General features: G+C 43.7%; 3 protein-coding genes across 5 annotated transcripts in view; 1 reads left to right on the top strand and 2 right to left on the bottom strand.

Moving 5' to 3' along the window:
* NID2 (nidogen 2) overlaps positions 1–65,938 on the top strand; it is a 119,906-nt gene extending 53,968 nt beyond the window's left edge. The window contains 17 exon segments of the mRNA XM_073609210.1: positions 223–260; positions 262–424; positions 2,817–3,044; positions 11,984–12,130; positions 13,151–13,279; positions 17,588–17,728; positions 28,642–28,767; positions 29,787–30,020; positions 33,867–34,100; positions 35,232–35,453; positions 38,485–38,654; positions 49,309–49,438; positions 52,971–53,142; positions 54,097–54,254; positions 56,250–56,373; positions 61,871–61,983; positions 65,318–65,938. Coding sequence (XP_073465311.1) covers positions 223–260; positions 262–424; positions 2,817–3,044; positions 11,984–12,130; positions 13,151–13,279; positions 17,588–17,728; positions 28,642–28,767; positions 29,787–30,020; positions 33,867–34,100; positions 35,232–35,453; positions 38,485–38,654; positions 49,309–49,438; positions 52,971–53,142; positions 54,097–54,254; positions 56,250–56,373; positions 61,871–61,983; positions 65,318–65,328 — 2,540 coding nt within the window. The 3' untranslated portion in view covers positions 65,329–65,938.
* A 1,646-nt stretch (positions 65,939–67,584) lies between these two features.
* RTRAF (RNA transcription, translation and transport factor) lies at positions 67,585–101,942 on the bottom strand. The gene is made up of 8 exons (XM_073610400.1): positions 101,782–101,942; positions 90,833–90,957; positions 84,177–84,276; positions 82,493–82,567; positions 79,846–79,934; positions 77,619–77,687; positions 69,786–69,834; positions 67,585–67,862 (listed from the first exon to the last, which is right to left on the bottom strand). The coding sequence occupies exons 1-8, from the start codon at positions 101,840–101,842 to the stop codon at positions 67,708–67,710; spliced, it is 723 nt and encodes a 240-aa protein (XP_073466501.1). The 5' UTR covers positions 101,843–101,942; the 3' UTR covers positions 67,585–67,707.
* A 31,126-nt stretch (positions 101,943–133,068) lies between these two features.
* On the bottom strand, positions 133,069–273,176 carry GNG2 (G protein subunit gamma 2). Of its 3 annotated transcripts, none has more exons than XM_073609906.1 (4): positions 272,971–273,176; positions 188,250–188,317; positions 163,313–163,429; positions 133,069–137,028 (listed from the first exon to the last, which is right to left on the bottom strand). In XM_073609906.1, exons 3-4 carry the CDS (start codon positions 163,397–163,399, stop codon positions 136,900–136,902), a joined length of 216 nt encoding a protein of 71 aa, XP_073466007.1. In that variant the 5' UTR covers positions 163,400–163,429; positions 188,250–188,317; positions 272,971–273,176; the 3' UTR covers positions 133,069–136,899. The 3 variants fall into 3 exon arrangements, with proteins under 3 accessions (XP_073466007.1, XP_073466005.1, XP_073466008.1); XM_073609904.1 differs by lacking the exon at positions 272,971–273,176 and adding an exon at positions 272,670–272,933; XM_073609907.1 differs by lacking the exon at positions 272,971–273,176 and adding an exon at positions 221,707–221,844.
* Positions 273,177–288,358: the final 15,182 nt, after the last annotated feature.

Below are 288,358 nucleotides of genomic sequence, written 5' to 3'. Positions count from 1 at the left end.
AAGCTTATAAAATGCTTGTGATGAAAGCACAGTGGTGAGAATGGCCCCGTAACATCACCAAGAAGTTGCATGACCATAGGTGAGGTGGAGTGATGGGTCACAGTTCTAGCAAGATACAGTATGTGGTTCTATCGTTCTGCAGCTCTCTCAGTGTGACTGCCCTACCAATAAATCCTTTAGTGTTTTGAACACTGATATGTTCTCTTTTCATCCATTGTTCAGGGGCAAAGTTTGTTCACAACATGGAAGCGGTGTTTTCCCCCGGGAGAAGAAGTCATTCATGTCACACAAACGGCAGAAGGCTTTGATTCAGATAACTATATCCATGTACGGACTACCATTAGGGGGAAGATTCCATACATCCCAGAGACCTCGACAGTGCAAATTGCTCCATACTATGAGATCTACCAGTATTCTGGATCAGGTAAGTGACGTGGGTCAGGTTTAAGGCTGTTTTGAATTGCAATTGATTTCTAGCTAATATATAAGCAATACTAAGCAAAAGTGTTTAACTTTGTAAGTGTCTCACTTATTTTTATTTTTTTTAATCCGTTAACTTGAAGTAGAATAGGAAAGATGTTTTTTTTTTTTTTTTTTTTTTTATTATTATACAGGATTTAAAAGTGCCAGCAGTTTGTGCAGCTCTTTACAAAATGTAGGGAGATAGTACAGATATAATATGATTCAATAGAAGAGAGATCGGAGGGCCCTGCTTTTTAGAGATTACAATCTAAAAGTTGAACATTTGTGAGATTTTACTGCACTCTGTGATCCAGTTGGAGAAGGTTTCCATCACTTCTGTCCCCATTGACAATGTTATCCTCCATAAGCTAGCCTTCTCCTTTAAGATACCTAAACTCTAGCAATAACTGAAACATGTTAGATTGGAAATACTGTGCAATATCTTAGAGTCTGGCTTACCTTTGCAGAACCCCCACTAATTTAACCCGCTCATAGATTGTAAAATGAAAGGGGTTGTAAACCCTCATTTAAAAAAAACATTCCTCTTCTGGGGTCGCCTCGCTTGCGCTCTAGGCCCCTCCTCTTCATCAGATGCCCCAGGGAAAGCCACTTTCTCTGGGGGCACCCGTGTGGTCTCGCTTCGAGTCCCGCTGCTGCGTCCATTGACACAGACAGCAGGACTTGGCCCCGCCCCCTGCTCCCATGTCACTGGATTTGATTGACAGCAGCGGGAGCCAAAGGCTCCTGCTGCTATCAATCTGTCCAATGAGGAGAGAGACAGAAACGGGAGCTGCACATCGCTGGATTTGATTGGGCTCAGGTAAGAAAAGGGGGGGGGGGGGTCTGGGGGGAGCTGCAGAACAGAAGGTTTTTCACCTTAATGCATTCTATGCCTAAACCTTGGGGCTGTACCTTCCACTTTAATAGGGAGTTGTGACCTTGTCACTGCAAAGGTCCCCCGACTGCACATTATCCCCTTACCTACGCTCCAATGCCCAACTAATTCCTCTTCTTTTACAGAAGCTAAAATTGGCTGTGTTGGTGGCCCTGGGAACAGTGATGTCACAGTGCTCAGGCCCATCGGCTGCTGGGTCTGGGCACTCTCACTGGGAGTGGGGTATCTCAACCTATTACAGAATGCTTTGCAATTGCATACATCCCCTGTGTTCACCTGTCACCTACTTCAACTACAACAGCTACCCGATAACGCTGTTTGAAAGTCTAAACCAATTCCTTGACATTGTGTTGCTGTAGGGCACCCCAGGAGCTTCCCATAAGATGGGTGCCTTGGTGTGCAAATTTTGACTTCAGACAAAGTCAACATCTCATAAGGCATTTTGCAGCCCATTGAGAGGCATACCTTGTTGCAAACACTTAGATGTAATTGATACTCTGGTACTCAACTCACAGGTAATTCTACAGGTGTTCTGGATACTACAGCTTACCAATTCTTAGATGTGATGGTTGCATTCGTTTTCTTTTTTAGGCTTTCCTTCTTCTATTTTCATCTGGTGATCTGGCCAGTAAGTCTGTTGTTTTTCAAAAGAGAAAGCTCTCTTCCAGATGTTTAAGATTGAGACAAACCATTTAACACTGACGAGGGTGCTTACAATGATCAGCTTTTATTTATTCATGTAAATCTTTTCTCCAAAAGGAAAAAAAAACAAACGGTTTTCTGTAACTGATTATAAAGTGTGAGCTGAAGTTTGGCTTCAATATGTTAGTGTGTTTAAATCTGCTAATACATATACCACTCCCTCCCCCAAAACTGACAATGCTGCTATCCAAAGGTGCCCCCTGTGCTCCTTCATCCTAAGTGGAATTTAACTTCCACAGCTACACATACCACCTATAAGCTGTTGGGAGTGAAGAAAATACTTTCAGGGTAAAGGAAGTGATTTGGAGCTTTCACAGGGCTGAGGAAGTGGTGACAATCACATGCTGTCCCATACTTATAAATACCAGGTATTTTTTATCCTCTTTTGCTTACTGAACGCAAAGATGATTGGTAAGTATATATAGTATGTTGTAAATTCACTTTAGGATGAAAATCATTACCCCTCTGTGGTTCTTGTCAACGGTTTTACTTTGTTCTGGTTCAGATTTGCTCGGATATCAAACAGCCGCCTAAAAAAAAAGTATTGGCCAGACACTGAGTGGTTTTAAAATGTTTCATATTTAGGAAAGTTAGAGCCATAGGAATGCCAATATTTTTTTTTTTATTTCCTATTTTTTCCTTTTTTTTTTCGCAAAATCCGTTATGTTATGTATCTAGTCTGGATAAAAAATATAAGCTAAAAGAATGTCATCTTTATATGTATAATTCAAGCTATCTTTACTTCTTCTGTCCTCAGTGGTGACCTCCACGGCATACAGGGAGTACACAGTCACCTCTCAGAGCGGTGACATCCAGAGATTCTCTTACCGGTTAAAGCAGAACATTACTTACCAGGAGTGTGGCCACGCACAGAAGTACCCGCCCACTGCGCAGAAGCTGTCCGTCGATCGGGTGTTTGCTATGTATAATAAAGATGAGAAAGTGCTTAGATTTGCCATTACCAGCCATATTGGATCTTTACATGGTAAGTGAGAATGATGTATGTATTTTGTTTAAAGTGGAAGTAAACCCCCCTATCGTTTTTAGCCAGGGAAGCTGCCATCTTGGCCTCTGTTTAATCTACAACTGCCATGATGCTGCACATGTGATCAGTTATGACACCAGCCATTGGATGGTTTGACAGTTTGGTTGAGAGCACAACCAATGGGAGTGTTCCATTTACAGCACGTGCCAGAAAGGTAACTTTTATGTATGGGTTTAATTTCCGCTTTAAGCTACCTTTTAAAGGCCACTGGTCTCTAGTGAATGAATAGGTTGCATTGTCAGTGATGCCATCAGTCTCTAGTGAATGGATAGTCTTCATTGTCAGTGATGTCACTGGTCTTTAGTGAATTGATAGGCTGCATGCTCAGTGATGTCACCGGTCTCCTGTGAATTGATAGGCTGAATGCTCAGTGATGTCACTGGTCTCCTGTAAATTGATAGGCTGCATGCTCAGTGATGTCACTGGTCTCCTGTAAATTGATAGGCTGCATGCTCAGTGATGTCACCGGTCTACTGTGAATTGATAGGCTGCATGCTCAGTGATGTCACCGGTCTCCTGTAAATTGATAGGCTGCATGCTCAGTGATGTCACCGGTCTCCTGTGAATTGATAGGCTGCATGCTCAGTGATGTCACCGGTCTCCTGTGAATGGATAGGCTGCATTCTCAGTAATGTCACCGGTCTCCTGTGAATGGATAGGCTGCATTCTCAGTAATGTGTCACCGGTCTCTAGTGAATGGATAGGCTGCATTCTCAGTGATGTCACCAGTGTTTAGTAAATGGATAGCCTGCCCGCTCAGTGATGTTGGGGTGACCATGTACAGGGGATCATGTGAAGAGTTTTTTTTCTTTTTACCCATAGTGGAAAACCTCTTTAACACTCCGCAGGTTTTGTTTCAGTCCAGGGCATCGTCTTCACAGTAATCGCTTTAAGCGGATGTTCGATGTCCTTTGCCTTGGTGCCATCATTCAGGGATTATTTTCCTCTTTGGCTTCCTTGAGTCTCAGCAGGCCTTTCCCCGGCTTTATTAGTGTTCGTGTGCTGGCAGCGGGCGGAGGAGGTTCTCCTGTTCTGCCTCTTTTCATGTAACAAAGCCCCTTTTCTGCTCAGTAAGGGCATGAGTAATTTGGGTCAGGAAGTCAAGCAACCTAATCTTCTCCATAAAGTCTCTTGGAAGAGGGGTGCCTCCATTCATTAGGCCAACACAAAGAGGAGCTGATAGGCGCGCCTTTTACAATGTCAGAGGAACAAAGCGTGTAGGAAGTGTCGGGGCAAATTACATGCTTGTGAAAATCAAACAGAGCCTTTTGGTTAGGGGCTGCAGGCAATGAAATGTCTTGAGTGACAAAGGCCGGAGTAAATGAAAGCCTTGCTTGGGAGGGGGGGTGGGGGGTGGCCATAAACTCTTCATTAGGATAAGGGCTGGAGAAGGCCAGAGGCCACCAGGCCCCATGGAAAGATGCAATGAGTCTCTCCATGGGGTATGGGCACTTTGTAAAGTTATAAAGCTGAACTCCCGGCTGATATAAAACACAAATTATTGCAGCTCTGTGCTCATTAATCTATCATTAAATGTATTTGTTACTGCAAACAGTGTAAAGCTGGTTATACACATATGGATTTGGATTTTCCGTTCAGCTCGCAGGCTGTCAGTCATCAGAATACCCGAACAGTGCTTGAATCTGATTGGATGCAGGGGCTGTTTGGCCATCAAATTTTCACCCATCCTTCAACACAAATCTTGGAAAATCAAGTCTTTTCGATATTGGTGTTGCCAACAAGGTCACTTATGGAGCCAAAAATACAGAATCTTCAACAATTTGATGCATATCAGCTTAAAGTGATACTAAAGTCTCATTTTTTTTTTCTTTAAAAATAACATACGTTATACTTACCTGCTTTGTGTAGTGGTTTTGCACAAAGCAGTTCAGATCCTCATCTTCTCGGGTCCCTCACCGGCGTTTCTGGCCCCTGACGAGTGCCCCCACAACAAGCAGTCCCTGTTCTGTGTGTGCATTCAGACACAAAGCTGCGGTTTGGCTCCGCCCCCTCTCTCCTCATTGGCTCACTGACAGCAGCGGGAGCCATTGGGACCGCGCTGCCATCTCAGCCAATGAGGAGGGAGAGTGATCACATTTCCTCGGTTCTCAGCTGCAAAAGAACTGGGGAAGGAGAAGCAGCAGCACACTGAGCTTCCCAGTGAAAGGCTGTGCAGCTGGGGCATTTCAGGACAAGTCTGATCATTGGAGGAGAGCAGGCTGAGTTCCCAGCATAGCTAGGGAACTGACCGTAGAATGTTCTCCTGATTAGTGTGGTCAGTTTTTAATAGGAAAGCAGAGGGACTGGCAGGAACACCAGGGATTTCACACAAAGGAAGCAATACAAAGAGAACAGGAGACTTTCTCATACAAGTACATGGTACAGCAGGCACATATTGAGAATATGAAATTTTGGGGTAACAAACGCTTTACAGTACGAATAAGCATTATACAAATAGGCTCAACTAATCAGTGTCTTCCTTTCCTGTCCTTAAAGTAGAACTATAGGCAAAACTTTTTTTTCATTTTGGATAGATTAAGGGAGGGTTATAACCCCTGTCAGTTTTTTCAACACCTGTGCCCTATTGGAGAGATTTACCTTCACTTCCTGTCCCATAGCCAAAACAGGAAGTGAGGGAATCCTGGGTTGTCACCAGAACTAGTGTCCCCATTGGGAAATTTCCCCTCTATTCCGGCTCTGACAACCCCAAATTTTGGATTTTCTTTTACTTTCAATGATAATGATAAACAGGACAAATAGGGTGAATCTCCCTAACTGGGACAGAGACAAGGACAGAGACATCAATAAAATCTGACAGGGGTTCTAATCTTATCGTACTCTATCTAAAACTAAAAAAGGTTTTGCCTTTAGTTGTACTGAAAGGGCTGGTTCACGCCACAAAAACTCCAGATCCATTCCGGATCTGTTTCTGCATGCGCGTTTTTAATTCAAATCTTTTACTTTATTTCAGTGAACAACATTCCATTAATATCACATTCAATTCAACAAAATAATTGCAAAACAACCACCCTGTCCTGATCAGGGGGACTATTATTAGACTTTCCCCTTAGTTGTTTTGACTCTTCCCCCTAAACATGTTATTCATCAACCCCCCCCCCCCAAAAAAAAAGGCAGTATCTCTGCTACTGATATTAATATTACCAATATCTCTCCCACCATCTCCATTCCCCTCCATTCCCCTCCATTCCCCCCAGTTACATGCATCCCGTCCTGAGATCTGGACGGTTACTTGGTGCATTTTCCTCACCCCTCCTGGGTCCTCAACAGTGAGAGTCTCTCCCTCTTCTGAGTTGATAAAGCGATTCCAGGAGACCAGATCTCCCAATATTTCTGTGGTTTCTGCCTCCCTGTCCACACCAGATTCTCTAATCTATTTAGCTCTTCCATCTTCCTGAGCCACCTACCTACCGAGGGTGGTTGTGTCTTTTTCCATCTAAGCGGAATACATGCTCTTGCTGCATTCAGAAGATGGCACAGGATAGAATTTTTATTTTTATATTTTTATATATCTTGACTGGTATTTTAGGGTCGTGTAACCGAAAAAAGATTGGGTCCTCCGAGACCTCAAAATCGCAACACTTTTGAGTGATCCTTTGGATCTCTCTCCGGTAGCTCCTAATTTTGTCACCCGACCAAAAAATGTGTAGTAATGTCCCGCTTTCCTTTTGACAACACCTGCATCTATTTTTATCCATTTTTTCTTCTTTTTTTCACTGTACTTGAGTCCGATGCATTTTTTATGCGTTCCAGTGCATTCCGTTGTGTTTTTGATGTGTTTTACTGCGGTCCAGTGCAGGAAAAATGCAGCATGTTCTACTGTTCTACTGCCCACCTAACGGCCGAAAACCCCCTCAAAAACGGCGGTAAAGCGCCGCTAAAAATGGCGGTGCTTTACCGCCGACGCCCCAGTGTGAAAGGGGCCTAAAGGCCTCTTTCACGTGGGTGCTGGGGCCCATAGTCTGTGAATGAGGCTTGAGTCCCCAGGTGCTATGTGCAGGCAGCCAATCCATGTCTATGGGGATGCAGCGGTTGCACAGACACAGCCACTAGTCCCAGTTTGACAGCTGTGTGGGTGAGCGGCCCCAAATGCAGACATTGTCCGCTCACCTGCACCCTCAAGGACATAAAATTTCCAAAGGCTGCCTGCATGCAGTTGGGGGAGGATGCAGATGTGAAAACTAACGGCTTATGCATGCAGTACAGGTGTCATCCCATCAAAGCATTTTAATATTTGTTTAACTCCTCCCAAGAGCCAGCCCATTGCTTGTATAAGGATTGAGGGCTCTTGAGAGAAGTACTGAGGGTGCTATGGAGGGCATCCTGCTGGCCCCTCCCGCCAGCCATCATTTTCCTGCATTGTGTAGAGAAGCGCAGAGACCCAGTTATTATATACATTTCTGGGCCTAAGATAAAGCATGTAATGAAAACGGAAAGGTTTTCTTTAACCACTTGCAGACCAGCCGTCGTAATTATACTGCGGCAGGTTGGCTCTATTGCGCGAATTGCCGTAGTTGTGCGTCTGTCTGTGCAATAGATACAGTAGGCGCACACACGGCGCCAGAGCTGGTGCGCGTTACCGGCAGCCGCGATGTCTGCCAGCCACCCGTGATCGCTCCACAGAAAGAATGGGGATCTATCGATGTAAACAAACAGATCCCCGTTCTGACAGGGGAGTAGAGAGATTGTCTGTTCCTACTGACTAGGAACAGTGATCTCTCTCTCCTCCTCCAGGCAGTCCCCTCCCCCCACAGTTAGAAACGCCTCCCAGGGAACACATTCAACCCCTTGTTCGCCCCCTAGTGTTAACACCTTCTCTGCCAGTGTCATTTATACAGTAATCAGTGCAATTTTATAGCACTGATCGCTGTAGAAATATCACTGGTCCCAAAAAAGTGTCAAAAGTGTCCGATCTGTCCGCCACAATGTTGCAGTCCTGTTAAAAATCGCTGATCACTGCCATTACTAGTAAAAAAAAAAAAAATGCCATAAATCTATCCCCTATTTTGTAGACACTATAACTTTTACACAAACCAATCAATATATGCTTATTGCGATTTTTTTTTTTTTTTTTTTTTTTTTTTTTTTTTTTTTTTATATATACCAAATATATGTAGAAGAATATATATTGGAATAAACTGATGAAGAAATTCGTTTTTTTTATAAATATTTTTTGGGGGGAATATTTATTCTAGCAAAAAGTAAAATTATCAAATATTTGTCAAAATAATTGTCAAATTGCTTAAATACCACCAAAAGAAAGCTCTATTTGTGGGGGGAAAAAGGACATCAATTTTGTTTGTGTACAGCCCTGCACGACCGCGCAATTGTCAGCGACGCAGTGCCGTATCGCAAAAAAATGGCCTGGTCATTAAGGGGGTAAAACTTTCCGGTCCTTAAGTGGTTAACAATGTCATTAGTATGTTGATGAAGGGGAAGGAGCTAGAGAAGGCAAAATATAAGCAGATTAAACTCCAGCTTTAATTACAGTAAATGAATAACAAAGAACGTCCATTTTCTTAGTGCCACCATCACCACCTCCCCCACTTCATACTCCAATACTTCCCTTAAATAAATAAGGTATAGGCAAAACCAACAAGACATTGAGCACCGCCCCGTAACCAGAAAACTTTCTTATTTTGTAAAGTCGCTCTCACATAAATTATCCACTTACAAGTTTCCACTCAGCTGGATCCCGGCCACAGCTGTATATATGAGTAGGAACAGAACTGAGCGTCTCCTGCTCCTTTTAAAGTTACACAAAACATTATCTTTATTCTTCAAAATGATTCCAACATTCGCTGATCAAAATGGTTTTAAAGCCTTAAAGTGAAGGCAGAAGATTTGTTTTTATCTTAATGCATATTATGCATTAAGATAAAAAGCCTTCTGGGTGCAGCAGCCCCCCTTCATACTTACCTGAGCCAGCCAGCGATGCCCACAAATGCCTTGGTCGTCCGGGACTCTTCCTCCTGATTGGCTGAGACACAGCAGGAGTGCCATTGGCTCCTGCTGCTGTCAATCAAAGTCAGTGAGCCAATAAGGAGATAGAGGGCGGGGCTCTGTGTCTGAACGGATATACGGCGTTGCAGCTCGGCTCGGGTGCCCCCATATCAAGCTGCTTGCTGTGGGGGGGCACTCAACAGGAGGGAGGGGTCAGGAGCACCAAAGCGGGTCCCAAGAAGAGAAAGCTCTAGGCTGCTTTGTGCAAAACCAACTGCACAGAGCAGGTAAGTATAACATATTTGTTAGTTTTAACAAAAAAAAAGACTTTAGTATCCCTTTAATGTTTTTACCTTAATGCATTCTCTGCATTAAAGTAAAGAACCTTTTGTGCCCCTTTCACATGGGGAGGGCTCCATTGGAGGAGTCCTGCTCAAAAGGGAATATGCAGTGGCGGCCTGTCCATTAGGGGCACCTGGGTGCTGCCCCCTCTCTCCAGGCCACCCCCTATATGCTTAATGGGTAGATTTATGCATAGCCGGAAGCTTGACCAGCCATAATCTGCTTTCATTAGAGAGACATGCAGAGACCCAGTAATGACATTGCTGGTTCTAAAATAAGGTATGTGATGAAAACAGAGGATTCATTGGCGGAGGAGTGAAGTAAGAACCAGGGAAGGCAAATTATACAGTTCGGTCCATATATAGTTGGACACAGGCACACATTTAATTCTTTTGGCTCTGTACGCCACCAGAATAAAATTAAAACAAAACAATCCAAATGAATTTGAAGTGCAGACTTTCAGCTTTAATCAAGGGGTTGAACATAAATATCATGTACAAATTTTAGGAACTGCAACCATTTTTATACACAGTTCTCCCATTTTCAGGGGCTCAAATGTAATTGGACAAATGAATATAATCAGAAATAAAATGTTCATTTTTAATGTTTTGTTGAGAATCCTTTACTGGCAATAACTGTCTGAAGTCTGGAGCCCATGGACATTACCAAAACCTGGGTTTCCTCCTTTCTGATGCTTTGCCAGGCTCTAACTACAGCCGTCTTCAGTTGTTCTTTGTGGGTCTTTCTGCCTTTAGTTTTGCCTTCAGCAAGTGAAATGCATGCCCAATTGGGTTGAGATCAGGTGATTGACTCGGCCATTGCAGAATATTCCACTTCTTTTCCTTCAAAAGCTCCTGGGTTGCTTTTGCATCGTGTTTGGGATCATTGTCCATCTGTACTGTGAAGCGTCGTCCAATCATTTTTGCTGCATTTGGCTGAATCTGGGCTGACACTATATCTCTAAACACTGCAGAATTCATCCGGCTGCTTCTGTCTTCTGTCGCATTGTCAATAAACACCAATGAACCAGTGCCACTGGAAGCCATGCATGCCCATGCCATAAAACTGCAAGCTCCACCATGTTTTACAGATGACGTTGTGTGCTTTGGATCATGAGCTGTTTCCAAGCCTTCTCCACACTTTTTTTTTTTTCTTCCCTTCATTCTGGTACAGATTAATCTTTTTTTAATCCATCCAAAGAATGCTTTTCCAGAACTGGTCTGGCTTTTTTAGATGTTTTTTTGGCAAAGTCTAATCTGGCTTTTCTATTCTTCAGACTTGTGAATGGTTTGCACCTTGTGGTGAACCCTCTGTATTTGCTCTCGTGAAGTCTTGATTGTAGACTTTGATAATGAAACGTCCACCTCCTGGAGAGTGTCCTTCACTTGTCTGGATGTTGTGAAATTAGCAGAAGGGGCCCAAAGGGTGGCACTCAAGAGCTGAAATTCCTTGTAGTACGTCACTACGTTCTTGTTTGTGGCAGTACAATTATGTACAGTTAGTATGCAAGACAAGATCCCTGCACACGCCCTTTTGACAAAAATCAGACGCTCGGTTGGCCAACAATCGTACCCTGTGTACGAGGCTTTAGAATCAACTCGTCTTTTTACCTGCTTAATTGCTGAAGAAATAACGAAGGAGTAGCCCACACCTGGCCATGAACAGCTTTTGATGCAATTGTCCAATTACTTTCGGCCCCTTGAAGAAAGGGGGGTGGATGTTCTTAAGAGCTGTAGTTCCTCAACCCTTCCTCCGATTTGAATGTACATACCCTCAAATTAAACCTGAGTGTGCACTTTCAGTCCATATCCATTATATAACTATAGCTTGAATATGTTTTGGTAAATACCTGAATAAAACTAAAACTGTGCCTGTGTCCTATATAATATATATATATATATATATATATATATATATATATATATATATATATATATATATATACACACACACCTAACTGTACTTCAGCCTCAACCCTTTTAAAAATGCCCAATACATATGTGCTACGTCAAAAGGGTTTGCTTTAATGCCCACACTCCACACATTTGCGCTGCTGGGCAGCAGATGTTTGTGGTGAGAGCAAGCTTATTCTGTGCTCCCAGCACAAAGACCGAGCGGTCTTTACCATCAGTAGTTGGCAGGACCAGCTCCTGATCCTGTGACCAATGTGACTGCCCATCACAGTGGTCACATGATTGCTGATCCTTTCTATTGAGGGTCCAGACTAAAGATCAGTAGCTGGTGGGTCCAGCTTCCAATTATGTGACCGTGGTCACATGACTGCCGATCCTTTCTGCCCCCTGGGTTTTCAGAATTATTTAAAGGAACGACTCTGTGGGCAGGAAAGGGTTCATAAAATGAAAAGAATTTTGGTACACGTTGATCAATCTTTTGGTTGGTTTTGTGGTCCCTTTACCAGTAAAACACAAACAAAGGTTATAACCCCTCCCCACTCTGAAAAAGAACAAAATTGGTTGTGGCTGGGGTTCCACTTTAATTATTTTGAAATTTGGTGAACTGCTTACTGAATATATATAAAGTTGGTGCTGATTAAAATGTTTCTTTTTACCCACCAGATTCCTCCCAGGAACCGGCACCAGTTAACCCCTGCTTTGACGGCACCCATCAGTGTGACACCAGAGCTCAGTGCCAGCCAGCGACCGGATTGAATTATAGTTGTGTCTGCGCATCCGGGTACCGGGGAGACGGCCGAGACTGCAATGGTAGGTTCAATAAGTGGAGTGATTTCCCCTGTTCATAAACTTTAGCTGGTTTTCAGTGATATATGGTTGGCTTTATGCCTTTTTATTTTTTTTCTAAAGTCCAACTCCAGTCAAAGTTCAGTTGACTTAAAGGGCTTTTTGAAAGTTTTAATGGTTAAGAACTTAAGAGCATTAACTACAGTTCGATCCCTTTGTGATTCTATTAACATTGACTGCTCAAGCCCTGAAGAGGGAGGAGGCTCCCCCGTGAAGCGTGTTGGCAGTATCTGATTCTCTTAACCATTACATTTTTCAAAAAGTCTTTTAAGTGAGATGAACTTTTGGACCAGGCACTCCTCAGTACACATCCCAGAATTTAATAATCGCTATCAGAGAGGCAGCATAGGACCAGAACAGGGTCCACTCACACTGTAGTTTTTTTTTTTTATCGAGGATCTGTTTCTTTGAAGAGAAACACCCCTTACAATATATCCATCAGAACCAATTTTCACTTCTCTGGGTCCAGAGCTATCATACACACATCAGGCAGTTCCAAAGTCAAGGTTTTATTGTTGTCTGTGGCCCTGTTTAGGAAGTTGTCTCCTCGCTTCCTGATCCAGTGACACCCTGTGTGTCTGAGTCAAACAAGGTGACAGACAGGAATCATAAACTTGACTTGTTATGTCTTTTTTCCTTTCTATTCAAAAATGAAAGCAACTCTGTAAGGGATAAAAAAAATACAGAGGGGAAGAGCTTTTATCTGCACCTCCCCACCGGGCCTGTGTCTCCTTCCTACCTTCTATTCCAGCTCTGCAGCCACCATGAGTTTCTACCACATTTAACACTTCTGGAAGTGTTGGATGCCCGTGTCTCCAGCAGCATGCTATGGTTCTGTCCTCCATTCCCTACATCACTGCTGAGTGGTGTAGGGGTCAGAGAATGCAACTACGGCATGCAGTAGGGGACACAGGAACCGGACAATGGCAAAGAGACACTCCCCCCTTTTGCTCTGATGTGTACAATGCTTGTATTTCTCTCCAGACATCGACGAATGTGAGGAACAGCTTGAAAACTGTGGGCAGAACACCCGCTGTATCAACCTGCCTGGAAGCTTCAGGTGTGAGTGCGTGCCTGGCTACGTGTTCTCGGCAGATGGCCAAAACTGTATATGTAAGTAGCATGTTCCTGTTACATTGCAATGTAACACTTGTAATGCATTGTGTGTGATTGCTTGTTGGATACTCTGGTTAAAGTAGACCCTGAAAGTTTCAACATCTGCTGATACCAGTATCGGAGGTCCGACTGGTGGCCGTGTGGTTGGGCACCTGTACTCAGAGGGTTGGCTTATCCTTTCCACTCCTCTTTTTAGGAATGTTTTTTGATGTCCCAGGTATAAAGGACTGTGTCCCCCAATGAACACACGGAAAACACAATTTTTGTACTCCATGTAAAATCCTGTTCTCCAGGGATTCATTGGAGGATACAGATCCCTCCTATTTGTGTTGGGTCCAGTTGTCCGTGAAGTTGATTTCCTAGATGATGTTTCCCTCCGGTCACTGTCATAGGTTTTAATGCTTGCTACTCCTGACCATGTTCAGCACATATGCAGGGGTAAAGCTACTAGATGAGGCTGTGCCTTTTAGTTTTGTCTAGTGTCTAACCTCCAGCAGTGGTCTTCAAACTGGGGCCCGCGGGCCAAATGTGGCCCTTTTCTTGAATTTATTTGGCCCTTGGGGCACTGTTCTTCCCACTGATACGAGTCATTATTCTTCCCACTGACACCATTGTTGATGCACAGTTGCTGCCACTGACACCGTTGATGAGGCACCAAACCTTTCACTGACTCCAGCAGTGGGGCACCATTCCTCCCATTAACACCAATGATAGGGCACTATTTTTTACACTGATATAAATGACTGGGTACTATTCCTCCCACTGACTCCAATGATGAGGCACTATTCCTCCCACTGACTCCAATGATGGGGCACTATTCCTCCCACTGACTCCAATGATGGGGCGCTATTCCACCCACTGACTCCAATGATGGGGCGCTATTCCTCCCACTGACTCCAATGATGGGGCACTATTCCTCCCACTAATACCATTGATGGGGAACTATTCCTCTGCCTAATGGCACAGGGGTTATGTCATTTTTTTAATCCCCATGACCACCAAGCTTGAGACATAGTCTATTCCCACTAAAGCTGGGGCATTTTCTACTCCCACTGGCCACAGCACGGCCCCCATGAATTCTGAAGGACAGTAAACTGGCCCTTTGTTTTAATAAGTTTGGCGACCCTGTTCTGGCGGCAACAGCTCTACCTAGATCTTGACAAATGCATTCTCCAATGAACAACTGGAGAAAAGGACTTTTCCGTTGACTACAAAAATCTTTTTATTTGTACTCGCCGTAAAACCCTTTTTTTCAAGTCCACTGTGAGGCTCAGAAAGTCATATACTGTTGGGTTATACTGCTGCCTACAGAAGGGTTGTACAAAGAAAATGATAGTATCTGACTTCCTTTGTCCTTTAATAGATGAGAAATATGAAAGGATTTTTGTACTCGCCGTAAAATCCTTTTCTTGGAATCCACTAAGGGACACATGAAGTCATATACTGTTGGGTTATACTGCTGCCTAAAGGACTGGACACTAGCAAAAAAATGACAGTATCTGACTTCCTGTGTCCCTCAATAGACTAAAGAAAAAAAGGATATTTTGTACTCATTGTAAAATCCATTTCTTGGAGTCCACTGAGGGACACAGGAAGTCAAATGTGGTCTTTTTTTTTGTGCTAGTGCCTAATCCTCTTGTAGCAGGCAGTATAACCATACAGTATATGACTTTTTGTGTCCCTCAATGTACAAGAAGAAAATCCTTATGAATAGGGTATAAAGACTGCTCCATATTAATTGAACTCTCTGTATTGGCCTTGGTGACCTGTTAGATTCCAGGAAACATTTTTGTAGAGAAGGGTGGGAGGAGAAGGGCAGTATTTGGCTACGTTGCTGTATTTCGCAGTTACACAAGTTATTCATGTGCGGTATATTGTACACACCGGCTGCTTTTCCTCCTCTTACATGCTGTTTTTCAACCTTACATATTTTTTCTCATTGCTCCATTCTCTGCTTTCTGCGTGGACAGTTTAATCCCGTCTTGTATCGCTGTGTAAACGGCCATTGTCTGCGTGTCTGGTGCTGTATAAATACTGCAGTGTGTCTAAAGACACTTTATAAAGACGGTGCTGTGTTCATGTATTCATAATCACTCCTCTCCTCATTTCATCTCAGGGGAAATAATTATTTGATCCCCTGCAGATTTTGTAAGTTTGCCCACTTACAAAGAAATGAAGGGTCTATCATTTTTTATCATGGGTGTATTTTAAATGATAGAATATCAACCAAAAATCCAGAATAAACACATGGTACAAATGTTATAAATTGAGTTGCAATTCAGTGAGTAAAATAAGTATTTGATCCCCAAGGAAAGATGGCTTAGCACTTGGTGGAGAAACCCTTGTTGGCAAGCACAGAGGTAAGATGTTTCTTGTAGTTGGTGACCAGGTGTGCACACATCTCAGGAGGGATTTTGGTCCACTCTTTACAGATCTTCTCTAAATCTTTAAGGTTTCTTGGCTGTCGCTTGGAAACGCAAAGTTTTAGCTCTCTCCATGAATTTTCTATAGATTTAAGGTGACTGTCTAGGCCACTCCATGACCTTAATGTACTTCTTCTTAAGTCACTCCTTTATTGCCTTGGCGGTATGTTTTCGATCATTGTCATGCTGGAAGACCCATCCATGTCCCATCTTCAGTGTTCTAGCAGAGGGAAGAAGGTTCTCATCCAAGATTTTACAATACATGGCCCTGTCCATTGGCTCCTCAATGCGACAAAGTCGGCCTGTACCTTTTTAGGAGCGAAACCGACCCAAAGCATAATGCTTCACACCTCCTTGTTTGACTGTAGGGATGGTGTTTTTGGGGTCACAGTCAGCATTTTTCTTCCTCCAAACACGGCGAGTCGAGTTAATGCCAAAGAGCTAAATTTTTGTCTGATTTGACCACAGCACTTTCTCGCAATTCTTCTCTGAATCATTTAGATGTTCATTGGCAAACTTCAGTTGGGCCTGTACATGTGCCTTCTTGAGGAGCGGGACCCTGCGGGCGCTTCAGAATTTCAATCCATGGCGGCGTATTGTGTTACCAATAATTAGTTTGGTGACTGTGGTCGAAATTGCCTTGAGATCATTCACAAGTGGCTCCACTGTAGTTCTGGGCTGATCCCTCACTTTTCTCATGATCATCCTTACCCCATGAGGTGAAATCTTTCATGGAGCTCCAGACCGTGGGTGATTGATGGTTATTTTGTATTTCTTCCATTTGTGAATAATCACTCCAAGGGCTGTCTCCTTTTCACCAAACTTCTTGCTGATGGTCGTGTAGCCCAATCCAGCCTTATGCAGGTCTAAAAGTCTTGTCCCTGCCAGCTCTTTGGTCTTGCCCACGATGGTGAGGTTTGAATGGAAGAAAGCGATTCTGTGGACCGGTGTCTTTTATACACATAGCGAGTTGTCTTAGGAGCACCTTAAATTGCCAGGACTAATCTGTGTACCACATGACCACACACACTGTAGCCAGTCTGTTGGAGCCAGAATTATTGTTGGTTGGTCAGGGATCAAATACTTATTGTACTCACTGAACTGCAACTCAATTTATAACATTTGTGTTATTTTTCTGGATTTTTGGTTGATATTCTGTCTTTATCATTTAAAATACACCTATGATAACAATTATAGACCTTCATTTCTTTGTAAGTGGGCAAACCTCCAAAATCTGCAGGGGATCAAATATTTTGTTTCCCCACTGTATATTATAAATTCAATTTTTCCAATGTTTCCATGCTTTGTGTTTGTAGAGAAATTGCTTTGAAAACACCGCCCCTTGCATTTCTAGCTGTGGCCATCTTGAGTAAGGGCAGATGAGTCGTGTTACATTTACTTCCTGAAGTCCACCTGCCCTTAGCTCAAGCATGCAGGCAAGAGAGTGTGTTTAGCTGAGAAAACCCCTCTTCCCGTCCTCCCAGATGAAAGAAAAAAGAAACACCCATGAAGACTCCTAGGATTTTTGACTTTTTTTTTTTTAATGCTAGCGCTAGTATAATTCGTTTCCACTTAGTAGATGACAAATACACAGTTTGGGGCAATGCTAGTCTGGTGGAACAGGCAAGTTGGAGTACAAAAATGTGATCGGTTTTGTGTACTAACATAATTTTCATTCCATTCTATTGTATTTGTGATGTATAATCCCCTGTTCTACCACATAGCCCAGAGGCTTAATTTCCACCAATGGGAACATAGACCAAAATAAAAACCTGGCAGAGGTACTAATCCTCCACCATAAAAAAAAAAGCTTTGGTTTTTACCATTTTAAGTGTAACACTGCTGATGTTTCATGTCCTCACTTGTTTTTTCTTTCCTCCAGTGGGCAGCTCATTTGGGAACCCTTGTGAGGACGACACACACAGCTGTGATCTGACAACATCTCAATGTGTCCCACGTGGAGATGGAGTCTTTACATGTGAATGTTTCCCCGGATACACCAGAAGTGGACAGAGCTGTATTGGTAAGAGCTCATTACTTTTATAGCTTTCTTGCTGAAATTTGTCTTCTGTTTAGGAAATCGTCCTACAATTAATGATGTTATGATTCAGCTGCAAATACTTTAGAGCTTGTCTCCTCTATTAAAACGAGGGCAGACTACAGTAAAAATATCCATACTGATGAAATAAGCCTGCTAACCATGACTTGAAGTGCTTATAAACCCTTACAAATACCCAGTGACATGACTGGCCTCTGGTGATGCACAGAAATAAAACAAATCCTCCTACATAAGTTGTACCTGGTTATCGGCAGTCTTTTCTTCTCTACATGCGTGCAAAGTGCAGAATTTACACAGGATCTCTCAGCTCTGAAAAGCAGGGGGTGGAGAGCTGAAGTTACATCAGTGAGAGCTGATTGGAGGGAAGGGGCACCCCCCCCCCCTTCACACAGCACCAATGAACTGAGCTGAGGCTGTCAATCACAAACTGTGCCCTCCTCTGTCACCTTTTTTTCTCTTGGTGTCAGGAAAACTTGTCAGAAGTGATTCATGCTTTTGGGAACTAAGCAGCAGAGAGAAATTACACTTACTGCTCTGGACTGAGACAAGTACATGCTATAGAAGAATATGCTTTGTTCATATTTCATGTATGAGCTTTACAACCACTTTTAAAGTGAATCCTTGGCCAGATTATGGACTTTCAATTATACCCATATTCATAATAAACAGTAAATGAGATTTAAAACAAGCCCTCACTGACTTCTGTAGTCACATGCACTGTGGAGCAATTTGTTCTTTATTCATAGCAATTCATTCACAACAGAAGCACACATATTCTTAGCAGCTCAGCTGACCTTGCCCCCCCCCAGCATCGACCAAGCAAGTTTGTTCACCACCCTCCCTTCCCAACTCTAATTTAGCAGATCAGCTCACTCTGCTTCCCCTCCCAGCATTGACTCTGCAACCTTGCATACCCTACTGTCCTTTCCCAGCATTGACTGGTCATCTTAGATGACTCTGATCCCCCTTCTAGCTTTCCAGCTTTAAAATCTATAATGGAGACAAATAACAGAATCTCTGGTAGGGGTGAGCATGGTGCACTTAGCTGCTAAAATAATGACTTTAGTTCTTCTGCTCTGAACTTTGAGGATAAATTGCACCACAGTGCCTACAACTACATAGGTCAGTAAGGGCTTGTTTTAAAGCTCAATTGCTCTGCAGTAAGTAAGAATATTCATAGCTTGGCCACTTGTTCATTTTAAGTTTGAAACTTTATGATATAATTCTGATACCGGGCAAAACTTTCCCACTCCCAAGCAAGCACATCAGATGCAGATATCATTAAAAGGGGATTTTTCAAATTATTTAACTCCTAGCGCAGCTTTTTACAGGACTTTAGAATTTTGGTGTAATCGCACTATATGCTGCTGCTTATTTGTATTTTTTGTTAGCGCGGTTCTCTCCATCTATACATCAGATGCAGCCCTTTGCGTGCCTCTGTGTTTGAGGCACTTTCTCTCCTGCCGATATAAGACATTATTTCTTCCACTGACACCAATGAGGGGGCATTATTCCTTCCACTGACACCAACCATGAGACCTCATTGCTCCCACTGACACCAATGATGGGGTATTATTCCTCCCACTGACCCCGACAAGCACTATTCCTTCCACTATTATGAATGATGGGGCACTATTCCTCCCACTGACACCAATAATGGGGCACTATTCCTCCTGACCACAGGCATTGTGTAATTTTCTACCCCCAATGGCCACCCAGCTTGGGACATTGTTTACTCCCACCAATGCCAGGGCATTTTCTACTCCTACTGGCCACAGTCTGGCCCTCCTAAAGTCTGAAGGGCAATAAACTGGCCCTTTGTTTAGAAAGTTTGGAGACCTTTTATCTAGACTGTTAAAATGCACACTCACTCGCTACATGTCAGGTTAGGCTCATACCTGGACTAATAAAACTATGTCAAAGTGCTTGTTAATGCTTGTGGTCACTTGTTAGTCATTGGCCCATCACACATTTTACTGTGTTTGTCTTTGGTATTTCTTTTTATTACAGTTTGGGAATTTTGGTCTTTACTGCTAAAAGGAGTTAAAATACCAGAAGACTCCTACAAAGAAAGTTACTGATAACTGTTTAAGTTATACGGGATATCTAAACATTTCCTCTTCTATCTAAAATTTTGACTTTGAAAACAATATACACTATATTGCCGAAAGTATTGTGACGCCTGCCTTTACACGCACATGAACTTTAATGGCATCCAGGCTTAGTCCCTAGGGTTCAATATTGAGTTGGCCCACCATTTGCAGCTATGACAGCTTCATCTCTTCTGGGAAGGCTGTCCACAAGGTTTAGGAGTGTGTCTATGGGAATGTTTGACCATTCTTCCAGAAGCGCATTTGTGAGCTCAGGCTCTGATGTTGGACGAAAAGGCCTGGCTCGCAGTCTCCGCTCTAATTCATCCCAAAGGTGTTCTATCGGGTTGAGGTCAGGACTCTGTGCAGGCCAGTCAAGTTCCTCCACCTCAAACTCGCTCATCCATGTCTTTATGGACCTTGCTTTGTGCACTGGTCCAAATCATTTGGTGGAGGGGGGATCATGGTGTGGGGTTGTTTTTCATTGGTTGGGTTTGGCCCTTTTAGATGCAGTGAAAGGAACTCTTAAGGCGTCAGCATACCAAGACATTTTGGACAATTTCATGCTCCCAACTTTGACTGCGCACCAGTGCACAAAGCAAGGTCCATAAAGACATGGATGAGCGAGTTTGGGGTGGAGGAACTTGACTGTCCTGACCTCAACCCGATAGAACTTTGGGATGAATTAGAGCAGAGACTGCGAGCCAGACCTTCTCATCCACATCAATGCCTGACCTCACAAATGCATTTCTGGAAGAATGGTCAAACATTCCCATAGAGACACTCCTAAACCTTGTGGACAGCCTATCCAGAAGAGTTGAAGCTGTTATAGCTGCAAAGGGTGGGCCAACTCAATATTAAACCCTACGGACGAAGATTGGGATGCCATTAAAGTTCATGTGCATGTAAAGGCAGGCGTCCCAATACTTTTGGTAATATAGTGTATCTTTGGCTTTTCTGATGAATCCAAATATTTTTAAGAAAATGCGTTTTCTGGTCGGAATGATGGCAAATCCTTTTAATTTGACATTTTCTTATTTACACATTTCCATCTTTGGTTTCATAGAAAGAAGTAGGGTGTGATAACCCAAGTTTGCTTATAGCGGATCCTATCTTGGCAGGAATAATGCTCACTATTTTGTCATCTTCTAATTATTAAACCGCTGATGTTTGCATGTGGTTGACGGCCTTGAATGTGGTTCTTTGTCCCAGTTTGCAGTGAACTGAATGAAAAGTACAGACTGTGATAATTGGAACCTCAAAAGTGGACAATGCAAACAAGTTCATTGCAGAGCAGAAAAAAAAAAAACGATTTTCACATTCAGGAACCATCATAGGGACAAGATAGGAGAGGGACTAGGCCAAATCCTTCTTTAACAATGTATGTCTCCACACTTTTATATAATAGTGAAGCATTCTCCACTCAGGGATTTTTGTTTATTACATATCTTTGTCAGAGCACAAGGATCAGGGTTTTATGCCCCCCCAGAAGCTGTCCTATCCCCTGCTCCTCTCAGTGGAGCCTAAGGTGTGTCAGCTTACAGACATAGATTCCGGCAGAAGAAAGGTCCGCCTCTCTTGGACCCTTGGAGCCTGACACTGGGGTGACTTTTCTGCACTTAAAGGGAGAGAATACGACTGAATAACTACACACACTTATCCCTGATGAATAAGGCTGCTGTGGTTTAGTAGCTTAAAGTGTTACTAAACCCTCAACAGTAAAATCAGTCTGTATATGCACTAAAGCATGCTTGTTATACTGACTCTGGAACCCGAGGGGTTAATCCTCTGAATTGTGTAAAAAGGCTGTTTAATCCTGTCTTCTCCTTCTTCCACAGTCCCCTTATAATTTCCTGATAACACAGAGCCTATGGAGTCAGACTGCACATGCTCAGTTTGGTGTTAATTGCTAGAGCTTTTTTTTTGCATGTGATCAGCACAGGGCCAATCAGCAATTTCCAGGGTCAGGGTTCATGCATCCTGATAGGGCAGTCAGAAAACTCCTCCTACAAGTCTTAACCAGTGCTTGGCTGGACACTGCGAGAAATCACAAGACTGCTATATACTGCTGATAAGAAAAGGTTTTTAGCAGTTGATATTTACTAAAATAATTGCATTTCTGTGTACTGTGGGAGACCCGATATATTGAATGCAGGGTGCTGGGTTTAGTAACCCTTTAAGGACATAGAAGTACATATTTACAAATTTCCCATTTCTGACTAATTCTTGTTAAATTTCTGTCAACAGACATTTGTTTTTTAATTCGTGGCCAGACGCATTTCTTTTTTTCTCCCCCTCCTATCCCAGTAAAAGCCAAACACAACTATTCACAGCAAAATTTCAGAATTTATTTTTTTGTTTAGATAAAAGAAATATGGAACCCACATATAAATGTATTTAGCCCTCATGCACACAGGCTGTTAAAAAAACGTTATGAAAACGCCAGTATCTTTGCAGTGATTTTTTTAAACTTTTTTCAGCGTTTTTCAGCGTTTTTGCAATAGCGTTTTTAGCGTTTTTGAGCGTTTTTCCGCGTTAGCGTTTTTTAGCGTTTTTTTTTTTTTCAAATTTTTTTTTTTTTTTTCAATGGATCAAAAACGCTAAAAAACGTTGGTGAATGACGTTTTTGAGCGTTTTTCAGCGTTAGAGCGTTTTTACAGCTGAAAAACGTCTCTCAGAACCCACTGGTCCTGGTTTTTTTTTTTTACAGCTTAAAAACGCCTATGCCACTTGCAGCTCAAAAACGCCTAGATGGGCATGAAGCCATAGACTAACATAGACAGGCCTTTTTAAGCTGCAAAAAAAGCTCAAAAAAGCAGCTGTAAAAACGTCCGTGTGCATGAGGACTTAATGTTTATCATGTGCAGCCAACAAGTGGTGCTGTTTTCTACTTCTGCTGAATACTTTGGCTGTGAATCGCCATGTTAATTAATATTCTGATATTTAGGTCTATTTATAACCCACACAGCTGAATAATTCAGAGGAACAAACCCCCCCCCCCCCCCCCTTTACTCTTCTAGCTATTATTATTACAGGTACTATTGATAGGTGCTATTGACATGAAATTTTCACCACATGTCAGTAACAACCCATGCAATACATACAAAGAAACCAAAACAAATAAGTTCAGAAATAAAGTTATGTGTATTAAAATGAAGTGACACAGGGAAAAAGTAATGAAAACATGAAGAAAGGGAGGTGTAAAAAGGCATGGAAAGCCAAGACACCAGCTGAAATCTGAGTAATTAGAAGGCAGTCCTGTCCCTTGTCAGTGCAAATTAATATCAGCTGGTTCAGTCTCAACTTATGGCCTATAAAATGGTGTCTCATTACCAAGGTGTCACACAAGAAACCTCTCATAGTGGGTAAAAGCAAAGAGCTCCCTAAAAATCTTTGCAACCTTATTGTTGCAAAACATTCTGATGGCATTGGTTACAGAGGGATTTCTAAACTTCTGAATGTTCCAGTGAGAACTGTTGGGGTCATAATCCAGTAGTGGAAAGAACATAATTTCACCACAAACCGGCCATGACCAGGTGCTCCTCGCAAGATTTCTGACAGAGGAGTGAAGAGAATTATTAGAAGAGTTGTCCAAGAGCCAAGGACCACTTGGGAAAGCTTCAGAAAGACCTGGAACCAGCAGGTACAATTGTTTCAAACAAAACAATAATTAATGCACTCAACCGCCATGGCCTGTATGCATGCTCACCATGCAAGACTCCATTGCTGAAGAAAAAGCATGTTGAAGCTCATTGATAGTTTGCTACACAACTTTTAGACAAGCTGGGAGAATATAGTCTGGTCAGATGAGACCACAATTGAACTCTTTTGATGCCATAATACACACCATGTTTGGAGGTCAAATGGCACATCACCCCAAAAACAGCCCCATACGAACAGTGAAGTTTGGAGGTGGGAACATCATGGTGTGTGGCTGTTTTTAAGCATACGGCACTGGCACACTTCATATCATTGAAGGAAGGACGAATGGAAAAATGTACCAGTACATTTTTGATAAAAATCTGCCGCAATCTACCAGGATGTTGAAGATGAAACGAGGGTGGACATTTCAGCAAGACAATCATCCCAAATACAAAGCCAAAGAAACTCTCGATTGATTACAAAGAAAGAAAATGAAGCTGCTAGAATGGCCCAGCCAATGACCTGACTTGACTCCAATAGAAAATCTATGGAGAGAACTAAAGATCAGAGTTCATATAAGAGGCCCGTGGAACCATCAAGATTTGAAGACTGTGTGGAAGAATGGGCCAAAATCACACCTGAGCAATGCATGGGAGTAGTTTCTCCATACAGGGGGTGTCTTGAAGCGGTCATTACCAACAAAGGATTTTGTACCAAGTATTAAATACATTTTAGTTGGCGTATTCTATACTTTTCCCCTGTGTCATTTCATTTAATACACATAACTTCATTTCTGAACTTCTTTGTTTTGGTGTTCCAAGTATGTATGGATTACATGGGTTGTTATTGACATGTGGTGACAATTTCATGTCAATAGCACCTTTTAGAAATATGTTGACGTGTTTAATACTTATTTTACCTGCTGTATATTACATTGTCAATATACACAGTGTATACACATTGTACATTCACATCAGGTCCCTGCCCTCAAGGAGCTTACAATCAAAATGCGCACAACCATATTTAAAGACATGCTGGTAGGTTAATCAGCTCCTGTCTAAATTGGCCCTATTATGTGTATGTATGACTGTGAGTTAGGGACCTTAGATTGTAAGCTCCTTGAGGGCAGGGACTAATGTGAATGTACAATGTATATGTAAAGCACTGCGTAAATTGACGGCGCTATATAAGTACCTGAAATAATAATAATATATGCCAATTACATAGACTTCTTGATAATGTCTGTGTGATTAAAATATATAGACTCTCTGCACTCTCTAAATATGTCAAACTCCAACAATGCAATTGATAGCTAGAGAGCAAATTGACCAGTGATTTGGTAATGTTTTTTTTTTTTTGTTTTTTTTTGTTTTTTTTAATATTCGTGTGAGGTGAGTTAATGACAGGTTCACTTTAATTATAGTAGAATGAGCGACAAATAGATGGAGACGCTTTAAAGGTGTCTTAAGAGGCATCAAAGTGTGAAAATCAAAGAGACCCTCCACATAATTTGCTTTGTTTTCCCACTTCCTGTGTTAAGAAGGTTGCCGGGTCATATACAGGTTCCTTTCAACTGGAAAATAAGTGCCCCGGGACCCGGGAAAAGCACAAATTGCTGTCAGCAGACAGACACAGGACATGTCACTGTCTGCAGCCCAGCTGACTTGTCTTTGGCGTTAATGCATAGAAGCTGCAGAAAGATGTCTGTGTTCCTCCTGCAATCAATCAGATTTCTTCTGCCATTTTCCAGAGCAGCCTCCTGAAATCCAGTTCACAGTTGCATCTACTATAATCAGTATCCTCCATCATGCTGCTTTGTTAATGGTCAGGAATTGTTTCTCTAATTAATAATTAGATGCATTTATTGTTGAACCTTCTTCTTTAGAACTCTTTGTAAAATGTCCTTCCTTTAATCTCTGGTACTTAGAGAATAATTGAGGGTTGTAAACCCCTTTAAAAACTATTTGAATGTTTATGTGCTGTATATTAATTTATAGTTACTCATTTAAAATGTATAATTACGTTGTTAAAAATATTTCCCAGTCGCACTAAAAATTTGCTATAGACACAAAGGACATGGCCAGCCCAAGCATATCTTCTAATAGCCATCCCGGGACCGACTCTGTGCACCAGGAGCCTCACCCTGGAACTACCTATGGCTGTCCATTTGACATATTCTGGAGCCTAGGAGTCCTTTCCGTTCCATACACAAACCAATCAAACAACATACTGCCCAATTGGGCAGAATCAAAGTTTTGCTTTAGGCCCTATTCACCCCTGAGTGTTTTGTAGCTCTGAAACTTTATCAACAAACAAAATCCCATGAAATCAAATTGTGTCTATTCACATATGAGCATTAAGGTGCCTGCATCTTGATGTCTGGCGCTACAGGAGCTACTTTTAGATTTGGGTGTTTTTGGCCCCGTAGACTTGGGAATGCCTGGAAACACTCAAGTTAGTTTTTAGAGCAGTTTTTTAAGGTATTCTTTAACCTGTAAGAACTGCTTTTCTCCCCCAGTGCTTTCCATTAGCTAAAACCAAAAATGGCCGAAACTTGAATACGTGTGTAAAACGTTTGAAACACGCTTTTAAAATACTTGCACATGTACTCAAAAATGCTGAAATAAAAATGCCTGAAAATTGCTCTGCTCAAGTGTGAATGTAGCAGAAATGACAGGAAGACATACTTGTCTTTTACATGTAATTACTCAAAAAGGGGGAACTGGATGGGACTTTAGTGGTACCAAATTGACTAATGAAAGAAAATGTTGTAAGATCTACACTTTATTGACAAAGATTAAAAATTACCAAAGTCTGACTTCGTTATAGAGGGTGGCTATGTTTATTCTCCATGGACCCGCTGTACTGTCTACAGGGCCGGACTGGGAATGAAAACCAGACCTGGAACTAATTTCATACCAGCCCCATATCATTATACCAGACCAACAGCATAACGTCATTTTCTTGTTCATAAAAGGGAAAACCATGCATTTTAAAACACATTTAAAGAGTGTATTATATATGCAGACGTGGTACAGGAGATGTCAGAGGCTGTGTGGTCATGGTATAGGAGGTGGTCATGGGCTGTGCGGATATGGTACAGGAAGTGGTCATAGGCTGTGCAGACACGCTACATGAGAAGATGTCAGAGGCTTCCGACATGGTACAGGAGAGCAATAACAGGAGGTGGTCAGAGGCTGCGTAGGTGTCTGGTCATAGCAAAACGCTATGTGTGGCAGAAAACTAACACTGCACATTACTCTGAACACACCATCCCCACCGTGAAACATGGTGGTGGCAACATCATGTTGTGGGAATGTTTTTCTTCAGCAGGGACAGGGAAGATGGTCAGAGTTGATGGGAAGATGGATGGAGCCAAATACAGGGCAATCTTAGAAGAAAACCTGTTATGCCGCGTACACACAAAAGGATTTTCCGACAACAAATGTTCGATGGTAGCTAGTTGTCAGAAATTCCGACCGTGTGTAGGCTCCATCGGACATTTTCTGTAGGAATTTCCGACAAACAAAATTTGAGACCTGGATCTCAAATTTTCTGACAACAAAACCCGTTGTCGGAAAGTCCGATCGTGTGTACACAATTCCAACGCACAAAATTCCACGCATGCTCAGAATCAAGCAGAAGAGCTGCACTGGCTATTGAACTTCATTTTTCTCGGCTCGTCGTACGTCTTGTACCTCACCGCGTTCTTGACGTTCAGAATTTCCGACAACATTTGTGTGACCGTGTGTATGCAAGACAAGTTTGAGCCAACATCTGTCGGAAATGAATCCAGGATTTTGTTGTCGGAAAATCCTATCGTGTGTACAGGGCATTAAAGTCTGCAAAGGCCTTGAGACTGGGGTGGAGGTTCACCTTTTCAGCAGGACAACGACCCTAAAAATACAGACAGAGCTACAATGGGATGGTTTAGTTTAAAGCATATTCATGTGTTAGAATGGCCCAGTCAAAGTCCAGACCTAAATCCAATTAAGAATCTGTGGCACAGCTTGAAAATTGCTGTTCACAGGCGCTCTCCATCCAATCTAACAGAGCTTGAGCTATTTTGCAAGGAAGAATGGGCAAAAATGTTACTCTCTAGATGTGCAAAGCTGGCAGCGAAAGGTGGTTCTACAAAGTATTAATACAAAGGCATGCCACCCTTTAAGATATTTATTTGTAAAGCATTTTGAAAACCATTTATCATTTTCCTTCCACTTCACAATTACGTGCCACTTTGTGTTGGTCTATCTCATAGAATCCCAATAAAATCCATTTATGTTTTTAGTTGTAACATGAAAAAATGTGGAAAATTTCGAGGGGTGTGAATACTTTTTCAAGGCACTGTATGGATAAATGATTGTGGAATGAATCATTTTGGTTTCCATTATTTCTTATGGGAAAATTTGCTTTGATATACGAGTGCTTTGGATTACAAGCATGTTTCTGGAACGAACTCTGCAATCCAAGGTTTTACTGTAATGGCCATGTTGCATATACTGATCTGAAGCTTGGTTCATTTGGTGGAACAAAATGGCTCCCAGTACGTTCCTCTGACCTCCACATGCAAAGGAATATCACCAGCACACCAATGATATCTCAAACGGGCCCCAAAGATTTAATGCGTGGTCACATGGTACATACAAAGGCAACGTTTCAAAGCCACACAGGGCCCTTTCTTTAGGCAAGTGGTTCTGAAATGTTGCCTTTGTATGTACCATGTGACCACATAATAAAGCTTTGGACCCATTTGAGGAATCCTTGGTGTGCTGGTGACATTTCTTCTCATTGAGTATCCACAGTTCCAAGCCTGGGGGTCACTGCGGCAGGCATCAATACTGAACAGCCATCTTTAGGAACATGTGTGCGTTGGGAATATTGTGATCCGACCTCCACATAACCCATGCCTCTGCACGGTTCTCTGTATGAGAATTGCCCAGGCCTTCCTTGAAGCATCTTCAGTGGACACCTGGATAATGTCATCAATGGAATAATCTCAACAACGGCCAGTCGCTGACATTTTCCACGACCCATTTAGTTAAACACTGCGAGGTTTATGGCTGGATTTCACATACACGGTTGAGGTCATGTAACTGGCAGCTGTGTGATGCACAATTGTAATTCCATGACTTCTCTCTCCCACAGACATTGATGAATGTGCGGAGCGCATATGTGACCCAGATGCTACGTGCACCAACGTCCCAGGATCCTACTCCTGTCAGTGTAACCCCGGCTTCATCGTCGTTGGCTTCCAGTGCACGCAGGCCCCAGGTAACGGAAAGTGCTCACATGCAGCCCCCATGAGCATACCATTATCTGGAAATGTAACATCACTCACACAGCATATGCTTCAAATTAAAAAGCGGGTATAATTCAAGCTTTTCAGCCAGCCATGTATGTATGCTCAGATATGATATTTTCTGACAAACTAACCCCATGTTATTCCATCTGTTGTTCTGCGTTGGGCTTTGAACACAAAGCGTTGGCCACAAGCCACAAATAATAAGCTGCCGGTTATTAAGTTTGCGTAAATCCAGCCACTAAAAGCTTTAGCATGTTATTGTCATTTCAAAGTCGTTTTTAAGATTTTTTTATTTTTTTCAATCTGCAGATTTAATTAAATTGGATATTTTTCTCCCCTGTTTGCTGGGGATAGTCTGTGAGAGGTCTGTCTCCTGCAAACATCCCTGGCCACCCAGCAGTTTAGCATAAATATTGCACCAGCCCAATGTATGGCACGTGGGGGGGGGTCTGGCTTTTCAAATGCACAGGCGCCGACCCAACAGCCACACTGGACTGGTGGCCATCCAATGCTACCGCGCATGTGCCAATGGCTGAAGCAGCAGCATAGTGGCACCTGCTCAGTGCAGTTGTTAGATTGATGCCTGCGCTGTTGAAAAGGCCGCCCACTGCTTTCCAAATACTAAGGTGGTGCCCTGCACAGTGGCTGCATTTTGTGCTGGAAAGACAAGAGAAGCGTCAACAGCTCCTGCGCAGTGCATCTGTTCAGTTAACGCCTGCGCAGTTGAAAAGCCGGCCCACTGACTATTCTTCTTATTTGAAGTATGTTTGGCTCTATATCTTGAATGTCTGCCTTTGTTAAAAACCGATTGTTGTGATTTTCTGGGTGTGGCTAAAATAGTGTGGATGTATCTGCAATGTACTAAGGGATCACAAGACGGCGCCTGCTGGAGTATTCTAGAGGAACTGTATATCCAACAATGTTTAGTGCTATGTCTTGTTCTTTTCTTCTCTAATGTGCGTTGTGCGGTCATATCTTTATTGCGCAGACGAACCACGGCCCAGCACACCCTGCTTGGAGAAGAGACACGCCGCTCAGCCCAGAGGTCCTCGTCCCCCGCTCATCGGAGCTTTTATACCGGAATGTGATGAAGAGGGTAACTACGTCCCGCTGCAGTGCCATGGCAGTACAGGCCACTGCTGGTGTGTGGACAGGAATGGCAATGAGATTGAAGGAACAAGGAGGCCACCTGGCAGCGGAAGGCCACAGTGTGGCATTCCAGGTATGCACAAAACCTCTGCCCTGTTCTTACAGTATGGTGGCCAGAGGGCACATATACAGTATGTCTAGGTCAGTGCTTCTCAGCCGCCTTTTTCTGATCACGGCAGCCTTTCAGAATATGCAAATTTTGGGGCATCCCCTTTCAGATCAGAGTACTTGGTCCCCCCCCCCCCCACCTCTTCACATCATAGTCCTTAGACCCCCCCACAGCCCCACCCCACTCCTCTTCTCACACAACTTCCACTGGCACCAATGATGGGGCACTATTCCTCCCACTTACACCAACGATGGGGCTCTATTCCTCCCACTGACACCAACGATGGGGCTCTATTCCTCCCCCTGATACCAACGATGGGGCTCTATTCCTCCCCCTGATACCAACGATGGGGCTCTATTCCTCCCCCTGATACCAACGATGGGGCTCTATTCCTCCCCCTGATACCAACGATGGGGCTCTATTCCTCCCCCTGATACCAACGATGGGGCTCTATTCCTCCCCCTGATACCAACGATGGGGCTCTATTCCTCCCCCTGATACCAACGATGGGGCTCTATTCCTCCCCCTGATACCAACGATGGGGCTCTATTCCTCCCCCTGATACCAACGATGGGGCTCTATTCCTCCCCCTGATACCAACGATGGGGCTCTATTCCTCCCCCTGATACCAACGATGGGGCTCTATTCCTCCCCCTGATACCAACGATGGGGCTCTATTCCTCCCCCTGATACCAACGATGGGGCTCTATTCCTCCCCCTGATACCAACGATGGGGCTCTATTCCTCCCCCTGATACCAACGATGGGGCTCTATTCCTCCCCCTGATACCAACGATGGGGCTCTATTCCTCCCCCTGATACCAACGATGGGGCTCTATTCCTCCCCCTGATACCAACGATGGGGCTCTATTCCTCCCCCTGATACCAACGATGGGGCTCTATTCCTCCCCCTGATACCAACGATGGGGCTCTATTCCTCCCCCTGATACCAACGATGGGGCTCTATTCCTCCCCCTGATACCAACGATGGGGCTCTATTCCTCCCCCTGATACCAACGATGGGGCTCTATTCCTCCCACTGACACCAACGATGGGGCTCTATTCCTCCCACTGACACCAACGATGGGGCTCTATTCCTCCCCCTGACACCAACGATGGGGCTCTATTCCTCCCCCTGACACCAACGATGGGGCTCTATTCCTCCCCCTGACACCAACGATGGGGCTCTATTCCTCCCCCTGACACCAACGATGGGGCTCTATTCCTCCCCCTGATACCAACGATGGGGCTCTATTCCTCCCCCTGATACCAACGATGGGGCTCTATTCCTCCCCCTGATACCAACGATGGGGCTCTATTCCTCCCCCTGATACCAACGATGGGGCTCTATTCCTCCCCCTGATACCAACGATGGGGCTCTATTCCTCCCCCTGATACCAACGATGGGGCTCTATTCCTCCCCCTGATACCAACGATGGGGCTCTATTCCTCCCCCTGATACCAACGATGGGGCTCTATTCCTCCCCCTGATACCAACGATGGGGCTCTATTCCTCCCCCTGATACCAACGATGGGGCTCTATTCCTCCCCCTGATACCAACGATGGGGCTCTATTCCTCCCCCTGATACCAACGATGGGGCTCTATTCCTCCCCCTGATACCAACGATGGGGCTCTATTCCTCCCCCTGATACCAACGATGGGGCTCTATTCCTCCCCCTGATACCAACGATGGGGCTCTATTCCTCCCCCTGATACCAACGATGGGGCTCTATTCCTCCCCCTGATACCAACGATGGGGCTCTATTCCTCCCCCTGATACCAACGATGGGGCTCTATTCCTCCCCCTGATACCAACGATGGGGCTCTATTCCTCCCCCTGATACCAACGATGGGGCTCTATTCCTCCCCCTGATACCAACGATGGGGCTCTATTCCTCCCCCTGATACCAACGATGGGGCTCTATTCCTCCCCCTGATACCAACGATGGGGCTCTATTCCTCCCCCTGATACCAACGATGGGGCTCTATTCCTCCCCCTGATACCAACGATGGGGCTCTATTCCTCCCCCTGATACCAACGATGGGGCTCTATTCCTCCCCCTGATACCAACGATGGGGCTCTATTCCTCCCCCTGACACCAACGATGGGGCTCTATTCCTCCCCCTGACACCAACGATGGGGCTCTATTCCTCCCCCTGACACCAACGATGGGGCTCTATTCCTCCCCCTGACACCAACGATGGGGCTCTATTCCTCCCCCTGACACCAACGATGGGGCTCTATTCCTCCCCCTGACACCAACGATGGGGCTCTATTCCTCCCCCTGACACCAACGATGGGGCTCTATTCCTCCCCCTGACACCAACGATGGGGCTCTATTCCTCCCCCTGACACCAACGATGGGGCTCTATTCCTCCCCCTGACACCAACGATGGGGCTCTATTCCTCCCCCTGACACCAACGATGGGGCTCTATTCCTCCCCCTGACACCAACGATGGGGCTCTATTCCTCCCCCTGACACCAACGATGGGGCTCTATTCCTCCCCCTGACACCAACGATGGGGCTCTATTCCTCCCCCTGACACCAACGATGGGGCTCTATTCCTCCCCCTGACACCAACGATGGGGCTCTATTCCTCCCCCTGACACCAACGATGGGGCTCTATTCCTCCCCCTGACACCAACGATGGGGCTCTATTCCTCCCCCTGACACCAACGATGGGGCTCTATTCCTCCCCCTGACACCAACGATGGGGCTCTATTCCTCCCCCTGACACCAACGATGGGGCTCTATTCCTCCCCCTGACACCAACGATGGGGCTCTATTCCTCCCCCTGACACCAACGATGGGGCTCTATTCCTCCCCCTGACACCAACGATGGGGCTCTATTCCTCCCCCTGACACCAACGATGGGGCTCTATTCCTCCCCCTGACACCAACGATGGGGCTCTATTCCTCCCCCTGACACCAACGATGGGGCTCTATTCCTCCCCCTGACACCAACGATGGGGCTCTATTCCTCCCCCTGACACCAACGATGGGGCTCTATTCCTCCCCCTGACACCAACGATGGGGCTCTATTCCTCCCCCTGACACCAACGATGGGGCTCTATTCCTCCCCCTGACACCAACGATGGGGCTCTATTCCTCCCCCTGACACCAACGATGGGGCTCTATTCCTCCCCCTGACACCAACGATGGGGCTCTATTCCTCCCCCTGACACCAACGATGGGGCTCTATTCCTCCCCCTGACACCAACGATGGGGCTCTATTCCTCCCCCTGACACCAACGATGGGGCTCTATTCCTCCCCCTGACACCAACGATGGGGCTCTATTCCTCCCCCTGACACCAACGATGGGGCTCTATTCCTCCCCCTGACACCAACGATGGGGCTCTATTCCTCCCCCTGACACCAACGATGGGGCTCTATTCCTCCCCCTGACACCAACGATGGGGCTCTATTCCTCCCCCTGACACCAACGATGGGGCTCTATTCCTCCCCCTGACACCAACGATGGGGCTCTATTCCTCCCCCTGACACCAACGATGGGGTGTTATCAGCGCCAGAACATTTTCTATTCCCCCTCCAAGTCTGAAGGACAGTAAACTGGCCCTTTGTTTAGAAAGTTTGGAGACCCCTGGTATACTGAACTGAGCGCTCCACTCTGCAAATATGTCACGCTGCAAGTTGGGATGATGAGATATCTGCAATGTACTAAGGGATCACAAGACAGCGCCTGCTGGAGTATTCTAAAGGAACCGTATATACAACAATGTTTAGTGCTATGTCATGTTCTTTTCTTCTCTAACCTGCGTTGTGCGTTCATTTCTTTATTGCGCAGATGAACCACGGCCCAGCACACCCTGCTTGGAGAAGAGACACGCCGCTCAGCCCAGAGGTCCTCGTCCCCCGCTCATCGGAGCTTTTATACCGGAATGTGATGAAGAGGGTAACTACGTCCCGCTGCAGTGCCATGGCAGTACAGGCCACTGCTGGTGTGTGGACAGGAATGGCAATGAGATTGAAGGAACAAGGAGGCCACCTGGCAGCGGAAGGCCACAGTGTGGCATTCCAGGTATGCACCAATCAAAACCTCTGCCCTGTTCTTACAGTATGGCGGCCAGAGGGCACATATACAGTATGTCTAGGTCAGTGCTTCTCAGCCGCCTTTTTCTGATCATGGCAGCCTTTCAGAATATGCAAAATTTTGAGGCATCCCCTTTCACATCAGAGTACTTGGTCCCCCCCCCCCACCTCTTCACATCATAGTCCTTAGACCCCCCCACAGCCCCACCCCACTCCTCTTCTCACACAACTCCCACTGACACCAATGATGGGGCTCTATTCTTCCCTCTGATACCAACGATGGGGCTCTATTCCTCCCTCTGATACCAACGATGGGGCTCTATTCCTCCCTCTGATACCAACGATGGGGCTCTATTCCTCCCTCTGATACCAACGATGGGGCTCTATTCCTCCCTCTGATACCAACGATGGGGCTCTATTCCTCCCTCTGATACCAACGATGGGGCTCTATTCCTCCCTCTGATACCAACGATGGGGCTCTATTCCTCCCTCTGATACCAACGATGGGGCTCTACTACTCCCTCTGATACCAACGATGGGGCTCTATTCCTCCCAATGACACCAACGATGGGGCTCTATTCCTCCCAATGACACCAACGATGGGGCTCTATTCCTCCCAATGACACCAACGATGGGGCTCTATTCCTCCCAATGACACCAACGATGGGGCTCTATTCCTCCCAATGACACCAACGATGGGGTTTTGTTATCAGCGCCAGAACATTTTCTACTCCCACTGACTTCCCCTCCAAGTTTGAGGGACAGTAAACTGGCCCTTTGTTTTGAAAGTTTGGAGACCCCTGGTATAGTGAACTGAGCGCTCCACTCTGCAAATATGTCACGCTGCAAGTTGGGATGATTTATATTGTCACACAAAGGATACTTTTGTAGCTTTCACTGTAGCCTGGTCTGAAGTTGGCTGATTTGCTGTAACGTAATTTCCAAGCTGTGCTGTGTATGTATATATATGTGTGTGTGTGTGTGTGTGTGTGTGTGTGTTTGTTTGTGTGTGTGGGGGTGTTTAGCCAGCACAGTGCGTGGGATGTTTTTTACATGTCCACTTTGTCTATATTATTATAATGGAGGATACCTTCTTGTCTCTCTTTTATTTGCTGAGCAGAACCCACCCAGAGGCCGCAGACTATGTGTGAAAGGTGGAAGCAGAGCCTTGTCGATCACTATGGCGGAAGCCCCTCTGCCGAGCATTATATACCTCAGTGCGATGCCTATGGAGAATTCAGCCCTCTGCAGTGTCACGGCAATAGCGGTTATTGCTGGTGTGTGGATAAAGACGGGAGAGAGATTGAGGGGTCCAGGACTCAGCCAGGGATGACACCGGCATGTAAGTACCGAACACGGTAATCGCCTAAATATGTGATCAGAGGCCCCACCCAGCCTGACGTCTGTTTTACAGCAGAGTCCAGAAACAAAGGGGCCTATTTAGTCTGTCCTGGTGTATGTTCTCTGCATAGTGGAGACAAGGAGAGTGATGTCACATGACCAGTTTCAAAGTCATGTGACAGGTGTTCCTTCTCCCTCATGACACTTTTTTTTGTCCTTTATTAGAATGATCATGCTTAGTTATTTAGTTCAGAGATCAGAAGCAAGCAAAACACCAAATGCATAAATAAGAACACAAAGCATTAAAGGGCTTGCTCATCCAAGGTGCTGTAGGAATGCATTGGATGGCTATTTCAGAGCAGTCCTACCACAAGACAAGGCAGAATGCTAACCAGCTCACATCATCGCATTGCAGTGGTCTGTGCTGAAAAAAAAAAAGAATTTCATGTGCTACTTTTTTTTTCAGTGCAGTTCGACACAATCCATCGCCTGCCTTGCTGCAGGTAAAATGAATACAATATCACAGTGTGACATTTCAATAAAGTTTAATAAAAAAAAGCAAACCGATGTGCCGCGATCAGCGCATCAGTACTGCATTCATCCTACCACACACCATTGGTTGCATTCTAATGCAGCCGTAAGTTAGAGTTGCCACCTCATCCCTTTAAACCCGAACACATATGAATTACACAGGGTCTGAGACTAATTTAATGCAGGTAAGTGAATTTAATGACCTCCTTAATCAGCCACCGAACCTGTGTAATTAATATGTGTTAATTTTTAAAGGGATGAGGTGGCAACCCTACGTAGGTGTGTACCAGACTTAAAGTGGGTATAAACCCTGACATATACCTAGTGAAGTGACTGGCCTTAGGTGACATACAGGGATGAAACAAATCCTCCTACATAAGTTGTACCTGTCTATCTGCAGTCTTCTCTACATCCATTCAAAGTGCTGAATTTACAGCTTGTCTGTGTGTTCCGAAAAGAAGTGGGCTGAAGTTACACTCTGCAGAGCTCAGAGAGGAGAGCTGATTGGAGGATAGGGGCACACCCCCCTCACACAGCACACATGAACAGAGCTTAAACTGTCAATCAACTGGAGCTCCCTCCCCTGTCACCATTTTTGTCTTGGTGTCAGGGAAACTTGTCAGAAGTGATTCATGCTGATAGCAGAGAAATGAAGCAGCAGACAAAAATGACACTTGGTGTTCTGGATTGAGTCAAGTACACACTATAGAGGGATATGCTTTGTTCATATTTCTTTCAATAAATTTTTATTTTTCAAATCAAAATGTAGGCAGAACATAACAGCATGACAAAAAGCAGGATATACAACATCATAAACATGTGTCAAACAAAACAGTGTCAGCAACAAGGCCCCATTTGGTGTTTCAGGGCACAACTGTGGGCTGAGTAATAGAAGATTAAGAGCTTACCCCTGGCTAGTAGGAGAAAGGGATGTAGGGATGTGGACTATGGGATCAGTCGGTCGGGAGGGTCCTACTTGTCCCGGGCACCCCTAATGGGATCATCCTGTGCCCTGGCCAGGCCCCCAACCGCCCCCCCGCCCTTAAGAATTTTAGCAAGGGTATCCGTGGAGACAAAGGTGACTCCAGTGCGCCTCTAGACCGGTATCACAGACTCAACCAAGCCTTCAGTGTTGCCGAATTGACTACATAACAATGTATTGTATTATACTTAAATCATACCATCTATCCTGGGTGAAAGAGAAGGAGGGAAGAGAGAAGGAAAGGAAAAGGAGCAGGTGCCTAACTAGAGCTTGAGGATGCAGGGTGATCGGGGTGAACCCCAGCCATCAGGGAGATACCACGGTGAGCTGCCCAGGGTTCCTACACTGTTTCAAATTTTTGAGTGGTGTCCGACAAGATACTAGCCAGCTTTTCTTGAGCCATAATCCATGAGATCTTGCGTTGTACCGCTATAATGGAAATCCTGGGCTGTTTCCATGCCTTACAATGGTGAGTTTTGCCCCGAGGAGCATAAAGTGGATCAGCTTTTGATTGGGTTTGGAGATATGAGGAATATGGGCATTAAGAAGGGCGACAGATGCAGACCTGGGGACCGAGCATTTAGTGACCTTGGAGATGAGGTTAAAGATCCTCTTGCATCATCGAGCCCAGGAGTTGGCAGCCCCTATAGCAACTGGGATCTGCTGATGGGTACATGGCCGCAAGCCTGGTGGGAGTAATGTACCACCTCATGAGTACTTTTAAGTTTGCTTCCATCAGGGAAGTGTTTAGGATACCCCGGAATGATTTGGAGCATGCCGCTTGCCAGGTCTCCAGGTCCCATTCGTGTTGGAGGTCAGCCTCCCATGCTGTCATGTAGGTAGATTTATCGGTCGGGCGAGTGACGAGTAGATGACAGAGATTCCTCCCCTTTGCCCCATGGCCTGCCCGCACCAGAGCTCATAATCTGCGAATTTAGGTGGGAGAGGCTTCTCTGTCCAGATATTGCGTAAAAAGTGTGAGATCTGTCCAAATGTGAATTTTTCAGAGCCAGGGAGATCCAAATTGGTTAAACAGGCTTTGTTCATATTTCATGTCTGAGTTTTACAACCAACTCTGGGCAAAAGAAAACAAACACTCATTTAAATATATTCCCCAATAGCCACAAATAATCTGAATCCGCTTTATATGCACCGTGTGCCCTTGAAAACTCAGATATTACCTTGTAAAATTAGCAGTGACAATATCAGCAGAGCTTTAGGAGGGGCCCAATAGGTCACGCCCACTACAGGCTGCCTGCAGAGGGAAGAGACCAGGCCAGTCCCCCTGCACAAGGAGAGAGAGAGCCGCAGTGAGCGGCCTTTATTACAGGAAGCTCCTGTACAGAGGGATTACTGCACAGATCTGGAAGAAACACACAAAGTACACCAAAATTCCAGGAAGAATACACATGATTCCTGTCTATAGACCACATTTGATTGTGCTGGAGTTCAGCTTTAAGATGCCAGCTGTTGGGGTTTCAGCACCGTTTTTCTGATCATCTGCTTTCATATGTTGCAGGCTTACCAAGTGTAGCTCCTCCGACTGTGCGACCAACGCCACGCCCTGACGTGACTCCTCCCACATCTGGCACGTACCTCCTGTATGCACAGGGCCAGCAGATCGGATACCTACCACTGGATGGCGTGAAGTTTCGCAAGGACAAAGCAAGGACGCTCCTGGCACTACATGTAAAGTATCTTTCGTATCCCAGAGATTTCACATTTCAAGTCCCCTCCGTGCTGTATACAGGATTACACGTAATGGGCGGCTCAATCATCATCACCATGTTTTAATCAAAGTGGTGGAATTTAGGCGAATGTAATGTGATGTGATGTGACTTTGGCTTTACCTCAAATTTATTGTTTTGGAATAAAAACTAAATTCACGCTGTCACACGTACTGATGGAGCATATACACCGATCAGCCTTAGCATTATACCACCCACCTAATATTGAGTAGATCCCTCTTTTGCTGCCAAAACAGCCCTGACCCAACAAGGTATGGACACCACTAGATTTCTGAAGGTATGCTGTGCACCAAGCTGTCAGTAGCAGATCCTCCAAGCCTCCACCAGCTTGCCTTCTTTCCCAGGTGAGGGACGCACACGCACCTGACCACCGACATGTAAAAGCAAATGTGATTAATCAGACCAGGCCATCTTCTTCCATGGCTCCGTGTTGCAGTTCTGATGCTGTCATGCCCATTGTAGGTGCTTTTGGGCCTTGTCCACCCATGACCCTGTTTGCTGGTTTCCTGGTTTTCCGTCCTTGGACCACTTTTGGTTGGTCCTGACAACTGCAGTCTGGAAAAACCCCACAAAACCTGCAGGTTTTGGAGATGCTCTGACCCAGTCTTCTAGCCATTACAGTTTGGCCCTTGTTAAACTTGGTTGCCATCAACTTCAGGAACAACATGTTCACTTGCTGCCTAATATAACCCACACGCTTTCAGATGCCATTGGCATGAGATAATCAATGTTAATTACTTTACCTGTCAGTGGTCATAATGTTGTGGCTGATCGGTGTATGTCCCTGCTAATGAGATTCAGCCTTTTTGTCCTGGCGTCCATTGTCACTGGGAAGAAATGTGATGAGAAAATCCAAAAATATATGTTGTCACCAGAACAGGAATAGAGGGGAAAAACTTTCTCAGGGGACATCACTTCTAAGAACAATGGTCTAAGAGGGGATAGTTACATAGTAGGTGAGGTTGAAAAAAGACACAAGTCCATCAAGTCCAACCTATGTGTGTGATTATATGTCAGTATTGTATATCCCTGTATGTTGCAGTCGTTCAGGTGCTTATCTAATAGTTTTTTGAAACTATCGATGCTCCCTGCTGAAACCACCGCCTGTGGTTCCCGGAAGGGAATTCCACATCCTTGCTGCTCTTACAGTAAAGAACCCTCTACGCAGTTTAAAGGGGTTGTAAAGGTAATTTTATTTTTTTTTTTTAAAATAACAAACATGTTATACTTGCCTTCACTGTGCAGCTCGTTCTGCACAGAGTGGCCCCGAACCTGGTCTTCTGGGGTCTGTTTCAGCTCCTCCCCGCAAGAACTAACCACCTTAATGCGAGCTCCCTCGCATGGTGGTTAGTTCTTGCGGGCGCGCTCCCGTGATACAGCCGGCGGCTATAGCCGCTCACTGTATCACTCGACCCCGCGTCATTGGATGTGATTGACAGCAGCGCGAGCCAATGGCTGCGCTGCTTTCAATCCATCCACTGTAGCCAATCAGCGGCCAGGCTGAGCGGTAAAATGGATGTCGGGAGCGAGCGGCTGACTTTCGAGGTGTCAGGTAAGTAAAACGGGGGGCTGGGGGCGACGGTATTGTCAGAAGTTTTTTCACCTTAATGCATAGAATGCATTAAGGTGAAAAAATTTTTACCTTTACAACCCCTTTAAGGTTAAATCTCATTTCTTCTAATTTTAATGAGTGGCCACGAGTCCTTTTAAACTTCCTTCTGCGGAAAAGTTTTATCCCTATTGTGGGGTCACCAGTATGGTATTTGTAAATTAAAATCCTATCCCCTTTCAAGAGTCTCTTCTCCAGAGAGAATAAGGTCAGTGCTCGCAACCTTTTTTCATAACTAATTCCCTCCATACCCTTTATTAGCTTTGTTGCCCTTCTTTGTACTCGCTCCATCTCCAGCACATCCTTCCTGAGGACTGGTGCCCAGAACAGGACAGCATACTCTAGGTGCGGCCGGACCAGAGTCTTGTAGAGCGGGAGAATTATCACTTTATCCCTGGAGTTAATCCCTTTTTAATGCATGCCAATATTCTGTTTGCTTTGTTAGCAGCAGCTTGACATTGCATGCCATTGCTGAGCCTGTCATCTACTAGGCCCCCAGGTCCTTTTCCATCCTAGATTCCCCCAGAGGTTCTCCCCCCAGTGAGTAGATTGCATTCATATTTTTGCCACCCAAATGCATTATTTAAAATTTTTCCACATTAAACCTCATTTGCCATGTAGTTGCCCACCCCATTAACTTGTTCAGATCTTTTTGCAAGGTTTCCACATGCTGCGGAGAAGTTATTGCCCTGCTTAGCTTAGTATTGTCCGCAAATACAGAGATTGAACTGTTTATCCCATCCTCCAGGTCGTTTATGAACAAATTAAATAGCACTGGTCCCAGCACAGAACCCTGGGGGACCCCATTTTCCACCCCTGACCATTACGAGTACTCCCCATTTATCACTACCCTCTGAACTTGCCCTTGTAGCCAGTTTTCAACCCATGTACTCACCCTATGGTCCAAGCCAACGGGCCTTACTTTGTATAGTAAACGTTTATGGGGACCTGTGTCAAATGCTTTTGCAAAATCCAGATACACCACATCTACAGGCCTTCCTTTATCTAGATGGCAGCTCACCTCCTCTTATAAGGTTAATAGATTGGTTTGGCAAGAATGATTCTTCATGAATCCATGCTGATTACTGCTAATGATACCGTTTTCTTTACTAAAATCTTGTATATAGTCCCCTATCCCCTCCAGGAGCTTGCATGCTATTGATGTTAGGCCAACTGGTCTGTATTTCCCAGGGATGTATTTTGGCCCTTTTTTAAATATTGGTGCTACATTGGCTTTTCTCCAATTACCTGGTACAATTCTTGTTAGTAGACTGTCAGTAAAAATTAGGAACAATGTTCTGGCAATTACTTGACTAAGTTCCCTAAGGACCCTCAGGTGCAAGCCATCTGGTCCCGGTGACTTATTAATGTTAAGTTTTCCAAGTCTATTTCTAATTCTGTCCTCTGTTAGCCATGAGGGTGCTTCCTGTGATGTGTCGTGAGGATAAACACTGCAGTTTTGGTTACTGAAGCCCCCTGATTCCTTCATGAAGACCGAGGAGAAGAATAAATTCAATACCTTCCCCGTCTCCCCATCCTTTGTAACCAGATTTCCTTCCTCATTCTTTATGGGGCCAATATGGTCTTTTTTACTGTTTACATACTTAAAGAATTTCTTGGGATTTTTTTGCTCTCCTCCGCTATGTGTCTTTCATGTTCTATCTTAGCCGCCCTAATTGCACCCTTACATTTCTTGTTGCATTCTTTGTAAAGTCTGAATGCTGATGATGATTCCTCAGTCTTGTATTTTTTGAAGGCCTTCTCCTTTGCCTTTATATGCATTTTTACATTGGAGTTAAGCCATCCAGGATTTTTGTTTGCTTTTTTAAATATATTTCCCAATGGGATGCACTGGCTCATGCCCTTATTTAATATGCTCTTAAAGTAAAGCCATCTCTCCTCCGTGTTCTTTGTTCCTAAGATTCTATCCCAATTTATATCTTCTAGCAAGGTTCATAGTTTAGGGAAGTTGGCTCTTTTGGAATTCAGTGTCTTTGTATTCCCCTTATGTTCCTATTTGTGTGATTTATACTGAAGCTAATTGACCTGTGATCCCGGTTTCCTAAAATGCCCCGTATTGCCACATCCGTGATCAGGTCTGTATTGTTGGTAATCAGTAGGTTTAGTAACGCTTTGTTTCTAGTTGGTGCGTCTACCATCTGACCCATGAAATTGTCCTGCAAGACATTTAGGAACTGGCGAGCCTTAGACGAATGCGCGATTCCCTCTGCCCAGTCTATGTCTGGATAATTAAAATCCACCATTATCATGACACTTCCCATTCTTGCTGCTAATCCAAATTGTGATAGGAGGCCCCCCTCCCCGGTTAGGGGGCCTATAGCACCAGTATTATTTTCTCCTTAATGTCATCCCTTTGCATCTCTACCCATAAGGATTCCAACTCCTCCCTAGCTCCCTTTGTGATGTCCTCTCTCACATTCACTTGTACATTATTCTTGATATACAGGCATACCACTCCCCCTTTTTTACCCTCTCTATCCCTGCGATAAAGGGAATACTCTTGAATGGGTTCCAGTGAATCATGAGAGCTGTTGAACCATGTCTCTGAAATTCCCACACGTAGTGGTCGCATACTGACCTCTTATTGGATGTTCCGAGATTGCAACTAGGACTTGTTACTATACTTACCTTGGGTTTGTGTGCTTTGGTCAACCTACCACTAATGCCCCCAATACTACCCACTGGAATATTTTCCGAGCTGACTATTTCTACCTCTGGACCAACCCAAGACCCCTCCCCCCCCCATCACCTAGTTTAAAAGCCCCTCTAACTTTTTGGCCATCTTCACTCCCAGCAGATCTGCACCCTCCTCATTTAGGTGCAGTCCGTCCCTTCTATAGAACTGGTGACCGACTGAGAAGTCAGTCCAGTTCTCCAGGAACCCAAACCCCTCCTTACTACACCAGCTCCTCCGATCCACACACACTACTTGGCCAACACTCAGATACTCACAATATACCAGTACTCCCCAACACTCACAATACTCAGGTACTACCTGACACTAATACTCAATACAGCCCACGTGCACTCGCAGCACTCGTGTACTTCCAATACACAGGTACACACTCACACTACACAGGTACTTTGACCCCTGTTATAGCCTCCTGTTTTAAACTCTGGTTTTTAACTCACCACTTAGTCCAGTTCCACTTGGTCTAAGTTCTAGCAAGCAAAAAGGTGGCAAGGTCAAAGAGCAGCAGGCTCAAAATGAGTTCTGCAGAAAGTTATATAGGCCTCAAGCACCTGTTAACCACTCCCCTTAATTAGTAGGCTGAAGGAAGGAAAGAAAAAAAAAAAAAAAGGCTGTTTAAAAAGTGACAGGGTGTTAAAAAAGCTGCAAGGAAACCCCCCCCTCCCAAAAAAAAATATTAAAAATGCAACACAGCACTCACCAGCAGTCAAAAGCAAAACTTGTTCACACTCTCCACTCAAAGTTCACACTGTTCAGCTTCCAACCAGCAAGTCTGGCAGCTACCTACTTTGGAAAGATTTCCTCTATTTGTTGTCTCCAGGACAGGAAGTGAAGGGATTATATCCCTATGGGACACAGACATATTGTAAATTTGGAGCCCCCTGACAGGGGTTTTAACCACTCTGCTCTATCCAAAATAAAAATGGCATTAAATATACAGTGCGTTGAAAAAGTATTCATACCCCTTGACATTTTCCACATTTTGTCATGTTACAACCAAAAACGTAAATGTATTTTATTGGGATTTTATGTGATAGACCAACACAAAGTGGCACATAATTGTGAAGTGGAAGGAAAATGATAAAAGGTTTTCAATTTTTTTTTGCAAATAAGTATATGAAAAGTGTAGCGTATTTGTATTTAGCCCCCCTGAGTCAATACTTTTGTAGAACCACTGCACTTACAGCTGCAAGTCTTTCTGGGGATGTCTCTACCAACTTTTGCACATCTAGAGTGAAATTTTTGCCCATTCTTCTTTGCAAAATAGCTCAAGCTCTGTCAGATTGGATGGAGAGTGTCTGTGAACAACAATTTTCAAGTCTTCCCACAGATTCTCAATTTGATTTAAATCTGGACTGTGACTGGGCCATTCTAACACATGAATATGTTTTTGATCTAAACCATTCCATTGTAGCTCTGGCTGTATGTTTAGGGTCGTTGTCCTGCTGGAAGTTGAACCTCTACCTCAAGTCTTTTGCAGACTCTAGCAGGTTTTCTTCTAAGATTGCCCTGTATTTGACTCCATCCATGTTCCCATCAACTCTGACCGGCTTCCCTGTCCCTGCTGAAGAAAATTATCCCCACAACACGATGCTGCCACCACCATGTTTCACGGTGGGGATGGTGTGTTCAGGGTGATGTGCAGTGTTAATTTTCTGCCACACATAGTGTTTTGCTTATAGGCCAAAAAGTTCAATTTTGGTCTCATCTGACCAGAGCACCTTCCTCCACATTTTTGCTGTGTCCCCCACATGGCTTCTCAATAATGGCTTTCTTCTTGCCACTCTTCCATAAAGGCCAGATTTGTGGAGAGCACGACTAATAGTTGTCCTGTGGACAGATTCTCCCACCTGAGCTGTGGATCTCTGCAGCTCCTCCAGAGTTACCATGGGCCACTTGGCTGCTTCTCTGGTTAATGCTCTCCTTGCCCAGCCTGTCAGTTTAGGTGGACACCCATCTCTTGATAAGTTTGCAGTTGTACCATACTCTTTCCATTTTCGGATGATGGATTGAACAGTGCTCTGTGAGTTGTTCAAAGCTTGGGATGGTTTTTTTTTAACCTAACCCTGCTTTAAACTTCTCCACAACTTTATCCCTGCCCTGTCTGGTGTGTTCCTTGGCCTTCATGATGCGGTTTGTTCACTAAGGTTCTCTAACATACCTCTGAGGGCTTCAAAGAACAGCTGTATTTATACTGAGATTAAATTACACACAGGTGGACTCTATTTACTAATTAGGTGACTTCTGAAGTCAATTGGTTCCACTAGATTTTAGTTAGCGGTATCAGAGTAAAGGGGGCTGAATACAAATGCACGTCACACTTTTCACATATTTATTTGTAAAACATTTTGAAAACCATTTATAATTTTCCTTCCACTTCACAATTATCTACCACTTTGTGTTGGTCTATCAAATAAACTCCCAGTAAAATACATTTACATATTTGGTTGTAACATGAAAAATTTGGAAAATTTCAAGGGGTGTAAATATTTTTTCAAGGCACTGTACTTTAAAAAGTTTTATATTGCCATTTGAAGTCTTGAAAACCATCTTGTAGCTGTCCATAAAAGCCCAGCGCGGGACAGCGTTCGCTGTCGCACTGGTAAATCTTTTCCGCAGCCCAGCAATATTGCTTTCACCAGAGCAGGAAATGGGATCTGCGTCTCCGAAATAATTACAATGAACGTTACTGCCGTGTTAGCGGTCACAGAACACATTGATTCCCACAAGAAAGCAGATCTGACACATGTGTAGGTTGTAATGTGCTCCAGCCAAGTCTGCTGGAGGAGGCGGAGGTCTATGGTGTGCAGCTGTGCTGTGTGAGATTTGTTCCAGATCCCCTTCGGCCCTCCCAGAGAATCCTCGCCATTGTTAGTCAGCGAAAGCCTTGGGGAAGTACCTACAGCCCCTGTTCTGGGTTTTCTTTCCACTTCCATATGCTATGAGCCATGCTTTCCTGATTAGAATCGCTTGTAGAATGTTGGGGAAGGATGTTTTCAAATACTAATTAAAGTAGGAACTTGGCCAAAATGAATCAGGAAAAGCACGACACCAGTGACCAGACTGTTCTCATACCGGTCATACATTTTTGTTAAAGAATCAGTGCACTTTAATACAAAATACCTTTAGCCTTTAATCTGACCCACTCCATCGATGTGTAGTTACCCCAATCCGATGGCTTTGCTGTCCTGGGAATGACTGCGTGTTACAGCTCTTTAGACTTCTATGGGACTGTGTCCTGAGGTCGGACATGATCAGAGAAGGTCCCATAGAAGTCTATGGGTTGTAACACGCAGGCACAACCAGCACGATCTATAGCAGAACTGTGGCCAGCTGATGAAGCTCAATATCTATCTGTGATGGGTGGGTTAGGTCAGGGTAAGGGTGCAAAAGAAAAAGGATCAGTCCACTTTGTTTTACAATGCATGTACCCTTTAGGACCTCTAGACATGTGCAATTCGTTTAGTTCCGAGTTCGTTTTTTAACGAATTTTGACAAATTCGTTAATTCCGAAATATCCAAATTTTTCAATTTCCGAAATTACGAATTTACGAAATTCGAAAATCTGAAAAAAAGAAAGAAAATCAGTAAAATTTGAAATAATAACTAACTATTAAATTATAGGTATTGTAATTTCCTTTCAAATTTGGCTGTTAACGTAACAAGTATGAATTTATCCGAAGTTACGAATTATCTGAAATAACGAATGCTGTATCTAAACAAATGGAACATAACAATCTAATAATAATAAATAATAATAATAAAAACCTTTTTATTATTATTAATTTGTTCCATTCCATTTGTTAAGATGCGGCATTTGTTATTTCGGATAATTCGTAACTTCAGATAAATTTGTATGTGTTACGTTCACAAACAGCCAAATTTGAAAGGAAATTCCAATACCTATAATTTAATAGTTATGATTTTGAATTTTACTGATTGATTTTCTTGGATTCCCGAATTTCCGAAAAAAGCAAAAAAAAATGAATGAAACGAAAACTAACACATTTTTTGTCAGTGCACATGTCTAAAGACCTCATTTACATGATCCGTGTTTAGGGCTTCTCAGTCGCACCCACCTGCCTCCCAGATTGGGGTGATTGGCTGTGTCCGTACAGCTGCTGCATCCCCATAGACTTGAATGAGCTACCTGCACACAATACCTGGATGTTCAAACTGCATAAACACATAGCCCACTCAGGGACTACAGGCCTCGGTGTGAATGAGGCTTATAGATAAACTCTAGGCAAACCGTTAATTACACATAAGGCTTACACAGCTCTGACAAACAGCATAGTCATATTTGGCATGGCAGGGGATCAGGTTTTCTTCTGCTGCAGTTAGGGAACACCTATAGGTCTTGCCCCTCCTCCAGCCTGTGACTGGACAGTAAAAGAGAAGCAGAAGACTGATCAAGTTCATCTCTGTACCGTTCTGCTCTCACCCCTCCTTGTTGGCACATGAACACCGGAGCACAGCTGATTGGCTCCCTGATTGGGCTTCTTCTCCAGCCTGAGCCCTGCTATACAGGGACTTGAGGCTGATACTGAGTCACTTTCAGGTACACTAAAAAATAAAATGTAATGTCTTATTATTAAAGACATAGCTGTAATAATTTGCGTACTTTATATCTGCATGGAGTTCAGCTTTAGGCTAGGATATAGACAATCTGAGACACTGTATTGTCAAAAGTATTGGTACACCTGCCTTTACACGCACATGAACTTTAATGACATCTCAGTCTTAGTCTGTAGGGTTCAATATTGAGTTGGCCCACCCTGTACAGCTATAACAGCTTCAACTCTTCTGGGAAGGCTGTCCACAAGGTTTAGGAGCGTGTCTATGGGAATGTTTGACCAATCTTCCAGAAGCGCATTTGTGAGGTCAGGCGCTGATGTTGTACGAGAAGGCCTGGCTCGCAGTCTCCGCTCTAATTCACCCCAAAGGTGTTCTATCGGGTTGAGGTCAGGACTCTGTGCAGGCCAGTCAAGTTCCTTCACTCCAAACTCGCTCATCCATGTCTTTATGAACCTTGCTTTGTACACCGGTGTGCAGTCATGTTGGAACAGGAAGGGGCCAACCCCAAACTGTTCCTACAAAGTAGGGAGCATGAAATTGCTCAATATGTCTTGGTATGCTGACGCCTGAGCCAAGCCCAACCCATGAAAAACAGCCCCACACCATAATCCCCCCTCCACCAAATGATTTGGACCAGTGCACAAAGCAAAGTCCATAAAGGCATGTATGAGTGAGTTTGGGGTGGAGGAACTTGACTGGTCTGTAGAGTCCTGACCTCAACCCGATAGAACACCTTTGGGGTGAATTAGAGCGGAGACTGCAAGCCAGGCCTTCTCGTCCAACATCAGTGCCTGACCTCTCAAATGCTCTTCTGGAAGAATGGTCAAACTTTCCCATAGACACACTCCTAAACCTTGTGGAGAGCCTTCCCAGAAGAGTTGAAGCTGTTATAGCTGCAAAGGGTGGGCCAACTCAATATTGAACCCTACGGACTAAGACTGGGATGCCACTAAATTTCATGTGCATGTAAAGGCAGGCGTCCCAGTACTTTTGACAATATAGTGTATATGATCTCCTCGTCTTTTAAGTCTGGGTCAGGAATTTCGTTCAGTTGAAAAATGATTGGTACGGTTTTTTGGGGAGAATGTTAAAGGGACATCCATATAGGATGTCTATATCTCCCACCACTGCTATATTTGTGCAGTCTTCAGTACTGCCACTTGCACCAGTGACAATGGCTATATAGTCATAATGCGTAGCCCGGGTGGGGCTTGTCCGATTAGCCAAAACATATTTCCTTTAGCTCTTCTTAGAGTAAGGAAAGGTTTGTTGCCGTCTTTGTCCCATTTGGGAGATTTCCTTAATTTCTTGACCCCTGGATGCAACAGAGAGGAAATCTCTCCAAAGTGAGGGAAATCCAAACTCTGACAATGTTCACCAGAACGGGCATCACTATGGAAGGGTTTACTCTCATCCATTGTTTTATTGACAATCCTAAAATTTTTTTCTCCCAGTGACAATGGTCTCAGGGACAAATAGAGGCTTTAGGTACACTTTAAAGGAGGTTCTGATCTGACTTTGATGCATGCTTGTTCTGGGCAGTGATTCACACAGGGATCTGGCAGGAGTGAGGATGGGCAAAGTATAGGAAGCACTTGCTGGGGGGAGGGAAGGGATTTTTTTTCCTGGTAGGTACCTTTTTAAATATCAATTTTTCAATGGCAGAGGCTTGATGGCCCCATGTGTGTCTTGCAGGGATCCATAGTAGTGGGCATTGATTATGACTGCCAAGAGAAGAAAGTGTACTGGACCGACGTCTCTGGACGTACAATCAGTCGAGCCGGCCTGGAGCCCGGGGCGGAACCAGAAGTCATTATTAGCACAGGTAACTTTTTTTTTTTGTTTTACGTGTTTTTTTCCGATCAGCTCCACAAACTATGGCCCATAGCCGAACAATGCTACAAATATTGTAGGTAAATACAGCTGATTGTTTTAAGATAACCCATAGACATGTAATAAATTGTAAGATCTTATTGTGTCTGTACTATGTAATGGAATGAGAACATAATATTATTATTATACAGGATTTATATAGCGCCAACAGTTTACTCAGCGCTTTACAATATAAGAGGGTGACAATACAGTTATAATACAATAAAATACAAGAGGATTAAGAGGGCCCTGCTCAGAAGAGCTTACAATCTAATAGGGTGGGGCAGGTGGTACAAAAGGTTGTAACTGTGGGGAATGAGCTGGTGGAAGTGGTAGGAGATTAGTTGGAGACGTGATAGGCTTTCCTGAAGAGGTGAGTTTTCAGGGATTGCCTGAAGGTAGCAAGAGTAGGGGATAGCCGGACAGGTGGAGGTAGCGAGTTCCAGAGGATGGGAGAGGCTCTAGAGAAATCCTGGAGACAAGCATTAGAGCAGGAGACAAGAGAGCTTGAGAGTAGGAGGTCTTGAGAAGAGTGAAGAGGACGATTTGGGTGATATTTGGAGACAAGATTGGCTACCCCTTTATGACCAGAGATCAAATTGATGTCTAGATGCCCAGACCAAATTTACAGTGTCTGTATGCTTTGTTTAATGTGACAATAATCGTATAACAAATTCTCCCTAAATATTCTTTTTAAGGACATCTAAGTCAGATTAGGGCCTTAGGGCTCTTTCATACTGGCGGTAATGCTTGCTGCCCTCTGAAAAGCAGTCGGCAGTGGATTACTTATCAGAGGGTGGTATAGCAGTGGCTGGCAGGCATTCAGGAGGCTCTACTGCTGCCCTCTGTCTGTTTTTTTTAAATTGTTGAACAGGCTTAAAGTGGTTGTAAAAGCTAAAGGCTTTTTACCTTGGGGAATTCTCTGCATTAAGGTAAAAAAAAACCTTCTATGATCATCTCCTTCCCAGCCCCCCTAAATACTTGAGCCCAATGTCAATCCATCACTGTGCCCCAAATGAGGGAGGGGAGGGGGCCGAGCCACACTGTGTGTGTGTGTGTCAATAGCCCGGCTCATGATCGAGCCTACACGAGTGCCCTCATAGCAGGCAGCTTGCTATGGGGGTACTTTGAAGGGAGGAGCTAAGATGACAGGCGGGGGACCCCAGAAAAGGAGGGCCAGGACCACTCTGTGTAAAACCATTACACAGAGCAGGTAAGTATACAATGTTTATTATTTTAATAAAAAAAAAACAAAAAAAACTTTACAATCACTTTAAACTTGTATTTGATACAATTGTTTTATTAATACTGACTCAGCTTTTTTTTATTGTAAGCTGTGAATTTACAGTGGGGACAGAAAGTATTCAGACCCCCTTAAATTTTTCACTCTTTGTTATATTGCAGCCATTTGCTAAAATCATTTAAGTTCATTTTTTTCTCATTAATGTACACACAGCATCCCATATTCACAGAAAAAAACAGAATTGTTGACATTTTTGCAGATTTATTAAAAAAGAAAAACTGAAATATCGCATGGTCCTAAGTATTCAGACCCTTTGCTGTGACACTCATATATTTAATTCAGGTGCTGTCCATTTCTTCTGATAATCCTTGAGATGGTTCTACACCTTCATTTAAGTCCAGCTGTGTTTGATTATACTGATCGGACTTGATTAGGAAAGCCACACACCTGTCTATATAAGACCTTACAGCTCACAGTGCATGTCAGAGCAAATGAGAATCATGAGGTCAAATGAACTGCCTGAAGAGCTCAGAGACAGAATTGTGGCAAGGCACAGATCTGGCCAAGGTTACAAAAAATTTCTGCTGCACTTAAGGTTCCTAAGAGCACAGTGGCCTCCATAATCCTTCAATGGAAGACGTTTGGGACGACCAGAACCCTTCCTAGAGCTGGCCGTCCGGCCAAACTGAGCTATCGGGGGAGAAGAGCCTTGGTGAGAGAGGTAAAGAAGAACCCAAAGATCACTGTGGCTGAGCTCCAGAGATGCAGTCGGGAGATGGGACAAAGTTGTAGAAAGTCAACCATCACTGTAGCCCTCCACCAGTAGGGGCTTTAATGGCAGAGTGGCCTGACGGAAGCCTCTCCTCAGTGCAAGACACATGAAAGCCTGCATGGAGTTTGCTAAAAAAACACCTGAAGGACTCCAAGATGGTGAGAAATAAGATTCTCTGGTCTGATGAGACCAAGATAGAACTTTTTGACCTTAATTCTAAGCGGTATGTGTGGAGAAAACCAGGCACTGCTCATCACCTGTCCAATACAGTCCCAACAGTGAAGCCTGGTGGTGGCAGCATCATGCTGTGGGGGTGTTTTTCAGCTGCAGGGACAGAACGATTGGTTGCAATCGAGGGAAAGATGAATGTGGCCAAGTACAGGGATATCCTGGATGAAAACCTTCTCCAGAGTGCTCAGGACCTCAGACTGGGCCGAAGGTTTACCTTCCAACAAGACAATGACCCTAAGCACACAGCTAAAATAACAAAGGAGTGGCTTCACAACAACTCCGTGACTGTTCTTGAATGGTCCAGCCAGAGCCCTGACTTAAACCCAATTGTGCATCTCTGGAGAGACCTAAAAATGGCTGTCCACCAACGTTTACCATCCAACCTGACAGAACTGGAGAGGATCTGCAAGGAGGAATGGCAGAGGATCCCCAAATCCAGGTGTGAAAAACTTGTTGCATCTTTCCCAAAAAGACTCATGGCTGTATTAGATCAAAAGGGTGCTTCTACTAAATACTGATCAAAGGGTCTGAATACTTAGGACCATGTGATATTTCAGTTTTTCTTTTTTAATAAATCTGCAAAAATGTCAACAATTCTGTGTTTTTCTGTCAATATGGGGTGCTATGTGTACATTAATGAGGAAAAAAAATGAACTTAAATGATTTTAGCAAATGGCTGCAATGTAACAAAGAGTGAAAAATGTAAGGGGGTCTGAATACTTTCCGTCCCCACTGTATATTTAAATTCTTTTGATTTTTGTAATTGCGTCTATTGTGGTATTAGAGGCACACTGCCACCTTCAGGCAGCAGACACATCTGCAGGCTAATGGTTTATTTTGTGAATAAACCACTAACTAGTCTGTATGTGATCAATAAAATTGACTGTAAAGGCGATCAGATGATCTGGAATGACATGGATTGGCTCCTGATCATTGGGAGAGACCTGGAGCTAACATTTGAGAACTTGGAACTCTTACACAGCTGTGCGTTTCTTGTTCAAAGTTGGGAAAATTATTATTCCTACAGCACAGGGCACCGTTCCTGTGAATGTTTATAGCCAGATTAAAGGCACTTCTGCTTAAAAAGCTCGGCAGAATTGACATATTCTTGTACACAGATTTGCAGAGTTACCATGTCATAGGTTCAGTATATCTAATTTTTAGTGTGTGTGATTTATGAGACATACACGCGGTGTTACATTTCCACAATTTAAGCTTTTTGTTATGTTTTTATCTTAGATCTGATGAGTCCGGAAGGCCTGGCCATCGATTATCTGCGGAAAACTATGTTCTGGACTGACAGCGGCACTGATAAAATTGAGAGCGCGCGGCTGGATGGAACATTCAGGAAAACCCTGTTTGACACAAACCTGGTGAATCCTCGTGCCATCACTGTGGACGCTGTACGAGGGTAAGTAGCACTGGCCATTCAATGAAGGTACACTGTCCATTGTGTAGAGTTCATTTATTCAAGCCATAAAGACTTTTAATTTGTCAAAGTTAATGGTACCTTTGCCACATGACTGTTAGATAACAAGGTGATTGGCCATGTGTAGCAACTGGATTTTTGCTAAAACGTGATTGTTGGATAAGCAAATTCGCAAGTTTCAGCTTCTTTGGATTAGTAATGTATGGTATAACATGAACTATGGTCACCTTCCCTAACACCCCCTAAAATGCCCCGTTCTCCACTTACCTGAATTTCAGGGTGTTTCTTACTGCGGAAATCTCTGGATTTGAAGACTGCAAGTCCCTTCTGTCACTATGGCAGGGGAAATCCCAGATCACACCGGCGGCACATGATGTCACTACATTTGTAGAGCATTGTTTACCTCCTTCAGCCCCAGAAGGTCCACACCTCCCCTACAGACCTGGGGCTGGAGATAAGCAATTGCAGGAACCTGTGCTGTGTGGCTGCAGTGCAGGCCTGAATGCAAACAATGAATAAATGTATTGTTTTATTTGGGTGAATTATTTTTTTGCAAAAGGTGGACTGTGCCTTTTTAATTCTCCATTGTTTTATTTTTATATATATATATATATATTCCAAAGACATGCTGGTAGGTTAATTGGATCCTGTCTAAATTGGCCCTAGTATGTATATGTAGGAATGTGAGTTAGGGACCTTAGATTGTAAGCACCTTGAGGGTAGGGACTGATGTGAATGCACAATATAATATATCTAGCGCTGCGTAAATTGACGGCGCTATACAAGTACCTGAAATAATAATATATATATTATCATATAAATTCTTTCAAACGCTTTTTTTTTTTTTCAATAACTCTTTATTATTTGTGGACAGAGGAAGAGGTGGATTGAAATATAACACAGATACTTATTGCTCTCTCTGTCTCACCCCCACAGGAACCTGTACTGGACAGACTGGAACAGGGAAGCTCCAAAGATCGAAACCTCTTACGTAGACGGCTCAAACAGGAGGATTCTGGTCAATGATAATCTTGGCTTACCCAATGGACTGACATTTGATCCTTTCTCCAAACAAATATGTTGGGCAGATGCAGGTACTTTTATTTATATACTGTTCTCGTCTTCTACACTATTTTTTTAACTTAACCATTTACTTGGCTGCTGATTTAGGTTTAGACTGAATCTGTTGTAGCCATTCTGAATGAAGAGGGATAACCCTGCAAATGCAAGTAAGCAGAATCCAGCAGACTTGCAAACCCTTTTTTCAAGGCTTGATTACCTAGATATAAACTTGAAGGATAAAACTGATCCGGCAACACATTTCAGATCTACACCTGACCCCATGGGGCTGATTTACTAAAACCGCAGAGTGCAAAATCTGGTGCAGCTCTGCATGGTAGCCAATCAGCTTCTAACATGTTCAATTAAGCTTTGACCAAAAATAAAAACAGATTATTTTTTCTCTTTCTATGCAGAGCTCGACCAGATATTTCACGCTCCAGTTTTAGTAAATCAACCCCCATGAGTCATAGCTTGTTGTGACCCAGATTGTATGCTACTGTTACCATGTATGGGCAGCCTGATTATACTCAAGTTGAGCGATAAACTTGGGTACAACCAGCCTGTCTGATTTTTCCTGCGATCATTGCTAGCAGCTATAGCCGCTAGCAATAATCCCTGTGTTCTCCCGAATGGGACGGCTCCCCCTGCCCAGAGAACACAATATGTAAGACAAAAACAATTCCATAGCTCAACTCACCAACCAGTCTGCTGACCAACCAAATTAACCAGTCTAACCGTCTGTTAAAAGCAGGGGTTTAGTTAGCACACATTTGCAAACGCATGTGAAAGCTGCAAGGCCTCGTCACGGCCTTGGAAGCACATACATGGAATGGATAGATGTGGGGCAGGTAAGCCTGGAGGCAGCCCAAGCCCCCTTAAAGGAACAGGAGGACACTGGACACCCAGCAAGAGCACAGTGGCAGCAAAGGTGCAGTGTGTCCCCGGACCATATATACGAACAGTAACAAAAAAACTGGCCACTGCCCCCACCTATAACTGGCCTTCACAGCAAGGAGCACATGGAGGGACATATACATAGTTCAACTCACCAACTAGTCTGCTGACCTGCCCCACATCTATCCATTCCATGCATGTGCTTCCACTGTGGAGACACTTATAAATTTGTAGTGTTAGGACTGCAAGCCACACAGGGTGCCATGACGAGGCCTTGCAGCTTTCACATGCGTTTGCTAACTAAACCCCTGCTTTTAATAGACAGTTAGACAGCTTAATTTGGTTGGTCAGCAGACTGGTTGGTGAGTTGAGCTATTGAATTGTTTTTGTCTTACATGTATATGCCCCTCCATGTGCTCCTTGCTGTGGGGGCAGTGGCCAGTTTTTTGTTTTTGTTTTGTCAGAGTACACAATAGCTTCATGGGAGGGATTCCCCATCAACGCTGACTGTGTTGATTGGGGGAATAAAGTAATTTTCTTTAGTTTGCAGGAAAGAAAATCTCTTCATCTATGACTGGCTTTAGGCTCCTTTTGGATGGGGGCAGACTCCACATAGATAAGCAGGGGATCTGTTCGCTGATCAGAGCAGGTGGATGACAGGCCTGTGTCTGCTCAATTTCTGCAGAGCAGAATCAAACAGAGCCGGCGTTACTCTATGGGCAGTCAGGTGTAAACAGACTTAATTGTCCGTTTTACATTCGACTGCCCTCCAATCTCCCTACAGATACCCTTACAATTTTTTTTATTCTTTATTGACGGATTGGACGTAGGTGGTGTAAAGGGACACAAGTTCGTTTACACCTGCCAGTCTATAGGGATGAATGGAGGATCCAATCAGGTCCGCCTGAAAAACTGACAGGCAGACCTGACTGGACCCTTCATGTGAAAGGGAGCTTAAACAGACTCCTTTTTTCATAACTGTAGCAGTATTTTTTTTTTTTTTACAAGTGGGTACACAAGTAGTGTGATCAATGGATGCTAAATGCACTCAGCCATTACTCAGGTTTACCATTAAGGAATACCTAGTATGCTGCGTTTTGTTCATGGTGATTTATTTTTTATTTTTTCCCCAGGAACTAAGAAACTAGAATGTATTCTTTCCAATGGAAGTGGACGGCGAGTGATACAGAGTAACCTCAATTATCCCTTCAGTGTTGTGGGCTTCGCCAATCACTTCTACCACACGGACTGGAGGAGGTAAGAAAGGACCATTACTTCCAATTGATTTAGGGCTCGTTCACACCAGAACACAGTGCGGGAAACCAACAGTTTGTGTGCATTTTCCACACTGCATTCAAAATGCACTGGGTGTCATAAAATAAACAACGCCCCAATTGCAGCTTGCAAATGCAGTGTGTTTGCTTGTAGCAGATTGCATGATACTGCACTACCATGTAATCTGATGCAGTGTGCTTTTAGTGCATACACTACTTTTGCTGCAAACTAGTGTTATTTTAGATGAATGGGTTGAAAATTGCACCACACGGAGTTGCAGTGTGTCAGGTGTTACCCGGCCCTTAGAGTAAAGGATTTATTTGTGTCCAATTCCTTTAAAATTTTTAGTCTGTCCAGTACAGGGCCTTCTGGCTGACATTGCCTGAACCCCAACATTTAATGGCTCAGTGTCAGAACCTTTGTGGTAAGTCAGGCAGATGTCTAGGCCCTGTGTTTTAACATAATTCCTAGGCATTTAAAAAGAAAAAAAAAAAAAAATCTATAATGGTGCTTTAGATTAAAAGAAAGTATACCAATCTACCTGACAGGTTCACATTAAAGTGGAAATTCAGCCAAAACCTACTCTCTGCCACATTCTAAACCTAATCTATCTGGTCCTGTAAATAGAAATCACTATACTTGCCAGTTCTGCAGCTGCTCCGGTCTGGTCCCACGCTGAGCTGTCAGCAGCGGCTTTCAGTGTGTGCAGAAAAGAGCCGACAACGGAAGTCCCTTAGTAAGTCTTTGGGTGATGTCACTTCACAGCCGTTGTCGGTTCTCTCCTTCACACAGCATCTACTGCTGGAGACCGGATCGGCTTCAGAAAAGGTAAGTACAGCGATCTTCTCTTTATAGGTCTATATTAGTTTTAGAATGTGGCTAAGAGTAGATTTAGCATTAGATTCCACTTTAAGGGGTCAGTTCACCCATAACTAGTATTTAAATGTTTGGGCAGATGATGGAGGGATAATTCAATTATTATCTCAGGGGTAAGGGTTTGTGCACTTATGTGACATCACCTCTCTGCCTCTCCACCTTTTCCAATCAGAGAATGCTTTGCATTCATTCAGAAATAACAAAACATTCTATGAATGGCACTCGTGCCGCGCAGCCAATCGTGTTATAAGGCAGCTGCTCAGCACGGGACCTGGAAGCAAGTCACAGGAATAGTCATGTCTACTTCCAGGGGCATCGGCCAGGTATGATACAGTGGGGCAAAAAAGTATTTAGTCAGCCACCAATTGTGCAAGTTCTCCCACTTAAAAAGATGAGAGAGGCCTGTAATTGTCATCATAGGTATACCTCAACTATGAGAGACAAAATGTGGAAACAAATCCAGACAATCACATTGTCTGTCTGATTTTTGAAAGAATTTATTTGCAAATTATGGTGGAAAATAAGTATTTAGTCACCTACAAACAAGCAAGATTTCTGGCTCTCACAGACCTGTATCTTCTTCTTTAAGAAGCTCCTCTGTCCTCCACTCATTACCTGTATTAATGGCACCTGTTTGAACTTGTTATCAGTATAAAAGACACCTGTCCACAACCTCAAACAGTCGCACTCCAAACTCCACTACGGTGAAGACCAAAGATCTGTTGAAGGACACCAGAAACAAAATTGTAGACCTGCACCAGGCTGGGAAGACTGAATCTGCAATAGGCAAGCAGCTTGGTGTGAAGAAATCAACTGTGGGAGCAATAATTAGAAAATGGAAGACATACAAGACCACTGATAATCTCCCTCGATCTGGGGCTCCACGCAAGATCTCACCCCGTGGGGTCAAAATGATCACAAGAACGCTGAGCAAAAATCCCAGAACCACACAGGGGGACCTAGTGAATGACCTGCATAGAGCTGGGACCAACGTAACAAAGGTTACCATCAGTAACACACTACTCTGCCAGGGACTCAGATCCTACAGTGCCAGACGTGTCCCCCTGCTTAAGCCAGTACATGTCCGGGCCCGTCTGAGGTTTGCTAGAGAGCATTTGGATGATCCAGAAGAGGATTTGGAGAATGTCATATGGTCAGATGAAACCAAAGTAGAACTGTTTGGTAGAAACACAACTCGTCGTGTTTGGAGGAGAGAGAATGCTGAGTTGCAACCAAAGAACACCATACCTACTGTGAAGCATGGGGGTGGCAACATCATGCTTTGGGGCTGTTTCTCTGCAAAGGGAACAGGATGACTGATCCATGTACATGAAAGAATGAATGGGGCCATGTATCGTGAGATTTTGAGTGCAAACCTCCTCACATCAGCAAGGGCATTGAAGATGAAACGTGGCTGGGTCTTTCAGCATGACAATGATCCCAAACACACTGCCCGGGCAACGAAGGAGTGGCTTCATAAGAAGCATTTCAAGGTCCTGGAGTGGCCTAGCCAGTCTCCAGATCTCAACCCCATAGAAAACCTTTGTAGGGAGTTGAAAGTCCATGTTGCCCAGCCACAGCCCCAAACCATCACTGCTCTAGAGGAGATCTGCATGGAGGAATGGGCCAACATACCAGCAACAGTGTGCGACAACTAGAGGTCGACCGATATATCGGCTGATATTTGGCTTTTTTTACTTAATCGCATCAGCCGATTGTGCTGATAAAAAAAGCCGATTATAACTTCAGTGGGACTTGCAAATGACTTCTGTAATAGAAGTCAATTGCAAGTTGTCTGAAGGTTTCTTTTCTCCTCCTCTGGGCAGCCTGCCAAGTCTGATAAGAAGATACATTTGTATCTCTTTGGGTTCTTTTATCAATAGACTGAACTCCGTGTGTAGAAGTTCTCAGTTTAACCATTTAAAGACTAAATCTTTTTTGACATTTGTTGCTTACAAGTAAAAATTCAGTATTTTCTGCTTGAAAATCACTTGGAACCCCCAAACATTATATATATTTTTTTTAGCGGAGACCCTAGGGAATAAAATAGCGGTTGTTGCAATATTTTATGTCACACGGTATTTGCGCAGCGGTCTTTCAAACGCAATTTTTTAAAATAAAATACACTAATTAAAAAAAAAATAAATAAATAAGCAGTAAAGTTAGCCCATTTTTTTTCGTCCAAAAGTTTTGGTTACCTGTTTTTGTGTATTTAATATTTAAGATATAGTTTTTTTTTTTTAATCTAAATTATACATACAAGTGAACTGATTGGAGGTTTGTTTTGTTCAATAAATGTTTAAATGTAAAAAATTTTCTGTATCACTTATTACTTAAGGTTGCTTTCACACTGGAGCGGGCAGGCGTTGACGGTAAAACGCTGTTAGTTTTAGCGGCGCTTTACCGTCATTTTAGCGGCGCTATTCGGCTGCTAGCGGGGCGCTTATAACCCAGCTAGCGGCCAAGGAAGGGGTTAAATGCGCCCCTGAAGTGCTGCTGCTGAAACGCTTTGCAGCCGCTTCGGCAGCGGTGTGCATTCATTTCAATGGGCAGGAGTGGTGGAGGAGCGGTATACACCGCTCCAAAGACATCCTGCCAGCGCATCGCCTCAGTGTGAAAGCACTCGGGATATCACACTGAGACTGTAGGGAAGCCGTTTTACAGGCACTTTACAGGCGCTATTTTTAGCCCAAAAGCGCCTAAAAAAACGCCCCAGTGTGAAAGGGGTCTAACTGTTAGATTTTATGAGATGAAGGGGGAAAAAGAAAAAAAAAAAAAAAATCGGCCTAATATATCGGCATCACATATCGGCCATCGGCCACCGTGATTTCTAAATATCGGCATCGGCCAGAGAAAAACCCATATCGGTCGACCTCTAGTGACAACCTTGTGAAGACTTATAGAAAACGTTTTACCTCTGTTATATATCCTTTGTTGGCAAAAACAAAGTATTGAGATGAACTTATGATATTGACCAAATACTTGTTTTCCACCATAATTTGCAAATAAATTCTTTCAAAAATCAGACAATGTGATTGTCTGGATTTGTTTCCACATTTTGTCTCTCATAGTTGAGGTATACCTATGATGACAATTACAGGCCTCTCTCATCTTTTTAAGTGGGAGAACTTGCACTATTGGTGGCTGACTAAATACTTTTTTGCCCCACTGTATACATAATTCTTCTTTATTGAGATCTGCCACTTTGTCAATTTATAGTGATTGTCTATGCAATGTCCTTCTTAAACCCACCTCTCCAAGCACTCCCCACCACACCTTCCTCTTGTGCAGCTGCAACCAAAATACCAAATATCAGCTGGTGTCTGAGCCTAGAAGGAGCAGGGATGGCATCCACCCTCCATCATGTAACAGTGCCCAAATTCTGCATCACAGAAGCTTACATGCTTCCCACAAAGTATTTTGTGCTGACTGGGGCAGAGGTAGATTGATGGAGGTAACTAGCAGTGGTTTGGGGGTACACACAAAGTCATTTTTTTCTGAATGGTTAAATTAATGGTGTCTTTTTAAACACCGGTGCAATGTATAGCCATATTACCCAGGTAAAACCAGAAAGCTTTCCAGTGACCCCAGTAGACACCCCTACAACTGATACAAGCAGATATGTAATATTCATCATCCTATACATTCACTTCCAAACTTACCAGATCAGACTTCAAGGAACAGTTCACCCTTGGGAACATGTTCCTGCAGTCTCTCTCCACACCCGCTGTCACAATTTTTGAAAAGAAGGCAGCCATGCAGGACTCCGCCCACACGTCCATGTCATTCATTTACAGAGTTCTGCGAATGAATGAATACAAGTACCAACATCCTTTCCTTGTAGTTCTCAATGAACTAGCAGGGTGCTGGTGAGTGCGATAGGTTGTTCATTGATGCTTCCTGTCATTCAGTAACTGCCTGCCCATGTTGGAGGTACAGAGAGCCAGCTACACTGACAGTCAGCAGGAGCCTGAGATTGTACTGGTGATCTGCCGATTGCAGGTGAACTTCTCCTTTAACCACTTCAATATCGGGCACTTTTCCAGACTAATTTTCTGTGAATTTTACTGCTATAAGCAAATATTACTGAATGACAGTGTGTCGACACTGTGTATTATTGTGATAAGCCACAGCTAATCACATGGTACAACTGGGCTGCGATTGGCCCTGTCTGTGCAATGTGATCACTAACCAATCACAGCTAGCAATACAATTGTGTACAATGAAAGGAAGCCATTCATTGTTTACAACGGTCATGTGATCTGCTGTGGTTGGTCATAGCGATCACATGGTGCCAGCAGTGAGCTGGTACACTGATCAGTCGTTCCCAGGAGGACGTCATATGTATGTCCTCCCAGAATAGGGTTCTCACCCGAACTTCCTTTTACAAAATGCGCGGGTGAGAAGCAGTTAGCATGTCAAATGAGGTTTCAACTTGCTTGCCATTCACATCCTTTTCTGCCATTTAAATCAGACTTCAGTCTTTTTCATGTTTTGCTAAGCTGGCCTGCCTCACATTGACATGATGCAGCAAGGATAACACATGCGGGTTAGGTTTCTGGTGTAAAAGCATTTTGTAGCTGAATTCTTCTGTCTTTTCCAGGGACGGTGTGATATCCATAAATAAAGAAAACGGACAGATCACAGAGGAATATCTCCCAGAACAGCGATCACACCTCTATGGAATAACAGCAATATATCCATATTGTCCTTCTGGTGAGTCTCCACATTGTGTACTTGTACACGTTTCTTTGTGATGGTTTGCATCTACGATTTAAAAAAAAAAAAAAAAAAAATCCAATGTTTTGTCCACAGTGGTGTTAAAGTATCAGGACCCGATATCTATTTTGATTCATCTTTATTTCAGAACATGCCATTTTGGGACTGGCAGGTCCTTCAGTGCTATAATGCCAATGTACAGATCATTATAGGTGTTTGACTGTGTCATGCCACTCACGTGCTGCACGCCAGAATAACACAGAGGGCACCTCACCCTGTATCAACCTGGAGACTAGGGGCCAGGTGCAAGCTTCAGATTTGGTCAGAAATAAAAAGAAAAGCATTAAAGTTTACACACTATACTGACACAAACATTTTTCTTCTTCTTACTGCAGTATAATACACACAAACTATCAGTGATTTGTAAAATTTTATATTGGAGCAAAATAAGACCTTTTGATCTACAATGGGAAAAAAAAGTGAGCTGGCAATACACAGGGGAATTCATAAAAGGGTGATATAGACGCCCTTTAGAATTCTGCTGGTGCTTGTGCCCGATTCATGTATCTATGAATAGGTCCATGTGCCCACCCTGGCCACACTAATGGGCACATGGCTGAAGAGTTTTGTACTGGGGTGGGCAGAGACTAGTTCCCCCATCCGATGCCCTTTACTTTGATTTACGAGGTAAGACCCTAATCAGTAAAACTTTTTTTTTTCAAATACACTAAGGTGGATATTTATAAAAGCAATTAACCTGACATTCACTGCAGGAGAATCTTTCTGGTACATGCATTTTAACCACTTCCGGACCACCCACTGTATATATACGTCGGCACTTTAAAGATGGTTATCTCGGCAACGGCAGCAGCTGCCATAACTGAGATATCCATCTCTTCAGTGAGCGGTCCGGTTTATGATAATGGTGTTCTCTGCGGTGAATTTGCCGCAAGATCATTTTTAATCGGCGGCGGGAGAGGGGACCCCTCCCCCATGATTAACGGAGCCGTCGATTGTGGTGGAGGCGACCGGGTCCTCTTCCTAGCTGGGTATGGATACGAGTGAGGGCAAGATGGCCCCCACATCATAGCAGGGCAGAAGCGACATCAAAACATCACTTCTACCCATACTTCTTAAAAAAAAGGGACATTTTTTCTTTTGTCATTTTTTCAAATGACTTTTTTTTTTTTTCAATTGCATTTAAGTCCAAATATGAGACCTGAGGTCTTTTTGACCCCAGAGCTCATATTTAAGAGGTCCTGTCATGCTTTTTTCGATTACAAGGAATGCTTACATTCCTTGTAATAGGAATAAAAGTTACCCAATTTAAAAAAAAATTTTTTTTTTTTTTAGGTTTTAAAATCAATAAAATAAGAAAAAATGTAGTTTTTTTTTAAAGCGCCTCGTCCCGACGAGCTCACACGCATAAGCAAACACAAACGTAACAAGCGCCCGCATATGAAAACTGTGTTCAAACCACACATGTGAGGTATCGCCGCGATCGGTAGAGTGAGAGCAATAATTCTAGCCCTAGACCTCCTCTATAACTCAAAACATGCAACCTGTAGAATTTTTTAAACGTCGCCTATGGAGATTTTCGAGGGTAAAAGTTTGATGCCATTCCACGAGCGGGTGCAATTTTGAAGCGTGACATGTTGGGTATCAATTTACTCGGCATAACATTATCTTTCACAAATAGGAAAAAAAAATTGGGCTAACTTTACTGTGCAAATACGGAGTGACAAAAAGTATTGCAATGACCGCCATTTTATTCTCTAGGGTGTTAGAACCCCCAAACATTATACTTTTTTTTTTTTTTCTAAGTAATTTTCTTGCACTTGAAATTTGGCGACTTTGGAGTTGCACTAGTTTTGAACGAAGCCTCATTCATTACTTTCTAAATATGGCCCTAAGTAATGACCCAAACAAAGAAAAATCACTGTGCTGAAGTCAAACTACTAGCTCATTCTGATGTATTACTATAGGTTAGTGCACTTACATCTTTGCTGAACAAGGCTTTAGGACTCATGTACAGTGCTATCCTACCCAACTCTGCAACTTAAATTGTCAATTCTTGCAGTAAAACATACATAATGTTATTACCACTGTAGGCAGTCTTAAAGGTTTCTCCCAAGTAGGGGCAATAACCGAGGATACGGTGGAGAACAATGTGCCATAGTTTTGTGCATTTGTATCACTTGCAATAAAGCTTGTTAAAAGGGAGGGGGGAAGCAAGTTCAGTACTTAAAATAATCTTAATGTAAGAATCTGATTTGTAATAGACTTTTTTTTTCCCCAAAAGGTTTAACCACTTCAAAACCAGGCCTATTTCTGACACTTGCTATTTACAAGTTAAAATCTGGATTTTTTGCCAGAAAATTACTTGGAACCCCCAAATAAAAAAAAAATATATTATACATACATCTTAGAGAATAACATGGCGGTCATTGCAATATTTTATGTCGCAGGGTATTTGTGCAGCGGTCTTTCAAACGCTTTTTTGGGAAAAAATCGTTTTATTTAAAAAGAAAATGGTAAAGTTAGCCCAATTTTTTTGCATATTGTGAAAGATGATGTTATGATGTGTAGATAGATACCTTATATGTTACACTTAATTGCACACGCGTGTGGAATAGCGACAAACTATGGTACTTAAAAATGTTTAACGGTTACCAGTTTAGAGTTAGAGTAGTTCTTTGCTAGAATTATTGCTCTCGCTCTAATGATCGCAGTGATACCTCAAATGTGTGATTTGAATATGGTTTACATTTGCGGGCGCAACTTACAAATGCATTTTCTTTGGTGTGCGAGCATGGGGTTTTTTACTGTCCCTTTTAAAAAAATATATATATATCTGATCACTTTTATTGCTGTCACAAGGAATGTAAACATACCTTGTGACAGTAATAGGCAGTCACAGGTACTCTTTATGGAGGGATCGGGGGCCTAAAAGACCCCAAATCCCTCCTCCTGCACGTCAAAGTATTCAAAATCTACGTGTTTGAATACCTTCGATTTTTTTTTTTTTTTTTTTATATCGGCACTCTTGGCAGCCAAGTAAACCTGAAATGTCGTTGCTTCCGGGTTACTACAGCGGCGATCCAATCCAATCCGATTCTGGCTTCATTCGGGGGTCTGGCTGGTGGCTCGGGTCTCCTATCCCACCATGACTGACTACAGTTCCTAATTCTGATACTTGTAAGCAGATATCATGCTGGGTTTTACATATGGGATCCATTCCATACAACCTGGGTCAGGTTTATCTATTTACGTATGCATACAGATTATTTTTCTAAAGGCAAAGACATTTTCTCATGTTTATGTATTGCAGGAAAAAAATGAAGTGACTATAACAAAAGACCAATACTGCTAAGGAGGACTTTCCTCCCCCGTCGCCTCTGGCTCCGTTGAGAAGGATCGTGAAGCAGAAGGACGACTTAAAACTACACAAATATTGAAAAACAAAATGAACAAAATTTCCTTCCAAAAAAATTTATGTGTAAAGTTTTTTTTACCTCAATTTTTACTACTGTATTTTTTAAAGAAATGTTTGTGCCTGTAAAGATTAATAAGATGCGTCCGTTAACCTGTTTAGCTGCAGAGATATGAAAGGCATTGTCAAAAAAATAAAAAAAATCTATAAGGAAATCTCTCAGGCCAAAACAAGGTTAAATTTTAAATCTGTATCGTGTTTACTTTTTTAACTCAAGATTTTAATGGTGCCGATTTTTTTTATATAAATTTTTTTTTTTAATCTCTTAATATGTAGATTTCAGTTCATATTATAAACAAGATGTCTACTGTGAAATAGCTAACTGTATATGGCTGTGTCCTACCTATACCAAAACCAACAAACTATAGAATAACTGTATCCCACCCACACCTTCAGAAACCGCTGTACAATGAAACACTTCACAGGTAATTCCAATAAAACATCCTTTTCCTTTACAAAGTCTGGGCTAGTTATTGGGATTTATACTGACTTGGGGGGTTGTTGGGTATTAAAGTGAACCTGATATAGCTTGAAACCTTTCTAAAGGTAGAAAAGTACCCAAGTGCAGCAGCACCTTGTGTGACTCTTTCAAGAAACTGCATCATTATTATTCTACAGGATTTATATACAGGCAAAAGTTTGCGCAGCGCTTTACAGGAGACAGCACAATACAATGCAGGCTCTATTCATACTGGACAAATAAAGTTGCATCCCATTGTTTTCAGTGGCACCCATTCAGATTGGTGCAAAGTCACAGCGACTTTGAAAACGTGCCTGCGCTACTTTGATGCGACTTTGTGCCAGAGAGTGTAAAGTTGTGCTTTGGAGTTGCACAAGTATGGATGGAGCTTAAAAGGTTCACCCATATTAAGGGTGGAGCACATAACCTGCTCCTATCCACCCACCTCCTGCCACCAGCACTCCCCACTCTGTCAGTGAATGGGGGAGATTTTCCCCAAACTCAGTCACAATTTAAAAATTGTGTGGTTGTGCAGTTGCATCATTCATTTACAGCAGGGATATGCAATTAGTGGACCTCCAGCTGTTGCAGAACTACAATTCCCATGAGGCATAGCCAGACTCCGAGAGCCACAAGCATGAGATCCAGAGGCATGATGGGACTTGTAGTTTTGCAACAGCTGGAGGTCCGCTAATTGCATATCCCTGATTTACAGTTTCCTGTTAATGAATATACTACAAGTACCATCAACCAATGTGGCGGATGGCTTGTACTTCTCAATAAACTGTGAGGTTCATTGATTCTTCTGCCATTCAGTAATGCCTGCCTGTATTGGTGGTACAGGGAGACTGCTCACTGAGCGTCTGCAAGATCCAGGCATTGTACCCACGATCTACTGATCACGGTTGCAATGCTTTATATGATGCAATGTAAAAAAAAAAAAAAAAAAAAAAAAAATGCAAATTTTTTAATTTTTTTTTTTTTTAAAAGGTGAACTTAGCCTTTAATTCCCTTGTGTCCAAGTGTTACACCCCCCCCCCCCCTCCTTTGGAACCTTTGCGCCATTTAATTCCAGTAGAAGTTGAGGCCTAGAGATTGAGGCTGGGTTCACACCATCACCACATGTGGCTCACAGCAGGGGGCTGGTGCGTCCTGGTTCACCATTTTAGCCCAATTTTTTTGTCTGAATTTGGATCTGAAACGGGCCAAAAGACGCACAGGGCTCTTGTGCAAATTTGCACTGAAGCCACAGCAGAGATATGTGAACCGGTTCCATAGAGAGCCGGTCATAATCTGCTATTGTGAATTGGATGTGGACAAACCATTGAAGAACGGACTAACTCGATTCCTCTGTAGAATTACCAAAAGGATATAATATGGAGGTCAAACCTACACACTTTCAATTTGTATGTAACTAGGCAGGCCCTTGCACTACATAGGTGAAGGTAAATCTAAAGAACAATGAATAAGAAAATTGTATAATGTATGGCCAGCTTTAGAGATGCTATTTAATTTTCCCTTTGTTTCTGCGAAGAGACCTGGAAAGCATGACCTTTTTAGTGGCCCCTCGAGGACAGCTTTAGAAAATGCTATATCCTTAAACCTGTGGGGGTTATCATCACAGAAAGACAGACTGAGAAGAAGCTGCTGTGAAACAAACAGGAAGATTTTTATTTTACCTTGTTACAACTATACAAAGGGGGGGGACTCAGAGCCACATGCTGGGCGTTTCCGGTATGGGGGTGGAGTATGAGCCAATAAACTGTTCTCATCTGCCCACTTTGCCCAGTCTGTGGTCAGTCTTGGGATCAGCAATAATTGACTGAACAGCAACAATCGCTTCGTTGATCTTGGTCTGAAGTTCTCGGAGTTCTTCAACATGAAGTAATCGCAGGATTCTGGCGGCATCATTTAATACTGCATCTAATAAACATGGAAGGAATGGAGAGAGATTGAGACCAGCATGGAGCAGAAATTCGAAGGGTACACCTGTATACACTATTCATTTGTGTAGTCACTGCTCAGGGCATATACAGTGATTAACTGGTCATTTTGTTAACACATCACCCTATTGTGGGAGATTACCACACTGCAGATACATCAATACCTCACTCTTGAATTGTTTCTTTTTTTTTCTTCCAGTTTTCATAGAGTGATGAAGGTTTTGATTTACCTCAATGTACAATAAAATAGACTATCTAAAAGTGCCAATGCTTTTTGGGTGCCAGAATTCACCCTCTTCATCAGGGCTACAAAAAAAAAAAAAAAAAAAAAATCTAGTGTCACGTTGAGCATACATAACAATACAATTTAAAAATTGTCAATACATCACTTAAGTTAGTGGTTTTATGTGTCAACTTTTTTTAAATGTATTTTATATATTTGGCAAATGTGAAACTATACACTAGGATTTATTTATACATTATTTTGCTGCAGCTTTGGAACAACGCATGATGTGGCTTTTCAATTTCAGATCCATTTAGTTACATTACATACCAAGAAAAAAAAATCTTTTGCCATGTAGAAACTGCCAGTCAAGAATGTAGGAACCCTATTCATACACCATGAGATAGTAACACCAATGGGACAATCCTAGGATTCCAGTGGTTTATATCTATTTCTCCATGATTTTCTATTACTGTTTATGTCCCAAGAGGGAAGAATCACCCTCTCTACTTGTCCTGGTGACCACTGTGACAGGGGCAGAAAGAGGGAAAAATCAAAGTTTTTAGTTGTCACCAGAACAGCAATCCAAGAGACGTTTTCTATTCAGGTACAATTGGTCCATTAACTACTAAGAGGGGATTTTACTCATGTTGGAAAGATTTCCTCCCACCTTGGGTCTACAGAACAGGGAGTGAAGAGAAATTTCTTAAATGGAACCCAGATGGCAAAATAATAATAATACCAAAGGGGTTTCACTATTCTATGAAAAAACAAACCAAGTAGCAGCTTTCAATATGCTTTAAAGTGCAAGTTCACATAAAATGAAAAGGTGAACTGACACTATGCCATGGGTGCTCAACATGTCACCAGACTACAAGTCCCATGAGGCATGCTGGGACTTGTAGTTCTGCAACAGCTGGAGGGCCCCAAGTTGAGCACACATGCTCTATACCCTTCCCTGCAGCACTTACCTTTCTGGGTGATGAGTGACTAGTGCCCATGCAGCTGGTGCAGAGTTTCTAAATGACAGCTCTTCTTTCCTTAAGGCTTCTGGGACAAAATCAGAGTGAGTGATCCAGATTGGTCAAAGCAGTCACATGCTGGCAATGACCAATCATAATTGCTCTGATCAGTCCCAAAGCCTAGAGGAAAAGGGGGGGGGGGTAAAGAGTTGGAATTTCAAATCCCCAGACTAAATACACTGACCCAGGAGGTAAGTACAGCGAGCACCTGGGAGGTGGGGGAAGGGTGGTTTACCTTTTAATTTTTTGTGAAAAAGGTGAACTTACACTTTAGGACACAAACTCCAGCTAGTGAGAGAATATTGGTGTTGCCACGGCTGACCTTTAAGAAGTGGAAGTTGCCTTTATGTCATTTCAATCTAATGTCTTCAAGACTTACTAAATCACTGACCTGACCTGTACAATTGTTCCAGGAGTTTTTAGACAACATACTAACTTCTATATTTATTCAGGATCATTCAGGCCCTGTATGTCTCACTACAGGTGACATGCCCAGATCTACTTGATTAAAGCCGATTGGTTACAGAAAGGTGACTTTAAACAATGAAAGGGGCTCTAACCAAAGTGAATTACATTTTCAAAAGGCCGAACTGTCTTTACCGGTTGCTAAACACACCACAGCCCGTCCCATATATAAGAAAAGAGAAGCAGTTCTTACCTCCAGTATCAAATCCAAGTGTGTGTTTATCCAGGGCGACAGGAAGACCCTGCAGAGACAAACAAACGTTCTCCATTATAGGAAACTCTACATGTTCAGTATGTATGGTCAGGTAGTCGGGCTGCATCTCTTTACCAAAAAAAAAAAAAGTGGCAATTCAAAACAGTGATGATGAATAACAAGGTCCATGGCTATCCTGGAACTAATACATGGAACTTTCAGTGGGAGTGCTACTACCCTCTGTACGCATTCTGGTAAAGTAAATCTGTGGTTACAGTAAAGTAGCACCTCCACTGCATAGCAGCCCCAGGTATATTATATCGTATTTATTCCTGGAGCACCCTGCACACTTCTGAAAATACATACAAAAAGGACTGTGGTGACGGGCTCTGTGCCTGGCTGACTGCTGCAATATGTGGTCTCAATGACCAATAGTGAAGTACAGCAAAGGGGAACGGCCAAAGCCAAACAAAAATGATAGCTTGGTCAATATTTGAGGAACAAGACTACCTACCCCCCCCCCCCCCCCATCACCTAGTGGGCCGCACAAAAATTCAGTGAATATTCAGTGTCAGAGAGTGCAGACATGCACTGCATTGGGGTGCTATTCAAAACAAATGGCACCACAATGTACTAACACACGTATCAGAACAGTGTGAACCCAGCATAAAGATGAACAAGCTCAGGCACTGATGTTTGAGAGATCATAAAACATTTTTATGGAACATAAGATTCAAATAGAATGCATCCACACTTAATGCATAATAGGAATTACCACTCTGAATATTCATATACACCTAAATGTATTTAGCATTTCATGACCAGCTAAGAATAAACCAGACATCAGACCTGTGACCATAGAGCAAGGAGGACAGCAAGTGGAAAAACGTTTTCACAGACCGAGAAGAATATATCCAGAAGGAAGGTGGGCAGCCAGGACCAGACACATGGAAAGATACAAATGATTGGAAGAGCAGATCTTTATTTCCTTATAGAATAGATACATATGGAGAATACATCAGAGCTCAGACAGAACACAGACCCTGCTGTCAGTTTTGAGGGATTTAAACAGGAAATCATAAGCGGTCATAAAGAGGAAATGAATAAAACTGAAGTGTAATTACAGGACTGGATGAGCTACAGGCTTTCATAAGCAGCCAAGATCTCTACATTTAGAATTTTACAAATACATTGCTGTGTTGAAGAGAAGAAAAAAAAAAAAAAAAAAAAAAAAAAAAAAGCTCCTTCAAGCTGAAGTTTAAGGCATTTTTAAAGTGGTTGTAAACCTTTGTTTTTTTTTTTAAAATAACAAGCACGCCTATACTTAGCTGCACAGGCCCCCACCGATGCTGCAGGGCCCTCCTTTTCATCGGGTGCCCCCATGGAATTGCCTTGATGGGTGAATGTCACTCCGGAGGACTGGGCATTTCTAGGCAGACTGCTCTAGGCAACACCCCAGGTAATGCTGAGCCTCCATGATTGAAAGAACTGAAATCCAATGAATGAAAGGGGCAGGCCAGGGACAGTCAGGCTGGGGAGGAAAGAGCTAGGCAATGATGGACATCCTCCAGCCAGGAAATGAGGAAGGCTCTATCTGACTTTCTGTAGCTTTCTAAAGCTGCCAGGGTTCAGATTTATTTTAACCACTTCAATACCTTAGGGCATCATATGACATCCTTGACTTTGTGAGGGGATATCTGAATGATGCCTGAAGCTACAGGCATCATTCAGATATTCTTTCCAGTCGGCGATTCTGCGCACAATAAGAACGATCATAGCAGCAGTTCCAGGACATGTCGTCCTACACCCCCCCCCTCCAATCCCCCCCCCCCCCATCCGGTGCTTCTCCAGGCTCTCCCGTGCCAATCGTCATGCCCGGGTCCCCGGAAGTAAATGTCGGCTGTCAGCATGGGATCGTGAATTTTTTTTTCCCTCCATCTCATGCTTTCCTGCCTGGAGGAGAGATGTGGGGTCTTATTGACCCCGCATCTCTCCATAAAGAGGACCTGTCACAATAGATTCCTATTAAGGGATGTTTACATTCCTTGTAATAGGAATAAAAGTGATCAAAGGAATAAAAAAAAAAACGCCCCTGTCCCCGGTAGCTCGCGTTCAGAAGCAAACGCACATGCAAGTCCCACCCACATATATAAACGCTGTTCAAACCACACGTGAGGTATCGCCGCCTGCGTTAGAGCGTGTGCAACAATTTTAGCACCAGACCTCCTCTGTAACTCTAAACTGGTAACCTGTAAAAATTTTCAAAGCGTCGCCTATGGAAATTTTTAAGTACCAAAGTTTGGCGCCATTGCATGAGTTTGCGCAATTTTAAAGCATGACATGTTAGGTATCTATTTACTTTCACATTATAAAAAAAAATAATAATAATAATAATAATATTGGGCTAACTTTACTGTTTTGTTATTTTGTAATTCATGAAACTTTTTTTTTTTTTTTTTTTTGGAAAAAAAAAAAAAAACGAAGGAGTTTGAAATATTATTGCGCAAATACCGTGCAAGATAAAAAGTTGCAATGACCGCAATTTTATTCCCTAGGGTGTCTGCTAAAAAAAAAACAAAAAAAACCAAAAAACTGTATAATGTTTGGGGGTTCTGCATATTTTTTTTTTTTTTTGCTAGAAAATTACGCAGAACCCCCAAACATTATACAGTTTTTTTTTGTTTGTTTTTTTTTGCTAGAAAATGATGATTTTTTACATGTAGGAGAGAAGTGCCAGAATAGGCCCGGTATTGAAGTGGTTAAAGTGGATGTAAACCCGAAATTTTTTTTTTTTTTTTTATATCATACTGTAGAGCAGGGGTCTTCAAACTGCGGCCCTCCAGGTGTTCAGGAACTACAATTCCCATCATGCCTAGTCATGTCTGTGAATGTCAAGAGTTTTACAATGCCTCATGGGATGTGTAGTTCTGCAACAGCTGGAGGGCCGTAGTTTGAGGATCCCTGCTGTAGAGTATAAGATTTCCATCTCCATCTTCCATATCCATCTCTGAGCAATCCTCTTTTATTGTTCAGTGAGATAAATCTTGACAAACTGACAAAAACGTTGTCAAATCCTCCCCCTTGCTGTGAGTGACAGGTGATTTACATATCTCGTGCATTAGCCTAAGACACAGGCATTATTTTTTAATTCCCACCCCCACTCCTTTCTTTAGCAGCTCTGCAAGGATTGGCTGTTCCACACCTCAGTATGATTTGGCATGCTGAAGTCATGTGGTTACTTTCCTGTCTTTTCACTGGATGTTAGAGATCATAGCAGAAGTTCAGTGTAAGAAATACACAGGAGAAAATGCATATTGACAAGGGGAGTGTAGAAGTGGGCGGGGAGTGTAGAAGTGGGCGGGGAGTGTAGAAGTGGGCGGGGAGTGTAGAAGTGGGCGGGGAGTGTAGAAGTGGGCGGGGAGTGTAGAAGTGGGCGGGGAGTGTAGAAGTGGGCGGGGAGTGTAGAGGTGGGCGGGGAGTGTAGAGGTGGGCGGGCAGTGTAGAGGTGGGCGGGCAGTGTAGAGGTGGGCGGGCAGTGTAGAGGTGGGCGGGCAGTGTAGAGGTGGGCGGGCAGTGTAGAGGTGGGCGGGCAGTGGGGAGGTGGGCGGGGAGTGGGGAGGTGGGCGGGGAGTGTAGAGGTGGGCGGGGAGTGTAGAGGTGGGCGGGGAGGTGGGCGGGGAGTGTAGAGGTGGGCGGGGAGGTGGGCGGGGAGTGTAGAGGTGGGCGGGGAGTGTAGAGGTGGGCGGGGAGGTGGGCGGGGAGTGTAGAGGTGGGCGGGGAGGTGGGCGGGGAGTGTAGAGGTGGGCGGGGAGTGTAGAGGTGGGCGGGGAGTGTAGAGGTGGGCGGGGAGTGTAGAGGTGGGCGGGGAGTGTAGAGGTGGGCGGGGAGGTGGGCGGGGAGTGTAGAGGTGGGCGGGGAGGTGGGCGGGGAGTGTAGAGGTGGGCGGGGAGGTGGGCGGGGAGTGTAGAGGTGGGCGGGGAGGTGGGCGGGGAGTGTGGAGGTGGGCGGGGAGTGTGGAGGTGGGCGGGGAGTGTACTGACATCATGACTCCGCCCACCGAGCTCCAGACAACAGACCCGCCCACAGAATATGCAGATTTTCGGCTCTCATAACAGACAGAGGGGAGACATTTGACAGGTAAAGATACATGGAGGAGGCATGTATATCCTTAGATAACCCCTATGGCAGTAGTTTAGAAAGGATGACATTGGGTTTACATCCACTTTAAAGCACAAAGCACACAAAATGCTTCAGTTGTGGGTACAAAAACACAGTCACTTCCAGCGCTGATAGGTCTTCCAAGGGCAGGAGTAACAGATGTCAGATAAAATGGTGGTGTGAAAGATCTATAAATGTATCCAAAACTGGGTGAATGTGCCATCCTCAGATGGGGTAATCTGAAAGGAACTGCAAGAAAAACAGAAATGGAAGGAGCGCACACCTAGTGCATCACCAAAGATAATTTAATAAGACATTTTTATATAAAAGTGGGTACTCACAAAATGCAACTGAAAAAAGGCCATAAAAACAGTGCATTGACATGCACAGAAAGTTGTACCCCGTGCTCTGTGAATATCCATGGCTTTTTGTCAGTTGCATTTTGTGAGTACTCACTTTTATATAAACATTTCTTATTATTAATTTCTCTTTGGTAATGCACTAGGTGTGCGCTCCTTCCATTTCTGTTTTTCTTTCAGTTGTGGGTAGAGAGAAGAGAGCGCGACTTTTGTCTGACTAAGGACAGACGACATGGATGTGAAGATGGTTTTACAGAATCTCACATGCAGACAGACTGCAAAGACCTGCAAGGAGACAGAAAACTGGCGAGGGAAGTGATGGCTGCAGAGGATGGCCTTGGAGTACTGGGCATGTTCGCCATCCAAGAATGGAAAAAGTGTGATTTTTCTACTTTAAGAAACCCATCAATATGCAAAGTATCTGAGGCCTGCAAAGGAATAAGGTCTTGTGAGTGACCAATACGAGTGGTCGAGTACTGATCTTTGCCCATTTTCCTTGGCCTTGCCAACGTCTCTTCTGCACCCAGGTATGGATACTTTATACATAATTACATTGGTCCAGGATGAACCGCTAAATATATATATATATTACATACATACACACCATAGCTTACCAATGCCCCTGAAAACTGGAAATCACCACAGTAGACACCACTACTCCAATAATCTCCACTAGCTTCCGTGTCCCTTTCCAAGTGGCTGGCCTGATTCATTGGGAATACAGGACGACGGCCGCTTGGCACGGGCACTATTCAGAAATAGGTTGCATTTTCTGAATAAACGCAAAGCCTTCTCTGGTTGGATGAGGTGGAGAGTGTGACCTCATTTCCCCACCTCGTCCAATCGGAGAATGCTTAGCATTCATTGAGAAATTGCAAACCATTCTATGAATGGCGCCTGTGCTGAGCGGCCGACTTCCTGTATTCACAACAAATCAGGCCAGCAGCTCGGCACGGGACCCGAAAGCCAATGAAAAAAACTGGAGTAGAGGTGTCTACTACAGTGACTTCCAGAGACGTTGCACAGATATATTGGTCCAAGCTTGACCAAAGTAACTATGTAAAAATAGAACATACGTGGAATTCTTCTTTAGTAGGTCTCTGCGTTACCAAATACTGTTTCCAATTCCCCCAACCCCCCCGCAAAAGTTTCACTTTAACATGGCCTATGGTCATGTCAGTGCACATCGCCGCAGCCAAGATACAGCCAGTCTTCCCTGGCCCATTCAAGTGAATGCAACAACGCTAGAGCCGCCCAACTACCTTTAAAAAGCTATTCACAGCGGATCACTTTGCAGAGGGGGCAATAAAACAGCGGCACATGTAAATGAGGCCTAAGAGTATTATGGAAGCATTTAGGGACGCCCTACTACCGATAAACAGAAGGGAGGTGGGAGTGATGCTGTGAGCAAGTCATGTGATCTATGAATGGTATGTCCACCTCCTTCATTCATAGATCACATTTCATTCCTGGAATCTATAGTACGACCTCTATGAGTGGAGGAGGGGCGGAAAGGGTGAACATAGTTGTCACTCTTGAGGAGTAGACATGACAGGTCCCTTGGTTTGTATTAACCCCCATGGTACCAAAAGATTACCACTGCAGGGGTGGGGGAGGGCTCAGAGGACAAAGAAACTAAATCCACAGCCAGCAGCACATGAGACACTCCACGTTGATTGTAAGTAATGACCCTTGTGCTGATGATTTTTTTTTTTTTTTTTTTTAAGATTCATACCTACCTAGGTAGATGCAGCATCAGTTCGATGCTGCATCTGCCACTAGCGCCTTTAATACTGAGAAACGATCGAACACCTCCGATTGCTCGGTTCTCTCAGCTCCATGAGCAGAGAGCTTGGAACCGTCTGTCAGCAGCTCTCTGCTCTGCCCCCTCCTCGCTCACTGGAGCACCGGGCTGTGGAGGGGTCGGGAGCGCCCGGCTCAGGCTTGTGGACGTATCCCGACTTCATTGTCACGCTACTGCCCCAGCCTGGGCTGGCTCTGTGACTTCAGCCCACTGTTTGCTGAAAACAGGTCACAGGAATGCAGAACAAAACTGCACGCCTGTATTCCATAGGGATTGGGCTTTAAATACATGCAACTAAACATAGGCTTTAAATACATGGTGGGGGTGAATAAGGTTCAGGAGGGCAGTATTTCCAATATGAAGCAAGATCAAGAACATGGGGGCATGACCTCAAACTAGCACGAGGAAAAAAAAAAAAAAAACTAGAGATGTGCCGAAATTTCGTTGGCCGATACTATCGGCTGAAAATGGCGTGATCGACATTTTGCTAATAAGAGACAAAAGGTGCCGATAACTGCACATGATTTTGATGTGATTGTACCATGCTTATGGTGCGTTTTTCATAGGTCATGTGACCAAAAAACACTGTTCTTGCTGCATTTTCAATGCATTTCAATGGGAAGGTGCGTTTTTTTTTTTTTTTTTTTTACCTGGCCAAAAATGCTGCAAGCAGGATTTTTATCATCACAAATGGAAGTGCAACGGACCAGTGTGAAGACATACATTTAAAAAGGAATGTATTTTTCTTGAAGCTTCCTTGCGCTAAAATGTGCCAATAATGGCTGACAAATTCATAGACATTTACATTTCTGACATTAATTAAAAAGTTGAATATAATACAAATTTATATAAAAATATATATTTTTTTTAAAAACTGTAATTTTCGGTTTCAGCACCAAACTATTAATTTACTCAAAGATGAGTAGTTGGTTCTTGGACTTCTAGCGGAGATAGTGAGTCAGTCAACAGTAAAAGGGATTTCGTGTTTGGGACAAACAGATCTAAACTCAGACATATGTTTTCCAGCACTACTCATCCACAGACAGACACTGGGATTATTCATGGTCCCACGTATGTCTGCACACCTCCGGTGTACAGTTCATGTTTAATAATAGAGTTTAAAACAACCACTTATTTGGAGTGGCTGGAAACAAACAATGTACTATGAAGGTTATATGGGCACTTCATAAAACAAAAGCACACCGGATGGAAAAACCTTCATTACATAGTTTCACATCTATTTCAAGAACAAGGAAATTTTTTAAATAAATACAGTGGGAGTCGCGGTGCAGACAATGGGGTTCAATAGAAAGGAGGAAGCTGGCAAACCAACACCGGTTACTCCTGTCTCAGACACTACTGGGCTACTCATCTTTGAATAAAGATTTATACCAGAACATTGGAATCTTCAAGAACAACATTTTTCATGTACATATTACAAGTCATATCGTCTGCACACACATGACAGACGCCAGGGCTTTGCTGGTAAGGAAAGAACTCAAAAGGGCTCACCTCTTTCGAGCTGTTGGATTTTGCAACGGCTTCTGTGGACAGTCGTTCTTGGACAAGAATTCGTATTGCCTTAGTAAATAAGACGGAGCTCTTTACAAAAAGAAGTCCATTCTTACATAAAATCTAATATATACAGTATATAATATATTAAAATGTATATATAAAAACACACATCATTATACACCTCCAAATGTGAAGGTCCAGCATGGTGATGTTCCTCCAGCATCCTCCACCTCTCATACAAGATGGAATGGAAACTCCACATTAGAAGTACAGTTGAATCTGTACTATTCCCAGCATGTATACAAGGTCATTTGCAGGACATAGAAGTATGCCTTCATGACAAGCATTTGCTTCTACGCAAAGTATATTTTAAAAGTATGTATAACCAGCTCCTGCCCTGCCTATAGCAAAATGAGAGAGGGACGGGACTTTCGCCAATCCAGGTGGACATCATATGACATCCTCCCAGATCGGGCTGGGCTGCAACACAGCCGATGACTGATCAGTGTACTGGCCCACTGCCAGTACCATGTGACCACTGTGAACAATCACAGCAGATCACATGACAAATGGTGTAGCTAGCTGTGATTGGCCACAGTGTTCACATGGTACAGACAGGGACAATCACAGCCTATCTGGACCATGCGATTAGCTGTGGCCAATCACAACAAATCACTGAATGAATCAGTTTCATTCAGTAAAAATGGTTGTTTATAACAGTGAAATTCACTGCTATAAACACTCAATGTGCTAAAAAAAAAAAAAAAAAAAAAAAAACCACACCTTTTTTTTTTTTAACCATACTGTCACCAGTCAGTGTCCTTGATCATCGCCACACCCATTATATAACGTTGTACTGCACTGGTGACAGTATGTAAATAAAATTTTTTAAAAAATAATAATTTCATTTCCCCCCAAAAATTATAACTTTAAAAAACTCGCCATGCCTCTTACTAAATACCTTGGACTGTTCGCTTTCCAAAAAGGGGTCATTTGTGGGATATTTGTACTGTCCTGGCATTTTCGGCCTCAAGAAATGATAGGCCGTCAGTACATCAGGATTGATCGATTTTCAGATATATACCATTGTTTGTGGACTCCTACAATATTCCTACAGACTAAATAATATACATTGATTTGAGTTATTTTCGCCAAAGCAATGTAGCAGAATATATTTTGGTCTAAATTCATGAAGAAAGATTATTTGCTAAATTTTATAACAAAAACAAAAAGAAAAACATGTTTTTTTTTTTTGTTTTTCAAAATTGGCGGCCTTTTTCCATTTACCAAAAAAAAAAAAAGTGATGATTAAATACCACCAAAATAAACGTTCTATTTGTGTGGAAAAAAAAAAAAAGATAAAAATTTCATTTAGGAACAGTGTTGCATGCATGACCACGCAATTGTCATTCAAAATGTGAGCGCTGAAAGCTGAATATTGGCCTGGGCAGGAAGGGGGTGAAAGTGCCCAGTGTTGAAGTGGATATACAGTGCTGTAAAAATGTTTTTGCCCTTTTCTAATTTTTTTTTGCATATTTGCCACACTTAAAATGATTCAGAACAAATTTTATAATATTACACAAAAGATAACTCAAATAAATACAAATTGCATTTTTTTAAAATGACAATTTCATTCATTAAAGGGAAGAAAGCGGTCCAAACCTGCCTGGCCCTATGTATATAGTGTATAATTCCTGGGTCTTTCTTGAGGCAACCCAATCTTTGGTTCTAGCACCCTCCTCACTTATGTCATGTACTCTCTTTGTACTGATGTTGTGATTTCGGTGTGCATTATACGATTATTTTGTTCTGGTATTTTAGTAGGTGGCAGTGCCAGGCACCGCCAGGCTTTACAAACCTAGAATGAAAAATGAAGAAAGCCAGGTGGAAAATGAATGGCTGAACAGAGACTGCATCCAATCAGACGCAGTCACAGTCCAAGTATCCAATCCAAAGTGGCTGTCATACAAATCGCCATCAGCAGAGATTCCTCCATCAACACAGTTTATCATGGATGGGGGGAATCTTTTGGTTTCTCTTTTTCAGTCCCCTGGGAGAACTGGGAAAGAGAAACGGAAGCATGTACATGTACGGCTCGTCTGATTGGTACAGCTTAGCATGCATGACTTTCCTGCGTAATTCATTCTTCTAAATTCAAATTATCCTAATGAGTAAACAATCCACAATATCATAGATCAAATTTTACACATGGGATGTTACTTACTTTAAGCATCACCAGATAATCATCATGTCTCTGAATCTGCAAGAGGTTTGCCAAAGCCATCACTCCAGCTTTGAAGTCTGGGTTGTTCACTAAGTGGAAGAAAAAGACAGACAGAAATATATATCACAGCAGCTGGCACCATGCTCATAAACAGAACCTGTTGATGGGAAAAACTTCCTACTCAATTGTCAGAGGTCGATGACGTCACAAGGGGGGGGGGGTGGGGGTGCCACCAGGTGACATCGTCGGGTAGCCTTGCACCATAGCCATTTAACCACTTCCCGCATGTAGGCCGTCATATGACGTCCTGGACTGAGTGGGGATATCTGAATGATGCCTGCAGCTACAGGCATCATCCAGATATCTTTTTCAGCCGGCAATTCTGTGCACCATAAGAACAATCATAGTGACAGTCCAGCTGCTTGATCGTTCTTACAGGAAACAGTGCCAACTCAGTGCAGCTCATCAGTGCCAACTCAGTGCAGCCCATCAATGTCCTTCTCTGCCACCTCATCAGTGCCCACCAGCAGAGCGCTCCCGGCTCTGTTCCCTCCCCTGGCCCCAGACAGAAGACAGAGCTCATTTCGTCCCCTGATGTGCTGTGCGCCCCGCCTCTGCACTACAACTCCCAGAATGCAGCGCGGGCGGTAACAGCCAATCGGCGGCCACCTTCCTAAAAAAAAAAAAAAAAACAAAACAAAAAAACCCCACACGTCAGCAGAGAGGCCATGATAGCAGCCGTTTTGCATAGGATGAAGGTGGCCTGGGGGGAAATTTCCACCCTGCTCCCCGGCCCAGCCCGCCCCTGCCTCCACTCCCCTTAATCAGCCTAATGTGCAAAATAAATCGGCCGATGCCGATTTATTAAAAAAGGCCAAATATCGGCCGAAATATCGGTCGACCTATTTTTATGTACCAAAGTTTGGCACTATTCCACGAGTGTATGCAATTTTAAAGCCAGGAAAAAAAAAAAAAAAATTGTTTTTACATGTAGGAGCGAAGTGCCAGAATTGGCCCGTATGGGAAGTGGTTAAGAAATGTCACACAGCAGGGCAGCCAGCTTGCGGGAGCATTTGTGGCAATCTGAGGTCCCCCCCTCCCCTTTTCGGTTCCGGCGTTGTGATTGACAATGCATCTACGTCGGGGAACAGGTTTTTTTTATTTTTCAATAAAAGAATTGTCAAAAATGTTTGTACTGTCTTTATTTACCTTTATACTTTTTTTGGTAAATGGGTAGCTTTAATACCTCATACTCATTCACATGGGGAGGGGGCGGGATCTGGGGGCCCCCCTTGTTAAAGACCAATAAGCCCCCCCCCCCGCCCGGAGACCCTCATAACCACAGCCCAGGGTTGTGGGAAGAGGCCCTTGTCAGGTGGGGCGCTCGCTTTCCTGACCTGCATGCTCGTATAAGGGTCTGGTATGAGTTTTGCGAGGGACCCCACACTTTTTTGACGTGGGTTCCCCTTAAAAATCCATACCAGACATGAAAGGCCTGGTATTGCCGGCATGTTTTTTTTTTTACATTCAGCTGTCAGCAGGGAACCTGCTGACAGCTGATGAGTCATCCGTTGATAAGGGCTCGGCGGCAGTCTCTCGGCCCGCTCCTTAGCAACCACCTATTTGGGGGGGTCCCAGGCTGTTTGACAAATACCACATGTGATACTGCCAGCAAAACCCCAGTGATAAATATTGCATTTTTTTGTTACCCTGTTCTGTTTGTGAACTGGACTTAAGAGTTACCACGTTTTTTTGATGATATTTACTGACATTTTTCATTTTGCAGTAAATACTGCATAATCTTTGTGTGTGTGAAATAAACTTTATTTGCGGCATGCAATCATTTATGCAAATTAGTCATGTGACCATGTTATCGCATGCGGCACACATTAGTGAATTGACCCCTATGTACTAATATACACACCTTTTTACATCTAGTCTGGGAATGTCCCAAAATAAGAGAGAGAGTCTTTTTGAGCTGAAATAAACAACTTTATTGCTACCTTACATAGCATACCTATGGTTTGTCACCCTATTAGAAGTTTTTTTGGGCCATTTAGATCATTCTTGATTTGCCCAAATAAGCCAAACTCCTTTTCCATCTACTTTACTGATCCCTTAATCACACTGGTTACCATCTCATTAAAAGAGAACATGTACCACAGCAGCCAAAGAAAGCAAGCAGAGGACAAAATCTTGTCACCAACTTTGTCTATAGGGCTCCCAGCAGCTGAGCTTTACCTCATTTTGTATTTACCATGCCTTGTTCTTCATGGTTTATTCGTGTGGAGGTAGCCATCTTGGTAAAGACAGGGCTTTGCTTCCTCAGGTCATAGTTGCCCATCATGATTGATGACTAGTGGGGGAATGATCAAGTAGCAGCAGGAGAGGTCTAAGAACCTCTGATCCACAAAATGAATGAATCAGAAGCAGGGAAATCCTTACACTGCAGGTCCTCAGGTACAGCTTCCTCTCCAGCAAGGAGAACAATGAGGAGCAGAGTAGTGACATGAGGCTGGAGGATTTGCTGGCTTACTGCCAAGTGACTTGCCATCCCTCCAGTCTCCTTGCAGTTAAGAATAAAACAGCCCTTTCAAAAGCAGGTTTGAACAACTTTGTCAACTTATTCCACAAAAGTAGCACGTACCATCCAGGTTTATTAATGGCTCCACACTCTTCGTGGCCTCTGTGGTCAGCGGTTTTGCATTCTGGTATTTAGCAGCTAGGAAAAAAAAAAAAAGTCACTGTTACTTCAACTTAGCATACTGGTCATATATGGTTCTAGTTCTGGCTGATTTCTGCCCCGAATCAGCCAAAACATAAGAGGTTGTCTTTGGGAAATAGACGTATGAGTGCTGCCAGCATTGCTGCAGAGGTTGAAGGGGTGGGGGGGGGTGGGGGGGGTCAGCCTGTCAGTGCTCAGACCATACGCCGCACACTGCATCAAACTGCTCTGTAAGGCTGTCGCTCCAGATGGAAGCCTCTTCTCAAGATGATGCACAAGAAAGTCGCAAACAGTTTGCTGAAGACAAGCAGACTAAGTACTTGGATTACTGGAACCATGTCCTGTGATCAAATGAGACCAAGATAAACTTATTAGCATGGTGGTGGGAGTGTCATGGTCTGGGGCTGCATGAGTGCTGCCGACACTGGGGAGCTACAGTTCATTGAGGAAACCATGAATGGCAACATGTACTGTGACATACTGAAGCAGAGCATGATCCCCTCCCTTCGGAGCAGGGCAGTATTCCAACATAACGACCCCAAACACACCTCCAAGACGACCACTGCCTTGCTAAAGAAGCTGAGGGTAAAGGTGATGGACTGGCCAAGCATATCTCCAGACCTAAACCCTATTGAGCATCTGTGGGGCATCCTCAAATGGAAGGTGGAGGAGAGCAAGGTCTCCAACATCCACCACCTCCGTAATGTCATCATGGAGGAGTGGAAGAGGACTCCAGTGGTAACCTGTGAAGCTCTGGTGAACTCCATGTCCAAGAGGGTTAAGGCAGTGCTGGAAAATAAATGGTGGCCACACAAAATATTGACACTTTGGGCTGAATTTGGACATTTTCACTTAGGGGTGTACTCACTTTTGTTGCCAGCGGTTTAGACATTAATGGCTGTGTGTTGAGTTATTTTGAGGGGACAGCAAATTTACATGGTTATAGAAACTGTAGACTCACTACTTTACATTGTAGCAAAGTGTAATTTCATCAGTGTTGTCACATGAAAAGATACAATAAAATATTTTCAAAAATGTGCGATACAGAGAGATAGATAGAGATACACACACACACACAGTTCCCCCGCTGACTCCAGATGGAGAGCTGAGCAATCAAACACTGCTGATCACTCAGCTCTCATCTTCAGAGAGCTGGTGATCATCAGTCACCGGCTCTCTGCTCTTTCCCTACCAGAGCTCACTGGAGCGCTGGGCTGTGAAGGGGATGGGAGCAGCTGGCTCAGGCTCTTAGCAGCTTGCTGATAGAGGCTGAGCCAACTGCTGTGCCCAGGCATCTGGGTGGATCCCGACTGTAAAGCCAGGATCTTTCCCCAGCCTGGACCAGCAATGTAACGTCAGCCAACATTCGACTTTATCCTGCTGCTGGCGGAAAACGGGTCACAGGGGTGCAGAAAGAACTGCGCTCCTGTGATCCATAGGAGAAGAAGTATAGGCAAGAAGAAGCTTTGGCTATACTTCTCCTTTAACCCTTAGTTTCTGAGTTTCCTGTCACTCTGACCAGGAAGGAGGAGGCAATCTATCCAGTAGACCCAGACTCCGTCCAAAACTGAAAAACTTTATGTATAAACCAGTAAATTTTACCTACCATTATCGCCATATTCAAGGCGTACTGCAAGACCCAGAAGCCAGTCTATTCCTTCCTGACGTTCTTGAGATTTGAAGGGGCAGGAGACGTCTTTCAAATACTGGGGAGGGAATATCAAATTTTTTTAAAAAAGGGACACATCCATGAAGAACGGAGGACTATTTTTTTTTTTTTTAAACACATGTAAACCTGCAATTGTTGCGAGTCTGACTGCTAAGTGTGAAAATGATGCCTTCATTATCAACTGATCAGTCTCAGTGCTGCAGTAAGATAAAACAGCAGCCCCACCATCCCATAAGTGAAGAACAAGAGATGGCCTCTTATAAAGCTAAACTCAAATTCATCATCCAAGTTACATATTAGCAATTGAAAAACGGAGATAATTCCGCCACTAGTATCCAAAGTCAGGAAAATTGACAAAATACACATTGTATAAATATAATTTTATTTTGCTGAAAGAGGTAAAAAAAAAAAAAAAATTAATATAATATAAAGGATATCCAAATTCAGATAGGAACATATAGGAACATACTTTCCAAAGTTCATACCAAAAAGAGTAATCTAAAATACAGGCTGTCTATACATGTATGTCACTGATACTGATAAGAAGTATAGTGGGTCCTCACAGGACATGTGCTCCCCTACATGTTTCACGGGATTCTAATGCTTCTTCAGGAGGATAGTATCCATAGACCAACTAACAGAGCCAAGACCTAGGCACCGCTGAAGTTTCCAATAAAGAGCTGTCCAAGGATGTCAGGGACAAGACTGTAGACCTACACAAGGCTGGAATGGGCTACAAGACTATTGTCAAGCAGCTTGGTGAGAGGGTGACAATTGGTGCGAATAGTCGCAAATGGAAGAAACACAAAATAACTGTTAATCTCCCTTGGTCTGGGGCTCCATGCAAGATATCAGCTCGTGGAGTTTTAATGATCATGAGAACGTGAGGAATCAGCCCAAGACTACAAGGGAGAATCTGATCAACGATCTCAAAGGCAGTTGGGACCATAGACACCAAGAAAACAACTGTTAACACCCTACACCATGAAGGACTGAAATCCTGCAGCGCCCGCAAGGTTCCCCTGCTCAAGAAAGCACATCTACAGGCCTGTCTGAAGTCTGCTAATGAATATCTGAATTCAGAGGAGAACTGGGTGAAAGCGTTTGTCAGATGAGAGCAAAATTGAGGAGGGAGGAGGAGGGAGGAGGGAGGAGGGAGGAGGGAGGGAGGGAGGAGGGAGGGAGGGAGGAGGGAGGAGGGAGGAGGGAGGAGGGAGGAGGGAGGAGAGAGGAGAGAGGAGGAATCATGCCTATGACCCCATGGAGGTGGAAAGCATTACGCTTTGTGGGGGTTCTGCTAAGGGTACAGAAAGACTTCACCACATCAAAGGGACAGAAGCATGTACCATCAAATCTTGGGTGAGAACCTCCTTCCTTCAGCGAGGGCAATGAAAATGGGTCATGGATGGGTATTCCAGCTTGACAATGACCCAAAAACACACGACCAAGGCAATCTAAGGAGTGGCTCAAGAAGAAGCACATTAGGGTCCTAGAGTGGCCTAGCCAATCTCCAGACCTTAATCCCATAGAAAATATGTGGAAGGAGCTGGAGGTTCGAGTTACCAAATGTCAGCCTCGAAACCTTAACTACTTCCGGACCGCCCACTGTATATATACACGTCATTTTTTTGAAGATGGATATCTCGGTAACGGCAGCAGCTGCTGCCACAACCGAGGTATCCATCTTTTCAGCGGGCGGTTCCGTACATGATAATGGTGGTCTCTGCGGCGGGTTCGCCGCGAGATCACCGTTATCGGCAGCGGGAGAGGTGACACCCCCCCTCCCGCCGCTCTCCCTCACCCTCCGCCGCTTACCGGAGCCGTCGGTAGCGCCGGAGGCGATCGGGTCCTTTCCCTGCTTAGGTATGGAGACAAGTGAGGCTAAGATGGCCCCCACCCGTCTCCATACAATGTGACGGCCGGAGCGACATCATTACGTCAGCTCCGCCCACTTCTCTTAAAAAGGCACAATTTTTTTTGTGTCATTTTTTTAAATGACTTTTTTTTTTTTTTTTTTTTTTTTTGCATTTTAGTCTAAATATGAGATCTGAGGACTTTTTGACCCCAGATCTCATATTTAAGAGGACCTGTCATGCTTTTTTCTATTACAAGGAATGTTTACATTCCTTGTAATAGGAATAAAAGTGATCCAAATTTTTTTTTTTTTTTTTTAAAACAGTGAAAAAATAAATAAAATAAAGTAAAATAAATAATAATAAAAAAAAAAAATTTTTAAAGCGCCCTGTCCCGACGAGCTCGCGCGCAGAAGCGAACGCATACGTGAGTAGCGCCCGCATATGAAAACCGTGGTCAAACCACACATGTGAGGTATTGCCGCGACCGGTAGAGTGAGAGCAATAATTCTAGCCCTAGACCTCCTCTGTAACGCAAAACATGCAATCTGTAGAATTTTTTAAACGTCGCCTATGGAGATTAAGGGTAAAAGTTTGACGCCATTCCACGAGCGGGCGCAATTTTGAAGCGTGACATGATGGGTATCAATTTACTTGGCGTAACATTATATTTCACAATATAAAAAAAATTGGGCTAACTTTACTGTTGTCTTATTTTTTTTTTTTCAAAAAAGTGAATTTTTTCCAAAAAAAGTGCGCTTAGAAGACCGCTGCGCAAATACGGTGCAAAAAAAAAAAAGTATTGCAATGACCGCTATTTTATTCTCTAGGGTGTTAGAAAAAAAACAATATATAATGTTTGGGGGTTCTAAGTAATTTTCTAGCAAAAAAACCTGTTTTAAACTTGTAAACACCTAAAATCCAAAACAAGGCTGGTCTTAAAGTGGTTAACGACTTGGAGAGGATCTGCAAAGAGGAGTGGGACAAAAGCCCTCCTGAGTGGCCAACTACAAGTAAACGTCTGACCCGATTGCCAGCAAGGGTTTTACCACCGAGATTAAGTTTTTGTTTTGCGAAGGGGTCAAATACTTATTTCACTCATTAAAATGCAAATCAATTTATAGTTTTTTTGAAAAGCGATTTTCTGAATATTTTTGTTATTCTGTCTCTCACTGTTAAAATAAACCTACCAATAAAATTATAGACTTATTTCTGTTAGTGTGCAAATGTACAAAATCAGCAGGTGATCAAATACTCTATCCCCCCCCACTGTAAGCATCAGTGACACATGTATATAGATGCGGTCTACATTTTAAAATTACTTTTTTTGGTATGAACATTGGAAATTATGTTCCTATCTGTATTTGGATATCCTCTTTTTACCCCTTTGTATAAATAATAAAAAGAAAAAAAAAATATTTTATTCAATGTGTATTTTGTCCAATTGGTACAGAGAGAGTCCATTTTCCTGACTTTGGAGACTAGTAGGGGAATGGCTCCATATCCATAAGTGTAGAAGTATTACAGTGTATTAGAGTTGCACCAGTACTGTTTTTTGCCGGGGCATTTGAGTAACGATACTTTCAGTCAAATACCTTTGGGTTGCAATCTGAGCCCATACAAAACGAATGGGCTCAAATTGCACTGCAAAGAAACGCATGCAATTTGAACAAGAATGCAGGGCTATTCCTGTCCGAATCACATGCGGTTCCCCCACCGCTCCTGTGTGAACCCAGTAAAGAAATACAAGGAAGTGCCATCTACTGTAAGTGCAACAATGGGCAAACAGTTTATTAATAAAATAATAATATGTTATAACAACATGTTAAAAGTACATAACTGTAATATGTCAAATCCAAATCTGCATAATCATAGTGTCCGTCGATGATGGAAAACTACGACCGCTTGCAGTGCGCACATGGTGGAGGAGATGTATAGGCGTTCCACACCCAAGCTGACATAGCTTCTGCCCTATACCTACGTGTGTGCTCCAAGCTGGTTTACAGGGATCCTGGAACTTCCTACTTCTCCTCCAGCCCTGTGAGCACAATATTGAGTTGGCCCACCCTTTGCAGCTATAACAGCTTCAACTCTTCTGGGAAGGCTGTCCACAAGGTTTAGAAGAGTTGAAGCTGTTATAGCTGCAAAGGGTGGGCCAACTCAATATTAAACCCTACGGACTAAGACTGGGATGCCATTAAAGTTCATGTGTGTAAAGGCAGGCGTCCCAATACTTTTGACAATATAACATGCCCAGCTGTCTGAAATCCCTGCAAACGTCTTGTTTTCATGACAAACAAGACAGCAAGCCGGATTTAATAAAGCAGTACAGCATGTACACTTTTATCAAGAGCAGTTAAAATTTTAAGGTGAATCAAAGTAAAAATTCAGTCCACAAAAAAAGTATAGCTTAGTAAGTAAAAAACAAGCTCTACTACTTTATTAAATAAAGAGAGGAGTCAGGTTGAGCAGAACCGCTGCGGGGGTCATCGGACTATGAGATACCCGTGAATTTGTAAATAAATTGGAGGACTTGCTCCCAGAATGGACTGATGCCAGGGCATTCCCAAAAATTTGCAAAAGTGCGTCCTTATGAGAATCACATCTCCAGCAATCAAATTGTGGAAATAGTTTGGCCAGTACAGACGAGGTTCTGTACCATCGTGTCACGATTTTGTAGGCTGTTTCCTGGTACTTACTACATAATGATGATTTGTGGGCAAAAAAAAAAATCCTATCTTTTTGTTTTTCTTTTTCCCATTTGGTAAGAAAGGGAGGTTCTGATTTTACATGAAGATCTAGTAGAGATTTGTATGAAAGTGACAAAGATTTCGGTATTGGAGCATCCCCCAAACAGAACTCCTCAAACTAGCTGAGGGGCCTCTGAAAAAGGTGTGGCTTGGGTAGCGTGCTCAGGAAATGTGACAATTGGAAAGTTCACCAGTGGTCCAGGAACTGAGATTCTGAGTCCATAAGCAGAGCCCTGCTCGGGATCCAGACATTTTGTGAAGGAGATAGGAAACACGTAAGAGCTTCTGGGGCGAATGCGTAGTAAATGCTGGGTCTGACAGTCCTGGACTGAACATGGGATGACCTATTATCCATGTCATAGGAGAAGGAAAACTTGAGAGAAGAATGTTTATAGAACCTTTCGGATTCATTCAATGTGGGTCCAATCGAGCTGTGGTGGGAAAGGTGAGAAGTATATAGTTTACCTGCCCAAGGAAGGCCCCGGATGGGGGTCTGTGCAGCGTCCTGTTCCAGAGAGACCCATAATTTATTGGCGCTATGCCTATACCAGTCCACCACGGCATAATAAAAAGCTGCTTCTGGGAACCCCATTACTCCCTTTAGTTTAAGTTGGAGCAGAAGTGCTCTGGCAAGTCAGAGAGGTTTACCCCGCCAGACAAAGTTAACAAAGGCGGATCTGACCTAATGAAAGTATGTTTGGGGACCGATCCTAAATAGGCAAGGCCTGCAGCAAGTATAAAAGTCTGGGCATCGCATTCATTTTAAGAAAGGTAACTTTTAATAGCATTCAACTACAACATGACGATAAATAGGATAGATATAGTTTCTTTTTAATTTAATTTTTTATTTGCCATTTTCTCCCCATGAAAAAGTTGAGTTTAACGCAACACACCTTACTATGTGCATCAATGCACTGACAATTGAACAATTTAGTGTGAATGGGCCCTACAGACGCCTTACACTGATTATGCAGGCATGGTCTACAGATGTCACAATAAATGGGAACACGCCCCTGAGAAATGCCACACAGCCAGGAGTGAATCTGAACAGGAGGAGGCTGCAAAGGATTGGGAGAAGAACAGTAGCACTGAGATGAAGTGGTGGTGGTGATGGTGGGGGGGTTGAAAATTATTTTATGAAAATAAAAGAGTTGCCCCTTTATAATAGGGTTGTGCTTTGGCAACCAATGCAATTAAGGCCTCATTCACACAGGGGTAACCTAATGTGTACACCTGTGCAAAGGGCCTTCTTTGCCCCCATGGGATGCCCAGGTGTTCCATGCATCCACATGCAGGCAGTCCCTATCATGTCTACTGGGACACAGCAGCTGCACGGACACTGATCCCAATTTGAAACCAGAACTCACACCCGCACCAATGTCAAATTGGGACCAGCGTATCCAACCACCACTGCCTCCCAATAGACATCAATGGGACCTCCTGCAAACAGATGCACAGAACACCTGTTCATCCCTTGCAGGCAAAGAATGCCCTCCGCATTGAGTGAACATATAGGTACAGCTGTGTGAACGAGGCCTAAAGGTTTACATCTACTTTAGTTAGTAAAATTGTCATACTGCCCACAAAAACCAGGAATTCTGCACACTTCCTAAGTGCAGAACCATGCACACTCCTTTTAAACAATGTATATCTGTGCTATTTATTGAAACAAAGTAGCAAAGGCTAAAAACGCTTAAAATCCAAGTGTTCTTAGCCTTTGCCGCTTTTATTTCAATAAAATAGAAGTGATGCCATGAGTGCCCTTGAAATCTTCCAATGGAGTATACAATGCATTTAGACTGTTACAAGTGAGCACAAAGACCGGCTTTGGTGGAAGAGACGGGGAGATGAATGGCGGAGTCTCTTATGGTAATTTCTTCTGGATATACGGTAATCACACTGCCCCGCCCTCTGAACACCAACCATGAGTTCCATGCATTTTCTGTTCTATTACACAATGAACGCTGTGCTGAGATGCATATATGTATACCTTTTCATATTGATTGGCCCATTCAGTGCTGTGGATATTTCTTAGATTCCCCCGATCTTCTATTTTGTAGTGTCTAATTTTCTGATCTTCTAACCAAACAATAAAGTTTCGAAACTCTGTTTCGTCTGTGAGAGGGGATAGAATAAACAGGACACATTAGTCAGGGGAGAAACATCAGCAAAGCTTCCGCCTCACCAAGGACAAGTGTTGGTGAAGTGGCTTAAATAGTCAGAACCATATAAACAAACATACAATAACAAACTAAACAAAGAATATACAGTTGTGTTAAAAATAATAGCAGTGTGTTTAACCACTTCCATACCGGGCCAATTCTGTCACTCCTCTCCTACATGTAAAAATCATAATTTTTTTGCTAGAAAATTACATAGAACCCCCAAACAATTATATAATTTTTTTTAGCAGAGACCCTAGGGAATAAAATGGCGGTCGTTGCAACTTTTTATGTCACACGGTATTTGTGCAACAATTTTTCAAACTTTTTTTTTTTCTTAAAGCAAAACACTAAAGTTAAACCAATTTTTTTGTATAATGTGAAAGATGTTACGTCGAGTAAGTAGATACTGTTGTGGAAATTTTCTGAAGATGTATTTAATATGTATTGTCGTAGTGTCTCCCAGTGTTAGTTCTCCCGCAGCCCGCTCTAAAGAGCAGACTGGGGCAGACAGACGCTGGTCGAGATCCGTCTGGTAGTGAAAAGATTCTTGAGGAGGCAGAGAAGTGCTTGCAGAGTGGGGATATGTCCGCCAGTGAAGGGCCCCTGTGCGATGCACAGAACGATCGTCTGAGGGGGATGTGTTCACTCTGCAAAGACATTATCGGTTATGAGTGGATGTACGTTCGTGTCACCCCTGTGTGCCTGATCAAACCATTTGGGGGGGTGACTGCAGATAATCTCCCATCCACAGGAATGTTAGTATAATCCCGGGTATGCTTTGTTCTCTGAACAATGCAGAATAAGGATTCACACCAAACGGTTAAAAATTGGACTCTTTGGGTCCATGAATTCAAGCCCAGCCATGATGATGGCTTACAGAGACAGGGGGCGGGAAATAATACACATTGCCCCTGCCCGGACATGCCCATAAGACTCCTAGTCTTTGTTTATTGGTTGAGATTTGTATAACTCCTCCTGTTTGAAGGAATGCCTGTGCTTGATTGGCCAATTGTAAAACCATATAGCTTAGAGGAGACATCTCTCCATAAAGAGGACCTGTCATGCCCTATTCCTATTACAAGGGACGTTTACGTTACTTGTAATAGGAATAAAAAAAAAAAAAAGAAAGGGGGGGGGGGGGCCTCCGTCCCCACGGGCAAAGTGAAGGTGCCCAAATAGGTAAACGGTATTCAAACCACACATGAGGTATGTCCGCAAACGTGCGAGCAACAATTCTAGTCCAAGTCCTCCTCTGTAACTCTAAACTGGTAACCTGCAAAAAATTTTAAAGGGTCGCCTATGGAGATTCCACGAATGTGCACAATTTTAAAAGCGTGACATGTTATGTATCCATTTACTTGGTGTAACATTTTTCACATTATACAAAAAAATTGGGGTGATTTTAGGTTTTTTTTTTTTTTTTTTTTTTTATTCATTTCCCAAAAAATGCATTTGAAAGTTGCTGCGCATTTACCGTGTGATATAAAAAGTTGCAACAAATATCTATTTGATTCCCTAAGTTCTCTATTTTAAATTGGGATATTTATTATAGCAAAAAAGTAAAAAAGATAGTTTTTTTTTTTCCGAAATGTGTCGCTCTTTTGTTAATAGCGCACAAATTAAAACCACAGATGTGATCAAATACCACCAAAAGAAATCTCAATTTGTGGGGAAAAAAAAAAAAAAAATCAATTGTTTGAGTACAGCGTTGCACAATCACGCAATTGTCAGTAAAAGCGCTGTATCGCAAAAAATGGCCTGGTCATTGAGCAGCCAAGTCTTCCGTGGCTGAAGAGGTTAAATCAGGGCCACCTGTGACACATCTAATTTTTCATAAACTGAATGACTGCACTAATTGAGCTTCATACTGCTATTATTTTGAACACGCCACTTTCACCCTGGGTTCATACTAGTGCGATGCGGGAACCAGCAAGATTACAGCGCCGGTTCCCGCATCACTCCTCTCCAAAAGGCAGTTCACACTGCCTTCTGCGAACCACTGCGGGTGTCATTAACAAAATTAATGACACCCAGTTTAGTTCACAGATCGCAGTGCGAACTGAACTCACACAGGAATCGAATCACATAGATGAGAACACCCATGCAATCCGATTCTAGTGCAGGGAAAAACAAGTCCCTGCACTATTTTCTGTGCAAATCCAATGCGAGTCCAGACATACAACTGTATGGCTGAACTCGCACCGCTCAGAGGTCGCATGTGATCGGCACCTGCAGTGCGGGTGCGAATCACATGCGATCTCTGAGATCACGCTACTGTGAACCCGGGCTCAATTAACAAGTCAATTACACAGAATCCGCGGCGTGCATGTCATGACTGTTGGTTTTCTATTACTATATACTATGCATACTAGCACATTATGAAATACTTACCTTAGAACGAAGCCCTGTCAGCGGTGCCTGGTCACCACTGAGAAGGCCGACATCTTTTCCCGTCCTTTGTTCCGGGATCACGGGCACGCGCACAGGAGCCCTCAGATCCGTCAAGAAGCTCTGAAGTACTGGCACGGTAAGCCGGACCTTCAGAATGCATGCGCAGGAGATATTCATTTTACATGCAGGTAAGCCTTATTATAGGTTGTAGCTAAAAATCACCAAGCGGGAAATACAACCACTTTAACAGATTCAGCTGTGAAAAAAAAATATGCACACAATGCCCCCTTGTGGAAGTTTGTGGAGCAAAAGTAATACAATATGTTACAGTGACAAACTATTAGTCTGTATCAAATGAGGCACTATGTAATCTTAAAGTAGTTCTAAAGACTGAAGTTTTTTTTTTTTTTACATTCTCTGCATTAACCACTTAAGGACCAGCCTCGTTTTGGAATTTAGGTGTTTACATGATTAAAACAGTTTTTTTTTCTTAGAAAATTACTTAGAACCCCCAAACATTATATATTGTTTTTTTTCTAACACCCTAGAGAATAAAAATGGAGGTCATTGCAATACTTTTTTTCACACCGTATTTGCGCAGCGGTCTTACCAGTGCGCTTTTTTTTGAAAAAAATTCACTTTTTTGAACACAAAAAAAATTAGACAACAGTAAAGTTAGCCCAATTTTTTTTTATATTGTGAAAGATAATGATACGCCGAGTAAATTGATACCCAACATGTCACGCTTCAAAATTGCGCCAAACTTTTACCCCCAAAAATCTCCATAGGCGATGTTTAAAAAAATTCTACAGGTTGCATGTTTTGCGTTACAGAGGAGGTCTAGGGCTAGAATTATTGCTCTCGCCCTAACGATCGCGGCTATACCTCACATGTGTGGTTTGACCACAGGTTTCATATGCAGGCGCTACTCACGTATGCGTTCGCTTCTGTGAGCGAGCTCGTTGGGACGGGCATTTAAAAAATGTTTTTTTTGTTTTTTTCCTCTTATTTTACATGATTTTATTTATTTTTACACTGTTAAAAAAAAAAAATTGTGTCACTTTTATTCCTATTACAAGGAATGTAAACATCCCTTGTAATAGAAAAAAGCATGACAGGTCCTCTTAAAAAATGCGCCGCAAACCCGACGGTAGCTTGGTGTGAAAGGGGTCTAAAATGCAATAAAAAAAGAAAAAAAAAAAAAAAAAGTAATTTAAAAAAAAAGGACATTGAAAAAAAAAAAAAAAAGTGTCTTTAAGACGTATGGATGGAAGTGACGTTTTGACATCGCTTCCGCCATGCTGTGTCATTGAGACGAGTGGGCGCCATCTTCCCCTCACTCATCTCCATGCACAGCTAGGGAACAGACGCGATTGCCTCCGCCGCTGCCGACGGCTCCGGTAAGTGGCGGAGGGCACCGGATCACGGCGGGCCCCCACCAATAAAAGTGATCTCGTGGCGATTCCGCCGCAGAGACCACTTTTATCTTGTAGCTGACCGCCGGCCGAAAACGGGGATACCGGGGTTATGGCAGCTAGCTGCTGCTATAACAACGATATCCGCCGCCAAACTTAGGACGTATATGTACATGCGGCAGTTGGCAAGTGGTTAAGGTAAAACAAAAAAAACACACACACACACACACACACACACACACCTTTAATGGTCAGCACCCCCCCTAAATATTTACCTGTGCCCGAGAATCTCACAGGACATGGAGGCAGCACCAGGAGTTGTTGCCGTCATGAAAATTACTCATAAGATAAACAGAACGAACGATTTTAGTTTAACCACTTCAGTTCCCAAAACATGTCACGCCCTTCATGACCAGGCCATTTTTTGCTATTCAGCATTACACTACTTCAACTGGCAATAGCACAGCTATGCAGCACTGTACACAAATGAAATTTACATCATTTTTTTTTTCACACAAATAGAGCTTTCTTTTGGTGGTATTTGATCACCGCTGGGTTTTTTATTTTTTGCGACATAAACTAAAGAAAAAAAAAAAAAAGAAAGACCGAAAATTAAAAATAAAATAAATAAAAAATGTTTTACTTTCTGCTATAAAACGTACACTCAGAAAAAAACTACTAATGGCTGCAATCAACAATTTCTAATGGGACTGCAATAGTGCGGCAAGTAATCTGACACTAACTGACGCTAGTAAGGACTAACTGCCACTGACATCACCAGTGATAATACTATACACTGTCACTGTACTAATGACACTGGGTGGGAAAGGGGTTAACATCTAGGGCAATCAAGGGATTAATATGTGCCTAACTGTGTAATGTGTGTAAAGCATGCTGCTTTTACTAGTTGATCTCTAAGTTTCTCAACCTTGCTTCGCAGGGATGAGAAACACAGAGATAGTTCCCCGTTAGAGCTGCACGATTCTGGCCAACATGAGAATCACTATTTTTTTGCTTAGAATAAAAAGATCACGATTCTCGTGATGTAAAATCTTTCACATTATACAAAAAAAAATAAAACAAATTGGGCTAACCCTACTGGTTAGATTTGAATTTTAAAGACCGCTGCGCAAACACAGTGTGACATAAAATATTGCACCAACCACCATTTTATTCTCTAGGGTGTCTACTAAAAAAAAATATATATGTTTGGGGGGGTTATAAGTAATTTTCTAGAAAAAAAAAAAAAGATTTTAACTTGAAACCAACAAATGTCAGAAAAAGGTTTAGTGTTTAAGTGGTTAAACTTTTTTCACTTAGGCCTCATGCACACGAGACGCTGGTGCAAACTCTGCTGAACACAGGTTTTTAAAAGCTGAAACCAGCGTTTAGAAACGCCCGTTTTGCTGCGTTTGCACGCCGCGTTTGCGTCTAGAAGCGTCTGAGCAGAGAATGACATTTTGCGACCCGACTTTGGGGCCCCGTATCTTGAGGCCACTTAGTGCTAGGAACCCCAAATGGGTGTGGCGTGCTAACACAGTAGAACTAGCACTACAACATATCCAAATTTGGGGTTCCTAGCACTAAGTGGCCCCGGGATATGGGGCCCCAAAGTCAGGTCGCAAAATGTCAAGCACTTCTGCAACAGAGAATGACATTTTGTGGATATGTTTGGATATTTTATATTGTTAGTCCAACTGTGTTAGCACTCCAAATTTGGGGTTCCTAGCACCAAGTGGCCCTGAGATATGGGGCCCCAAAGTCGGGTTGTAAAAAACACATAAACGCGGCTAAACACGGTACCGGAGTTTAGCCGCATTTAGCGTCTGAAACGTGGAAAACTTTTGCGTCTGAACCCATTTTTTTGCTTCTGGAAAAACGAGGTTAAATGCAACTGCCTAAAAACGCAAAAAAACGAGACTGTGTACATGGAGACATAGGATAACATTGAATGGGTTCAGGGGCAGTTGAAAAAAAGCGTCCAACTGCCTCTGAACACGAGTTTAACAGCGTCCTGTGTGCATGAGGCCTTACACAGGAAGTCTATTCCATTGACAAATTGTTACAATGTTTATACTTAAGTTCAACTGATAAAGAATGAAAAATGTGTTTCTTGGCAGACTGCCCAGTTTTTCTCTTCTTTCTTTTGACAGCTGTGGCTTCAGAAGAGCAGAGAGAATTCTTTGCATAGAAAGAATTGTGAAACACTTTAGTCAAGATCGCGATAACGATTCTTGACGATTAATTGTGCAGCTCTATTCCCTGTGTACAGAGCCCTGTGTTGAATGCCAACAGAGCTCTGGGCTGGGAATGTACACAGTTGATCAGCCATGAATCATAGGTCAGGGCTTTTCCACAGGCTCCCACTGTGTACAATCACAGCGTGAGCCAGCTGGGGGGCGTACATGCAGTGATGTACCAGTATATTGCTCTGCCTACAGCACCCGCAGTACAATGTGGGTGGGCGTTAAGTGGTTATTCTGTACAGTACTCAAAAAATAATAATCTGAGTGACCATGCATGCTTGGAAACAAAAGAATACTAGGGATGCACCCATACTAAGCAAAAAGGAGCAACCAAATGTTTATCAACAATATTGCTCAGCCTCTAAAACAGAAAGGTTAAAAGAAACATTGTTTCTTTTTGTATCTTACCGTTTCATCATCTGCAGATCAAATGGATTACCTTTCTCTCTGCAGATGAAGTCAGTTTAAAGCAACCTGTCAAAGTTAAAAAAAAAAAAAAAAAAAGAAGAAGAAGTTCCTCTGTTTAACCCTTAGTAACCCTTAATGTACTCCAATCAGCCTCAACTCCTTATTCTCCTCCTCCATTCAATTATTTTCCTGCGGATTTAAATTTTTTTTTTTTAACCTTTAATATACAATTGCACGTTTCCCATTGAAAAAAAGAGCAAAATTTTAAAAACAGAAAAAAAAAAAAAAGTATTTAATTTGTAAATAACTTTTCAATGCTTTGTACTTTTGTTGACACCTGAAGTGTAAACAAAACCATCTGCAGTAGGTATTGGCAAATACAAAAAATAAATAACTGGTATCTGTGCATCCCTAAAGAATACATTACACTGCATGGCCACGGCCTGGAAAATGTGGAAGCTCAACCACATAACGACCACCCACCGCAGATATACTGTGGCAGGGCGGCCACTCTGTGCCAGATCACCTACCTAGTATGTGATCTGACACTTCCGGGTCTGGGGAGCATGCGCTGCCGGCGACCCGCTCACGCTGTGATTAAACAGTGGGAGCCTAACGGCGGGTACCACGGACTCGATGTCCACCGGCACCCGCTGATTAGACAAGACACAGGCAGATTGTCGTTCTGTTAAAATGGTTGTAAACCCTCTGGGACCACTTTTACCTACAGGTGAGCCTACATTAAGACTTACCTGTAGGTGCAACAAATATCTCCTAAACCGTGTATTTGCAAAAGACTGGCCCTGATGCCTGTGGCGCGCAGGCGCACTGAGCATGCCGCTGCCAACGGCAATCATGCGCGGGAGTGACGTCATCGCGGCTCCGGCCAGTCACAGAGCCGGAGCCGCGATACCCGGAAGTCACTCCAGGATAGATGGCAGCAATGAAGGAGAAGAACGAGGGTCACCTCAGGGGCTTCCATCTCAGGCTAGTTATTCATAATGAGCTAGCATGCTATGCATACTAGCTCATTATGCCTTACAGGGTGTTTTTTTTCCCCACTTTTTCTTCCTCTTTAAAAGGGAAGGTACTGATCCTGTATCTGCAAAGCAGGAACATGGATCTTTGCCTTCCCCTAGTAAAAGCCCCTCCCCCACAGTGGGTAAGCACTCCCTAGGAGCATAGGTAACTATTTGATCGCCGATGTTAACCCCTTCCCTGCCAGTGTCATTAGTACAGTGACCGTGCATATTTTTTTTAGCACTGATCACTGTAACAATGTCACTGGTCCCCAAAAAGCGTCAGTTAGGTGTCTGATTTTTCCGCCGCAACATCACAGTCCCGCTATAAATTGCCACCATTACTAGTAAAAAAAAATAAATAAATAAATAATATCCCATAATTTGGAGACGCTATAACTTTTGCGCAAACCAAACCAATCAATATACGCTTATTGGGATTTTTTTTTAATGAAAAATATGTAGCAGAATACATTTTGACCAAAGTTGATGAAGAAATTAGATTTTTTTACATTCTTTTATTGGATGTTTTATAGCAGAAAGTAAAAAAATATTGGTTGTTTTTTTTTTCAAAAATTTTTTTTTTTAAATTAAATAATTAATTTATAGCACAAAAAATAAAAACCGCAGGAGGTGATCAAATACCACCAAAAGAAAGCTCTATTTGTGGGGGGGGGCATACATTTTATTTGGGCACAGAGTCCCATGATTGTGCAATTGTCAGTTAAATTAAAGCAGTGCTGTATCACAAAAAATGGCCTGGTCATGAAGAGGGTAAATCTTCCGGAGCTGAAGTGGTTAAAGCGTGCCTCCAGCTACCATAAATAAAAATCAGCCTGTGTATAATTCCATTATAAAAACCTTTCATATCAGGTGATTATCTCCTATTCTTAGCCTCTGATCACAGCTGACATGGTAGTCACATGATGGGGAAGCGCTCCGACCGGTTCCTAAGTGTTAGATGAGGCCAAAGCTGTTACTGACTCCTGGAAATGACATGAATGGTGTCACTGAGTGTCAGCTGGGAAAGTGATGACATCACAGGGGACATTGTGCTGGAGAATGTACAGACTGAAGGCAGGAAGGGGGTGAAGGGAAATCTATGCTGCTTGATCTCTGTGTGTGAAAATACCGGTTGTCTGGCTGGAATTTCGCTCTAAAAGTTTATATGAAGATGTGGAGCTCTGACAGACACATCAGTTGCTTGTCCCCTTGAAGTTGGAGATATCCGAGGAGGATATAAGAACAGCATTACTCACTGTGTGCGATTTCCTTTACTACTAGCCGACCCGCGCAGAGTAAACGCTCTAAGTACCGGTATGTCGCAGTTGGCGTGTGCACTGGTGAGCCCCCTGGACCACTGTGTCCGGCACCAAGGCGCTGTGAGCGGGATGGGTATCATGTGATTGGTCACAGTGATCACATGATTAGAATGTCAACACAAAACAGTCATGAATGGCTTATTGTGATGCTGTGATTGGCCCACAGCTATCACATGGTACCTGGGCCAATCACAGCACCCTGTACCATGTGTATAGCTGTAGCCAATCACAGATCACAATAATCATCAATCTGTCATGAATGAAAGCCATTCACAACACCTAAAATGATTGCTTATAATAGTGATAAATCGCTGCTATAAGCAATGACAGTGTAAATAAAAAAAAAAAAAAAAAAAAAAAAGTCCCCGGTCACCCCTCCGAGTAATCACTATGGTGACACTGAACTACTCGGATGACAGGTTTATTTATTTCAGGTACTTATATAGCGCCGTCAATTTACGCAGTGCTTTACATATACATTGTACATTCACATCAGTCCTTACCCTCAAGGAGCTTACATGTAAAAGAAAAATACCATAAAGGGTATCGGTGACACCATATGGGGGGGGGGGGGGGGAGTGGTTATCTGCGTGACATCATATAGAAAGGGGAGGGGTTATCTGTGTGACACCATGGGGGGTGGGAGGGGTTATCTCTGTGACACCATGGGGGGGTGGGAGGGGTTATCTCTGTGACACCATGGGGGGTGGGAGGGGTTATTTGTGACACCGTGTGGTGGGGGAGGGATTATTTGTGACACCGTGTGGTGGGGGAGGGATTATCTCTGTGACTCCATGTAGGTGGGAGGGGTTATCTCTGTGACACCATGTGGGGTGGGAGGGGTTATCTCTGTGACACCATGGGGGGGGTGGGAGGGGTTATCTCTGTGACACCATGGGGGGGGTGGGAGGGGTGGGAGGAGTTATCTCTGTGACACCATGGGGGGGTGGGAGGGGTTATCTCTGTGACACCATGGGGGGGTGGGAGGAGTTATCTCTGTGACACCATGGGGGGGGTGGGAGGGGTTATCTCTGTGACACCATGTGGGGGGGAGGGGTTATCTCTGTGACACCATGGGGGGTGGGAGGGGTTATTTGTGACACCGTGTGGTGGGGGAGGGATTATTTGTGACACCGTGTGGTGGGGGAGGGATTATCTCTGTGACACCATGTGGGGTGGGAGGGGTTATCTCTGTGACACCATGTGGGGGTGGGAGGGGTTATCTCTGTGACACCATGGGGGGTGGGAGGGGTTATCTCTGTGACACCATGGGGGGTGGGAGGGGTTATTTGTGACACCGTGTGGTTTGGGAGGGATTATTTGTGACACCGTGTGGTGGGGGAGGGATTATCTCTGTGACTCCATGTAGGTGGGAGGGGTTATTTGTGACACCATGTGGGGTGGGAGGGGTTATCTCTGTGACACCATGGGGGGGGTGGGAGGGGTTATCTCTGTGACACCATGGGGGGGGGTGGGAGGAGTTATCTCTGTGACACCATGGGGGGGTGGGAGGGGTTATCTCTGTGACACCATGTGGGGGGGAGGGAGGGGTTATCTCTGTGACACCATGTGGGGGGGAGGGAGGGGTTATCTCTGTGACACCATGGGGGGTGGGAGGGGTTATCTCTGTGACACCATGTGGGGGGGAGGGAGGGGTTATCTCTGTGACACCATGTGGGGGGAGGGGTTATCTCTGTGACACCATGTGGGGGGGAGGGGTTATTTGTGACACCATGGGGGGTGGGAGGGGTTATTTGTGACACCATGTGGGAGGGGTCGTCTGGTTTTTATTACAGGTCCTGGCACGGTCACTCACATGCTGGGACAGTGTGTTCTATGTTCTGTCCGCCAGGAAGGAGAACACAATGGAAGGTCCTCCATACTTCCCAATGAATGAGTCCCCCGACCCTCCATGTGGCCGCGCTAAGCATTCTGGGTAGCCCCGCCGGGCTCAGGCCTCCCTCACATCTCACCTTTACAGTTGAAGCCGGAGGGGTTGTGGTAATCCAGAGCCTGCAGCTTCCTGCGGAACATGGTGCCCGGCTACCTGGCGGCTCTCCGGCTGGAAGACAGCTCTCCAAAGGCCGTCAGTGCGCAACTGCGCATCCAGGCCAATCATAGAGCGCGGCTACGAGCTCCGCCAATCACGGACATAGAGAAACCTCTGTTTAACCAATGAGGAACCGTAAGAGCCTCGGCCATTCAGGAGCATGCAAAGTTCATCCAATTGTATCCCGCATGACTGGCTGACCAATGAAGAAAGGCAGATGTAGCAAACCATCGATGCTCTTTTGTTCCTCGTCGTGCTGGTTGGCTATGGAGCTGTTGGGAAGTGATTGGAGATGGAAAGAGAAAGATGGCCACTTACGAGGCTGCTTTGGTTTTTGAATGCCCCGCCCCTTTTCCCGTTTACCACGTTGCTCTTGCCATCCATATTTAGTGTGGGCTTTCGGAGCTGCGTTGGGTAGTGAGCCCACAATAAAGATGGCCGACAATCTGCTCGTTTCCATTGTTAGCACTTTGTTGTTGCCATGCTAAGATGTTTGTCTGCCATCTTTAGTTTGGGAAAATTTTCTGCTATTTATTAGCGACTTCAGCTCTGGAAGATTTACCCCCCTTCATGGCAAGGTCATTTTTTGCGATACAACACTGCATTACTTTGACAATTGTGCAGTTGTGCGACGCTGTACCCAAATAAAATTGATGTCCTTTTCTCAACACATAGAGATTTCTTATGGTGATATTTTGTCACCTCTGCAGTTTTTAGTTTTTCCGCTATACACAAACAAAAAAAAAAATGATAATTTTTACTTTCTGCTATAATTTTGACTTTCGGCGATCAAAAGGTTAAATGTGTGCCTAGCCAGTGCGTGTGTACAGTGTGGGAGGTGCTTTTACTAAGGCCCCTTTCACACTGCTGTCTCTCCAGCGGTGTGCTAGCAGGACGGGAGAAAAAGTCCTGCTAGCAGCATCTTCGGAGCGGTGTATGCACCGCTCCTGCCCATTGAAATCAATGGGACAGCGCAGCAGAGGCTCTTTGCGGTGGTTTTTAACCCTTTTTCAGCCCCTAGCGGGGGGGAAAAACCCCCCGCTAGGGTCCGAATACCAACGGTAAAGCGGCGCTTTACCGCCAACGCCACCCCCGCCCCAGTGTGAAAGGGGCCTTAGAGAAGGTATAATCTTTGTCGCTGCTTTGCAGGAACACAGGATCAATACCTTCCCTACTGACAGAATGGCAATCTGCCTTGTTTACATAGGCCAACTGCTGTTCTGCTTGTGTATTGAACAATCAGAGGGTGTCTGCAGGCATGGAGTTTGCGGTACCCACCGCTGGGTGTGATTACAGCGGGAGCGGGCCACCAGCAGCGCGCGTGCGGACTCCAGACCCAGACGTGTCAGATAACGTAGTAGGTACGTGATCTGGCGCAGATGGGCCGCCCTGCCGCAGTATATCTACAGTGGGGGGTCATGAAGTAGTTAAAGGATAGGTTCACCATTTGTCTTTTTCTTGTAGGTTCACCATTTGTAACATGTTACACTCATACAGTGTGGCAAAAAAGTATTTAGTCAGCCACCAATTGTACAAGTTCTCCCACTTAAAAAGATGAGAGAGGCCTGTAATTGTCACCATAGGTATACCTCAACTATGAGAGACAAAATGTGGAAACAAATCCAGACAATCACATTGTTTGATTTTTGAAAGAATTTATTTGCAAATTATGGTGGAAAATAAGTATTTGGTCGCCTACAAACAAGCAAGATTTCTGGCTCTCACAGACCTGTATCTTCTTCTTTAAGAGGCTCCTCTGTCCTCCACTCATTACCTGTATTAATGGCACCTGTTTGAACTTGTTATCAGTATAAAAGACACCTGTCCACAACCTCAAACAGTCACACTCCAAACTCCACTATGGTGAAGACCAAAGAGCTGTTGAAGGACACCAGAAACAAAATTGTAGACCTGCACCAGGCTGGGAAGACTGAATCTGCAATAGGCAAACAGCTTGGTGTGAAGAAATCAACTGTGGGAGCAATAATTAGAAATTGGAAGACATACAAGACCACTGATAATCTCCCTCGATCTGGGGCTCCACGCAAGATCTCACCCCATGGGGTCAAAGTGATCACAAGAACAGTGAGCAAAAATCCCAGAACCACACGGGGGGGGGCTAGTGAATGACCTGCAGAGAGCTGGAACCAACATAACAAAGGCTACCATCAGTAACACACTACGCCACCAGGGACTCAGATCCTGCAGTGGCAGACGTGTCCCCCTGCTTAAGCCAGTACATGTCCAGGCCCGTCTGAGGTTTGCTAGAGATTATTTGGATGATCCAGAAGAGGATTGGGAGAATGTCATATGGTCAGATGAAACCAAAGTAGAACTGTTTGGTAGAAACACAACTCGTCGTGTTTGGAGGAGAGAGAATGCTGAGTTACAACCAAAGAACACCATACCTACTGTGAAGCATGGGGGTGGCAACATCATGCTTTGGGGCTGTTTCTCTGCAAATGGAACAGGACGACTGATCCGTGTACATGAAAGAATGAATGGGGCCATGTATCGTGAGATTTTGAGTGCAAACCTCCTCCCATCAGCAAGGGCATTGAAGATGAAACGTGGCTGGGTCTTTCAGCATAACAATGATCCCAAACACACCGCCTGGGCAACGAAGAAGTAGCTTCATAAAAAGCATTTCAAGGTCCTGGAGTGGCCTAGCCAGTCTCTAGATCTCAACCCCATAGAAAACCTTTGTAGGGAGTTGAAAGTCCGTGTTGCCCAGCGACAGCCCCAAAACATCACTGCTCTAGAGGAGATCTGCATGGAGGAATGGGCCAGCAACAGTGTGTGACAACCTTGTGAAGACTTATAGAAAACATTTGACCTCTGTCATTGCCAACAAAGGATATATAACAAAGTATTCAGATGAACTTTTGATATTGACCAAATACTTATTTTCCACCATAATTTGCAAATAAATTCTTTCAAAAATGTGATTGCCTGGATTTGTTTCCACACTTTGCCTCTCATAGTTGAGGTATGTCTATGATGACAATTACAGGCCTCTCTCATCTTTTTATGTCGGAGAACTTGTACAATTGGTGGCTGACTAAATACTTTTTTGCCCCACTGTATATAGGGTGCAGCATGTAACACGTTACTGCTCCAGTCCCAGCACCACCCTGATCCCCCACTGTGACAGTGGAAGGGGGTTCCTCTCCCTACACCCACTGTTACAATTAAAAAAATAGCACATCTGCCCACACAGCCGCGTCATTCACACTGATCTGTGAACAAATGCACTACAAGTCCTGCCTGCCACCATGACAGATGGCACGTAGTTCTCAGTGAACTACGAGGGCGCTGATGAGCGTTCTCGTAGTTCATTAATTCTTCCTGCTCTTCAGTAACTGCCTGCCCATATGGGAGGTACGGGCAGACAGCTATACTGGGTATCTCCAGGAGCCTGACATTACACTCACGATCCACTGATTTGTGGGTGCAACGCTTTACAGGCTGCAGTGCAAAAAATTTAGTAATGCACATTTTTTGCCTGCAAAATAATTTGCATTTATTATTGTAGCACTTACCCCTGCAGGAGCTGCTGGTGATGGTGGGTGCTCTGTTCTGTCTGTGGGTGCTCTCTTCTGTCACGAGGTTAAAAGCCGTTTACACCTGTGTGACTTAAGAGTTAGTAAGCTGCCACTCCATAATAACACAGGAATTAAGCCACAAGCAACTTACTGGTAAATTAATTGATATGTATTATGGCAAATACAATTAAACAAGGCACAAATCAATAAACAGATAATTAAACATACTTAAGGGCGCTATAATAGATGAACCATCAATAACCCACTAACTGGCACTCAAAAGACTATAGCTAACTGAACTATAAAAGGTGAAATTAGAGTCTCTATAACAGCATCAACTAACTCAGAAGATAAAAAGGGTCTATAGATGCACGCTACGCAGATAACACCGGCAGCGGGTGAGAGTATGCGTTTTTAATGTATGGGGTACCCCTGAAGGTGGCTGAAAGTACCTGGTGTCAGATAGTTAACACTGGGTGGCTTTTGGTGGGGCCCTTCTGTGGGTGCTGCACTGTCTCTTTAAGAGCGTTGTTGAATATAGATGAGCAGCTAGGTAAACACAATCTCTATGGCACGAACTGTGTGTGTGGCAAGAGTGTTAGATGCGTAGTTCGGCCAATCACTTTGTGGCAGGTGACTAATCTGGTCCTAATGGATTGGCAACTAGGAGTTTACAGAAGCCGGGTCCCAGGTCCCCACACATATGGCAGTCTTTTAGCTCCGATACTGGAGGTGCAGTGACTCTCTCAAACTCAGCCTCTGAAGGACGCTCCGGCAGACTGCAGGTCAGATATGGGTGAAAAGGCACAGCAGCAGGTTCTCTTAGCTGCTCTGCTTGGCACTGGTTCCTTGAATGTGGGGCAAGGACCCTGGCAGTAGGTCTGTACCCTTTGCTCTTCTCTCTTGACTGACCACGATCTGGAACAATTTGCCCAGGAAAACATTGAAACTTCTCTTCCAGGTGCAAAGATTTGCAGGGATTGAAGTTCACAGCCTATTAGCCTCCATTAACAAGTATGGTGCAGCAACACCTTAAATGGGTTGTAAACCCTCAAGGTTTTTTACCTTACTGCATCTATGCAGTAAAGTGAAAAACCTTTTGTGATGCAGCAGCCCTCCAGAGCTCCCCCCCCATTTACTTACTTGAACCCAGTCTTTCCAGCGACGGGGATAAGCACACCAGCTCCAGCCGGTGTCTCGGGTCCTGATTGGATAGATTGATAGCAGCGCAGCCATTGGTCAATCAAATTCAATGATGCGGGAGCTGGGTGTCAATGGATGCAGCAGCAGGACACGGGAGCACCCCTGCACGAGTGCCCAGAGGTAGAGCGGCTCTCCATGGGGGCACTCGAGAAGAGGAGGAGCCAGGAGCACTGCTGAGGGACCCCAGAAGAGGAGGATCAGGGCCACTCTGTGCAAAATCAGCTGCACAGAGGAGGTAAGTATGGCATGTTTGGTTTATTTTTTTTGTTTTTTCAATTAACCTTTACATATCCTTTAAGAACTACACTCCCAGAATCCACTGCGCCACAGCGAGCCCCCTCTTTCACACTCAATTGGCCCAAGCTCTCCTGCACCCTGGTTGGCTCAAGCTCTCTGCTTGGGGGGGGGCGAGGGAGATTTCACACACAGCCTGTAGCACAGCCAGGAGTGAGGGGAGAGAGCAGGCACAAAGCACAACCTGCTCTGCAATCACACAACCCTCTGTTTATACAGCAGCCCAGTGAGAGGGGGAGCGGGGGGACAGAAAATCACAGAGGCGGCTGCATCCGGCTACACTCTATTTTTTTTTTTTTTACAAAAGGTGAACTTTACCTTTAAAATATACCTTGTTCTGGTGACAACCAGGGATTCCCTCGCTGCCAGTGGTTTTAACCCTTCCAAATAAGAAAAAAAAAAGGTTTTGCCTTTAGTTACATTTTAAGCGAACACCCGTGTAAGGGCTGTGTTTGCCTGTGAGTCGGGTGGAGACAAAGAGGTGCAGCAACTAGAAAAGAGTAGATGGGTGACAGAGAGTTAGGAGGGTTAGAGGGGAAAGTGCCAGGGAGGCCAATCCTGGGCTGGAACATCCCAATAAGTACACTCCATTGAATGACATTGGTGAAATCAGTCAGGGACAAGCACTGCTGGAGCTGAGGGACTCTCGTAGCTGCCGGGGGAAGAACTCCAGTGAGAGGGAAGACAGATTCTGGTGGTAGGGGACTCAATTCTTAGAAGGACAGAGAGGGCAATCTGTGACAAAGAAATGAAGCGCCGAACTGTATGCTGTCTACCGGGCGCTCGGGTTCGGCACATCATGGATCTGGTGGACAGATTACTGGGTGGGGCTGGGGAAGACGTGGCTGTCATGGTGCACGTTGGCACCAATGACAAAGTCAGAGGCAGATGGAGTGTCCTAAATAATGATTTTAGGGACTTAGGAGCTAAATTGAGGAAAAGGACCTCCAAGGTAATATTCTCAGAAATACTACCGGTACCTTGAGCCACACCAGAAAGGCAGAGGGAGATTAGGGAAGTAAACAAGTGGCTGAGGAGCTGGTGTAGTAAGGAGGGGTTTGGGTTCACCAGTACTATAGAAGGGACGGACTGCACCTAAATGAGGAGGGTGCAGATCTGCTGGGAGTGAAGATGGCCGAAAAGTCAGAGGGGCTTTTAACCGGTTCCCGGCCGACTCACGCATATTTACTGCGGCACAGTAGCACCGCTGCACGAAACCCCATACGGGTCCCCTTTAAGAGCCGCCAGAGGGTGCCCGCTGCACGGCAGGGGACCCGATGCGCATGGCCGGCGGGTGTGATCGCCACTGGCCAAGCGCGATCGCCTGCACAATAGCCAGCACAGGGATTTGTGTGTGTAAACACACAAATCCCTGTTCTGTCAGGATAGAGGAGACATATCGTGTGTTCCTACTAAGTAGAAACAACGATATGTCTCCTCCCCAGTCAGTCCTATCCTCTTACAGTTAGAACACGCTGAGGGAACACACATTTAACCCCTTGATCGCCCCCTAGTGTTAACTCCTTCCCTACCAGTGACATTTACACAGTAATCAGTGCTTTTTTTATAGCACTGATCGCTGTATAAATGTCAATGGTCCCAAAAATGTGTCAAAAGTGTCCGTTGCAATGTCGCAGTACCACTAAAAATCGCTGATCACCGCCATTACTAGTAAAAAATAAATAATAAAAATGCCATAAATCTTTCCCCAAGTTTGTAGACGATATAACTTTTGCGCAAACCAATCAACATACGCTTATTGCGATTTTTTTTTTTTTTTTTACCAAAAATATGTAGAAGAATATATATTGGCCTAAACCGATAAAGAAATTTGTTTTTTAAAAACATTTTTGGGGGATATTTATAATAGCAAAAAGTAAAACATGTTTTTTTTCAAAATTGTCGCTTTTTTTGTTTATAGCTAAAAAAATAAAAACCCCAGAGGTGATCAAATACCACCAAAAGAAAGCTCTATTTGTGGGGAAAAAATGGATGAAAATTTATTTTGGGTACAGCAGTGCATGATTGCGCAATTGTCAGTTAAAGTGATGCAGTGCCAAATTGTAAAAAGTGCTCTGGTCAGGAAGGGGGTAAAATCTTCTGGGGCTGAAGTGGTTAAACTAGGCAATGGGGGGAGGGTCCAAAGGTAGGGATAGACAGCGTGGAGCATATTCCATAGGGTAGTACTGGGGGGGCATAAGTGGTAGTTTGACTAAAGCACATAAACCCGAGGTAAGTATAGTAACAAGTCCTATTTGCAATCTCAGAGCACCCAATAAAAGGACAGTATGTGACTACGTGGCATGTTCACCAATGCCAGGTGTCTGGCGGATAAGTTGGGGGAACTAGAGATACTGTTGTACGAGGAGGATTTGGATTTTGTGGGAATTTCAGAGACTTGGTACAACAGCTCTCATGATTGGCTGGCAACCATTCAAGGGTATTCCCTTTATCGCAGGGATAGAGAGGGTAAAAAAAGGGGGAGGGGTATGCCTGTATATTAAGAATAATGTACAAGGGGGCGTGGCCTGGACATGGCTGAGTGAAGACGCTTTTTCTCTGAGCTCCCGGCCTCGTCCAGAAAACCCCGGCTTGCAACACCCTAAATAAGGCATGCAATCAGCCAAAAGACACAGAACAAGAGCATCAACCCGGGGAACACCCGCTAACAAAAGTCCCGGTGAGATACGCCGTTACTTCCTGCAACTTCAGGGCTCGTCCCCCGGGACCACAGTTACGGCACCTCGAGGCTCTCCACGTGGTGAGAGACAGAAGGCCCCAAGACAGCCAGAGGCCTGCTCCTCTTCAACACCCCAGCCCACACAGGGACATCCTATTGATACCTACAAAGACATACATCCACCCACGATGGAGTCTCCACAGCCACCGGATCCGGCTCTTTTCGAACAGGACATTAGAGGCCTGCTCCGGGCCCTCCCTACTAGGTCGGACATTGAAGCACTGATCCTCAAGCTAGAAGAAACGCATAGACGCGACATACAAGAAGTCAGAGGAGAGGTATCGACGCTGACGGAGCGGGTGACATCTGGGGAGGCCTCGGTCACCTCACTAACAGATCGAGTAGCAGCTCTGGAGCAAGTCAGAGACCAACAGAGAGACGCCGCCATCACCCTGCAGCTGCACCTGGAAGACGTGGAAGACCGCAGCCGCCGGAACAACTTACGGCTGCGGGGGATCCCGGAGACGACATCACAGGATAGTCTGGGAGATACAGTACGAGAGATCTTCCGCACGGTGCTAGGGGAGCCCACACTAGAGATCGAGCTAGACAGGGTTCACAGAGCCCTGGGCCCCAGATCTGACGACCCGACCAGACCGCGAGACGTAGTATGCAGGCTGCACCGTTACATCACAAAAGAGAACATCCTCCGGCGCGCCTGGGAACACGGTGATGTGGAACTGGAGGGCACACGAACAAAGATCTTACCGGACTTATCCAGGGCAACCCTGAAACGAAGAGCCCTACTGCGCCCACTGCTGGATCTGGCAAAACAGAAGGGATTCACATACAGATGGGGCTACCCCCTCTCGGTGCTGTTCCGCGGAGCGACGGGATCCTTCTCCCTCCAACGCCCTGATGACCTCCCTGCTCTCTTTCGCTTCATGGGAACGGAGCCGGTCCAGGTTCCGGACTGGCTTCAGTTTCTCCCTCGCCCCTCCGGCAGATCGGGACTCTTGAGACCGCGTGAACCTCTGCCTCCACGTCAGCAACGGAACAGACGCAGGAACCGGTCGGCCTCGGGGGGAGAGCCACGTGAGTAGGCCTTTGGCCACCCATCTCTGCCCAGACACAATTCCTTGCAGCAGTGGGGTCCTCCTCATCCGTTCCAGCAGTTAGCCTAAGTCCCCTGGTCACTAAGCCCATTCCCACAAGAGCCCGACAAACGAACTGACGATCCTCGGGATGTGGAGATTTCCATACACCATATGTAATGGACTGGTCACCCCCTGACCCATCCACGCCAGTACCCCCACATATGCCCCCCTTGATTGTTGTAATCAAGCAGAGGAAACTTTAATTCTGCTCTCCGAGGAGTTTCACCCAGTCCCGGACACTTTCCAAATGCCAACATGTGCAGGGATGGGGAATTTCCCTCCCACAGGTCCCCACCATAAACCCACCTTCCCACCCCCCGGAGGAAAGAGACCCCATACTCCACAGGAAGGAAGACAAGGACTGTCATCTTTAACACTAACCACCGTCTCCACAAATGACACTCCAGCTGGAGAACAATTTCTTTTCATGCCACTGGGGGGAGATGTGAGTAATCCTGATGCTCAGTCCCATGATACGGAAAGAGCCTCACCAAACACAATATGGGGAATTGATAAGACATGTTTCTCAGGGCCTAAGAACTTTAGTCCCCACGGATTACTCTTTTCACAAGAGACACCTTGCCCCTCTCCTTAGCCTGGATTACTTCCTACATGTTTTAATATGCTTCAGTTAATTTAATGTTTAAGTTAAGTGACCTGATGGCTTGTACGTGACCCACACCTCCAGCGCATCCCTCCCGGTGATATGGCTGGGGATGTGGCCTTAGAGACGTGTGACCCTGGATGGTGATGAGATGACAACCCGTACTGTTGCACTTGTTGACACCACACGGTCAGAGTACACACAATGGTGCCCACTGCATGCACAAGTTTAAATATCTGATAACTTTATTTGTTTTTCAATTCCTAGGTTTTTACCTTAATGATTGCTAGCCTTGTTAACAGTAATATAATATATTCAAATGATAATTTAAGTTTGCCGGGGTTGGACGGAAGGTCGCGGGGTCTCTTCGCCCGGCCCTGTCTATCCCTCACCCCAATTAGGTTCGCGCTCCGTTCACGGCATTAGTCCGGGGAGCGTAATAGCCGACTAGGCTACATTAGTTTTTCTTGTTTAACGGCACCCAATAGTGCCTGCCTCTAAATCTCCTCTACAACCTACTTGAAACCCGTCTCACACCTACTCACTAACCTCTCCCCCCCTCTTACTCACCCCTTCTCCTTCACCCCCTCTTCCCCCTCTCTCCTTATCCCCCCCCCCCCCCCCCCTCCCCTTTTTTTTTTTTTTTTTTTCTCCCTACCCCTCCCCCACCAACTCCCCACAGAGATGGACACACTGAATATAATCTCCTTCAATGTTAAGGGCCTAAACACACCAGAGAAGAGACGAATTTTGCTGCATGATATACGCCGCAGGGGCGCTGACATTGTACTCCTGCAGGAAACCCACTTTAGAGAGGGTTCCCTACCGACACTTCAAAATAAATACTACCCGATTGCTTATCACTCGAAATATAAAGAAGCTAAATCCAGGGGTGTGTCGATCTTGATTTCGACAAAAATCCCGTGGACACACACAGACGTTAAACTTGACAGAGAAGGGCGATCCCTTTTCTTGAAGGGCCGTATAGGAGATATTAAAATAACCCTGGCCAATCTATACGCCCCCAATACGCACCAAGATTCATTTATAAAAAAACAGCTAGACCTACTCCAACAATTCTCAGAGGGCCAACTGATTATAGGCGGAGACCTGAATATCCCACTCACACCCACTGAAGACACTTCCACTGGAACGTCTTCGTCCCCACGGGACCTACGTAAACGACTTAACACGACGCTTCATTCCCTGCAACTAATCGACGTATGGCGTCTTTTTCACACAGGCGAGAGGGATTATACCTTTTTCTCTAAACCACATCAATCATATTCTAGGATCGACTATTTCCTAATCCCTCACAGACAGCTGCAGGCAATTAGAGAGACAACAATAGGCTCAATCACGTGGTCAGACCACGCCCCGATTACCTTACGCTACGCCCTCTCTGACACCCTGCGGACTCAGAGACCACCATGGAGACTAAATGAGGGCCTACTGAAAGACCCTGACGTCTTAGCAGAAGTCACCAAAGAAATAGGTCATTATTTTGACTCGAACGACACCCCTGACTGCGATACTGGTCTAGTTTGGGAAGCCCACAAGGCTGTGATTAGGGGGATTCTCATTAAGCATGGCTCACGTATTAAGCAACAGAGGACTTCACAACTGAACACACTCCTAAAGACACTGGCAACTTTAGAGACACAACACAAACAAACACCCTCGAGACAATTAGAAACAGAATTGAACTTAGCCCGCATGCAAGTAACTGACCTCTTACGATTCAAAGCAAAAGCCACATTACAGATCTCTCGAAAAAGAATATATGAATCAGGCAACAAATGCGGAAGACTGCTAGCCCAGACCCTCCGGGAACAGAGACTTGCCTCATACATACCACACATTAAGTCTGCTACAGGCCAGAAACTTTCCCTACCCCATCAGATTGCCCAGGAATTTAGCTCCTACTACTCGGCTCTATATAACCTTACCGAGACACAACCCCCCTCAGATACAACGACCAAATACATTGCGACTTCCCTCATGCCCTCCCTCCCAGAGGACGCCAAATCACTCTTAGATGATCCCATTACATTACTGGAACTCCAAACTGCATTAAAAAGTTCTAAAACAGGGAAGGCCCCAGGCCCAGATGGCCTCACCAACACTTACTATAAAACTTTTCTACCCTTTTTAGGAGACCACATGATCAGACTATATAACGATCTGGGCACGGGAAGTGGATTCCACAGAGCCACACTACAGGCACAAATCTCAGTTATTCCAAAAGACGGTAAAGACCCAAGCCAGTGCGGTTCCTACCGCCCAATCTCACTCCTGAATACAGACCTAAAACTTTTCACCAAAATCATCGCTACAAGACTCCAACAACACCTCCCCTCACTTATTCATCTTGACCAGGTAGGCTTTGTCCCGACGAGAGAGGCCAGGGACAACACGACTAAAGTCCTTAACCTACTACATATCGCAAATAGCACTAAAACCCCGTGCGTGTTCCTCGGGACAGACGCCGAAAAGGCTTTTGACCGAGTTAGCTGGAAATTCATGTTCGCAACGTTAAGACACATTGGTCTGGGAGACAAAATGTTAAACTGGGTGACTGCGGCCTACCTGAACCCAACAGCAGTAGTCCGGGCTAATGGTGTAATGTCCAAGATCTTCCCAATAACGAACGGAACCCGCCAAGGCTGTCCACTATCGCCCCTCCTCTTTGCGCTATCCCTAGAACCCTTCTTATGTCACGTCAGACTTAACCCCGACATCACAGGAGTAGAGATCGGCAAGGAGCATTACAAGGTCTCCGCTTATGCGGATGATTTGATGTTTTCCCTTACAAAACCCATCATCTCACTTCCTAACCTTATGAAAGAATTCCACACCTACGGTCAACTAGCTAATTTGAAGATTAATTTCAGCAAATCCGAGGCAATGGGTATAGGAATCCCCCAATCTCAAATCCCTCACCTCCAATCCAGCTTCCACTTTAAATGGACAACTACAGCCCTCAAGTACTTAGGCACGCAAATACCCCCGAAGCACTCCCAGCTATACAAGCTCAATTTTCCGCCCCTTTTGAGTACGGTTAAACAACTCCTGGCCAATTGGGGTAGCGGTTTACACTCCTGGTTGGGTCGGTGTAGTATTCTTAAAATGTCGATCCTACCCAAATTCCTATATATTATGCAAGCCATACCAATACGCATTCCAGTAGATTATTTTAACCAGGTGAGAACAGCCTTCACTCATTTCCTCTGGGCGGGGAGGAAACCACGTCTACAACGTAGAATCCTCACATTGCCTAAGCTCAATGGGGGCCTGGCGATGCCAGATCTCCAAACTTATTACAGAGCGACCCATCTGAGTAGACTCATAGATTGGTGCCGCCACACAAACACCAAACTATGGACAAGACTCGAGCAGGCACAAAGTGAGATCCCCTTACAAAGGGCTCCGTGGTGTCACACCTCCCTCCCAACAGAAATTATACGCCACCCGCTAATAGGTACCACATCACGGATCTGCTCACAACTGATCCATACCACCCCCCACTTCTCACATAATTCACCACTCAGACCCATATTGGGCAACCCCCTGTTCCAACCTGGACTTAAAGATAGGGAATTTTTGAAACTAAGAGAAGAGGGTCTGCACCAAGCATCACACTTTAGCACCTCGGGGAAGTGGAAAACACTATCGGAACTCACGGACCCAGAAGGACAATTCCGTTTAGACTCTTTCAGAGCTCTACAACTACATCATTTTTTAAGTACCCTCCCACCGCCACAGGAAACCAATCAAACCCTCACATCCATGGAAATGCATTGCTCAGAAACAGGGGACCTACCACACATTCTCTCACTTACCTACAAACTGCTTATTACACCGACGGGGGACTACAAGGCTCATAGTATCACCAGATGGGAAAAAGAACTAAATTGCACCTTCACAACCAATAAAAGACAACAAATCTTACTTTTCACTCACAAGTCTTCTATTTGCTCCAAAATCCAGGAAACAAATTACAAAATTCTCACACATTGGTACAGAACACCTACACTACTTAAATCAATTTTCCCCTCCACGACAGACATCTGTTGGAGATGCCAGGAAGAAAAGGGCACACTTATCCATATTTTCTGGTCCTGTTCTCGGATCCAGATCTTCTGGAAAGAAGTACGCCAAATAATTCAAAAATTCACTGATCGCGAGATACCTGAGGACCCAGCCTACTTCCTTTTGCACGCCACTGATATACCCGCCCGATCCTATAAGAAATCAATCATAAGACACCTACTGGACGCAGCGAAAGCATGTATCCCTTCATTTTGGAAATCCACTCAAACACCACCCATAGCCTTTTGGCTTCAAAAAGTTGAAGAAATAAACCAGATGGAGGATCTAATCCTCACCAGCCTAAACAGGCAAGAGAAATACTCCAAAACCTGGCAACTTTGGAACATTTTCAAATTTTCGGAAGAAGGGAAAACTCTTCTTGGCAAATGACTCCGTCCCACACCGGATGGTTAGAGGCGGAGATCCACTGACGCCAGCCCAACTCCATCTCTGTGGGTTGTTGTCACCCTGATCCCCCCCCACCACTCCCTATTCCTCTCTCCCCCCCCCCCTCCCCACCTATCCCACTTAGCCACCCCCCCTCCCCCACCTCCCCCCTCCATTCTTTCCCCCCCTTTACTTATCTGTCCCTACTCTGACTTTTCTCAGATGATATTCTTCCTCTTCTATTTCTCTATAATATAAAAAAGGCAGAGAACCGTTCACGAACGGAATATTATATCTAGAAATATCCCTGTTCTAAAACGAGGTATACAACTAGATAGAGACCAAGGACAAACAGCTCCCATACCTATGATCTCTGAATATAATATATATGCTACTCATACTAATACTTTGTTGCTTATTATATGAGGTTTATAGTAAGCTTGATCAGATGACTTTGCCCAACACCTTTGCATTACAGAACCGTATGTTAATAACTGCTGTCAATGCTGTTAATACAGATTTACCATGTTATGTATGTCCCGGTGAACCGGTTTTCTGACACAAATAAATAAATAATTTTGAAAGAATAATGTACAAGTGAATGTGAGAAATGACATCACTAAGGGAGCTAGGGAGGAGGTGGAATCCTTATATGTAGAGCTCCGAAGGGGTGTAACTAAGGGGAAAATAATACTGGGAGTATGCTTTAGGTCCCCTAACCTGAGGGAGGAGGAGGAGACAGACCTCCTATCACAATTTGGATTAGCAGCAAGGATGAGAAGTGTCATCATAATGGGGAATTTTAACTATCCAGACATAGTCTGGGCGGAAGGAACTGCCCATTCGTCTAAAGCTTGCCAGTTCCTGGAGGTCTTGCAGGACAATTTTATGGGTCAGATGGTAGAAGCACCAACTAGAAACAAAGCGTTACTAGACCTACTGATTACCAGCAATACAGACCTGATCACGGATGTGGAAATACAGGGCAATTTAGGAAACAGCGATCACAGGTCAATTAGCTTCAGTATAAATCACACAAATAGGAAACATAAGGGGAATACAAAGACATTGAATTTCAAAAGAGCCAACTTCCCCAAACTACGAACCTTGTTAGAAGATATAAATTGGGATAAAATCTTAGGAACAAAGAACACAGAGGTAAAATGGGTGTGCTTTAAGAGTACAACAGTATATTAAATAAGGGCATTAGCCAATGCATCCCATTGGGAAATAAATTTAAAAGAGCGAACAAAAATCCTGGATGGCTTAACCCCAATGTAAAAATGCATATCAAAGCAAAGGAGAAGGCCTTCAAAAAATACAAGGCTGAGGGATCAACATTCAGACTTTACAAAAAATGCAACAAGAAATGTAAGGATACAATTAAGATAGAACACGAAAGACACATAACAGAGGAGAGCAAGAAAAATCCCAAGAAATGTTTTAAGTATATAAGTAAAAAAGGGAGGACAGTCTATATTGGTCCCATAAAGAATGAGGAAGGACATCTGGTTACAAAGGATGGGGAGATGGTGAAGGTATTGAATTTATTCTTCTCCTCAGTCTTCACAAGGGAATCGGGGGGCTTCAATAACCAAAACTGCAGTGTTTATCCTCATCACAGGAAGCACCCTCATGGCTAACAGAGGACAGAATTAGAGATAGACTTGGAAAACCTAACATTAATAAGTCACCGGGACCAGATGGATTGCAGCCGAGGGTCCTGGGGGAACTCAGTCAAATAATTGCCAGACCATTGTTCCTAATTTTTACTGACAGTCTACTGACTGGAATGGTACCAGCTAAATGGAGAAAAGCCAACGTAGCTCCAATATTTAAAAAAGGGTCAAATACATCCCTGGGAATTACAGACCAGTTAGCCTAACATCAATAGTATGCAAGCTCTTGGAGGAGATGATAAGGAACTATATACACGATTTTAGTAATGAAAATGGTATCATTAGCAGTAATCAGCATTGATTTATGAAGAATTGTTCTTGCCAAACCAATCTATTAACCTATGAGGAGGTGCGTTGCCATCTAGATAATGCAAGGGCCGTAGATGTGGTGTATCTGGATTTTGCAAAAGCATTTGACACATTTCCCCATAAACGTTTACTGCACAAAGTTAAGTCCATTGGCATGGACCATAGGGTGAGTACATGGATTGAAAACTGGCTACAAGGGCGAGTTCAGAGCGTGGTGATAAATCGGGAATACTCAGAATGGTCAGGGGTGGGTAGTGCGGTTCCCCAGGGTTCTGTGCTGGGACCAATCCTATTTAATTTGTTCATAAACAACCTGGAGGATGGGGTAAACAGCTCAATCTCTGTATTTGCGGACAATACTAAGCTAAGCAGGGCAATAACTTCTCCGCAAGATGTGGAAACCTTGCAAGAAGATCTGAACAAATTAATGGGGTGGGCAACTACATGGCAAATGTGGTTTAATATGAAAAAATGTAAAATAATGCATTTGGGTGGCAAAAATATGAATGCAATCTATACACTTGGGGGAGAACCTCTGGAGAAATCAAGGATGGAAAAGGACCTGGGGGTCCTAGTAGATGATAGGCTCAGCAATGGCATGCAGTGCCAAGCTACTGCTAACAAAGCAAACAGAATATTGGCATGCATTAAAAAAGAGATTTAACTCCAGAGATAAAATAATTCTCCCACTCTACAAGACTTTGGTCTGGCCACACCTGGAGTATGCTGTCCAGTTCTGGGCACCAGTCCTCAGGAAGAATGTACTGGAAATGGAGTGAGTACAAAGAAGGGCAACAAAGCTAATAAAGGGTCTGGAGGATCTTAGTTATGAGGAAAGGTCACAAGCACTGAATTTATTAGAAGAGACGCTTCTATGAGAGTTTCTCAAAGAGTTTCTTTGCTGCCTCCTTGTACTTGTCTTTCGACGAGCGCTGTGTCCAAGCACCATCTTGGATCGCCAATTCAGAGAAAGAACAAGCTTCTTTCAGCTTTTTAGCCATGGGAGCGATCAGTGCAAGATGCCGCAGTGAAGTGCCAGTCTACCAGTAATTTTATTACCAAATTGGGTGCTATAGCAGGTCACCCCAAGGATAATATGCAGGATCTTCGGCGGAGAGAGCAGTGCGCACGTCTGGTTACATCCGCTGCTCCCCCACACCCAAAGGGCTCCAGTTTTAGTAAATCAGACCCAATGTATTTGGAAAACCTCAGACTGCATTGCATGATCAAGTTAAAACGTTTGTTACCCCAGCATTTCATATTCCTGATATGTGCCAGCTGTACCGTGTACTTGTATGAGAAAGTATCCTGTTCTCTTGTATTGCTTCCTTTATGTGAAATTCCTGTTGTTCCTGCTAGTTCACATGCTTTCCTATTAAAAACTGACCACACTAAGCAGGAGGTCAGGCAATAATGTGGACAAGAAGGCCTGGCTCGCAGTATCCGCTATAATTAGCCACCTCATCCCTTTCAACTCGAACACATATGAATTACACAGGTTCTGAGGCTAATTGAATGCAGATAAGGCACCAAGTGAGTTTAATTACCACCTTAATCGGCCACAGAACCTGTGTAATTAATATGTTCGGTTTTAAAGGGATGAGGTGGCAACCCTAGCTCTAATTCATCCCAAAGGTGTACTGTCGGGTTGAGGTCAGGACTCTGTGCAGGCCAGTCAAGTTCCTCCACCCCAAACTGACTCATCCATGTCTTTATGGACCTTGCTTTGTGCGAGGGGGGATTATGGTGTGGGGTGTTTTTTTAGGGGTTGGGCTTGGCCCCTTAGTTCCAGTGAAGGGAATGCTTAAGGCGTCAGCATTATGGTTGCCACCTCATCCCTTTAAACCCGAACACATATGAATTACACAGGTTCTGTGGCTGATTAAGGTGGTAATTAAACTCACTTGGTGCCTTATCTGCATTTTATCAGCCTCAGAACCTGTGTAATTCAAAGGTGTTCGGGTTTAAAGGGATGAGGTGGCAACTCTAGTCAGCATACCAAGACATTTTGGACAATTTCATGCTCCCAACTTTGTGGGAACAGTTTGGGGATGGCCCCTTCCTGTTCCAACATGACTGAACACCAGTGCACAAAGCAAGGTCCATAAAGACATGGATGATCGAGTTTGGGGTGGAGGAACTTGATTGGTCTGCACAGAGTCCTGATCTCAACCCGATAGAACACCTTTGGGATGAATCAGAATGGAGACTGCGAGCCAGACCTTCTCATCCAACATCAGTGCCTGACCTCACAATGAGCTTCTGGAAGAATGGTCAAACGTTCGAATAGACACACTCCTAAACCTTGTGGACAGCCTTCCCAGAAGAGTTGAAGCTGTTATAGCTGCAAAGGGCGGAGCCAACTCAATATTGAACCCTACGGACTAAGACTGGGATGCCATTAAAGTTCATGTGAGTGTAAAGGCAGGTGTCCCAATACTTTTGACAAAATAGTATATTTCAGTGGATTCTCTGAGCTTGACCACAAATAGCCAAATGTCTTCTGCACACTTCTACAATATATCAACATTCAATCTAAACCAGGGTATAGGTTTAAAATAGTGAATAAAAAAAATACTAAACATACCCAAGCGATAGGATGCGGTCAGTAAGGTATAATGGTGGCTGTGACTGGCATCATTTTCAGCCATGTGACTTATTGTTAGTCCTCAATACTATATTTAATGGTCATTATGACAAATAGCGATCGTTATAGCTTAGTGAAATGAGCCGAGCGATGAGCAGAGCAGCTGATGAGTGATTCAAGCTATTGGCCTCAAATCAAAACTGAAATGCCACTTTGGGCAGAGTTACTGTTTAAAGCATATAAAAGAACATTCACAGGACTCAGTTAAAAAATGTCAAAAAGCAAAAAAAAAAAAAAGGTTATTCCCTTTAGTTTTTGTCACACCAACAAAACAAAATATTTCTTTCTGGGCACAGTGGTGTAGTGGATAGCACTTTCGCCTAGCAGTAAAAAGGGTCGCTGGTTCGAATCCCAACCACAACACTACCTGCCTGGAGTTTGCATGTTCTCCCTGTGCCTGCGTGAGTTTCCTCCGGGTACTCCGGTTTCCTCCCACACTACAAAGACATGCTGGTAGGTTAATTGGATCCTGTCTAAATTGTCCCTAGTATGTATGAATGTGAGTTAGGGAACTTAGATTGTAAGCTGCTTGAGGGTAGGGACTGGTGTGAATGTACAATGTATATGTAAAGCACTGCGTAAATTGACGGCGCTATATAAGTACCTAAAATAATAATAATAATAATAATAAAGCTGGATGCAATCTAGTAAGACCATAACACCCATTGCAGAGCAAAGAGACTGCTATCCAGGTGCCATTAACCAAGATGAAAATGAACTACTTGCATCTGATTACTTACTATAATCCACAACATCAGTGCTATAGTATTAGGGATTACCATTAAAGTGTATTTAAACCCAAGAACAAAAATGTCATATATGGCAGCTTACCAGCGGTTGCAGTAGTTTTCTCTTATCAAGATGTTTTTTTTTTTTTGCTTTATTTTCACCTGGTGATCCTGCCAGTGATGCGCTTCCTGCTGTAGGGTGACAACACTCACTCACTGTACTGTATCTATATAGGAACAGCGTTGTCTTCATAAGACAGGACTATAGAACACCTCCCCCCCCTTCTATAACATGGGGAAAGTGTTCTTTGTTCTCCAGAGAGAGCTCAGAAAAATGGTAACTGATAACAGTGCAGCACAGAAGACAGCACAGGTCATTATCTGTTTACAAGATTTTTGGCAGGATCAACATTTATTTTTTGCATATATAGCAAAGCACTTTCAATGGTGTATTTATAAGGGAGCAAATAAGAGCAGTCCAGTGTCAGGGTTTACATACACAGTGGGGTTGATTTACTAAAACTAGAGAGTGCAAATCTGGTGCAGCTGTGCATAATAGCCAACCAGCTTCTAACTTCAGCTTGTTCAGTTACTCTACGTTCACACCTATGCGTTTTTTAGGGCAGTTTGCAGAAACGCACTACAGTCCATTTAACATGGCTTCCTATGGTGCAAGTTCACAGCTATGCGTTTTGCGGCCGGTGCGTTTCTGGAAAGGGCGATTTGTGGGTAATAGACTTCAATGGAACCGCACCAGAAACGCAAGTGTTGTGTTTGTGATGCGATTTTTGATGTGTTTTGCGTTTTGTGGTTTTTATTTGAACACTGTATATAGCTGGTTGGTAAGCAGGGGGCCGGGAAGCCAGCCGCCGCGTCCTTAACAACCGATGAGTCATCAGCTGTCAGCGGCTTCCCTGCTAAAGGCTGAGTGCAAAAAATAAAATAAAAAAAACAGTGACGTCACAAGGGCAAGGCTCTCCGGGCGACTCTTTGGATGGCCACGCCCCATGCCTATATAAGAGGTGCCAGGCAGCGGGAAACTCACAACGGAGAAAGACAGCTTCAGGACAAAAACTGTCTTTTTTTTTGTTTTTTAGTGGGTAACCGGCGGCGATGTAGAAGACGGCGAGGAAGAAGAAGATGGAGGTGGCGAGGAAGAAGAAAATTCCATGGGAGAAGATGGCACCAGGCTTCTTATTTAATAGGAAGGCTTGTCAAAAACTGACTCTTGTAGTTTAACATTTCACAGTTTTTTTGGTGAATGGGTAGGGGTACGATGTACCCGATACCCATTCACATGGGGGGGCGGGATCTGGGGACCTCCTTGTTAATGGGGGCTTCCGTATTCCGATAAGCCCCCCGCCCGCAGACCCCGACAACCACCGGCCAGGGTTGTCGGGAAGAGGCCCTTGTCCTCATCAACATGGGGACAAGGTGCTTTGGGGTGGGGGGGGCACGTAGCCCCCCAGCCCCAAAGCACCCACCCCCCCCATGTTGAGGGCATGCAGCCTGATATGGTTCGTGCCCTCCCTTTCCTGACCTACAAGACGGCATGCTCCGGTAATGGTCTGGTATGGATTTTGGGGGATACATAGTTACATAGTAGGTGAGGTTGAAAAAAGACACAAGTCCATCAAGTCCAACCTATGTGTGTGATTATGTGTCAGTATTTCATTACATATCCCTGTATGTTGCGGTCATTCAGGTGATTATCTAATAGTTTCTTGAAGCTATCAATGCTCCCCGCTGAGACCACCGCCTGTGGAAGGGAATTCCACATCCTTGCCGCTCTTACAGTAAAGAACCCTCTACGTAGTTTAAGGTTAAACCTTTTTTCTTCTAATTTTAATGAGTGGCCACGAGTCTTATTAAACTCTCTTCTGCGAAAAAGTTTTATCCCTATTGTGGGGTCACCAGTACAGTATTTGTAAATTGAAATCATATCCCCTCTCAAGCGTCTCTTCTCCAGAGAGAATAAGTTCAGTGCTCGCAACCTTTCCTCATAACTAAGATCCTCCAGACCCTTTATAAGCTTTGTTGCCCTTCTTTGTACTCGCTCCATTTCCAGTACATCCCTCCTGAGGACTGGTGCCCAGAACTGGACAGCATACTCCAGGTGCGGCCGGACCAGAGTCTTGTAGAGCGGGAGAATTATCGTTTTATCTCTGGAGTTGATCCCCCTTTTAATGCATGCCAATATTCTGTTTGCTTTATTAGCAGCAGCTTGGCATTGCATGCCATTGCTGAGCCTATCATCTACTAGGACCCCCAGGTCCTTTTCCATCCTAGATTCCCCCAGAGGTTCTCCCCCCAGTGTATAGATTGCATTCATATTTTTGCCACCCAAATGCATTATTTTACATTTTTCTACATTGAACCTCATTTGCCATGTAGTCGCCCACCCCATTAATTTGTTCAGGTCTTTTTGCAAGGTTTCCACATCCTGTGGAGAAGTTATTGCCCTGCTTAGCTTAGTATCGTCTGCAAATACAGAGATTGAACTGTTTATCCCATCCTCCAGGTCGTTTATGAACAAATTAATTAGGATTGGTCCCAGCACAGAACCCTGGGGGACCCCACTACCCACCCCTGACCATTCTGAGTACTCCCCATTTATCACCACCCTCTGAACTCGCCCTTGTAGCCAGTTTTCAATCCATGTACTCACCCTATGGTCCATGCCATTTTCTTTTAAACTTGGGCGTGGGGGGGTCCCCTCCAAATCCATACTAGACCCGAAGGGCATGGTAGAGACACGGGGGGGGGAACCCACGCCGTTATATTTGCATTTTTAAAATTTTTTTGCCTGCAATTTTTTTTTCATTCAGCCCGCTGACAGCTGATGACTCATCAGTTGTTAGGGACGCGGCGGTCTGGCTTCCCGGCCCCCTGCTTAGCAATCAGCTATATACAGTGTGTTTACAGTGCATTTATAGTGGGAAAAAAGAAAACATAAAATGCATAATTCATGAAAACTGCATGCAAAAACGCACTGCAAAACATGCCTAAAACACGAATCAAGAGCAGCAGCATAGAGGTGAACCTAGACTAAGGCCTGGTTCACACCTAGGCATTTTTTAGCGCATTTTCAGTTTTGCAGAAACACACTACAGTCCATTTAACATGGTTTCCTATAAATGTAGTTCACATCTGGGCATTTTATAGAAAGGGCCAGGGGCTTTTTTCTGGTTCTTGGTTCCATAGACTTCAATGGATGAAAAACATGTATTGAAAAATGCAAAATGCACCTGGAATATACAAATTGCAACCTGCATAGGTGTGAACCAGGCCTGAAAGTGAGTGTAAACGATCACCTTGTAAAACAACCCTTTTACTTTAAAATGGAAATGAAAGGCAAAACATTTTTGTATAGATATAAAAACATACAGTATAATCAATACCTTTTTTCCCTTCTTATAAGTGATCACATTCTCTCTGTTCTCAGCTGCATAAGAACTGGGGCGGGGAGGAGAAGCAGTAGCACACTGATCTTCCCAGTGAATGGCTGTGCAGTGGGGACATATCAGAACAAGTCTGAGCATTGGAGGAAAGCAAACTGAGTTCCCAGCATAGCTAGAGAACTGACCACGTTGTGCTCTCCTGCTTAGTGTTGTCAGTTTTTTAATAGGAAAGCAGAGGGACTGGTAGGATCACCAGGGATTTCACACAAAGGAAGCAATACAAAGAGAACAGGATACTTTCTCATACAAGTACATGGTACAGCAGACACATATATCGGGAATATGAAGTGTTGGGGTAACAAACACTTTAAGCTTTGACATAAAAAAAAAACATTGAAGCCGATTGGTTTCTGTGCACAGCTGCACCAGATTTTGCACTCTCCAGCTTTAGTAAATCAACCACTCTCAGGCCTGGTTCACACCTATGCAGTTTTTAGTGCATTTTCCATTTTGCTGAAATGCATTACAGTCCATTTAACATGGTCTCCTATGGATGTAGTTCACATCTGTGCATTTTATGGAAAGGGCCAGGGACTTTTTTCTGGTTTTTGGTTCCATAGACTTCAGTGGATCAAAAATGTTTATTGAAAAACGCAAAATGCACCTGGAATATGCAAACTGCAACCTGCATAGGTGTGAACCAGGCCGAGCAACAGATGACAATTTTTCCCATTAGGAGATACTTGTAGTACATGTCTAAAACCTGTAGGTGGCAGTAAAATGACAAAAAAAAAATTATAACAATCTAAAAATAGAAAGTTTGAAGAGCTTGACAAAGAAAGTGTACATCAGTATTGTATGAAAAATGCTGCAAAACACAGTTTTCCAACATAAATTTCCCTTTAATTTTTTTTTTCTTTTACATCTCTAGTAAATTTTTTACACTTTCCAATTGCAAAAATGTTCAATGTCAGCTAGGATTTTTTCTTTTTTATTAGATGCAATAGTGATCTGCAAACCACATGGCTACCTTCTCTTGCTTTAAACATACCCACTTTCCCCACTTTCTACCAAAACATAAGAAAACAGATTCACCAGAATAGTACAGTATAATAAAATGACTCCGAAACTTGCAAGAGATTATGAAGAAAATAGGTTTAATGATAGAGGCAAGCAGAGTGGAGTACCAGAAGGACTATTCTGTTACCCCCGTGGTGCCCAAAGGGCCTCCAATGACAGCCGAGGGGACAGCACATCAGTGCCAGTGACCATTGTGTGAGCAGACAAACCTCGGTGAAGGCATTCAGTACCCTGTACATTGCAATGTGTTCAATGAATGCTTGACCAGGTTTGGAAAAAAAAAAAAAAATGGCAAAAACTCAATGAACCGCACTAAGGCAAAAAACACACACAGAGTATGGTCTGCTGTAGCAAAAGTCTCTGCAGGAGGTCATAAAGGGACCGTCTTAAAGAGATTTACAAGTTACCCTGAGCTAAATTTACAAAAGATGGCCTCTGTTGTTTTGTTTTTAGAAATGCACACACTGGTGCACACTATGGGGTCTATTTTTAAAAATTTTAGTTAAAAAATTGCTGTACGAATGTGATAAACATTCTACCAGCTGCAATGAAAAAAAATTTCCATATTTTGTCTAATAGATTTATTTCCTATGATCATCACCGTCATCTAGTGGACATAATGCAGCACAGTAGTACCTTGGATTACAAGCATAATCCGTTCCAGAAGAATCCTTGCAATCCAAAGCACTCGTATATCAAAGCGATTTACCCCAAAGAAATCAATGGAAACTCAGATAATTAGTTCCACAGCCACTGCTTGTCAATGCAGTACCGCATGTGGCCAGAGGGGGGGTGCCAGAGACACTCAGAGACGCTCGGAGAGACTTGGGAACGGGAGTGTTTCCGAGCGTCTCCAAGTGTCTCCGGGCATCACTGGCGCCCCCGCACCTCTGGCCAAATGCGGCACTGCACACCCCAGAGGCTTCAATCCTGCTCGTCTTGCGAGACAACGCTCCCAAACTGAGTCAAGATTTAAAAAATAAAAAGGCTTGTATTGTGAAACTCTTGTAAACCACATTACTCGCAATCCGAGATTTTACTGTATGTTCCTTTTTTTTTTAAACATTTTCTGGCCACTAGATGGCGCTTCCGATAGGAAATAATCATAATATACAAAATATGTTTTGTTTTTTTGCTGTGGCTGTAAGAATGCTCGTCACATTTGTACAGCAATTAAAAAAAAAAAATAGATCCCTATGTGATTGCACTGCTGAGTGAAAGCATCCAAAAGCAAACAAAATGTAATCAGCAAAAAAAAAGTGTAAGCCTCATGCTCTGAAAACTTTTGATTAAAGTGCATCTAATCCCAAGAACAAAAATTGAGTATATTTTTATCCATATGGCTTTTGTTAAGTAATACATTAAATATCCATTTGTTAATTGAAGTTCATATAAACCTATTCCTACACTAGCTGTCTCTCAGGTCACTTGGATTTTTGTATTTGGATATGACTCAAGTCTTTTATTTATTGTAAACTTGACAACTAAACTAAAGATTAATAAAAAAAATTAATATATTGTAACAAATCATTCCATAGAGTAGCCTTTCTCAACCTTTTGACCCCAAAGGAACCCTTTCAATATTTTTTGGTGTCTCGGGGAACCCCTGCTAAGATTAAGTCCATGGCTGCCTTAGAGGATGCGATTATTACCATTATTAGCAATAAGATGATCTTAACATCATTCATGAAACCAATATATCATATTTTATGCATTTTAAACAATTGCACTGTAGTACCTGTACCATGTAATTTTCTTGCTATGCTCAATAAAGAACCACATGCTTATAAAAAAAATAATAAGAATAAAAATTACTTTTTTTTTTTTTTTTTTTGCTTTATGTCTTTTGCCTTTATTTTCACTTGGTGGTCCTGCCAGTAACACTCTTCCTTTTGACTTTTATGTCAACAATTTGTTTTTTCTCCACTGCATCTATGGAGGAAGTCATGGTTGTCACTCAAAACATGTCAGCTTTTGTTCATCTCCATTATATAGTGGATTGATGGGACTAGTAGTTTACACACTAAAGATAAGGTTCTTTGTGCTTTCTTTTCAGCTCACAGACACTTCTGGCAGGATCAGCTGGTATTTTCTGTAGTTACTGAAAATTTTCTTAGTCTGAAAAAAAGAAAAGAAAAATTCCACCACCACATTTAACTTCTTGGAGGTGACCCTTTAAAGTGGGTGGTAAAGGGAGGAGGCGGGGGATCACATGACCACTGTCATTGGCAGTTACATGATCGGAGGCCCCGCCCGCTGGCTCCTGATCACAAACGGAGATCAGTTGTCAATGAGCGTGCTTTTAGCACAGAACCACATAGACGCATGTGTGCAGCGGCTGGGCAATAAGGTCTGCTTTCCCTGCCACCGCATATACGCATTACAGAAGATGCAGGAAGAAGGACTAGTAAGCTGCATTATATTACATTTTTGTTATGGAGTCAGATACACTATTAGAAGGACTGAAATGCTAACCTTTTCTGGTGAAAATGCTGCTCAAAGTGCCTTTTAGTCTGGGTTCACACTTGTGCGTTGCTGGACACATAGCTCCCAACTGTCCCTGATTTCGAGGGACTGTCCCTGATTTGGAGCAATGTCCCTCTGTCCCTCATTCCTTCTCATTTGTCCCTCATTTTGGTCTGATCTATATAGTTGTATATAAAATGCACTTTTTATCTATCAAAAAGTGTTTCTCAGTGCTAAACCTTTCATCTGATTTCTAAATTGCTGCATTTGTAAATTTCAAAAGCCAATATAAAGGAATAGTAGTGGTCAAAAAAAAGCCCTTGTGGGTTTAACTAATCTTTTTTTTTAAGGTTAATTCTCCTTTAAGGGGGCGTGGCAGTAGGGCGTGTCCTATGTCGACATGCTTTTGCTGAGTAGGTGTCCCTCATTCCCATTCCAAAAAGTTGGGAGGTATGCTGGACACCGCATGTCATTCGCACAGGAATGCGTCTGCGCGGTGTGATTTGAGACATACAGTTTGTATGGCTCAAACCACATCGTTTGGTGCAGGACCCTTTTTTTCCCTACAACTGAATTGCATCGCATTGGGTGTTCACACCCATGCGATGCGATTCAGGCAATCGTACTGCATTTTGCAAGCTGTTTCAGGGTGTCGTTAATCCAACATTGACACCCACAGCAGATCGCATGAAATGCACAGGATTCGCTGCGTTTCCCGCATTGCATCAGTGTTGTCAAGGCCTGGACACCTAGTCACATGGTATCTACTAAAGTACAAATTCACCCAAACTGAACTCTTTTCCAGTAGATATCACATGACTGAATTCCTAGGCCTTTAGGCCTGATTCACACCTATTGCATTTTTAGTGCTTTTTGCATTTAGAAGATTTGATTTTTACCGACAGGTGAGCCTATAATAAGGCTTACCTGTTGGTAAAATGAATATCTCCTAAACCTGCACCGTTTATGAGATATTTACCCTGCATGCAGCCGCTGACGTCAGTGGCGCATGCGCTCTGAAGGTCTGGCGTGTCGTGCCGGAACTTCAGAGCTCCTTGCCAGAATGGACGGATCCTGCGCGTGTGCGTGGGAGTGATGTCATTGCGGCTCTGGCCACTCACAGCACCAGAGCCTGCAAACCCGGAAGAGACGCAGAGGGAACATGTCAGCCCCCCTCAGTGGTGACCGGGTGCCGCTGCGGGGGCTTCGTTCTAAGGTATTTTATAATGTGCTAGTATGCGATGCATACTAGCACATTATGCTATTGTGTTGCAGGGTTTTTTCCAGCGGTTTACTAACGCTTTAACATGGTTTCCTATAGAATATGTTCTGTAGTGCAAATCTGCAAAATGCAAAAAGCACTAAAAATGCATAGGTGTAAATCAGGCCTTAGGCCTAGGGTTGCCACCTGTCCGGGATTAACCCGGACAGTCCGGGTTTTGAATCATGTGTCCGGGTTTCAGGCAGACTGAAACCCAGACACATTATTTAGATTGGGCTGTGGCTCCCCAAGTAAGCAAGATAGTCACACATAAATCTATTGCTGTTGGGTGGTGTCTGGGGGCAGGTTTGACATCACTGGGGGGCAGGGTGATGATGTCAGCAGGAGCAATTTGGCTACACCTAATGTTCACTACGGCAAGCTATGCCCACCACTACGGCAAGCTATGCCCACCACATTATTACTCTCCTTGGGGCACCCAAAGATTTCCCAAGCCGCTAAAGTGTTCAGGTTTGGCTTGAAGAAAAGGTGGCAACCCTACTTAGGCCTGGTTCACATCTATGCAGGTTGCAGCTGATGCATATTCCAGGTGCATTTTGCCATTTTCAATACTAATTTTTGATCCATTGAAGTCTACGGAACAAAAAACACAACCTGCTGCTCCCCAGCCCTTTCCATAAAATGCACAGATGTGAATGTGACCCATAGGAAACCATGTTAAATGGACTGTAGTTTGTTTCTACAAAACTGAAAATGCACTAAAAAAAAATGCATAGGTGTGAACCAGGCCTTAGCCCTGTCTCCAGCAGTGAAGAGGAACAGGAGCGCCAAGAAAAATTCCAGGGGCTGCTATACATCACGCTGAATAATCATTTTCTGTTACCCCCAAAGTCTTGTACTTGACCTGTCCTCCCTTCTTCCAGATCTGCCCTGCACAGCCCACAAGAGGACTCATAGCCACTGCAAACTCCCCTGGATGGGCCCACACCTTCCATAATCCCATGGGGAATATTGCAGGAGCAAACAAATAATCAATAAATAGTCTAGATGACCTTCAATAATCTGGACACCATGGGGTTGATTTACTAAAACTGGAGCACTCAGAATCTGGTTCAGCTGTGCATGGTAGCCAATAGACATGTGCAATTCGTTTAGTTCTGAATTAGCTTTTTAACGAATTTTGACAATTTGTTCGTTTTTGTTTTCATATCATTCGTTTTTTTGCTTTTTTCAGAAATTCGAAAATTCAGAATTCGGAAATCCAAAAATTCGGATTTTCTAATTTCTGAATTTTCTAATTTCCAAATTTTCAAATTTCTGAATTTTCAAATTTCTGAATTTTCAAATTTTCAAATTTCTGAATTTTCAAATTTTCAAATTTCCGATTTCCAAATTTTTGTCCAAATTAGAAGCTGATTGGCCACTAGACATGTGCACTGACAAAAAATTTGTTCATTTTCATTTCATTCGTTTTTTTGCTTTTTTCAGAAATTCGAAAATTCAGAATTCGAAAATCTGAAAAAAAGAAAGAAAATCAGTAAAATTTAAAAATAATAACTAACTAATAAATTATAGGTATTGGAATTTACTTTCAAATTTGGCTGTTTGTGAACGTAACGAATTTCCGAATTTCGAATTTCCGAAATTTCGATATCTGAAATTTCTATATTTGGAATTTCTATATTCGGAATTTCCGAAATTCGGAATTTCCGAATATAGAAATTCCAAATATCGAAATTTCGGAAATTCAAAATTCGGAAATTCGTTACGTTCACAAACAGCCAAATTTGAAAGTAAATTCCAATACCTATAATTTATTAGTTAGTTATTATTTCAAATTTTACTGATTTTCTTTCTTTTTTTCGGATTTTCGAATTCTGAATTTTCGAATTTCTGAAAAAAGCAAAAAAACAAATGAAATGGAAAAGAAAACGAACAAATTTTTTTATCAGTGCACATGTCTAGTAGCCAATCAGCTTATAACTTTAGCTTGTTCAATTTAAACTTTGGCAATAAAACCTGGAAGCTGATTGGTTACTATGCAGAGCTGCACCAGATTTTGCACTCTCCAGTTTTAGTAAATAAACCCCACCGTGTTTATAGGAAATCACATCAAATATAATTAATCCTATTTAAAATTAAATGATCTGGCTGCAAAAACCTAAAATAAGAATAAACACACTGATTGATGGTACAATGATCTGGATAGCAGGTAGGTCAAGTTCCTGGCTTTAGTTCTGGGCCATCGTCACACAAGGTACACCCGTATACAGCTGGTAATGCAGTGTAGGAGAGGCTCAATGGCTAAAGCTGTTTCAGCAGCTTGGCAGCTTTTTTAAATGGACCGGACTTTGTCATAGGTACTGTATAATGAATGCTAAAGGAGGTACGAAGGGTACTTCACAATGCCATCAAAGGTCTTTAAAATCGGAACATTAAGGCTTAAAATTCTTCATCCATCCTATTGGCATCTTACCATGGCAGAACTAGGAGGGTAATGAGCTATAAGTAGGGCATAATGGGCACAGTGTCACACAGGAACAAATTGTACCTCGCTCTCTGCCAATAACAGGGCTGTCCACCTCTGGTCTTTAGGGATGACATACAATCCCAGATTTTAGCACTGACAAATATTGGAACTAAATTGTGGTTATTGTTGATCTCATTTTTAAAGAGTAACTCCACCTTTGTTGAGAAAAACAGAAAACCAAAACATTCCCCTCTGGGTGATCAATGCACATTGCAGGGATTTTAACAAACGTTGTAGCAGATTCCTGCCTTTTGTTGATGTGAAGAAATAGCTCTTTGTGTCACCAGACTAAGCGCACTTGATTCTGAATAGGGGGTCTGGTTCATTATTAATCAGCTGGTGCACTTTCTGTGTTCTAATGAGTGACAGTGTGTGCATCCCTTTAGAAGTGGTAAACCCTTGGGTTGTATCTCACCAAAACTTAAAGAGTAACTCCACTTTTGTTGAGGAAAAAAAAAAACATTGCAAGGATTTGGAGAAACTTTGTTGCAGATTCCTACCTTTTGTTATTCTGAAGAAATCCCTGTGTGTTTGTCTGTGCTCATGTGCCCATTGAATCTAATGGGAGAGGTCTCATAATTATCAACCAGCTGTGCACCTGCAGGGTACTAATGAGGAAAAATGCAGGGTCTGCATCCCTTTAGACGTGATTTCCTATTGGGAGTATCTTACCAAAAATGAAATTTTTGTTGCAGGGAATGCCTGAAATCTGACTTGTATCTTAGTGCAGACTTCTGGGAAAATCAGTGAGCCAATCACACAAGGAGGAAATGACATATCTGGGGAGTGGTAAGTACAGCTTCTGTGTACAGAGCTCCTCCAGGTAACCATATTGCTTTGCATTTCACAGAACATTAGAGAGCTGCAGATTGAAATGGAAAGGTCATTTTTAATAACATTCAATCACAATGACTTGTATCGCAATTGTATATGCTATATTATTTTTTTTGTTTGTTTGCTATTTTTTTCCTGCACGAAAGTGGTTACCCTTTACATTTCTATCACAGGGGGTGCCTAAAATCTGACTTGTATCTTAGTGCAGACTTCTAGGAAAATCAGTGAGCCAATCACACGAGCGAGCAGGAAATCACATTTTTTGGGAGTTTTCTGTAAACCAATTGTGTACTGAATCCCTTCAGGTTGCCATATTGCATTGAAATTTACAGGAAATTACAGCGGCTGCAGATTGAAAAGGAAAGGTAATTTTTAATAACATTCAATTACAACATGGCTTGCGTAGCAATTGTACCGTATATACTATGCTAAAGGTGAATGCACCTTTAGGGTGCATTCAAACCTACAAATGTACTGGCACACCGATTAAATGTGGGGTTAAACTGGGGTTCCTGTGATTAACTGAGAGGCTAGAGCAGCCCGATATGAAAGCAATGGCAAGCTGCTGCCTCTCGTAGCATGTAATCGCTCATGCAAGTGATTGACCCTGGATGCAGACTACCTGTGTCCAAGGCTGATCACTGCATGAGAGATTACATGCAAGTGGCCACAAATACACTATATTATCAAAAGTTTTAGGGCACCTGCCTTTACACACACAGTCCGTAGGGTTCAATATTGAGTTGGCCCACTCTTTGCAGCTATAACAGCTTCAACTCTTCTGGGAAGGCTGTCCACAAAGTTTAGGAGAGTGTCTATGGGAATGTTTGACCATTCTTCCAGAAGCGATGTGGACAAGAAGGTCTGGCTCGGAGTCTCCGCTCTAAAAAATCCCAAAGGTGTTTTATCGGGTTGAGGTCAGGACTCTGTGCAGGCCAGTCAAATTCCTCCACCCCAAGACGCTCATCTATGTCTTTATGGACCTTGCTTTGTGCACTGGTCCAAATCATTTGGTAGAGGGGGGATTATGGTGTGGGGTTGTTTTTCAGGGTTTGGGCTTGGCCCCTTAGTTCCACTGAAGGGAATACTTCAGGTGTCAGAATACCAAGACATTTTGGACAATTTCATGCTCCCAACTTTGTGGGAACAGTTTGGGGATGGCCCCTTCCTGTTCCAACATGTGCCACAAAGCAAGGTCCATTAAGACATGGATGAGCGAGTTTGGGGTGGAGGAACTTGACTGGCCTGCACAGAGTCCTGACTTCAACCCGATAGAACACCTTTGGGATGAATTAGATCAGAGACTGTGAGCCAGGCCTTCCCGTCCAACTTCAGTGCCTGACCTCACAGATGTACTTCTGGAAGAATGGTCAAACATTCCCATAGACACACTTCCCAGAAGAGTTGAAGCTGTTATAGCTCTAAAGGGTGGGCCAACTCAATATTAAACACTATGGACTAAGACTGGGATGTCATTCCTTTTGGTAATATAGTGTAATTATGGGAGGCAGTAGTCGTAGGAGATCCTGCTGGGTTCTCACATCTAATCGGAGTGCGGGTGCATTTGCAGGTGTGAATGCCCTATTAAAGCTGAACTCCAGCCAGATATAAAAAAAAAAAAAAAAAAAAACACTAGTTAATGCAGGTGTGTATTCGTCTATACATATTATACATTGAAACTTTTTTTTAAATGTAAGAATCTGGATTTGACTTGATATCAGCCTGTTGCCTGTACAGGAGAGCTCAGACATTGAGAGAACCAGCACTGGGAACTGATTAGGTGTGCTGCACGAAATTGCCTTGACAAATGATTTGGGTGCTCAGTAGAGCTGAGGTCAGGGCTCTGTGCGGGCCACTCAAGTTCCTTTAAATTGTACTTGTCAGACCATATTTTATAGGGTAAAACTGTGCAGGAACTGCCATAAAGTTGGAAGTGCACAATTGTCTAAAATGTCTTTGCTGTAGTAACAAAAGTACCTTTTACTTTTGCAGTAACACCTGTTGCACCCTCCTAGAGTAAGTTGCTAGAGAGGTTCAGGTAAATTTAGCTTTTTTACCTGCTTTGTAATCATTGGAGCGGTGTATGATTATTTTTGGCTGTTCTGGGTTTCCCTGGCTGCAGGCTCAACTGTTTCCCCCTGCCTTCTAGGAGATTCTAGAATGTAGTGGGTTGGAAGAGGCAGACACTGGGCCTGAATATTCATGTGGTCTCAACAAATCACTGGGGGAGAGGATGCCCAGTAGGGGGCTGAGGATTTAATAAATAGTCTGGGGCCTGGAGCAGCAGGGTTCTTGTCCAGGAGAAGATCTGAGCCTGGGCAGCATCCTTGCAGAAGTTCATGGAGGTCCCAGCTCAGGGAGAGCTGAAGGGCCTAATTTCTGAAAGGAGCAAGAGCCAATTCAAAGGGGGTTAACTGAGGATTTGGCCTGAAGGTTGCAGAAGTTCATCGAGGTCCCAGCTCAGGGAGAGCTGAAGGGCCTAATTTCTGAAAGGAGCTAGAGCCAATTCAAAGGGGGTTAACTGAGGATTTGGCCTGGAGGTTCACAGGAGAAGTGTCTGCCCAGTATTGGACAGAGGCATCCAAGTACATAGGGACAGTATAGTCCAGAGTGTGAGAACTTAGTGACTGTTGCTGCTTTAACCATTTAAGCTTCTGCTCCAGTCTTGGTGATTTGGAACCATTCCTTTGCTCAGAGTCCCAGGGTTGCTTGTTCTCCTATGATCTGCCAAGAGGAGAATTGTTCTGAAGAGTGTAGACAAAACCAAGAGTGTCCTCTGCTTACTTAGTGCACTAATTCTGTAGTATCCTAAAGCTCACCTTGCATCCTATCAAAGAAAGTTAATTGTGCATTAAATCTTAAAAAGACATTCCGAGCCTGGTTCTTGAGTTGTGAGACTGTTTATGCTGCTTTGTGTCTGGCTGCCTTTACACCTACACGGGAAGAGAACCTGGGACAAATCTACGGGGCCCATAAGGGGTCCACGCTACATAGCTAAACTCAGTTTGGAGTGGGGTCTACAGACATTTGGTTATATAGTAGGTCCAATTTTTTAGGTCTACACAAATGCTTGACCATATAGTATATCTCAGACATGGATGGATAATATTTCAAATCATTTGGGAGGTAAAACAGCTCCCATATATGCATTTCATATAACTTATATTATTTAAACATTGGCCTGGAGCCCAGCTTTAAAAACAAATTCAAAACTGTGGAAGGACCCTGGCCTTAAATGTCTAAATTGGACAGTACTATCCTAAAACTGCCATGGTGCATTCATATGAAAATAGATGCCATTTAAACAAGTCTGGGGTAATGCTTGTTTTAGAAAGGCTTAAAAATACTCAAAAATCTAACATAGCGTTCATTATTTAATCCCATCTTTCTTTGCATTTATATCTATTACAAAATCACAATGGCAGAGTAACAATTACTTGCAGCTTATTACACTATGTGGAAAGTGAATAGTTTTACTTCCATGTAGAATGCCTTGTAAAGTTTCTACAAATTTATATTAAAAAAAATTATGGCACTAGACAATATTTTTTTTTTTTTTTGCAGAATCAAAAACTACATCAAAAATATTAAAAATTGTGGTCAGACTCCCCTGTACTTTATGAACAAAAAAATAGCAATATCATTAGTGAAAGGTGGCATCCTGTAAAGTCCCTAAGTACGTGCTGTGAAAATTTATTTGTGTAAACCATCCCAATTGTGAAAACAATTGTTGTGCTACTCTAACAATGCACAATATCAAAATATGACATATAAACACCGTTGTAAAATGTGTTTTTTCCTGCTGCTAGTAATGACAATTTAAACCTCAACATTTTTAAAATAACAGAATATCAGGAACAAAACAGTATGGTAAAAAATAATTATAATAATAAAAACAAACCTAAAGAAACAGGATCTTAACTTAAGTGTCACAAAGCTTTATACTTTACATTTTTTTTTTTCTACGACCTGGAAAAAGACAGCAAGTTTTGTCGCAAGAACTTTGTCTTGTTCCAAATGGGTGCCATGTATGTGCACATGGGCATCCGAGTTTCCAGCTATTATGTATTATTTGTTGTTATGCGGTTGCTGTTTTTCTGCAGACTGTATAAGGAGTTCTTGGTGTTAAAAATTCTAAAATTGCCATTTGGAAAGCCTGGTGGTGCAAGGCGTCACTCCCACTTCACAGGATGGCACAGAAAAACTTCTTCTCTCTAAAAGGGTTTTCTGAAGCAGGCACTGGGGTCAGTAATGGGTCTTCCTTGGCGTGGGCTTCACAGTAGGCCATCAAGTCTGCTGCTGCCTTCGATACCTTGAAAACAAAACATTTCAGGGATATTTTTTAACGTGGAAGAACATGCATGCCAAAATTTCCCCCCAGAAGATGTAATCCTGAAAAAAACTAAACCAACGTTTCCAAATTAAAAAAATAAAACCTTGGATAAAACGTCTCTACTTCCAATGGCTGGAAGCGCAACTGAAGCCAAGCCTCTACTTATCAGTTGATGGTTGATGTAAAGCAGTCTTTCCAAACCATTTTACCCCCAGAGGAACCCTTAAAAAATTTTGCAGGTCTAGAGGAACCCCTGCTAAAAATAATTTTACCTACAGTTCACAATATATTTGGGTGATCACATAAATGTAGAACATTCTATATATACAAATCATTTACATGGCTTACCTATCGCTTTAAACAAGGGAAGATGTATATTTTTTACACCCCCTGTGCTCTGAACAACAGCAAAGAAATGCAGACAATAAAAACTGTATTGTTCCCCAACATTAGTGGGCAATATAGAGGTGCCCTCTTGCATTTTTGGTCAGTGTAGGTGGGAGCTCATTTCACCATTTACTCATTGCTCAAGGAACTCCTAGCAACATCAGGAGAAACCCTGGTTGAAAAAGGCTGATGTAAAAGTAACGTTTAATGTGCATATACAGTGGCTTGCGAAAGTATTCGGCCCCCTTGAACTTTTCAACCTTTTGCCACATTTCAGGCTTCAAACATAAAGATATAAAATTTTTATTTTTTGTGAAGAATCACCAACAAGTGGGACACAATTGTGAAGTGGAACGAAATCTTTTGGATTTTTGAAACTTTTTTAACTAATAAAAAAATGAAAAGTGGGGCGTGCAAAATTATTCGGCCCCCCTTGCGTTAATACTTTGTAGAGCCACCTTTTGCTGCGATTACAGCTGCAAGTCGCTTGGGGTATGTCTCTATCAGTTTTGCACATCGAGAGACTGAAATTCTTGCCCATTCTTCCTTGCAAAACAGCTCGAGCTCAGTGAGGTTGGATGGAGAGCGTTTGTGAACAGCAGTTTTCAGCTCTTTCCACAGATTCTCGATTGGATTCAGGTCTGGACTTTGACTTGGCCATTCTAACACCTGGATACGTTTATTTGTGAACCATTCCTTTGTAGATTTTGCTGTATGTTTGGGATCATTGTCTTGTTGGAAGATAAATCTCCGTCCCAGTTTCAGGTCTTCTGCAGACTCCAACAGGTTTTCATCCAGAATGGTCCTGTATTTGGCTGCATCCATCTTCCCCTCAATTTTAACCATTTTCCCTGTCCCTGCTGAAGAAAAGCAGGCCCAAACCATGATGCTGCCACCACCATGTTTGACAGTGGGGATGGTGTGTTGAGTGTGATGAGCTGTGTTGCTTTTACGCCAAACATATCGTTTTGCATTGTGGCCAAAAAGTTCGATTTTGGTTTCATCGGACCAGAGCACCTTCTTTCACATGTTTGGTGTGTCTCCCAGGTGGCTTGTGGCAAACTTCAGACGAGACTTTTTATGGATATCTTTGAGAAATGGCTTTCTTCTTGCCACTCTTCCATAAAGGCCAGATTTGTGCAGTGTACGACTGATTGTTGTCCTATGGACAGACTCTCCCACCTCAGCTGTAGTTCTCTGCAGTTCATCCAGAGTGATCATGGGCCTCTTGGCTGCATCTCTGATCAGTCTTCTCCTTGTCTGAGCTGAAAGTTTAGAGGGACAGCCAGGTCTTGGTAGATTTGCAGTGGTCTGATACTCCTTCCATTTCAAAATGATCGCTTGCACAGTGCTCCTTGGGATGTTTAAAGCTTGGAAAATCTTTTTGTATCCAAATCCGGCTTTAAACTTCTCCACAACAGTATTACGGACCTGCCTGGTGTGTTCCTTGGTCTTCATGATGCTCTCTGCGCTTTCAACAGAACCCTGAGTGCCGGTTCACATAGGGGCGACTTGTCAGGCGACCTAGTCGCCTGACAAGTCGCCTCCCGTTCTGTGCTACGGAACCGTTCTAATAGAAGCGACGCAAGTCGCTCCGACTTAGAAAAAGGTTCCTGTACTACTTTGGGGGCGACTTGGGGCGACTTACATAGACTTCTGTACAGAAGTCGTTTTGCAAGTCGCCTCGGAAGTCGTTTGCAGGTCGCCTCGCTGAGGCGACCTGCAAGTCGTGCCGCCCCTGTGTGAACCGGCACTTAGACTATCACAGAGCAGGTGCATTTATACAGAGACTTGATTACACACAGGTGGATTCTATTTATCACCATCAGTCATTTAGGACAACATTGGATCATTCAGAGATCCTCGCTGAACTTCTGGAGTGAGTTTGCTGCACTGAAAGTAAAGGGGCCGAATAATTTTGCACGCACCACTTTTCAGTTTTTTAATTGCTAAAAAAGTTTAAAATATCCAATAGATTTCGTTCCACTTCACAATTGTGTCCCACTTGTTGGTGATTCTTCACAAAAAATTAAAGTTTTATATCTTTATGTTTGAAGCCTGAAATGTGGCAAAAGGTTGAAAAGTTCAAGGGGGGCGAATACTTTCGCAAGACACTGTACAGGGTTAGGGGCCTATGTCAAGTTTTTATTGCTATCTGTGTCCTCTCTAGGTAGATTCCCCTTCTCAATGTGTCCTGGTGACCATTGTTAATGAGGAAGGTGGAAATCTAAAGTTTTAGGCCCCTTTCACATGGACATGTCAGTGCGGTAAAACCAGCTGGTTGTGGGGCGTTTCAGCGCACCTCAGCTACCTGTCATGAAACGGAAATGGTTGCTGGACAGTTCCATCCACATTGTCATGGCCAAGATGCTGTGCTTGCGCAATGCAGCAAAAATTAAATTTAAAAAAATTAGCCATGTCACGTTTAGCAGGCAATCCTGCCTGCCAATGCACCCATAGAAGTACATGGGGCTGCGCCACAGCTGTGTCCAATTCTGTTCATTCTGACACGAGAGAGGCACATGGTCTTCTGCCAACCACAAGCCAGCTGCTGCTGACCACAGCTGTGATCCATAGCAGACTACAAGTCAGCAGCTATGCTCATGTGAAAGGGGCTTTAGAATACACCTCACTTTAGGGAGATTTCCTCTCACTTCCTGTTGCATTTCTGGAACAAGAAATAAGGAAAATCTCCCCAACAGAACAATTGCTATGTGTCGGGGAGATTTACCCTCTCTATTTGTGTTGGTGACCATTGTCACTGAAACAGAAAGGGATGGGAAACTGAACATTTTATACAGTTGTCAAAGAGACAGGAGGTAATGAGAAATCTTCCATTGGGGACATATGTTGTGCTGTCTCTCTGGGAAACACAGTAAAATGAAGGGATAGTATCCAGGATTTACCAACACCAATGAATCAGCAAGCCACTTTATTTCTCTGAGAATAGTTTCCCTTTTCCTTCCCACCTTACCCACCTCCACCATCTCACTATCGTTCCCATGTACCAATACTAAGAAGCTGGAAGTAGGACGGGTTTAGTTTCTAACTATTATTTACATACTTATTAGCGTATTCCTGGACTGCAGCACCTATAAGGGCCCATAAAAGTGCATTAAAGTGGAGTTCCACCCCCCCAAAAAAAAAAAATTAGTAATGTTCTTAAAAAAAAAAAAAAACATTTGGAGAAATTTTTTTTTTACTCACCTCTAAATGCCTGTTGCTAGGGGGTCCCTCGTAGTCTGCCTCCTTCGGTGCCTAGGCTCCTGATGTCACTTCCCACGGCGCAAGAAGGGAGATCACCTCTCCACCTCTTGTCAATCATACACAAGAGTTTTCCCCGCACCAGTGTGGATCCAAACCAGGTGTAGAGTGAATGATTCTCTCCAGAGATAAAGAGCCCCAGGTGCTGGCTAATGCTGATTCATACTATGAATAGACGAGAAATTCCGGACAGCCGCACACCAGGAAGATATTATCCAAAAAAGTTTCTTTATTGTAAAATCAGGATTATACCATGTACAGGACACCGTAGACATGATGTACAGGCAATCAGCTAACGCGTTTCGCACTTATGCCAAGTGCTTACTCATAGCTCATAGACACGTGACCAGTCCCAGATGATTGCGGGGCCAGTGGCGGTGTGGCTCGCGCATGCACAGTGGATGCCTGGCTGTGAAGCCACAGCCGGGCGCCCACAGTTGAAATGCCAGCGCCGCCGAGCGGTGGGGGGGACGAGCGAGGCTTCGATCCCCCCACATCGCTGGACCCTGGGACAGATAAGTGTCCGATTAAAAGTCAACAGCTGCAGTATTTGTAGCTGCTGACTTTCAATTGATTTTTTTAATTAATTTTTTTTTTTAAATGGGAACCCCGCTTTAGGGAGCCTACAGACACATCCTAGTGCTCACTATACAATTCCAATAGCATTTTATCATTAGCATTATTATACAGGATTTATATAGCACCAACAGTTTGCGCACCACTTTATCATTATTCTTGGCACAGGCTTACTTTAAAGTTGAAGTCCTATTGGACGAAACGCATCGGATTACTGCCAGTCAGCTCCGCACATTACACTTGCCTTTTTTTGGATTTCTTTGTGATCACATTGATTTTATTTGTACACATCCTCGGGATGTCAATACTCTATTTAAAATAAGCCCATTTATTTTGATCTACACCATGTTCTTTATCTCTCTTTTTGATGCTTTTTATGATCATTCATCAGACGAGACGTATACCATCACGACTTCCGGTGACAGGACGTCAGAGTTCAGCTTCCTTCTGAGTGTGTTTGACTCACTATCGCTGGTATGTGAGTCCACAGCCTCCGGAAAGAGTACCTACCCTTCCCCCTGGGTGGTGGATACACAACTCCAGGTGAACCCGTTGCAGATGATTGTCCACTATTGTCTCCCCTGCATAGACTCGATTCCCACCTTCTATTACTAGATGTGTTCAGCTTGTTATGTGAACATTCCGATGTGGATACAGGTGGACTTTCCTACATCAGTTGAACTTTCCTATTTTGATCATTGTGACCGTTAGCAATTGATTTTGCACATATGTTGTTTTATTCATGCACTTTAGTTCTCATATCACCCATACTGGTCATTTATGGGTTCATATTTTGGTGAACCCATACAGTGGTGAAGTACTATCCAACAAACAAGCGTATACAAGGGGAATTGTAAGGTAAGGTATACTTACCTGTGCCTGGTGTTGATCCAGCATTGTTGTGCTCGATGCATCTCTCCTCTCTGGCACAGAGACTGCAGTGGAAGCCATTGGCTCCTGCTGCTGTCAATCACAGCCAGTGAGGAGGGAGCAGGGGCGGGGCCAAGCCTCATGGTGGACACACACAGCATGGCTCAGGAGCAAGCCCGCATGAGTGCCCCCATGGTAGGCAGCTCGCTATGGTATCACTCAGTGGGGGGGGGGGGGGGGGGAGCCAGAGATGCCAGCAGGGGACCACGGAAAAGAAGAGGAAGATCGGGGCTGCTCTGTGCAAAATTACTGCACAGAGCATGTAAGTATAACATGTTTGTTATTAAAAAAAATATTTTTCCCTTTACAACTCTCAATCACTTTAAAGGCCAGAAATATAGTTAACTGAAGTGTAGGCCAGTGTAAGGGCATTTGTCTGGGAACAAGTGATGAAATTGCAAAGACAGGATGGACCAATGTGTCACCGTTCCTAACAACATGAAGTTTCAGTATTAATGTGTTATCCTGCCAATCAATGTCTTTGCTGGCAGGAAAGATGGAGACCTGGCTCCAATAGGTCATTTTCTTGTGCAGTTAAAAAACACACTTTAAGCTGAATTCCAGACAATCAGATAAATACAGAGATGAAATACACATCAGGATGACCTTGCCAAAGGATTTGTATCTCTGCCCATCAAGCCTAAGAATGAGCAGTAGTTCCGGAAGGGTACCCGAGAAGAGGAGGATCGGGGCTGCTCTGTGCAAAACCATTACACAGAGTAGGTAAGTATAACATGTTTGTTGTTTAACTGATTGCCGGCCAGCCGCCGTCATTATACTGCGGCAGGTTGGCTCGGCTGCGTGAATCGCCGTAGGTGTACGTCGGCCGGTTTAAAAGCAATAGCAGGCGCGCACTCGGCGTGTCGCTAGAGCCGATGCACGTGGCCTGTGGCCACGATGTCTGCCGGCCACCAGCGATCTCTTCACAGAGAGCCAGAACGGGGATCTGTCAATGTAAACAGAAAAATTTAAAAAAAATAATTAAATTAAGGGCGGTTGATCGCTGGCTGGCTGGCTTTTTTACTATTTTGATGTTACTTTCTATGCCTTCTGTGTAAGTGCAATTTTTATCTTCATCAAATCTGTGTATTACATATTAGACTATGGTGAGTTCTTTTTTATCTGGTAATATTGCCTTGTCTATGGCAACTGGATAACGGAGTCGCCCTATCCCTGATTGGTGTCCTGTCCACTACATACCAAGAAACCATTGTGTGTCGGCATTTCACATCCCTTGGATAAAGGCCCTGGCTGGGTTGTAAGCCACAAGCATGACTTAGCTTGCCTCTGGTAAGCACGCATTTTATGTGGTGGAGGTTCAGAAGTCTGAGTGGTGTTTGGGTGCCGTCTCAACCAGTCTCAATCTACAGGATATGCACATTCACCTGCGGTTGAAGGACTTTGATATGTTTTCATTTATATTTATTCATTATCTTTAATCTATATTCATTCATTATTTGTGATTTTGGTTCACTTGTTGTCATTTATATGCATGTTAATATTAGCGTGGCTTTATTTTTTAATTAATTGGTTTAGTGTATATCTTACTTCAAGCCGCAGCTTTTTTGCTTTTTATATTTCATTGGTTTGTTTGATTCACTTAGTGCGGTAATCTATATTTTTATTTTTGTAAACAAACAGATCCCCGTTCTGACAGGGCGAGGAGAGAGAGAGATGTGCTGTTCCTAGTGATCAAGAACAGTGATCTCTCTCTACTCCCTGTCAGTACACCCCCCCCCCCCCCCTAGAAACACTCTAGGGAACACTTAACCCCTTGATCGCCCCCTAGTGTTAACCCCTTCCCTGCCAGTGTCATTTATACAGTAATCAGTGGCTAATTTTAGCTCTGATCGCTGTATAAATGTCAATGGTCCCAAAAAAGTGTCAAAAGTGTCCGATCTGTCCACCGCAATGTCACAGTACCGCTAAAAATCGCTGATCACTGACATTACTAGTAAAAAAAAAAATTATAATAAAAATGCCATAAATATATCCTCTATTTTGTGGACGCTATAACTTTTGCGCAAACCAATCAATATATGCTTATTGCGATTTTTTTTTTTTTTTTACCAAAGATATGTAGAAGAATATATATTGGCCTAAACTGATGAAGAAATTTGTTTTATTTTTGTTTTTGGATATTTATTATGGCAAAAAGTAAAAAATATTGTTTTTTTTTTTTCAAACCGCAGAGGTGATCAAATACCATCAAAAGAAAGCTCTATTTGTGGGAAAAAAAGGACATAAATTTTGTTTAGGTACAGCGTCGCGCAACCGCGCAATTGTCAGTTAAAGTGACGCAGTGCCGTATCGCAAAAAATGGCCTGGTCATTAAGGGGGCAAATCCTTCTGGGGCTGAAGTGGTTAAAAAACAAAAACGAAAAACTTTTGGAATCACTTTAAATCCAAGTCCATCTTTTCATCACACCCTACTTGCAAAAAATCTCATCCACATAGTGGGTGCTTTGGTTTTAATTACCATCACATTTAGTGCTGCCAGGAGACGTTAGTCTTCATGAAGCCCTAACACAGGTCCCTTGCAGTGCATTCTGTCATGATTCTATAAATACTGACTGACTGTAGAAGACTTGATCAGTTTCGTTGATGGAGATCTACTGCTACTTGAGCCAGAATGTTCTTCGGAGGCTGAGCCACCATTGCAGGGTGGAGAAGATGGTGGGAGGCGAGTGCCCAACCTTGGCCCCACTGAAGAGGTCGACCCTCCCATTCCAGGATCTGGCCCAGTGGCCCTGCAGCCCCAGTTACAGATTTTCTGTTAGAACCTCACAGCCCTGCTAATGCAAGACGCCCTGAAAGAAACTCTACTCTGGTGCCTGACCACCATTCCCCCATCAAGTTGAGGCAGAATATAAAAGCCCTGAAGAAGAGAGTCTTTTTTCCCCTGAAGCGTGTTGTCTGTATTTGATGCTTTTAATCATTAAATGTTTCAAAAAGTCCCTTAAATGAGATGAGCTTTTGTACCAGGCGCTCCTCAGTACACATCCAAAATGTACCGTCTGGTGAGCGCTCCTTTTGCCGCTATCAATGTGGTAGTGGCCTAGGACCAGAACTGGGTCCACCTATACTATACTTTCATCACGGATCTGCTTCTTTGAAGGAAAACACACTTTATGGTATATACAGTGCCTTGCAAAAGTATTCACCCCCTTGGCATTTTTCGTGTTTTGTTGCCTTACAACCTGGAATTAACATGGATTGTTTGAGGATTTGCATCATTTAATTTACAGAACATGCCCACAACTTTGAAGATTTTTTTTTTTTATTGTGAAGCAAACAACAAATAGGACAAAATAACAGAAAAAGTCAATGTGCATAACTATTCACCCCCCTAAAGTCAATACTTTGTAGAGCCATCTTTTGCAGCTATCACAGCTCCAAGCAAGGGCGGACTGATAACTCATAGGTCCCCCGGGCAATAGGAGATTATGGTGCCCCCAGGCAATCAGATATTATGGGGCCACACAGTATACACACACACAGTATACAATCACACAGTATACACATACATGTACACACAGTATACACAGACAGATGTAAAAAAAACACAGATTTATACCTACTGTCCCTGGTTTTACTGAGGCTGGCAACCCTGATGGGGCCCCCTAGTGGCCCAGGGCCCTCGGGCAGTGCCCAAGTGGCTCAATGGTCAGTCCGCCCCTGGCTCCAAGTCACTTTGGATAAGTCTCTATGAGCTTGCCACATCTTACCACTGGGATTTTTGCCCATTCCTCCTTGCAAAACTGCTCCAGCTCCTTCAAGTTGGATGGTTTGCGCTTGTGAACAGCAATCTTTAAGACTGACCACAGATTTTCTATTGGATTGAGGTCTGGGCTTTGACTAGGCCATTCCAACACATTTACATGTTTCAGCGGATGCACCGAGTAGACCTTTTGGTCCATTCTGATGAAGTAGCCAGACAATATTTTTCAAATCTATACAGCAGGGGAATGAGGTGATCAAAAAATACCTATAAAATATTATGTGCAGGAGCAGAGGAAGGATGGAGGAGAGGGGGAGGTTTGTATTGGGAAGAAGTTGTAAACCCTAACAAGGAAAGTTTCTGGTTTTTTTCTTTTTGGTCTGTTAATTATTCAAGTAAAAGCACTTTGTTTAAATCTGTTGAAGAATTACAAAATATATCAGCTGATTCAGCCATATATCTAGTGAGCTGATAACTTCTTGTGCTCTCTGCCTATGCTGTGTGTTATCAGTTAAAAGTGGGTGGAAATACCGCGCCAGCTGTGGTGGTGAGCAGCCAACACAATTAGACAAATTGTAAGGTGACAAATAAAGCAAAAAAGTGTGGCGCTTAGTGATGTCTATTATTGCACAAAGACCTAACCAGAATGAAAATCTGGAGGCAAGCTGAGCCATAAAAGTTTTAATGAAACACTCAGACATATAAGTGTATAGATAGCTGTGAAGAAAAAAATAAAAAATAGGGAATACACAAATAAGTGTATAAAAACCTGTATGGCATAAACCTTAAAATGTGATCTGAAAACACATATATTAAAATAAGAGGTGAATGTACATTTCAACACATACCTAGTTGTGTACATCACCAGTTAAAAATGGATAAAGTATCAACTATATTTCTAATACCCAAGACTCAAATAAAAAGTGAAATATAAGTACAATACTGTGCATGGACTGGAATATATATGAAATGGCTAAATATCATGTATAGAGACAGTCATAAATGTGACTACAACTGTGAAACTGAAATGTGAATACAATACTGTACATAAACTGAAGTACATATGAAATGAATAAATATCATATATAGAGACAGTCATAGGCATGACTACAACTGCAAAACATATACAGCACACCAAACAAATAAATTCAACTCTGGGGTCTGATAACACATATTAAGCCATGAGGGATAAACAATGTACGATGGCTAGTATGTTACACCACCTGAATATGAGATATAAATGTGAATATATGAGTTGGTGATGATGAACACATATAAATAAGTGTTATCTCTTATAGAAACCCAGTATGATCCGTGGACCAAAAAAAAAAAAAAAAAAGGGGGTAATATACAGTGTAGATATAAGAGCTACTGCAACTGTAAAGGTTCAATAATAAATGCTATCCCTGAAGGGGAATAAACAGAATAAATCGTTATAAAACTCGTGGCTCAGCAAGCATGTCAAATCCGACGCGTTTCGTCTGCAAAGACTTCAACTGGGGTATAGGTCACGAGTTTTATAGCGCTTTTTCTTCTGTTTGATACATATTTTGCCCCTGTTTGTCTGGGGCCGGAAATTGTTTTTTAAATAAATTTCTCCATTCATATGCGGATTTATACTATGTGGAGGCATTTTTTTCTTCTTCTCTTTTGGGAATTTCCATTATTATTGAAAGGATTGGAGATCAGGGCTGGTAATACCATTTAAGTTTTGCAACTATGGAGGTTTCCAGTCGCTAACATCTATGCTTGACGGTTGGTGAGTAGTAGCCAAGATCTCCCACGGACCTCTCCCTGGATAGAGCTCCACATCTACATCCTCTTGGGCTAACATCTCCACTTACCGTATTCCGATAAGAGCTTGTTTGACTCACCGCCCCCAGCTTGCGAGTCCACCTGTTCCGGTAAGGGTACCCCACTTTCTCCTCTACTGTTTGAAGTTTTGACCAGTATTGTCTGAGTGCCTACTTTCAATACTGAATACACTGATCAATAACTTTATATACATGTAGAACGCATTGAAGCCATTCACATGAGCGTCAGACATACGTTTATATGGACTTATCTTTTCCCCTTCAGGGATAGCATTTATTATTGAACCTTTACAGTTGCAGTAGCTCTTATATCTACACTGTATATTACCCCCTTTTTTTTTGGTTCACGGATCATGCTGGGTTTCTATAAGAGATAACACTTATTTATATGTGTTCGTCATCACCACCAACTCATATATTCACATTTATATCTCATATTCAGGTGGTGTAACATACTAGCCATCGAACATTGTTTGTCTATCCCGATAGGCGACACTCATGGCTTAATATGAGTTATCAGACCCCAGAGTTGAATTTATTTGTTTGGTGTGCTGTATATGTTTTACAGTTGTAGTCATGCCTATGGCCGTCTCTATATATGATATTTAATCATTTCATATGTACTTCAGTTTATGCACAGTATTGTATTCACATTTCAGTTTCACAGTTGTAGTCACATTTATGACTGTCTCTATATGTGTGTTATCAGTTGCATTGTTCCCAGCTCTCTGAGGACTACAGAAAACTTTTACCTATGCTATGGAGATGAGGAGAGGTGGTCTGTAGCAGGGATGTGCGGTGAGGTCAGTGGCAGGTGAGGCGCTGGCTAGTATCAGAGCCAGATACACACAGGTTACATACTCCGTGAACTTTAGAGCGAGAGCAATAATTCTAGTACTAGCCCTCTTCTGTAATTCTAAACCTGTAGAGATTTTTAAAGCGTCGCCTATGGAGATTTTTTAAACACTTCCCGCCTGGCCTGTAGCAGAATGACGGCCGGGAAGTGGTTCAGTTATCCTGACTGGGCGTCATATGATGCTCAGCAGGATAAGCCGATGCGCGCCTTCGGGGGCGCGCAGTGATCTGTGATGCGGTGTGTCAGTCTGACACACCGCATCTCCGATCTAGGAAAAGAGCCTCTGACGCAGGCTCTTTACCACGTTATTAACTGTGTCCAATCACAGCCGATCACAGTGTAAACCGGAAGAGCTTTGTATCGACTTTTCCTCTACTTGCGCTGACAGACGCGAGTATAGGAGAGCTGGTCGGCTGCTCTCCTGACAGGGGGGGTCTGCACTGATTGATTGTCAGTGAAGCCCCCCAGAGGATGCCCACCAAGAACCACTAGGGATGCCCACCCATGGCCAGCAAGGATGCCCACCCATGGCAATCATTGCCCATTAGGGATGGCTCTCTGTGCCCATCAGGGATGGCTGCAAGCACCTCTGATCAGTGCTGCCTATCAGTGCCATCTATCAGTGCCGCCCATATGTGCCCTACAGTGCCACCTATCAGTGTCCATCAGTGCCCCCTAACAGTGCTACATATAAGTACCAACCCATCAGTGCCACCTAATCAGTACTGCCTCATCAGTGCCCATCAATGAAGGAGAAAACTTTCTTATCTACAAAGTTTTGTAACAGAAACAAAGAAAACCGTATTTTTTTTTCTTTGTAGGGCAAAAAATAAAAACCCCAGGAGATGATCAAACACCACCAAAAGAAAGCTCTATTTGTGGGAAAAAAATGATAAAAATGTTGTTTGGGTTCAGCTTTGCATAACCGCACAATTGTCATTCAAAATGTGAAAGCTGAAAATTGGTCTGGGCAGGAAGGAGTATAATTGCCCTGTATTGAAGTGGTTAAGTACTGAAGTTTGGCAACATTCCAGGAGCGTGCGCAATTTTAAAGTGTGACATGTTAGGTATCGATTTATCTTTCTTTCATAGCATACAAAAAAATCAGGCTAATGTTAGGGTTTTATTTATGAAAGGTTTTTTTTTTAAATGCATTTGAAAAATTGCTGCGCAAATACCGTGTAACATAAAAGGTTACAATGACCCCAATTTTATTCCCTAGGGTGTCTGCTAAAAAAAAAATATATATTATATATTATATATATATATATATATATAGTGTTTGGGAGTTCTGAGAATTTTCTAGCAAAAAAATTATGATTTTTACATGTAGGAGAGAAGTGTCAAAATTGACCTGGGTGGCAAGGGGTCAATTACCATAAGTAATTTACAAATAATTATTATATATTGTTTTTAAGGTAATTTACTATATTTTCAAAAACAGGTGGCTTAACGGACAAATTACTGAAGTTTTGAAGTTATAACTTCCAAACAGTAAATTTCACAGAAAATAGATGAATAATAAATTATTATCTTATGACATATAGCATAATAATATATGATTTAGCTTGATTAAAACAGTACCTTTTCAGCAGGCAGCTGAATGTGTGAACAAAACATGGGATTGTGGGTAAATCCCATAAACCCATGATTTTTCCGCCTAAGCCTATTTCTGACATTTGTTGCTTACAAGTTAAAATCAGTTTTTTGCTAGAAAATTACTTAGAACCCCCAAACATAATATATATAATGTATATTAGCAGAGAATCTAGAGAATAAAATGACAATTGTTGCAATATTTTATGTCACACTGTATTTGCGCAGCGGTCTTTCAAATGCAATTTTTGGGGAAAAAAGACAATTTCATGAATGAAAAAAAACTAAACAGTAAAGTTAGCCCAATTTTTTTGTATAATGTGAAAGATAATGTTACACCGAGTAAAGAAATACCCAACATGTCATGCACTGAAATTGTGTACACTGGTGGAATGGCGACAAACTACGGTACCTAAAAATCTCCATAGGTGGCGCTTTAAAAAAAAAATAACGGTTACCAGGTTAGAGTTACAGAGGAGGTCTAGTGCTAGAATTATTGCTTATGCTCTGATGATCGTGGCAATACCTCACATGTGTGATTTGAACACCGTTTACATATGCGGGTGCGACTTACATGTGCGTTTTCTTTGCTGTGCAAGCTCGTGGGGACAGGGGCGCTTTAAAAAAAAATCAATTTCTTATTTTTTTTTTTTTTTTTCACATTGTCACTTTAAAAAAACAAAAAATTGCTCACTTTTATTGCTGTCACAAGGAATGTAAACATCCCTTGTGACAGTAATAGGTGGTGACAGGTACCCTTTATGGAGGGATCGGGGGTCTAAAGGACCCCAAACCTCTGCTTTGCACTTCAAAGTATTCAAATAGGCAAAAATAGTGATTCTGAATACTGTCATTTGTTTTTAAAATGGTGCCATTGGCAGCCGAGTAAACGGAAGTGACGTTGCTTCCATGTTTACACAAAGGAGACTGGATCAAAGCCATTTCCGGCTTCCTTCCAGTCTCACTCTAGCCGGCGGAAGTGCCGGATCGTGGATCGGGTCTCCTGGTGGGACGGGAGGCCCAGGAAGAGCGTCGGAAGACGGCGGGAGGGGGGACGTCCCCTCTTGCTCCTTCGAGATAACAGTCGAGCGGCTTTTAGCCGCATCGGTTGTTATCCCTGAAGAGCCGACCGCCCGCTCTAAAAAACAGTACCGGGATGATGCATGCAGGTATAAACCCTTAAATCCGAGCCTGCATATGTGCGTACGGTCGGTGGGAAGGGGTTAAGAGGGCTGGGCTGGAAAGGAGCATTTGATTTTTAGACACCCCCCCCCTTCTATGACACTGCAGTGAGAGGAGAGCCTCTACTGCAGCATTTTTATCGGCCAGCTTGTTCCAATGGTTCTTTACCATTGGTCCAAGGCTCCAAGCTGTCCATTGAGCTCAGCGCTTCTGACAAGAATTGAGCAGAAGCACTGTGAGCTCATCCTCTGTCTGCTGCAAACAGAGTGTGCCAGCTTGTATTTAAACTGGCCACTCTGTATGTAGCTTCTGACAGGCTGCACAAGAAGCCCCGTATCTCTGGAACTATAGTTGGCAGGAACCCCAAATTTTGACCAGTGGTGGAGTGGTGGGGTAGGACTTCAGCTACCTACCCCCAAAATTAGTTGTTTGTTTATTTATTTTTTATGTTCATGGGAGGTGAGGCAGAGCCTGACTGCACATTCCTGGTCTGTAGTCCACCTCCTAATATATTTCCTGTCCTTGGGTGACAATGTTGCTAATACATACAGTAGATACAATTTGAAAAGTGACTGTTGCGCTTGACGGCCATGCTAGTCAATGAACACATGTCTAGTATTCTGAAAGACACACATGCCAAGTTCCTTAAAGTTTGGGAGCCATGGTTGATGTATGCCTTCCCTGAACTCCCCCTGACCAGTGTGGGTCGGCTCCCACTGGTAACCTGGGCGATCCTTGGTCTCCTACTCTTTCTCTCCCCTACCCTACCTCTACTTTCCGCTTACTATTCTCTTCCTACTCTTGCCGGGGCCCTTAGCCCTCTTTAATTGTCGATGGATGCCCAGGACTATTTAAATGCAGAGTTAACATACTTGTCCTGGCTACTCTTGCACTCTTTTGGGTTAACCACTAAATATATGTATGCTGCACTCAGGATTTCTGTGATCATTTAGACAGGAGGCCTTCACTCCTCTGTTCATGTTGTCTGTTGTATGTTCTTCATGCGCCAGTCCTAGCCCGTGCGTAAGCAGTTTAGGTGCCTTTGGTATTACTGTATTTGTTAATAGTATACCTGCAATAAAAATGATTGAACCGGAAAAGTGATCATTGTCACCCAAGTCAGGAAGTGTGTTATTGCCAGGCTCAACAGGTAAAAATAAGGGGGGAAAAGCGTGACGAAATACTGTAAAACGAATGCAGCCATTATATCTAAGAACTGGTAAGCTGCAAAATTTTATATTTCTGTTCTTGGGTTTTTTATTTATTTTATTTATTTCAGGTACTTATATAGCGCCATCAATTTACGCAGCGCTTTACATATACATTGTACATTCACATCAGTCCCTACCCTCAAGGGGCTTACAATCTAAGGTCCCTAACTCACATTCATACATACTAGGGACAATTTAGACAGGATCCAATTAACCTACCAGCATGTCTTTGGAATGTAGGAGGAAACGGAGTACCGGGAGGAAACCCACGCAGGCAAAGGGAGAACATGCAAACTCCAAGCAGGTAGTGTCGTGGTTGGGATTCGAACCAGTGACCCTTCTTACTGCTAGGTGAGAGTGCTACCACTACACCACTGTGCCGCCCATTGGGTTAAAATTATTATATTTTTTTTAAGTATATTTACATTTTGTGGATCTCTTTAAAGGTGGAGTAACCAAAGGAGGCCTTACCAATAAATAACAATCCACCTACAAAGGTATCCTGGTTGGACGTACAGTATCTCCACCCCGGCCTCCCATCCAAAGTTTTATTGTCTCAACACAGGTTGGAAAATATTAGCCAATCTTTGATTGATTGCGGTGGGCAGGAGCCTCATAATTCCCTTAGCACCAGTTTTAATATTTCCGTACATGAGATTCCAACATTATCACTCTATAATAAAGAGAATTTCTTGTTCTATGGTCCAGCCATATTAGACAGTTCTGGAAGCCTGTACAGCAGGCTATCTATTATTCAGCACATCATAGATGCTCACGGCCTTTGACATTCCGTCTTCTTCTTGTGGCTTCAGTGTTCTATGCAGGATCAGGAAAAGATGTCTCATGACTCCTCTGGGATTACAGCTTATATAAAAATTAAACAGTACATTTCCCTCAGAAATTCCGCAAAATTGACCCGGGTAAAGGCAGGAAAATGGGGAGGTTTTGGGTTTTCTGTAGGTTATACCATGTAGGCAAGCGTCCCATTGGTTGCTTTAGTCAATGTCAGATTTATAGGGGGGTAAAAGAGGCAATTGCCATGGACTTCCTGCCAGAAGGGGCACCCCTACATACAAAAATATAATCATTAAGACATTTTTTTTGCTTTATTAAAATGTATCTTGGGAAGCAATACTTTGTCTGCAATCATCTGTAAAAATGTTTACTGATGAATCTTTTGAATTACCCTAACATTGGTGGCAGAAACCACGCATTGAATGCTTATGGCCTTAAATGGAATTTCACTTTCCCCATCAACCTTATATCATTCTTCTTCCGCTCTCCCCCTCCTGAAACGGAATTGGATTTTTGTTGGTGTGTGTGTTTTGGCCCTCCTGCACTTCTGCACTTCCCTATTTCTCACCTAGGCAGGATTAACATGTACAGTGCCTGCAACCTCCTGGGATACCCACGTCACTGGTCCCAGGAGGCTGCAGGGTACTCTGTGGTGCACCTACCCCATTGCATTGCATCATCAGGGGTGCTGGCTGTCTATTCATGGTTTTTACAGCAGATCCCCTGATGACCTGACATGATGCATGCGCATCATCACAGGGCCCCTGCATAACCCGAAAGAGACTGCTGGCACCCCCTGGTAATGTTAGAAGTTGGTAGTGCGGTACCAGATGTCCTGCAGCAAAGTGATGGATCCCTGGGGAACATCGCTGGATTGCCAGGTGTGCGAGTAGGTTTTTTGTGCACAATCCAGTAGGTACAAGGGTAGAGGAAAACATAGGGAGGGGGGAGAAGTGAAGTTCTGCTCTAAAGAAGGTAACCTATGTTGGGTATATAATGTAGGCACACATTTCATTGGGTGCTGCTGGTAATTACCGGTAGGTTCCATTTTTTTTGTTTGTTTTTTACTGAAGGTTATACAATGTAAGTAACCATCAGGTTCCAGCTCTGGTTTCTTATATAGGTTATGAAATACAATCAAGCTGGCTGCCCATATATTATTATACCTCTTTTTAATTTGATCTATATTTATTACATTAGGACCAGGTTTCTTAAAGATCATACAACAAACTGTTAACGCAGTCCATATTTTAGTGGACCATTCCTAAAGAGACTGATACATCAGTCTTCTATGATTACTGGAAAATTGAATCACATGCTGTTTTTTTATAGTAAATTAACAGAAAGATACTGTATCTATGTAAAAAATACAAATGACTTGGTGTTCGTCAAGGGAGAGTGACAACTTTATTATGGCCTTGTGGGTGGGGCAGAATCAGAGACTCACTATTTTTGGGAATGGGAGTTGGCAGGAGTTGATCTTTACAGTGCCTTGAAAAAGTATTCATATCCCTTGAAATTTTCCACATTTTGTCATGTTACAACCAAAAATGTAAATGTATTTTATTGGGATTTTATGCGATAGACCAACACAAAGTGGCACATAATTGTGAAGTGGAAGGAAAATGATAAATGATTTTCCAAATGTTTTACAAATAAATATGTCAATACTTTGTAGAACCACCTTTCCCTGCAATTCCAGCTGCAAGTCTTTTTGGGGATGTCTCTACTCAGCTTTCAGATTGGATGGAGAGCGTCTGTGAACAGCAATTTTCAAGTCTTGCCACAGATTCTCAATTGTATTTAGGTCTGGACTTGACTAGGCCATTCTAACACATGAATATGTTTTGATCTAAACCATTCCATTGTAGCTCTGGCTGTACGTTTAGGGTCGTTGTCCTGCTGGAAGGTGAACCTCTGCCCTAGTCTCAAGTCTTTTGCAGACTTTAACAGGTTTTCTTCTAAGATTGCCCTGTATTTGGCTGCATCCATCTTCCCATCAATTCTGATCAGCTTCCCTGTCCCTGTTGAAGAAAAGCATCCCCACAACATGATGCTGCCACCACCAGGTTTCACAGTGGGGATGGTGTGTTCAGGGTGATGTACAGAGTTAGTTTCACACCACACATAGCGTAGCGTTTTGCTTTTAGGCTACTAAGTAAAATTTTGGTCTCTACTGACCAGAGCATCTTCTTCCACATGTTTGCTGTGTCCCCCACATGGCTTCTCGCAAACTGCAGATGGGACTTCTTATGGCTTTCTTTAGACAATGGCTTTCTTCTTGCCACTCTTCCATAAAGGCTAGATTTGTGGAATGCACAACAAATAGTTGTCCTGTGGACAGATTCTCCCACCTGAGCTGTGGATCTCTGCAGCTCCTCCAGAGTTACCATGGGCCTCTTGGCTGCTTCTCTGATTAATGCTCTCCTTGCCCGGCCTGTCAGTTTAGGTGGACGGCCATGTCTTGGTAGGTTTGCAGTTGTGCCATACTCTTGCTATTTTTGGATGATGGATTGAACAGTGCTCCTGAGATGTTCAAAGCCTGGGATATTTTTTTTATAACCTACCCTGCTTTAAACTTCTCTACAACTTTATCCCTGACCTGTCTTTTGTGTTCCTTGGTCGTCATGATGCCGTTTGTTCACTAAGGTTTTCTAACAAAGCTCTGAGGGCTTCATAGAACAGCTGTATTTATACTGAGATTAAATTACACACAGGTGGACCCCATTTTTCTAATTAGGTGACTTTTAGAATTTAGTTAGGGGTATCAGAGTAAAGGGGCTGAATACAAATGCACGCCACACTTTTCAGATATTTATTTGTAAAAAATTTGGAGAACAATTTATCATTTTCCTTCCACTTCACAATTACGTGCCACTTTGTGTTGGTCTATCACATAAAATCCCAATAAAATACATTTAAGTTTTTGGTTGTAACATGACAAAATGTGGAAAATTTGAGTATGAATACTTTTTCAAGGCATTGTAAAGTGGTAGTAAACTCAGTTATACTACTTGTACCTACAGGTAAGCCTATAATAAGGCTTACCTGTAGGTGCTGTGAATATCTCTTAAACTTGCACCGTTTAAGAGATATTCAGAATGCATGCAGCTGGTGACATCACTGGCGCATGCGTTCTGAATATCTGGCATATAGTGCCGGGCCTACAGAGCACGTGCCATAAACTGTGGCTCCCGTGCGCATGCGAGGGAGTGACATCACCACACCCCCGGCCACTTATGCAGCAGGAGGCCACAAACCCAGAAGAAAGGCCGGGGGATGATGGAAGCCCTCTTAGCGGTGACAGCGCAGTGCTGGAGGGCTTCGTTTTGGAGGCAAGTCTCTCATAATTTGCTAGTATGTGATGCATACTAGCACATTATGACATTGCCTTGCACGGGATTTCGTTTTTTTCGTCAAATGCAGTTTACTACTGCTTTAAAGAGGAAATAAACACAGCCTGTTTTTTGTTTTTTTGTGACCTGCAAAGTAAAGGTAAAATGCGTTAGTATGCATCGCATACTAGCACATTATGTGAAACTTACTTGCAAACGAAGCCCTTGTCGTCCCTGCTGGAGGCTGCATCCATCTTCGCCAATCTTGCTTTCGGGTCCGCGGACTCCAGCTGTGTGACTGGCCAGAGCCATGTGACATCACTGCCGGTCACGGCACGCGGCTCTGAAGGAAGGGCATGGGCGGCCGTTCCTCCAGAGCGCATGCGCCAATGATGTCATTGGCGCAGTATACAGTACATTTCTACTAAATGGTGCAAATTTAGGAGATATTTACAGTACCTATAGGTAAGCTTTATTATTATTATTATTGCATGAGAGGGAAGTTTAGTTCCTCTTTCTCTTTAAGAGAAATCTACAAATCAGTTCATGCAATTTACAGGAACTTCGGAACTTTTTATTGCCAATTGAGAATCTTGGGGGTATGCCCTAAAAAACTTTGAAGTACTTTGTCTACATTGTACTTTATCTTTCTCTGCTGCTGCTCCCCCAACCGCTATAGCTGATTTTGCTCCGTATTACAGTGGTTGCAGCTGCTACTGCTTGAAATAAAGCTTCTGAACAGTGTTCTGTAGCTTTATTGAGAAATACATTGTAATAAAATGTTTCTACTCAATTCATATGTAGATCAAATGTTGGTCTGTATGTGGATCTGTATGTGATATAATTTAAAAAAAAAAAAAAAAGATAATATGAAACCTTAATCTTAATCCTAATTAACTCCTTCCTCCCCTTCTCCCATTTTCCTGCTGATTTTTGTTTTATTTACATTTTCTTTCTTTATCACATTTATTTATCACATTAAAAAATGCTAAATTAGAATAAATATTTAATTTGTACATAACATTTTCTTAATTTTAGTGTCATTATAAAAATGGGACAAATTACAGTATAGCAGAATAGTTTTAAAGTTAACAGTGGTCAAAATAGAAAACAAAAATTATTTATTAAATGTTGGTATCTATAGATTGCACAGAAAACAAAATCATTTGTGCAAGACAATATCATCCAAAGAAAGCCTTGCTTGCCCCCCCCCCCCCAAAAAAAACTATATAGACAACAAATCATAATGACAAGGTCATTGCCAAATCTATAGGTCTATAGGGGCAATTGAAAACTTTTCTCTGGTCCATTATGGGTGTACAGGTGTGAGAGCTGAAGTGGTTAAACCACAAAAAGCTTAAAATTGTACATACTGAGCAATTACCGAAAATTATTAAAAGAAGACGATTTTCCAGTTATCTTGCAGAATTGTAAAGAAAAAGTACAGTTGTATATTCCAATATATAACACAGACACTGGGAAAAAAAAATCCAACACAAAAGGTTTAGAAAACTTAAATAGGATGCAGATGCCATTTTTCATAAATGCCCCCAATGTCTCCACCAGCATCACAAACCTAACAACATTAAAAGATGTAAACAGCAGAACAGTGGGTGGGTTCAGCTTTATGAAAAATGCAGCTGGGCTAATGACACAAGTAGCTCGATGCTCTAAATTATCCAAATACATCTGCCTCTCCCCACCATCGCTCTCCGTTTGAAGCATTCAGCTCCATTATTCATAGCTCCATGGGTGGAATACAAGTCACTCCATTCTGGAGTTCACATGGTGCATTTAAATCCCTTGATGAAGGGAAGTTCAGCTGGGGCTTGATTTCCGATGCATTAATTTTTTAACAAAATGCATGAGAAAGGAAAATGTTATTTAATGCATGTATTAAACAGAACAAGAAAAAATTAATCACCGGCTGCTGGGAGGGCTGGAGAAGGTTTGAAGAACAGACAGAATTTGGTCTCATAGGAGTGGATATGCAATTCAATAAGGCAGCTTAAGGCAAAATAGCTCATTTTAAATAAAGGGTCATCTGATAAAAAAAAATGCCTTGTACAAACTCCTCTCCCGTACTGAAATTGCTTATTTTGGTTTCAAGGGACACTAAGTTTCTCAGAGTCTGCATTAGATGCTGTAGCAAGTCAGAGCTCACCTTATTTCATGGTCCTTCCAAGAGCCAGCCATAGGCGTGCGCATGGTATGTGCCAGGTGTGCCTGGGTACACCCTAATTACCCTGTATGATGGAGATCCCCCCTCCTCCCCTGTGGCAGCTGAGGCTATAGATAAAGGGACTGGCAGAATTTTTGTCCTCAGTCCCTTTCTCTGCTATATCACCAAAGCCCCCAATAAGGCTGGCCATACATGGTCAAATTTCAAAAGAATTTTCTTTTGAAAATCTGAAAATTTCTGGGAATTTTCTTTTCTTGCACATGTGCATTTCTTTTTTGATTACATTTCTCGAATGATTCTCCCATTATTGACTAGAAAATCGTTTGTTTTTCAAAAAATTTCCATGTCCGATTACTCAAATTCGATGGCCGGACAAAGATCGGCTGTTGCTGCAGCCCACTACTGGCGCGAAATACGAACAAAAATTCCTAGATAAGATTTTCGAAAGAAAATTCTTTCGAAATTCGACCCATGTATGGCCTGCCTAAGGCTCCTAACAAGAAAAAAATTGAAAAAATTAAAAAAATTTTTTAAAAATAATAAAAAAAAGAAAAAAAAAACAACTGACACCAGTCTCTGCCCTATGGAAACCATCCACTGCTCTACTGAAACTGTCCTCTGCCCTACTGACACCAACCTCTGCCCTACTGACACTGTCCACTGCTCTATTGACTGACACCATCCACTGTCTTACTGACACCAGCCTCTGCCCTACTGACACGTCCACTGCCCTACTGATACCTTCCATTGCTCTACTGACACCGTCCACTGTACTACTGCGCATGTGTGTATAAGCTTTGGTGTGCACACCCTAATGCAATAGGTTGCACACACCTATGGAGCCAGCACACTACTTGCATCAGTGCTAAGGGGTCTTGAGAGAAGTACAGAGGCAGAAGGCTATGTACAGCACCCTGCCAGCCCCTCCCTCCAGCTAGGATTCCGATAAGCCCCCCACCTGCAGACCCCCACAACCACCGGGCAAGGGTTGTGGGGATGAGGCCCTTGTCCCCATCAACATGGAGACAAGGTGCTTTGGGGGGCTTTGGAGGTTTCTTTTAGAGCTAAAGATGTCATATAATGGTTGGATTTATTTAGCAGAAAAACCCATAGGATCTTGCTGCCATAGATTTCACCCTCCTGTATTTTTGCATTGGTACCTACCATACAATATGGCTGAGATATGGGGAGGCCGAGTCTGTGCTGGGCTGGCTTACAGAGACCCAAAATCCCAACTGCATTGTGGAGGTTTTTGCCAGTGAGAACATACATTACAAGATGGTGGGTGAGACTTTAAATACCATCTGGTATTAAGACCATGCAACTAAATTCTGAAATTACAGTTGTCGGCAGGTGCCTACAAGAGGGTTCTGAAGAGTTAAATAGGGAACAGCTTTAAGCCTCCACACATGGCCTAAATAGTTGGCTCTGACAAAAAGGATGGTGGCACCCAAAAACACTTTAAGCTTTATAAAGGAAGGCACGGAGCTCGGAGGAATGTATAAAGCTCCAGGGCCAGCATGACAGGGTGGAATGGGAACCAGACAGATCGGAGGTTAACGTGCCAAAGAGATTAGGTGGGAGTTTTGTACCTACATGATTGGTGGAGTAGACAAGGTAATGGGGAGGAGCACAGGAGAAAAGTCTGGAGGCAGGGGTGGTACCGTAACAGTCGGCGTGGGAAGATATCAGAGTAACGTCCTACCCTCCCGCCTTGTGATAGGGTAAGTAGGTTTAAAGGGTAAATTTAGAGATGGCTGTTGGGACCCCTTGGATGGGGGTCAAATAATCTGTCGGTAGGATACAAGTGGGGAACCATCATTGGTATGGTGTCCTCTGGTTGGGGGTGGTCCACTAAGAGGGACCAGGTAGTGGTAGACCTGTAAGGTCTGTGGGGCAAGGGGTAATGTCCCCGAGTCACTGTTCTTGCGGCTGGGGACATCTAGCTTTGGTTTATTTGTTAAAGTGTTATTTATTATGTTGTTTAATAAAAGGCCGGATGGCCATTTAACTCCAACTGGTGTTGTGTGTTTTAATGGGAAAAGGGGGGTTGGAGGTATAGGGGCTATTGATAGTATGGCTACCTCTGATCTACCCTAGTCATGGCTTACTGGCTGAGGTCGGTGTTCTAATATCAGTGGTTATTCCATGAACCTGGTCTGATCATATTGGTTTTTAAACTTTTGTTTTTGATACACAACAGATCTCTGCTTGTGATGGGAGCTGCCTATTCCTTGGAAGGTTTAGTCCAGATTAAAGTAGAACAAAACTTTATTTTTTCATTCTGGATAGAGTAAGGGAGAGTTATAACCCCTGTTAGTTTTTGTCATCTGTGTGCCATTGGGGAGATTTGCCTTTACTTCCTGCCCCATAGACAAAACAGGAAGGGAGATGAAATCCCTCCCAAGTGAGGAAGTCACCAGAACTAGTGGACCCATTGGAGGATTTCCCCCTCTACTCTCATTCTAATGACAACCCAAAAATTTGTGATTTTCTTTCGGTTTCACTTTTCTTTCACATTCGGATATATCCGTAACCAGGACAAATAGAGACAGTGATTTCCCCTAATGAGGGCACAGACAACAAAAAAATCTGACAAGTGTTCTAATCTCCATGCTAATCAAAACTAAAACAAAATTGACTTTAGTTAAAATTTAAGGGCAAACGTTGCCTTAAGCCCATTCCAACAATGGTACCCCCATCAGCTCCTCTATTGCTTCATTGACAAGACATTAGGAAGTGCTAAAAAAATTTGAAAAACTATTCAGCAGACAAAGGTGGACAGGCCCTTTAGAAGTCTACTGTGGCTAGGAGAGAAAGGACTTGGCATGGCAGTTGAATGGTAAGTATACATCTGTGGAGAGAGAAGGTAGGATTGGTTTATTTAAGGCAAAGGGGCAAAAAATAAGAGATGCACTTATTCTTTAAGGGCAGGATAGCTGGGGAAAACCTATGTAGTGCCCCCTTTCTTTGATGCCCTAAGCACATGCTTAGTTGGTTAATAGTCAATCCAGCCCCAGTTATGGTGGTCTCTCATTGTTAGCAAGTTGTCACTAGTGCCAAGGAAATGGATTTTTTTTAGGATTTTTAAAAGGATTGTAAAGTATTCCCACTCCAGACATTTTAAACCTTACTGCTTCCTGACCCAAATATACAACTGTAGCAAGGTCCCAGGCCTCCTTTGATCTAATGAGAACCTCCAGGGCAGGAATAGCTGACATGCTTCTGTATGTAGTGGGTTGTGAGGCATGGTGGTTGCAGAGTAGTTAAAGTTACCGGGCGCCAGAGGGGGGAGAGGGTTAGGGCCAGGACACCCTTAGGTAGTTGCAAGATTAATTGGCAAACTCCAAGACTTCAATAGGAGGACAGCCATGCAGGGAAAGGCATCCAGCAAGACGCCACATCTGCATGTGCAGGAACGATGTCTCCTATGGCAACAGTCTTTAACAATTCCTAACACAAAGCGTAACAGTTCTTTCAGTTTCACTACAATAGCTCCTTGTAGTTCTTCAGCCCACTGAGCTCCCAGTCTCTCACTAGACCCACTTAACGGCGGTATCTTCCTCAACCGTCACCCCTGCCTCTCTGCTGGGTCCCTAGCTTGGCACTCAAGATACCTCTCAAGCATCACCCCACTGGCCTGCTCGGTCCCTGACTTGACACGCAAAGCTGCTCTGCAAGCGTCACCTCCGCTGGCTGGGTCCCTGGCTTGATACCCACTGAAGTTTCCTGATTCTTCACCATCCCCAGTTGGTGAGAATGCTGCTCCGGTACTTGCTTTAGTTACTCCCTGTGGTCCCTGGTAATAAGGCGGATGGTCCCTTACTGGCGACAGCTTCCCCTCTACCTCTGACCACGATAGTTTCTCCAGCAGGCAGAACCGTCACTTTTGGTTGGACTGCAAGCCTAGCACCCAGATGTGCCCGGGATAGGCCCAATCTCCAACCTAGCAGCCCAGTCAATACAACACACGTCCACCCAGACAGCCGTGCTGGTGGCACAGAACCCAGATCACCTAACTCCACCCAAATATATAGGTTCTCCCAGCAGGCCAAGGGATTCAAGAAAACCCCTGCCCATTGGCTGAGATGCCCCATATACCCATAATCTGACCTTGCGTTGCCCTTCTCGTATCTAGTACCACCAAGTACCCGGCCACCTAGTGGTAGAAGGGAAAAGTGCAAACAAGCCAGAAAAGAGAAATCAAAGGATCTCTAACAATTAGCCAACATGACTATTCCTGGCAAGTAAATTTCAAGGAGCAACCCTGACTAAACTCCAGGGTGCTACACAACCCTAAATCCAAAAGAAGACCATGACTTTCTTATGATGGCTTTGGCAGATGGGAAAGGGTGGGTACTTCAATAAGGACAATCCAGTGCATTCTCGATCAAATTACAGCCATGAGTCATACCTTTATTCTGTCAATATTGGCTTCCATCTTCAACTGTTCTACAAGCTTCCTGGCTTGCGCTATATTGGCTGTGTTATTGCTGGCCATTTAGGCTGCCGACTTGACTTTCAAGGTGCGCTAAAACACCAGAAAAAGAGAATGAGACAAGTTAATTAATCTCCAGGCTGCACAATTATCATAAAGTACACATTATCTGAAAGACACGACTATAATTAGGAGATCCATTAGCGAAGCTGGCACAGAAGAAGTGGAGGTGTAGTTGGCATTATTCACTGCCTGCAGAATTCTTAATCATTTGTTTTTATGTTAAAAGAAAAAAAATGTTCTTGTGTCTTCTTTTTTAAGCACGGAATTATATTTAATAGCTCAGTACAGGTGCTCTTCGAAAGCAGCACACTATTTAAGCCAGTAACAAAAGCAAAATAGATAAAAATGTACAAAAACCCTTTGTTTAGCGCTAAAGACTACATATAATGGATGGCTTTATTTTATACAAAACGCCCATAGAATCTTGCTGCCATAGTTTTCATTCTCCTGTATTTTTGCCATTGGTACCTACCCTACAATATGGCTGAGATATGGGGAGTGTAGGGCTGGCTTATGCTGCGTACACACGAGCGGACTTTACGGCAGACTTGGTCCGGAGGACCAGAGTCCGTCGGATAATTCCATCGTGTGTGGGTTCCAGCGGACTTTTTTCCCCAAAAGTTCAACGGACCTAGAAATGATACATATTTCAAATCTTTCCGACGGACTCAAGTCCGGTCAAAAAGTCCGCTAGTCTGTATGCTGGTCTGACGGACAAAAACCGAGGCTAGGGCAGCTATTGGCTACTGGCTGTGAACTTCCTTATATTAGTCCGGTCGTACGTCATCGTGTACGAATCCGTCGGACTTTGGTTGATCATGTGTAGGCAAGTTCGTTCATTCGGAAAGTGCGTCAAAAAGTCCGCCAGACCTAGTCCGTCGAAAAGTCGAAAAGTCTGCCCGTGTGTACGCGGCATTACAGAGATTCTGCCTCCCATAAACCTAACTGCATTCTAGAGGTTGCTGGAATCTGTTTTTTGGCTACTTTTGCTTCTGGTTTTTGGCTACTGAAAAAAATTCTGAAATTCTAGGCTCCTGGCTCTAGATGATTTTAGCCCCGACAAAGTTTTGTAAAGAGAAAATTTCCCCCTTAACGCCGTTGCTGCCAGACCTGTTTTTTTTTTTTCACAAATGTTTAAAAAATTATTTTAGGCCTGAAGATTACTGAAAATTGCCTAAAAAATCCCAACGCTTTTATTTCCCGAAAGCAGAGGCCCTAGAGAACAAAACAGTGGTAGTTCCAATTTTTTATGCCACACGATATTAGCAGTGTTAATATTGACATCAAGTTTAAATTTAGTTTTAGTCATAGTCTTGTAACTAAAATGCCATTTTGGTTTTCATCGTATTTTAGGTGGGAGGTGGGAGGGGGCGATCGCAGCTCTATGGTGCCCGCGGGATTTCCCTGGGGCTTGTCATTCTCTTTCTGACTGTATGCAGTGGAGAGGGGAGGGTCCTCTGACCCGGGCATGTATGCTCGTCACTCAGTTTACAAGTGAGTCGGCTCTGCTTCTACACTCTTGCTGATACTTGGATGGGTCAGAGGCCCCTCCCCTCTCCACTGCATACAGTCGGGAAGAGAACTACAAGCCCCAGGGAGATCCCGCGTCCCACGGGTACCATAGAGCTGCTGATCCCCCAGTTGGGGGGGGGGGGGTCTAGAGATGTGCTCGGGGTTGGAGGTGCACAGTGGAGACCAGCCAGGTACATGGGGACCCTGATGTAAGGGGGGTTCTCTGTGGACCCTGATGTAAGGGGGGCCCCCTAGGGACCCTGATGTAAGGGGAGGCTCTCTAGGGACCCTGATGTAATGAGGGGGGCTCTGGGGACCCGATGTAAGGGGGGGCTCTCTGGGGACCCTGATGTAATGAGGGGGGCTCTGGGGACCCTGATGTAAGTGGGGATCCACACTCAGATATGTAACGCTATATATGTAGCGCCCACCACCTTTGCCAGTGTTTTACCCTGATGGTGTAAGCTGGTTGGTTAATTTGTTTGAGAGATTTGATAGAATAGAGGAGGGTATGGCCACCTACACTCTGCCCTGTAAGATTTCCATTATTTTCCTTGAAATGTTCTGGAAAGTGGGTGGACTGAGGGAGCAGAGTGGCAGGTAGTTTTTGGAGACCGCTCTGAGCCAATCATTGTTTTGCTTGGGCAGAGGTGGGACTGTTATAAAAACCAAGGTCACATGTTTCCTTTGGGGATTGGAGATGGGAATTGAATCCAGAAAGGCTGCAACGATGTGATCAACAAGGAGCAGGCTTGAAGGCCTGGGGGTGTAATGCTCTCAGTGCTGGATAGCAAGAGAACTTGAACCTGAAGGCCTGAGGGTTCAGAGACCTCAGTGCTGGATGGTTCATCAACGCTAAAACACCGAAAGAAACTCCAGGAGCAATGGGCCAGACGTCACTGGCTGGGATGGTTCTGGACATGCGGAGCAGGAAGCAATTGCTAAAAGGATGAAATAGATCGGGGTGCGCCCGGACTTTTCCTGAACTGACCCGGGAGGATTGCGGGAGTCGAGATAGGCAGGTGAGGCCTGGTGCTTCTAACATCCGCATACCCAAGTGTTTTTCAGAGAGGCACTGGTCGGTTCATTAAGGGAAAAGGATATAGCTACTATTAAAAGAACCAAAGATTAAGAGGCAACTCATACTTCCTGGAGCCATAGACTGTAAATATTGCAAGCTCTTTTCTAACATGCAGCAAGGAAAAGAATAAAGTTTATGTTCTAAAGTTACTGGACTGTCTGCTGATGTTATTTGTGCAGGGGAGGAAAATGGAGAGCCAGAAAGGTATGAACTAACAGCAGCTCCCAAGGGAGTAGTGCGCTAATATACACACACACACACACACACTTTATATACAGTGGGGATGGAAAGTATTCAGACCCCCTTACATTTTTCACTCTGTTATATTGCAGCCATTTGCTTAAACCATTTAAGTTCATTTTTTTTTCCTCATTAATGTACACACAGCACCCCATATTGACAGAAAAACACAGAATTGTTGACATTTTTGCAGATTTATTAAAAAAGAAAAACTGAAATATCACATGGTCCTAAGTATTCAGACCCTTTGCTCAGTATTTAGTAGAAGCACCCTTTTGATCTAATACAGCCATGAGTCTTTTTGGGAAAGATGCAACAAGTTTTTCACACCTGAATTTGGGGATCCTCTGCCATTTCTCCTTGCAGATCCTCTCCAGTTCTGTCAGGTTGGATGGTAAACATTGGTGGACAGCCATTTTTTAGGTCTCTCCAGAGATGCTCAATTGGGTTTAAGTCTTGGTAAGTATCTTGGAGTCCTTCAGGTGTTTTTTTAACAAACTCCATGCAGGATTTCATGTGTCACTGAGGAGAGGCTTCCGTCGGGCCACTCTGCCATAAAGCCCCTACTGGTGGAGGGCTACAGTGATGGTTGACTTTCTACAACTTTCTCCCATATCCCGACTGAATCTCTGGAGCTCAGCCACAGTGATCTTTGGGTTCTTCTTTACCTCTCTCACAAAGGCTCTTCTTCCTCTATAGCTCAGTTTGGCCGGACGGCCAGTTCTAGGAAGGGTTCTGGTCGTCCCAAACGTCTTCCATTTAAGGATTATGGAGGCCACTGTGCTCTTAGGAACCTTAGGTGCAGCAGAATTTTTTCTGTAACCTTGGCCAGATCTGTGCCTTGGCACAATCCTGTCTCTGAGCTCTTCAGGCAGTTCCTTTTGACCTCTCAATTCTCATTTGCTCTGACATGCACTGTGAGCTGTAAGGTCTTATATAGACAGGTGTGTGGCTTTCCTAATCAAGTCCAATCAGTATAATCAACCACAGCTGGACTCAAATGAAGGTGTAGAACCATCTCAAGGATGATCAGAAGAAATGAACAGCGCCTGAGTTAAATATATGAGTGTCACAGCAAAGGGTCTGAATACTTAGGACCATGTGATATTTCAGTTTTTCTTTTTTAATAATCTAAAAAAATGTCAACAATTCTGTGTTTTTCTGTCAATATGGGGTGCTGTGTGTACATTAATGAGGAAAAAAAAATGAACTTAAATGATTTTAGCAAATGGCTGCAATATAACAAAGAGTGAAAAATTTAAGGGGGTCTGAATACTTTCCGTCCCCACTGTATATGGACCTAACTGTATACATACAAACCACACACATATATTATACATACATATATACATATACATATACACACACACACACACACGTATATTATACACATGTGTATGCCCGCCCAAGCGTATGGCTCTCTTTACTTCGCTGCTATGGTCTCTAGTCCGAGATCTTTTGTAGACCTAGCAATGCCCCTGGTGGGGGCCCTTCATGGTTTCTTGCACCGGGGCCCTGAAGATTCTAGTTACACCTCTGCTCCTGGAATAAAAAAAATCTAATATCATGTTAGTATTTATGGTTATACAAACTACACAGACACTTTGGGCGGTGGTCTGAGGTGGCCTGTAATGCTGCACAGTGCTCTGAACAGTGATCTGAGGGGAGGCCTGTAATGCACAGTGCTCTGGGTGGTCTGAGGAGGCCTGTAATGCACACCATGCTCTGTATTGTCTGTATAGTGGTCTGTATGGTGGTCTGAGGAGGCCTGTAGTGCACACAGTGCTCTGGACAGTGGTCCGAGGAGGCCTGCAATGCTACACAGTGCTCTGGGTGGTCTGAGGAGGCCTGTATTGCACAGTACTCTGGACAGTGGTCTGCGGAGGCCTGTAATGCACAGTGCTCTGGATGGTGGTCTGAGGAGGCTTGTAATTCACAGTGCTCTGGCTGGTTTGAGAAGGCCTGTAATGCAGTGCTCTGGATGGTGGTCTGAGGAGGCTTGTAATGCAAAGTGCTCTGGATGGTGGTCTAAGGAGGCCTGTAATGCACAGTGCTCTGGTCCTCTGGAAAGTCGGGACGGTCAGAACTCGGGAGGCCTGTAATGCACAGTGCTCTGGGTGGTTTGAGAAGGCCTGTAATGCACAGTGCTCTGGATGTTCTGAGGAGGCCTGTAATGCACAGTGCTCTGGTCCTCTGGACAGTCGGGACTCGGGAGGCCTGTAATGCACAGTGCTCTGGATGGTCATTGGAGAAGGCCTGTAATGCTACACAGTGCTCTAGGTGGTCTGAGGAGGCCTGTAATGCACAGTGCTCTGGATGGTGGTCTGAGGGGAGGCCTGTAATGCACACTGCTTTGGACGGTGGTCTGAGGAGGCCTGTAATTCTTCACAGTGCTCTGGGTGGTCTGAGGAGGCCAGTAATGCACACTGCTCTGGATAGTGGTCTGAGGAGACCTGTAATGCACAGTGCTCTGGACGGTGGTCTGAGGAGGCCTATAATGCATATTGCTCTGGTCCTCTGTATGGTCGGGACTGTCAGGACTTAGGAGGCCTATAATACACAGTGCTCTGGATGGTCGTCTGAGTCTGAGGAGGCCTGTAATGCACACAGTTCTTTGGACGGTGGACTGAGGAGGCCTGTAATGCACACAGTTCTTTGGACGGTGGTCTGAGGAGGCCTGTAATGCTTCACAGTGCTCTGGGTGGTGGTCTGAGGGGAGGCCTGTAATGCACAGTGCTCTGGTCCTCTGTACGGTCGTGACTATCAGGACTCGGGAGGCCCGTAAAGCACAGTGCTCTGGATGGTTGTCTGAAGTCTGAGGAGGCCTGTAATGCACACAGTGCTCTGGGTGTTTTGAGGAGGCCTGTAATGCACACAGTGCTCTGGGTGTTCTGAGGAGGCCTGTAATGCACACAGTGCTCTGGATGTTCTGAGGAGGCCTGTAATGCACACAGTGCTCTGGACGGTCGTCTGAGGAGGCCTGTAATGATGCACAGTGCTAAGAATGCCACACCACTAAGCATGCTATGGTCTCTACCTTGTTTGCTTGGAGGGGAAGCACTCAAGAGCTTTACAGGCAGAGCGCCAAGGAAACCAGAAGTTCATGTGGGTAAATGTCCCTCCCTTACATTTTCGTTCCGTTTTCATTCGTTGATGAAAATGGAATTGATTTTCACCTGAGTATTCATCAATTGCCGAAAATGTGGGGTAATTTTCGTTTCATTTTCATCACTGGAAATATGGCGCTGACGACAAATTATGAGAACATTTTCTTTTGCCTACGGAATTAACACTGAATATTAGTGCAAAGTTTTATCAAGAACAAGATTGCCATAAAAAAAAATACAGTAAAAATTGATTTTGGGGAACAACAATATTTTACAAATTTTTTGTTAAAAGATAAATGATAAGGTTGTGCTGTGTAAAATACCCAAACATGTCGTTATGGCAACAAACTTTGGTATCCTAAATTTTCCATAGATGTTTTAAAAGCCCCTACAGTTCACCAGTTTAGAGTCAACTGTAAATATTGGGCTTATCATTACTGCTTTCACTCCAGAGTGTGTGGCGATATGTCGCATGTTTAGCACTTTCGTGTGTAGGCACTAATGTGTGTTTACATTTGTATGTACACTACATTGTCAAAAGTATTGGGACACCTGCCTTTACACGCACATGAACTTTATTTGTATCCCAGTCTTCGTCTGTAGAGTTCAATATTGAGTTGGCCCACCCTTTGCAGCTATAATAGCTTTGACTCTTCTGGGAAGGCTGTCCACAAGGTTTAGGAGTGTGTCTATGGGAATGTTTGACCATTCTTCCAGAAGCACATTTGTGAGGTCAGGCACTGATGTTGGACAAGAAGGCCTGGCTCACAGTCTCTGCTCTAATTCATCACTAGGGTGTTCTATTGGGATGAGATCAGGACTCAGGCAGGCCAGGCAAGTTCCTCCACCCCAAACTCGTTCATCCATGTCTTCATGGACCTTGCTTTATGCACTAGTGCGCAGTTATGTTGAAACAGGAAGGGACCACCCCTAAACTGTTCCCACAAAGTTTGGAGCATGAAATTGTCTAAAATGCCTTGGTATGCATGAAGCCTTAAGAGTTCCCTTCACTGGAACTAAGGGGCCAAGCCCAAGCCCTGAAAAACAACCCCACACCATGATTCCCCCCCCCCTCCACCAAATGACTTTGACCAGTGCACAAAGCAAGGTCTATAAAGACATGGATGAGTGAGTTTTGGACAGAGGAACATGACTGGACTGCACAGAGTCCTGACTTTAACCCGATAGAGCACCTTTGGGATGCATTAGATCCAGGCTCTCATCCACATCAGTGCCTGACCTCACAAATACGCTTCTGGAAGAATGGTCAAACGTTCCCATAGACACACTCCTAAACCTTGTGAACAACCTTCCCAGAAGAGTTAAAGACGTTATAGCTGCAAAGGGTGGACAAACTCAATATTGAACCCTACGGACTAAGACTGGGATGCTATTAAAGTTCATGTGTGTGTAAAGGCAGGTGTCCCAATACTATTGGTAATATAGTGTACGTGTGTGTGAATCTGGAAGGTGCTCAAATATTTTTTTGGGGGTGGGGGATTTTAAGTGCCCTTCGGTGCCTTTTATGAATTGTAGTATGTAAGAAGTTTGGAATTTTAGCGATAACCTTTTATTGGTTAACCTGAGGTATTAAAGATTGTAGTATGTGAAAGCTGATTGGTCAATTAGGGCCATTCCATTCTTTATAAAATACGCCTCACCGGGGATACCAGCAGGATGTGGGGAAGCAGAGGAGGAGGTGGAATACCACTAGTACAAAATCCTTGATTTCAGAAGATTGATAAACAGGGACGGGACCTTGCTGTTTATATAAGTATTGATTTCTAAAACTTACCAGTATCAAAAGTATGCAAGATTTGATCTTGCTAGCCAGACTGTCAGTAAATACTCCTTACAAATGAGAAGTATCTCCAAGATTTTTTTTTTACTTACCTGACCTTTAAAAAGGGCTTTACTACCTTATAAGGAACATCTAGAAATGTCAATTGTGCCTAAGTATTACCCAGAAAGATTTACTTTTTTACAGCTTAATTGCTGTATATCTGCACTGTGAGATCACTTATGGCACTGCTGCTTCTTCTAGTCACCTCAGATTTGGAGTGAGATTTGAGATGTCACTACTGTGCTTCTCACTGTGCTGGAGAGGAAGCTGTACCCGAGAACCTGCAGTGCAAGTATCTACCTGCTTATTCTGTGGATCAGTGCTTCCTATGCCTCTCCTGCTACTTTTCTAAAATTATCCATCGGTCATCGGATCACCAGTTATCAGGGTAGCGTTGGTATTGGGAAGCTAAGCTTCCTACCAAGATGGCCACCTCCAAGCAGAGACAGTGTGAATTAAAACAGTATGTTTCTTTAGCTTGACAAGAGGTCACAGGATATAGCCGACACATTTCAGGGACTCACAGCTTCCCCTTCATCTGGACTTAAGTGCTGGTAATTAATGTATACTTAAGGTAAACTTAAGGTAAATTAAGGTATACTGGACAGCTTGACAGGCTGGTGTTTTATAATCAGATCCTTGTTTTATACGATTGCTTAAGTATACCTCATTAATTTCCAGTACCTAAAGTGATTGTAAAGGCATATTTTTTATATTTTTTTAAATAACAAACATGTTATACTTACCTTCTCTGTGCCATGGTTTTGCAAGAACAGCCTCAATCCACCTCCTCTGGGGTCTACTGGAATTGGCAAAATTGGCCCCTCCCCTCCACCGAGTGCCCACCATAGCAAGCTGTTTGCTATGGGGGCACTTGTGCAGCACAGCTTGGCCCCACCACCTTCTCCCTCCTCAATGGTCGTGATTGACAGCAGCGGAAGCCAATGGCTCCTACTTGTGTCTTTGAGCCAGTGAGGAGGGAGAGAGCTAGCGCGGGACCCCAGAAGAGGAGATTCAAGGATGCAGGTGAGGTGCGTATATGTGAGGCTGCAGAGAATGCATTAAGGTAAAAAAACTTCAGCCTTTAGAACCATTTTAAGCCCTGATGAAGGGGGAGCTATGAGCCCGTGAAATGAGTTGGCTACATCCTGTAACTGGATGCCAAAATAATTAAACTTTTACTGGATCTAGTGCAAACCTGTGTGACGCTCATCTTTTATATACTTTTTGACTGCTCCAGGGACCCTTGGGGATTACTTTGTTGGCAGAGAACTGCCTTCAAGAATTCTACATTAGGAGCTTGTTTACACTTGCATTGGTCTCGCTAAAGCGATCTGGCATATCGCTTTTGAGAGAGTTGTACAGGAGAGGCTGCCTCCTGATTTAATCAATTTTTTTGATAGGTGAACTGAGTTTTTGAAAGGGAATACTTTGCCTTGGAAGGGTTGCTTTTGGTGGTGGTATTGCTCATGGAACAGGACAGGAGGTATAATTTTTGCTGCGACCACAACATCTGTACAACTTTATTTAGCCGCTCAGTTATTTAAGTTGGTTGGTCCGGGGAGGTAAAATTTTTCTTGCCACACCTCATCCGGTTTCTCCTTAGTTCGCTCTGGCATTCTGGGGAGAGGAATTATACCTTCTATTCCTCCCCACACAGAGTGTATTCGAGAATTTATTATTTTTTAGTAGTCCCCCATGGCCAGTTGGAGGCGGTGCATGACTCTGTGATAGGCAATATTACAGGGTCAGACCATGCGCCCTCTCACCAATCTCGACCACAAGAACTAGGTTCTGGAAGCTGAACGAAAGTCTGTTACAGACACCGGCAGTTCTGATTGATGTCACGAACAAGCTGAAGCACCATTTCCAAACAAATGACAGTGCAGAATGTGACCCGGGTATCCTATGGGAAGCCCAAAGGACCCTGATAAGATGGATGTTGATTAAACATGGAGCATGCATCAAACGGGAACGAGAACAACAACTGCTTCAGCTTCTTCATAAGATAAATGAAGTAGAATCGAGGCATAAAACGAACACCTATATCCTCACTGGAAACTGAACTGTTTTCCCTTAGAAGGCAAACAGTGTATTAACTACATTATATAGCTAAAGCAACACTACAATTCTGCCGGAAGCTTACTTACAAATCTGGCAATAAATGTGGGAAACTATTGGCTAAAGCGGTTAGAAATCACAGACTTAATACATATATACCATAAATCATAGCACCCTCGGGCCAAAAAAGGGTCATGCCTATCCAGATTGCGCAGAAATTCAGGGACTACTACTCTTCCTTATATAATCTCCCGGTCCGGTCTTCCAATGAAGCAGCAATGGAGGATTACGCCTCGCCCCAACTTCCCCAACTCACTGCAGAGGTAGGTGCGGAGATGGATGACATCACCCTATAAGATGGATGACATCACCCTATAAGAACTGCAACGAGCGGTGGGGGGATGAAACCTGGCAAAGCGCAGGGTCCTGATGGGTTCACCCTACAGTATTACCAATCCATCCTACCACTTCTAGGCCCTTATGTGATGAAGCTGTTCAATGCCCATTCTAAGGCATGGAGGCTCTGGAATATGTTTATTCTATCTGATGAAGGTGTGTCCCTGTTTGAATCATGAAGAATCAATACAGGCCCAATAGATACTTAAAGTGGCGACACGTTCACCGCTTCGGGGTCAGGACCCCCCCTTTTTTCTCTACTCCCCTTTCTTTACTTCCTCTGGAGCTGTTGTGTTTCCCCTCTTATATTTTCTGTTTTTTCCGATTTATTGTTTGGGGATCGGGCAGTTCAACCGGGTTTCTGATTTTGGGGACATTGTGACATTTCTTATTCAATAACTCATGATACTAGTGTTGTGTCTAGCAATGTCGTTGCTATCTCAAGTCTCATTGATATTACCGATATGCGTTTCAAATGCCGGACATATAGCCGGCTATTATCAAAGTAATTACCCATGCATATTTTCTGTTATGGTTGTCATTGCGCTGTTCCTTCCCTGACTTTTCTTTAAAAACAATAAAAATTTATATTTGAAAAAATGAAAATTTTACTGCCCCCTGATCGCACGTATAAATGAGCGCAAAGATATTTTTTACCTATTAGCGGATGAAGAGCTCCACCAACACATCTTTTGTAACAAGACGTAGTAAGTCAGTAATAGTGAGGGAATAAGCTGCAGGGATACCCCAGACAATACTAGTGCCTAGTTATTTTTCCTCTGCCGGCCTTTTTTGAACATATAGTTCATATCCTCTTAAATATTCTCACACAGCATGCTGGGAAATTATTATTTTTATTATAACACAGGATTTACAGTGCCTTGAAATAGTATTCATACCCCTTGAAATTTTCCACATTTTGTCATGTTACAACCAAAAACGTAAATGTATTTTACTGGGATTTTATGTGATAGACAGGGCTTTTTTTCTCAGAAAATAGGTGCAGGAACTCAACCACAACCCCCCAAAAACGCCCCCCCCCCCCCAGGGGTGCGGTACGTGCAGAGTTCCGGGGTGCGCTTGGTACATAGTACAGAGTTTAGGGATGCACTACATGCAGAGTTTGGGAGTGTGCTATGTACAGAGTTCAGGGGTTGTGCTGCATACAGAGAGCAGAGTTCAGCCTTCCTGCACAGCTGCTTACCTCTGCATCTCCCATCCACATCTTACTTTAACCCCTCTTCAGCACTGACCTCTGCATGCGACTCTCCCTCCACTTCACCCATCCCCTCCCCTTAAAAGCTCCACCATCTTCCACATCTCTTACTTTTGTTGCTGTATTAAACTAAAGCACCCAGCCGGCTCTAGTACCTCCCCACAAAGGGGAGGTGACTCCTCCTCTCTCACTTGCAGGTAGATCATCTAGTGGGGGTGTCGGCATCCTCAGTGGACCCTGAAAACCTGCATCTCCCTTGTTCCAATCCTGCTCTCAGTGGGAGCTGCTCAGGATATAAGATCAATGGGAGTCCTTGGGAGACAAACCATCACTAGTAAACACAGAAGCCGGACTTTGGTGTTTATCAGTGATAGTGGTGAGCAGAGAGCAGAAGATCTGAACCAGAGGTAGTGGAATGGAGTTCCACCAAGTTCCAGCTGAAAAAATGCCCTGGTGATAGACCAACACAAAGTGGCACATAATTGTGAAGTAGAAGGAAAAGGATAAATGGTTTTCAACATTTTTTACAAATAAATATCTGAAAAGTGTGATGTGCATTTGTATTCAGACCCCTTTACTCTGATACCCCTAACTAAAATCTAGTAGAACCAATTGCCTTCGGAAGTCACCTAATTAGTAAATAGAGTCCATCTGTGTGTGATTTAATCGCAGTATAAATACATCTGTTCTGTGAAGCCCTCAGAGGTTTGTTAGAGAACCTTAGTGAACAAACAACATCATGAAGGCCAAGGAATACACCAGACAGGTCAGGGATAAAGTTGTGGAGAAGTATAAAAGCAGGGCTGGGTTATAAAAAAAATATCCCAAGCTTTGAACATCTCACGGAGCAAACCTACCAAGACATGGCCGTCCACCTAAACTGACAGGCCGGGCAAGGAGAGCATTCAGAGAAGCAGCCAAGAGGCCCATGGTAACTCTGGAGGATCTGCAGAGATCCACAGCTCAGGTGGGAGAATCTGTCCACAGGACAACTATTAAGTTGTGATTTTGGCTTGGGCCCATCATTTCTGACCTCCCTGGCTTTTCCATCTTGGCTGATCTGGGGCAGCGGAATACTTCCCCCCTTTCCTTTAACCGGATGCATTTTTCCTGACATCTCAAGAAACATGGTTAGATCTCAGGTTGTTATTCTATCATATGTTCAATATGTAATGCTTATTCATATAATCTGTATGATAATTGCTTATTATGTTTGTTTTTGCTCTTTATTAATTTACAGACAACCAATGAACCACTAGCCCCTGAAGAAGAGGTTTAATCGCTTCAAACCTCGAAACACGTCGGGCATAGTCTGAACCCAGTTCACTACTGGCCAGTCTCAAATGGTTGTCTGTATACATACACACACATGTTTCCTGATATTGTACTTTGTATTTTTGTATAATAGATATATGCATCCTATTGTGACTTAATAAGTCACCAATTCATTTTTAAACTTTTCTAATAAAATATCAATATATTTTCATTACATTTATTTGTCAAGGAATTTCTGTCTTTAAAAGTCCCACAGAGGAACCTGCTTGTTTTTGTATTACATGTACAGGACAAGTAGCCATGCACTCCACAAATCTGGCTTTTATGGAAGAGTGGCAAGAAGAAAGCCAATGTTGAAAGAAAGCCATAAGAAGTCCCATTTGCAGTTTGTGAGAAGCCATGTGGGGGCCACAGCAAACATGTGAAAGAAGGTGCTCTGGTCAGATTAGATCAAATTTAACTTTTTGGCCTAAAAACAAAACACTATTGCCCCGTACACACGGTCGGACTTTGTTCGGACATTCCGACAACAAAATCCTAGGATTTTTTCCGACGGATGTTGGCTCAAACTTGTCTTGCATACACACGGTCACACAAAGTTGTCGGAAAATCCGATCGTTTTAAACGCGGTGACGTAAAACATGTACGTCTGGACTATAAACGGGGCAGTGGCCAATAGCTTTCATCTCTTTATTTATTCTGAGCATGCGTGGCACTTTGTCCGTCGGATTTGTGTACACACGATCGGAATTTCCGACAACGGATTTTGTTGTCGGAAAATTTTATCTCCTGCTCTCCAACTTTGTGTGTCGGAAAATCCGATGGAAAATGTCCGATGGAGCCCACACACTGTCGGAATTTCCGACAACACGCTCCGATCGGACATTTTCCATCGGAAAATCCGACCGTGTGTACGGGGCATAAGTGTGCGAAAAACTAAAACTACACATCACCCCCAACACACCATACCCACCGTGAAACATGGTGGTGGCGGCATCATGTTGTGGGGATGCTTTCTTCATCCGGGACAGGGAAGCTGGTCAGAGTTGATGGGAAGATGGTTGGAGCTAAATACAGGGCAATTTTAGAAGAAACCTGTTATGCCACGTACACACGGTCTGACTTTTCAGCTACAAAAGTCCGACAGCCCGTCCGACAGACTTTCGACGGACTTTTGGCAGACTTTCAACAGACTTTCCAATGACCGGACTTGCCTACACATGATCACACAAAAGTCCGACGGATTCGTACGTGATGATGACGCACACCGGACTAAAATAAGGAAGTTGATAGCCAGTAGCCAATAGCTGCCCTAGCATGGGTTTTTGTCCGTCGGACTAGCATACAGACGAGCGGATTTCTGGGTCCGGCGGAGTTACGACGTAAAGATTTGAAGCAAGTTCCAAATCTAAAGTCCGTCAAATTTGTGGCTGGAAAAGTCCGCTGAAAGTCCGGGGAAGCCCACACACGATCGGATTGTCCGCCGGACTTGGTCCGTCGGCCTTTTGTAGCCGAAAAGTCCAACCATGTGTACGCGGCATTAGTCTGCAAAAGACTTGAGACTGGGGCGGAGGTTCACATTCCAGCAGGACAACGACCCTAAACATACAGCCAGAGCTACAATGGAAAGGTTTAGATCAAAGCATATTCATGTGTTAGAATGGCCCAGTCAAAGTCCAGATCTAAATCCAACTGAGAATCTGTGGCAAGACTTGAAAATCGCTGATCACAGACGCTCTCCATCCAATCTGACAGAGCTTGAGCTATTTTTCAAAGAAGAATGGGCAAAAATTTCACTCTCTATATGTGCAAAGCTGGTAGAGACATCCCCAAAAATACTGCATCTGTAATTGCAGTGAAAGGAGATTCTACAAAGTATTGACTCAGGGGGGCTGAATACAAATACACGCCACACTTTTCACATATTTTTTTGTGAAAAATGTTTAAGACCATTTATTGTTTTCCTTTTACTTCACAATTATGTGCCACTTTGTGTTGGTCTATCACATAAAATCCCAATTAAATACATTTACATTTTTGGTTGTAACATGACAAAATGTGGAAAATTGAGGGGTATGAATACTTTTTCTATGGCACTGTATATCTGCTTTACAATATAAAGGGAGGCAGTACAGTTACAATACAGTAAAATACAAGAGGGTGAAGAAGGCCCTGCTCATGAGAGCTTACAATCTAATAGGGTGGGGCAAGTGGTACAAAAGGTTATAACGGGGGCGGGGAGCTGATGGAAGTGATAAAAGTTCAGTTATTCGGAGGTGTGATGGGCTTCCCGAGAGATGAGTTTTCAGGGATCGCCTAAAGGCAGCTAGAGTAGGAGATAGCCGGACAGACTGAAGTAGAGAGTTCCAGAGGATGGGAGATGCTCTGGTGAAGTCCTGGAGATGAGCATCGAAGGAGGGCACAAGGGAGCTTGAGAGCAGGAGGTTTTGAGAAGAGCAGAGAGCAACGTTTGGGTGATATTTGGAGACAAGATCGGTGATGTAGCTCAGGGCAGAGTTGTGAATGGCTTTATATGGTGGTGTTAGTATTCTGAATTTAATTCTCTGGGCAATTGGAAGTGTAGGGATTGGCAGAGAGGGTTGGCGGACACTGAGCGGTTGGTAAGGTAACGCAAGTCTGGCAGCAGCATTAGAGCTAGACTGAAGAGGGGATAGCCTATGGAGAGGCAGGCCAATGAGAAGGGAGTTGCAATAATCAAGGCGAGAGATAACAAGGGAGTGAATGAGTAGTTTTGGTGGTTCCATTAGTTAAAAAGGGGCGAATTTTAGAGATGTTACAGAGTTGAAGTCTACAAGCTTTTGACGGCGATTGGATTTAGTGCTCAAAAGGACAGGCCAGAGTCTAGAATTACATCCAGTACCCTGGTGTGAGGGTAGGGACTGATGGTGGCATTATTGATCTTGTTGGAAAAGTCATGGAGGGGTGCATGGGCAGGAGGGAATATTATCAGCTCGGTTTAAGAGGGAAATGAGCGACATGACCCTCCTAGAGGTTTTGGGACAAACTTCTTCACTGGCAAACAGAAAAATCCAAAAGCTTCCAGTACCCTCCATACCAGTGCTCTTCTGTCTCACCAGAGTTGATTAACCTTAAACTTAGTAAGGTCTGTACACACTGGTTATTAAATATCAGAAAGAACTCCTTTTGCCATCTTCACAGATAGATCTCCCCATTCCCCAAGAATGCCAAAAAGACAAAAGGTACTCCAAATAGTTCACCGTTCACATCATTAGGTACTGTACCAGCACTATGTACTACACTATATATATCTTCACCTTCCACATACACTGCTCAATTTTGGAACCTCTATTTCGCCTTTGTCACATGCAGGGCTTTTTTTTTTTTTCAGGGAATAGGTGCAGGTACTCCCTCCTTCTGAATCACCACTTGTCTCCGCCCCCCTACCCACCTCCGAATACTGTACCCTAAGTTCCATCCCCTACCCACCTGCAGCCATCAATAATAGACCCCCCCCAGCAACAATAGAGCCGCCACAAAAAATATCCTGCACCCCAGCAACAATAGCCTCCCACTAGCAACAATAGATCTCCCAGCAGCCAGCAACAATATACTCTCCCCTAACAGTAAATCTATCCCAGCAACAATTGAACCCCCTCCAGCAACAATAGATCCTCCCCCAACAATAAGAACCCCCATAACAATATATCCCCCCACAGCTAGCATCAATAGACCCTCCAGCACACTCTAGTACCCCTTGCCATTACATACATTCTGTGCTGGAGGTGCCAGAACTGCTTTCCCCTGCATTCCAGCTGAAAAAAAGCCCTGGTCACAGGTCCCCTGCTGGCTACACTTAGGCCCCTTTCACACTGGGACGGTGGGGGCGTCGACGGTAAAACAGCGCTATTTTTAGTGCTGTTTTACCGTCGTTTTTGCGGCTGTATTCGGCCGCTAGCGGTGCGGTTTTAACCCCCGCTCGCGGCCGAAAAAGGGTTAAATCCGCTCGTACAGCGCGCTGTCCCATTGATTTCAATGGGCAGGAGCGGTTTAGGAGCGGTGAATACACCACTCCTTCACCGCTCCAAAGAAGCGGTTGGCAGGACTTTTTTTACCATCCTGCCAGCGCACCGCTTCAGTGTGAAAGCCCTCGGGCTTTCACACTGAACAAACAGCGGAGGCTGTTTAGGGGCGGTTTGCAGGCGGTATTTTTAGCGCAATACCGCCTGCAAACCGCCCCAGTGTGAAAGGGGTCTTAGTGTAAGGAAGTGTATCATTTTTAACAACTTTGGTTGAAAAACCAAGAGGTTTTGGCTTTAGATCCACCAAAGGGTGTCAACAGGGCCACCCACAGTTCAATTTTCCACCCTTGTATGGCCAGCTTTAAGCAGTACTATACCGAAAAGTAAACATATATTATTGTAGCTTACCAATTGTTAGATATGATGGCTGCATTTGTTTCCTTTTGTAGGCTTTATTCTATTTGCAGCTGGAGAATTGGCCAGTGAGTCTGTTGTTTTTCAAAAGAATAAGCTATCTTGTAGATGTCAGATGTCTAGGTTATCTGCCCTACACCTGTCCATTTAAATGCATGTGCTTCCATTGTTGGAGACTCACAGTAATTAGAGTTTAGGTCCACAGAAAATGGGGTACCTTGCCGGGGCTTTGTGGCTTACGCATGTATTTGCAGATTGTGCAACTAAACCACTGTTTTTAACGCATAATGTTGGACAGGTCAATTTAGTTGGTCGCAGGCTGGTTGGTAAGTTGAGCTTGGAAATTTCTTAGTTTATTTTAGATATATCAAGCTACAGGGATGAGACAATCCATTTAACACTGACAGGGGTGCTTGGAATGATCAGCTCTTATTTATTGATGTCAAACCCAAAAGGAAAAAAACAGTTTGCTGTAACTGCTTATAAAGTATTAGCTGAGGTTTGGCCTCAATTTGTAAATGCATTTAAACCTGCTAGTACATCTAACACTCGCCTACCCCCAGACTGACAATGCTGCTGTACAAAGGCGTCTCTGTTGCTCCTTCATCCAGAGTGAAGGCACTCTTATACAGGAGGTGTGTAAAGGCCCGTACACACGCTTTGATTTTCAGACGTCAATTGTGTTACGACGACCGATCCTCCACAAATCTTATCGTTAGTACAGTGCTCTGACAGCCGATTTCACTTTTTTGTCAGACAAAAGCTGGATGTGCAGACTATAAAATTTTTGTCAGATGTGAACTCAACATCCGTTTTTCGTTTTATTAGTACGGTTTTCAGAGTAAAGTCGTAAGAGCAAGACTACACATGCTCAGAAACGAAAGAATACATACAAAATTATTCAACACATTACAGTGGGGACGGAAAGTATTCAGACCTCCTTAAATTTTTCACTCTTTGTTATATTGCAGCCATTTGCTAAAATCATTTAGGTTCATTTTTTTCCTCATTAATGTACACACAGCACCCCATATTGACAGAAAAACACAGAATTGTTGAAATTTTTGCAGGTTAAAAAAGAAAAACTGAAATATCACATGGTCCTAAGTATTCAGACCCTTTGCTGTGACACTCATATATTTAACTCAGGTGCTGTCCATTTCTTCTGATCATCCTTGAGATGGTTCTACACCTTCATTTGAGTCTAGCTGTGTTTGATTATACTGATTGGACTTGATTAGGAAAGCCACACACCTGTTTATATAAGACCTTACAGATCACAGTGCATGTCAGAGCAAATGAGAATCATGAGGTCAAAGGAACTGCCTGAAGAGCTCAGACAGAATTGTGGCAAGGCACAGATCTGGTCAAGGTTACAAAAAAATTTCTACTGCACTTTAGTTTTTCATTTGCCTTTTTCTGTCACTTTTTAAATAGCTTTTTTTTTTTTTTTTCTCTGGTTCCTTCAGTCTATCAATTAAGGGGGGTGGTTAATTGCTCACAGGTGCCTATTTAACTGGGTGTAGGACTCAGTCTGAGCGTGCTCAGTCTGAGGCTGTGGAACTCGGTGTAAGTGGAGCTGGTATAAGTGGGAGTTAAAAACCAGAGTTAGAGTGAACAAGTCTTGCTTTTTGTTTGCTGGGTTGCATTTTTGGGGCTTTTCCCTTTAGTTTTTCATTTGCCTTTTTCTGTCACTTTTTAAATAGCTTTTTTTTTTTTTTTTTTTTTTTCTCTGGTTCCTTCAGTCTATCAATTAAGGGGGGTGGTTAATTGCTCACAGGTGCCTATTTAACTGGGTGTAGTACTCAGTCTGAGGCTGTGGAACTCGGTGTAAGTGGAGCTGGTATAAGTGGGAGTTAAAAACCAGAGTTTAAAACAGAAGGTTATAACAGGGGTCATAGTACCTGTGTAGTAGTGTGAGTATCTGAGTGTTGTCTGAGTAGTGTGTGTGGATCGTTAGTACTTGTGTATTGTGTACTGTATACTTGAGTATTGCGAGTGCACGTAGGTCTGCGACTGTTCTGCGATTGCACGTAGGTCTGTGAGTACCTGTGTATTGTCTTGTTGTGTACCTGTGTATTGTCTTGAGTATTAGTGCCAGGAAGCTAGCTGTTAGGTAATTTGGACAGGGTAAAATCCCCAATCCTCACTAAATTTAATAGGTACGATGCCCGGGAGGTGTGGAGAGGCGACTCATTGTACATCTTGCGGCATGTATGCGTTCCTTGATCATCCGATCGAGGGCGAATACTGCTGTGCAAAATGTAAGCACATTGTTTCCCTGGAAGCCCAGGTTCTGAATCTGGGGAAGCAACTGTCAGCACTGAGAAGTCCCTCCATACTAAAGGTGAGCCAGGAACGTACACGGCAGGTGCCGGCAGGGGCCAGCACAGAGGCGGGTGGAGACAAAGAGGTGCAGGCACTAGCAAAGAGTAGATGGGTGACAGTCAGGAGGGGTAGAGGGGGAAGTGCCAGAGAGGCCGATCCAGGACTGGAGCATCCCAATAAGTATGCTCCATTGAGTGACATTGGTGAAACCAGTCAGGGACCAGCACTGCTGGAGATGAGGGACTCTCCTAGCTGCCAGGGGAAGAACTCCTCCAGTGAGAGTGGGGGGGCAGCAAAGGGAAAGGAAAGACAGATTCTGGTGGTAGGGGACTCAATTCTTAGAAGGACAGAGAGGGCAATCTGTAACCAAGACCTGAAGCGCCGAACAGTATGTTGTCTACCGGGCGCTCGGGTTCGGCACATCACGGATCTTGTGGACAGATTACTGGGAGGGGCTGGGGAAGACCCGGCTGTCATGGTACACGTTGGCACCAATGACAAAGTCAGAGGCAGATAGAGTGTCCTAAAGAACGATTTTAGGGACTTAGGTGCTAAATTGAGGAAAAGGACCTCCAAGGTAGTGTTCTCAGGAATACTACCGGTACATCGAGCCACACCAGAAAGGCAGAGGGAGATTAGGGAAGTAAACAAGTGGCTGAAGAGCTGGTGTAGTAAGGAGGGGTTTGGGTTCCTGGAGGACTGGGCCGACTTCTCAGTCGGTAACCGGTACTATAGAAGGGACGGACTGCACCTAAATGAGGAGGGTGCAGATCTGCTGGGAATGAAGATGGCCAAAAAGTTAGAGGGGTTTTTAAACTAGGCGATCGGGGGGAGGGTCCAGAGACAGTGATAGCCAGCGCGGAAGATATACCAGAGGGTAGTATTGGGGGCATTAGTGGTAGGTTAACCAAAGCACAAAAACACAAGGTGAGTATAGTAGCAAGTCCTAGTTGCAATCTCGAAACACCCATTACGAGGACAATATGCGACCGGTCTAAATTATGTGTCATGTTCACCAATGCCAGGAGCATGGCGGACAAGATGGGTGAACTAGAGATACTGTTGTACAAGGAGGATTTGGATTTTGTGGGAATTTCAGAGACCTGGTTCAACAGCTCTCATGATTGGCTGGCAAACATTCAAGGGTATACCCTATACCGCAAGGATAGAGAGGGTAAAAAAGGGGGAGGGGTATGCCTATATATCAAGAATAATGTACAAGCGAATGTGAGAGATGACATCACTGAGGGAGCTAGAGAGGAGGTGGAATCCTTATGGGTAGAGCTCCAAAGGGATGAAGCTAAGGGGAAAATAATACTGGGAGTATGCTATAGGCCCCCTAACCTGAAGGAGGAAGTGGAGACGGATCTCCTATCACAAACTGGATTAGCAGCAAGGATGGGAAGTGTTATCATAATAGGGGGTTTTTAATTATCCAGACATAGACTGGGCGGAGGGAACCGCGCATTAATTTAAGGCTCGCCAGTTCCTTAATGTCTTGCAGGACAATTTTATGGGTCAGATGGTAGATGCACCAACTAGAAATAAAACATTACTGGATCTACTGATTACCAACAATACAAACCTGATCACAGATGTGGAAATACGGGGCAATTTAGGTAACAGCGATCACAGGTCAATTAGTTTCAGTATAAATCACACAAATAGGAAACATGAAGGGAACACAAAGACACTGAATTTCAAAAGAGCCAACTTCCCTAAACTACAAACCTTACTAAAATGCATAAATTGGGATAAAATATTAGGAACAAAGAATGAGGAGGAGAGATGGGTTTGCTTTAAGAACATATTAAATAAGGGTATTAGCCAATGTATCCCATTGGGTAATAAATTTAAAAGAGCGAACAAAAATCCTGGATGGCTTAACTCCAATGTAAAAATGCATATAAAAGCAAAGGAGAAGGCTTTCAAAAAATACAAGGTTGGGGGATCATCCTCAGCATTCAGACTTTATAAAGAATGCAATAAGAAATGTAAGGGTGCAATTAGGACGGCTAAGATAGAACATGAAAGACACATAGCGGAGGAGAGCAAAAAAATAGCCCAAGAAATTCTTTAAGTATGTAAACAGTAAAAAAGGGAGGACAGACCATATTGGCCCCATAAAGAATGAGGAAGGACATCTGGTTACAAAGGATGGGGAGATGGCAAAGGTATTGAATTTATTCTTCTCCTCAGTCTTCACGAGTGAATCGGGGGGCTTCAGTAACCAAAACTGCAGTGTTTATCGTCATGACACAACACAGGAAGCACCTCCATGGTTAACAGAGGACGAAATTAAAATTAGACTTGAGAAACTTTACATTAATAAATCACCAGGACCAGATGGCTTGCATCCGAGGGTACTTAGGGAACTCAGTCAGGTGATTGCCAGACCGTTGTTCCTAATTTTAACAGACAGTCTACTGACTGGAATGGTACCAGCTGATTGGAGAAAAGCCAATGTAGCACCAATATTTAAAAAGGGCCCAAAATACATCGCTGGGAATTACAGACCAGTTAGCCTAACATCAATAGTATATAAACTCTTGGAGGGGATGATAAGGGACTATATACAAGATTTTAGTAATAAGAACGATATCATTAGCAGTAATCAGCATGGATTCATGAAGAATCGTTCTTGCCAAACCAATCTATTAACCTTCTATGAGGAGGTGAGTTGCCATCTAGATAAAGGAAGGCCCCTGGATGTGGTGTATCTGGATTTTGCAAAAGCATTTGACACAGTTCCCCATAAACGTTTACTGTACAAAATAAGGTCCATTGGCATGGACCATAGGGTGAGTACATGGATTGAAAACTGGCTACAAGGGCGTGTTCAGAGGGTGGTGATAAATGGGGAATACTCAGAATGGTCAGAGGCGGGTAGTGGGGTTCCCCAGGGTTCTGTGCTGGGACCAATCCTATTTAATTTGTTTATAAACGACATGGAGGATGGGATAAACAGTTCAATCTCTGTATTTGCAGACGATACTAAGCTAAGCAGGGCAATAACTTCTCCGCAGGATGTGGAAACCTTGCAAAAAGACCTAAACAAATTAATGGGGTGGGCGACTACATGGCAAATGAGGTTCAATGTAGGAAAATGTAAAATAATGCATTTGGGTGGCAAAAATATGAATGCAATCTATACACTGGGGGGAGAACCTCTGGGGGAATCTAGGATGGAAAAGGACCTGTGGGTCCTAGTAGATGATAGGCTCAGCAATGGCATGCAATGCCAAGCTGCTGCTAATAAAGCAAACAGAATATTGGCATGCATTAAAAGGGGGATCAACTCCAGAGATAAAACGATAATTCTACCGCTCTACAAGACTCTGGTCCGGCCGCACCTGGAGTATGCTGTCCAGTTCTGGGCACCAGTCCTCAGGAGGGATGTACTGGAAATGGAGCGAGTACAAAGAAGGGCAACAAAGCTAATAAAGGGTCTGGAGGATCTTAGTTATGAGGAAAGGTTGCGAGCACTGAAATTATTCTCTCTGGAGAAGAGACGCTTGAGAGGGGATATGATTTCAATTTACAAATACTGTACTGGTGACCCCACAATAGGGATAAAACTTTTTCGCAGAAGAGAGTTTAATAAGACTCGTGGCCACTCATTACAATTAGAAGAAAAGAGGTTTAACCTTAAACTACGTAGAGGGTTCTTTACTGTAAGAGCGGCAAGGATGTGGAATTCCCTTCCACAGGCGGTGGTCTCAGCGGGGAGCATTGATAGCTTCAAGAAACTATTAGATAATCACCTGAATGACCGCAACATACAGGGATATGTAATGTAATACTGACACATAATCACACACATAGGTTGGACTTGATGGACTTGTGTCTTTTTTCAACCTCACCTACTATGTAACTGTGTAACTATGTAACTATGTTTCCTAAGAGCACAGTGGCCTCCATAATCCTTCAATGGAAGACGTTTGGGACGACCAGAACCCTTCCTAGAGCTGGCCGCCCGGCCAAACTGAGCTATCGGGGGAGAAGAGCCTTGGTGGGAGAGGTAAAGAAGAACCCAAAGATCACTGTGGCTGAACTCCAGAGATGCAGTCGGGAGATGGGAGAAAGTTGTAGAAAGTCAACCATCACTGCAGCCCTCCACCAGTCGGGGCTTTATAGCAGAGTGGCCCGACGGAAGCCTCTCCTCAGTGCAAGACACATGAAAGCCTGCATAGAGTTTGCTAAAAAAAAAACTTGAAGGACTATAAGATGGTGGGAAATAAGATTCTTTGGTCTGATGAGACCAAGATAGAACTTTTTGGCCTTAATTCTAAGCGGTGTGGAGAAAACCAGGCACTGCTCATCACCTGTCCAATACAGTTCGAACAGTGAAGCATGGTTGTGGCAGCATCATGCTGTGGGGGTGTTTTTCAGCTGCAGGGACAGGACGACTGTTTGCAATTGAAGGAAAGATGAATACAGCCAAGTACAGGGATATCTTGGACGAAAACCTTCTCCAGAGTGCTCAGGACCTCAGACTGGGCTGAAGGTTTACCTTCCAACAAGACAATGACCCTAAGCGCACAGCTAAAATAACGAAGGAGTGGCTTCCCAACAACTCTGTGACTGTTCTTGAATGGCTCAGCCAGAGCCCTGACTTAAACCCAATTGAGCATCTCTGGAGAGACCTAAAAATGGCTGTCCGCAAACGTTTACCATCCAACCTGACAGAACTGGAGAGGATCTGTAAGGAGGAATGGCGGAGGATCCCCAAATCCAGGTGTGAAAAACTTGTTGCATCTTTCCCAAAAAGACTCATGGCTGTATTAGATCAAAAGGGTGCTTCTACTAAATACCGAGCAAAGGGTCTGAATACTTAGGACCATGTGATATTTAAGTTTTTCTTTTTTAATAAATCTGCAAAAATGTCAACAATTCTGTTTTTCTGTCAATATGGGGTGCTGTGTGTACATTAATGAGGAAAAAAATGAACTTAAATGATTTTAGCAAATGGTTGCAATATAACAAAGAGTGAAAAATTTAAGGGGGTCTGAATACTTTTTGTCCCCACTGTACGTCACTTCTGACGTTGTATTCTGTCAAATGAAAATTCTCGTATTGTTAGTAACCTCTTCACTTTCGACATGAGATTAGCATGCCACAAAAATTGGATGTTCTGTATTCCGAAAATCAAAGCGTGTGTACGAGGCTTTACTGGCCAGATCACCAGGTGAAAAGAGGGGGAAAAAAAGCCTAAAAAAAAGATAACCAATGCAGCCACAACATCTAATGATTGTTAAACTGCAATACATTACATTTTTGGTTTTGGATTTAATACCACTTTAAAATCAGTATACACCAAGGCAAGATGATAACCAGAACAAAGATAATAAAAAAAAATATAGCTGTAATTTTTACCAAAATGGTTATCGGTGCTCCTCTTCCAGTCACTCACTAACAATCTTTTCTTCTCTTTATTCTTCTTTCTATGGATAGAATGAGAGGATAAAACACTAAATCAAAGGTCAGACACTAGATGGGAGATGTACAATGATAGAATTCATATATTTAACAGGAAATGGTCTGCAGTTTCCCAATGATTTTTTGGCACCATCAGTTTGATTGTTTTTAATCCATTTTGCAGGTTCAAAGAACAATTGAAGGAATTGGATAAGTTTGAAAATTCCAATTGTTTTCACGCAGATTGTGTGGCGAAAGGAGCACAACGATCTATTCTGGAACTGTCACATTCAATTTGCATTAATCCCCCCCCCCCCAAATAACTATTTGACATGATTTATGCAAGCAAATTTTGCATTTGTCTGGAAACAAATGTTTGTTTCAGATATCCAATCGATGAAAACAAATGAGCTGATGATTTCATTATCGATGTGCAAATGGCTAACTTAAAGTGGAGTTCCACCCAAAAATGGAACTTCCACTTTTTGGAATCCCCCCCCTCCGGTGTCACATTTGGCACCTTTCAGGGGGGAGGAGGGAGCAGATAACTGTCTAATACAGGTATTTGCTCCCACTTCCTGGCATAGATCACCGCGGTGATTGCAGTGACCTACGCCACTTCCGCCGCCTACCCCGTCCTCCCCCGCTGTATTCTGTGAGACACAGAATACAGCAGGGACCTGTGAGGACACGCAGCGCGGCTCGCGCATGCGCAGTAGGGAACCAGGAAGTGAAGACGCACGGCTTCACTTCCTTATTCCCTTACCGAGGATGGCGGCGGCAGCAGCCGAGAGCCAAAGGACGGATCGGCTTCGGCTGCCGACACCGCGGGCTCCCTGGACAGGTAAGTGTCCATATATTAAAAGTCTGCAGCTGCAGTATTTGTAGCTGCTGGCTTTTAATACTTTTTTTTCAGCAAACCTCCGCTTTAAAGTGGTAGTAAACTTTTTTTCTTTTAAATTGCTGACAGACAGGATCATTATGACAGAAGAGACCCTATTGGTTTCTGTTGTCATTAATGCTTCCTCCTGCCTGTAGCCTGTCATGTACACTGAGCCACGCATGAGCAGCTCAGTGAATATTTATGGCCCCGATCTGTGCTGCTGCAATGTGACTCCCATGCGCGGGTGTGACATCGTAGCAGGCCAGCCAATCAAGCGGCCGAAGGCACAGAATTCGGAAGGAAGCCCGGGTGAAGATGGAAACACCTGGGACCCACCTGCTTGTTTACAGCGCGGCGCTGAAGAGTTCAGTTTGACAAGCAAATCTGTCATAATGTGCTAATATGCTGTGCATGCTAATATATTATGGCATATCCTGCCTGGGGGGTCCCAAAATATAGAAATCACAGCAGATTTTACTACCGCTTTAAAGTGGGGTTTTCAATACCTTAAGCCAGCCATTCTCAATCAGGGTTCAGTGGAGCCCTTGGGTTCCTCCAGAGGTTGCTAGGGGTTCCTTGAGCTATGGCTGATTGATCTCCCATCTGATGAAATCTGGATAGTTCCACGGCCAAAGCCACTTAGCAAAGCCAGCATTTAGTTGTCTGTAAAGCCGGGTACACACTATTAGTTTTTTAGGTTGAACGAAAAAAAAAACGTCAGCACCGATCGAAGCCACTATAGTAATCATGCAAGGTTAGTACAGCAATCTCCCCCGCTGAGCTGTTGTGTTTTGACAGGGGGACGGCCCCTCGGCCAGAACATTGGCTGAGAGCGCTGATCAGGAGATGGTCAGGTGCTGGTTTTCCAGCACGCTCGTCCGACAGAAGCCGGCTTCTGTTGGACAGACCGACATACACACAGGCCAAATGACGGCCATTTTTTTTGAACCGGCAAATATCTCCTGACATTCGGCCCATGTGAACCAAACCAATGTAGGTGGAATTTTTCCAATTGACCTGAAAATGAATATTCCCTCCAATAACAAGTTTAGGAAAGCAGTGGCGGCCCATGGGCGCTGCCCCCCTATCCATGCGTCCAGCCCCCTAATCTACATGCAGAGCACTGCGCCCTGAGCTCACCCAGTTGTGTGACATTATATATATTATTAATATGTCTCAGGTTTGTTTGCTGCCCCCGACCGCTGGAGCACCAGTCGTCACTGTAAGAAAGGTTGCCAGCTTGCAAAAGCTAGAAACTGCAACGCTACAATAATATCTCCTATACTGTAATGCAGACTTTCTCAACCTTTTTACCCCAGAGGATTCTTTGAAATAATACTTTGGTCTCACGAAACCCCCTACTAGAATCAATTTTTTTGGGGGACAATTAAAATGACAATGCCACCCATACCAACAGATAAAAAGATCATTGGTGTCATGTTGTTGGCTCTGACAAGTAACATTGGACACAGAACCATAAAGACACCATCAGATGGGAGGCTAAATAGCCACAAGTCAAGAAACCCCTAGCAACCTCTGGAGAATCCCTACGGTTCCATGAAACCTGGTTGAGAACTGCTGCTGTAATGTAATAAAATATAATTATTAACCAAAATTTGTTTAAACAAGATTAAGGCTGCATTCACACCTGAGCGTTGTGTTTTTGCATGTGTTTTCAGTCATTTTGTTGTGCGTTCTTGAACGTTTTTGTACAGTGTTTTCCAAAGTGTTTTGGTACTTTGGCTTTTTTGTTTTAACCAATAAAGAAAACTATCATCTGTTACATCATTTGTTGCTATGTATTTCTGCTTTCAGCTGCTTCAAAAACGCACCAATCTGACTCTAGCTACAAAAGTAACTCCAAAACTTTCTTTGACTTTCACGTATTTGGTTTCAGGCATTTTGGAGTGGACATGTGATCCACCGCCATAGAAAATACGTGATGTCATCTCCCTGAGCGGTTTGGAGCTTCAAGCTACAAAATGCTCAGATATGAACACAGCTTATATGATGCAAAACAAGAACTGAAAAAAGATCCATAAAGTGAACAAGATTACTTGACTTCCGAAAGATTTACCCCCCTTCCTGACCAGGACATTTTTTGCGATATAGCTCTGCATTACTTTAACTGACAATTGCACGGTCATGCAATGCTGTACCCAAATAAAATTTGTCATTTTTTCCCACAAATAGAGCTTTATTTTGGTGCTATTTGATCACCACTGCGTTTTATTTTATGCGTAATAAACAAAAAGAGACCGACAATTTAAAAAAATTAATTTTTTTATTATTATAATATATATAAATAAATATATATATATATATATATATACTGTGTATATATATATATATATATATATATATATATATATATATATATATATATATATATATATATATATATATATATATATATACATACACACACATACATACATACATACATACAACATACATATACACACACATATATACATACATACACACATATATATACACACACACAGAGTTCACCAGAACTTCACAGGTTGCCACTGGAGTCCTCTTCCACTCCTCAATGACGACATCACAGAGCTGGTGGATGTTAGAGACCCTGCACTCCTCCACCTTCTGTTTGAGGATACCCCACAGATGCTCAATAGAGTTTAGGTCTGGAGACATGCTTGGCCAGTCCATCACCTTTATCCTCAGCTTCTTTAGCAAGGCAGTGGTCGTCTTGGAGGTTAGTTTGCGGTCGTTATCATATTGAAATACTGCCCTGCGGCCCAGTCTCTGAAGGGAGGGGATCACGCTCTGCTTCAGTATGTCACAGTACACGTTGGCATTCATGGTTCCCTCAATGAACTGTAGCTCCCCAGTGCCGGCAGCACTCATGCAGCCCCAGACCATGACACTCCCACCACCATGCTTGACTGTAGGCAAGACACACTTGTCTTTGTACTCCTCACCTGGTTGCCGCCACACACGTTTGACACCATCTGAACCAAATAAGTTTATCTTGGTCTCATCAGACCACAGGACATGGTTCCAGTAATCCATGTCCCTTGTCTGCTTGCCTTTAGCAAACTGTTTGCAGGCTTTCTTGTGCATCATCTTTAGAAGAGGCTTCCTTCTGGGACGACAGCCATGCAGACCAATTTAATGCAGTGTGCGGCTTACGGTCTGAGCACTGATAGGCTGACCCCCCCCCCCCCCCTTCAACCTCTGCAGCAATGCTGGCAGCACTCATACGTCTATTTCCCAAAGACATCCTCTGGATATGACGCTGAGCATGTGCACTCAACTTCTTTGGTCGACCATGGCAAGGCCTGTTCTGAGGGGAACCTGTCCTGTTAAGCCGCTGTATGGTCTTGGCCACCGTGCTGCAGCTCAGTTTCAGGGTCTTGGCAATCTTCTTATAGCCCAGGCCATCTTTATGTAGAGCAACAATTCTTTTTTGCAATTCCTCCAAGAGGAGATGCCATGTTGAACTTCCAGTGACCAGTATGAGAGAGTGAGAGCGATAACACCAAATTCAACACACCTGCCCCCCCATTCACACCTGAGACCTTGTAACACTAACGAGTCACATGACACCGGGAGGAAAAATGGCTAATTGTGCCCAGTTTGGACATTTTCACTTAGGGGTGTACTCACTTTTGTTGCCAGCAGTTTAGACATTATTGGCTGTGTGTTGAGTTATTTTGAGGGGACAGCAAAATTACACTGTTATACAAGCTGTACACTCACTACTTTACATTGTAGCAAAGTGTCATTTCTTCAGTGTTGTCACATGAAAAGATAGAATAAAATATTTACAAAAATGTGAGGGGTGTACTCACTTTTGTGAGATACTGTATGTGAACCCGGTCCTAAAGGATTGCTAATCATTGAAAACGGTCCCAGAAATCCTTGTGGTCCTTTTTCATAGAACATGCTTCCTTGAACCACAGTTTGCTGACCAGCTGGAGAAAATGCTCACCTTTTTATATCCCTTTTATAACAGAGCTGAGGAGGATTGGAGTTACATTGTCTAATTAAGTGCTATATCCTTGCACAGCATACTTGCGCATTATGGCAAAATCTCCTGGGGGGCCCACAATTATTAAATTGGGTAGATCCGTATTAAAAGCTCCTTCAGGTGATATTAAACCCTCAGTTTATTTACCTTCAGCGGCTCATTTAATTTAAATCCTTTGTATGCAATTTCTTCATCTTTTATTCCTTGCCTATGTTCCAGGTAAAGCTGGTGCCATGACTGCCACCCCATGTTTCCTGATTCAGGGTGGCTCCTCTCTGTTGCAGCGTCCTTTGGAGCTACTGTTTCCTGCAATGACTTGAGTTGTGCCTCCCTCCCTCTCCTCCTCTTTTCTCCAGACTGGCTGAAGGCTGCACTGACCACTGTGAACCAGAAGCAGTGGCAACTGGTGATTTTATTTTTATTTTTTGGGGCGGCGGCAACCACCCACCCTTCCCCTCCCCTCGCTGTTTGCTGGTCGGTCTTACCCCATCGTGGCGGGTGGCAGGCAGCATGGTGCAGCGGCTCGGCTCTGAGTCCTCTCCTCCATGGCGGCTTCCAGCTCCTCCTCCTAGGCATCCAATAGGATCACCTGTCCTTTCAGCCAATCGGGTGACCGGTGTCAAAAACCCGCTTCCTGATTGGCCAAGAGGAGGATCAGTGATATTGATTCACTGTTGTAAAACACCTGCGTGGGCTCGGAGTGCACTCTCTGCGACCCAAGCCCACTCTATATTGAAACCTATTAGAGTCTCTGGCTCTAATCGGTGCTTCAAAAAAAACAGCCCCTCCGCATTGGAATTCATGTGCCGGTGTCCTGAAAGGGGCCGGACGCATGGATAGGGGAGGCGGCAATGGACAGGGGGGCAGCACCGATGTGCCCTTAATGGTTGGGCCACCCCTAGCCAGAAGACTAATTTCAGAGAAGTAGCACCTGGAGAGCAGCAGCATTTAAAATGATAAACTGCAGATGTAGTGGTAAGAATTTTAATAGCTTATTGGGAAATGTTTATTTTATTGTGATCAATGTGTTAAGATTTAAGAAAAAAAACAGAGGGCTTCATACAGCTTTAAGTTGCATACCAGCAGGGCTGGGACAAGTGGTGGACAGGAGGGGGGCCCTGACCCTAACCCTAGATGACATTGTCCTGGAACTGCATACTAGTGACTGTGCCTAGGCCAGTGTTTCTCAACTCCAGTCCTCAAGGCGCCCTCGACAGGTCATGTTTTCAGGATTTCCCTCAAATGAAACAGCTGTGGTAATTATTAAGGCAGCGAAACTGATCAAATCACCTGTGCAAAATAATGGAAAGCCTGAAAACATGACCTGTTGGGGCACCTTGAACACTGGGCTAGGCTAAGATGATGTGAGGAGTCACAAGACGAGAGGCTAAAAAGTTGATCTTGGTCAGACATTTGTGAACACAGCCAAGAAATGCCCAGGCACCAGGGTTTACATGATTTTGGCATCTCTGCATTGGCATCTCAATCCAGAACATAGGTGACTATGAGGACCATGAATGATGCCTGAACAAAGATGACGCTGTCATTTTGGGGAGAGAGAGAGTAGGTGAAGACATTGTAAATGGGTGTCTGTGTAGCAGTGAAACATGTAAAACAGCCCCTGCTTAGATAAGGATGCTTCCAAAACAGAAAAGCTAAAATTATAAGCGCCAACACTTTTTTTTACTCTTTTTTTTGCCTGGCACGAGTTCCCTTTCAACAAGCAAACAATTTTTCTGACGTTAAAACCCCATGCAATGATTGTTTAAGCAGTCCGGCTCACCTATTAATGGGAAATCACAGGCGCTCATAATGTGCTTACGTCCAACTCTAGTCGTAATTGTGCCGTAGATAGCGATTATTTGCGATTGCCCAAGAGACCGTATGGCACAGTTAAATACATTAAGGTAAAATGTCGCTCAATAACACCTGTCTGCTGTGTATCCATCCACATTAATGTGTGTGTTATACACGCTCCCATGGACAATGACCTATGCAAACCAGCGCCGGCCAAATATTGCTTAGCTACAGATACCGTACAAAGGACAGCGCCATGGGCTCTGCGAGTAAACTAGGAGGCCATTAAAATGCTGTTTCCTGAAACAATGCTGTCATTGATATTGAATGGTATATCTTAGTGTACATGTGCTGTGCCACCACATATACAGGCATGCAATATAAATAACAAATGGGTATTAGCCATTTGTTATTTAGATTTATTTTTTGTTTGTTTTAATTTGTTATTTTTAATTATTTTTATATTTATTGTTATTTAAAAAAAATAAAATACAATTACATATACATATATATATATATATATATATATATATATATATATATAGAAGACACATATGGGGAGAGGTAATAGTGCTGCACACCCCAAATGAACAAAATGGGAAAAGTCCCCCGAGGGGGTTCTTAAGCACCTGCTGCTTTAAAAAACCCCTGGGGGACTTTTCCCAATATATATATATATATATATATATATATATATATATATATATATATATATATATATATATATATATATATATTAATTTATATATACACTATATACACAGTGCTCAGCATAAATGAGTACACCCCTTTTGAAAAGTAAGATTTTAATCAATATTTCAATGAACACAAGAACAATTCCCCAAATTTTGACAAAACTGAGTTTTATAGGACATTTGTTTAGCTCCATTACATGAAAGTAAGATTAATAATATAACGTAGATTACAAAATCTTCAGTTTTACTCAAATTAATTAATGCAAAAATAAGTGACTTAAAAGACATGCTGGTAGGTTAATTGGCTTCTGTCCAAAATTGGCCCCAGTATATGAATGTGAGTTTGGGACCTTGGATTGTGGGCTCCTTGAGGATAGGGTGTTATGTATGCGTGGAGCGCTGCATAAATTGATGGCGCTATATGGGTACCTTAAATAATTAGGGATAATTGTAGATACGTAACCACACTCACTCAGGATGAACTGGATGGACTGGTGTCTTTATTCAACCTTACTAACTATGTAACTATGAATAAACCCCACAACAAAAACTACTACATCTAGTATTTAGTATGACCTCCATGATTTGTAAGGACAGTGCCAAGTCTTCTAGGAATGAATGGAATGAAGAAGTTGGCGACATCAAAATATCTATCTTTTTCCATTCTTCAAGAATGACCTCTGAATGCTGGATGGAGAGTGATGTCCAACATGTCTCTTCAGAATTCCCCATAGGTGTTCGATTGGGTTCAGATCAGGAGACATACTTGGCCACTGATTTACTTTCACCCTGTTCTTCTTCAGAGATGCAACAGTGGCCTTAGATGTGCGTTTTGGATTATTGTCATGTTGGAAAAGTGCACGACGACCAGGTGCAGGGAGTGATGGTAGCATCTTCTCTTTCAATATAGAGCAGTACATCCATGAATTCATGATACCATAAATGAAATGCAGCTCCCCGACACCAGCAGAACTCATGCAGCCCCACAGATGGACATGCCGCCACCACCATGTATTTTCCTTTGTACGCCTCACCTTTGTGACGCCATACAGTTTTGAAGCCATCAGTTCCAAAAAAAAACATTTATCTTGGTCTCATCACTCCAGAGTACAGAGTCCCAATAGTTCTTTTTCGGCATAAGCCCTGGCAAATTCTAGGAGGGCTTTTTTGTGCAAGGGTTTCAGGAGAGGCTTCCTTCATGGATGACACCCACGCATGCCATTCCTCTGCAGTGTACACCGTATTGTGTTACAGGAAACAATCGCTCCAGTTTGGCTTTCTACTTCTTTAGCTAACTGCAGTGAACTTGCATGGCGATATTATTGAACCCTTCTTATTAGAAGACGCTCCTGTCAAGGTGTTTCTGTGGACGGCCTGGATGTTATGAGATGGTTGCATTTCTAACCTTGTTAAATTTTTGCTCCAGTATTCTAAATGATAAGTAAAGCTTTGCTGATCTTCTTGTAGCCTTCACCTTTCTTGTGTAAGCAAATTATTTTCAGGTCTTGTGACATTTCTCTTTCATGTGGATCCATTGCTGACAGCATGAAATGGGAGGAGTTTTCTTTGTTAAGTAACTCCCTTTTATAATCAACTGTCTGCTGGACACCTGTTTAATGAATTATTAGACTCACCAGTTGAATTCTTGCTAATTAGGATTCTGTTGTCTAAAATTTAGCTTTGCTCCCAGGACTTTTGGTGTATTTGTTTTTGCAACACGGTCTTAAATGAATTTGTTAGGAAAAATTCATAGCTTGCAATCAATGGCCAAGCCCAACCCCTGAAAAACAACCTCACTCCATAATCCCCCCTCCACCAAATGATGTGGACTAGTGCACAAAGCAAGGTCCATAAAGACATGGATGAGCGAGTTTGGGGTGGAGGAACTTGCCTGGCCTGAACAGAGTCCTGACCTCAACCCGATAGAACACCTTTGGGATGAATTAGAGTGGAGACTGCGAGCCAGGCCTTCTCATCCAACATCAGTGCCTGACCTCACAAATGCACTTCTGGAAGAACAGTCAAACATTCCCATAGACACACTCCTAAACCTTGTGGACAGCCTTCCCAGAAAAGTTGAAGCTGTTATAACTGCCAAGGGTGGGCCAACTGAATATTGAACCCTACGGACCAAGACTGGGATGCCATTAAAGTTCATGTGTGTGTAAAGGCAGGTGTCCCTATACTTTTGACACCTTAGTGTGTGTGTGTGCATATTATATATATATATTACACACAGTATATAAATATTGTATGCATCCTAATGCTAACAACCCTGATTACTATAGCAACGAGAATATGCCAGTTCTCTCTTGTGCCTCATGCACACAGATGCTTTCAGGCAAATGTAAATTGTGGCCATATTTCTGCACCCCAGAGAGACAGCTGCAGCGTACAGCCATTATAGTAATGAATGGCTGTACTGTACGCAGCTATACAGTGGAGGGGGGGGGATTTACTATAACCGGAGCACTCAGAATCTGCTGTAGCTGTGCATGGCAGCCAATCAGCTTCTAACTTCAACAAACAACCCTGGATGCACAAAAGGGATTTATACTTGTGTGCAGGGGTGCCGCCCCCCGTCCATCGCCGCCTCCCCTATCCATGCGTCCCGCCCCTTTCAGGAGGGGCTGTTTTTTTGAAGCACCGATTAGAGCCAGAGACTCTAATAGGCTTCAATATAGGGTGGGCTCGGGTCACATAGAGTGCGCTCCACCCAAGTGTGTTACAACAGCGAATCAATATTCACTGATCCTGATCCTCCTCCCGGCCAATCAGAAAGTGGATTTTGACACCGGTCACCCAATTGGCTGAAAAGACAGGCAATTCTATTGGATGCCTAGGAGGAGGGAGGAGCCTCTCGGCGGAAGCCGCCATGATGCAGAGAGAACACAGGAGCCACTGCATGCTGCCCATAGGAGCCCGAAATCCGTCGCCCGTAGGAGCATTCCCGTCTGCAACCGATGGGGTAAGTTCCGGGGTAAGGGAGGGGGGTGCCACAGCCCAGTCTAAATAATGTGTCCGTGTTTCAGTCCGCTGGAAACCCAGACACATGATTCAAAACCCAGACTGTTCGGGTGAATCCTGGACAGGTGGCAACCTTAGCTGTACTGTGCTTCGCCTCTTTATTTGTCATCTTATTTTAAAGGAGAAGCTTTTTTCCACTTTTAAACCTATTAAAATAATAAAAAAAAAAAAAACACAATTAAATTATTTCCACTGTCTTTTTTACCGTTTACTACAGAAAGTGTGGCCAATAAAACACTGTACGGCCTATTTTCTCCACTATCACGGCAGAATTTGTCCTTTACAAATAAGAGTTTTTATTTTCCGGCGAGTCTGTAACACCAGATTGTCGTATTGTACTATCGGAGGACGTCAAAGTTAGACAAGCCAAGTGTGAAACGAACCCTTTTAGTATAGTTTTAATTGCCAGGGAATCTGCCATGGCAGATGGGCCCTTTTCTAGGATATTGCCTCATTATCCAATTAAGTGTATTGAAAAATATCCTGTGGGAGTATTTATGCCCCAATGATTATCTAAGATGACTATAAGAGGCTACAGGACCGTCTCCGGGGGATTCACATATTCCATTTTCTCCTGTCCTCTGAGAGTGTCTGACCAATTCATTAAAAAAAAAAAAAAATAAATAAAAAATGGCATATTAAATTCACCAGCCACTATATTAAAAAAAAAACAAAAAACAAAAATTCTACAACCTATTCAGCATAGCAGTGTAGTACTGCATGGTTTTATCTTAGTATTAAATAAAGGGCATTTTCTCATCTTCTATTCCATACCAGGAAAAGAGCAGCTGAAATTTGATTGGCTGTAATGGCAAAACCACCCATTTCGGCCATTTTTTGTTTTTACACATAGCACAGAATAAATGTTAAAGTGGTTGTTAAGGCAAAATGTTTTTATTTTTTTACCTTCAAGCATTCTTTGCACGAAGGTAAAAAAAACCTTTTAGGTGCAGCCCCCTCCCCCTAAATACTTACCTGAGCCCGAAGCTGCTCTCTCTACCTCCTCCTTGGACTTCAGTGAGAGCAACGGGAATCATTGGCTCCTGCTGCTATCAATCAAATCCAGTGAAGAGGGAGTGGGGCCAAGCCACACCCTGTCCGTCAATAGATACACACAACCCAGCTCGGGATCAAGCTTGCATGAGTGCCCCCATAGTAAGCAGCTTGCTATGGGGACACTCGGCAGGAGGGAGAAACCAGGAGTGCCTGCGGTGGACTACAGAAGATGAGGTACTGCACAGAGCAGGTGACATGTGACATGTTTATGACATGTTTACATGGCCCCCAACTGTCCCTGATTTCGAGGAACTGTCCCTGATTTGGAGCAATGTCCCTCTGTCCCTCTTTCCCCCTCATTTGTCCCTCCTTTTGGTCTGATCCTCATAGTTAGTATATAAAATGCACTTTTTATCTTTCAAAAAGTGTTTCCCAGTGCTAAACTTTTCATCCAAATTCTAAATGGCTGCATTTGTAAATTTTTATACAAAAAAGGAATAGTAGTGGTAAAAAAAAAGCTTGTGTATTTAACTTTTTTTTTGGTTAATTCTCCTTGTGGCACGTGGCGTGTCCTATGCCTACATACGTTTGCTAGTAGGTGTCCCTCATTCCCATCTCAAAATGTTGGGAGGTATGTGTTTTTTTTTTGTTTTTGTTTTTTTTTAAATAATAAACTTTACAAGCATTTACATTTTTTTTTAAAAGTATACTGTTTAGTATAAAGCTGGTTCCTGTGATTGGCTGTCACAGCATCACGTGATCGGGAGCCCATCACACAGGCTCCTTTTTGCAAACAGACAATGGGAGCTTTCAGCAACCGCTTGGTCAATGTGCTGGGAACATGCAGTGAGTGCACCTTCACCACTCAAACTCGGTGCCTCGTGGACACACATGTGGTGATTGTGCCCAAAAGACCTACCCGCCCTGTTGCTGCACTCATGCATTACGCTGTTGTAAAAGGAGTTTTAAAAAAAAAAAGCTCTGGTGAAGTGATTTTGCTTAAACTGAGATGCCGTCAGTCTGCTGCAGGCAGGAGGAAGCATTCCCTCAGTCTTTTTCTCCCCCACGATCAGATTGGAACTTTATGGAAAGTTATATGGTAAGATGCAACAGCAGGCATCTACCATGAACTGCACAGGCATCGGGATCTACATAATCATGGCCAAAATGCCAGTCCAAGAATTAAATGGTGACTGAACAAAGAGAACGATGAAGACTTTATCAGGGGGAGTAATAAATACCTGGACGTGCTACACTTGCACATTATTTAGCATGCGTTGCAGTGTGGTGCGCTGCTAAAAAATGCTCCTTGCATAAATCTCGGTTGCTTGTGCTGCAATGGGCAGCCCATGAAAGGGTTGCCCATGCACATTCCACATTAGTGCTCAGCACAAAGGATGTGAATTAAACTCTGTGGACCAGGCTGTTGTGAACATGAATACATGTTTGTTTTTTTTTTAAAAGCAGGCAGTGTAAATATGTAACTCTGACCTGGTATCAGCCTCCTACAGTCCCCAGGCAGGGCAAGTGTATAAGGAAGTAACAGTACAATGAGCCAATCAGTTCATGTCTTGACAAGAAGCATGCTGATAGGAGGAGAGAGCTCATCGCCGTGCTGCTTCTCTTTTCACTGTTCAGTCACAGGCCAGGGCAGGTCCACGATGACCTGGGCTCAGAGGAAGTGGGTTGAATGACACTTTTTATCAGACTGAGGACATCTAGTGGAAGAAAAGAAATACAGCATAGGAGAGCCCTGAAGTAAAAGTAATTATTGAATAAGAAGCTGCTTTTTTATTTGCTCTTTCATTCATTCAATTTTATTTTTTGGGTTTCTGCTTTGATATAAAAAAAAATTCAATCTGATGATAAGTCTACTTTAACCACTTCAGCCCCAGAAGGATTTGCCCCCTTCATGACCAGGCCATTTTTTGCGATACGGCACTGCGTAGCTTTAACTGACAATTGCGTGGACGTGCGACGATGTACCCAAACAAAATTGTAGTCCTTTTTTTTCCCCACAAATAGAGCTTTCTTTTGGTTGTATTTGATCACCTCTGTAGTTTTTTTTTTTGATGCTATAAACAAACAATGAGCGGCAATTTTGAAAAGATTTTTTTTTTAACTTTTTGCTAAAATACATATCCAAAAAACGATATATTAAAAAAAAAAAATGTTTTCATCAGTTTAGGCCGATATATATTCTTCTACATATTTTCTGGTAAAAATAAAAAAATCGCAATATGCGTATATTGATTGGTTTGCGCAAAAGTTATATCGTCTACAAACTATGGGATAGATTTTTTTTGACTAGTAAAAAAAAAAATCTGCGATTTTTAGCGTGACTGCAACATTGCGGCGGACAAATCTGATCCCAAATGACACTTTTTGGGGACCAATGACATTATTACATTGATTAGTGCTATAAAAATGCACGGATCAATGTAAAAATGACACTGGCAGGGAAGGGGTTAACACCAGGGGGCGATCAAGAGGTTAACTATGTTCCCTAGGTGTGTTCTAACTGTAGGGGGGATGGGCTCACTGGGACATGACAGAGATCACTGTTCCCACTGACAGAGATCACTGGGAACAGTAGATCTCTGACATGTCCCCTGTCAAAATGAGGATCCGCCTTGTTTACACTGGCAGATCCCTGTTCTGCCTCTCTACTAGGCGATTGCAGGTCGCTGGCAGACATAGAGTCCGCCCCAAACCGCGGGCATGCTCCAGCAGCATGAAGAGGGGGAGTGCCGCCTGCAACTGCACGAGCCGCCGTATAGGTATGGCGATTCACGCAGGAGAGCCAACCTGTCGCAGTATATCTGCGTGTGCTGGTCGGCTAGTGGTTAAAGTACAACTAATATAAATATCTGGATATTTCTTTATCCACTTGCCGAGCGTAGAACCTAGATATACGGCGTCAAGACAGCCCTGCTGCACCAGATTACGTACCTAGTATGTGGTCCGGCACCCCTGAGTAGGGGGCACACGCGTGCGCGCCGCCAACAACCCAGCTATGCAGTGTTTAAACACAGCATAAGTCGATCAGCAGATGCTGGCCAATAGATCCCCGCCAGTCGTCCAAAGAACACACAGGACAGGGCTGTGTCTATGTAGACAAGGGAGAGCCCTGTCCTATCAGCAGGAAAGTGATGGATTTCTTTTTCCATGAAGAGCAAGAAATGAAATCCATTACTTCCCTTAGTGAAAGCACCACACAAAGTACACAAACACTGGCTAGGCACACATTTAACCCTTTGATCACCTATATGTTTAACCCATTTGCGGCCAATGTCATTTAGTACAGTGACAGTGCATATTTTTAGCACTGATCACCGTATAAGTGTCACTGGTTCCCAAAAGTGTGAGTTAGTGTCAGAATAACCACCGCAATATCACAATCCCACTATAAGTTGCTGATTGCAGCCATTACTAGTATAAAAAATAAATAAAAAATTACAGTATATACAATATACCATAGTTTGTAGACACTATAGCTTTTGCGCAAACTAATCAATATACACTTATTGGGATTTTTTACCAAAAACATGTAGCAGAATACATATTGACCTAAATTGATGAAGAAATTTGATTTCTTACATTTTTTATTGGATGTGTTTTATAGCAAAAATATAGTTTTTCCTACAAAATTCTTGCTCTCTTTTTTGTATTAAATAAAAAAAAGGCAGAGTTGTTCAAATACCACCAAAAGAAAGCTTTATTTGTGGGAGAAAAAGGACATACATTTTATTTATGTACAGCGTTGCACGACCGCACAATTGTCAGTTAAAATTACGCCGTGCAGTATCGCAAAAAATGGCCTGGTCAGGATGGGGAGTAAATCTTCCGGAGGTCAAGTGGTTATATTTAGTCCGTGGAATTTTCTGCAGAGCTGAAACCAGGAGAGGGAAGGTCTCTACTTTGAGCCCAAAGAGCTGCATTTGGTGCGGAAATAAAAGGCGATCGTTGGCCGCTAGGTTTACTGCATTGTGGGTCTGAGCTGTGTTGTATAATAAGGGAAGAGCAATTAGATTCCACCTGTCATTTGGTGTAATTCAGAAAATGATCATTGTAATGGTTGCTAATGGGCAACAGCCACTTGCTGGTTTATCCACTTTTAGAACACGCACAAAAAAAAAAACACACTCTACTTTTGCAATAGTGTTATAAAACCATAAGGAGCCGTCTACGGTATAGAAGCCAAGGTCACAGCTTCTGTCTACCAGAGGAGTCAGCAGTGTTGGAGGAAGATACTGCTATGCAGATATATGGCACAATTATAAGTTGTTGGATCAGCATCCCGAGCACTGGGGAATAACCTCTGGGAAACGTCAATACCTACCAGATTGCACTACAATTGTGTTTGTTTGAAAAGAGATATACCTTTGCTATCTACATCCAGCACCATGACAATCTTTCTGCAGTGTCCTTCCTCTCTTCCTTCACTGTATTTCTGCTGGAGAACTCCCATGACCTCATCTGGGCCAATTCTATACCATAAGTTATAGCTAAAGACTTTATTTGTGGATAAAGCAGGAAATTGTTAGATTCTCTGGCAGATTTTTATTGTCACCTGTGTCTCCCACTGGGGAGATTTACCCCTTCAATTTGTCCTGGTGACCATTAACCTAGAGCGAGGGGAAATCCAACATTTTTATAGCTGTCTGCACCAGAAAGAAGCAGAGGGGAAATCTTCTAACTGGAGTACTTGTTAAGGTGACATATTCAGGGGTGATATTTCCATTCACTTTTTGTTGGTGGAGCAGAAAGTGAAGGGGGAATCTCCCATATGGGGACACAGGACTTGGAGAGAAAGATTTGGCTAAAATGTTAAACTCTCAAAAAGGAAAATCGGCAAAGGCTTTTTCCATGTTTCTTTAGAGACACTTAAAGTAAACTTAACACTAACCTTACACTATTCAATGAGCATAAGAGCCAACCATTCTTTTGCTCTTTTGCTGCTATGTCCAGCACCAAGAGCCAGAAGAGATACCCAGTTCCTCCAAGTATGGAGGAGTAAGTCCATGCTCCATGTGGTTCACTCAATGTGACAGTTCTGGTCCCATTAGTCAAACAGGAAATTCATAGCCTCATGTAAGTTATCTAGATAAAGGAAGGCCTGTAGACGTGGTGTATCTGGATTTTGCAAAAGAATTTGATACAGTTCCCCATAAACGTTTACTGTACAAAGTAAGGTCTGTTGGCATGGACCATAGGGTGAGTACATGGATTGAAAACTAGCTACAGGGGAGAGTTGAGAGGGTGGAGTACTCGGAATCAGAGGCGGCTCTAGACTTTGTGAGGCCTTAGGCAACACTTAGACATGAGGCCCCACTCACTCCCATAAAAGGAAAAAGAAAGAGAAAAGGAAAGAAGGAAGGAAAGAAGGAAAGAAGGAAGGAAAGAAGGAAAGAAGGAAAGAAGGAAAGAAAGAAAGAGAAAGAAAGAAAGAAAGAGAAAGAAAGAAGGAAGGAGAGAAAGAAGGAAGGAGAGAGAGAAAGAAAGAAAGAAAGAAAGAGAGAAAGAAAGAAAGAAAGAAAGAAAGAAAGAAAGAAAGAAAGAAAGAAAGAAAGAAGGAAGGAGAGAAAGAAGGAAGGAGAGAGAAAGAAAGAAAGAAAGAAAGAAAGAAAGAAAGAAAGAAAGAAGGAGAGAAAGAAGGAAGGAGAGAAAGAAGGAAGGAGAGAAAGAAGGAAGGAGAGAAAGAAGGAAAGAAAGAAAGAAGGAAAGAAAGAAAGAAAGAAAGAAAGAAAGAAAGAAAGAAAGAAAGAAAGAAGGAGAGAAAGAAGGAAGGAGAGAAAGAAGGAAGGAGAGAAAGAAGGAAGGAGAGAAAGAAGGAAAGAAAGAAAGAAAGAAAGAAAGAAAGAAAGAAAGAAAGAAAGAAAGAAAGAAGGAGAGAAAGAAGGAAGGAAGGAGAGAAAGAAGGAAGGAGAGAGAAAGAAAGAAAGAAAGAAAGAAAGAAAGAAAGAAAGAAAGAAAGAAAGAAAGAAAGAAAGAAAGAAAGGAGAGAAAGAAGGAAGGAGAGAAAGAAGGAAGGAGAGAAAGAAGGAAAGAAAGAAAGAAAGAAAGAAAGAAAGAAAGAAAGAAAGAAAGAAAGAAAGAAGGAGAGAAAGAAGGAAGGAAGGAGAGAAAGAAGGAAGGAAGGAGAGAAAGAAGGAAGGAGAGAAAGAAGGAAGGAAGGAGAGAAAGAAGGAAGGAAGGAGAGAAAGAAGGAAGGAAGGAGAGAAAGAAGGAAGGAAGGAGAGAAAGAAGGAAGGAAGGAGAGAAAGAAGGAAGGAAGGAGAGAAAGAAAGAAAGAAAGAAAGAAAGAAAGAAAGAAAGAAAGAAAGAAAGAAAGAAAGAAAGAAAGAAAGAAAGAGAAAAAGAATGGAAAGAAAGAAGGAAGGAGAAAAAGAATGGAAAGAAAGAAGGAAGGAGAAAAAGAATGGAAAGAAAGAAGGAAGGAGAAAAAGAAAGAAAGAAAGAAAGAAAGAAAGAAAGAAAGAGAAAGAAAGAATGGAAAGAAAGAAGGAAGGAGAAAAAGAAAGAAAGAAAGCAAGGGGGATGGAGGAAGAAGGGAAGGAAGAGCATCCCCTACATCAGTGTACTCACTGGGAGGCAGGAGGGACTGGATGGATGAATGGATCAGACTCCCCTTTTCCTTTTCTGTTTGCTGGGCTTCAGCTTGAATCTTCCCACCCACACAGGAGGAGAGGGCGGGAGGAGGAGGAGCAGAAGCTCTCTCTCCTCTTCTGTCTGGCTGTGTGGGCAGCAGGGGGAAGGGGGAGATCTGTCAGAGCTCTACTGAGCGACTCTCCCTGTCTGTGATCCGGAGATGTAGGTGAGCTCCGATCACAAGTCTCACTCGCAGCCTGTATCTCTCCCTGTAGCAGAGCGAGGGGATACGGGACTGTGTGATGGTAGGGATCTCTGCTGCTGGAAGAGGCTGCTCTCTAATTAGGTAAACTAGCCAGCTGTGCGAGGCCCCTGTGACTGCGAGGCCTGAGGCCACCGCCTATTTCGCCTAATTAGAGAGCTGCCTCTGCTCGGAATGGTCTTTGGTGGAAAGAGGGTTCTGTCCTGACCTATCCTATTTAATGTATTCATAAAACGACCTGGAGGATGGGATAAACAGCTCAATTTCAGTATTTGCGAACGATAGAAAGCTAAGCAGGCCAATAACTTCTCCGCAGGATGTGGAAACCTTGCAAGAAGATCTGAACAAATTAATGGGGTGGGCGACTACATGGTAAATGAGGTTCAATGTTGAAAAATGTAAAATAATGTATCTGGGTGGCAAAAATATGAATGCAATTTTACTCGCTAGGGGGAGAACCTCTGGGGGAATCTAGGATGGAAAAGGACCTGGGGGTCCTAGTAGATGATAGGCTCAGCAATGGCATGCAATGCCAAGCTGCTGCAAGCAAAGCAAACAGAATATTGGCATGCAATAAAAAGGGGATTAACTCCAGAGATAAAACAATAATTCTCCCGCTCTACAAGACTCTGATCCGGCTGCACCTGGAGTATGCCGTCCAGTTCTGGGCACCAGTCCTCAGGAGGGATGTGCTGGAACTGGAGAGGGTCCAGAGAAGGGCAACAAAGCTAATAAAGGGACTGGAGGACCTTAGTTATGAGGAAAGGTTACGAGCACTGAACTTATTCTCTCTGGAGAAGAGACGCTTGAGAGGGGATATGATTTTAATGTACAAATACTGTACTGGTGACCCCACAATAGGGATAAAGCTTTTCAGCGAAAGGGAATTTAATAAGACACGCAGGCATTCACTAAAATTAGAAGAAAATTGGTTTTACCTTAACCTGCGTTGAGGGTTCTTTACTGTAAGAGCGGTGAGGATGTGGAATTCTCTTCCACAGGCGGTGGTTTCAGCAGGGAGCATCGATAAATTTCAAAAAAACTATTAGATAAGCACCTGAACAACCACAATATAAAGGGAAAGGGTAAGCAAAAGAAGGAGAGAGAAACGAGTGAAGAAGGCGAGGCCGTGCCTTTGAAACGCGTTCTGATTGGCCAGACAGCGTGTGGGCAGCTCCCCAGTTTGACAGCCCTGGACCACTCCCACCAAGAGACACACAGCCGACATCTCCATGGGGCTTATCGAGGCTCCAGCTGCGGCTAACACACGGCGCTCGTGGATCCCTTAATAGAGACTTTCCGGCGGTCCTTCTGTGCTCCTGTGACACTGCACGTGGAAGCTCCCACCCGCTCTAGCACTCTGCAAGTGCTCCAACATTTTTCACACAAGTTTTTAGTGTTTTATACTTATATACTGAATACATTTTTAAGCTGTTTATAGGATTGGCTTGGCGCTTCTCTCTCCTCCTTTCCTTTTGTTCACAGTGATCGGGTTCCCCAGCCCGCGCCTGAAGCGGCCTCGCTCCCTTTACAGCCTCCATTTTGAGACTTTTTTAGAGACTAATTTTTAGGGGTTCGTCCCCCAGAACTTTCAATCCACACAATCCATTTACATGGTTGCACCTTCATGTATCAGCATGCAGATGCATACCTTTTCATTTCAATTTTAAACTTTAATCTTTTTCATCAGATGGTTTAGCGCTGAAGATTATACTGATATTGTGTGCGTATTTCCTCCTAATATAAAATGTAATACTGACATAAAATCAAACACATAGGTCGGACTTGATGGACTTGTGTCTTTTTCTGGCCTCGCCTACTATGTAACTGCTATGTAACTGTGACTCAGGTAACTGATACTTACATAGGACTTTCCTTCACTTCAGCTGGTTGATTGGATTGGTGGTGGAGCAAATAGAAGGTAATTGTCTACTGTTGGAGTAGACTAAATTAAAAGTAATCTGTTGTATTGCTCCGTGTGGCCAAAGCAGAGGTTCACTTCAGTTCATCTGTTGAGTCCCTAAGCGGGGGGGGGGCTTGGGGGTGCTCAATATGCAAATAGCGACTTCAGCTCCAAGTCAAGGCTATGGAATGCCTACCCCTCAATGTGCACCCTGCTCTATAGGCCAGTAATGCACATATTAAAAAAGGGTAAAAAGTGTGCTGTCTTGAATCAAATGTCAAAACGTATGTACCGTTGCTGGATGAACAAAATAAACCGTGGTGAGTCCTACGATTGTGACTGTTTGAATACTGTATATACACCATTTAAATCATATAACGATGCAATCAAGTGTACAATGTGAATTCTTAGCATGTATATAACAAATCAAACATAAAGTGACTAGTGCATTCAATCCACTATCAATGGATCCAATATAGTATCAGAAAAAATCCATCAAAGAAAAGTTCATAAATGAAAATGAATAAATAAACTGTCGTGCCCACTAAGAGTATCTATCCATCTCCTTTAAACTACAGTATCTTCATGCAAAATCAATTGAAAGTGGCAGTGCATCACCGCCGTGTCATGAGTATAATAGATGGCTGCTTACTGGACCCATAGATCCTCAAGGGATCTTAATGCGCATGTAAGATATCCTGGCAGGAAGGAATCTGCTCTTTATGGATCACTCACTGGGACTTGAGATGAACACAGGCTCTCGATTCATTGGTGTTTGGAGTTATAATGGTAGAAAAAAATCATAGTGCATCATCTTTAAAAAAAACAATGTATTTAATAGAAAAATTGCACTTACAGAGTATCGCTTGGATATAAGCAAACAAATGTCGTATCGGCCTGGCCGCCTGCTGTACAGTCCGTGCACTTCAATATCATACCACTAGCTCCTGTACGACGTGTTTCCCCTCAGAAGGCCGTCAACTGGGATTGGAGGCCTCCAATGCCAGTATAAATAATGCACATGTATTGGACAGGCTGCTGTGAGGCACATGGCAGAATTCTGCCATAGGATTGTTTGACAAGAGCGGGAGCCAATGGCTCCAGCTGCTGTCGATCTGTCCAGTGAGGAATGACAGAGCCAGGAGAGCTACTGCTCTCATGCACATCGCTGGATCAAGATCAGGTTCAGGTATGTATACGGGGGGGTATCATCTGCAACAGGTGGTTTTTAACCTTAATGCATAGAATTCATTAAAGTAAGATACCTTATTCATCCAAAAGGGGAAGCTTCACTGGTCTGCCTCCCCCCTCCCTCGGGTGCCACATTTGGCCCCTTTTGGGGGGGGGGGCGGGCGGTACCTGGTTTTGACAGGTACCCCCTCCCACTTCCAGCTGAGTTAGCCGTGATGAAGTGAGCCGTAAGGAGGCACCCTCCTTCCCCTGCAGCTGGCCCATTCACAGAGAGCAGCACGATTCACGCATGTAGGAACCACAAGGCTTCACTGCCGGTTTGGCTTAGCCAAGATGGTGGCACCAACACCCAAGAGCCGATCACCTCAGGTAAGGACACCGCTGGATGCCTGAACAGGCAAGCGCCCTAAAAGTCAGCAGCTACAGTATTTGTAGCTGCTGACTTTTAATTTTTGGAGTGGGGCGGAACTCCGCTTTAAGGCTTTAGAACCACTTTAAGGCTAGGTCCACACTGCTGTTATTTTTTAACCTACTGTTAGTGCAATTATGTAGTGCTACTTGGATGCAACTTTGATAAGGTCTGTATATTCTATGGGGCCAAAATTGCACTAGAATCACACCAAAGTAGTACAGGAGTTGCAGTGATGTGAATGGACGCCATTGAAAACAATGCGATTTTCCTTGTCATGTGATTCTGTGCGACTCAAATTACATCTGAAATCGCACTAGTGTGAATCAGGCCTAAAAGAGTCCATTTATATCTTTGCAGGGCATTAACGCATGTTATGTCACACTTTTATGTGTACAGCATTGAAGCAGCCCATTGAAATGAATGGGCTGTTAACACATCAAAAATGGTGCATACAGCATTTTTAGAAGTGTACTGAAACGCACTGGTGCATTGTCCACAGCATATGTTCATCAACAAATACATTGAAGTTCCATTCAGAATTAGTTCAGTGCCATTTAGTTTGCTGCTGTATATTGGGGCTAACATGCGGGTTGACTTGTGCATCACTTTGTATACAGGGTTAAAACTGTTTTCAGGGTTTTGGTGTTTTTATAACCTTTTTTTATTTATATTTTTTTAAATCTTTACTTCCTCTTTGGAGACTCAACAAGAATTGAGAGGAAGAGGATCTCTCTCCAATGTGTGGGGACAATCCCCCACAGTAACAATTATCCCTATTTCAAGATTTTCTCTCTATTCTTGTTCTGGTGGCAACTCAAAATTTTGGACTGACCCTTCGTTCTACGTGACACTGGTGATCAGGACAGTTTAAGATGGTGAATCTCCCTAATGGGGACACAGCAACAAAAAAACTGAGAGGGGTTCTAATCCCTCTACACCAGGGGTTCCCAACTGCTGACCTGCAGAACCCTCTGATGTGGCTCGCCACCTCCTGCTCTGGACCCACAATCCTTCCCAGAGCATCAGTGATGTGAATGAAGCTGGTACTAGAGGAAGCACGGCTGTGGAGGGAGCAGGGCTGCATAAACCGATGCTTCATGTATAGCGCCAGCTCCTGTTACAGGAGAAGTGATACCATCTGCAAATGGATTTATTTCCATTTACACCCACCTACCTCCAATCCGATCTGCAAAAAAAAAAAAAAAAAAAAAACAGAAGAGGATCTGTCCCCTTCTGTCTGGGCAGATCGGATCGGAGGGCCCATAGAGTAGAGTGGGCTGTGTCTGCTCTGCATACGCAAAGCAGACACAGACCTGTCATCCGCCTGCTCTGATTATTGTGGCACGCGACCGGTTACCAAGTTGCTTAATTGGCTCTCGCTCTTCAAAAGGTTGGGCACCACTGCTCTAGGCTTTATTACAAAAAAAACTAAAAAATAACAAACACTTTGCCTTTAGTTATAATTTAAGCTTAGTTGCGGGTTTACATTAAATGACTTTTTCTTTCCCTAGATGGAATTTGTAATTGTATAAACTGATTTATTTTTTCTCCAGCTGCGCTCCTCCAGCCATATTTTACATTCGGTTTATAAAACATTAAGCCTTGAATGTCACAGGCCAGGACTGTACACTGCTCTGCTGGGTGTATATGAAGCCCCTCTCTAATAATTCAACAAAATGCGCAGCATTAAGGAAATATTTACTTAGCAATTAATATGAGAAAAAAACAGCGTATTCATTGCAGAATTGGAGAGAAAAACTTCACACAGAGTAATTTTTCAGCTTCCAGCTTCAAGGTTTGTAAATCATGCAGTATAGTTAAAGGGCACGTCCAGTCAATCAGTTAAATGCACAGCTGAAAGGACATTTTTTTGTATGCTGAAAGGTTTGTAAAGTAAAGAGATCTATTTATCTCTTTGCTGTATGGCTGCAAAGCAACACCTTTTCTGAAGTCTGCAGAACTGGTGCCACTGCCCCGCCTCTTCATTCTATAATTGAACATCAACACAGAGGTGACACTTAAGGCCTCATGCACACGAGACGCCGGTGCAAACTCTGCTGAAAACATGTTTTTAAAAGCTGAAACCGGCATTTAGAAATGCCCGTTTTGCCGCGTTTGCATGCCGCGTTTAGCTGCGTTTTACCGCGTTTGCGTCTAGAAGTGTCTGCAGAGCAGAGAATGACATTTTGCAATCCAACTTTGGGGCCCCGTATCTCTGGTGAGCTAACACAGTGGAACTAGCACTACAACATATCCAAATTTGCGGTTCCTAGCACCAAGTGGCCCCGAGATAGGGGGCCCCCAAAGTCGGGTCGCAAAATTTCAAGCACTTCTGCAGCAGAGAATGACATTTTGTGACCCGACTTTGGGGCCCCATATCTCGGGGCCACTTGGTGCTAGGAACCTCAATTTTGCATATGTTATAGTGTTAGTTCTACTGTGGGGTTCCTATCAACAAGTGGCCCCGAGATATGGGGCCCCAAAATTGGGTCATAAAATGTTCCTTTAAAAACACTTATAAACACAAATGCGGCTAAACGCGGTACCGGCATTTAGCCGCGTTTGGCGTCTGAAACGTGGAAAACATTTGCGTCTGAAGTCTCTGAACCCATTATTTTGCTTCTGGAAAAATTAGGTTAAATGCAACTGCCTAAAAACGCCAAAAAATGAGACTGTGTACATGGACACATAGGATAACATTTAATGGGTTCAGGGGCAGTTGAAAAAAGAGTCCAACTGCCTATGAATGGGCGTTTAGCAGCGTCTCGTGTGCATGAGGCCTAAGAGAAGTAAAGGAATTTTTTTTTTTTTTTTTTGCACATTCATACTTACCCAGGTGTATGCATCTGTCCCCCGGCGCCTCTGCACTGAGAACCGAGCGATCGAATATCGCCGATTGCTCGGTGTTCACAGCTCCTTGAGCAGAGAGCTCTAGACTGTCAGTCACAGCTCTCTGCTCTACTCACCTCCTCATTGGATCGCTGGGCTGTGGAGCGGCTCGCTGAGAGGCTGAGCGGGGTGTCAGTCTAGGCACCTGGCGGATCCAGACTCCGTGGTCGGGATGACGCGGTACCTGGACTGACATTGGTGACGTCAGCAGAGAGCGGACTTTGGCCCGCTCTCTGCTGAAAACGGGTCACAGGAGTGCAAAACAAACTGCACTTCTGTGATCCATAGGAGAAGTACAGCCAAACGAGCTATGGCTATACTTTTCCTTTAAGGCCCATACACACGATCAGAAAATCGTACGAAAAATACCGCTTCCAAAGCGATCGTACGACAAACTGATCTTCACACAGCTTTCTTCCGTAATAATATGACAGGACAAACACGCAAATTTTTCCCGTACAATACCAGATCGTACGATTTTTGTTTAATCAGTACAGTTTTCGTCTGAAAATACAATACAAATATACACTCAAGCACATGACATCACTTCTGAATTTTCTAATTTTCGTACCTTAGTACCTTTTTTTTTTTTTATATGAGACTGGCATGCAACAAAAAAAAAAACAGACAATCATTTGTCCAATAATCTCATTGTGTGTACCAGGCTTTATTCAGAGTTCTCTCCTTTAGCCTTCCAGAGACTGTCAGGCTGCATTCACACAAACGGTCGTCATGCTTGCAGTGCCATTAATAGTTAATAGCTACCCCAAATGCAGTTAACAGATGCGCAACAAAGGTGCTACAAATGCACCAAAATTTGTCGCAAAACGTGCGAATCTCAACACCTGAAAATAGTTTGGGATCTTCTTTGGAGCGTTTTTCAAGTGAATGGTCTACACTATGTGCGACTCATGGAAACGTGTGAAAAACACCAACGGAAACGCACGTTGAGGTGCATTTTCTACATGCCTCAGCTGCCTGTCAAAACCTGGCAATGGCCGCTGGGTGACCCCATATACACTATTGTAGCCATGATATAGTGCTTTGCACTGCTGCAAAAGCAGTATGGCATGTTGTGTTCAGCAAACGATTCTGCCTGTCAATGCACACTATAGAACTGAATGGGGGAATCAGTGTGAAAGCCGTCTTAAAATAAATGTGTGGGAGGTGACAATTGCCTCTGGATGGCCCACTAACAGTGGGCCAGACACTGTTGACAAAACAATCCACCACAGATCACGAGCCTGATACCTATTTTTGTTGCATTTCCCTGTTGTCTTCGAAAAGCTGGAAGCCAAATCATGTGCAAGTCCTATATTGGAGGGTGTCATTACTTACACAGGCTTTCTGAGGTTCTCTTCCACAGGTGACAGTGTTCTGGCCTGACAATAAAACCTATGCTCTGTATTAGAACTAAGCTTAGGCATGTTTGTATCCTAGTTCAAACCAACCTCACCCCACCAGGAAGCTGTCATTGCACAAAGCCAATCATAAGCAGCCAAAGCAGTCTCTGCCCCTCAGCTACACATATATGCGGTCCTTGTATAATGCCGCGTACACACGAGCGGACTTTACGGCAGACTTTGCCCGGCGGACTGGATTTCGTCAGACAATTCGATCATGTGTGGGCTCCAGCGGACTTTGTTTTCTCAAAAGTTGGACGGACTTAGATTTGAAACATGTTTTAAATCAATCCGTCGAAATCGAGTCCGGTCGAAAAGTCCGCTCGTCTGTATGCTAGTTCGACGGACAAAAAGCCACGTTAGGGCAGCTATTGGCTACTGGCTATGAACTTCCTTGTTTTAGTCCGGTGTACGTCATCATGTACGAATTCGACGGACTTTGGTGGATTGTGTGTAGGCAAGTCCGTTCATTCAGAAAGTCCGTCGTAAAGTCCGTAGAAAAGTCTGTCACGGAACGTCCCACACTCCGCTTGAGTGCTTCTGTCATATACCACTTCCTCCCAGTCTGTATACAGATATCCCAACCTCTCTGAGCACAAAACAAGGCGACACTTGCTTGTTGCTAACATGAACTGTTTTATTTAGAATCAAAATTACAAGACTTTATATGCCGTTGGAACCTCTCTAACAATACAACTGTAACCTAATTAACATAATTAACATGAGCTAATTTACTAAAACATTTACCCAGACCAGATGACAGACTTGCGGGCACCGAGCTTCACACATTAGTATAAACACAATAGCAGGAGCTAATTACAATTAACAATACAAACAACAATCTCCCCCCTCCTCAGCCTATTCATCAACATTTCGTCTCCTAGCCAGTGCTGGTGGCTAATGTGATCAGCTCACTCAATTACCATAAACACAGGTAGTTGGAGTTGATGACACCAGCATCTCCTCACAGGATGTGTCCCAACAGTATAATTCAGTCTTATTCTAATATGGCATATAAAGGGTTCCCAGAGTCTGTGTGTTTTTGGGGGGACATGGAGCTGAATCCAAAGTAACACCAACTCCAGGGTCCCCAGGCATACAGCTCACAGAGAGCACCATTCCCCCAAATGCTAGGGCCCATAATCGGTGGGCAAGAGGCATGCGTTCAGTCCCCTCCAATAGCCTCTGTCCCGGGTGAGTCTGTCACATTTCTCCCCCATCAAAGGTTGACTAACAAGGTCCCAGACCTCCACCTGGTCTGGACATGCGTTAGTCAGGCAGAGTGAACTCACATAGTTGATCTCCTTTCTTGGCTGCACGGAATAGTTGAGCTCAGTAGGTGTGGGGCAGAGGTCATTTACTCTCTGTCTGGCTGCCAGGGCTTCAGCTGGATTGTTTTTAACATTCCTGGGCTCGGTCTGCTGCTGGGCAGAGGGGCCGATCACCCCAGCTTCCTGAAGCTGTAGAGAGACACTAGGTGCTAGGCAGAGGCCAGCGGTGCTCTGCCCTGTTGCCAGCGATTCAGCTGGGAGTAGCAGCTCCACTACATCAGCTTTTCGTCGGAGAGAGGGGCCAACTGCCCCGGCTTCCTGGAACTCCACAGTTGTTGCCGGTGCTGGGAAGAGGTTGGTAGCACTCTGCTCTGTTGCCAGCACTTCTGCTGGGAACTCCGCATCCTCCGCTCCAGCTAACCGTTGGGGCAGGAGGCTGGCTTCCTCCACTCCCAAACTGTGTAGTTGCCATTGGAAAAGGGAGCCGGCTGCTTCCTTTTCCATTCCCTCATCTGGCTGCTGGGACGACATGTCGATGGTACTGTCTCCCAGGTGCACGGATCTTTGCTGGGGAGGAAATTCCGCTTCCTCCATCCTGGCCAACTGTTGGGGAGGGACAACACACACCTCCTCTCCCTTCTCCCCCTGTATCTGCTGCTGGGAAGTGATTGCCACCTTCTCACCCTGAGCCTCCGAAACTGCCACAGGTGTGGGGCAGAGGTCTCGGACCCTCTGTCCGGTTGCCAGCACTTCTGCTGGGGGTTTGTTAGGTGGTTCCTCCTCTACAGAAACGTCTATTAAATCCCCAGTCTCTGGAATTGGTAAAAGTGTGGGACAGAGGTCTTGGACCCTCTGTTCAGTTACCAGATCTTCAGCTGGAGAAGTTTGTTTTAACTACATAGATGCTGCTGGCAGAAAATCACATGTCCCTGTCAGTGTTGTGGGAGAAAGGCCAACTACCTCTTCTCTCAAGAAGGCCAAAGCCACTGTTGGTGCTGGGCAGAACACAGTGAACTTTGGCCCTGATAGCAGCTCTTCTGCTGGAGGCTCATCAGGTTGTTCTTCCTCAGCAGAAAAGTCTATCAAATCCCATGTCTCTGCAACTGATGTCTGGGGATAGAGGTTCACTATCTCCTGTCCATGGAACCCAGAAGATGCTATCATTTCTGGGCAGAGGTTAGCAGAGCTCTGCCCTGTTGTCAGCACTTCAGGTTTGGGGATGGCAATCTCCGGATTTTCCACTGCCGATTCTCTGGCATGCTGCTGAACTTGTTCTAGCAGTTTCCTGTATGCCCTTTCCAGATGCTGTTCCTTCCTTAGCAAATGGTCCAGATCAGGTTTGAGCTCTGAGACCCCTGCAAGACCAAGCATAGACTCTCTATATTCTCTCAGGTCCTCAAGGTCAGGTTCCCCTTCATCGCCAAACATAAAATGATCTGTAAGGCTCTCCCACAGCAATCCAGGGCCGCCAAAGTCATATCCCTCCGGAGAGCATTCTGTTGTCTCCCCTAAATATCCCTCCTCTGCGTGCCATTGCAGAGCCCGATAACGATTGTCCAGCTCTATCTCCTGCTGGACCAGCCTGTCCAACTCAGTCACCCATTGCTCCTGGGGCTGCTCTCCCAGGAATGCCATCCGCAATGCCCATTGGTCACTGGCCCGTTGCTCTTGGGTTGGAAAGCACTTGCCCTGTTTTATACCAGCGAGCTGGAGGGCTCCAATCCAGAGCTCCACCCGAATCTGCTGCCTGAGCTCCAGGTATTCATCCTTGGACACAATCCTGGTGTATGTTGAAAGGATGATCCGCAGCAGCCCCGGGAATTCTGATGCCAGGTCCATATCTCCGCTGGGGTGACTGAAGTCTGCTATGCTGATCTTGGATCCAGTTGGAGGTTTGGATGTCCCAGACTGTAGGAAGCTTTCCCGCTGCTTGCCACCAATGTCACGGAACGTCCCACACTCTGCTTGAGTGCTTCCGTCATATACCACTTCCTCCCAGTCTGCATACAGATATCCCAACCTCTCTGAGCACAAAACAAGGCGACACTTGCTTGTTGCTAACATGAACTGTTTCATTTAGAATCAAAATTACAAGACTTTATAAACCGTTGGAACCTCCTCTAACAATACAACTGTAACCTAATTAACATAATTAACATGAGCTAATTTACTAAAACATTTACCCAGACCAGATGACAGACTTGTGGGCACCGAGCTTCACACATTAGTATAAACACAATAGCAGGAGCTAATTACAATTAACAATACAAACAACAATCTCCCCCCTCCTCAGCCTAGTCATCAACAGTTCGTCTCCTAGCCAGTGCTGGTGGCTAATGTGATCAGCTCACTCAATTAACATAAACACAGGTAGTTGGAGTTGATGACACCAGCATCTCCTCACAGGATGTGTCCCAACAGTATAATTCAGTCTTATCATTCTAATATGGCATATAAAAGGGTTCCCAGAGTCTGTGTGTTTTTGGGGGGACATGGAGCTGAATCCAAAAGTAACACCAACCCCAGGGTCCCTAGGCATACAGCTCACAGAGAGCACCATTCCCCCAAATGCTAGGGCCCATAATCGGTGGGCAAGAGGCTTGCGTTCAGTTCCCTCCAATAGCCTCTGTCCCGGGTGAGTCTGTCACAAAGTCCGCCGTTCAAAGTCTGCCGTAAAGTCCGCTCGTGTGTACGCGGCATTAGTGTATAAGTGCAGTTGCGGGAAGGGGAATGCCTTGGCTGCTTAGGAGTGGCTTTGTGCAGTGAAAGCTTTCTGGTGGAATAGCACAGATGAGTTCGGACCTATGAGGTTCTCACACACTTGTAGGCTCCCTGTAGCTGCAAAGAATGGCCCAACCTCCAGTTATTGGCCTACAGAAACACTAGTCACCCAGGGGCTGGGTTGTTTAGCCAGTTCCTGGCCTAGGTGCCCAACACAGACCTCCATGTTTGCCACACTTACAAGAACAGTGGGTCTGGGACCTCATTCCTTGCATCCTCCTGACCTTTATTCTTGAAAATGCCTCTGGACACCTGGAGCACACTGTCTTGCGGGGCTCTGCATATTACATGGGTCAAGGTACGGCTCTGAGGATCTGAGGCCCATGTGACTTGGGGGCGCAGGCCGCCTGGTGTGTGACACTACTTGAGGAGTTTCTAAACTACCACCAAGAGGGTGAGCTTCATTCCAATTAGCCGCCACCAGCTCCTAGACCGATCAGATTTGCAATTATGTCATATGGGCACACTTTCCTTGGCATTGCCTTTGCATTACTACACCTTTAGTCCTGCACATTAATTCTTACTCGCTTTTACCTTGCTGGTTACAGCCCTGTACCGAGCACCTTTTGCTCCACGTGCCTAAGACTTCTCACTTGCCAAATCTCGTTACACAGAGGCCAAGTTTTGCTGATAATGTCTTTACTTGAAGTATAAAATTAGTCCACAGCAATGGGAATATCACACAGTTTAAAAACATGGTTTGAGGCAGCCTCTAAACCAGCCTCATGTTTTTTGCCCCAGAGGAACCCTTGAAATAAGGTCTTGGGGAACCCCTGCTAAAATCAATTCATTGGCGGTCTGTGGTAAAAATGCTCCTTACATTGGTGGCCAGTGCTCAGAATGCCTCACTTACAGTGGTGGTCAAAATGCCACTCTTATAGACAGCAAAAAAGATATTTGGTGTCATGAAACTCACTCTGCCAAGTGGCATTGAACGGTTGGACCCGGAACTAGGCAGGCACCATTAAATGGAAGGTTAATCAGCTACAGCTCAAGGAAGCCGCTAACAACCTCTGAAGGAACCCTAGGGTTTCATGGAACCCTTGTTGAGAATGACTGCTCCAAACATTCCATAGAGTTGGCAAACAGTCCAATACAAAAGTGTTTCTGTTGAAACTGTCCAGTGAGGTGGAAGGAGGGGGCATGGCAGCATTCATGATTATAAATACAAGTTCTGTAGCTTCCTTTCGATTTTCCCATTCCAGGGTTGGAGCCATTAACTCTGATCTATGCATCCTCCCCTAAAGGGGAGGACACACACAAACCTTCTTGGGTTCTCTCCAGCTGCACTGCATTCAAAAAAAGCCCCACCAGTTCATTTAGTACTAAGGAAGCGTCTCTCTCTGTTTACACAGCAAAGAGCACTAAGCCCCCTCTACACGCTGCCCCAAACTGGAGGCACTTATTTATTTGCTATAATAATTAGTAGTATATTTCAGTTTACCACAGTCAAAGGAGTAAAAAGCAGAATTTGGATCGGCTACTATGAGAAGAGATACAAAATTATAATGGTATTGAATGGCCTTGAGCATTACCCACAATGAGTGGACTGTGGCCTGCCTTGTTTGACATCTGCACGTTTTTTTAAGGCCACAATTCCTCGTTCCCCACCTTTCCCTCCCTGCAGATGTCCATTTACATACTGTTAAATAGTAAAATATATGCAATGCTAAATGATATCATATATTTAGCTCTGATTATTCAGAAATGCAAATGTGGCAAAAAGGAAACACAAAATAACATCTGTTCTGCCAGTTAATGAGTTACAGCAATCAAACCTCAATTATTGTTGTTCCACTACTAAGACTGATCATATAAAAAAAGGAAAAAAAGACTTGAGAATTTGGATGTGTGCAATACTTTTAAAGGGGATCTGTCATGTCTTCTGTTTTTTTGTTGCAGTAATAAGCTTGAAGTTAATATGATGGGCGTCCCAAAAGCTCATGACCTGATGTGGAAGGAGTGACCACACAGATACGGTACTTTATCACCGCACTAAGCCACTCTTCCAGAAGTTCAGTGCTGAAAATGGCGCATGTTGTGTTATACGGTTTTCATGCACTCTTTGAAAACAGTTGGCAATCCCTGTGGTCGAGTTGAAAATGACGAAAGTGAAGACATGTGTGGTCATCAAATATTTGTCTTGGAAGGGCCTGACTCCACCAGGCATCTGTGAGCTGAGGATTATACTTGCAGTGTTGGGGGAGGATGCCCCATCCTACAGCACTGTTAAGAAGTGGGCAGCAGATTTCAAGTGAGACAGCCTTGAAGATGACCCCCACCCTGGCAGACCTGCACATGTGACCACAACAGAAAACAATTACCGTGTCCATGATGAGCTAATGGCAGATCCCTGAGTTGACATCCAGACAATTGCTAAGATAACAGGCATATACAAAAAACACTGTTCAGCGCATCTTGACCCAATATGCACAGGGTTTCTGCCCAGTAGGTCCCACAATTGCTGACGTCTGATAAAAAATGCACATGACGCATGACATCCAGGGACAACCTGCAGCTGTTTAGGAGAGACCCAGTGAAACATTTTGTTCCAGGTTTGTGACTGTGGGTGAATCCTGGGTCCACCACTTTCAACCTGAGAACAAATCTCAATCGAAACAGCAGATGCACACCTCCTTCGCTACCCGAAAATGGGCCGCAGTGTTCCACCAGCGGGCAAAGTGATGGTGACAATCTGGGATTCCGAGGGTGTGCTGCTCATTGATTACCTTTAGAAAAGGACAGACTATCACTAGGGACTACTATGAAACCTTGATACATCATTTGTGTGATGCCATCAAGGTGAAAAGGCATGGTATGCTCTGTTTCATCAGGACAATACACCTCCACAATCTCCTGTGCCGATGGCTGCCATCCATTCTTGTGGCATTTCTCTGGTTATACATCGACCATACTCACCAGATCTCACACCATCAGACTATCACCCATTCCCAAAATTGAAAAAGAACTGTCTGGTGTTTGTTTGGTCTTGGATGACCAATCTTCAAAGGAATCCGATCATTGGATCACCATTGGGCTACATGTGTGGACTTTGGAGGAGAGTATGTAGAAAAAGATTACATCAGGCACTTTCTATGTCAGGCCCTAAAACTTTTGAGACACCCCTCGTATTGTATTCAATGTGTGTTTTAAAAACCCATTTTATTTTGAACTTATATAAGTACATGGTGGCAACCATATTTGCTCATTATACACTATATTACCAAAAGTATTGGGACACCTGCCTTTACACACACATAAACTTTAATGGCATCCAGTGGCGGCTGGTGGGTCGAGTCGGTCGGTGCACTTACCTCAACCACAGGCGACTTCCCTGGCTCCCCTCCGCGGGCATCACAAGCGGGCATCTCCTTCCCTTTCCCGGCGGCTTCCTTCTCCTCCCTCCTCCTCCTCGGCGGCCAATCAGAACGCTTTTCCTTTTGGCCAATCGGGAAAGCGTCTCACACCCGCGCCTCCTGATTGGCAAAGAGGTGGTTCAGTGTTAGAATAGTGAATATTCATTTGCTATTTTAACACACCTATTTTGAAGCCTGCCACTGTAATTCATGCGCCTGGCATCCTGAAAGGGGACAGACGCATGAATAGGGGGTGGCAGCGACCCCTGATGTAGTTCGTAGGATTCAATATCGAGTTGGCCCACCCTTTGCAGCTATTACAGCTTCAACTCTGTCCACAAGGTTTAGGAGTGTGTCTATGGGAATGTTTGACCATTCCTCCAAAAGCGCATTTGTGAGATTAGGCACTAATGTGGACGAGAAGGCCTGGCTCGCAGTCTCCGCTCTACTTCATCCCAAAGGTGTTCTAACGGTCTGAGATCAGGACTCTGTGCAGGCCAGTCAAGTTTCTCCACCCCAAACTTGCTCATCCATGTCTTTATGGACCTTGCTTTGTGCACTGGTGCGCAGTCATGTTGGAGCACAAAAGGGGCCATCCCCAAACTGTTCCCACAAAGTTGGGAGCATGAAATTGTCCAAAATATCTTGGTATGCTGACGCCTTGAAAGTTCCTTTTACTGAAACTAAGGTGCCATGCCCAACCCCTGAAAAACAACCCCCACCATAATCATTGAGACATCGATGAGTGAGTTTGGGGTGGAGGAACTTGACTGGCCTACACAGAGTCCTGACCTCAACTAAGAGCCGAGACTGCAAGCCAGGCTTTTTCGTCCACATCAGTGCCTAACCTCACTGTGGAACCCCTTAATTTCCACAGTGAGTATAACAAGCATGCTATGCTGCATATAGACTGATTTTACTGTTGTGGGTTTAGTAACACCAAGTCATTTTCTAGCCCAAAATGTAGATTTTTGACGTGTGGGAAAAATTGAAAAATTTCTTAAGAAGGGAAGTGGTTAAATGTCGATAATTTTGATCACAATCAGCATATCTAGCACTAGCATGCTTTAGCTCAACAGAAATGACTCCACTGTGGCCACCAGGGAAGATTTGGCAAGCTTGCATGACTTGTTTTGCTGAAATCTATAATAATGTTGTGAGAGAAGCACGGGGGCACAGGTGGAAAGTAGTTACGGTTCTCCCAGGTTTCTCCAATACATTTAAAAAAAAAAAAAACTCTGGGGAAAGCCAGTTTGGCTGAGAGGATGTCTTTTGCAGTGTAAAGCTGGGATTACAGTCTGAGTGGAGGAAAAAGTAATTGAGAGAGACTTTCCATTCTGAGGCCCAGGGTTTGAGATGGACAATTGTGCTCTAACGAGATAACCACAGCAGTTTCCCAATTAGGCCTAACTAGATTGTAACTTACAACCTAGTTAGGCCTAATTAGGAAACTGCTGTGGTTGTCTCGTTAGAGCACAACTGTCCATCCCAAACCCAGGGGAGGGGGGGGGAATCAAACTATACTATACAGAAAGAATTTGATGGCAGCCCTGTGAGATTGTTATTGGAATTTATATCGTTGACCATTTACGCATCACTTTACATACTGTATTTTCGCATCAGTCCCTGACCTCAAGGAGCTTACAATCTAAGGTCCCTATCTCACATGCATACATATTAGGGCCAGGGCCATCTTTAATATTGATTGGACCCTGGGCAAAAATTTTCTTGGCCCCCCCCTTCCGTGCAATTTCACTCTCCACCTGCTCTGAGACATACAATAAAGAGCAGCTAGACTTAAAATCAGTTTACTGTATCAGATCAGGCAGCAATTGCGTTTGGTTGGCAGTAGTTACAGCATATCATTACTGCTTACTGACTGGTTGCTAAAGGTTACAGCACACATTACGGCTCACTGATTAGTTGCTAAAGGTTACAGCACATCATCTCCTCACTGCAGGGGAGCATGATATACTTATGAATGCAGCCTTCATTTACATATCAATGCCGCAGGCCGCAGCTATTTACTTAGTAATGCCGCCGCTATTTACATATGAATGCTGGTTATTTACCTGTAAACACAGGGTCTGCAGGCGAGTCATCTGTACACAATAGGGCAGAGCTGAGCAGCATTAGTACCAGCACTTCACACAGCACAGGACTAAAACTTCAAGGGACAAGGGAATTTAAACTGAGATAGTTGGCAAGTAAGAGGCAGCTGCTTTGGGCCCCACAACAATGACAGGGCCCAGGGCAGCTGCCCCTTTTGCCCTGCCTTAAAAACGGCCCTGATTAGGGCCAATTCAGGCAGGAACCAGGTAATCTACCGTCATGTCTTTGGAGTGTGGGAGGAAACCAGAGTACTTAGAGGAAACTCATGTAAACACAGCGAGTACATGCAAATTCCATGCTGAATGTCCTGACCAGGATTCAAACCAAGGACATCAAGGTCTACTTCCCTGTCAGGGAGGAACTGTGTTTAAGAAACTTGGATATCTCCAACTCCAACTAATTTTTAGGGTGATAAAGGAGTTCAAAGGACAAGTCCACCTTTGGGAACATGTTACCTGTTCCAGCCATTTTTAGGGTGGAACAGGTAACATGTTCCTGCTTCTGCAGCCTCTCCCCAATCCCTTTCTAATTGTGACAGCAAACCAGGGATCTTCTCCCAATGTCACAATTTAAAAAGAACACAGCCTTGCGGGTCTCTGCACACACGGCTTCGACATCTATCCATTGTGAATGAACGACCTACAAGTACCGACAGCGTTTGCAGCTGATGGCTTGTAGTTCTTAATGAACTGCTACAGCACTGATGAGCGCTCTAGGTAGTTCATTGATGCTTCCTCTCATTTACTAACTGCCTGCCCATACAAGGTACAGGGAGACAGCTACACAGATAGTCTGCTGATTGTGGGTGCAATGCTTTACAGGTACTTAAAAAAATGCACTTTTTTACGTGCAAAAAAGATGTGCGTTTATTTTTTTTTTTAGAAAGGTGAACTTATTCTTCAAACCTTTTTTCAGTTTTTATTGCTCTCTGTGGCCCCATTGGGAAGATTTCTCTTCACTTCCTGTCCAGGAGACAATGTTGAGGGTGAAGGGAAAGACAAGAAACCCCATCAGCTTATTATTGTTTTCAAAAAGACCTTAAAACAAAGACCTGTTTGTCCAGAGCAGGGATCTCCAAACTATGGCCCGTGGGCCAATCCTAGCCCGCTGCATGATTTTATGCAACCCCCTGTAAGATGATCTCTTATGGGGACTTTTATCTGCAATTTCTTTGCTTTGTTTTAGCCCTGGTTCACACTGATAGCCAGGGCCGGACTTATTATTGGGCTTGAGTGGGCTGAAGCCCATGGGCCCCGCCTAATAGGGGGCCCCGCGGGCAGGGCCGGATCCACGGCAAACTCCCGCCCGCTAGCCAGCTGTTTTGCCGGCACCGCTGCTTATTATTTAACGGGGACCGATCGGGCTTGTGTGCTCTCACTTCCTGGTAGCGGTGGAACGCAAGATAGGGCCTCCCATGTCTTGCATCATTTCCGGCTGATTACATCACGTCCGCCCTATCGTGCGTTCCACCGCTACCAGGAAGTGAGAGTACACAAGCCTGATCGGTCCCCGTGAAATAAGCAGCTGTGCCGACAAAACGGGCTGGCTAGCAGGTGGGAGTTTGCCGCCCCCCCGAATGTTAGAAATCATGGGGCCCCCGTACATCCTACCTGACGGGGCCCCCTTCGACCCGGTGGCAGGCGACATGACAAGTGACACCCTGCATCGCTGGCAAGTGACACCCTGCATCCGCTGACAAGTGACACCCTGCATCCGCTGACAAGTGACACCCTGCATCTGCTGACAAGTGACACCCTGCATCCTCTGACAAGTGACACCCTGCATCTGCTGACAAGTGACACCCTGCATCCGCTGACAAGTGACACCCTGCATCCGCTGACAAGTGACACCCTGCATCCGCTGACAAGTGACACCCTGCATCTGCTGACAAGTGACACCCTGCATCCGCTGACAAGTGACACCCTGCATCCGCTGACAAGTGACATGGCAAGTGACACCCTGCATCCGCTGACAAGTGACACCCTGCATCCGCTGACAAGTGACATGACAAGTGACACCCTGCATCCGCTGACAAGTGACGTGGCAAGTGACACCCTGCATCCGCTGACAAGTGACACCCTGCATCCGCTGACAAGTGACATGGCAAGTGACACCCTGCATCCGCTGACAAGTGACACCCTGCATCCGCTGACAAGTGACATGACAAGTGACACCCTGCATCCGCTGACAAGTGACATGGCAAGTGACACCCTGCATCCGCTGGCAAGTGACACCCTGCATCCCCTGGCAAGTGACACCCTGCATCCCCTGGCAAGTGACACCCTGCATCCCCTGGCAAGTGACACCCTGGATCCCCTGGCAAGTGACACCCTGCATCCGCTGACAAGTGACACCCTGCATCCGCTGACAAGTGACGTGGCAAGTGACACCCTGCATCCCCTGGCAAGTGACACCCTGCATCCGCTGACAAGTGACACCCTGCATCCGCTGACAAGTGACATCCTGCATCCGCTGACAAGTGACGTGGCAAGTGACACCCTGCATCCCCTGGCAAGTGACACCCTGCATCCCCTGGCAAGTGACACCCTGCATCCGCTGACAAGTGACATCCTGCATCCGCTGACAAGTGACGTGGCAAGTGACACCCTGCATCCCCTGGCAAGTGACACCCTGCATCCCCTGGCAAGTGACACCCTGCATCCCCTGGCAAGTGACACCCTGCATCCCCTGGCAAGTGACACCCTGCATCCCCTGGCAAGTGACACCCTGGATCCCCTGGCAAGTGACACCCTGGATCCCCTGGCAAGTGACACCCTGCATCCGCTGACAAGTGACATGACAAGTGACACCCTGCAACCCCTGGCAAGTGACACCCTGCATCCGCTGGCAAGTGACACCCTGCATCCCCTGGCAAGTGACACCCTGCATCCCCTGGCAAGTGACACCCTGCATCCCCTGGCAAGTGACACCCTGGATCCCCTGGCAAGTGACACCCTGGATCCCCTGGCAAGTGACACCCTGCATCCGCTGACAAGTGACACCCTGCATCCGCTGACAAGTGACGTGGCAAGTGACACCCTGCATCCCCTGGCAAGTGACACCCTGCATCCGCTGACAAGTGACATCCTGCATCCGCTGACAAGTGACGTGGCAAGTGACACCCTGCATCCCCTGGCAAGTGACACCCTGCATCCCCTGGCAAGTGACACCCTGCATCCCCTGGCAAGTGACACCCTGCATCCCTTGGCAAGTGACACCCTGCATCCCCTGGCAAGTGACACCCTGCATCCCCTGGCAAGTGACACCCTGCATCCCCTGGCAAGTGACACCCTGGATCCCCTGGCAAGTGACACCCTGGATCCGCTGACAAGTGACACCCTGCATCCGCTGACAAGTGACACCCTGCATCCACTGACAAGTGACATGACAAGTGACACCCTGCAACCCCTGGCAAGTGACACCCTGCATCCCCTGGCAAGTGACACCCTGCATCCCCTGGCAAGTGACACCCTGCATCCCCTGGCAAGTGACACCCTGGATCCCCTGGCAAGTGACACCCTGGATCCCCTGGCAAGTGACACCCTGCATCCGCTGACAAGTGACACCCTGCATCCGCTGACAAGTGACGTGGCAAGTGACACCCTGCATCCCCTGGCAAGTGACACCCTGCATCCACTGACAAGTGACGTGGCAAGTGACACCCTGCATCCCCTGGCAAGTGACACCCTGCATCCGCTGACAAGTGACATCCTGCATCCCCTGGCAAGTGACACCCTGCATCCGCTGACAAGTGACACCCTGCATCTGCTGACAAGTGACGTGGCAATTGATAATCCGCATCTGAAGACAGGTGACGTTGGCAAGTGACACGCTCAGGCTCTGACTGATTCTGCTTATGGTGAGTTGAACTATTGTATTTTATATAACAATGTAATTATAGAAATATTGCACTTCAATCTTTTTGCGATACAGCACTGCGTCAATTTAATTGACAATTGTGCAGTTGTGTGATGCTGTACCCAAACACTCGGCTACTCTCGGCTCCGCTCAGGACTGCGAGAGGACCCGAGAGCTGCAGAGATACACAGGACTCTGTATCTCGGCGGCCCCATTTTTAAACTTTAAGACTGCAATGACACTGGGGCAAGGCTACAGATGGATGGACAAGGCTGCAGATGGACGCTGTGCAAGGCTGCATTGATGGGCATTTAAATGTAAGTTTTTTCCTTAAACTTCCCTCCTAAAAGTTTTTTTCCTTAAAATTCCCTCCTAAACTTGGGGTGCGTGTTATACGCCGGCGCGTGTTATACGCTGATAAATACGGTAATGTATAGAAGGTAGGGCCCGAAAGCGACTCAAGCCCAGGGGCCCCCCACCACCCTTAGTCCTGCCCTGCTGACAGCGGGAATTAAATTGTGCGAGTTCAGCTGAACTTGCACAATTTCATTCCCGCATGTCAGTCCCGACTTCAAGGGCGATTTCAGAGACATCTGTGCGGGCTGCTGCACAGATGTCAATGGAAATCGCACCCGAAGTTGCCAAAAGTAGTACAGAACCTACTTTTGGGAATCAGTGCAGCGCCGCACTGATTCAGACTGTGCCATTGCTGGCAATTCATGCCGATTTGGCATGCGATTTGACATGTCAAATCGCTCCAATGTGAACCAGGGCTTACTGAAGTTTTTTCTCTGCAGTTTAAAATCATATCACTGACTAAAAACAAAATCAATGCAGAACACATTCATTTCATTTTTTTTTTTATTTTGTTAGTTTATAAAACAGATTTTTTTTTTCAGCAGAAGAGTATTAGTAAAATGTACAGTGTGGCCCTTGTACTGAAAAGTTTGAGTTAAAGCGGAACATCCGGGTAACTGGTTTCACATAATTTTGACCACTTGTTGTGACAACCCTCGTTGGCGTTCCCATGAAAACTTCCGGAAGGCCAGTTGTGCAGTTTGAGGAAGTGGTGTGCGGCCTCACATTCTGAAAGGGAAGTAAGAACCTAACTTAAAAAAAAAACATTAAAAAAAAAATAGAAACAAATACTACATCAGTAAGCTATTATAAAAAATGTTGTGTCTAAATAGGTTATACTATTTGTACGTGAAGGCAACCATATCTGCTCTCTTTGCAGAATTACACAATGGTTGTGCTCTACCAGGCCCAGACTGGGACAAAAAAATAGGCCTGGGCATTTTAGACTGAGCAGCCAATTTTTCCAGGGACCGGGGAGGTAGGCATTCACGGGGCCAGCTGGTGACAGGATATTCATGGAGTCAGTCCTCCACACTGTAATGTAAAGGGGCACTGTGATATAAAGAGGACTGCACTGTAATGATTACAGTGCAGTCCCCTTTATATCACAGTGCCCCTTTACATTACAGTGCCCCTAGCAATCACTGCTCCCCATCACAGTGCCCCGTGCCTCTTGCAGTCATGCCCTCTCCCCTTTTCTCTCTAATCACAGTTCCCCCTTTTACTCTCTGCCTCCCCTGCACAGTCCTACCTTTGGCAGGGCAGTGGCAGGATTCCTACCCGTTTCTCAGGATTCAGCCAGTGTCTCCTCTCCAGGGAGGAGCTGCAGATCTGGATGAAATGAACAATCAGGTGATTACCAGCTTGTTAATATGAAAAGACTCCCGCTCTCTGTGCAGATCTCCAGCTCCTCCCGCCCCCTACTCTGCTGATAGGATGACATCGTTGGCGGGGCAGGAGAGCCGGGAGAGGAGACACAGACATGTCCACACAGCAGGAGGTGAGCGGTGACCACAGTCTGTGTTAGCCCTGTCTGGACTGTAGTCGGCGCTTACCTCCCGCTGTACAGCCTGGTCATCAACAGGCCACTCTTGTAAGGACATGCGGCCCGGCGGCCAGTGTGCCCTATGGCCAGTCTGGGCCTGTGCTTTACTGCTCCTTTTCACAGTGCAGGTTTGAGTCAAATGACCCATTGATAGCGATAATGTAAAAAGCTGGCCTTACACCTGGCAATTTTCAATCGTATTCAGGGCCGGTGCTACCACTAGGCAAACTAGGCAGCCGCCTAAGGGAGCACTGCTGCCTAGGGCACCCGGCCACTGGTGTTCCTACTCTCTTCTATCTGCAGCAAGCAACTAAGTCTCAGCATCAGCAAGAAGCCGCTGCTCTGGTCGCACATAGTGTCGACTATATAGCCGCTGGAGAGGCTGCATTTGATGGGAGCTGGAGAGGCTGCATTTGATGGGAGCTGGAGAGGCTGCATTTGATGGGAGCTGGTGAGGCTGCATTTGATGGGTGCTGGTGAGGCTGAATCCGATGGGCGCTTGTGAGGCTGAATTTGATGGGCACTTCATTAAAAAGGTGGGATATACATGGGCAGAGGAATGGAGGTGGATTCAGGGGCGGAGCTAAGGGGGGGCAGCAAAATGAGGTTTCATCTATGGTGTCAAAAATCCTTGCACCAGCCCTGGACGCATTCAACCACTTTCTATCCACTGGAAATCTCAAATATGATCGCAACGCAAGTAATCACCAAAAACAAAGTATTCTTCCACCTATGAGTTCGGATTGAATTGGATTGAATATGAAGTTGAAATTGGGCAATAATATGACAGCTTCAATACAATTTATTTAACAAGTTCTAGACACTGGGAGTGCTACACATGCCCCCCACCATTTTTTTAAAATATCAAAGTACACAAGAAATTTGTAGTATGCCTTGCCCAGTTGCCCTTCTGTCACTCGCCCCTTACACTTGCCTGCATTTCCTGAGTGTCAAAAAATAAAAGCGGTATAAATAGAACAGCTGTGGAAGCTCCTTGCTTTCAATAAACAGACTACCTGACACAATGTTTATTATTGCTGTTCAGAGAAAAATTACAAAAAGTAACATTGTTACTTTTGGATTTCCTCTGTTCATCTTCAGATCGAGATGGGGATCGGAGATGAGCTCCAATCGGCATATGAGGTCAATTAAATCAAATTCATTAAAAATTGAATACATTTGTGTTTCTATTTACCCCTATTAATCCTTAATTTGCCCTAATCAGCCCTAATTTACTCCTTCCCATTCTCCTCAAAGCTATTATTTTACTGCAGATTTTTTTGTTTGTTTCAATTTTTTAATCATTTAGGCTGGGTTCACATTTATGCGAATTGGACGCGGGTTTCCCCGCATTTTTCTTTTGTTTATGGACACATCAGAACAATAGTAACCTGATACAGATCAATACAACAGACAAAAGTACATATAGGTGGGACAGAACAGGGGGTGCCGTTCTTGAAGGTGCCAGCTTTAGATAGGTCATCTTGACCCGGAGTTCATTACTAAGTGAGCCACCGTCCTGCAACAAGCATCCTCATACTCAACTTTTTACTGGCTCCATGCTTGGTCCAGGTCAATTATCACTGTAAACTAAACCCAGGACCCTGCATTCACTATATCTGGTCTCCCACAGTACACAGAACATGGAAATGCAATTATTTTAGTAAATATAAACCTTTTCTCATCAGCAGTATATAGCAGTCTTATCACTTCTATCAGTGTCTGGTTAAAGCTTGTAAGAGAAGTTTTCATTCTACTCTGACTGTCCTATGAGGATGGAGAAACCCTGATCCTCTGTCTGGACAGTGCTGATTGGCCCTGCGCTGATCACATGCCCCCTCCAAAGAAAAAAAAAATCTCTCTAGCAATACAAACCAAACTGAGCATGTGCGGAGTGCCTCCAAAGGCTCTGTACTATCAGGAGATGGATTGGGGACTGTGGAAGAAGGGGAGGATCAGAGAAGATAGGATCAAACAGCCTTTTTACACAATGCAGAGAATTAACCCCTTAGGTTCCACAGTGAGTATAACAAGTATGCTTTACTGCATATACTGACTGATTTTACTGGTGTGGGTTTAGTAACATTTTAAAAGAGAAGTGTGTTTTCTTTTTTTTTTAAACCAGATGCCGACTGCTCCACATACATTTACTGCGGCAGGGCGGCCGCTCTGGGCAGAATCACGTACCTGTATGTGAATCTGCACTTCCGGGTCTGTTGGACACAACGGGAGCCAATCAGCCGGATACGCTGATTGTTTGGGACACAGGCAGAACAGCGATCTGCCTATGTAAACAAGGGAAGGCTGCGATCCTGTGCTTCTGCTAAGCAGGAACACGGATCTCTGTCTTCCCACAGTTAAAGCACCTCTCCCACAGTTAGCAAGCACGCTCTAGGAACACATTTAACCCTTTGGTTGCCCCTGATGTTAACCCTTTCCCTGTCAGTGTCAGTACAGTGACAGTGCATATTTTTAGCACTGATCACTGTATTAGTGTCACTGGTCACCAAAAAGTGTCAGTTAGGTGTCCGATTTGTCCACCGCTATATCGCAGTTGCTGATCGCCGCCATTACTAGTAAAAAATAAATAAATAAATAATCATTTCCAAAAATATATCCCATTGTTTGTAGACACTATAACATTTGCAAACCAATCAATAAACGCTTATTGGGATTTTTTTTTTTACCAAAAATATGAAGCAGAATACATATTGGCCTAAATTGAAGAAATTAGATTTTTTACATTTTTTTATTGGGTATGTTATATAGCAAAAAGTGAAAAATATTCTGTTTTTTTTTTTTTTGTTTATAGCTCAAAAAATTAAAACCGTAGAGGTGATAAAATACCACCAAAAGAAAGCTCCATTTGTGGGGGGAAAAAAAGGACATACATCTCATTTGGGTACAGTGTCGCAGGGCCGTGCAATTGTCAGTTAAAATCAGACAGTGCGTATCGCAAAAAATGGCCTGGTCATTAAGCTGGGGGGGATAAATCTTCCTGAGCTGAAGTGGTTAGGAATCATACTTACCTAGGTGGATGCTGCAGCTGTAAAATAACAAGAACAAGAGAGGGGCGCACCGACCTAGCGCACGACCACAGTAATTTTATTTCAAAATAAAAGAAGTCGTTCTACTCGCAAACTCATGTTATTCATGTCCTTTTGTGGTGACGTGCGTACTTATAACATGTGTTTGTGAGTAGAACAGCTGTTATTTTATCTTTAAATAAAATGTATTGTGGACATGCACAAGGTCGGTGCGCCCCTCTCTTGTTATTGGTATTTTGCAGTTTATAAGGATACAAGGATATCCATTGTCCTGAGGGGGCAGCAAGGTTGCAGGGAGCAAAGAAGAATTCCTACACTATACACACCTCACTACTTGAGCACATTTAGAGAATTACTTATATGTGGATGATGCATCTGTCCCCCGACACCTCCAACATTGAGATCCGAGCAAACACCACCGATAATCCCCCCTCCACCAAATAATTTGGACCAGTGCACAGAGCAAGGTCCATAAAGACATGGATGAGCGAGTTTGGGGTGGAGGAACTTGATTGGCCTTACAGAGTCCTGACCTCAACCCGACAGAACACCTGCGAGCCAGGCCTTCTCCTCCAACATCAGTGCCTGACCTCACAAATGCACTTCTGGAAGAATGGTCAAACATTCCTAAACTTTGTGGACAGCCTTCCCAGAAGAGTTGAAGCTGTTATAGCTGCAAAGGGTGGGCAACTCAATATTGAACCCTACGGACTAAGACTGGGATGCCATTAAAGTTCTTGTGCATGTAAAGGCAAGTGTCCCAATACTTTTGGCGATATAGTGGTTATATTTGCAAATGTGTACAAACTAAACCCCTTGTTTTTAACGTGAGCTGTTAGATAGGATCAATTTGGTTTGTTGCAGGCTGGCTGGTAAGTGAGCTGGGAATTTTTGTGTGTTTTTGACATTTATTCTGCAAGGATGTCTCAAAAGGTGCAGGTTCTGGCTGTTCTCTCTGGCAGGGGTGCCTCAATCACAAAACTGAGCTGAGCAGAATAACACATTTTGGGCAGGTAAGACCCATATATGTCTATCAGTTGAGCAGCTTTGCCAGGAGTTGGCTTTTAACAACTAAATCCATCCTTGCTTTTGATCTGGATGTTGGCTGTAGATGTGGAACTGGAAGACCAAATGTTGTTTTTCTCCAGGCCTGGCACTGAGGATTCGTACAACACAGAGTGATAGGAATGACAGGCAGAGCTGTGTGCTTGCAGAGTTGTGTTGTTCAGGATTTGCCTTTACAAAGAACGCCAACACATTAGTCATTCCAGCAGCAGATGAGGGGCTGAATGTACCATTTATATATTATGAAGGTGGATCGCCATATACCAAATACAACACACAACCTGATCTGCACTGTGCATAGCTCCCAACTGTCCCTGATTTGGAGCAATGTCCTCAGTTTGAATCCTAGGCCAGGACACATGGAGTTTGCATGTTCTCCGTGTTCTTGTTTTCTTCCAGGTATTCTGGTTTCATCCCACATTCCAAAAACATGTTGGTAGCATAGTTCCCAACTGTCCCTGATTTAGAGGGACTGTCCCTGATTTGGAGCAATGTCCCTCTGTCCCTCCTCATTTGTCCCTCATTTTGGTCTGATCTATATAGTTTTATACAAAATGCACTTGTTATCTTTCAAGAAGTGTTTCCCCAGTGCTAAACCTTTCATCCAAATTCTAAATTGCTGCATTTTTCAATTTTGAAAGCCAATATAAAGAGTAGTAGTATAGTATATATAATATAGTATATATAATATAAATAATATAATTTATATAATAAATAAAATATAAATAGTAGTGGTAAAAAAAAAAAACAAACACTTGTGGATTTAATTTTTTTGGGTTATTTCCCCTTTAAGGGGGCGTGTCCTATACCTACATATGTTTGCTAGTAGGTGTCCCTCATTCCCATCTCAAAATGTTGGGGAGGTATGACTGTGCAATATGCACTGCAGCATTATAGATCCCAAATTTATGATGAGTACCGATACTTTCAGCTGCTGCAGAGATAGCAATGCAGGGGATCGGTTCCAGTAATTTCCCCCCCACCACCACCGCACCAATCACCTTTCCTGCCCACATCTGATACCCCCTGCTTGCCTGGGCCCCATACAGGAGGACCAGTGATGCCTTATCCACAGCCCTGCTTCCAGATGGCGGGAGGGTACATTGCACTGCGCATGCACCATGTTACAGATCCTAGCAGTGTGAATACATTGCATTACTCCCAACTTTCTGAGATGGGAATGAGGGACACCTATTAGCAAAAGTGTGCAGGCATAGGACACACACCCTTGCCACGCCCCCTTAAAGGAGAATTGTACAAAAAAACAAGGTTGGTTAAACCCACAAGTGCTTTTTTTTACCACTACTTTTCCTTTATATTGGCTTTTGGAATTTACAAATGCAGCCATTTAGAAATCAGATGAAAGGTTTAGCACTGGGAAACACTTTGATAGATAAAAAGTGCATTTTATATACATCTATATAGATCAGACCAAAATGAGGGACAAATGAGGAAGAATGAGGGACAGAGGGACATTGCTCCAAATCAGGGACAGTCCCTCCAAATCAGGGACAGTTGGGAGCTATGGTAGTGTGTACTGCACTGTGCATGCCCCATCATACAGTTGCCAGGAGAGTACACTGTGAATGTGGTCAATACAGACTTATTATTATTATAGGGGATGTATAGTCAGAGCTTCACTTCCTGGCTAGAAGACATTCAGCATCATCTAGCTCTTTCATCACGAGCCGGACTGTCCCCAGGTCACCCCTTTGTACACAAATAAGCAGATATTCACATTAAAACTTTATGACAGAATTAGGTTTTGTGAATTTTAAAAAGGTGTTTTCTTTAAAAAAATGTGGAAATCTGTCTCACTAAGAGAGGTCTTCCAGCAACTTTCTTATTTGTATCCCTATCCCCAGTACTGGTGCTCCAACCTATTAGACTAGGACCATATGGTACAGAGATGTCTTGGCATCACCTCAATTTATATTTGCAAAAGGTATGCAAATAAGACTTCTGCTTTCATTGATAGTTAAATCGGACAATGGGTCTCGTGAACTTGTCTGACCTCATACAGTGCTTCCCAGCTTCCAGGTGTATAGTAGTGTATGAGGTCATACAGTTTACAGGACAGCAATTGTGTGATTTTAAATGAACGCCGACCCACTTGACCCAAGCGGGAGTGTCAGGGTCAGACAATAAAAACTTCACAAACTTTCAGAGCTACATTGATTTTTGCCTGTTATATCAGCCTGGAGGTCTTTAACCACTTGCCATCCGAGCTAATTCTGACACTTCGCTCCTACAGGTAAAAATCTAATTTTTTCGCTAGAAAACTACTTTGAATCCCCAAATATTATATATATATATATATATATATATATATATATATATATATATATATATATATATATATATATATATATATATATATATATATATATATACTTAGCAGAGGCATTGCAGAATAAAATGGTGAGTGCAATTTTTTACATCACACGATATTTGCGCAGTGGTTTTTCAACCACAATTTTTTGAAAAAAATAACATTTTCATGAATTAAAGAAAAACTAAAACACTAAAGTTAGCCCAATTTTTTTTGTATAATGTGAAAGATGATGTTACACTGAGTAAATAGATACCCAACATGTCAGGGTTTAAAATTGCGTCTGCCCGTGGAATGGTGGCAAACTACAGTGCTTAATAGGGATGGCCCCGAGGTTTGAATCGAACGCAAGTTCGACTCGCACATCAGGTGTTCGTTTGTCCGCAAACGAACTGAACATATGGGGCACTTGCAGCAAATTCGAGTGCCACGGAGCGCCCCATTAATGCACTGCGAGATTGCAGTGCATTGACAGCTGCTGAATGGCCAAAGTATGCACCTGACCTGCATGCTTTGGCCAATCACAGCACGATCTGCTGTGACAGCCATGATTGGCCAAAGGCGCCTTTGGCCAATCATGGCTCAGGGAGCTAAGTAAATGCCCCACACTATATAAGGCTGCTTACATGGTGTCCATATATAGTGTGATACGTGGAGGAGACAGAGAACGTGAGCTAGATTAGGCAGGTTAGTTAGTGGCATGCAGCCAGTTTATATATATATACACACACATACATACACATACGTGTAGAGTATATAATACAGTGCATTGACGTGGTTAAGGGGAACCCTATGACAGAAATAAGGAAAAAAACGGCATGGCGTCCCCCCCAAAACCCATACCAGGACCTTTGGGTCTGGTATAGATTTTTAAGGGGAACTCCACACCAAACTTAAACAAACAGCATGGGGTCCCCCCAAAATCCTTACCAGGTCCTTTGGGTCTGGCATAGATTTTAAGAACTCCATGCCAAAATGTAAAAATAATTTGGCATGGGGTCCCACCCAAAATCATACCAGACCCTTATTCGAGCAAGCAGCCAGGAAAGGGAGGGGGGGGCCAGCGAACGCCCCCCCTTCTGAACCATACCAGGCCACTTGCCCTCAACATGGGCAGGGTGCTTTGGAGTCTCTTCCCAACAATCCTGGCCATTGGTTGTCGGGGACTGCAGGTGGGGGGCTTATTGGAATCTGGAAGCCCCCTTTAACAAGGGGGCCCCCAGATCCCACCCCCCCATGTGACTGGGTATCGGGTACATTGTACCCCTACCCATTCACCCAAAAAAAAAAAAAAAAAGCGTCAAAAAGTAAAAACCACAATAGACAGTTTTTGACTATTCCTTTATTAAAAATAAAATAAATATTCCTGTTACTCAGTCATTAGTACAAGACCCTCTGTGCTTTGCTTTCACTCAATGAATCCAAAGCATTCTCTGATTGGACAAGGTGGAGATTGTGACATCACTGCCCAACCTCTCCACCTCATCCAATAAGAGAGCACTTTGCATTCATTGTGAAAATACAAAGCGGTCTATTTATGAAAAAAGAAATCACTTTGCAAATGCTTCAGCATTCGTGCAAGCGCAATGAATAATTACCGTAATGTTTGTAATAAGTGTGTAATAGTTTCCGTGTTGCCTTTCACGGGGCAAATACAACCCCTAACATTTGATCCTAAGATACAGTTAGCTTAAGACCGTTCAACTGTGAAAGTTAATAGGCTAAGAACATTCGACCATAAAAGTTAATAGGCTAAGAACATTCCCGCGATGTCCATCCATCTTCAATCACGCCGCCCGGCGGATCCCGGCGACTCTTTGCTGTAACAGCTGTTAAATAGGCAAGGGCGGGGCCATCTGGTTAACTAAACAAGTGACCACACCCCTTCTAACATCAGAGGGGGGCAGGGTCACTCGGTTACGTCAGCGGGTGGCCCCGCCCTTGCCTATATAAAAGCTGTCAAAGCCGAAAGACAGCAGTCGCCGGGAGGCCTCCCATGGAGGCTGAGTTTTTTTCGTTTTTATTTTCTATTTTTCGGGTCCATGGTGATTACAGATGGATGGACATCGCGGGACACTTTTTTTTTCTTTTCTTTTTTAATAAAGGAATTGTCAAAAACTGTATGGTTTTTACTTTTTGAAACTTTTTTTGGTGAATGGGTAGGGGTACAATGTACCCGATACCCATTCACATAGGGGGAGGGGCCGGGATCTGGGGGTCCCCTTATTAAAGGGGGCATCCAGATTCTGATAAGCCCCCCCGCCCGCAGACCCCGACAACCAATGGCCAGGGTTGTCGGGAAGAGATCCTTATCCCCAAAGCACCCTCCCCATGTTGAGGGCATGTGGCCTGGTATGGTTCAGGAGGAGGGGGTGCGCTCGCTCAGCAACTGCAGCAACTGCGTGATGCTATTATGTCAATATGGACCAAAATCTTTGAGGAATGTTTCCAACACCTTGTTGAATCTATGCCATGAAGAATGAAGGCAGTTCTGAAGGCAAAATGGGGTCCAACCCGGTACTAGCAAGGTGTACCTAATAAAGTGGCTGGTAAGTGTATATTGACTCAGGACTAAATATAGTGCAGATAACAAGCAATCATCCTAAACCCAGGGTAATAGAGCAGCTCCCAACTATTAGAAAACTGTCATACCAATCATTGAGAAGGAAATATCCAATATGGGTAGAAGAAGGTAGACATTGAGGCGTGAAAGGGAAGGATGGGGGGCGGGGAGCAGAAGGGAGGAGAAACAAGAAGGGTAACAAGGGGGGAGGAGAGCAGAAAAAAATAGAGCAGAATAGGGAAGGCGGGGGAGGGAGCGGGAGAATAAGGGTAGAGAAACTGGACCAAAGGAACAGGGCAAGGGAAGGATAAGGGGGAAGAAAAAGGGGAAGAGATGCCACAGCATCACAGGAGCCCCAAGAATCAATCCAAGCGGACCATATTTTATCAAACTTTCTTGGACAGTTTCTGTTGAGATAGGTAAGCTTATATAGCGGTAAAACAGAATTTAGGGTTTAGCGCGAGGCAGCAGACTTCCAACAGAGCATTATCTCCCTACGCACATAAAAGGTGGCATAACAGACAAACAATTTACTATAGCGTCCCAAAGTCAAATCATCAAAAATATTCAGCAAAAACCTCTTTGGGTCCAACTCGAGGGTTAAAGCACATACCTGATGAAGATCAGCCAACAATGTGTCCAGAAGGACAAAAGAGAAGGACAACATCAAACCATATGTAAAAAAGATGGCATACCACATCTGGAGCAAGAGGAGGATGCAGAGGGATAAATAACTGCCAATTGCTGTGGGGTATAATAGGCCCTATTTAAAAGTTTTAGCCGACATCAGTGTGGTAACATAGGAAATCCAAACAGTCCTCCCAGTCCTCATTTGTCAAGTTAGGAGATCAGCCTGACACATTTGACAGACTTTGGTGACCTTCATAGCATACGCCAAAGGCAGTTGGATGTAGAGGGAAGATAATGGTCAATAATTGCTTCACCGGATCAGATTCCAGCTTGATAGAGACTGGGAACGAATTACGGCAGGCATGGCATAATTGTAAATACCGAAAGAAAATCCAATTGGAAAGATTAAAATTAGCCCTAAGGTCCGGAAACATTGCAGCAGTCTCTGTTTAATGTTGTGCTCCAGAGTTATATGTCTGGTATAGAGAGATCACACAGAATTTAAAAAATGTGGTCATACTCTTACCATAGAGAACGAAGAACAGGGCAATGATTGGCGTCATAGGAAGAGAGAGAGATAAGCAGAGGATGTACCATCTTATTGCATAGTTTTATGGAATTTTTCTCTTTTTTAGAATTCATGAAGCCAATTTCTACTGATCTTTTAAAAATGATGTGTTTTTGTATGACAGATGGCGGCTTGCTTGTGTCCTTCACATAAAATAATCATCACAGCTTAATTAGGATAGGCAACAAAATGTTGCTGTGATTTGTTTCTGTACGCTACAGGATGCAAAAGAGACATATTTTGGTGTAAATTTGTTTTCGAAGAACTGAGTCTGTCTACTCCAATATCTTGAGAATATTTGGAGTACAAAATGGAATTAGGTAAAGTGCTGGGAACAGGCTGAACACACAATATTTAAATAATAAACAATAAACCTTATCCATTAATTGTCAGAAATCAAGTGAGCTGATAACAGGGGCGGACTGACAACTCATGGGGCCCCCGGGCAATAGGGGATTATGGGGCCCCAGGCAATCAGAGATTATGGGGCCACACAGTATACACACACACACACACACAGTATACAATCACACAGTATACACATACATGTACACACAGTATACACAGACATGTTTCTATTGGCTGAGAAGGTACTGGAGAGGTGGCGCAGCTATAATCTTGGGATTTTTAGACCAAAAGGATGTCGGTAAGGGACATTTCAGAGACAGATGTAAAAAAAACACAGATTTTTACATACTGTCCCTGGTTTTACTGAGGCTGGCAACCCTGATGGGGCCCCCTGGTGGCCCACGGCCCTCGGGCAGTGCCCGAGTGGCTCAATGGTCAGTCCACCCCTGGCTGATAACTTCCTGTGCTATCTGCCTCTGCTGCACCGATGTCAGTTACTTTGCTCCCAGCAAACTTTGTAGACTACAGAACAACTCCCCCTCTATGCTGTTGTAGCCCCCTTGTCCTAAACAGAGGCTACTGTGTCAGTTTAGTTTTTGGCTGGGCTGTAGTTAGCTCAGACTGTATAGTTTTTCACCTGTTTTTTCCCTAAGCTTAAAAGCAGAGTTCCACTCAAAAGTGAACTTCCGCTTATCTGTCTCCTCCCTCCCCTCTGGTGCCACATTTGTCACCTTTCAGGGGAAGGGGCGGGAGGGGGGAATGGGTACCTGTTTTTGACAGGTCCCCCTTTCTCCTTGGAAGCTCGGCTCCCCTCCTCCTTCCTCTGCCACTGGGCCAATTAGAAAGCGCAGCACGCTTTGCGCATGTGCAGTAGGGAACCGGCTGTGAAGCCGAAAGGCTCCACTGCCGGTTTCCCTTAACAGGAATGGTGGCAGCAGCACCCGACAGCCGATCCGAAAATTGGCTGCGGTGCCGGTTTTACGGGAATGGTTTTACGGCAAGTGTTCCAATATTAAAAGTCCACAGCTACAGTATTTGTAGCTGCTGACTTTTAATTTTTCGTGGGTGGGGCCGGAACACCTCTTTAAGTTGTCTTGTGATTTCTCACAGTAACCAGTAGATGTCACTGGTCATAGTATGAGATTTCACAAACAAAACTCAAGTTATGAATATATATTTTTTCTTCAGCCAATCCAGTAAGAGGTTTAGGCTACTGGTGCATGCTGGGGGAGGATATACATATTTGGGACAGTCCATGTGTTCTCTCTTCCCCTGGGCTGAGGCCCAATAGCCAGTTTTGGGGCCTAACATGTCCTGCCTCGCTGGAAGAAGCTGTGCCAAGGAGAAGACCCAGGGGAGGCCCCTTGCTGGAGAGAGTTAGGATGAAGGCTGGTCTCTCTCAGAACCACTTACTCACTTGAAGGACTGAAACTTAAATGAGCTTACAATGTTGCTGGGTTGACTTAAAAGTCCTGACACTGTCAAGCTGGACATTGACCTGGAGAGTCTGTAAGTGATCTGCTATGGTATCTGGGACCCCTAACCCTCACCTCCTCAATCGTTCTGAAATAAAACTTTGAAAATACAAAGTGAATGGTGTCCAATATCCTTTCTCGAGCCCCCATTTTAGCCATGGACCCAGGCCTGGGGGTGAAATTCTACCCTGTCCCTGTCCCTGCCTCTAGAGAGGGTCTTCCTGCCTTTGAGGTGTCAGAGGGGTGCTACACTATGAAGAATAGAAAAGGAGGGGGTGTTCTGCAATCCTGTTCTAGGGTGACAACACAGTCTGACTGGACGAGGCAGAGAGTTGGGGGGTGATGGCACAATCTCAACCCTGTCCAATCACAAAAAACGCATTGTATTAATTGAAATAAATACAAAGCTGTCTGTACATGGTACTTGTGCTGAGCAAGTGAAGAAATGTCACTAGCACACCAAGGATTCCTCAAATGGGTCCAAAGTTTTATTTTGTGGTCATATAGTACATACAAAAGCAAGGTTTCAGAGCCACGCAGGGCCACTTTGTCAGTTACTTGCCTGACGAAGGGGCCCTGCATGGCTCTGTTGTCTTTGTATGTACTATGTGACCATGAAATCAAGCTTTGGACCTGTTTCGGGATGCTTGGTGTACTGGTGACATTTCTTCACATTGAGTGTCCACGGTTCCCAGCCTGTGGTCACTGCAGCACCCATCAATACTGAACAGCCATCTTCAGGAATGTGTGTGTTGGGAATATTGCAATTGTGCTGAGCAGGTGACCCTCTGTGTTCACTATGCAGCAGGCATGGGACCTGGAAGATAGCGAGGATCACTGTAGTAGCGGCTGCTACTACAGTAATTCTTCTCTTCCACAGGAATCAGCCAGGTATGGAATATGTATACTTAAAAGTGGTTGTAAACCCACTAACAAAAAAAAAAAAAAAAAACTTCCAAGACAAAGGGCATAATGAGCTAGTATGCATAGCATACTAGTTAATTATGAATTACTTACCTTAAATTGAAGCCCTCACAGCGGTCCTCGTACACCGATCCGGCCAGCGACATTGCTCCCAGAGTTACTTCCGGGTATCGCGGGCTCCGGCGATGTGATTGGCTGGAGCTGCGATGACGTCACTCCGAGAGCATGGGAGCTGCCGGTAACGGCCCACTAACTGAAGCATGACATGTATGTGCCATTGTTTCAGTGCGCATGTGCCAATGATGTCGGCACATGCAGATACAGGGGATATCTCCTAAACTGTGCAGGTTTAGGAGATATCCAGGGTAGCGACAAGTAAACCTTATTATAGGCTTACCTGTAGTAAAAAGTGGTTGTAAAGGATTTACAACCACTTTAAGTGCAAAAGTATCCTTACCTGGCAATCAGCTTTAAACTATTTACATATACTTCCCAAGCAGTAAAATAGTTTTAAATCATCCAACCCCTGACCTCTTTAGCTGCTTGTAATGTGAAGCTATTAGTTCTCAAGGATCTCAACAAAGATCCTAGAGGCCAACCTGTGGCCCAAGGGCCACATATGGCCCTTTCTTAAATACAGTATGCGGACCTTGGACCCCAACAGTCAGTAGCAGGATTGTGAATTTGTAAAGGTTTTGCAATGACAGCGATCTTGATCAGTCTTTCGGAACATGTTCCATGACCCGTTGTAGGTAGGTTGCCTACAAGTGTGGATTTTTGCTACAGCAAGTAAGTCTGTCCAGACTGGGAAGGGGTTAACTAGCAATGGGCTCCTTTCCCGGGCCTTTTGGGCCCTGCCTTTCCACCCTGTAATATAAAAGGGGGGATGCCGTGTTCAGGGCCCCCATTCCATTGCCGCTCCTGGTTGCAACAGACATAGAACACTAAGAGGGGAATGCTGCACCCAGTAGTCCTTCGGAACACCCGAAGATCAGAGAACTGCCAAGCTTTCATGATGCCAGTAATGGATTATGACCTTGTCAAGATATGCCTGTACAACTTAGTTAAGATAGCTAGGGCTGTGATAGCATTGTACTGCAATGTACTGTTTGGACTTTGCCACAAATCTTCAGTAAAGCTGTTAACGGTTTCAAGCCTGCTCTGAAGTTTTATGATTATGGCATATCAAAAGAACTGGGTCTGTAATGCACAAGGGGGTATGAAGCAAGGCTACTAAGAAAGGTTAACTCGGCAAGGACAAGTGGAAGGAGGAAAGCAGTTGCTATGGGTAACCAGGAACTAGTGCAAGTACAAAGCAGCCAGTCCTGAAGCATGGTACCTGGCAAAGGTGATAGGTCCTCTGGTAGCAAGGGGGGAGCCATGATCAGTTCCCTAAGCTAACTGGGACTGAACTTGCAGCGTGGAGACCTCGTGTGCCTAGCCGCATGGTACAGGAGAGTGAAAGAGTTAAGTGAAATGCACACATGAGGTCCGTGCTAGGTGGGACCCAATTTTGTCACTGGGAGTGAGGTGACAGAGGTACGCTCGACTGGTGGAGTGGGCGCAGGCTCAGCAGTGTCCCTCCTAAGTGCAGCCACTTGACAGAAAGGTGTGTAGTAACATGGGACAACACGTTTTACAGAGAGACTCTGTGCTTTTATTGCTGCACATGGAGATCGGCTCATCAGTAAGCCGAGGAGTCGCCATAATGTTTGATTTCCACTAGAACGCGGTCCCCGCCTGGCCCAGGACATTTATGCGCACCTGAGAAAGGTACCCCCACATGCAGGCCAAGTAGGCCACGTCCACACCCATAGCTCCCAACTGTCCCTGATTTTGAGGGACTGTCCCTGATTTGGAACAAAGTCCCTCTGTCCCTCTTTTATGCTCATTTGTCCGTCATTTTGTTCTGATCTATATAGTTGTATATACAATACACTATTTATCTTTAAAAAAGTGTTTACCAGCGTTAAACATTTCTTTAAATTTTTAAATGGCTGCATTTTGTAAATGTCAAAAACATTAAAAGGAATAATATTGGTAAAAAAAAAAAAGAAGGAGCACTTGAGTGTTTAACAAAATATTTTGTTTTTGTATATTTCTCCTTTAAGGGGGCGTGGCAGGGTGTGTGTCCTATGCCTACATACTTTTGCTAGTAGGTGTTCCCATGTCAAAAAGTTGGGAGGTATGCAAACCTGTCCTGCACTATGCAGAGAATTCAATAAAGCACTAGTGACAGTTTTTACCCCCGTTAAAATGGCCTGCATCTAATTCAGAAAAGCTCTTTGACAGTTTTGCAAAGCTTTTCAACATGAAGTTTTTTATTTTCACCATTTTTAGCATCTGTTGCTATATCTACGACAATTTTAAAGAGAATGACTGCCAGCTATGTACCTGATCCTAGCAGATAGCGCTCCCCCATGCTCCGATGGTGGACTGTCCCTTGGCGTCATCAAGTCCATAGCAGGGCTATGGATCCTTCACTGGTCTTGATGAGGTTAGTACCTTAGACCGTTGGAGCATGGGGGAGAAGATTCTGCAGAGACTGGTCTAACAGCCCAGAGGATCGGGTAAGTAACTCTACGTTACCAAGTTCTCTAGACCTAAATGAGCAATTACCTCCTGCAGTGTGGAATTTTCAGGTTTCCTGGAGTTGGGCTTTCAGTGAAAAGGACTCCCCTCCTGAGCGGCCAGCAGATGTTTTATAATAAAAACGGCTGTTTAGAAAAGAGGATCCGTAAAAGGCAAACCGTGCTTCTGTAACATAAATACAAGCCGTGGGCTCATTCATCATAATAAAGACTTTTCACAACCGCAGGCCATATAGATGGTGTTTACAGCTAGAACGCCTCCAGATGGTACGTTACAATGCCTTAGATAAACTCCAGAAATTCCTCGGCCCCCATATTGAGGTTTTTAAGAACTCTTCTGGACAAACAGAACTTCTCAGTAGCTCTTAGGGACTTATTTATAAATCAGTAAATGTGACTTTTACCAAACATTCACTGGGGGCAAATCAGTCATTTTATACAAATGCAACAGGAAGATTAAAGCGATATTGAAGCTTCCTTTAAGAAAAAGAAAAAAAAAAACCTGTTATGCATACCTGCTCTGTGCAGTGTGCAATCCATACATACAAAAGAAACCAAAACAAATAAGTTCAGAAATTAAGTTATGTGGAATAAAATTAAGTGACACAGGGAAAAAGTATTGAACACGCTAACTAAAATATATTTAATACTTGGTACAAAATCTTTTGTTGGTAATGACCGCTTCAAGACGCCTCCTGTATGGAGAAACTAGTCCCATGCATTACTCAGGTGTGATTTTGGCCCATTCTTCCACACAGTCTTCAAATCTTGAAGGTTCCGTGGGCCCCTTCTATGAACTCTGATCTTTAATTCTTTTCATAGATTTTCTATTGGATTCAAGTCAGGTGATTGGCTGGGTCATTCTAGTAACTTCATTTTCTTTCTTTGAAACCAATTGAGAGTTTCCTTGTGTTTGGGATCATTGTCTTGCTGAAATGTCCACCCTCGTTTCATCTTCATCAACCTGGTAGATGGCAACAGATTTTTATCAAGAATGTCTTGGTACATTTTTTCATTCATCCTTCCTTCAATGTGTAGCAATGTGGACTACAATTGCAAACTACAGCGATTCCCTGTTATTTATATAGATCGTATTGTCCCTCTAGTGCTCAGCATCACTAACTGACATATTTGTGGGCCAAGCCAAAGGGATTGCGGGATTAGTAGTTCTTCGAATGGCTATCCCTCTGCATGCTTATACACCCAGACTACATATCTCAGGGATCTTTGCTACCATCAGGGAGATTGCTGGGAAGAGCTATAAAAGAGGGCAGAGACCCTCCCCGCTCTCTTCTTCCTCGGCCTTGTGTGGGACGGACCTCTCTGTACAGAGAGAGGGAGGTCGCGGCTTACCACATGGTGTTCAACATTCCAACCCGGCCGAGAAGGGCCTAGCACTGCTTGCTGTCCTTCAGACATCTATCCAGCATCAACTTGGCCGTCCGACAACCCGCACTCCGCATCAGGTGGTCGTCACAAGCGGACCCGCTGCAAGGACGCCTCTCCAGGAGTCGCTGTTCAGAAGGCATCGAATTGGCCTTGACGTTGGTGAGAGGGCGATTGCCCACCTTTGCAAACCTTTCTTTGGTGCTTCATTGGGACACTGTGTACAGACAGCTTTACCTTGGGAATACTTTACTGCACTTCTATCACTGTACATAGACACCTTTAGCTTCACCCATTCCAAGAAATACCATTACCCTGTACTGCACCTTATTGTATATAGGCAATGAGCTCCGACTGCGAGTGAAGACCATCAGGCCTGCAACTGAGACATTGCTGTCATTACTGCTTAAAGGGCCCAGATACCATTCTTGTTTGCTTGATCTCTCATTAAGATTAAAGGTTAAATAGGCCAGCCTGGGTTTCCCTTTAGAAGTATTGCCAGTATTAATGCTTAACTCTTGCTTATCTTTTCAGGTCATGTTCAAGTGGTATTTCATTGTACATACGTGTATATAATATTCTGTTGCCAAACTGTCTTGTATTATTATAGAGGAATTCTTCTGCTGAGCTAGGATTGTTATTCAAAGCTCAGTTGATCTATTACCTCCTCTGTGCAACAAGATCTTCTTTGAAGTACTCCAGTAAATGTTATTAGAATATAAACACACACAAAACGAATTGTTTGACCTATTACTTCAAGGTGGTGCAAAGATGTCTGAACCCAGAGTGTCAGGTCGGTTGCTATGTTTACAGGGTCATGGTGATGCAGATGAGCAGCTAAATCCAAGCAGTCCCCAAGGGGGTTGTGCTACAAATGTTATGAAGTGTGCCAGTGCCAAATGCTGAAAAACAGCCCCACACCATGATGTTCCTACCTCCAAACTTCACTATTAGTATAGGGGTGTTTTTGGGGTGATGTGCAGTGCCATTTGACCTCCAAACATGGTGTGTATTATGGCATCCAAAAAAGTGCTATATTTTGGTCTCATCTGACTAGACTATATTCTCCCAGTATTTCACAGGCTTGTCTTAATGTTGTGCAGCAAACTATAAACAAGCTTCAATATGCTTTTTCTTCAGCAATGGAGTATTGCGTGGTAAGGGTGCATACAGGCCATGGCGGTTGGGTGCATTACTTATTATTTTCTTTGAAACAATTGTACCTGCTAATTCCACATCTTTCTGAAGCTCTCCACAAGTGGTCCTTGGCTCTTTGACAACTCTTCTAATAATTCTCTTCACTCCTCTGTTAGAAATCTTGCAAGTAGCACCTGGTCATGGTCGGTTTGTGGTGAAATTATGTTCTTTCCACTACCGGATTATGGCCCCAACAGTTCTCACTGGAACATTCAGAAGTTTAGAAATCCTTCTGTAACCAATGCCATCAGAATGTTTTGCAACAATAAGGTTGCCAAGGTCTTGAGAGCTCTTTGCTTTTACCCATCATGAGATGTTTCTTGTGTGACACCTTGGTAATGAGACACCATTTTATAGGCCATTGGTTGAGACTGAACCAGCTGGTATTAATTTTCACCAACAAGGGGCAGGATTGCTTTCTAATAACTGATAGATTTCAGCTGGTATCTTAGCTTAGCATGCCTTTTTGCACCTCCATTTTTCATGTGTTCAATACTTTTTCCCTGTGTCACTTCATTTTAGAGAGAGGGGGGGGAACGAGAGAGAGAGAGGGGGGAACGAGAGAGAGAGAGGGGGGAACGAGAGAGAGAGAGGGGGGGAACGAGAGAGAGAGAGGGGGAACGAGAGAGAGAGGGGGAACGAGAGAGAGAGAGGGGGGAACGAGAGAGAGAGAGAGAGAGAGAGAGAGGGGGAACGAGAGAGAGAGAGAGGGGGGAACGAGAGAGAGAGGGGGGGAGAGAGAGAGAGAGAGAGATCAAAGGAGAGAGAGAGAGGGGGAAGGAACGAGAGAGAGGGAACGAGAGAGGGAGAGACAGAGAGAGAGAGAGGGGGGGAGAGAGAGAGACAGATAGAGAGGGAACGAGAGAGAGAGAACAAACGAGAGAGAGGGAGAGACAGAGAGAGAGAGGGAACGAGAGGGAGATAGAGAGGGAACGAGAGAGAGAGAGAGAGGGGGGGGAATGAGAGAGAGAGAGAGAACAAACGAGAGAGGGAGAGACAGAGAGAGAGAGAGAGAGAGAGAGAGAACAAACGAGAGAGAGACAGACAGAGAGATAGAGAGGGAACGATAGAGAGAGATAGAGAGGGAACGATAGAGAGAGATAGAGAGGGAACGATAGAGAGAGATAGAGAGGGAACGATAGAGAGAGATAGAGAGGGAACGATAGAGAGAGATAGAGAGGGAACGATAGAGAGGGAACGATAGAGAGAGAGAGGGGGAACGAGAGAGAGAGGGAACGAGAGAGAGAGAGAGAGAGAGAGAGGGGGGGAACGAGAGAGAGAGAGAGAGAGAGAGAGAGGGAACGAGAGAGAGAGAGAGAGAGAGAGAGAGAGAGAGAGAGAGAGAGAGAGAAAGCAAAATAGAAAAGAGAGAAAATAAAGAAGAGAACAAATGAGAGATCTTTGTGTTGCGTTCCCAGGTCTGTAAACTTGCTATGGCCATTATGAGGGCCTCCTACCTTCCCTAATAGATTTGTATTTATTTTATATTATGGAGAACAAGGAGCACACAAAGGTGGGTGCAAACACCCAAAACTCCCAGTTGAACATGTAGAGAACTGGGAAATATGACAAAGAGATCCCACTGTAGACATAAGAAGCCAGCCTCTACCTATAGCTAAAATATCACATATGAGTCTTGTGGTGCTTTATGAACGAGAGAGAACATCCTCCTCACAGCCACTAAACTCTCACATGTGGTTGGTGACAGATAGAAGACAGATGTCACAACTATCTGTCACCCTGTCCAGATCTTCTCGGCACATTTGTAATGCATACAGAGGCAGAATGAACAGAGAAGGAGAAATGCGTTCCTAATTAAATGCTGGAAGCACACACAGTTTGCCTCTTCTGGCTCTGCTTGTTTTTGAGTCTCTAGTCCTCCCAGTGTGTATAAACCAGACAGAATTTTGCTGGAGCAAAGCTGCCATCCAAATCTCAGGTGAACTTGTCTGTCCAAAGCAGACATGACAGCAAGGTCCCTGGATGCCGTTTATCGGGAGACAAGGCCTCAATCTGCAGAGGAGGACTGTTTAATCTTAATGAGGAGTGGGATTAGCAGAGCTCCCAGAGGGCACTTTCTCCAGCTCAGTCTTCTTCCTGGACCATCTACACAGTGGGGGGGGGGGGGGGGGGGGATTTACTAAAACAGGTGCATTCAGAATCTGGTGCAGCTGTGCATGGTAGACAATCAGCTTCTAACAGCTTGGTAAATTAAGCTTGGGCAATAAAACCTGGAAGCTGATTGGTTTCTATGCAGACATGAGCCTGATTTTGCACTCTCCAGCTTTAGTAAATAACCCCCTTTGTATATTATCCAACATTAGATCATCAGCAAAATGTTTTCATAAAATAGAATGAAACCGAACTCCAGGCAAACAGCTAAAGGCACAGTTGAAACACGCGTGAACTGTTCAATCTGGTAAAAGATTAGAAATTGTATACACCTCTTCCAGACAATGCAGCCAAGAGGGTGACACCGCTAACTGTTAGGTGTTAAAAAAATACACTTGTAACAACCCTCTTCCAAAGGATTCCGATTGGACACTTAAAGTGGAAGTAGACTTTTTTTCTGACACCCTAGAGAATAAAAAGGCCTTTGTAATACTTTATCACACCATATTTGCAAAGCGGTCTTACAAACGCAATTTTTTTGTATAAAATACACATTTTTGAATAAAAAAAATAAGAAAGCAGTAAAGTTAGCCAAATTTGTTTTTTTATATTGTGAAAGATAACGTTATGCTGAGTAAATTGATATCCAACATGTCAAGCGACAAACTTTGACCTTAAAAAAATCTCCACAGGCGACTTAAATTTTTTTACAAGTTACCAGTTTTGAGTTACAGAGGAGTTCTTTTGCTAGAATTATTGCTCTCACTCTAATGCCCCGTACACACGGTCGGATTTTCCGATGGAAAATGTGTGATAGGACCTTGTTTTCGGAAATTCTGACCGTGTGTGGGCTCTATCACACATTTTCCATCGGATTTTCCGACACACAAAGTTTGAGAGCAGGATATAAAATTTTCCGACAACAAAATTCGTTATCGGAAATTCCGATCGTGTGTACACAAATCCGACGGACAAAGTGCCAGGCATGCTCAGAATAAATAAAGAGATGAAAGCTATTGGCTACTGCCCCGTTTATAGTCCCGACGTACGTGTTTTACGTCACCGCGTTCAGAACAATCGGATTTTCCGACAACTTTGTGTGACCGTGTGTATGCAAGACAAGTTTGAGCCAACATCCGTCGGAAAAAATCCTAGGATTTTGTTGTCGGAATGTCCGAACAAAGTCCGACCGTGTGTGTACGGGGCATTACAATCGCGGCGATACCTCACATGTAGGGTTTTAACACCGTTTACATATGCCTGCGTGACTTACGTATTGGTTTGCTTCTGCGCGCGAGTATGGAGGGACGGGCGCTTTAATTTTTTTTTTTCTTATTTTAATTTTTTATTTTTACACTGTCCTTTAAAAATATTTTGGATCACTTTTATTCCTATTATAAGGAATGTAAATATCCCTTGTAATAGAAACAAAGCATGACAGGACCTCTTTAAGCTGACATGGGGTAAAAAAGACTTCAGATCTCACATTTACACTAAAATGCAAAAAAAAAAAAAAAAAAAAAAAAAAAGTCCCTTTAAGGCCGTTGGATGGAAGTGACATTTGACGTCACTTCCGTCATCCAACGTCATTGAGTTGAGTGGGAGCCATCAATCCCTCACTCGACACAGTGCCTCTGAGGGAAAAGGATTGTCTCCGAAACGCGGCTGAGGGGGGTGGTCACCTCTCCCGCCGCCCATAAAAGTGATCTTGCGGCAAATCCGCCGCAGAGACAACTTTTACCTTAAAGCGGACTGCCTACAGTTTCAGAAAATACAGGGGTTATGGCAGCTATCTGCCATAACCCCAGTACTCAACATCAAGTACCGACGTATAATGACAGCAAGTGGTCTGGAAGTGGTTAAGGCAAGTTTAACATAATGTGCTAGTATGCATCGCATACTAGCACATTATGCCTTTACCTTGCAGGTACAAAAAAAAAAAATGTCCAGCGGTTTTTAACCACTTTAAGGAGCAGCAACTCACTGATAAGTCATCAACTTTGCTCACTCTGCTCTCTCCAATCTGTATGCTTCCTGTGAGCACATGTGATTGCAGCAAAGCCATGTCGTCCCCCAAGTGAAAAATCAGATGTGGGCAGGACAGGGAGGGTGATTGGTGCGGCGGGAGGGCAATTACAGAACGGTGCCCTGTGTGTCTCTCTCTGCAGCAGCTGAAAGCCAGCGGGAGGGAGAGGGGGAGAAATCAGCTTTCAGCTACTGCCGAGAGCCACACAGGGCATCGTTCCTGTAATTGCCCTCCCGCCGAACCAATCACCCTCCCTGTCCTGCCCCATACAGAAAGACCGGTGGTAGCCCCTTATTGGCGGCCCTGCATCCCAACACTGCACATGTATCTATCTCCCTTGTCCCCGCCGTGAGTGAAGGGCAGGTAGGGATCTGTAAGAGCTGCCAAGAGGAAAGCTGTGTTTACAAGTAACAAGGAGCGGAGGGCAAGAGGCGGAGGTGATGGAATGGAGTGCAAGGGCCAAATGAAATGGCCTGGTTGGATTCGGCCCATGGGCCTTGTGTTTGACACATGTGATGTAGACACAAAGAGGATGATTTACTAAAGGCAAAAAGACTGTGCACTCTGCAAGTGCAGATGCTCCAGAGCTTAGCAAATGAAGGAAAGCTTCACTTTGCAAAAAGTACCCAATCACATGCAAAGAAAATGAAAAAGAATGCATTTTTTGCTTGCACATGATTGGATGATGGAAGTCTTCAGAGCTTTTGCTCATTTACTAAGCTCTGGAGCAACTGCTCTTGTAAAGTGCAACTGCATTTTGCAAAGTGCCCAATCTATTGGCCTTTAGTACATATAACCCCCAAATTGCCTGGAAAAGGCTAGAGGAGATCAGCAACATTGGGATGCAGAAAAAAAAAAAAAGAATAAAAAAAAAAAAAAATAGCAAATTAAGTGTCAAAACCACGTTACTATATTATCTCAAAATATATACGCACCAACAAGATGTCCCTTTAAATATCCCATCTTTATACATCAGTCTAATAAGATGTCTTTATTGGGTTGTAATATCATTATATAGGCAAGAGCTAGGGCCAAGCAAGCTGAATCTGCTGATGACTCATAGTGTGTCTCTTCCAGCACAGCAACAGCTGCTTGAATACAGGAATAGCAGTGCAGAAAGAATATGTTTCATTTGATAATATGGGCACATTGGAGAGAAATGTTACCCGCTCTCCTGGTGGCATTGGTAAATTAGGCATTTTCAGTCTTTGTCAACCCGCCAGCCTCATTGTAGAAGAAATATCCGCAAGTAAACACTGCAGGCCCACTCCCTTCATATAATCCATTCCAGTTCTCTAAATTCTGGGCTGGATTTCAGCCTCTAGACACATGATTCTGCCATATGACCCTTCGCATTCACAATCCTCAGCAATTGGTGTTCCCAGGACATCAGTTTACCAGCAGCAAAGTAGAACTCTCCTGTATACGGTTCAAGGATGAAGCTGGCCATACACCAGAAGAGTTTGAAGCTGATCTCAATGTTTCAGTGAATTTTAAAGCGTAGCTCCACTTTTGTTGAGAAAAAAAACATTCCTTTCCGCATAGCTTCCAACTGTCCCTGATTTCGAGGGACTGTCCCTCCTTTGGTCTGATCTATATAAAAAGCACTATTCATCTTTCAAAAACGTTCCCAGCGCTAAACCTTTCATCCATTTTCTAAATTGCTGCATTTGTAAATTCTGAAAGCCAATATAAAAGGAATAAAAGTGATAAAAAAAAGCACTTGTGGGTTTATCCAACCAATCAATTTTTGTACAATTCTCCTTTAACCGCTTCAGCCCTGGAAGATTTTACCCCCTTCCTGACCAGAGTACTTTTTACAATTCAGCACTGCGTCGCTGTAACTGACAACTGCGCGGTCATGTGACACTGTACCCAAACTAAATTTGTGTCCTTTTTTTTCCCACAAATAGAGCTTTCTTTTGGTGGTATTTGATCACCTCTGCGGTTTTTATTTTTTGCGCTATAAACAAAAAAAGAACAATTTTGAAAAAAAGAAAAAAAAAAAACAAAAAAAACAAAAAAAACACAATATCTTTTACATTTTGCTATAATAAATATCCCACTTTTTTTTTTCAAAAAACACATTTTTTCCTCACTTTAGGACAATATGTATTCTTCTACATATTTTTGGTAAAAAAAAAAAAAAAAAAACGTAGTAAGCGTATATTGATTGGTTTGCTCAAAAGTTATAGAGTCTACAAAATAGGGGATAGATTTATGGCATTTATTATTATTATTTTTCTACTAGTAATGGCGGCAATCTGCGATTTTTATCGGGACTGTGATATTGCGGCGGACAAATTGGACACTTTTGACACATTTTTGGGACCATTGACAATTATACAGTGATCAGTACTATAAAAATGTCACTGGCAGGGAAGGGGTTAACACTAGGTGGGCAATCAAGGGGTTAACTGTGTTCCCTCTCTGTGTTCTAACAGTAGGGGGGATGGGACTTGCTACAGGAAGCGGGAGATCGGTGTTCATACTTTGTATGAACAGACGACCTGTCTCTTCTCCCCTCAGAGAACCGGGATCTGTGTGTTCACACACACAGATCCCGGTTCTCGCTGCGTCACGAGCGATCGCGGGAGCCCGACGGTCATCGTGCCCGCTGGGCACTTGCATTGGCTCCGATGGCTTTCCCTCTAGTGGCCACAGGGCGAAGCGACATAACATAAAGCGGGGTTCCACTCAAATTTTTAACTTAATCTTACCCCCTTCAGTTAATTGCATAGATGTTCAAATGCCGCACGAAATTTTTTTTTTATCGCTGTAATTACCTTTATATTGTACTTTATTGTGGCACTTCCTTCCCCTCCCATAGGAGTAGGCGTGTTTATTGCCTTTCTCCGGCGCCGCACTGTCTCCTGGGAGCTTAGTGTCAGGCAACAATGATCATGCGCGTGAACAAGCTGTGAATGAACAACATTCACCACATCCCGGGAATCAATGCTTGTGGGCTTCACATGCCCACAAGCAAGATGGAAACAGCCAGCATCACATTTTTTAAGTTATTCTTCAGTACGAAAACAGACAGAGGTGGAAATATTACACCCAAACTGAGTATTATTTTGGGATTAGCAAATTGTCTCAATGACCGAAAAAAAAAGAAAAAAGATTGGTCGCTGGACTCCCGCTTAACGTCGCTTCGCCCAGCCGTGCCATTCTGCCACAGTAAAATTGCGGCGGCTGGTCGGCAAGTGGTTAAAGGGGGCGTGGCAGGGGGTTTATCCTATGCCTACATAGTTTTGCTAATAGGTGTCCCTCATTCCCATCTCAGAAAGTTGGGAGGTATACCTCTGGGTGATCTATGTACATTGCAAGGATTTTTAACAAACTTTGTTGCAGATTCCTATCTTTTGTTATTCTGAAGAAATCCCTGTGTGTTAGTCTGTGCTTGTGTGGGAAAGTGAGTCTAATGGGAGAGGTTTCATAATTATCAATCAGCTGCAGCACCTAATGAGGAAAGCTGCTGGGTCTACATCCCTTTAGATGTGATTTCCTATTGGGAGTAGCTCACCAAAAATACATTTTATATTGCAGGGGATGCCTGAAATCTGACTTGTATCTTAGTGTAGACTTTTTGGAAAATCGGTGAGCCAATCATACAAGCAGGAAATGATGTTTCGGGGGGGGGGGGGGGGGGAGGGGCGTTCTGTACACATTTTGTGTACAGAACACCTCCAGGTAGCCATATTGCATTTTCAGATAACGACAGCAGCTGGAGATTGCAAAGGAAATGCATTTTTTAATAACATTCAGTTACAATATGACTTGTGTTGCAAATGTATGCGCTATATTATTTTTTCTTTGCTATTTTTTCCCCCCACAAAATTGGAGTTACCCTTTAAATACACTATATTACCATAAGTATTGGGACGCCTGCCTTTACACGCACATGAATTTTAATGGCATCCCAGTCTTAGTCTGTAGGGTTCAATATTGTGTTGGCCCACCCTTTGCAGGTATAACAGCTTCCACTCTTCTGGGAAGGCCGTCCACAAGGTTTAGGAGTGTGTCTATGGGAATGGTTGACCATTCTTCCAGAAGAGAATTTGTGAGGACAGGCACTGATGTTGAACAAGAAGGCCTGGCTCGTAGTCTCTGCTCCAATTCATCCCAAAGGTGTTCTATCGGTTTGAGGTCAGGACTCTGTGCAGGTCAGTCAAGTTCCTCCACCCCAAACTCGCTCATCCATGTCTTTATGGACCTTGCTTAGCGCTCTGGCCCAAATCATTTGGTGGAGGGGGGATTATGGTGTGGGGTTGTTTTGCAGGGGTTGGGCTTGGCCTCTTAGTTCCAGTGAAGGGAACTCTTAAGGCGTCAGCATACCAAGACATTTTGGACAATTTCATGTTCCCAACTTTGTGGGAACAGTTTGGGGATGGTCCTTTCCTGTTCCAACATGACTGCACACCAGTGCATAAAGCAAGGTCCAAAGACATGGATGAGCGAGTTTGGGGTGGAGGAACTTGACTGGCCTGCACAGAGTACTGACCTCAGCCCAACAGAATCATATCACATAGGTGTGAACACCCGTGCAATCCAGGGGCGGCCCATCCATTAAGGGTGCACGGGCGGCGCTCCCCCTATCCATGCATCCGGCCCCTTTCAGGATGCCGGATGCATGGATTCCAATGCGGGGTGGGTGTTTTTTTGAATCACTGATTAGAGCCAGAGGCTCTTATGGGCTTCAAAATAGGGTGGGCTCGGTGCGCAGAGAATGAGCTCACAGCCCACCCAGGTGTGTTACAACAGAAAATGTATTTTTACTATTGTAACACTGATCCTTCTCCCAGCCAATCAGGAAACGGGTTTTGACACCCGTCAACCAATTGGCTGAAAGGACAGGCGATCCTATTGGACACCTAGGAGGGAGGGGGCCGCATGCTGAAAGCCGCTGATGGAGGAGATGACATGGAGCTACTGCCCGCCACCCGCCTGGGGCATGTGCCGGACCGACCGGCAAACAGCGGAAGGAGGGGGGAGGTGCTGCCGGCCGCTTGGGGGGGGGGTCTGGTGCAATCCGATTCCAGTGTGGGAAAAAATTGGGGCCTGCACCTTTTTTGTGCTGATTTGGTGCGATTTGAGCCATACAGATGAAAAGCTCAAACTGCACCACACAGACATCACATGTGATTGTAGCCCTGGTCCACACTGATGCGATGCATCACATCACATTGGATAGAAATCACACGGGGTCCATGTGATCTGATCAATGGTAGATCCACGACACCCCGAAACAGATCACAAGATGCAGTGCGATTGTCAGAATCTCATCGGTGTGTAAAAACCCATGCGATGCGATTCAGGTACGGGGGGGGAAAAAAAGGGTCCTATACCGGGTGTGGATGCGATGCGATTTAAGTCATACAAAACACTGCATGTGATTCGCACAGAAAATTGCACCGAATTCCTGTGCACATCACATGCAATGTCTGTGTGGTGCGATTTATGTGCGAATCACTGCATGCACCAGTATGAACCCAGGCTGAATAGGAATGTCCCGCACCAAATATATGTGAACCCAGCCTAATACAGGAGGTGGGTTACTGGCCAGATCACCAGGTGAAAACAGAGGGGAAAAAAGCCTTAAAAAGGTAAATGAAAGCAGCCACCAGATCCAATGATTGGTAAGCTGCAATATATTACATTTTGGGGTTTGGGATTAATACCGCTTTGATCCCACTTGCATTTGATGTCTTTCATGTTTTTTTCTTGTTTTTGTGCAAATAACTTTTGCAAAAAGGAACTGTTGGTCAGAGTTACATAAACATAGACATAGACATAAACATTTCTTAAAACACGCAAATCTTGGCCATCATTGTCGTAAGTGCAGATTTCAGTGCACAGCAATAAGCAGGCCTTTGCGCATTTGAATTAAAGGAAGACGTTGAATTTTGAGAGGAAACAAACACTGTGGGGTTGGCTTACTAAAGGCAAATAGACTTTGCACTCTGCAAGTGCAATTGCTCCAGAGCTTAGTAAATGAGCAGAAGCTCTGCTGACTTCCATCATCCAATCTTGTGCAAGCATAAATGCTGTTTTTTTTTTTTTTTCCCCTAGCACGTGATTTTCTATTCTTTGCAAAGTGAAGCTTTAACTCATTTATTAAGCTCTGGAGCATCTGCAAAGTGCACAGCCTATTTGCCTTTAGTAAATCAACCCCAATAGCTTTTCATTAGGGTAATAAACTGAACACTTGAGTCTGTGGGGGTTATTTCCTAAAGGCAAATCCACTTTGCACTACATGGGCAAACTACTAGTGCAAAGTGCACTTGGAAGTGCAGTCGCTGTAGATCCGAGGGGGACATGCAAGGAAAATAAAAAACAGCATTTCAGCTTGCACATGATTGGATAATAAAATCAGCAGAGCTTCCACTCATTTCAGATCTACCCCCCAGATTTACAGCGACTGCACTTCCAAGTGTACTTTCAGTGCATTTTCAAGTGCACTTTGTACTTGTAGTTTGCACTTGTAGTTTAAAGTGGATTTGCCTTTTGTAAATAACCCCCTGTCAGCAGGCATGGACTGGCCATCGGGACTACCGGGAGTTTCCCGGTGGGCCGATGGCTCAGTGGGCCAGTCAGGTGCGGTCCTGGGGCCGCTCCTCTCTGACAGTGAGTGATCGCGATTTCACTCCTGTCAGGAGGAGCTGCTTCCATCACTTGCTAGAGAAAGCATTAGGCGTTATGCTCCCTCCAGCCTGCAGAGATGGACAGCCGGCAGACCTTCCTTCCTCTCTCCCCTTAGCACTTGTTATCACATGACTGGAGAGAGGAACGATAAGCTGCCTTCAAAATGGTGAGTACATGTGTGAGGGGGAGGAGAGGGAGGACACTCTGATGTGAAGGGGACTTCTGATGGGGACTCTCTGATGTGAAGGGGGCTGCTGATGGGGACTCTCTGATGTGAAGGGGACTTCTGATGGGGACTCTGATATGAAGGGGAATGCTGGTGGGGACTCTGATGTAAAGGGGACTTCTGATGGGGACTCTCTGATGTGAAGGGGACTTCTGATGGGGACTCTGATATGAAGGGGAATGCTGGTGGGGACTCTGATGTAAAGGGGACTTCTGATGGGGACTCTCTGATGTGAAGGGACTTCTTATGGGGACTCTGATGTGAAGGGGACTTTTGATGGGGACTCTGATGTGAAGGGACTTCTGATGGGGACTCTCTGATGTGAAGGGGACTGCTGGTGGGGATTCTGATGTGAAGGGGACTGCTGGTGGGGACTCTCTGATGTGAAGGGGACTTCTGATGGGGACTCTGATGTGAAGGGGACTTCTGATGGGGACTCTGATGTGAAGGGACTTCTGATGGGGACTCTCTGATGTGAAGGGGACTTCTGATGGGGACTCTCTGATGTGAAGGGGCTACTGATGGGGACTCTGATGTGAAGGGGACTTCTGATGGGGACTCTCTGATGTAAGGGGGGCGCTGTTGGGGACATTCACAATTAAAGTGGGCCGGTCATGATGAAGTCCAGGGCCAAATTTTTGTCCCAGTCCAGCCCTGCCTGTCAGTCATGCTCTTCCCAGGTCAGTTTGCCCTCTGCAAGTGCAGTTGCTCCAGAGCTTAGTAAATGAGCAAAAAACTCTGCTGACTTCCATCATCCAATCATCTGCAAGCAAAAACACAGTTTTTTTTATTTTGCTTGCACGTGATTGGGTACTCTTTGCAAAGTGAAGCCTTACTTTGCTTACTAAGCTCTGGAACAACTGCACTTGCAGAGGGAAACTGCACATTGCAAAGTGCACAATCTATTTGCCTTTAGTAAATCAACCCCAAAGTATTGAAGCCAGAGAGAACCAGGAACTATTGTTGCCACCTTTTCTTCAGTGTTTTCGTCAAACCCGAACACTTTAACGGCGCACAACAAAATTTTAGTTTATTGTATAAACTATACATATATTTTGCAATAAACATTTCTAATCAAATGAAGTTAATCACAAGAGTCCACAGAGTTCCTCTTTTAGATCTGAACTCACGGAGTTCCCTTACACTGTAAGGGGGGGGGGGGGGGAGACTCTGCAGACTCTGGTGTAAGGGAGAACTCTGGGGACTCTAACATAAGGGATGCTCTGGGAACCCTGATTTAAGGGGGAACAGTGAGAACTCTGATGTACGGAGAGGACTCTGAAGTAAGGAGGAACACTGTGGCCTCTGGTGTAAAGGGGAACTCTGATAACCCTGATTTACCTTAGTGTACTTACTTAGAGGCAGGAGAGAGAAGGGGGGGGGGGGGGGTGAGACTTCAGTCACAGGTAGGAATGGATGGTGAGCTCACTCACCCCTTGGCAGTCAGCACCTCTCATCCAGATGTAGCTGAGGCCGCTAGACTTCAAATTTCTGGTCCCCACTTTCCTTTTCTGAAGAACAGTGCCAGGGATTGGAGTGTGGGCAGACAAAGAGGGGTAGGGTGGGAGGAAGAGGAGCAGATCAAGCCATTTCTCCTCTCCCATCTGTGTGGGGGGAGGGGTAATTGTTAATGCTGGCTTTGGGAAGTGTGAAATAGTGCAACAGACACTCTCAGCTTACACAACTGCAGCCAGCAACCCTGCTGGGAAGCCATAGTCTGAATAATGTGTCCGGGTTGCAGGTGGTCTAAAACGCATGATTCCAAACCCAAACTGTCCGGGTGAATCCCGGACAGGAGGCAACCCTACCAGGAACTAGCATTTTCAGGGTCAATGATGGCAGCCTTTGCATTCCCCATAGTGTAGGTTTCATTTGGGAAATCCATTTTCACTATGTTTGGCACTTGTGAATCTGTTGCAAAGTTTCTCACCTAGAGATTCTGTTGATAACAACACTTCCCGTTCTAGGCTGACAACCCTAAACCAGTTCCTGACAACTTTAAGCAGCGTTGTCAGCATGCCGCGTGCGCTCCTTCAGCTTTTTTAATAAGCAGCCCTGTTATCTGAACTCTTCTGGCCAAGGTTGGCTTCAGTTTGGAAGGCTGAACTGCGATCGACCTCTGTCTAAGCTGCATCAACCAGCTTGGAGCTGCTTTTGTGTTCCCATTGACTGATATGGATAGAGGAGCAGTTCCTTCAGCTGACCGTTGGGCTGTTTATAATTGAAAAAAAAAATGTTTTCGAAAGGAAAGTCAAATGTTTGACCGTAATTATAGAACACGTATTTATCTGTACAGCAGAGTAAAGCTGGATACATATTATACAACTTTTGTTGTTCGATTTCCTTTAGATTTACTGTCAACTATGTAGTGCAAGGGCCTGCCTGATTGCATACAAATTTGGCCTCATATTATATGGTTTCAGTAAATCTAAAAGGAAAAAAAAAATTGAAAGAAAATTGTATAGTGTGTATCCAGCTTTAGGGGCTGTAACAACCAATCACATCTCAGGTTCCAAAGAGGAAGTAAGTTGGCTATAAACTAACAGATTCCTTCATCCATGTTATATAAGGCACGGATTGACGAATCTCAATGGCTGCATGTGATTGGACACGGAAACCCATGCCTCCTACCTCACCTTGGTTCCAGCACTACAACTCTTTGGTTGCCACTTCCTGGAGTGTCAGGGCTTTGCTCCCAGCTGCATGCTGTGATTCCGTCATTGGGTCCCTACGTCACTGCTGGGTCCTGTATGGACAAAGGGGGTTGGAAGAAAGGACCACAGTAAGCAAACACTTATGGTGGCTGCAGCAGTGGAATGGAGGTAAGGTAGGAGACATGGGCTGGCAGAAAGGAGAGTATAATGGCTCCTCCCTGGTTGGGCACTGAAGGTTTACTTTTTAAGCAGGTCATAGATTATGCGATTTTCTTTCCTTCAACCACAGTCAGCGTTGAAGGGGGATACCCTCCCACTGACCCATTGTGTTCTCCTGGTGGTGGTGGTTGCTGGGGGGGGGACGGGGACGGGGGGGGGTGCTGGTAGCCATCCCTGCTGGGAGAATACAGTGATTACCACTAGGGGTTATAGCCGCTGGCAATAATTGCATGCTGAGAAATCCAGCATGCTGGTTGTACCCAAGTTGATTAATGGATCGACTTGGGTACAATCAGCCTCACTATAGATGGATCAAATCTCGGCTGGTCCCTGCTGAACCAGCCTAGATTCAGTTGATTAATGACTGGCTTTAGTGACTGACTAGTGGTGTTCCTGGTAGGGGAAAGGGAGGGGTCTGCTCTGGGTACCATCACTTAAAACACATGAACACTCCCCAAAATTGCTGGATTGATGAAAATTCTTTATTGTTTACAGGTACCTCAACAGTCGCCCTTGAATAAATCTAGGGCAAGGGGTGGGTTGGTGAAGCCCTTCCCTCGAAAGTGTTTGAATTGGATTGTATAAAACAGTGTACACTGACTCAACTGATCTCACGTCAATTAAATTTTGCTACAATGTATTAACAAAAAAACCCTGCTTGTAGCAGCTTTGGTGCAGAATTAGATTGTAAGCTCTCATGAGCAGGGCCCTCCTGTATTGAATTGTATTGTACTGTCTTCCCTCATTTTGTAAAACACTGCACAATCTGTTGCCGCTTTATAAATCCTGTACAGAAAGATAATAATGCCAGCAAAGCACATCTTACATAGAGACAAAAAAAGCTCAGGCATACAGATGTAGCCAAACTCATAGAATGGCAAATCTACTTCCAAGAAAGCAGAGTAACGAGACGTATTCATATCAGAATCACGTAATTATAATGGTGGCACCAGGGCAAGGGGTGGGTAGGAGGGACAGTTGCCCTGGGCGCAGTGAAACAAACAGGGCAAAAAATGGATGCAGGTTGGTGCACCAATTCTACGGCATGTATTAATAGTGGGGGAGGGGGACGCAACTCTGCATCCTTGCCTTGGGCGCTGGATGACCGTCCCGGTACTGGGTGGCACACACAATTTTATTATCAGAGTGATTGAATCAGAAACTGATCAATTAGCCATAATTTCTCTTCGGTTTGATTTAGACTCAGTTTAGGTTAGATACTGTTCAAACTGAGCCCAGAACTAAAAATTATTTTTTTGCATAAATCAGCGGAATTGAGATGATTAAAGCTTGCAATAGGCAGTTTGAATGTTGGCCAGTATTGCAGGAACCAGCTGAGATTTGAACCATATAATCGGCAAGGCTCAATGTACCCAAGCTGATCAATTGATCAACTTGGGTTCAACCAGCCTGCCAGATTTTACATGCGATTATTGTTAGTGGCTACATCCACTAGCAATAATTACAGTGTTTTCCCAGCGGGGATGGCTTATCCTGTACCCCTCCCGCCAGGAGAACCCAATGGCTCCATGGGAGGAATTCCCCTGTCAACACTGTGTTGATGGGGAATCAAGCAAATTTATTTCCTGCAACGTGTGGTTGCAGGAAAGAAATTAGCTTCATCTATGGTTGGCCTTGCTCCTAAATTCAACTGTATTTTGAGCGATGGGATTATAAGGCTACATGGTAGAAACAGAAATACAATGGATAACGTACGATCACATTTTCCAACTATTGAAAGAATTCCACTTTCCCATGTGTGGCATATTGATCAATTATGTTGTCGCCTATCAAATTGATTATTCCTATTGGGAGAGATCAATTGGAAAGAAGGGAGGATTGCAATATACAAATGTCTAAACGGTTATTCTACCATAGGGAGAAAACTATTCAGTCTCAGGGCACTTAAGAAGACACAAGGCCACTCAATGAAATTGGACTAGAATCAGTTTAATCTTAAACCAAGTAGTGGGTTCTTTACTGTTAGAGCGGTAAGGATGTGGAACTCCCTTCCACAGTTGGTGGTGTCAGCGAGGAGTGTTGAAAAAACTCTTAGATGGGCTTCTAAGCGAACTCAATATAGGCATATGGGTAATGGTAATCTCACGCTTACCCCTAACACAGGAGGTCAGACACTATAGCTGGCTTCTGTGTTCTTTACCTATAGCAGCCCCCTTTCCCATAAGGCAAGCAGGTCTACCGATACTCGGTTGCCCCCCAGGATTTATACACAATGCTATAGTGCCTGGCCATCACGCTGGGGCATGCATGAACTGAGCAAAGCAAACAGGTACTTGCAGGTGGAAGACAGGCTGAGTGGTTCAATGATAGTCCAGGTAAAAGGCAGAGTTTAGAGAAAAGTCTACATCCGGTCTGAGGTCATACACAGGGAAATCCAATAAGCAGAGCAGACAAACCGGTAGCTTGGAAAAAATGTTACAAATGCAATATCACAAGCAAGACACTGTAGGCTTGACTAGCTTATATCAGGTTTGGTATCCACACTCAATCGTCTTGCAGGTGGACAGACAGACAAGGAGAATGCCACAGGCAAAACCAGGATGCTGGAACCAGCAGCTGTGATGGAGCAGGAGCGCACACATGCTCCTGACAGGTAGAGACATAAATACATACACACTCATACACCCACAAGGCCTGAACCGAGTGGACTGGTGTCTTTATTCAAATTTACCAACTATGAAAAGAAATTGATCAATTATCAAAGCCCGTATGGTCACCATAAGGCATTTCCCAGACCCAGCCAACAAAACAGCAGTATAGCAAAAAAAAAAAAAAAAAAAAAAAAAAAAAAGTAGGGATGAAGCAGTTGGAAACTGAAATGAGTCTGTGTTCCAAACCAGTACTTTTTTGGCGCCAGATATTCTAGTACATACATTTTTGGCACTAATAGCTTTTATCCCATGTGTTTCTTATCACACTTGAAAAATACATTTATCGCACATGAAAATTTAATAGTCTAACTGGTTCTTAACCTCTGCATTACCCCTAAACTTAACTCCATAGCTTTATCTTAAACAGTAATAAATATAATATGAACAGTAGCAGATAAAACACCGTCATGCTGAAAGGATCAAAAGTTTTCAACAAATTATTACAACAGCAGAATTAGTAGTTTAAAAAAAAAAAAAAAGACATTCCCACCATAAGCTGGCACAGTGTTATTATTAGGATAGTAGATTTGTACTGGGTACGGATTTTTTACAGTACACGGCCAGTGCGGTGCTTGCACCCTCCTAGCTCTCGTTGCAGTCAGTAAGGAACACATAATGGGAGCAAGAGAGGAGGATGATGGGAATGGAGTAGATTTTAGGCCACTAGGTAGCAGGGTGACAACGCAAGAGCACATTTGGTAGAAAGGCACAGAGCGTTGTCACCCCATAACAGGAAGTGCCTATACAAGGACCATCATGGCAGAATTACCTATTTTAATGAAAGCTGAATATTTACATAGTTACATAGTTAGTCAGGTTGAAAAAAGACACAAGTCCATCTAGTTCAACCAAAAAAATAAATAATACAATCCCATATACACAATCCTTCACCCACAGTTGATCCAGAGGAAGTCAAAAAAACAAACCAAAGCATGCAATTTGCTACACCAGGGGAAAAAATTCCTTCCTGATCCCTCAGAGGCAATCAGATTTTCCCTGGATCAACTTTACCTATAAATGTCAGTACCCAGTTATATTATGTACATTTAGGAAAGAATCCAGGGCTTTTTTAAAGCAATCTACTGAGCTGGCCAGAACCACCTCTGGAGGGAGTTTATTCCACATTTTCACAGCTCTTACTGGGAAGAAACCTTCCCGTATTTGGATATAAAATCTTTTTTCTAGAGGACAAGAGTGCCCCCTTGTTCTCTGTGATTACCTTAAAGTGAATAGCTCAACACTAAGTTCACTATATGGACCCCTTATATATTTGTACATGTTGATCATATCCCCCTTAATCTCCTCTTCTCAAGAGAGCATAGATTCAGTTCCTCTAATCTTTCCTCATAGCTGAGCTCCTCCATGCCTCTTATCAGTTTGGTTGCCCTTCTCTGCACTTTCTCCAGTTCCCCGATATCCTTTTTGAGAACTGGTGCCCAAAACTGAACTGCATATTCCAGATGAGGTCTTACTAATGATTTGTACAGGTGCAAAATGATATCTCTCTCTGGAGTCCATACCTCTCCTAATACAAGAAAGGACTTTGCTCACTTTGGAAACCACAGCTTGGCATTGCATGCTATTATTGAGGTTATGATCTAACAAAACCCCCAGATCCTTCTCCACCATTGATTCCCCCAGTTGTACTCCCCCTAGTATGTATGATGAATGTATATTCTTAGCCCCCAAGTGCATAACTTTACATTTATGAACATTAAACCTCATTTGCCACTTAGTTGCCCAATTAGACAGTGTATTGAGGTTGGCTTGTAAATTGGAGACATTCTGTAAGGACGTTATTCCACCGCATAGCTTAGTGTCATCTGCAAAGACTGAAATGGTACTTTTAATCCCAGACCCTATATCATTTATAAAAAGGTATTGAAAAGTAAGCGTCCCAACACTGAATCTTGGGGTACACCACTGATAACCTTAGACCATTCAGAGTAAGTCATTAACCACTACTCTCTGAGTTCTCTTTTAGCCAGTTTTCTATCCATTTACAAATTGATCTTTCCAAGCCTGTAGTCTTTACCTTACACATGAGCCGTGTGTGGGGAACTCTCTCAAACGCTTTTGCAAAATCCAAGTACACCACGTCCATAGCCCCTCTGGCCAAGGTTTTACTTGCCTCTTCATAAAAAGAAATCAGGTTCGTCTGACAACTTCTGTCTTTCGTGAATCCATGCTGTCTGTTGCGTAAAATATTTTTTTCCAGCAAGAACTCATCTATGTGGTCTTTTATTAAACTTCCCAGCATCTTCCTGACTATAGAAGTTAAACTAACAGGTCTATAGTTACTTGGTAAAGACTTTGATCCCTTTTTAAATATGGGCACCACATTGGTCCTGCGCCAATCCAGCGGTACCATTCCAGTCATTGAAACAGTGGCTTTGAAACGACAGAGCTCAATTCTTTTAGGATCCGTAAGTGGATGCCATCTGGTCCAGGTGCTTTATCCACCTTTATTCTGTCTAAATATTTCTGGACCATACCACTTTTGAATGATTGACAACATTTTGAAATTACAGGAACATGTTAAAGCTTATAAAAGATTTTACAGATTAGGCTCACATCTTATTAAAAGTGACTGAGCATTTGATTTCAAATAAATTAAGCAAAAACTCATTTCTAGCTAAATGTGTGTTTACTACAGGGGAATCAGAGGCTTTCTATGTCAAAATATACAGGAAAAGAAAAACCCCTCCAGTTGCCACAAATCCCAAATGTATCTGCTCTGTCCAGGTCACACCCCTTCCCCCCCCCCCCCCCCCCCAACGAGTTTCGCTCCAACCATGGGGCTTAGTCATGGAGGTGAGGATTCACTGTGGCAGGGAGTCATTGCAAACTGCTTGCTGTGGGGGCACTCAGCAGGAGGGAGGGGCCAAGAGTACCAATGAGGGACCCGAAAAGAGGAGGATCGGGACTGCTCTGTGCAAAGCCACTACACAGAGCAGGTAAATATGACATGTTTGTTATTTTTTTTTTAAACAAAAGAAAGCCTTTATTATCACTTTAAGAACCAAGTTCAATAATTAGTAGTGATCACAACAGTCCGCCTCTTGGCCAGCACGCAGCTGGAAAAACCAGTAGGATGTAGAGTGTACTGTGCCAATTGAAAGCTTAGAATGGACAATCAGGTGCCAAATTTACAAACATGCCATGTTGCTGTCTGTATGCTCGTGTACCACTGGATTCACACTGTTTTTAGAGCATTAATGAGCGTTTCTTCTTGCATTTTGAAGACTTGGACATTTTTGTTTTAGCCAATGCAAAGCTAGTTACTAGGAGAAGGACAGGCAAGAAATGACATAAAAAAACATGATAGGTGTGAATGGATACTATTGAATAGAATAGGACTCTTGATGTTGAGCATTGAAGCACCTTAGGAAATGCGCTTCAAATGGCTCAGGTGTGAACTGGACCTTGTATAAATCCTGGTTTCTGTGCAGTTTTTGGCAAAATCAGTTACACTCTGCAAGGGTTTTTTCTCCAGAGCTTCAGAGTTCTGGAGCAAATGCCATTGCAGAGTGCAACTGTCTATTTGCCTTTAAATCAATCCCTTTTTGTGACTTGTTACAAATGTACAAGATTGCAGTCTGATCACTGGGAGAGAGGAGACTGAGGAAATTCTTCCTCCTTCTTGCAGAAGACTGATGGCATCATCTCAGCCTAGGCAAAGTTACTGATTGGAGCCCAGGGATTGCATTTAGTGATTAAAGTGGTATTAAAGCCTTGGCTTTTTTTTTTTTTTGTAAAGCGGAGGTCCGGCCTTTTAAAAAAAAAAAGTCAGCAACTACAAACGCTGTAGCTGCTGATTATAAGTGCACTTACCTGTCCAGCAAGCCTGTGATGTCGGCCCCCCCGAGGCTGATCCGTCCATCGGATCGGGTGCCGGCACCGCCATCCTAACTAAGGGAAACAGGCAGTGGAGCCTTGCGGCTTCACTGCCTGTATCCTACTGCGCATGCCCGCGCAGCGCTTTGTAAATGGCCCTGTGGTTTTCTGGGACACACACATGTCCCAGAAGACAACAGGGCAGCTCACCGAAGAGGAGGAAGTGAAGGAGCAGTGCCGTGGAATAGGAAGAGGCAGATTAGGAAGACTGCCTAGTAACAGGCATTTCTGGTAATTAAAAACATTTTTTTTTCAGATTTTTTAAATATTTTTTTAGTAGAATGTTAATGTATTTTTAATTTTAGGGTGGACCGCCGTTTTAAATAACAAACATGTTATACTTACTAGACATATGCATGACAAAAAATTAGTTTAGTTTCCTTTTCATTTAGATTCGTTAATCTAGTTATTTAGTTTCCTTAAATTCGGTTGATTCGTACAATTCATATTCGGAATTCGTTTTCTGTCTTTTTCAAATATTCTTTGAATTTACAGATTTTTTCGATTCAAAACGTTCGAATCGGCCAAATCGAAAATATATTATTTCTTTTTTTCGATTTGAATGTGGCAAGGTGAACAAACAAAAAGAAAAATCTTCATCAATAAATTACAATGACTCTTTAAATCACCTTTGGCTTAACTAAAACAGCATTATTTTGAAATGGTACTCTAATAACACACACAGTCTTTGATTTCAGAAACATGTTTACAGTTCGAATTCGACTGGAATTTGATGTAAAATTCAATTCAAATTTCAATTCCAAGTTCAGAAATTCAGACAAATTTTGTTTCGTTATTCGGAGCATTCTGGAAAGTTCGTTTATACTGTAATTCTGGTATTCGGATATATCCAAATCCAGGAATAATGATACATTTGTCCAAATATTTATTCAGAACGAAACAAACCGCACATGTCTAATACTTACCTGCTCCGTGCAGATGTTTTGCACAGAGCAGCCTAGATCCTCCTCTTCTTGGGTCCCTCGCCGGTGCTCCTGGCCCCTCCCTCCTGCCGAGTGCCCCCACAGCAAGCAGCTTGTTCTGGGGGCACCCAAGCTGGCACACTCCTGAACCGCGGCTCTGTGTGTCCATTCATACATGGAGCTGCTGCTCAGCTCCGCCCCCTCTGTCTCCTGATTGGCTTGCTAACTGTGATTGATAGCAGTGGGAACCAATAGCTCCCACTGCTGCCAAAAACCAATGAGTGCGAGTCCCTGGGGAGGCAAGGCTCTCCCGGACATTACTGGACTGAGAGGGGGCTTAGGTAAGTATTAGGGGGGCTGGGCGGGCTGCTGCACACAGAAGGTTTTTTACCTTTATGCATAGAATGCATTAAAAGGTAAAAAAACTTTGTGCCTTTACAACCACTTTAAGGCTTGGTTCACACCTATGCTTTTTTCTTTTGATCCGTTTCTGCAGTGCTTTTTGTGGTGCATTTTGTGTTTTTGCACAAGCATTTTTGATGCGTTTTGCGTTTTTTTTTTTTAATGCTTTTTTTTGGGCAATTTGTTGTTGGGTGGATTAAAACACACTACATGCTTTTCTGCAGCTTCTCCATTGAAGTCTATTGAACCAAAAGAATAAAGTTTTTCTTTCAAAAAAGTCCCTGACCCTTTCCAAAAATGCAGCGGCTGAAAAAAAAGCACAGATGTGAACGTGTCCCATAGGAAACCATGTTAAATGGACTGTAGCACGTTTCTGCAAAAAGCAATTAAAAAAACGCATAGGTGTGAACCAAGCCTAAAGTTGGAACTTTTCTGAAATAAATGATACAGCTGCTTTATATTATGACATGCCATAATAAATGTATTCAAGCAGACTTGTACATTTACTGAAGCATCCACTTTCATTCCTTCTGTGACCTGGGTTATTTTGTAATCCTGTTAAACACAACGTAAATTTAATTTTTTTATTTATTTTTTTTGCTACTTGGCAGTGCAAACAGCGTCTATCAGAGCCTAATCACACAAGTATTTTGCATCATGACAAAGCCCCTTTAAGCATTTATACTTTATAGTCTAGGAGGTGAGAGATGTGTTAATTCATTGGTGTGCTCTTGAAGCTGACACAGCTGTTTTCTCTACCAAATTTCTAATTGAATGATTTAATTCCAAACAAGAACCAGATGGTTACTAAGAGGATTAATTTTTTTTTTTTTTTCAAGCCACATTTTAAAATGATCCGGCCAATAGGCCAAATTTATGAGAAAATCCTACGCAAGGCAGTGCGTGGCATCAGTGTTGTACAGGGGCGCTGTATGTGGATTCAGCAGCTTCCGCCGCTGCCTTTGTCCACGGTGGGTATTCACACGCTACGTTTTATGAATGAGGATATATTGCGTCTTTCAATAAATGACCCTCCCTTTTAGATTGTAAGCTCTAACGAGCAGGGCTCTATGATTCCTCCTCTATTGAATTGTATTGTAATTGTACTGTCTGCCCTCACGATGTAAAGCGCTATGCAATCTGTTGGCGCTATATAAATCCTGTATAATAATAATACTACATGTGGAGAGCATTGTTCTGCCTTGACCAGATCCTGCTAAAAATATTATTATCACCCCATTAAATTATTAAACAATACATGCCCACACATGATTCTATCCAATCGTTTTGTGCTGTTTAAAATGCTAATTTATGTAAAATAATTAAAGGAAATAAAGTCAACAAGATATCTGGGAACATGGCAGAGGGACAAAGTTGATTTGCTGAATACACCTTAAAAATAGGGCTTATTTACTAAGACAATATATGCCAAGTGCAAGAGTTTAGGGCCTGTTCACACCAGGTGCGGATGGACTGCGCTGAAAAAAAAAAAGCACTGCATGCGCTACTTTTTCTCAGCACAGTGCGATGCAATCCACCACCACGCTGCGCCCAATACAACTTAATAAAATGTTACTGTGCAAATGTGTGACATTTCAATAAAGTTTTTTTTTTTTTAAAAGGGAAAAAGTATCGCCACTGCTTCCATCCTACCGCACACGAGCTGCTGGTGTGACTTTACTCAAAACAAATCTGATTGTAAAATCTCCTTTAGATCTACCAACACCTATGTTGTGCAAGGGCCTGTCTGATTGGATACAAACAGAATGGGCTGCTGAGGTTTGTCTTTCATATTACATTAGTTTTGGTAAATCAAAAAGGAGGAGATTGTACAATCAGATTGTATAGTTTATGGCCAGCTTTAGCCTTACTCTCTCACTCACTAGGCCTTAGTAAACTCAAATCTGATTGCTTGCTATGAGTTACAACCCTTTGCACATCATCACTCCTCTTTGCATTGCAAAATAAGCAGCCCTTACCAAAGCCCTTCATTTTCTGGGGATAATTTTACAGATTCATATAAATATCTATAATATTCCCTGGCGCCTATCACTGAATATAATAAATATACTTGTGATTTTTTTATTTATTTTTTTTGTTAGGGAGGGGGGATGCATCTTGTTGCCATAATAAATTAAAATGCAGCGACACTGCTCACAGTTACCATGACAACACTACTGAAATAGCTTCAAGATGATGCTGTACAGGGTACTGCACAAAGATAGGAGAGGTTTAAAGCAGACAGTTCATTAAAGCTTGCTGATTTTTTATTTGTATTATTTTGTCACTGCATTATTATTTAATATATTATTTTGTTATTTTATTATTTCATATATTCATTATTTTTCTATTACTTTGTTGTTATTTTATTTGTTACTTTATTATTATCTTATTTGCTCATTTTAAAATGAGGAATAAAATGCAACTTTTTTTTTTTTTTTAGTTAATATATACAATGCATTCTATAATGTGCTAAAATTACAACAAAAAATGCATGCATCTTATCTGTTTAAAAACAGCTATTACAAAAATGTAACAGAAATACAGTGGGTTTATTGTATTAATGAATGGCTTTTAAAGAAAAAAAAAAAATTAAATAAATATACATTCATGGAGCACAGATTTTTAGCTTCACCATTTGCCACCCTTCCCCCCCTCTCCCCAAAGCCAGCACAATGGTACATACTATACTCCCAAACACAATCAAAGCCCACATGACTGTTTAAATATACATAGGGGTGGACTGTCATCTTAATGAAGCCTTAAGGCTCAATAAACAATAATTAACCACGGCCTTATAAAATAAATATAATTACACATAAGCAGAACCTAAGCAAATATTTGCTATACAAACTGTCACAAGACAACTATTAACAAAGAACCTATTTTTAGATATTTTTTTTCTCCTTTCGGAAAAAAATTATAAAAAATTGCAAAATAAAAAAATATCTGGATGGTATAGAAGTGAAATGCAGAATTTGCCAGGTGCCAGTGGATATAGTAAAATAATAAATAAATGTTACCAGTGTGATTATAAAAGGAATAAAAAAAAAGCAACAGTGGAGGAAGAAATACAATGTTTCAAAGAGTAAATATTTTAGGCTGTAATGTCAACAGAAAAAGAGGAAATGAAGGAGGATCTGTACCTTGGCTTGTGCAGGCAGTGCAGGTCTAGCAGAGTCCCCCTCTATGCAGCTCTGTAGGAAGCAATAATACACAAGGCTCTCTGGAAAGCAGAAAAAGCCCTAGTGGAGCTATCTCCACCCATCAGGAAATTAAAGATCACCCACTTCCTCTAGCCTGAAAATCAAAAGGGGGCTACTGGCTTCTTGCAGTTGCCTGCCTCTTGTGTTTCTTGCTGCATGTCAGTTTAGGTTGAGCTCATTTCCTGCAGAACTGAGTTTTTTTTTTGGGGCTGTGGGCAGCAGCTGTCAATCAATCACTCACCTCCTCAGGCCAGTCCTGCTGTGGCACTTCTTCTCCCCAGCTGCATGCTCTATTCTGCCTCCTCTTTGCTTTTCCCCCCTCTAAGTGCCATCTGTCGTGTCCTCAGATGGGTGTTCCCTGGTTTGAACACATGCATGATTAAAAGGAGCACACACTGGCTGTCTCATCTGCTTGGAAATTAGTTTTTTTTTTTGCAGCCTGTAGATTAGTAAACCCATGCACTGGCGGTACAATGAAGCTCTGGCACAGGGCAGTCTATTGTTCTGTGGGGAAGAAGAAAAAGCTCCTTTCATTTCGGCCAACAAAGGTGATTAGATGGCTTAATGCTCTGCGATTAACACCTTCGATGACAAATGCCCGCTTTGTGGCCGGGCAAAAAATATTCAGAAGTCGAAAGCTGTAATCATGAGCCCAGGAGCTCTTTTGACTTATAATTTAGCTATAGTACATGGGGGATTAATGTGGGATCTGTTTTCGCAAGCCCGTGCAATACTGACATTTTTCTTCATTTATTACTATAGGTATTTACATAGCGCAGACAATTTACATACTGTACATCAGTTCCTTCCCCCAAGGAGCTTACAATCTAAGCTCCCAATCTTACATACATACACACACATACATATTAGGGCCAATTTAGACAGGAGCCAATTATCCTACCACATACCTCCCAACATTTTGAGGTGGGAATGAGGGACACCTACTAGCAAACGTATGTAGGCATAGGACACACCTCCTGCCACACCCCCTTAAAGGAGAATTAACCAAAAAAACTGTTAATTAAATCCACAAGGGCTTTTTTTACCACTACTATTCCATTATATTGGCTTTTAAAATTTACAAATGCAGCAATTTAGAAATTGGATGAAAGGTTTAGCACTGGGAAACACTTTTTCAAAGATAAAAAGTGCATTTTATATACAACTATATAGATCAGACCAAAATGAGGGACAAATGAGGAGGAAAGAGGGACAGAGGGACATTGCTCCAAAAAAGGGACAGTCCCTCTAAATCAGGGACAGTTGGGAGCTATGCTACCAACATGTTTTTGGAGTGTGCAGAGGAAACCAGAGTACCTGGAGGAAAACAAGCACATGGAGAATATGCAAACTCCGTGTGTCCTGGCCTAGGATTCAAACTGAGGACAAGTGATGAGTGAGCTGTCCAGGCCAAGCATCAGTTTGGCACCGAACAGCGCCCATTTGTTCTACCGCTGAGCGCCTCACAATGCACTGTGTGCTGCACAGTGCATTGTAACAGCCCTGATTGGCTGAAGCAGCGATCAGGTGCAAGGCTTTGCCCAATCAGGGCACAGAGCACTTTGAGAGCCCTGAGTGGACAAATTCATTATGATGACTTTGTCCATTCATGGCTCAGTGCTCATAGTCCCAGCCCCAGACTATAAAAAGTTCCTTCCCATGGAACCTTTTGCAGTGTAAAGTTGGAGATAGAGCAGGGCTCAGTGACAAAACATTTTTAGCAAGCTAGTTAGTGTGAGTGTAGAGTGTCAGTGTAGTGTAGTGCAGTGTAGTGTACAAAATAAAGAAAGCTTGCAGGGAAAATCTATTTAACCGCTTGCCGACCAGCCGCCATCATTTTACAGCGACAGGTCGGCACGATCCCGCGAGCCGTCGTAGCTATACGTCGGTTCACGGGATCGGGATAGCAGGTGCGTGTGCGCCGCCGGAGGCGCGCGCCCGCTGCACAGCAGGGGTGCCGATGCTCGTGGCCGACGGTCGAAATGACCACCAGCCACAAGTGATCGCGGGCACGAGAGGCAGAACAGGGGTGAGTATGTGTAAACATACAAATCCCTGTTCTGTTCTGAGAGGCGTGAGATCATGACTTTCTATTAGCTGGGAACCACGATCTGTCACTTCCTCTAGGTCAGTCCCCTCCCCCTACAGTTAGAAACACAAACAGGGAACACAGTTAACCCCATGGTCGCCCCCTAGTGTTAAGCCCTTCCCTGTCAGTGACATTTTTACAGTAATCAGTGCATTTTTATAGCACTGATCGCTGTATAAATGCCAATGGTCCCAAAAATGTGTCAAAAGTGTCCGATGTGTCCGCCATAATGTCGCAGTTCCGATAAAAATCACAGATCGCCGCCACTACTAGTAAAAAAAAATTAAAAAAATTAAAATACTATAAATCTATCCCCTATTTTGTAGATGCTATAACTTTTGCGCAAACCAATCAATATACACTTATTGCAATTTTTTTTTTTACCATTTTTACCAAAAATATTTAGAAGAATACATATCGGCCTAAACTGAGAAAGAATTTGCTTTTAAAAGAAAAAAATGGGGATATTTATTATGGCAAAAAGTACAAAATATTGCAGTGTTTTGTTTTTTTCAGAATTGCCGTTGCTTTTTCGTTTATAGCACAAAAAATAAAAACCACAGAGGTGATCAAATACCACCAAAAGAAAGCTCTAAAAGGACATCAATTTTGTTTGGGTGCAGCGTCGCAGTTGTCAGTTAAAGCGATGCAGTGCCGAATTGCAAAAAATGGCCCGGTCATTCAGCAGCCAAAGATTCGGGGACTGAGGTGGTTAATTGTCATTTTTTTCTTTCTATATGTCAGTTTTGCTGCAGCAGGTTCTTTTCATGGTGCTGATGGACCACTTTACAGGCAGACTCAGGGGATCCCCCCAGGCACTATATTTAAATGAATTTTTCAGTGTTATTCATTCTTTTTAAGCATCATTAAAATCACTGCTCCTTTAACCACTTCAGCCCCGGAGGGATTTACCCCCTTCCTGACCAGAGCACTTTTTACAATTTGGCACTGCGTCGCTTTAACTGCTAATTGCGCGGTCATGCAATGCTGTACCCAAACGAAATTTGCGTCCTTTTCTTCCCACAAACAGAGCTTTCTTTTGATGGTATTTGATCACCTCTGCCGTTTTTATTTTTTGCGCTATACACGGAAAAAGACCAAAAATTTTGAAAAAAAATTATATTTTCTACTTTTTGTTCTAAAAAAATCCAATAAACTCAATTTTAGTCATACATTTAGACCAAAATGTATTCGTCCACATGTCTTTGGTAAAAAAAATGTCAATAAGTGTATATTTATTGGTTTGCGCAAAAGTTATAGCGACTACAAACTACGGTACATTTTCTGGAATTTACACAGCCTTTAATTTATGACTGCCTATGTCGTTTCTTGAGGTGCTAAAATGGCAGGGCAGTACAAAACCCCCACAAATGACCCCATTTTGGAAAGTAGACACCCCAAGGAAATTGCTGAGAGGCATTTTGAGCCCATTGAATATTCATTTTTTTTCTCCCAAGTGATTGAATAATGACAAAAAAAAAATTACAAAAAGTTGTCACTAAATGATATAATGCTCACACAGGCCATGGGCATATGTGGAATTGCACCCCAAAATACATTTAGCTGCTTCTCCTGAGTATGGGGATACCACATGTGTGGGGCTTTTTAGGAGCCTAGCCGCGTACGGGGCCCCGAAAACCAAGCACCGCCTTCAGGATTTCTAAGGGCGTAAATTTTTGATTTCACTCCTCACTACCTATCACAGTTTTGAAGGCCATAAAATGCCCAGATGGCACAAAACCCCCCCAAATGACCCCATTTTGGAAAGTAGACACCCCAAGCTATTTGCTTTGAGGCATGTTGAGTCCATGGAATATTTTATATTTTGACACAAGTTGCGGGAAAGTGACAATTTTTTTTTGCACAAAGTTGTCACTAAATGATATATTGCTTACACAGGCCATGGGCATATGTGGAATTGCACCCCAAAATACATTTAGCTGCTTCTCCTGAGCATGGGGATACCACATGTGTGTGATTTTTTAGTAGCCTAGCCGCGTACGGAGCCCCGAAAACCAATCACCGCCTTCAGGATTTCTAAGGGTGTAAATTTTTGATTTCACTCTTCACTGCCTATCACAGTTTCGGAGGCCATGGAATGCCCAGGTGGCACAAACCCCCCCAAATGACCCAATTTTGGAAAGTAGACACCCCAAGCTATTTGCTGAGAGGCATGGTGAGTATTTTGCAGCTCTCATTTGTTTTTGAAAATGAAGAAAGACAAGAAAACATTTTTTTTTTTCTTTTTTCAATTTTCAAAACTTTGTGACAAAAAGTAAGGTCTGCAAAATACTCACTATACCTCTCAGCAAATAGCTTGGGGTGTCTACTTTCCAAAATGGGGTCATTTGTGGGGGGGGGGGTTGCCACCTGGGCATTCCATGGCCTCCGAAACTGTGATAGGCGGTGAAGAGTGAAATCAAAAATTTACGCCCTTAGAAAGCCTGAAGGCGGTGCTTGGTTTTCGGGGTCCGTGCGCAGCTAGGCTCCCAAAAAGTCCCACACATGTGGTATCCCCATACTCAGGAGAAGCAACATAATGTATTTTGGGGTGTAATTTCACATATTTCCATGGCATGTTTTGTGCAAAAAAAAAAAATTTGTCTCTTTCCCGCAACTTGTGTCACAATATAAAATATTCCATGGACTCGACATGCCTCTCAGCAAATAGCTTGGGGTGTCTACTTTCCAAAATGGGGTCATTTGGGGGGGTTTTGAACTGTCCTGGCATTTTATGCACAACATTTAGAAGCTTATGTCACACATCACCCACTCTTCTAACCACTTGAAGACAAAGCCCTTTCTGACACTTTTTGATTACATGAAAAAATTTTTTTTTTTTGCAAGAAAATTACTTTGAACCCCCAAACATTATATATTTTTTTAAAGCAAATGCCCTACAGATTAAAATGGTTTGTGTTTCATTTTTTTTTTCACACAGTATTTGCGCAGCGATTTTTCAAACGCATTTTTTTGGGAAAAAACACACTTTTTTAAATTTTAATGCACTAAAACACACTATATTGCCCAAATGTTTGATGAAATAAAAAAGATGATCTTAGGCCGAGTACATGGATACCAAACATGACATGCTTTAAAATTGCGCACAAACGTGCAGTGGCAACAAAATTAATACATTTTTAAAAGCCTTTAAAAGCCTTTACAGGTTACCACTTTAGATTTACAAAGGAGGTCTACTGCTAAAATTACTGCCCTTGATCTGACCTTCGCGGTGATACCTCACATGCATGGTGCAATTGCTGTTTACATTTGACGCCAGACCGACGCTTGCGTTCGCCTTAGCGCGAGAACAGGGGGGACAGGGCTGCTTTTTTTTTTTTTATTTATTATTTTTTTGATTTTTTATCTTATTTTTAAACTGTTCCTTTCATTTTTTTTTAAATCATTTTTATTGTTATCTCAGGGAATGTAAATATCCCCTATGATAGCAATAGGTAGTGACAGGTACTCTTTTTTTGAAAAAATTGGGGTCTATTAGACCCTAGATCTCTCCTCTGCTCTCAAAGCATCTGACCACACCAAGATCAGTGTGATAAAATGCTTCCCCAATTTCCCAATGGCGCTGTTTACATCCGGCGAAATCTAAGTCATAAAATGCTCGTAGCTTCCGGTTTCTTAGGCCATAGAGATGTTTGGAGCCACTCTGGTCTCTGATCAGCTCTATGGTCAGCTGGCTGAATCACCGGCTGCATTCTCAGGTTCCCTGTTGAGACAGGAGAGCCAGAGAAAAACACGGAAGACGGTGGGGGGGCATTCCCTCCCACTGCTTGTAAAAGCAGTCTAGAGGCTAATTAGCCACTAGGATTGCTTTTACATGAAAGCTGACCGCTGGCTGAAAAGAATGATACCAAGATGATACCTAAACCTGCAGGCATCATTCTGGTATAACCACTCAAAGTCGTGAATGGCGTACCTGAAGACAAAAAAATGGTTAACAATAAAGCACAGTAAACGGTAAAGTATAAAAATTTGCATACCTGAAAAGCAAACATGATAAAACATAATAACAATAAAACATTGCAGAATAGAATACAGTAAAAAAGAGCAGAACAATAGAGAGAGAATAGAGAGAGAGAGAACAATAAAACGACAACTATTTTTTTTTATTCTATATTTTTGGGGTTTTTTTTGTTTTTTTTTTACACTTTTTTTTGTAACTGTAACTTTTATTACTGTAACCGGTTCCAGGTTCGGGTCTCTCAAAATGCGATGGCATCTTGGGAGACCCTGTGAAAGTGTGCCTAGTCTGTGCAATGCTGTACCCTACGCTAATACTCAGCTAGTGAATGGTAGCGTTCAAGACATTCACCAATGCAAAGACCAGGATTGTCAGGACACGAGGGACAATAATAGCGGGTGTCACGCCTATATCCACGCTTGCTGCAGACACGACATCTTTTTTGAGGGGGTTTGTTGGGTAGGGGTACTCGGGAGGACATAAAGAAAATGCCTCTCATGCAGCCGACTGCATTTGGTTGGGGATGTGAATGGGGGAAGTACGGGTGCTGCAGAAGTGGTGGGTTCCCAATTAGGATTGGCGAATGCAGCAGGAAGGGCATTATGGGCACGACGGGCCTGTGTTTGTCTTTTTGGTGGCAGTGGGACACTACTTGTGCTTGCCACCTTACCAGCTTGAACTGCACTTATGGGACTCGCCACGTCACCAAGTGTTACTGCAGTGCTGGTTTGACTACGACCGGGGTGTACTAGGCCGCTGGTGCTTGCCAGTTCACCAAAACGCTAACGCAGGCCTGACTCTGCGAACGCTGCAGTTATGCGTTTAGTGTTTTGTAAGTGACAGTGATCGATCGATACTGCACTTGGGTGGGCTGGGCCGGGCGGAGGGGCAAAACGCAGGTGCTAGCAGGTATCTGGGCTGATCCCGATAACACTGCATTTTTGGGAACCCTAAACTGCTGGGGATGCCAGTATAGTTCTGATCAGATATTGATCTGTACAGATACTATACCACTAAGGGAGGTGTACGCTTCGTGCGTGGGTGTTAGCGGTACTGGCACTAACCTGACGCTGCCTGGGGCTGGTGCTTGCCAGTTCACCAAAACGCTACCAAAAAAACTGTTAGCGATCGCAGGGATCAGGCCTGACTCTGCGAACGCTGCAGTTATGTGTTTAGTGTTTTGTAAGTGACAGTGATCGATCGATACTGCACTTGGGTGGGCCGGGCAGAGGGGAAAAACGCAGGTGCTAGCAGGTATCTGGGCTGATCCCGCTAACACTGCGTTTTTGGGAACCCTAAACTGCTGGGGACGCTAGTATAGATCTAATATAAATGGAAGAGTCCGCGCTTAGGACAGTGTGAGAGCTGCTGCCTATTCCTAATTGGTACCCCAAAGGGTCCAATATGAAAGTGATTAAAATGATAAGGGAATAAAGATGGCGCTGCCCTCAATGTGATTGAGTGATGTAAACTAATATAGTAAGTGAACCCAAACTATGTATTCATGATGCAATCTCACTGAACTTGCAGAAATAACCCAAAAACTAAAGATCCAGAAAGGTCAAAAAACACAAGACAAATGCCGTAATCTCAGTACATACGACACTGCTACTAAAGTAAAAAGGAAAATAAATTAGAATCCTCCCAGTGGATTAGATAAATAAGTCAGAATAGGGTGAAAAAATATAAGTGATAAAGTGAACTGTGATTGAATATAAAATATTGTGTTTCCTTAGAACTCAAACGTTTTGGGACAAAATGGCGCCAAGGGTGATGTAAATATTGTGCTGAAAAATAATTAATTGGATGTGTATATAATATTACTGTGGTCTCCGTATATCTTTACCATGTGTGTATAAGATAATTCCTACAATTTCCAAAAGTATTGGGACACCATGACGTTTGTGAACCACAACAACTTATTGTGAACCATAAAAAACTTAATTGTGACACCCTGTTAACACACTCCTTATGAGTTAAATGCAGTTATATAAAGGAGCATACAGCAGCCATAAATCCAGTTATAAAAGTACATATTCAGCAATCATTAGTTCCTAAAAGGTCCATGCAGGGGGTCATCCCTTAATGACCAGATGGAGAAGACAAAGTTCAACACTATAAATGCTGTTGATTTTATCCTTGGGGACACACTGCAGTGACTTCCGTGCCTTTTACTCAAGCCAGTGACTTTCAGGTGCTCACCCCCCAATGATACCCCACTCACCAGAGATGAACACCCCTACAGGGGTACCGAGCGACAGAGTGGGTGTCCCGGGGCAGGTGATATTCACTCCAAGTCTGCTTGCTTTCCTCTACAGCGTTCGATCCTCACCGATACTCCAGGGAACGGATGTGTTCTAATGTGATCAGGAAACTACAACGATTTGCCCCCTTCAGCTCTCCAGTGTACCAGAGAAAAAAGAAACACAAGGGGGCCTCCTTGGTGAAGTACGTTGTGTCCAATTTATTACACAAAAATGTTACAAAAAGAGTCCCATTACAGATATCCACATGTTACAAGCCAAAAAACCGAATGAGAAGTTATACACAAGCACCGCTGTGTGCAGGGTTGGAGCCGGCAGCGAACGCTCTTAGGAACTAATGATTGCTGAATATGTACTTTTATAACTGGATTTATGGCTGCTGTATGCTCCTTTATATAACTGCATTTAACTCATAAGGAGTGTGTTAACAGGGTGTCACAATTAAGTTTTTTATGGTTCACAATAAGTTGTTGTGGTTCACAAACGTCATGGTGTCCCAATACTTTTGGAAATTGTAGGAATTATCTTATACACACATGGTAAAGATATACGGAGACCACAGTAATATTATATACACATCCAATTAATTATTTTTCAGCACAATATTTACATCACCCTTGGCGCCATTTTGTCCCAAAACTTTTGAGTTCTAAGGAAACACAATATTTTATATTCAATCACGGTTCACTTTATCACTTATATTTTTTCACCCTATTCTGACTTATTTATCTAATCCACTGGGAGGATTCTAATTTATTTTCCTTTTTACTTTAGTAGCAGTGTCGTATGTACTGAGATTACGGCATTTGTCTTGTGTTTTTTGACCTTTCTGGATCTTTCGTTTTTGGGTTATTTCTGCAAGTTCAGTGAGATTGCATCATGAATACATAGTTTGGGTTCACTTACTATATTAGTTTACATCACTCAATCACATTGAGGGCAGCGCCATCTTTATTCCCTTATCATTTTAATCGCTAGTATAGATCTGATCGGATCAGATATTAATCCGTTCAGATACTATACCACTAAGAGAGGTGTATGCTGCGTGCGTGGGTGTTAGCGGTACTGGCGCTAATCTGACGCTGCCTGGGGAGACGCATATCACCGCTGGGCGATCAGGGGGCTAAACCTTTATTAGGTAATAAACGGCGGGTGCGCTGACACTATAAAAAATAAACAAACTAACCAGCGTCAACCGTAACGGTTATACGGTGATCAGTGGTGAAAGGGTTAACTAGGGGGCAATCAAGGGGTTAAAATATTTATTAAGTAGTATATGGGGGTCCCTGTCACTATAAAACGCTGATGGCGAACCTAAATATTTACCTCCCTAAGTAGCGTCACCAGCGACACTAATACAGCGATCAGAAAAATGATCGCTTAGTGACACTGGTGATGGGGGGTGATCAAGGGGTTAAAACTTTATTAGGGGGGTTAGGGGGGTACCCTAGACCTACAGGGGGCTAACACTAACTGCCCTAACACTTCTAACTGTCACAAATTGACACCATGCAGTAATCAGAAAAACAAAAAAAAACAAAAAACTGCTTGGTGTCAGTGTGACAGTGGGGGGTGATCGGGGGGCGATCGGGGGGGATCGGGGTGTAAAGTGTGCCTGGCATATTCTACTGTGATGTGTGTGTGTTGTGCACTCACTCACATGTCTTCTCTCCTCGGCGCCGGAACGGAAACTGCAGAGCCGAGGAGAGATGACATCACATCCTCTGCCTGTGTGTACTACACACAGGCAGGGGATGATTCTCATTGGCTGGGAGTGATCGCGAGGGGGGCCACGATCGGATGGCCTCCCCCTCATCTCTGAACGCTCCCAGACCAAAGCCGACCGCGGGAAGGCAATCACGTACCTGGTACATGATTTTGCCTGCCCGTGCCATTTTGTTGACGTATATCGTCGTTAGGCGGTCGGCAAGTGGTTAACTACTTCCCACCCGTGCTGTAGCTGAAAGACGGCTACAGTGCGGGCCTTAATTGACGGGAGGGCGCCCATGGACGTCCTCCCGAGCAAGCGTTCTCTGCGCGTCCCTCTCTGTGATCAGCAAGTCTATGAGACTAGGCTGATCACAGATCAGAGTAAGGGGTCGATCCCGACCCCTTACCACGTGATCAGCTGTCAGCCAATGACGGCTGATCATGTGATGTAAACAGAAGATTGGTAATCTGTATTGTTAAAGCATGAGGGAAAAAAAAAGCTGATCACCGGCTTCTGTCAGAGGGACACCGGTCCCACACACACAGAGCCATGGCTACATTTTCTGTGCCCACCAGTGCCAGCTGCCAGTGCCCACCGTGCCACCTACCAGTGCCACCTATCAGTACCCACCAGTACCACCTACTAGTGCCCATAGTGCCACCTACCAATGCCCACCAGTGCCCCCCATCAATGCCCACCAGTGCTGCCAATCAATGCCCATCAGTGTTTCCTAATCTGTGCCACCGATCAGTGCTGCCTATCAATGTCATCTACCAGTGCCCATCAGTGCCACCCATCAGAGATCATCAGTGCCCTTCAGTGCCACCTATCAATGCCCTTCAGTGCCAACCATCAGTGCCACCCATCAATACCACCTCTCAGTACCACCTATCAGTGCTGCCTCATCAGTGCTTATCAGTGCCACCTATTAGTTCCCATTAATGCCGCCTTATCAGTGCCCATCAGTGCTGCCTATCAGTGCCCATCAGTGCCGCCTATCAGTGCCCATCAGTGCAGCCTCATCAGCGCACATCAGCGAAGGAGAAAAATTACCTGTTTTCAAAATGTTATAACAATTGATACAACAATACTTTTTGGTCCTTTTTCGTTTTATTTAGCAAAAAAGAAAAAATCCAGCAGCGATTAAATACCACCAAAAGAAAGCTCTGTCTGAAAAAAATCATAAAAATTTCATTTGGGTACACTGTAGCATGACTGCGCAATTGTCATTCAAAGAGTGCGAGCGCTGATAGCTGAAAATTGGTCTGGGCAGGAAGGGGGTTTAAGTGCTCAGTAAGCAAGTGGTTAACAATTATATTTTCTAAAAGTTTTTTTTGCATTGATACATGTCCACCATGGCAGTACCCCAGCCCCCATACCCTTTTTTTATGGCCAATAACTTGCATCCAAGCCTTAAAAATGGGGAATTTAGATTTTTTGAGTTCTGATCCCATAAACTTTAACAGGGTTCTGGTCTTTTACCCTGTTCTGGAGTTCTGGTGTAGAACAGAACCCGGGATTGCTCTGCCCATCACTACTGAGGACCTCAGTGTTGCAAGCCCAAAGTGCTAACCACTAAGCCACTGTGCTTCCTGTTTGAGTTTGGGATGGATACTGGTGGATTAATTCTATTTGGAACTTTTTATAATTTTTGTGGACACAGCGGCAGGATCTGCGGATCACATTCACACAATCATCCACTTCACTTTGCCCACCTCCCATGGCTTTTATGCCCTGTACAGACGGTTGGATTTTCCGATGGAAAATGTGTGATAGGACCTTGTTGTCGGAAATTCCAACCGTGTGTAGGCTCCATCACACATTTTCCATAGGAATTTCCGACACACAAAGTTTGGGAGCAGGCTATAAAATTTTCCGACAACAAAATCCGTTGTTGGAAATTCCGATCGTGTGTACACAAATCCGACACACAAAGTGCCACGCATGCTCAGAATAAATTAAGAGATGAAAGCTATTGGCTACTGCCCCGTTTATAGTCCCGACATACGTGTTTTACATCACCGCGTTTAGAACGATCGGATTTTCCGACAACTTTGTGTGACCGTGTGTATGCAAGACAAGTTTGAGCCAACATCCGTCAGAAAAAATCCTAGGATTTTGTTGTCGGAATGTCCGATCAATGTCCGACCGTGTGTACAGGGCATAATAAATCGCAGCGCCCTGTTGGGCTTTTCAATAATGTAGGGCCCATTTACAGTGACACTTTTCGGTACCATGCAGTATAAGGTGGGTTTTGCTGCACATTACCACAATGTACATTAACACAAGATATGATGTTTATTGCTTTGTGATGTGGTGCCATCCAAGGCAAAAAAAGCCAAAGTGCCCCCATAAGCTGTGAACTAGTTAAGCAGCATGGGTTGTAGGTCCGGTTTTTTTTGTGCCCCCCGTCCTTCTGCTAGAGCACCAAGTAGCTTCCTCTTCTGCCTACCCCTCAGCCCAGTCCTGGGTGCCATGCATTTAGAATAGCATCCCAGCACACTTGTAAAGTAGGTGCTAATGCACCTGAAGATTAGTGCTCCCCCAATGCACATTGCTTGCATTTTGGTGCACTTGCTGAAAATGTTGTGGGTGTTTTTTTTTTTCCTTCGCTAAGGTGTGATAGTAGCCTATTTAAAATGAATGGTCTGCCTTAATGCAGTGCCTGGAAACACATTATACGTTCCGCATTAGCGCATACATGTTAACACAACACATTATGTGATTGAGCCTTTCAAAGAAGCCTGCAATAAGAAAATATGGCAGCAGCTATTGGCGAGCTTCTAAAAAGGCAAGAGTTTGGCTGTCATGTTGATCCTGAGGTTTCAACAATTTCTTTGGACGCTGACTGGAACAAGTGTACACATTCGCTGCGTAAACTGTTGGCGCTATAAATCCTGTATAATAATAATAATAATAATCACATGCTTACACCTCATGACTTTTTGTGGTTAAATTTGGAGACATTTGTTAGGCCCTATTAACATCTCTGTGATCCCAAATCGCGTGGCAATCGCAACACAATGCGCTGAGCGTGTTTCGGTTCCATTATCCTTCAATGGCACCCCAAACGCAATGTGATTCTGCTGCCAATCTTGCACGACAGTATCGTGAGTCAAACCGCACCTTCACAATTCACATGAAGCTTGTTGGAGCAGGAGCTCCTTTTCAGGTGACAAACACGCATAGGGCAGCCAATTCAAGTGAATGGGCTGCCCTGTGTGACACGCAGAATAGCGTGAAAATCTCAATGTTAAAATAACGTAGTGGGAATGATTGTTCACGCTACACAATGATGTGAATGGGGCCTTAGCACCAGCAATGTTAGAAAAAGAGAGACACGTTTCAAACAACCATGCCCTCTTCCCAACCCCCCAAATTACTTCTCCCATCTGCAAAAATACAGTGTCTTGCATTTAATTACACCTGCAATACAAATGAGCGCAATTAAAGTTGATTTCTAGGCAAAACCATTTTTTGGATAAAGTGGTGAAAGGTTAGACCCTCTGCTAAGTTTTTATTGTTGTCTGTGTCCCCTCTTCATTTGTACTGGCGACCATTGCCCCAGCCATGTATTCTGCACCTCCAGGTTTGTCCAGTATTTTTTCCCCAGACACTGTGGTTCCTCTAGCTGGCTTGTATGTCACTCAATGATGTACAAGAAACCACAGGAGGAGGGGACCAAGTACTCAACTCATCCAACTTTTTCAGTACTGTACATGGACCACCAGTAATGTAGATATACAAATGTCTCTTTTACAGGTGACCTCTTAGCAAAAAGTGACCCTGTGGTGAAAGGGCCCCTTTAAATTCATTCTGCCATTGCTAATCAACCAGCAGTTTTGGCTCCTTTTACCTAAAGTTTGTGTCATGGCAAAATAAATGAATATGCAGTACATTTTGCAAAACATACACATATTCTGATTTTTTATCTCTGTAAAGACCCTGCAGATATATTAAAATATCTTCTGATCTGCCAGAAATTCACTCAGCTCCTACATCCTATTGTGGACTGAAAACAGCATTCTTGAGTGGTATCAGCCCTGCCTAGTTGTTTTTTGCAAAACTACTCAACCAGCCCTGCTCTGCTCATCTCTACAGCTTAGACACAAATTATTCTGTAGCCCAAGATAAAAAATGTGAGAGCTACAGTGCCTTGAAAAAGTATTACCCTTAGAAATTTTCCACATTTTGTTATAACCAATAACGTAAATGTATTTTAATGGGATTTTATGTGCTAGACCAACACAAGGTGGTACATGATTCTGAAGTGGATGGAAAATGATAAATGGTTGTCAAATGTTTTATAAATATCTAAAATGTGTGGAGTACATTTGTATTCAGCCCCTTTTACTCTGATACCCATAACTAAAATCTAGTGGAACCAATTGCCTTTAGAAGTCACCTAATTAGTAAATAGAGTCCACCTGTGTGTAATTTAATCTCAGTATAAATGCAGCTGTTCTGTGAAGCCCTCAGAGGTTTGTTAGAGAACCTTAGTGAACAAACAGCATCATGACGGCCAAGGAACATACCAGACAGGTCAGGGATAAAGTTGTAGAGAAGTTTAAAGCAGGGTTAGGTTATAAAAAAATATCCCAAGCTTTGAACATCTCATGGAGCACTGTTCAGTCCATCATCCAAAAATGTAAAGAGTATGGCACAACTCTAAACCTACCAAGACATGGCCGTCCACCTAAATTGACAGGCCGGGCAAGGAGAGCATTCATTAGAGAAGCAGCCAAGAGGCTCATGGTAACTCTAGAGGAGCTGCAGAGATCTACAGCTCAGGTGGGAGAATCTGTCCACAGGATAACTATTAGTTGTGCTCTCCACAAATCTGGCCTTTATGGAAGAGTGGCAAGAAGAAAACCATTGTTGAAAGAAAGTCATAAGAAGTCCCGTTTGCAGTTTACGAGAAACCAGGTGGGGGACACAGCAAACATGTGGAAGATGGTGCTCTGGTCAAATGAGACCAAAATGTAACTATTTGGCCTAAAAGCAAAACGCTATGTGTGGCGGAAAACTAACACTGTACATCACCCTGAACACACCACCCCCACCGTGAAACATGGTGGTGGCAGCATCATTTTGTGGGGATGCTTTTCTTCAGCAGGGACAGGGAAGCTGGTCAGAGTTGATGCTAAGATGGATGGGGCCAAATACAGGGCAATCTTAGAAGAAAACCTTTTAGAGTCTGAAAAAGACTTGAGACTGGGGCGGAGGTTCATCTTCCAGCAGAACAACGATCCTAAACATACAGCCAGAGCTACAATGGAATGGTTTAGATCAAAGCATATTCATGTGTTAGAATGGCCCAGTCAAAGTCCAGACCTAAATCCAATCTGAATCTGTGACAAGACTTGAAAATTGCTGTTTGCAGACTCTCTCCATTCAATCTGACAGAGCTTGAGCTATTTTGCAAGGAAGAATGGGAAAAAATGTCACTCTCTAGATGTGCAAAGCTGGTAGAGACATCCCCAAAAAGACTTGCAGCTGTAATTGCAGTGAAAGGTGGTTCTACAAAGTATTGACTCAGGGGGGCTGAATACAAATACACGCCACACTTTTCACATATTTATTTGT

This window comes from Aquarana catesbeiana, linkage group LG13 (assembly GCF_042186555.1).
Source record: "Aquarana catesbeiana isolate 2022-GZ linkage group LG13, ASM4218655v1, whole genome shotgun sequence".
NCBI classification, from domain to species: Eukaryota; Metazoa; Chordata; class Amphibia; order Anura; family Ranidae; genus Aquarana; species Aquarana catesbeiana.
This window is presented reverse-complemented; position numbering and strand designations above follow the sequence as displayed.

Bases quoted from the DNA above. Each gene is read 5' to 3' on its own strand.
- GNG2 (XM_073609906.1), bottom strand. From the start codon at position 163,399: ATGGCCAGCAATAACACAGCCAATATAGCGCAAGCCAGGAAGCTTGTA. The intron at 137,029-163,312 runs GTATGACTCATG...TTTGTTTTCAAG, and splicing joins CCAATATTGACAGAATAAAG to GTATCGAAGGCAGCAGCAGA.
- RTRAF (XM_073610400.1), bottom strand. From the start codon at position 101,842: ATGTTCCGCAGGAAGCTGCAGGCTCTGGATTACCACAACCCCTCCGGC. The intron at 90,958-101,781 runs GTGAGATGTGAG...CCCCTCTCACAG, and splicing joins CTCCGGCTTCAACTGTAAAG to ACGAAACAGAGTTTCGAAAC. The intron at 69,835-77,618 runs GTGAGCCCTTTT...TTGTCTCTGCAG, and splicing joins AATCCAACAGCTCGAAAGAG to GGTCTTCCTGTCGCCCTGGA.